Below are 284,665 nucleotides of genomic sequence, written 5' to 3'. Positions count from 1 at the left end.
GCTGTGCCAAACAGTAGGCTGCCTGCAAGAAACCAAGATTCACGATTCGAGATTCTTTATTTGTTACATGTGGTGCACCCACAGTGAAATGTATCGCATACAAGCAACCCTAATTTCAGCTTCCCTGATGACACACCCATCACGAATCAATTGCGCGACATTTCCATGGAGAGTCTAAAGCATCGTCGTGGGCCCTGCTTTAGACTATATATGACCATGGACATTTGTGTCATCTGAAAGAGCTAGTTCGATCTAAAGAATCATCTGTGATTTAAAAATTTCCCTCAACTTTATTTCAGTGGCTTTTGGGTGCCTGTTGTGATTTTGAGCTGGCTGATTCAGTCTTGGCGCTCTCATGGAGGTGGAAAAATACACTGTGGCGCATGCGTTCAGCAACAAACTGGAGAAAATGAGCAACCAGCTGCTGAACACAGCGCAGCATTTAGCAGCTGGAGAATCGCCTTCTTGGCCCTGAGCTGGCCAATTTGTTGCCTCTGCTGATGTTCCACTTGGCTGTAAGCCATTCACAACACAGCTCCTCCTCCTTCCCTTCCCCCCAGTTTCTTTGCTATACACAACCATATGTCTCCATGACAACCTGTGGAGAATGGGAAAAAGAATCAATGTGGGGGTGGTGATGGGGGGGATGGCAGTATAGTGGTGGTGATGGTGGGTGGCTGAATCATAATGAGGGGAAAATTGTGACTGTGCTTCCCTCTGCTTATTGGTTAGCTGCTTTTTTAATCATACTTAATTAATTCAAATTAAAGTTACGCTTGAAAGTGTACCACAAGCGCCCTTTGCTGCTCAGTGTGATCAGGCCGGATTTTATGTCTTAGCATCCAGAAGGACGAAGACAACTGGCTGAGGAGAAAAATCGCATAATGTAATGGAATTTAGTGATAAGCAGCCAGGGCTGCTTAAATCTTTGATTAAAATCCTGCAACCAAAGTTCTTTTCTTCTGTGAGAGACACTCGCCATTTCATCCAGAGCCAAATACAGAGACTTATCTGATGTGTGTAGGTTGTTGAAGTGAAGCAATTCTCACTTTATTGTCCAAGGTGTCAAAGTACTTCAGAGGTTAAGTTGGTCCTCAGCCTTCAGATCCAAAATTTCACTCTGTGGCTGAGTCCCAGTTCAGGGGCTGCATACTTCATTAGACAAAGTCTGTGAAGGTGTAGCTGTGAAACAGTGTAGGCCAAACTGAAATGAGAGCGATTTTAGCTTGTGTTTTACTGTTACATTGTAAAATGTGGTACTTATTGCTTAGCGACCTTAACAACTTGTAACTCTGAACTCTGAAAAATGATAACTGGACAATAGTTTGTGTCATTGTATTGTCCACATTGACATGAATCTTGAAAGCAGAATTAACTGACAAGCAAACAAGCAGTTTAGTCGTCTATTCACCAATCTGAGACTCTGATTGAACTGTAGCTGTTCTGAAGCAGCACTGAAACTGTTGTTTATATCCTTCACAGATCTTATTTTAGATCCTTAGATTTTATAAACAGAAAGTCTGGAACACATGGACATTGAATGAAAATCAACCTTTTCAGGGTTTTCTTAGGTATTCAAAGTGGGGGCTGAGTGTCTTATCAGTGCTCCAACTATGGTTTAATAGGTTACTTTGGAAAGTGCAGGGCTGGCCCCCATCACAACACACCATTTACAAATTAGTTTTGATGCCACTGGACCCATTAAGGCAAAAATCTCAAATCTGGTGCAGGCAAGTGTTTCACAGGGGACATTAAAATGATTAAAAGATTTCTGACTAGATTCTAAACAAGAAGTAAAGGGGAAATGTACTAATACATTTATTTTAACACATGTATTATTATAATGTACCATAATACAGGTATTCTATCACATTTGTGCAAATACATTCCAGCTTAGTCCACCACTTTTCTGTCCTCCCCGGCAACACTTCCATTGTAATGACAACCTGATGAAGATGTTTTATGGATTAGTTTGTGTTGAGTTCTCTGGGCTGCCATAGAGGATATCTTCCTGCACTTCAACCACCTCAGGTTTACAATTAGCTCAGCATCAGTTTTTAGGTCACAGTGGAAATGAGGACTTCATCTGTCGCTGTCACTTCTTCCTGACATGTTATTCAGTGCCATCCTCTGAGTCTGCTCTGGGATCAGTGTTCCTCCGGGACAATAGGCTGTCATAGATTTGCCACACGTAGCAGCGTGCACTACAGAAAGATCCTTGAATGAGCGAGTGAGTGGGAGATCCAGCCAACATCCATCATCGCGGATATGTCGCCCCTCCTCCAGCTCACTCACAGGAAACATCACATTAGCCTCCACGAAGAAGCACAAGATTAAATTAATTGACTCTCGTTTGAATTCAAAGAAAGAAAGAAAATGATGAAAAATTTAAGCTGCTTTTTCATTTACGTAAAGACAAGGTCAACTGCTTTTGTGTGCGTGTGTGCGCAAGTGTGCAAGTTGGAAGGGGCAGAGAATTACTATTCCAGCTAACTCTGCTTTAATAATACACCTGCTCTCCATCATCCTCTCTCACTCTCTCTCCCTCTCTCCCTTCTTTCCTTTCCTCCTGAATATCTTCTTCAGGAATCAGAACAGGATTATATAATGCTGCTCAGTTTCCCTTGAGGTGTGTGTGTGTGTGTGTGTGTGTGTGTGTGCGTGCGTGCATGCATGCGCATGTACACACTGACATTTGTGTGGAAAATGGACCTGGCTATTTTTACCCTGGTGATTCTCACATGAGACCGTTACTGTAAAGTGTGCAACTGACTGTAAGCAGCATCATGACAACAGGCCGTGATCTGGGTCACTGAAGGCATCATCATCTCTTTGGCCAGTTCAGGAGGAAACATCTTTGCTGCCCCCCAGTGGATGTTCTCAGGACACACTACTCCACACTACTGCAGGGGCCACTAAGTGACCATGAGTTCATTGAATAGCCCCCCAAAAAATCCCAGCAGAACAAAAGAGTGTGCTTTTTAAAATGTAGACATTTTAGGACTGAGTCTTCATTGGATAGCCTAGATGGTTTTACTACAATTTTCTGTCAATGTTATGCAATATTAGAATAAAGAGCACTGTGTTGTAATGTAGCAGATGTGACAAACTGTTGATTATAATGTATTATGCAACCTTTCACTGGTAAATTCTGCTGCAGTAGATTTCAACCTATTTGGCTTGTCAATGGTTTTCTCCTCCAATTTAGTTGTTTTAAAGAAAAACTTCAAATTTCATACATCACCTCTCAGACAACAGAATGTGCTATACACATGCATGGCAATACATTAAAAATAGAAAATATATGACAATAGCATTAAAAGGTCTATGGACTGCTGCGTTTATTCCCAGATTATAGATTAAGTATTGCCAAATTATAGGTAATAAAAGCAATAGTTCTGAATCAGTATAATTTTCAGGACAAGTAAAGGTGTCCACTGTTAGACAGACAAAGAAGGAAAATCAATCAGCAATTTTATTCATGAATTTTACAGCTCCGTTGCATCTCCCAGTATATCCGGTTCTCTCTCGCTCTCTCACTCTCCCTCTCTTGCTCTTGCTCACACATTCGCTCTCTCTCTCTCACTCTGAAAACTTAAAAGCCTCTTCAGCTCTCTCCTTCACGAAACATGTGACTCTACACGTGCACAACATCGTGTCATATGTGAATGAATCATGAGTTTGTATGTGTGTGTGTGCAGATTACCAGATTCCTAGCTACAGATGATTAAAAGCATGGAGATTGGAAGGAATCAGTGAATCAGCACAAACTATGAAAAAAAAGACAGATTTTTTTTCATGCGGAGAGTTTTGTATTTGTAGTGGGACAGTTTACAAAGAGCATTTTCTTTTGTACTCTTTAAAGATGATAGAGTAACTTTTTTTTTTTTTTTTACTTTCTTTGATTCTGTTTCTTCCTCCTCTCTGTCTTCAGGTTGCTATCATTGCTGGGAACTTTGAGCTTGCTGAACTCATCAAGAACCACAAAGAGACAGATATAGGTGAGTGGCAAAGCCAAAGAGTCTCCTTTCTTCCCATCCATGCATCCATCCCTCGCCTATTCTTCCCCAGAGTATTCCTGAATCTCCCCTCAGGATACATTTCAAATCCCCCCCACGGCTTGATCCTCTTAAATGACCTGCTGGTATAATCTCCTCTGTGGGATTAGGAGCGCGTTGCTGAAAGGATAAAAGTTCATGTTTACAGCGGGACAATTCCAGGACCAATAAGGCCGGGAGAAATGATCAATGCCTCAGCCTGTCGGAGCTTTCATGGAAGGCAAAGCGATTGGTGGCTTTCCAGAGGTATCAGCTGATCTGTGCTGTTGGGGTTGGAAGGATTTCATGAAGTAGGTCGATGGATTCGCCATTCGTTGACTGATTGTGATGTTATTTTTTACCTCACAATGCTCAGTTTGGTGCATGTTATGGAGGCATTAGTTAAAACAGATGAAGCTTTTCTAATGTCTTTATGGGTGTGTTAGGATCTCATCAGTAGATGTATATGCTGTTGCCATTAGCAGATATTTCTGCATATGAGATCAAAACACATAGAAATTAAAATGGCAGAATTTGAATGACCCAGGTCTCATAAAAGTAGAATTTCCAAAAACAGGATTATTTTAAAACATTAAATCAGGTTGTAAGGTCACATGTTAATCAGATCCATACAAACAAAACAACCACAAGAACTCGATACTCCTTTATCCCAAGTGTTGATATCCATAAGAAGATATGTAGGTGGTTCTGCCTGATCAGGAGAGAGGACGTAGTGTTTCATCTTCTCTCTGGAACTCTAGTAAAAACAGGTCAGTCAGCCAATCAAAAGAGAGTACCTGACCCTCTACTCTGATTGGTTCAATAATAAATCAATCATTTTTCAGGTGACGACCCCACAGAACGACAAATCCTGCAAGGTTGAATTGGTGGGTGCGGGTTGGACCAGACTTGGGAGTGTTGCTGAGAGCAACAGTTTGTTGTGGCATCACAAAATCCCTAAAGTCAGCTGATTTTGAGCATCAGCTTCTGAATATGTGGACCGTTGATGTCTGCCTTCAGACTGTAGGAACCTTTAAAGTGGTTTACACTGTGTACGACTAAAGCAGGCGCAATTCTTTGCACAGTAATAATCCCTCTTTGGTGTTTGACTGCTGGTTAAAGGTTCATTTTTACATTAAAATCAAACATGGAGCCTCTATATATGAACTGTATGAGTTATTTCACCTTGCATCTGTGAGAGTGAGGGAAGAAGGAGGTGAGAAGATGAGAGCGATTTCTCACCAATATTCAAAAATGAAAACCAAAAAAAAAAATAAAATAAAATACATTTTTTGGAACAGATTCCCTGTTTTGTTTTGTTTAGTTTTTTTCCGGTTTGTTTCTTTGGTTGTTTAGTTGCCACTTACTCAGCTAATAAGTTGTTTCGGCTAGTAATGGCAACAGGCTCATCTCTGATTAAACACCTGATCCAGTCACATTGTCAGTTCTCAAAGCCACGTAAATGGATTCAAACTGAATTTAAATGTGATACTTCTCTGTGCTGCTTCCAGCTGTTGTATCCATGTAGTGTCAATAGTTTATGGTGCCTGAGAGTGAAATGTCTCTGGCTTGATGAAATGAACACATGGGATAGTAGTTTGTGTGGCGCAGAGACAGCTCAGGGATTACTGAGAAAATGAGAAAAGATGAACAAGCAAATAAATAAATATATAAAGGAGGACAGAGAAAGATGAGGTTGACAGTGAGATGAATGAAGAGAGAGAGAATTCTAATCTAATCTGAAAATGTAATCCTGCGATTGCTGCCCTCTCTCATGAACGCCACCCACCAGCAGGCAGCCTCATACGGCAGCAACCTGGTGAAGAAGAGCTAAATGGGACGTCACGACAGTGCAGGATTACCCCCCCCCCCAAAAAAAAACAAAAAAACACCCTTTGTCACTGTTAACATCTGCTGTGCCCCCAACACCGCCACCACCTCCTCCCTCCATTCACACCGATTCAATCCCAACTGTGTGAGCTCGGCTGTAGTCATGAGTGTGGGCCAGGATTAGCCAAAGGCGCCAAGGTATCAGCTCTGCAATCGTTTCAGACTGTTCTGACTTCTGTGGGATTGTGGGATGGGACATTTTTACCTTTGGATTCTCAGTTGGCCACCATGGGTTCAGCCTGCTGCAAAGGTTGGTGCCCCACCTCCCTCCACTCTCCACCCCCTGCCCCATCACCCCTCCGCCTAAATAGCTTCACACCACCACTGCAGCCCAGCCTACCTGCTCTCAGAGACAGCTTGTGTCGTGTTGAATCTCTTGCTAGCGTTTGGAGCTTCAGAGCTTTTGAACGTTGATTCTGTGCGTGTGTGTATGAGAGAGAGAGAGAGGAGCCCTGTGGCTTTCACACTTTCGCTGTCCAGATGATGTAACAGTTCAGCCTCACAGATCTGCCATTTTATTACATCATTGTTTCTATATTTCAACACATTTACAGAACTGGAAACCAACTGGGCAAAATGGAGCTGGCCAGCAGGGGCCTCAGACCCCCCAGGGGCCCTTAAATGACAGGATTCACCCAGTTTCAGATGGTTTCATTTGATTAATTCTGATTTCCTTTAGTAATATTAAGTGTATGCAAAGAGGTAACTCCAGACCACAAGTTGTTTCTTTATTTCTGTCATCTGCACTCTTCAGACCTGATCTGTGCTGCCTCAGGCGGCATCATCGGCAGCTGTATGTCCCAGCCAGTGCCAAATGCACGTCACCAACTTTCACTACTGAGGAAGTCCAGAGGCAGGACACTGAAAATGCAAAATATAGTGAAATTTTGGTCATCAGCCCCCTTTTAACCAGAAATTCAGACCAGGTTAAATACTGAGAATGGTGAACTTTGAAATAATTTCTTTAGAGCAGCACAGAGAATGTTCAGAGATGAGACTAAATGCTTATATAATCTGAAAAATTGAGCTGCTTTTACATCTAATGAGGTAACATATTTGACTGACAGGCATCTTCTGGTTTTGTGTAGCGTGGAGGCTCTGAGACAGACTGTCGTTACAGGCTGCTGTGAGTTCCTCTCTGTGCTAACTGCTAATGTTAGCTCTTCCAACGGCTGAAGAAGAAAAGTCACACTGAAGGTTAAATTAGCTTCATGAGATCTGAACCAGATACTGTATATTTGCTCGTGTCCTTGCTGCCTGGGTCATAGAGGTTTTGGGTCCTTGATCAACTCCCCAGTTGTCCAACTGGTTAATCTGGCCTTCAACTAACACCAGAATCCAACCGCACAGAGCTCAGTAATTCGACTGAAGGATGTATTTTGGTTGAAACCTAAACACCAATATGCTTGAACAGAAGATGTTGGATCACAGCTGCAGATGTTTGCTGTTGTGACATTCAGAAATGTGTTTTCTGAATTTGGACACATACCCACCATGGTGAGTGTGTGTGTGTGTGTGTGTGTGTGTGTGTGTGTGTGTGTGTGTCACATCACCTCAGCCCACAAAGAGAATTGTTGACATTTTGCTTCCAGTCAGCAGAAGGTGTGACAACTGATCTGTCTGTCATCAGTCTGCTGGGACAACCATTGTTGGTGCTGAAAGCAGGGTAAATCTTGTCATCCACCTGCTCACCCTGAGATTGGTCTCGGTTATCACAGGTGAAGAATGCAGTGAATTATTACATCAGCGTTGGCTTCGCGGGCAGTAGGACTGTACAGAGACAGTGTGTATGTGTGTGTGTCAGGGGTGGGGGGGGGGGGTTGAAGTAGGACACAGTGTGGCTGGTGAAGGAGAAAGGAAGGCTCCTCAAAGGGCAGTTAGAGCTATTGGTGTGTAGCCTGATGTTCTTTATATAGCACCCACTGTGTGTGTGTGTGTGTATGTATGTGTGAGACTTATAGACTGTATCTGGATATATCAGTACATCAAGGGATGCACATGGAAATATGTAGCTTGTCAAGAATAGTTAACAATACTGGAAATTCTTCGACTGCCCTCCTGCCCCAGTGTAACCACTATGATCATGTAACCCCGCCCACATTAAAGCTTAGCTTAGTAGTAGAAGTAGTTTTGTTTTTGTTGTTGGTGTTATTATGATCCCAGCTGCAAAGCTGCCTTAAAACTATTATTACTATTTGTCTTATTATTTTCCTCCAATAATGGCAGATGCTTCATGTGTGCAAAACATTTCTGCTTTCATTTTGTCAGCCATCTTAACAGATCGATCGGCAGTATGGCTGCATATTGGTTAGCACTGTTGCCCCACAATAAGAAGGCTGCATGCTCAGTTCCCCGGCCTGGGGCCTTTCTGCGTGGAGTTTGGATGTTCTCTGCCTGCGTGGGCTTCCTCCCAACGTCCAAAGACATCATGTTTAGGTTAACTGGCGACTTTTTGTCTGTAGGTCTGAGTGTGAGTGGTTGTTGGTCTCTGTCTGTCTCTGTGTGTTGGCCCTGTGATGGACTGGTGACCTGTCCAGGGTGACCCCGCCCTCACCCAGTGTGAGCTGGGATTGGCAACCCGGAAATAATTAAGCAGGAGAAGATGAATGAATCAATGAATGTTAACAAATTAGAGCACACACACTGTCCGGATCTATGATCTGTGGCACTCAAATAACCGAAATAAAATCCAATGAGTCTGTTCACATTGTTAGTGAACTCTGCTGACCTTTCACCCCGAGAGCCTGATCTTCCTCATCTCTTCAAACTGCCAAAGCCCACCGCAGACAAACACACTCACACTCAAAGTCACAGTGTGTCTGACTGACTTCCATGTTTTCTTTCCATTAATTCATGTTTCCATTCATTCAGCAGCAGAAATGAAGACAATGCTACACGAACGTGAGCCTGAGTCAGAACAATGGAAACAAAACAACTAATGCAGCAGTGTGTTCATGCCAAAATGTGATCCTAAAAAAGGTTATTTAATGAAACAAAAACAGGACACACACATTTTGTAAGCTGAGGGTAATGAGTGTATAGAGTGAGCGTGTCAGAGGGAGATATCAGTTCTATTTCACCCTCCATACGGCAGAAAGCCTGTGCAAGGGTGATTGACACATGAGCGTATTAGACCACCCGCTGCCTGGTTGTGATAATCCAGCAAGGAGCACACATTGACCAAACACACAAAAACACAAAGTCAAAGTAGTTGACTGTATATTAATTACACTGCTTGTCTATCTAATTCCACATCGCTATAATCATGCCATTTATGTGTGTAGAGACCTAATCAGCATTCAGTATATTAATAAATCATTATATAATAATCAAACTCACCAGGATGCTGGTTTAAGGACAAAGTATTTTTAATTCAGGAGTGGACTGGATTGACTGTTTCCTGCGCGTGAATCCTAAACTTTCGCTCCCATTCTCTGGCTTTCTCCACTGACCTTATCAAAAACAAATGAAAAAAACTGGATCACAGCATTTTTGATTCACTAACCAAAATCCAGAGAGTCAAATGACAATGGGATCTTTTTTTTGGCATCTTAATATTGGTAAAATATAAAGTTGTCATAAATTATCTTGAAATTGTATTAAAATTCATATAATTTATATAATTTTGCATAAGAAATAATAATGCCTGTCGTGTCAACACCTGGGTTAAGCTAAATTACAAAGCATATTTGTTTTCATTTGAGGGCGGGGCCATAGCACAGGAATAATTTTGATGCCTCGCAAAACTAAAAAGGAAATTAATGTGAAAATGTAGACCTTTACCTTCATCCCCGCCAACCTCCTCCTTATGTCAGCTTTGGTCATTTATAAACAATGTTGCTGCAGTTTTTCATTTGCTCCTGCCATCACTATGACCATTTCATGTTGTCTAGCAATAAAACGTAACGATGAGGTCACAGTAACCAGCTGACAGGCGACCTGTCATGTTTCCCAGTCTGTTTGTGGCTCTGCTTGTCTGACCTGTTGGTAGGAGAGCTCCAGAAAGAAGCCTGAGAAAGCAGATGGAAAACTATACTGAGATGTTCTTCGGCTCTTAAAACCACAAATATATCTTATCATGGATATCACTAATTTAGGTTTAATACTGGAGAACTTAGACTAGTGGCTTTGTATATGGACCTTTAATTTAAAGCATGCACCGTTTTTGTTTTTTTGTTTTTTTACTTTTGTTTGGAAAAAACAACAACTTTGATGACCTCATGTTGAACTTTTGGGAAACTGTGAGACTGACAAATCAAGAAAATGTGATTTATTTAAATTTATGGCCTTAAAGATTTATATTTATGAGAGTCGCTGCTCTTCCACAAACACAAAGTGGTTTTATATGTATTTATAGATGAATAAATGAAGACAACATGTTAATTTATTTATCAGTGTGAAATGTTCCTCGTTGTTAAACAGGCATGTTGTCATTGGTGGTTTGTGTTTCACACACATGCTCTCTCAAATCCACGCTATATTTGGCTGATACTTCCAGCAGTGTGTCCGGGAAGGAGGGTAAAATTGATGCACACAATTTCAACATCCTGTCAGAAAGGGATGAAAGCTTCATTGACACTATCAGCTGATTTATTTATTTTTGCCTCCACATGACACCATGTCTGTATTTTTCACTTCAAAAGCTGCTCCAACAAGACAGTTTGATGGTTTGTTCTCATGTAAATCATCAGGCGGAAGTACCGTACAGGACCAAGGGCAGTATTATTTCAATGGGAAACAAGCTTATTGTTTATGTGTGTGATGTGTTACTGATTATCTTAGTTCATTGTCATCAGTGTTTGTGTGTGTGTGTACATGTGGTGCATTCCTTCACATGGCTATATGTATAATAACTGCAGCATTTTACATATTGTTCAGCTGGTCTGCTTTTCTTAGTGATATTTGTGGCTGCAGTCAGTTTGTGCTTTTGTCTGTTTTAATGTGAAACCAAACACAAACTCAACCTTAACCTGGAAGACCAAGAACCCCCGATGTAAGTGAGGGGGACCTAAATAAGTGTTGGACTTCACTGCTAAGCTTCCGTTGCAACGGTGCACTCCGTTTTCAGTGGAGCCTGAAAAACCATTTTGAAATCGGATTTTTTTATTATTATTGCTATGATCATAAATATTAGTACTAGTAGTTGTAATAATAATCCTCTTTCCCTTTTTTGTCACCGCCCTTCTAATTCAGTCATTAGCTGACTGGTAGGTGAGCCCATTGGATCAGGATTTTAGGATTTCAGAATCAAAATAATTGTATGAAACTAATGTAAACAGTTTGGATGAAGCGACAGTTCGCAGTAGAAAAATACAAATGAAGGAGTCTGTTGGATTATTGCATAGTTTATGAAGCATATGCTTTGCATGTGGCCATCTGGTATGTGGCTCTTCAGTTGGGTCACTTAATGTGTGGTGTGTATCACCCCCTCGCTGTGAAGTGACAGAGGGAAGAAACTGAAAGATCGGAGATGTGGAAACCTTCTTGAAGCAAAGTAGGAGCCCATACGCTGTGGTAGGGTCATCTGAATATATATTACATCAAAAAACAGGAAGGTGTGAGCTTTAATGATGTAAGGAGGCACCGCCCCCACCCCCATTCCCCGTTGAGTTGCCTAGCAACACAGAGGATTTGTTTCCTCAGGAAGCTTGTTGGCTCCAAATTGAATTCCATGAAGCGCACTGACAGTTAAGAGAACTAAACATTCATCATCATCATCATCATCATCATCATCGTCCACATTCTCATTGTTTTACTCCTTGCTATCTAATATGAACCACATTTTGAGCCAATGAAGTTTGACAAGGGAATCAGTCTTCACAGTGAACGTTTGTTTAGTTTACGCTCCAATATGACTATCAACATTTATTAAACTTTCATTGTAATATGTATGATCTCATTGTAAAGGAGACGTTTGTGGTTTCCATTAAAGCCTTGTTGTGAGTTTGCCTGACAAAGAGCAGCTGGATTCAACTCCTCTAATTCTCATGCATCCTCATTAGATGCACAAATCAAAATACAGTAAACCCATAAGATAAATGGTAAAGCTGGTGTTGGAACGGGAAAGTAGCAGATAGAAGATGGATGGCAGTGATGACAGATTTAAACTGAAATAAACAGGTTTTTCTGACAAATCTGACTCCACCTACTCTGCTGTTATGAGTAATCCATAAGTTTTTGGTCTTTGTGTGCGTGTAACAGATGGATATGAAATCTATTTAGGTAAATATGGGGATCTTACATATATTAATATGATCCCTGTCATGGTCAAGTTTCCAGGAAATGTGCTGTTTCTAAAGAATCCAAATGCTGTCCAGATATTTCCAACATGAAAGTTTTAAAAGTTTATCTTTTTTTATCTCACTGCAGCTGTCTGCTCCTCCTCACTCCTGCTGTTTCTGTTCTTGCTTTAATGGGGATGATGTTTGCGCGACATGATTTTCATTTTGTTTTCAAAGAGATGGGGGTTTTAGTGTGTGCGTTTGTGTGTGAGTTTGTGCATGTCTTGAAGTTATCAATTCAAATAGTCAGCTGTTGTTTTCTCTGTTCTGTTTATGTTTTATGAATCTTACATGAGGCGACTGGAAACACCTGAGGCGGTTTAAGGATGGAAGGAAAACACAGTTCTTTTCTGTTACTAGACGATTTGTCTCCACATTAAACATTGTTTAATTTCACTTCATGTACTTTAGTTCCTCAGGTTCTGCCTCAGAGGCAGCATTGAAATCACTACCAAAACTCTCCCCTGAAGCCAGACTAATTTAAATGTGAGTATTTAAATAAATGTTTGGAGAAATTTTGATTAAACATATACAAAACAGAATGCGCAAAGTAAAATATAGCAGCATGCAGGTTTTCCAAAGTGTTAAGAGGGAACCTTCAGTATACTTGAAGTGAACAGAACTAATGACCAACATCTGATATTTAAAGGTCCATACGTCAAAGCTCCATATAGTCTAAAAGTTTGATCTTGATTAAATTAAGATATTTTTATTTATTTATTTGTTTGCTTGTTGGTCTCTCCTTTGTCCATCTTACCTGATTCTTTTCTCTCATTTAGTCAGAGAAACCAAATAGCTACATTCTCCACTTCGCCTGCTGGGTTAGTGTTAAAGGGGGATGAAGTTATTCAGGTCAAGTTATCACTCTGTTGATGCCCACATCTCAAAATTTTGGTTGATTTAGCAAGAAAGCAGATCATATTTGATTTGGTTTCCCTGGTTTCTAAGTGATCCCATGAAAATAATTCAGTAGGTCCAAATTTATCATCAATTTGCAGAGACACTCAGATCGTCTCTTGTAATTGTCTGACTGACTGGTTGTTGCTGGAGCGTCAGAGAGAAGCCCGAATGAAGACATGCAAAACTATATTGAGATGGCTTTTGGTTCTTAAAACCACAATTCTTATTTTTTTCATGGATATTAAAACTCAAGATAAACACTTGAGAAGTTCACATATGAACTTTATTATGAAAAGCAATAGCAGCTATAGAGACATATAGCTGCTATATGTCTTTACAGCTGAATGGATTATAACTTATTCTGAAGCCACAAGCTACCTGTACAAATGTTTAATTCGTTGAAATAATGGTCAAAAGTATGTGGACGGATGCAGGCTGTGTTGTGTGGATCTGTGCTGTAACGCTGTCACATTTCATCAAGTAATTATCACACGAAACCGGCATGATGTGAGACGCACTTGTCACCTACTGTATTATTATTAGAGACTCACTGGGATTTTGACAGAAATATCTTTCCGCTGTTCGTGCCACAGTGTGTTTGCAGATTTGCATGAAGAAACAGCAATGAATAAATGTCATGGAGGTCCTCCCATCTTCTCCGTGTGTCTCCTCTGTGGCTGCCCTCTTACTTTTATTTTCGCTCCACGGGGAGGATGTGCAGCGCAGTCTGCGCCCCTCGGGAACGAAGGGAGGTGTGTAAGGGGCGGGGTAGTAGGAAGTGTGTGTGTGTGTGTGTGTGTGTGTGTGTGTGTGTGTCGGTGGAGGGGGTCGCACGGCGGCAGAAGGTGTGAGCGGGATCATGTGCGCAGCGCGCGGCAGCTCCTCTCCGCGGAGTCGCTGTCCGTGGTGCTGAAAGGGAAAGTCAGGCTGTGATATGCTCCAACTTGAAGCCGAGCAGGAGTAGCAAAGGAGCGAAAATGAAGTCCATCATCAATGCCTTAAAAAAGGAAGGTAAGAAACTAGAGCCGTCTTCAGCTACTTTTCTCATCCAGCTCGGGTCTCGAACGTTTCGGAGTTGGCGCTGCAGCGTCAGACTCAACTTATTGGGAATGTAGACGGTTTTTCAGCCGCCTCAGGGACAAAAGTAAGAAAGTGTTCAGCTTCAATCAAGAGTGATATGTAGGTAGGTCGGAGCCTATTTAGGTTACAAGAATAACTTTTATTTTTTGTGTGTGCGGAGGGGAAAGAAAAGGAGGCAGCGCGGCTCCGGAACACTTTTTGGGTCACGCGATGGAAAATGGCAATCCAATGTAGAGAATACACTCACAGACATGACCATACCATCCCTCACTCACCCGAATAAAACCAGACCAGCCCGGCCATCTGCCCGTGTGTGAAACCATGTTGGTGGCGTTGTAGCTTCGGTACATCCTCTGCTATTTTCTCAATGAAGACGGCGCTGTGGAGTCTATAGGCGGGGAAGGGCGCCAAAAATCCGAATTTTTCTGTAGGATGTTTCTACAACTGACAGCTTTTTTATATTCACTTTAAATCCTCCATTGCAATGAAGTGTGTAAACCTTTTAAGACGTCCCCATTGCTGATGACGATGATGCAATTGAAACCTCAAGCACTAGAATCTGACCAGTGAATCTAATTTTAGTAGGATAAAAGTACAATAAAAATCATCAATACCCTGCAGCCACCAGTAATTTCAGGTTTTGGAAACTTATAAATCAGCATAATTTCTGCATCACTGGTGACAGTGTTGTGTCACATAATGGTAATATACATATTTGCCATCTCCAAATATAGAGTTATTTAATATCATAGTCAAAGAAATCAATGAGGTACAAAGACTCAAATAGAACAGGAAGAATTGAATTTATCGTAGCTTTAACTCAAAGACTAATTAAGTGGACATAGAGCCTACAAATAGAGCGAGGGCGGGTGAGAGCTGGATTTGACCTTCCCTGTACTCTATCCTGATTGTCTAGGACAGTCTGTCAATCACATGGTAACCGTGCCCCCAATGCATATTCTACATTGAGGAATTTTTGAGGAATACAAACATTTTATGCCAGTTTACAGAGAATGTGAACTTAAGTGTTTTGAGGTGTGGCGGAAGAGGAATGTTTCAGTGATTGGCGATGGTGCTAAGATTGGCAAAGTGATGCAGCTTTAGTTGGATGGTCAGCTGCATGTACATTTGTGTCGGAATTGTTTGTTAGAGGGTTTTTTTGTTTGTTTGTTTTGTTCTTTTTTTTTTTTTTAAGAAATTTTTTTGGGGCTTGTAGCAGAATGTGACAGGGCATCTCGTCATTAAATGGCTTGCTATAATGGCTACTATATGTCTACTTTGAGATCATGCGCTTACTGAGCCCTTTTGTTTGTTTGTGCCCAAAACAGTTGGCTAGCAGGTCGCCCCAGGATCTCCTGATTGTCTCCCCAACCTACAAAGCTCCAGCAACTAGAGATTCAAATGTACAGACTTAAGCTTTGGTTATGCTTCATGACAGCACATGTTACACTGGGACAGACTGGAGTGTATTAGCATCATGGCTGAGTGCTTCCAGAGTCTCTGACCTCTGACACGCCTTCTGTGTTTCGAGACTATTTCACTACATAGATCCCACTGATTGCTTTTCCAACTCTTACATAAGATGTGTGAAATGTTTTGACTCCACGCCCCCATTGTGCTTGATATTTAATTTGTGTCAGAAATTGTGTGCAAGAGCTTCTAAGAAAGAGCAAGTGAATCAATACATTTGTGTGTGTCTTCGCTGAGCTTAAAACAAATTCCAACAGCTTGGAGCCCATTCACACACCTCAGTGATGAAGATAGCCTACTAGCTCCTAAATGTGCTAGCTCATTAGATGTTAGCACCTTCTCTGCTCATCAACACGTCTGCTGTAGAGAGAGAGAGAGATTTGTCAGGGAAAGCAATAATGACTCAGTGGAGCCTTCAGATGTTCAGGCTGCCAGAAAGTGAAGGACGAGGAAACTGTAGTGCAGCTAACAGGCAACTGGCACTGGAATGGCTGCAAGCCTTCTTCTGCCTCTGCTCTCCCTACTCTGTCATAATTGCAAGAAGAGATGGGGATGTTGTCGTCTCGCACTCTAATGGAGAATTATATCCATGGGGAAATCAAGGCCAACCTCTATTACTGGTTCAGTTTGACAGTACAGATCAGCCAGTGGGGGCCCGAGGAACCCAGCTCTGCACAAGTAATCCTGATAGCCATGCTAATGATGGCTAGAGAAGGGAGAGCAGCGGGGAGTGAAGAGCACTGGGCAATCACCAATCTCAGTTCAATATTTTGTGTGTGTCTGTGTGTATGGGGAAGGCATTTATATGCAATATTGGCTTTGTCTGCCTGGTATTGGAGAACAGATCGAAGAAAAAGAAAGATTAGATTTTGATGGATTGATCCAGAAAAAGATGACAAGACATGTACAGTGACAAAGGCTCGAAGTGGGTCAGTGGATACATGGATATAGATGGATGGACAGGCATGCATGTGTTTACATAGTTGCCAAGCAGTTGTGACATCACTGAGAGGAAATAGCATATCACAGCAGAAGTTATTATGAAAGATATTCATCTTCTACACCTTCTTTTCCTTATATTTTGTGCATTTATAAACCACTTTTATGCAGTATTGTTTCTATTATTAGGAGATACTGTTCTCAAAGGACTATTTCAATTACTTGAGGGTGTTTTATATATATAACTATGTGATTATGTGTTCAGTGTTGTGCCTTATGTCTGTGCTCCCTTGAGTTTAGCACTCAATTTGTAGCGCTTTGCAACACATTGACAATATAGTTAATTCAATTCATTTCAGTTCAATTTTCTGTGGTGCACAAATGCTGTTGCATTGATCCAGGCTTGATGTGAGCAGTATCTTAAAAACCTTAAAAACCCTGCCTAATCCTCGGGGGATAAGCAGGTATGTAGGTAGGTTGGTTGAATTTGATAGAGAGATAGACAGATGGACAGCAGGACTTAGGAACGTGAATGGACAGACAGACATGGATGGACTGATGGAGGTCTCTTGGAGCTGGGTTGTATCAACTCCTTCCAGGCTGACAATGTAAAGCTGTTTCCTTCAATGAAGCATCTGCGCAGTCAATAACACTATTTTAAGTGTGACCAAATGCTCCCAAAAATAAAAAGCAACCATGGCAAGAGGCATAGTGATGCCTTTTTCTTATTCTAATGGCAGAGGACTTGTTAGGATCAGGGAGGATCAGAATGGCAGCAATCTCATTAACTCTCACTATTGAATCTACATTTTCACAGATATGCTCTAGAACAATTGATTCCCAACCTCTGGGCTGTGAAAATATTTCAAGTTGGCTGCCAAATCATTTCCAAAAAAGTATGATTTTCGTGGAGGATCGAGAAGCGTGTGATTTTTAATTAAAAAAAAAAAAAAAGTTAAATAAAATTGTGAGTTGTGTCTGAATTGTGTCTTGAGAGAGTCATAAAGAAATCAGTGTTTGGGAATGGTGATTGAGACAGGTATGGTCCAAAGTTTAAAACAATCTTTAACTTAGGTCTCTGGGATTCACAAAGCTGGGAACGGGAATGTGAATTGTCAGTTTCAGCAAGTTCCAGCACAGCTTGAACAAAGGCCTGTCTAATGTGACGTCAGGAAGGGAAAGGGTTTCCCAAGTTTACCGACCCTTCATACAAGCATTTCTGTAGAAAGCTGCTGGTTCTCTGAATCCCCAAAATACTATCACAGCAAAAACAGGTGGAGCCCCCTGTGTAGCATTAACACTGACTTTAAATGATGGGGAGCATTGAAGGACCTTCCAACCGAGTCTGGAGTCTGTGGCTGTATCATGAATGGCAATAAATATCCCACAAATCCTGGACAGTGTTGTGTTCTTGATGGTGTTCACCCTAATCACTGTCAGCCTGCAGGACAATAGCTTCTTGTTTTTAGGACATAATGATGGAGTGTCTAATTGACACTGACTGGCATCAGAAAAATCGCAGTTCGCAGCTACCACAAAAGCCAACATGAGGCCAAGTCAACAAATCATCCAGCATGAAGCACTAAAACCTTCCAATAGGCCCCAAACAGGCATCTCCTGGAACAGCGCTCCAAGGGCTGCAGGTCTTATTTGTCCATTGTGACAGTAATAACAGACTTTGCCAACCCGCTTCCTAAAAGGGAACATTTCTTGATAAGGTTAACATAAACACAGACGATCACAATCACAGACAATCATAGACAATCGCTGTTCTTGTGGTAACAAATACAATGATGAACAGATAACTGAGCAACATAAACTTCCACTTTTACAGGGGAATCGAACATTGTTCTCTTTTTCACATTCCTGTGTGGGGTTTTTTGTCTGTTTGTTTGTCATCATTACTGAGATCACTATGTCACCTCGCAACAAAACCTAAACATGAGGTCATAAAAACCAGCTGACAGACGACCTGCGGACTTGTGTCTTCAGGTTTGGTGTGACACTGGATATAGAAAACTGTCATTTAAGCTAAACTAACCGATTTTTCAAATTACAGTTGGAATTCTACAGGGCTCATTTTAAACTCGTCTTACAGTGAAAGTGCTCATCCATGAAGTGAGCTGAGCTTTAGAAACAGAATCCTAGAAAGTACTCTGATGAACAGATTTGTAAACAGATGCTGTGTACGTGTGTATGGGTGTAAATGGTGTGTTTGATCAGCGCACACATGCTGCTGCAGATGTTGTGCTGTGGTCCTGCCCATGAGGAGCTGGTGCAGATGATAGAGGAACATGTTGCAGTGCTATGAAAGACTTTTAGAATTGGCCTGTTTATGGTTGAACCGTGTACCCTGTTGTCGAGCAGCGGCGCGCTAACAGAAAGTACCAATCCCACTCTAGAACAGGACCGATGCTGGAATGATCAGAATGACTGGTGTTGAATGTTGTGACTGGACTACACCGAGTCCAAATGGTGCAGATGTTAGAGTGAATATAGAGAAAATACAAACAGAGACTGTAAATAAAAAAGAACAATAATAGAAAAGTAGGTCCATAAAATGCAGCCACTGCTGAGTGAAGTATCTTAAGAAGAGAAGGTGGCGCTAAGGCAGAGTGAGGACTGGATCTTTCCTGCTCTTTATCTTCATTGTTCGCTACAGTCTGTCAGTCACGCTGTGGCCACACCCCCTGATGCATTCCCTGCTTTATGGTTATTTTCCTTTGAATGCGACCATCATTTAAAAAGTGAATGGAGACCTGAAAATAGAGGCTGAGACCATTAACTTATTAAGAAAACATTGGCTGAGCTAATAAATAAAGTGAGAAGTAGGAACATCTTCCCATAGAAATACCATCTGACTTCTTTTAACAACCATTGGAGTCGCACCCTGATGGTCATTAGAAGGATCGATGTTCCTCATTCAAGCTTGATTTATTTCATCAGCAGACCCTTTAGTGCTTCAGCCACTCGGGGGTTCCCGTACAGACTGCTGCTGTGGAGATTCATGCTGCTGCCTTGGTTGGTGCAGAGGAAGCGATATTTAGGCACTGATAATGTCCTCCAGTGTCCTCTCATCTGGATTGAACTGTTGTTTTGTTTAAAGCACAGCTGATGTGAACTGTGATTTTTATTAGATTTTGCCTGTAAACTGCAGGTGCATAGGATCCTCTGTTTGAATTGTTTTTGTGTTTCGGGCCTTTATTTGTTGAAGTGCAAATTGTTTGTTGGAATGATTCTGTTTTCAGCAAGTGAGACTATTTATATAGCACTTTTTGACACATTTCACAAAGTGCTAAATCAATAAAATTAAATGAAAAAAAAAAAGATACAAGTGGAGTAAAAGCACTGCATTATTAAAGTAATAAAAATCTGATCAAGGTGAATATCTGAAACTTTATTTAAATATCAGTTAAAAGTCAGCTGGTTCTCCAACTCATTCCTTTGATTTTGATCGAGGTGATTGAGTTTAAACTTTAAACACCCTCTTCACTGTTGATGTCACATGATTCAGAATGACACCGATAATATAAATTCAATTCATTCATTCATCTTGTACCGCTTATCCGTTTCCGGGGGCTGCTGGAGCCAATCCCAGTACACCATGGACAGGTCACCAGTCCATCACAGGGTCAACACACAGAGACAGACAGAGACCAACAACCAATCACGCTCACACCTACAGATAATTTAGAGTCAAAAGTTAACCCAAACATGGTGTTTTTGGATGGTGGGAGGAAACCGGAGTACCTGGAGGAAACCCAGGCAGGCACAGGGAGAACATGCACACCCCACCCCAGTCCAGGACTAACCACTATGCTGCCGTGGTGGGACAAATCCTTAGCGAATCCAGGTGATGGTTGAAACTCAGTCATCAGTACTCTGACGTGGTCCAGTGAACAGACTATCTTGGAAGTCAGATATGAGCACAGTGTTCCAGTAAGAGCGATGTAAATGAACAAATATGAGTGCAGATAAGACCTCAGAGACAGAGGACTATCCGACCTTTTTACACTGGATGAGTTTTAAGTAATGAACCAGAGAGCAGATTGGTCGACAGCGACCAGAGTTTTTAGAGATTCAGCCAAAACATGAATATAAAGATTAAGATAAATTAAATTTTTTGCCTTCTTCCTTTGTTCCCCTGCAGTGCCTTTCCGCGAGACTCCAGCCTACACCAAGCGCCGTCGGGGTCCATCATCTGGCAACAGTGGTGGAAACGGCCAGTCTCCCACCTCACTGTCAGCGCCACGGGTCCTCCTGCGCTCTAACAGTGACAACAACCTAACAGTCAGTCAGTACCAGCAGCAGCAACACGGTTCTCCCAGCAGTTGGGCCCCCCACCTGCAGCAGCACCAACACGCCCAGCCAAACCCGCACCGGGCCCCCCAGCAGGGTCACTCGCAGCCTGGCTCCTCAGCATTGCATCGCAGCCTGTCACCCCAGCTGCTCCAGCAGATGCCCAGCAGCAGTCCCAATGGCACTGTGGTGGTCCGGACCATGGGGAGGGGGTCAAGGAGCAGGTCGCCCTCCCTCAGCCGGCTGGGGGAGGAGGCCCGGCGCCCCCTGCCCTCACAGCGTCAGCCCAGGTGAGCAGCTACAGTCACTCTCCTTGTTTTCTCCTCTCACTAGATGCAAGCTGAGAAACCCGGAGTTCAGCAAATGACTTGTGTATTTCAGTTCCTGCAGAGCTGCTTGATGAAGGAAGCAGCTGTTCACTCAGTCATCTCATCGTAGCACCTTACCTATGGGTCATAACAACCTGCTGATCAGACGACCGAGCAACTCTTTATTTTTATGAATGATGGGCTCAAAACACAGCCATTTTCTTCTCAATTGTAACTGTTCATAGTTGTGCTTTTGATCAGGTCAGAATCATTATTTTTCAGAAATTCCTGGAAAAAGTGTTATGTTTACTGCTAATTAGCAAATAAAATTGGTGATGATGCTAACAGTCAGCATGCTACAAAGGTGAACTGCCTGTGTTTTGGCATGCTGACGTTTATTAGAGACCAGTGACAGCACAATCTGAAATTACTTCCAGTGGCTGCCTGGTGGAATATCAGGTCTCAGGACCGTCTGGGCATACTCCAGTTTGGTCTTAGAAAATAATATGAAAACAAAATATCAAACCTGTAACTCTCCACGTAGCCAGAGTGAAGCGGGGCATGCAGTATTTCGTGTTCAGAGTGAACGATCTTGGGGCGTGGTATTTCCGGGAGTTGGTGGGTTGAGAGCTCCCAGTTTCCTCACTCACTGTACATACAGTATGCACGCTATCCCACAATTCCCCATGTGGGATGATACATGAAAGCTTTTTCTTGGAAATGTGCCATCAAAAGCTTCCTGGATTTTCTATAGCAACCATTGCTATGGTTGCTTGCACAGAGTTTCTGTGTGTGCAGTACAGTATGTGCACGTCATATACCTACTTTGAAACTGCTCATCTGAACTTCAAGTGCATGTGTGTATGTATGTGTCTCCTTTGCCTGTGGCGTGTGGATGCCCATGTGATTGGTGAAAGATTAAAATGCGATGGGTGTTTATCTCGGAGCGATGTAAACTGTCAATCCTGATTAACGCACATGCTCTCTGGCCTCTTCCTCTGCCTCCTCCTCCTCCTCATCCTCCTCCTCCACCCCATCTTCCTTGGCAGATGGACACATTTGGAAGCGCTCTGCTGCAACAACACTGCCCACACTGTAGCTCTCCTCTCCTCTGTCCAATGTCAAGGAAAGGGGAGGGCAGGAGAGGAGTAGGGGAGGAGATGAGAGGAGAAGAGAAGGAAAGGATCTGAGGGTAGAGGAGAGAGGACAAGGAAATGAGGAGGGAAGATTAGGGAAGAGGAGGGGAGAGGAGAGGAAAATGAGAGGACCGAGCAGTGGTAGAAAGACAGGATAAAGAACAAGAGAGGAGGAGGAGGGATCTGAATAAGAGAGAATAAAGGCGCAGAATTAGGGGTTAAGAGCAAGAGTGGAGGGGGCGAAGTCAGGGGAAGACAAGTGACAGAGGCAAAGAAAGACAGGGGAGAGAGCTGGAGGAGGACAGTTCAGCAGCATGAATGTCATCGTCTTGTCTTTTGACACTTGGTCCAGAAACCTTGGATGCTTGTGGAGGGAATGCTCCCATAGCAGAGCTGACTTCGTGGACCAACACAGGTTTAGGGTCTCTATGTCTCTGGTGGATTCAGATGCTCCTGTTTACATTTTCTCTGTGTTCAGCTCTGCTTTGCTGCCATTTGACGGGTTAAAAATCACATCAGTTTGGCAACATAAGGGCTCCAGTTCATCACAGATCATTCTGGGCTCTGGTGGTCTATCAGTTCAAGTCAGTCTGCGATGTCAACATCAACTGAGCCAAAGAAAATCAATGAATGTTTTCATTCAGAGAACAAATGTTCTGGTTTCAGCTTGCGAGTGCCTTTCTATGCCTCGCAGGACTAAATGGTGAACTGACTAAATCAGAGGTCAAAGGTCAGTGGTGAAGGTCAATGTGGCCTTGCAAAGGGCAATGCGAAAAGTGCTATTTTTACCTTGTGGATGGGACATCTCAAGAGCCCTTAAAGCAGCTCCTGCGGTGACCTCACAAAAGGTAATTCTGACTTTGTAGATGACATGCCTCAAGAGATCCTCAAGGGAATCTCTTTAAACTTGGCACAAATTTCACAGTTTGATTGTGAGTGTTTCATACAGTACAGGCCAAAAGTTTGGACACACCTTCTCATTCAAATGAATAGGAACGTGTGTCCAAACATTTGGCCTGTCCTGTATAAATACTTGATCGTTAGATTCCACTCCAGATCTAACCACTATGCAACCATGCTGCCCATCAAATGCAAGTGTCATTTAAGAATTTTAAATATTGTTCTTATTAAATAAATGTAGGTCATGGGGAGACTTCAGTGGAGATGACTTTGCTTGGCGTTGATAATGTTGTTGTGTGTCCCGTGTGGTAAGCTTTAGCTTGCTTCACTTTAAAACCAAACATTCTGGCACGTTTTCTCTTTGCTTGTGCTGTCGTTTGCTCTTCTTTGTTTCTCTCCGACCTATAATCCCACTGCAACCCCCACCATTCAACCTCCGCCCACACATGGCACATTTCCATGGCATCTTCCCCTCCTTGCTCCCTCTTGACATATTATTTGTTAAATAGTAACACACACACACACACACATACACACAGTTAAAGACTCATACAGTGACAGCTGTCAGTCAGCCTCCAGGGCGTCATGGCAACAACTTTCGAGCTCAGTGTGGTGCGAGATGAGATGTGCCCAGAGTTAGACCAGATCTGTTCTGCCTCAGCAGCCTGGTCACAAGATACTGACACACCAGAAACACTCAGTACGTTTTCAACCATGTTTTTAGCCAACCTACTATCTTTGGTTTGGTTTTCTGACAAAGCAGACCCCACTGCCTCCAAACAAACAGGCCAAAGGCTGCATCCACTGTAGTTTCAATTTGATATTAAGAAAGTATCCATGTGTTTCTCTGTTCATCGCCTGGATCAGATCCAGTCCAGATGTAAGCCAGAACATCCCCCAGATCTGGTCTGGACTCTGCTTAGTGTGCACTTTGCACGTAGACCTTTACTGACACATGACCCAGGTGATATTGCCAGGTATCTGTGGTCACAGACCATAATGTGTCTGACTGTAGTGTTGGTGACCCCCCACCTCCACCTCAGTGTCCCCCTCTCCCTCCCTCCCCGTCTCAGGTGATCATCCAATAATAGCACAAATTATGCACAGCTGGTATTAATCAACACTGCCTAATTAGCACCTCAAAGCCACCTGGGTAATTGCCCCAAAAACAAAAAAAGCATGAGGGGAAACATGGCTGCCGGTTTCAGTGGGTACCTGCTCATAGATGTGTCAAACTTCATCTGAATCTGAGATGATTTAACGTGGGCAACAAGGTTTTTAAAGGTGACCAACGTTGCAGAGCTGTTCCTTTGAAGCAGGCCACAAGCCAAATTATACATGAAAAGTAAGGACAGTGCTTTGACTTTTTTGGTGTTGTATAATTATTGTGTTATTTCTTTTTTAAGTCCTTGAACTGTATTGATGTGAAAAACTAAACTACGTTTCATCTTCCGGTGCTGAGGTTTCTCTAATGAGTTTGTTCCAGTCATTGAGTGACTAATTAATTTATTTGTGGCTACAAAGCAGTATAGGGTTACATCAGCATTAAAATAGATCTGGTTTATTTCATTTTCAGGTTCTATTTTAGGTCTTTTGTAGAGCTAAAGCTGAGGGAGAAAGTTGCCTTAGTCCACCACAAAATTCACTGCTGCGGTAATGAAGATGTCATTCCCGCATCACAAAGTGTCAGCCCACCATTATTTCTCCCACTTGTTTTATGTGCTGTAATTTTTAAAGCCGCAAGTTTGTAAATCGTTAGTCTGACTTTTTCTTTTTTCCCCTTCAACCTGCAGAAAATGTTTTTGGAGGATTGAAAAATGTTATAATGTTTTTATTCAGAGTGTAGTGTGTAAATTATTGGTAATTGATGGCGATATCAGTAACAGCATCTTTCTGTGGACAAAAATCTGAGTCAAACTTCAAACACAACATATAATATAAATAGATATATTTAAACTATGGGAACATTTTCCAATCATTCTATTCTAGTCCATTTTTGTCAAATATAATGTCCAGTAACAAAGCAGTGAGAAAAACATGTCTCTAATCTTTGGCTTCAAAGACACAGTTTCAGATATGCTCCTTCTCAGCCACTGTGTTCCTTTGTGAATGTGGTCTATGATCACCATCTCTGCAAACAAGACAATTTTAGTCCAGACCTTTCTGGTCTGTGTTTTCCTAGAGGTGGAAGCTGCTCCTGAAGTCTCTCACATCAAGATACCTCTGTCCTCAAGAAGCTCTCTGCATCTCTTCAGAGAGAGCCTCCTCTCATTAAACCCTAACAGGTCGACATTTTGACCATGTGTCATTTCCATGAAGGGCTTGACTTGGTCTGAACAATGTTGAGGTCAGTGCTGCGTGTCAGTTTAACATCTACGTGGATGACAAGACCCAAAGTTTCCTAGCAGAACATTGTCCAAACAGAAAACTATCTCCTCCAGCTTTCCTTCATCACATAGTCCATTCTGGTGCCACTTCTTCTGTTGGATCAGACCTTTTGGACGATTTGGTTCACTCATGGCGACCATCAACGAGCCTTCACCTCGTCTATGATTTAGTGTTTTTTTTGCTTGGACCAGTTCTGGTCGGTCCTGTCCACTGCAAACCAGGAACATAGCTTTGTTGGAGATGCTCTGACTCAGACTAAATGTTCACCCGCCGTCTCATATATCCGTCTTACTGACAGCTGCCATGGTAACCAGATCATCCATGTTATTTACTTAATCTATTAGCGATCATAATTTTATGGCTGATCTCTATATGATTTCTAATTTAACAGCTGTTGTGTTTAATACTTTATATACACCAGACCCTTTGACTGCACCTCATCTAAAAGTCTCTTTAGGTAAAACAACTGACTACTGATGAAAAACTCCGCTAATCATGATATTGGATGTTATCAGATATATTTAGACCGTGTAATTAGACATTCAGACCTCCAGTTATGTGCGGTTTTTGTTCCTACCTTGTAGTTGGTGAAGGTGAGTGTCTTTCTGGCCTCTAGAGGCATTATATAACCACTGTAAACAGAGGCCCTAGTCATCATTTCAACCTCTTCAACATCTGCATTTTCTAAAGAGTAAAGGAGACTTTGCTAAAATGTGTAGATAATAAATACACAGGTAGCCACCTGGATACAGCAGCCATGGCTCTTGTGGTACAGGATGCTGCTGCTCATCGTGCACTCTTAAGTTGCGTCTGTCACTTTCTCTTGGAAAATGTGCGAGCAGCCTCACTCGGTGCTGAATGGGGTTAGCTCTCCAAAGGCCTGTGAAGGTTGGAGGAGGAGTGCAGTCAACAGGACAAGGTGACCCACTTACTTGAAAAAAACCAATTCCTTCCTCTCCCTCTTTCTCTCTCTTAATTCCTTGCTTCTCATTTCCTTCTTTCTCATTTATCTCCTTGTTTTTTCCTGAGCCGTGGTCTTTATTTCCACTCTTCGGGTTCCTGTCCATGATCAAGAAGCCAAAAAGGAGTACATGATTAAAAACCTAGCAGGTGAAGGAGCGTTTTCTTACCTAATCTCAAACACTGCCATTGTTGCTCGAACTCATATAAATAGAAATGTTTTTGTTACTTTTCTGCAGTCATAAATAAATCAGATACATTTTTATTTGTACATTACAAACAGTTTTTAATCAGGTTTTTTTAGTAAACTAAGCTAACTTATTTTACGAGCCATCAAAAGAAAACCTGCACATTTTAGGTTTGTTTTCCTCGATCCATCAGTTCTGCTGTGGTAGTTGTGGTGGAGGAAGTTGACCACTAAGAGGTGCTACAGCATCACACCAGATGCATCAGCTGGCTCCAGCGTTGTCCTGCTGTGTGTTCACATCACAGCTCTTTATAACCATTTTCCATGATCATTAAGGTTTACAACCAATGCAGAGTCTATGCAGAAGCTGAGGGTTTATGTACTTAACACAGATTGTTATTTTTCATATTTTATATATATATATTTTTATTATTCATTTTTTATTCAGTCCAAGTTGTGAGTTTCTCCCTGTGTGGTCTGTAATGTGTCCTGCCTCCTACCCAGAAGTCTTTTTGCTGTAGTCAGAGCCAGCCCATGTTCTGGCCCAGTTACTACAGCGAGACACGTGCCTGCTAGCCACTGAGTATCTGCTCTGCATAATGGGTTTGCGTATGTGTGCACGTGCGTGTGTGTAAGTGTATCCATATGTATGAGTTCTGCATGTGTTTGTGTGTGATTTTTTTTTTTTTTTTTTTTTTTGCAGGTTCCAGCCTAGATAGGTCCCCGGTCTACCAAAGGGGCTGACATAGAGACAGTCAGAGACAAACAACCATTAATACTCATTCTTAGACTTATTGTTCTTGCCTTTTGATAGCTGGAGGAAGCTGGAGAAACTGGAGGGAACCCACAGAGTCACAGCGAGAACAAAACCAGGTCCAGGGTTGAAACCCAGAACCTTCTTGCTGTGTGGAAACACTGTACCACCGTGCTGCCTTGTTTGCCAGGAAACTGTGAATTCATGAGTTCAGTCAACTTCTAAACTTTGTTTTCTCTCTCTCAGTCCCAGCAGTCATGGTGAAGCAGTAGGCACCAGGAGGAAGCTGTACAGCGCTGTTCCTGGGAGACAGTTTGTTGTGGTTCGTCTGTACACAGCTCAGGCCGAGGGAGAGATCAACCTCTACAAGGGCGACAGGGTCAAAGGTCGGGCTAATTACTTGCTTTTCAAGTATTAATACATCAGGAATGCACAGTCACACCAAGACACTTAATTGGAGACCCTGCAAACCCAACCTGATCCTTACTGAAGTTAAAATCTCAATATTCCAGGAAACAAAATACTGATGTACGGTCGCAATTTTAATTTAAAAAATATAGACTTAAAGTAGGCTTAGTTACATTAAACAAATACATTCCTTCAGCAGATTGCACAAATTCACAATAATATTTAATTTTCAAGGAGTCCATCACTTTATTGTTGCAGCTGGTAAAGATGGGACTAATTTGAGCCTCAGGCAAATGGGTAAAATAGTACGCCATTATTTATTTCTGTATTTGTATTAATGATCTGAATCAGTCAATCAAATTACAGCAGCAGGTAAAGCTGTGAGCCCACTGACCCTGATTGAGAGAGAAACAAGAAAACAGAAATCAAAATCTGAACAAAAAGTACTGATGCATTGCTGCCTCATGATTGTGACTAAAAACGAGACAAGTGGAAATCAAACACCAAATTACCATGTCTGATGAAAATGACTCCCCAGGCTCCGGGGGATCTGAATCCAGATCATCCTCATCTGCAGATACCACAGGTCTGCAGCTCCGATGGATCAACACACTTTCCACACATATTTACTGAGGGGCTCATGTTACATATCAGGACCAGAACCAAAGACATTACCAGATATTTTAATGTTAATATGTATATATTGATTATTGATCCAGCTTTTATACAGGCCGTATTTGGTCCAGCTCGTGTGCAGTTTAACACTGAGCTTTTTCTTTTCTTTTCTTTTCTTTTCTTTTTTCAAAAGAATATACAGTGTGAGAGTGACTTGTTTGTACAGGAGTGAAAATCAGAATGAAACGAACTGAGACTGTCCAAAATTCCTGACTCATGCCTTCAGGGGTACAACCACCACAGAGTGTGTGCTGACATGTTTCTTTATTCTCTGGTTTTAGAGGAAGATGTAAACAGAATCAACAAAAAGGTGTTGTTCAGATGTAAAAACACCATCATCATTCTTGATTGTTAAGTGTTTTTCCTGGTCAAGAAGACTGTTGGACCGGTTCATTCTCCTCATTTATCTTGGACTTGATTTTACAGTGCAGCGTTTGTTTTAAGGAAAAAGGCATATTGCAGGTTAAAGACCACTTTGGAGCAATATTTAGAAAAATAATATATGACTGTTATAGAACTGTTTTATATATATTGGTAAATACATTAATTAGGCTTCTAGAGTCGTTTTTGTGGGAAAATTTTACTTCCGCATCCGAAAAAGCTCAATCGGCAGTGACGTAGGCAGAGGGAGAGCAATGGATCCCAACCTCAATTCGAAGACAGAAGAAACATTAAATGTGTACCCTTACACGTATGACATATGACCCAGAGAGCAGGGGGAGAGTAAATGGTCAGGAGAGAGATAGTGCTGTCAGCTAAGGATATGTAATATTGTGTTCACGTCATAATATTGCACAGATTAACATCATATGTCAGGCAACAGTAATTTAGAGAAACACAAGAAACTGCGACAAAAAATGGACCGGTAATAATGGACATTTATTACAGTCAGGGGTGTTGATACTTACAAATAATCAAAATTAATGATCTTGATTAAGTGTCTCATACTCGTGATATCCGTCAACACTACGAGGTGTAGCTGTACTGCTGCTGCCGAGATCCACGTTTTGTTTGACGGGTGCTTGTGTGGGAAATGCGAGGCCATGACCACAGCCAAGGAGAGCATGTGCTGCAGGGCAAATTATAAAATAATTATAAATTATAAAATAAAATAATAAAATACATCATAATGCTGAACGTTCAGCAGATTTGTAAAGCTCTAAATTTCTCCGGCACAACCGGAGCCTGCTTCGGACAGCTGAGCTGAAGAGGCTTTGTGCACCGAAGGGACCGGCCCCGGTTGTCTAAAAGGTCATTAGTTGTAGCTGATGCAGCCGTGAAGTCTCTTCAGCTGCACAAAACGCACCCAGGCATGATAATGATAAATGAATGCAATAAAACACTGACTCTGTAAAACACAGCTGCTCTGACTCCCACTGAGTGATGGCAGAGCCGAGCATATAGCTCCCTCTGCCTACGTCATACGGCGAGATGTTGAGAAAAAAAAAAAAGATCGTTTTTACTTTTTCGACAAAATTTGCACTCTTATGTCTTGAAAAAAAATTTAAATCTCCAATATCTTTGAGGGTATTTATTTTAGACAAGATTATATATAAAAAAATTTACCTGCATTATGCCCTTTATGGTGTTTTGTGGAACTGGTCTTTATCTAAAATTTCCTGATGCCCTGATGAAGTATAATGGTCTAAACTATTCCACATTTTTTGGGACCTTCAAGCTTGTCATCATTTCCCAGCAACATATGAGGCCTCCTACGTTTTGTCACAGCCTCAAACAAATTTGCGAGTCAGATTTTTGGTAATTTTGCGTATTTATCAGCTGGGTCACATTGTTGTGCTGCAGTATCTTAAGCACTTAGCAGCCAGTCAGGTTTCTAACACTATTCCTGCTGTCAGCCTGTTATGGGAGACCAGACACCTTCGCCTTAATGTTTTGTACTTGCTATTCAAAAACAGACCATGTTCTGAATATACTGTTCTGTCTTTTTTACAGACACATTGACTACATGTTTTTCTCCTGTTTTTCTGGGCAAACAAACAAAAAAAAAAAAAACCCTACAAGCTTTAATGAAGAGCTGTTAATGATGTCTAGGGACACTTAGTCCTGTTCCTTCGTTTGTTTCCATGAAACCAATGTCATTTTTTACCCCAGCACAAATATCACCACACACACATACAACCACACCACCACCACCACTACCACGCCTCTCTTTTTTCTCTCTTGGTCCAGTTCTGAGCATCGGAGAGGGGGGTTTCTGGGAGGGCAGCGCCCGTGGCCAGGTGGGCTGGTTTCCAGCAGACTGTGTGGAAGAGATCCCGGCCAAAGCCACTGAGGAGAGGAGCTGTAAGTGTATGTGTAGATTGGAGGTGGGATGTTGACTTATATAAGACACGCACTGTTTGCCATCACCCCAGTTTTGAAGAGAGAGAGAAAAGAGGGGCGTACAAAGAACGGAGGCTAAATGCTGCAGGTTCCTGAGGCACTGTGGTGGCACATGGCTTCTCTCTCTTCAGCTCATGAGCTGCATGTGTCTCTATCCCAGTCCCTTTCTCTCTCCCCAGGCTGTGGTGCAGAAAGCGAAACACTACATTGCCCTGCTAACTCAGCTGTGCGCTGATGTCCTCTGGGTGCACGCTAATGAACATATCACGGCACGCTTCATTCCACACAAACAGTACAGTTTTCCCTGCCCCTGCCTTCTCACTCACTGCCACCGCCAAGCTCCCTTTGAGCCACGTCAGAGTTTTAGGTTTTAGCTGAGCCTGCCTTCCTTCTGTCTGTCTTACTATCCTCTTTACTACACAATTTTTTTTAATCCTCTGGCATTCTCTTCCCTGACTCTGTTTAATTATTGACATATTCGCAAAGTACCGTGTTGCTGGAGTCAACTCCCACACCCAGTGCTCTCCTAGTCTTCTCTTTGGTGTATGTCAGCAGTGACCGAGGCAGATGGGGAGCAACTTTTTTCTCCCTCTCTTTGGCTGTTTGCCCTGTTCTTGGTGGCATATTTTAAAGCCTAACCTAGGGCCATTGGCACAGGGAGCTACTCTCACACTGTGTCATGTCGAAAATGCCCCCAGGTCTGCCTGTAAAAAAAAAAAAAAAAAAAAAAAAAAAGCCTGTCAGAGAATGGGAGCACAGTATGGTGGCCTGCATAGATCTCTTCAAAGGCAAGCCAGGCCAGCGGCCCCATATTCATGTTGCCATTAGATGAGTAGAGAACAACCTGCAAAGTGTGTTTTTTGATTTATCACAGGAGAGGTAGCTCATTAACATATTCTGTTAAGATTTGGATCAGTCTGACCGTTTGACTGGAGCATCGCAGCCTTACTTTTGCATGGTTATCTATTGATTATCATTCTCCATCTTTGAGTGACGTCTGGAGTCACGTCTCTGCATCTGAACACTCCTATTTGCTCCAACAGGTGATGTCACAGCCAATCAGGCTTTGTATCCAGATACTTTTATTGGCCAAAAAATGGGATCAATCCTGTATTTTTTCTGATCCCAGTGAGGAGAAATTGGTGTGAGTTTATTGTAGTGACAGAACAACGACAGAGAGACATTGAAAATATGATATTTAAAGCATTAAAGCGTTGGAATTGATTTTTTGCCTGTTGTTATGGTCCTCTTGGGGGTGCTATAATATTAACCTGTGCTTTTCCAGCACACACCTCATTAAGTAAACAAGAAGTCCTGTGGTTCGGGCTCTGCTTGCTCTCCTCACAGGCCCCCCAGGTTCTCCAGTCCTTGCTTTGGCTACTGGTTGAGTAGTTGAGTTTGGAACTGGTTGAAAAAAGTATTGGTGTGTAACTTCATACGGGGTGTGTTCCCCTTCTTTGTGCTCATCCAAACACTCTGCTTGCCTGTGCAGGTGTGTGTGATCATCTCACACTGTTTAGGTGAATTGGTCCAGCTGCATTTGTCTTGGGTTCTGCTCTGGTGTACCGCTGCTTTGTAGGGAATGCACCATGTGTTTTGCTGCAGTGTTTGCGATCCAGTGCTTGCGTTCTGTGTGGCACACAAAAGGTAAGAGTTGCGCTTTTTGATATGCACAACAGATTTCTCTGTTAGGCTGTAGGACACATCCTCTTGAGGTTGTGTTGGTTTGTTTTTTTTTTTTAAGTAGTGTTGTGGGGAGCAGTTAGTGTTAGCTGCCTTCAGTCAGCTATCTCGGGGGCATATCTGCGGGTGCGAGTGGCCTGCATGAGGGTTTCTCTGCGCTCCCACTGGTTTCATTGCTTAATACACCCGCTGCAGGACCGCATGAAGTCTAAGAGTGGGTATTTAATCAGGTTTGGTTAGGCAGTGAGGGGGAAATTCACTGGGGGGTTATTGTTTACCCTATTTACTTATCTGGCAGCAAACACTTTTTGTGTGGCTAGTTTTTAAATATGGGTTCTTTGGCAGGGTTTAGCGATGCACCTTTGGCGTTAATAAAGAACTGTAAAAAACATTAGTTACTTTTTATTGCAGAACATTTTGCCATAACTGCAGCAGAGAAGCTGTGAACATGAGATTCGAAATGTGGTGTTATCATCTTTGTTTGATCAAGGGGCATTACTGGGAAGTGAGAAAGAGGTCAGTGAGGACCAGCTGGGGTTTGTCAAGGTTCTTTGAAAGCAGCTCCACACGCAGCGTGGGTAACATTTGAGCAGCAGAAGAAATGGTTAATCCTACAGTTTGAGCAGGAAAAATTACAGCAGAACAAGACACTTGAATTATAAAAACTTTGGCAGCGTATGGAAAGAAATAAACTGCAACTGGAGCAGTTTGGGTTACAGTTAATTCATGAAGGTAGGCTTTCTTCAGATGTGTTCTGCACCTGATGCGGTGTCAGGGGGACTGACATTGCTGCTGGTTTATGTTTAGTGCCCAAATTCAATGTGCAGGATCCAGACATGTTTTTATACTCTGAACGGATTGCTGAGGGTAGACAGTGGCCAGATGCAGACCATGTTCTTTTACTTCTATACATTCTCATTGGGAGTGCAGGAGGCTTTTTCTGCCATGTGTGCTCAGGAGAATTTGATGTGTAATGGTGAAATCGGCTGTTCTGAAGGCAGACGAGCTGGTCCCTGATGCATATCAGCAGAGGTTTAGGTACTGGGTAAAGACAGAGAAACAAACATTTTCTCCTTTTCTTTTTTAGAATTTGACCTGACTTTGAGCCTTTTTTTTGCTTTAGATCTTGTCATCATGTCACTGGTTAGTAGCGATTTTTTTTTTTTTTTTTTACTTTATAGTTTTTTCAATTTAAATTACATATAAAACACACATACTGTAGTGAACAAAACAAAAGAAACTGCCAGCACATAAAAAAAATTTATACAGAAATACAAATGTGCATGTCAAGTCCACGCACTGATTCCAGAGTCCAGAAGTGGATCCTGTAGTCTGAGACAGAGTCCACAAAGCCAAGACCAAGAGAAGACAAGGAGAGTAGAAGTTAGATTGTTCAAAGCAATGTGTATTCAATACAGTTCAAAGTGATACAGGTCAGTATAATTAGTTCTGAAGAGGTTGCCTATTCCTTTGAATATAATCAATCAAAACATCGAGGAACTTGTCGTGAGTGTCTAAAGTATATCAAATTTCTTCCAGATATATACAAGAAGCCACGTCATTTAACCATTTTTGTAACATGGAACATGGAAGGGAAGCTGATTTCCACTCTCAAAATACGTCTCAAAAACATACCAAACATTAGTTGGTATTGATTTAAAAAGGTCCAAAATTACCTTTTGCAAGACACTGCTGCTAAACACATTTACTGTAGAGTCTGTGCGGCCTTTATCACTTGAGACAGGAATGGGGGATTTTCTTGTCATGCGGGCCTCAGAATTTGGCCTTGTGACTGTACTTTGCCAATACACCAAACTTGACGGAGTTGGTGCAGGGTGTTGTTCTTTGAGGAGTCCGCCCCACGTTGCCACTGGTTGGCATAGTAATGATCTGGCAGGTAGTGCGATGTGGGCCGATGGTCCTCCGTCACCTGTGGATGATGACTGTGGACATTTGGGGGTACAAAAGAGCTACAACAGAGTACTGCGTTATTATTTTGGCCCAGCTAAATATGTGAATTCATGCCATACATGTCAACTTACTGGCAAGCCAAGTCAGGTGATTAAACCTGCACTTCTCTGTCCCATCCCTGCCATAAGTCAACCTTTCCGACATTTAATTACAGATTGTTTGTTGTGTTTTAAGGAAACCTTGACTCAGACTTTAATGAAAGTCTTAATTTAAGGTGATTTGTGGAACCCTTTTTTTTGTTTTTAATCTAAAATGCCCTGACAGACTGATGCTGATTTCCACTTTTTTTGGGGCCTTAGAGCTTGTCATCATTTCCCAGCAACATATGAGCCCTCCTACGTTTTGTCACAGCCTCAAACAAATTTGCGAATCTTTTTTATTTTTTTTTATTTTGCGTATTTATCAGCTGGGTCACATTGTTCGTGCTGCAATATTTTAAGCACTTAGCAGCCAGTCAGGTTTCTGACACTATTCCTGCTGTCAGCCTGTTATGGGAGACCAGACACCTTTGCCTTAATGTTTTATATTTACTATTCAAAAACAGACTGAATATGCTGTTCTGTCTTTTTCACAGACACGTTGACTACATGTTTTTCTGCTGTTTTTCTGGGCAAAAGGAAAAAAGAAAAAAACAAAACCTAGAAGCTTGACCCCATTATTTTTCCTTTAAGTCCATTGGTTGATCATCCTTATCTTCCATCATCCACATGACAACTGTGGTCAGAGTTAGGAGGGGGAGAGAGAAAGAAATGTTCCTGCAAAGATGACAAGATCTAAGCCGGATCAGAGGCGATGGAGTTTCTGTGAAAGTGTGACAGCTGGTGTGAGATAGCATGTGAAGGATGGACAGAGAGGGAGGGGCGAGAGAGAAGGGCACAATATATGACACATGCTAAGACTGGGGAAATTAACACTTTTTTTAAATGAAAACAGGTGACCATGGCAGCTGTCAGTAGGTGGGACATGTGAGGCAGCAGGTAAACATTTAGTCCTATAGTTGAAATGTCGAAGCAGGAAAAATGGTGCGTGAATGTGACTGACTTTGACCAGGACCAAATAATGTGTAGATGACTGAGTCAGGTCATCTCCAGCAGTTCTGTAGGATGTTCCTGGTCTGCAGAGGTCAGGACCTACCAGAACTGGTCCAAGGAAGTAAAACCACTGAACAGACAGTGTTATGGGCAGTCGAGGCTCATTGATGGCTGTGGGGAGCAAAGGCTGAATTGCTTGACTTGCACTAAAATATAACTCTCTGCTGCGCACCTTTTGTCTTCAGAGAAACCAAACATTAGCTGGAGATTATCAGAGATCAATGTCTTAGAACTTACTATTTTACAAGAAATAAACCCGCTGATACAGAATACAACAAAAAGACTTTGAGCCTAATGATGTAACTATTACTGTTTTTTTGTTTTTTTTAAGTACCTAGAATCTACCTAGAAATAATTATGTTGCAGTTACCACAACATGACAAACCAGATCAGGCCAATATGATGATATCTAGTTGAGTTTGGGTTAGGGTTAGGGTTAGTTTTCTGGTTTCCACTTTTTCCAGTTCAGGTCCTTTAGAAATTATTTCCAGGGATCTCAAATTGTTTTATTCTTCCAACTTTCAACAAACTTTGTAAAGCAAATGCTGACTAACAATATTCTATAAGGACACATATCCAACTTCTGCTCATGAACATACCTGATATGAGCTTTTCTCAGTCGGCTTTTGCTGGTTGGGGTTAAGAATGGGTGGTGAACGGTGATCTGATGTGATCTCATGTTATTTGTCAGATTCCCGGGCAGACCGAGCCGACAGACGGAAGCTCTTCAGACACTACACCGTGGGCTCTTATGACAGCTTCGATGCCTCCAGGTGAGACCTTACACACACATCTTCATATCAGCACTAATACATATGAATGGTACCAACATATGAAGATTTCTCTGTAGTCAGTCTGTGTATTTGTAGTCAAATCTACATCACTAATCTGACTTCTTTTTACATGAAGATTTTTACATTAAAATTTGAGGTTCAACCCTTCAGCTCAGGGAAAAGTACGGTCTAATGCTGCTTGACGTTGAATCCCTAGATCTCTGTCGTCTCCTGTTTTCAAGTTATTGTGCTCCACCCATCCCCTCTATTGTCACATGCAGGCTCTATAGCAAACAAAAGTGTGTGTGTGTGCATGCGTGCGTGCGCAAAATCCAGTTTAGCAAAGTCAGTCATGCAGATCAGTTGAATATTATTGAAGATGTATGAATGAGCTCTGGGTTGTGTTTGCTTGCACCAGGTCACCCGTCCAACATTGTCAGGAATGCACCGGGTCTTTTTCCTAGATGTGCAGCGATCTGCAGACTGTTGACATGACAAGAACACCAGTCATGTTCCTTCACTGGTTAAAAAAACAAAAACAAAAAAACAACACATCATGATTAGAACTCATTTACATATAAATTTAGAGCTGTTTATGAAAAAAATGGGTTAAATTGAAGAATTCTCTTTATTGATTAATCTGCCCCAAACTCAAGCTGTATTTGTGCATATATACATATATACATATATATATATATATATATATATATATATATATATATATATATAGAAAGAGAGAGAGAGAAAATTTTAACTTTTTTTTGGTCTTTGGCGTCCTCAGTTTGACAGCACAGGATGTGCCAACTTTTTGATGCACTTCTAGTCTTGCAGCTAAATATTTTATTTCAGTGTGTGTGCATGTGAGACCATCAACAGCTCTCCTTGGAAGCTGCTGTGTTGATCTTTATTGACTGAAATGACCTTTTGCGAGGGAGGGAGGTGAATACAATGGGGAATAAAGGACAGAGAAGGTCTCAAGGCGCTGTGGTCTGGGGATCCACCGTAGTGATCCCAGATGTGGAAGGTGAGTTTAAAAACACTGTCATAAACAGGAGTTACCACCTCATCAGAGAGAGTAATATTATCATGCAGGGAAGGTACATGTATATGCAGAGATGGCATAAGGTAGCAGACAAGGTCAAGATGCAGATTGAGGTTTAGGGAGTTGCTGAATGCAGCCTTATTAATATTATTATTATTATTATTATTTATTTTTATTTCTGGGGGGGATAAAGAAAGTCAATAGGTTTTTTTGAGTGGCAGATATTATGTCTAATGATATTTATTCTGCATGAGTTTTTCCAGTTAACTAGGAATGTTTTCTTGGCGATGGCTAAAGCTTAAAGAACAGATTGGGATAAATGGTTGGGTAAACTGGTTGTTAGGTCACCGATAAGACAAAAGTTAGGGGTTAGTGGGATTCTGCGGTCCAAAATGTAGGAGAGTTTCTGCGTTACCGGTGTTCTGAGTGCATTTGCGTGCATACATCGGAATGAGAGAAGCCCATTCTATGCATTTCGTATTTTCCTGTGCGATCTGTGAGGTACTTTGAAGTTAATCAGCTGTAAATTTGAGTTTTTTTTGTCATTTTAAATGTATTTTGGCAGATCTGGGTACAGAAGTTGAAGGTAGCACACAGGGAAAGATCCACATCCTATTTCAATATTGATAGATGCATAGAATGGGCACTTGAAAGTAACATATTTTAGCGAGGTTTTTCTTTTTTGGGGAGGGCTTTGTGATGTTAATGACAAATTCTGGAAGCTGTATGGTATCCTGGAGCTTTTGGAGTTTTCTTCTTACTTGTCTTGATCACTTGTAGGTACTGGAGAAAGTTTCCATTTCTTATTCTTAAAGTCATGGTAATTAAGAGGAGGTCAGAGAATGTGATGTTGTGACAGTCAAGTTCAAATGTTATCTGCATTTGGATCTATCCATTTAGTAATATATTGCAGTTGATTCCTCCTTTTGGTTTATCTTTTTGAAGGGCAGCTAGGCAAACTTTTGTCTTTTTGTCCTATTGAGTAGAATTTGGATAATAACAGAATCAAAATTTTGTAATCACATTGCTGTGGGTTTGAATGGGATGATGGAGAGTAAAGTAGTTGATTTGTGTAATATTTTGTAGCTATAAGCCCCATTAGAGAGCTGGAAAGCTCAGTGCCCCAGGTCATCACAGATTTTCTCCAGGAGTGGTTCAAAATTCAGGTGTACTAGCTCTGGTAATTTAGGTGATATATTTATACCCAAGTATTTAATGATGCCTGTGGAGCAGGAAATTTGGAGATTTTGGTCTGCAGTATCCCAAGCATTCTCCATGATTGGTAATATTGTTGATTAGGACCAGTTAAATTAGTAGTCAGAGAGGGCTGAGAAATTTGAGATACACTTATATGCTTCCTGTAATGATCTTTGAGGTTGTTGCAAGTAGAGCAATACATCATCAGCATATAAATTGATTTTATGTTTGGAAACAGTCAAGTGGATACCTTTTGATATTGGTGTTCTGACATAATGCTGACGCCAGTGCATGGAAAATGAATAATGATGTATTGGCCTTCTGGGTCAGTTACCATGCTGTTTAAAGTAAATAGAAATCTCATATGGAACAAAGCGGAGACGCCTTTGTCTACTATTGTAACAGGAGGAAAAGATTTGGTTTAAAATTTGGATCTATAAAAGATTTTTCTTCTGAATCTTCTTCGTGGTTTCTTGAATGAGGAAAATATCTGCTTTTGAATTTGTGAGATAGTCCATGTTTTATTTTAATTATTTTTGGTCCACGAGCAAACGCCATGCACATTACAGGATACTATCATAAAGTAAGACATGGAGAGATCTTTTTTTTTTTTTGGACGCATGAAAAATTTTGTTCAGAAACATTAAACCCAATCCAGTTCAATATCCTTCAAGAGGAAAATTTTTACTGTACTTTTCAAAATATGCACACTTGCAATGATGGATTAAGACTTTGCAATGAGCCGGTTGGATATTTTAATAATTAAGTAAAATTTATGAAGCAGAAACTTTGACATGACATTGCTACATTGCTATGTAGGCCGTACTACTTTCATTCAGCTGAATTATCTGACTGTCCCTTGAACTCAGACTTTTTGACCCTCCTTTTTTTCATTCCAAAGAGCCACTTGAAGGTATTTGACTGTGTCATCATCAGTCCTGTTTATGATTCTAACCTCTTATGTTCTTGGACTCTCATCAGCTAATGGAAGTCTCTGACAGACTTCCACAAGTCTCAATGTGTCTGAAGTCTAACCAACTCTGGAAGAAGATAGTGATTAGACTGAAGGGCGATATTTTGGCCAGTGCTGTAAAAGATTAAAAATGGTGAACAAGCTCAGATCAGATTATAGGGAAAATGATCAATAACCAAACAAATCTGACAACATAGCAGGTCACTGTAATAATACATCACCTGTGGAAATGTGTATGATAACAAGGCTGTAAAAGACAGTGTGACATTTCCCCCATTACTCTCCTCTATGTCCTTTGCAGACACAGTGAAGGTTTTATTATTATTATTTATTTTTATTTGTATTTTTTTTAAGGAAAGGTCCAATATGGGTCAAGGGGAACAAATTCCTACCCATCGCAGTGACAGGGACTGGCTGGCCAAAACGTAAACTGTAGCAAAGACCCAGGTGACATTAGAGGGGAAATCTCAGCCGGAAATGGAACTTTATCCTGGACGTAGACCGAACTGTGGCAACTTCAGTTCTCTTCTCCCTATAGGATCAAACGGCATGTCATCTTTCTCTTCCTCAATGTTGGATGGCTTTTTTTTTTTTTTTTTTTTAAATAAGTGTAATTTTTCACAAAACGTCTTTCCTTTGCTCTTTAAAAATTCATAATTGGTTTTTAACTGGTAGCGGCTGTTAAATTTTGCATGAGTCTGGAACTTTCTAGGTCTGTGTGTTTATGGGCAGGTAGAAGGTGCCAAAGTGCAGTTTGATCTCCCCTCACAAATTAAAGGGAGAGATAGATAAATAATAATAAACTGAGTTGGAGACACCAAAGCATCACAAACTGCCAATGAGAGAGGATAAGAGAAATATTTTCACCCAGAGCCAACTGCTTGAACAGTTGTCTGAAAATCAACCTAGGTACATACAAAGCATGTGCTGATGAATGGCTAGGAGTAAAATCTTTGACTTTACAGGTTAATAGTGTGCAGGAGCACTCACATTTTCCGTCACAGACACACAATCCTCCCCTACATGATGCATCAGCCGTCTTAAGATAAACTGCTGATGATGCTGGTGCCTGAGGAGTCATTGCAGAGCCACGTGGCACAAATGAATGCATGCAGAGGAGCGAGCTGGTGACTGAGAGTACGTTGCTGTCTCCAACACCCACACCTGACAGCAAAGACGTTCATATACTCAGTGACGAATATCTCCAGCATCGGTTTCTCCTCCAGCTACCACTTACACAGTGTGAGATATTGATGGAGCCGCTAACAACAATGGCCTTGAGCCAGCCCTCCAAACGCCCTTAAACAGTTACACATGGGCAGCATGAGACGATTGTCTGCCAAACAAACCCATTGCTTTGCATGCAAAGGCTGTGAATGCATAACAGACTTCTAGGGCTGGAGCCCGTGACGGAGGCGGCTTACTCCCATTGGAAAAGTTTTCACCGAATCCCAGCACCATCCTGAATGCTCTGGCTCAGTGTGTTGTCCCCCTGCTCACCACTTGTTGAACAATATGACACTTTGATAAAGTGTCAGGCCCCGCTCTGCACTGCTAGTGCTGCGCTGACCTGTGGAAGTTGCCACCATGTCAGATTTGGACGATGGAGGTGTGATTATCATTGACTGCCCACTGTGAACCAAAGGGGGGTGTGTGTGTGTGTGTGTGTGTGTGTGTGTGTGTGTGTGTGTGTGTGTGTGTGTGTGTGTGTGTGTGTGTGTGTGTGTGTGTGTGTGTGTAAGGGAATGCTGGGAGATAACCTTCAGTGTATCAGCAGTGTAGGCCTCCTTACTCTCTAGACAGATTGTGTTGCTAAGGGAACTGTTGCTAGGATGGCAGTTGCACCTCTCTCTCCTTCTTTATCCTCCCCTCTGTCTTTTTCTCTCTCTCATCCCACGTGTCTATTCAGTGTAATCCAAGCACCTAATATAATCTGAACGATGCAAACCCCCTCAGGCCTGATGAGCAAACATGGCCTTTAAGATGCACCTCACTTCCAACTGCTTTCATGGCCGGCTCTGCTCCAGACGGCACCACACCAGGCCTGGCCACAATCACTGCAGGAAGGAAGAGATGGAATGTACCATTTCATGCTCAGATATTCCAGGGGACGAAGACAGCGTTTTGGAGGGGGGTGGCGCCAGTTTAAGACTCAAAACCTTTCTAGGAGGAGTTTTGGTTAATTGGTGACTCTAAATTAGAGTGAATGATTTCCTTTTCTTGGAAGGCCTGGTGGCCTGCCCATGGTGTACCCCACCTGACTAATGCCCCCCCAATTATCACTGGAAATTTCGTCTTAAAATGGATGAAGTTTAAGCAAATATTTGAGTTGATTGATATACAACTGCCCCAGATTCAAAAGATCAGCCACAAACACTAAGCATTTGCCCCAGGGCACAACTGGGGCTACTCCTTTAGGCAGCATGTGCTTATGATTTACTTCCAACAGCCATCTGCTTTTCAAACACATTGTATTGTAACAACCCTTCATTCCTCCTCAGAGCTTTCAGTGTGAAGTCGTTTTTGTGTGGATACAGGCGGCAGTTCAGACATTTCAATTAACTTTTTTTTTTTTTTTTTTTTACACAAAAGAATTTGGATTGATTTTAAATGCAGTCAAAATTAAAAGAGCAGATTTAGATTGACTGGGAGACCGTGAGGACAAGAGAAACGTGAGTGCCTTCAGTTGAGGGATGTCAGCAGGATTATCAATAATCAATCAGCCACTGATGAGACCCAGCTCTGAGGCTGACCCACACACCCACCCACACACACACACACACACACACACACACACACACACACACACACACCCTCCTTGTAGCAGTGATTGCACATTGCGGAGCGCAGCACACCTTAGACATCCATCCACAGCGAGCCTCTGCTGCCTCCCTCCCTCCCTCTCGCTCTCTTTCCCTCCACCCTCCACCCCCAACCCGGCGGGCTTCAGCCGATCTCCCCGCCTCACCATGAGCCATTAGCCGCTACGACCACCAGCCCGATGTCGCTTCTCCCCGACTTCGCAGCGCTCCCACCCCGCCGGCCGGAGCCTCCGCAGCAGCGGCGGGGGTAACCGCGCTGCCGACCCCGCGTCTCTGCAAGGGAGTAACAAGGAGGGGGGACGGGGGCGCGTCTCTATCGTGGTAGTCTCCGTTATATCCCCCCCCCCCCCCCTTTTTTTTTTTTTTTTTTTGTCGTCGTCTCTTTTCTGGAGATGCCGGGCTGCCGGGGCCGCTGTCATACCGTTTGATAGAGACACAGGCGGCGGCGGCGGCGGCGGCGGTGGGGGGGTCGGGGTTGCCCTGGCCTGCCCTGGCCGGACTAGCTCTCCTCCGGCAGCATGAACCTCCACTCGGGCAGGGCGTCCGTGACCATGCTGCGGATGATGGGCTGTGCTAACGGGCGCTCTGCTCGGCATCTCCTCCACAGTGACTGCGTGGTGGACGAGAAGACGGTGGTGCTCCAGAAGAAGGAGAATGAGGGGTTTGGCTTCGTCCTGCGAGGGGCCAAAGGTAGGAGCCATCAGACACTTCTGTGCAAATGTGTGCCGACTGACGTGTTGCATGGACCTTTTGTGCAAAATGCAGCCAAACTTTGTGCAGTCTGTCTCTTGTTCCTGTGAAAATGTGTAAAATGGTAACTTCACTGCACCCTCCCTGGAAGCCCCATGCACATCAGGCAACAAACACAGCAGGCTGTCCAGATAAGTTGTGATGACTTGTTGTTGTGAAACCTTCCAAACTTGTCCCCACCTCTGTATAGTGGTGTGTCATGTGTTTTCCCACCCTTAATTGTAAAGACTTTTAACATGACATCACTAGTCCAAAGGGTAAAGAGAGGAAAAAGAAGTGCTTTTATTTTGGGAAAAGAAATCTGCACAGCCCCTTCTATGACATGCTGCACCTGCAGCACCCGCCGTCATCCTCCTTCCCACCACATCATGAGTTGTAGTGATACCAGTGGCCTATCCAGGCAGTTTGAAATTTCACCAAGCCACGAGATTGGGTCTAAAAATAGCCAGTTTGAGCTGCTGCATCAGTTTCTATGGCGATTCTTGCCATATCATAATCCACGTTGCATTCCACAACTGTGCAGTGCAGCTCAATTGGTCTACGCCATGGTTGCTGTCGAGAGGTAAATTTAGTATATTCACCCACCCCCCTATAAGACACATACAGAAAGATGGAGCGGTTTGGAAAAACAAGAGGAATGTTCTAGTCATTCTGACACACACTGCCATCACCCCGGGGAAACTGACCCAGCCGGGCTTATCCTGCACTGCACACACATGCACTGATGCTTGAGCTGTCACATAAGCTCACATCCTCTTTTGCTCTCTGCGTTTCTGCCTGTTGGCCTGTTTGAGGTTGTTTTAGGGTTTTTTTTATTTTTTCTTTACTCTCCCTATCCCCCCCCCCCCCCCCCCCCCTCTCTCTCACACACACACACACACACACACGGCCGACACCTAAAGAAACAGTCATCACAGTCATGTTAATACCCACATGAAACCCTTATCCATGCTCCTGGACTGTGTTTTCCAGTAGCAGGGTGAGTTATAGGAAGTGTCACTTGTCACTTCTGGTTTCCAGCAGCTGCAATGGTTTGTAACCTCCCCAAGAGCAAGGGAGGGAGGTTGGGCTGTGGCTGTGTTTGTTTGGAAGAGGGGTGGTAGTACGGTACAGACTAATGCTGAAAAGTTAAAATATTAGGGGGAATCATTGCATTTGCATCATGTTTTGTTTTTTTTATGCATAATGTTTTGAACTTTTTCATTCTGCACCATATTTATCTTTGACACATTCATCAACCTCATTTCAACTAATAAGGCCAGGAAGGAGCACATTCCAGAGAAGTCAGTATCAAACTTTGAGTCAAATTCCCTCCTTCGACAAGAAACTTCCTCTGAAACGAATCTTCTCTGGATGGTGTGCAGCTGCTATGTGTTCAGACAAAATGAAATACAAAGAAAGAGTTAAGACACATAGTCCCTAAAATAATGATTTCAAAAAGCAAGGTATCAGATCATTTTACAGAATACCCAGATCCACTTTAATGTACTGCATTTCATTTTGTTTGCAATATGTATAGGTGCACATACACCAAACGTCATGATATTAAGACCTTATTAACATGGTAGCTGTCAGTATGTGGGCGATATTAGGCAGCAGGTGAACATTTAATCCTAAAGTTGATGTGTTGAAAATGGTGACGTGTGAGGATATGAGCAACTTTGACAAGGACCAAATGATTTGTAGACCGCTAAATCAGAGCATCTCCAACATGGCAGCTCTGTGGGATGTCCCTGGTCTGCAGAGGTCTGGACTTACCAGAAGTGATCCAAGGAAGGAAAACCACTAAAGCACAGGCCGTGGCGGCCACGGCTTTTTGATGGTCGTGGGAACAAAGTCTGCGCCATGTTGTCTGGCCATCACACTGCTGAGGAGGTTTATGCTGGTTCTGATAGAAAGGTGAAGACGATCATATTTTGTGTATGGGGCTGTGCAGCTGCAGACCAGGGTCAGGGTGCTGACCCTTTTCCATCATCAAAAGCATTGGATCTGCACCACAGAACAGAAGAAGATGGTCTGGTCTGATGGATGAAGTGTTTTTTTAACTTCATATTGATGGAGTGAGAATATTCCTTACCTGGACAAGACATGGTGCCAGCATGGGCTTTTTTAAAAGAGCAGCTGGTTGAGACAGTGTGATGCTTCCGACAGTGTTCTGCTGGTATACTTTGCGTCACAAACCTAAATATTAATCAGACAAAGTCCAGCCCTTCATGGAAACAGTATTCCCTAAAGACAGCTGGATAACGCTCCTTGGCATACTGCCACAAAATAATTCAGGAAACATTTTAGGAAGGACTTCATTTAATTTGATTTCAGTTCAGTTCATCCTCTGTGAGGTCTGATCCATGTAGACTCCACTTCACAATTTCTAGATCCTAAAGGATCTACTGCTAACATCTTGTTCCAGATACCACAGCTCAGCTTCAGAGGTCTAGAGGAGTCCAGGCCTCAAAGGGTCAGAGCTGTTTTGTTGGCATAAGAGACCTACATAGTATTAGACAGGTGGTCATAATGTTATTGCTGATCAGTATGTACAGTAGGCTTTATTGTTTTCTCTCCAGTACTTAGCAGTTGATCATTATAATTAAAATGAAAACAACTCTTTAGCATTGTTTGGCCTCCCTGTTGCAGCAGGGTCAGTTGTGAGCTGCCAGTATCACTCTTAAAACTGCTGGGTTGTGCTGGTGACCCAGTCGTCAGTCAACAAGAGACTGCATTTAATTTGGCAAGGTTATTGCATAATTTGTTTTGTTTTCTACTCACTCTATTCATTATCATTTCATTATTTTTAATTCACAAAACATCTGTCAATTTTAAAATTAAATTCAAATAGATTAGGTTACATAAACTCCCAGCCATTCTTGTACATTAAATATCAAAGCAAAAATCAAATCAAATTTATTTATATAGTGCCAAATCAAAACAAACTCTTTACATGAATCAAACTCTGAGTTGTTAAAAATGTCAAATAATAACCAGATATCCCTCCAAGAGTAGGCACTTGGGCAGGAGAGAAGCAGAGTCAGTGAGACTCAGTGAGAGTAAGCTTGGAGGGGAGGAACAAGAAAAGGAGAAGCGAAGATGCCATGGAAAATACAGAACTCATACAGTGATTAATGCAACCTTCTACTTCTAAATGTGCATGAGGGAAGTCGATAGTGTGTAATCATGGTTAAGGTAGCTCTTGCAGCAGCAAGTACTGAGCAGAAACATGGAGCAGAAGTAATTCGGCACCTGTAGGACGGGGACAGGACGAAGGAAGACAGATGGGACAATCTACATGAGAGAGAGAGAGAGAGAGAGAGAGTCCGAGTCCAATCCAAGCATTCTAGGCCTATGGCAGCACAACTAAGAGAGATTTATTAACTCATTCATGTTTACCTGTAGGCTTCGTCATAAAGGAAGGTTTTAAGTCTGAACTTGGAAGCTGCCACAGCATCTGCCCCTCGCATCAATTCTGGGAGTTGGTTCCATAGAAGAGGAACCTGATAGATGAAAGATTTACTTCCAGATTTACTCTTGTAAACTCTATGAACAACAACTAAATCTACATCCAGAGAGCGAAGTGGCCTACTGGGACAGTAAGGAATTATGAGCTCTCTGAGATATGCCGGAGCTTGGTCATTAAGAGCTTGGTACGTTAGAAGGATTTTAAATTCTATTCTACATTTTACTGGGAGCCAATGAAGAGAAGCTAAAACAGGATAAATGTCATCTCTTTTTCGAATTGCTGTTAATATTCGTGCAGTGCATTGTGAATCAACTGAAGGCTTTTATGAAAGTTCTTGGGACATCCTGATAGTAATGAATTACAGAATTCTAGTCAAGAAGTAACAAATGAATGGACTAGTTTTTCTGCATCCTCTTTAGACAGGATGTTTCTGATCTTTGCAATATTGGTTAGGTGAAAGAAGAAGAAATATCAGTTAGCCATGTTTAACCTTATGCTTGAATAATAATAATTGAAATTTAATCTCTCATACCAATCTCCTTTTAATTCCTCAAAATGAATCACGTAACTTGAGCATCAAGTAGAAAATGAGATGGGCCTGATTTCTCTTCTGTGCTGTGTTAAATTCTAACCGTTTGCCCGAAACCTTAACTTCCACAGCCATGGTATATCCACATTTGTCTCCAGCAAGCTGGCCAGTCTCTGTCAGGGGTAATTTGTTCTGAGGAAAGTTGACACAATAATTATTACAAGATGGTTATCCCCTGTGCAAACCTTGTTCTCCCACCATGGATGTAATAAAAACAAATGGCACTACATTAATAAGCTTATCAGCTAATGTGTTTCATATTTGTGGAGTTCATTACGGTGGGAAGGTGAGTGACTACATTCTCTTCACATCTTCCATTTATGATTAGTTGGACTGAATGTGCGACTGTTAATGTTGGCATTCATTCAGATGATGCTTACGGCAGCAGCAGCAGCTTGGCAGCCGAGGAAGTGAACCTGGTGTTATTCATATCTCCTTGTGCTAAATATACAACATACATTTTTACACTTAACTTCAAATCTAACTCATCGCAAGTGTGTTTGATGTTAACATATTCTGCTTTAATTTTAATTTTGTCTTCTGTCCCTTCCTGTAGCGGATACACCCATCGAGGAGTTCACTCCTACACCGGCCTTTCCCGCCCTGCAGTACCTGGAGTCTGTGGATGAGGGCGGCGTGGCTTGGCAGGCGGGGCTCCGAACAGGGGACTTCCTCATCGAGGTAAGAGCTTTTTTTTTCCTCTGCAGAGGGAGGGCTGAGTGAGCTCCACTTTGAGCTGGTATTCCCACGTATTTTAATCCTGGTTGTTTGCATAGTTGGTCATGCAGATCCTATTTGTTGGTCCACTTTGAGGCTGTTGTCAGTGTCTGAATCCTGAATGTGCTTTGCATGTGGAATCAGGTAATCGTCTTGAAGCCTCTTAAGATTGTTGGAGACACTTGGCAGAATGAGATTTTGCCATAATACTCCAGTGCATTTGGACAACCACCTAACCCCCTTTGTTTGAAACAGGAGCACCTTTACTGTCAAATCATTAGTTTGTACGCAATTACAGCAACAGCTGACTCATGCCACCTTTGATATAGGTAGTGACCTGTGGATGGAAGAAAATATTTTTGAATTGTGTGTAGACCATGAGGTCTCCCTCCCCTGTTTAGTGCAGTCTGGACTGGGATCTTTTTTTCACATGCTATCCTCACTCAAGAAAGCAGCCTTATACATTACAACCTACATTAAGGCTTTTTTGTTTTCTTGTAGAATTAAAGTTTCCTCAAATGCTCCATATCAGAAACACCATAACCTTGGCGAATTATAAATGTCACACAATAGACAGTTGCTCATAAAATAACACAAAATAATTCACATCAAATATTTCCTTAATTTATCAAGAAAAGGACTATAAAGTATTGTAAGTTATTGAGTAATTCTTCCATTTCCCAATGTAAAATAATCACTCTTTAAATTGTCTGGCTTTTTGCAGTTAATGGTTACGTTCTGTCTGAATTGTCCCGGGTACCTACTTCCTCACTCTCTCACTGTACCAGGCAGGCTCAGAGCTGTCTTATGTAATTTCACCTGGCACACTTTGTACAACTGACCGTTTCTAAAACATATGTCCCCACATTGATTTCTGTCTCTTAGCAATTACTCTCCTGTTTAAGTTTTCATATGTATTTGCCATTTGTATTTCTTTTATACACAACGCTCAGTACAATAGGTTATGTTGATGCTATGAAAGTCACAATTTAGGAAGCCTGAACTGGTCATTGCTTCAGAAATGAGCTTAAATCTATTTTTGGGGAGGACGGCTAATGAATGCTGCTGTTTCAGCTGGAGTTGTACTTTATACAAGGATGACATTCACCATGCAGTCTGAAGGTAGATGTTACAGGTCTTCACAGTCTAAAGGTAGAAGTGGACCTCCATTTGGTCTTTGATTACAAAACCAATCTAGGTTCTGTATTAACACTGTGAAAGTATCAAAGTCCCCAGTCTGCAGAGAAATGCTCTGTCTGTATTCAGAAACTGAGCCTTAAAACTAGCTGTCAGGACTTCTGTGACTTTATGATGTTACAACAAAGCAGTCACCACCCTCAGCCATGCCTCCAGGCCCAGTCCACTGGGACCCACAATCACCCTTGCAGAATTTGGATTCTCTGAGTAGCTTCCTAAAACCTGCTCCATTCTTATAGAAATCCCAATGAAACTCAGTAAAGGTCAGATCAGTTCCTCTGATTGGCTGGCTGACCTGTTGTCCGTAGAGGTCCAGAGAGAAACCTGAGAGAGGAGAAATGGTTTTTGGTTCTTAAAAACACAAATTTATCCTGTTATGGATGTCAACACTTCACATAAAACACTGGAAAATATTTTAATAATTTCTTAAACAAAGCTTGAACATTTTTCCTTATGGAAATCAACAACTCAAATTACACAAAGTGGAAGCGTGAAATATGGGTTTTTATGGTAGGGACTGGACAATTATAAGTAAATGGGCAAACTCACAGATTTTTATTACAGCTCTTTTGAGTTTTGGTTTCAAATTATTTTTATTTTCTCTGATTTATTTATTTTTTTCCCAGATGCGCAAGATTACAGTATTTTATTTCTCAGTATTTGTCACAGTAACTTGAGATAATCCTGACTGCTACTCTGTGCTTTGCTAACATGACTCTGGTCTCTCAGTGAGATGGTTCACAATAAAAAGGTTTTGCTCAAGTGTTGGAGGAAACATCTTTTGCTAAATACTGTTGTAGGAATTTCAGTCACTGATGTAGCCACGCTCATTACAAATCATCACAGCTGCTTAGAGGAAAAGCACATTGTCTATTTTGAGCTTGCCCTTTTTTCCCCTCTGTTCTTATGTGACTCCATAACGACTGTGTCTGTAAGCAGCATTGCACTGGGGATTGGTTTATTTTGTTTTTCTGCTAAATGGAGCATCAGATGAGGAGAGCGGACTGTATCCATGTCTGATTCTCTTCCTCCTGCTCCCCTTTTTGTTCTTTAACCCTCATTTGTTTTATCACAAATTCTTGTTGACCCCTTTAAATCAGCCTAGTCTGTCTTCTGTTGAAATGCTGATGCATCTGATGCAGTAGGAACGTGTTTGGAAAATGTATCAAAGGGTTTGAGAGAGTTTGACACGTTCGCAGCTGTGCAGCCTCTAGCTAGTTAGCCATGCATAGCTCATATTCTTTAATGAGCCTGAGCAGAATATCACCCACTGAGTCCAATTGCTCCTGCTTTTATTTTGACCTTTTCCTGTTCCAGTTTCAGGCAGAACATTTTTTAGAACGTCATTTGGTAAGAACAATCCCACGTTACACTTCTTATCACAGGTATCAAATGTAAAGCGGCACTTAATGCACAATGGCCCCTTTCAAAGTCTTGTATATTTGTCAAAAAATTAAAGGTCCATATTTGTATTTTTCCACGTTTTATCTGAAGTCTTGATGTTCATAAGATTTTTAAAAACCAAAAACCATTTATGTGAAGCATGAGTTCCAGATCAAAGGTGAACTACTCTAATGGGCAATGGGTCAGGATGGATGGAAGGGAAATATCATGAAACCATGATGCTCTGACAAGTGGGCAAGTGTCCCCCTTAAAATTAACTGCTTAATTGATTAATTCGCTCATGGGCTGCTAAATCAGGAATGAAACTAGAATTTGAAAGTAAAAATTAAACTAAGGCAATCTAAGTAGTTCCCCTTCATTAGATTAAGAAATACAAATAAAACCTATCAGACTTGTATGGATACAATATAAATCTAAAGAGTACGTCAACTTTGTAAAGGTGAATGAGAAAGAATGGACAGTGAACTCAGTCAGTTAAATGCAGAATGTTAATCATGAAACTGAGAGCCAATCATTTATGAAAGGAAAAGCATTGAAGTAGGTGAAGGAAGGAAGTTCACTGCGTTAGTAGTTTTCCATCTTCTTTCTCAGATTTCTCTCTGGAGGTCCAGTGAACCAATAAGAACAGAGGACCTCATCCCCTTTTTCCCAGAAAGACATTTCTAAATGAAATCGACAGGATAACAAAATGAATATAGGTCATAAATGAAGTCAGTATTTGATTAGTGTGGTAGAAGAAGGGGACAGTTGAGATGGCAGAAAAGCTAAAAATGTGGTGGTCTGTGTTACAGATGCCGATTTGGCCCTGGAGTTGCCATAACAAAGTGCTGATTCTGTTACCATGGCAGCCTGGTGTTTCTCGTATATGATCCCTTTACAGATGACCTGCAGTATTCATCTGCTGAGCTGCTTCCCAGTGAAGAGATTCCAGATTTTGCTGACATCTCCTTCATCTCCTTATGTCTGTCACCTGTGAAGGAGGAGGTGTTATACCTGTGAATGGCTTAATTATTTCCGGATACATGTACATTGCTCATGCGTAGCCCCACACTGAAGCCTCCTCTGTCTTCTGCTTGAAAACACAAGGATGATAGATACTGGCTGATTATCAGATCATGGGTTGAGCAACAAATCAAAAACTCAGCCTTTATGAGACTTCAGTGATGAGAAATTGTGTATTAGCATTTCAGGCTGATCTATTTTTTAGAATTCTTTATATATGCGTGTGTGTATGTGCACACACACGTAAGCCCTGTTTCCGTTCTACTGTACATTAGCAGAGCATATCCATTTGCATGCATGATTTAGGGCTTGGCTAAGCATCAATCTTTTATTGCTTCTTACATCTTGGCATGAGGATGCACGCATGCATTTAGTACACATACACAGTCACTCAGATCATTTCTCTAAATGTGTTTAAGTGGGTGCTTGTCGCAGTCTCCATCAGTAACTGCTGTGCCTCAGCAGTCAGCGCTTTATAATGACGAAGCTTGTTGATGTTGGGTGAGCTGCTACGTTTGTCACAGGAAGAGACAAGTTTGTTATTGATAATGTAGACAAAGAAAGGCCATGACTCTTGTGATATAGACTAATTTCTCTCCTCTCAGATAAAGTACAACTGTTTTGTGTCCTTTTTGGGCACTGTCACTGTCACAGTGGTTGGTCAGTCGTCATACCGGTGTTTTAACCTTTGGGGTGTCTCTTCTGTTTTTTTTTTTTTTTTGTTTGTTTGCTTTTTTTTTCATCCCTTTGCATTTTTTCTTGTAAGACTGTCATTTTTAATAACATCAGCTAATCTCCACATATTCCAAATCAGCACAATCTCAGCTATTTGTCCATCATTCAATAAAGACTGTTCACTGATATAGAAGCTGATGAAACAAGGAAAAAGAAATCAGGTCATTATTTCATCGATTAAAAACCCTGTAAACCATATTAACCAAAGCAATCTTCAACACAGAAAGCTTCACACATATTTGTGTTGCGCTGGGGCTAGTTTGCAGTTTCTATCATTACCTGATCAAGAGTTCTGCTCATTCTCTTTAGTAGTAATTGTGAAAAATCAGATACAGATGTTTGAATTTTGAATGACAGTAATAGCTGTCAGATACAGTGTGAACTGTTGGCTGCAGTCTTGAATGTAATCTGTATGCAAAAAGGTTTCCTGTTTTCAAAAGTTTTGAAGCCAAACCCAAAAGGTTTTATACCTCTGTCAATATAATCTTAGCCCAGGAGTGAGAATGGAGGTGTAGACTCGCAGAAGAAGAAGACCTTCCCAGTTGCTCAGTGTGGCTACTGATGGTCTTTGTGTGTAATTTAGAAATACTGTCCTGGGCCTTATTCTTGTAATCTGTCTTTAACCACCAATGATACCACCAAAAATGTGCATAAATGCAATTTTTTTTAATGTTTAAATTCTATGTCTTAAGCTGTCCAATGTTTTATCTGAAGTGCTGAAATCCATAAGATACAGTAGTGTTTTCAAGAATCAAAACCATATGAGTAGTCTTTCCTCTGATTCTTCTGATTGTGTGTGTGTGAGTGTGAGTGTGTGTGTGTGTGAGTGTGAGTGTGTGTGTGTGTGTGTGTGTGTGTGAGAGATGGGGTAGATGGAGTAAAGCACTTACTCTCTTATATAACATACAACCTTAGCCAAGAGAGGGATATGTGACCAGTGTAACATACAAATCCATCTGCCTCCCTGTGCATTCAGGTGTGTGTGTGTGGGGGGGGCATGTGTGTCTGCGCTTGCCCTTCTGTCAGATCTCTGCCTCTCTGCATCTCTCTGAGGACAACAACACAGCACACAACTGTCAGTTGTGCAGTGAACTAGCACAAGCGGTCTTCACAATTTCTTTCTCCAAAAGCTCTTAAAGAGGAAGGAGGGGTGGGCCTCTCATCGCCATGCAGCAGGCAGCTCACCTTACTGACTCTACCTCTAAAAACAAACAAAAAAAAAAAAAGCTCATATCCCAGCAACTGTGCGCAAGCTTTGAGTTCTGAGGTAAAATAAAAGGCATCTGTGTTTATGTTGATATCCAGTGCTAAAAATAAATAACATCAATACCAAAAAGCAAAATACAGTTTTCAATATTTCTACAGGAAGTATTCATCTTCAGGTGCATCTTGTCCTCATTTAACATTTCTCCTGCTTTAAATTTTAAAATGGATTTGAATTTAAATATATTTTCAATCTGCAGAAATTGGAGCTTCAAATTTTGGTCTGTGTTTAGAATTGAAAAAAGGGCCTCTGCTCTATTTCCCTGGCAGAATCTTTCCAAAAATACACAAGACATTTATCTTTTTGGATTTCAACTTGTCTGGGTCCACTTGCAGTCTGCCATTCCTTAAGGCAGATAACCTTAGCAAGATGTGAAATATAGCAGAGAAAAGCTGCTGTTTGGTGACAGAGACAAGTGTCTGTGCTCTTTACAGGAAGAGAGGAATATTGCCCTTGACCCATTTAAGCTCCACTGGGTGGCCAGTCTGGCGGGTGGCAGCGTGGGTGACTGGAGGGTTAGAGGGCCAAACATGACAGGTTGTTGGCTTATTAAAAAATGCTCTGTGTTTCAGAAAACTGCACTTATTGGTTTGTGGGTTTAAAGGATGTCGTTTGCTTAATTTCTTTGTTTGCTTCATTAAGAGGAACATGGACTTTGTGGGTTATTTGACCCTGCTGTTAAATACTCACTGTAAATACTCACTGGAGTACCACATGAGTGTTCATCCACAGGTGAAAATACTCCCAAACCAATGTGCTGTTTGCTCCTGTTTGAGTTAGGTTTTCCTAAATTAGAAAACCATATACCTGGCTGATTGAGGAAATCATTTATCCTCAGGAATCAATTTCCAAGGTTTTGGAAGGTGTTTTTTTTTTTTTTTTTTTGATCTTGATACTTGATCTTGCCCTCTTGAATGTAATCTGTATGCAAAAAGGTTTCCTGTTTTCAAAAGTTTTGAAGCCAAACCCAAAAGGTTTTATACCTCTGTCAATATAATCTTAGCCCAGGAGTGAGAATGGAGGTGTAGACTCGCAGAAGAAGAAGACCTTCCCAGTTGCTCAGTGTGGCTACTGATGGTCTTTGTGTGTAATTTAGAAATACTGTCCTGGGCCTTATTCTTGTAATCTGTCTTTAACCACCAATGATACCACCAAAAATGTGCATAAATGCAATTTTTTTAATGTTTAAATTCTATGTCTTAAGCTGTCCAATGTTTTATCTGAAGTGCTGAAATCCATAAGATACAGTAGTGTTTTCAAGAATCAAAACCATATGAGTAGTCTTTCCTCTGATTCTTCTGAGTGTGTGTGTGTGTGTGTGTGTGTGTGTGTGTGTGTGTGTGTGTGTGTGTGTGTGTGTGTGTGTGTGTGTGTGTGTCAGGTAAACAACAACAAAAACGACAGCAAACAAATCCAGCAATATTTTAACAGTGGGGGGTGCCAGTGGATGTTGCTATGACATTACAGAGCCACAGAAGTCACCTCTACCTTCAGACTGCATGGATGTTTGGTGAATGTCATCCTTGTGCAAAGTGCAACTCCAGCTGAAATAACAGCATTCATTAGCCATCCTCCCCAAAAATAGATTTAAGCTCATTTGTGAAGTAATGACCAGTTCAGACTTCCTAAATTGACCTTCATAGGATCAACATAACCTACTGTACTACTATTGTACTGTTGTGTATAAAAGAAATACAGATGACACTTGCATATGAAAACTTAGAGTCTCTTAGAGTAGTTACTAAGAGACAGAAATCAATGTGGGGACATAATGAAAGCAGAAATAACTGTTAGATGTTTTAAAAGTGGTCAGTTGTACAAAGTATTAATGTAGAGCCTTGACCTAATCACATGGAAGTCAACCTTAAGACTATATGGTCCTTTAAGGCAAATAGATGGACTATATTGTCATTGTATGTAAACAATAAAAAAAATCTGTGCTGGGTAATATGAAAGACCAATGACAGGCATAAAAACATTTACACATTAAATCCGATGAAAAAAGTCATCCCATCAGCTGTATTAACGTCTACCTTTAGACTGCCCCACTCAATACACATTTACATCAACAATGGATGAAATGACATTGTGAAATTTGTAAGTGATCATTATGATGGCCAGCAACCTTCCGTCAGTCAGCTCTGAATCCACTGTCCGCGGCCTGCCTGGCATCAAACATCAGACAGATAAGGTAGCACCAAACTGGTGAACACATGAGCCTTTAGCAGCTGAAGAGCAGCACGATAATCTCAGGCATTGGTGGAGACAAGCAGAGCTGGACGTACGAGAATGAGAGAGGAAGAGTGAATATTACTGGACTTAATTCACAAGTAAATACTAATGGTGCTCTAAATTCAACTTTATGTGGTGATACCATTTCCATATACAGGCAGACAAAATCTGACTAAAATATGCCAACAAAATGAAATAACGTGAATTTATCAGAGGACATGAAAAGACTTCAATTTCTTGATTTCTTCTCACATCCAACAGCATCTGCAGCTTGATTGAGTCCCATAGTTCATGTTCCACCTCAGATCGACTTTTGTCTGACATGACAAGGCAAGTGACATGTTTGCACCTCTTCAAGGTGATGTTGGTATTATACTAGGCATTGATTTGTTTGTTGTGGGCACCCCTGAAAAGCAGTGGGAGGGTTTAACAAATATAGAAAGATGGAAAACACTCCAACCCCACTCATACTGTTAGCAGCTCCCCTCTGCCATTCAATCACTACACGTGGCCACAAATCAATACCCTTTAGTGAAAATTAGGAATGTCTCAAACATGATACAGCTGGAACAAATCGATGTACATGCCAATGGATAACACACTTGGGTCACATGGCATTTGTCTTAAAATAACAGTGGAGTGAAAGCTTAGTTTCCTATAAATAATTCATTTATAGATAGACCACACAAACAGCAGCATGCCCACAGTGCTCAGGGAGCTACTTTTATTTTAAAACAAGCACAACAAGGCCTCCTGTCAAAATTATAGTATGAAACTTTTCGGATGAGCACACAAAAAAATGAGAGAAAACTGATTTGAAATGTGCCAAAGTTCCCCATTGACAAAAATGCTCAGTGTCAAATTAAGTCCCCATTTAATGATGAATGGTACAGTCCACAGCCAGCCTCCCCCTCCTCTCCCAGCACTGATGACATTCTCAGCACCACTCCCACCTCCAGTGGTATCATGCAGCAACTGTCGCTTAGCAACCGCGAACATGTTGTGCCTTACTGTGTACACAGTGATAATGCAGCTTTTAAGAGCAAAGCTTAGCAGAGACTCAGGAGACAGAGCCTATGAAGTGCAGTTTTCTGGAGAGGGGAGGACGTCAGGTAATGGGGAAGGGACGAGGCCTTCAGGGGAAGGGGCTGACAGTCAGACCACAGAGCCACGACAAACAAGGCAGTCTGAGCCTGGAGTCTTAAGTCTTAAGTTTAATCACCCTCCACTTTTGAGGCTGTGAGGCAGCTCGACCCTCAAGTTTCTCTCAAGGTGGAGCTTGATGACCATGTTCACCATGAGCCAAATTTTGGGAGGGGACATATTTGCTTTGCCTAATCAATCCTCTCATCCATTGAGTCCATTATTATATAAAGGATTTGCAATAGCCTGTGCTGCTTCTCTCTGTCTTTATGGGAACTTTACTGTCTCCATGTTTTTTCCTCTGGCACACAAAGCTGGCTTCACTAGTCATCATCCCACCAACACATGTCCAGTTTGTCAGTGAGCAGCAAAAACCAAAATTATTTGAACTTCTAAAGTGGTTTGAAGCAGATTACAGCTATACCTGTATTTGAAAGTTTTTTTTTTTTTTTTCCCCCTGATTTCTTCCAAACTTTAGAGATCTGGCAGGTTAACTACATTTGAATGGGAAATGAAGAAGGCCTGTAGATGCTGTAGGAGGGTTTTACCTCAGGAGCTACAACAGATGGGTTCCATGTGACACATAAATGAGAATTTATTTGTATCATTTGGTAATAAGACGAGTCAGGAGCAATAAAAGTATTGGGCCAATATAAGTGATGATTATTAGTATTATTGATAGAATTGGGGAAATCTGTTGATCCTCCAGAGACGGATATCTTCACAGCAGGAAAAAATATCTCCATGATTAGATGCTATGTCTTCTTTGTGTGTCCCTGTGAGAACTGACTATTTAACTTTTAACTTTGAGCACAAAGAAAATCAAGTACAAAAATCCAGAAGACCAAACTGAGTGTGTCAGGGCGAGTGGGCGTGAGCTCTGGGTGCGATTCAGACGTAGGTTTTGTGGCTGTCGCTGCTTCGTCAGCAGTCTGGATCTGTGCCATTAGGGCAGAGTGGTAGTTAATACCATGAACCATCCATTAGTGTCCTCCTCTGTGCAGCATCAGAAGCTTATCTATTTCTGGTTGGCCATTGGCTGACAGTGGCTCAGTCTTGTGACTTCTCTTTGAGTGACCTGAACTGCTGCTGTGAGATTCATCTGTCAGTCAGTGGCGTCTGCAGCATCACTGAACAGGATGAGTGAAGCTGACCGTGTGTGTGTGTGTGTGTGTGTGTGTGTGTGTGTGTGTGTGTGTCCATTCTGAGTCATCAGAATAAAAATCATGCATTGATGTATTCCAACTTCCTACAAGGGGGAAACACACACACGCTTAGTTTCCCTATCACCCAGCCCCCAGTTTTAGATGCAGATCAGCTCAATGTTTCAAGTACTGCCTGCTTCTTTTTATGTGTGGGTAAAAGTATGCAGGCATGCGCAGGTGTGTGCGCATGTGCAGACCAGGTCTTCCTAAGGATGAAGGCCCTGAATTGAGACACAGCTGCTACTCTAAATCCATAAGTTGCATAATGCAGCCACCGCCAGCTACTATTTTAGAGCAGAGCAGAAGTGATCTCTAAGAGCGTAACATTAGCCATTAGCAAAATGGCAATAAATCCTTACTATGCAAAGGGTGATATGTATAGTACAGTGCGTACAGGCTTTAGCTTTGAGGATGCAGGGTATGCATTAGCATGTAATTGACAGACTGTACTACCCAATCAGGATAGGTATCAGAGCAGGTTAGATTCATCCTCACTCCTCCTCAGCTCCACCTTCTCCTCCAAATATGGTTCCTTCATGTTTGAAAAAAACCAAGATGGTAACAATCAAATTAGAAACAAGAGGCTTCAAACACTAGCTCCCAAACCAATGGTAGACATGATGATGATGATGATTATCAGAGAGGTGATTTCATTTAGGGTATTTTTTCCATTTACTGCATATTTGATCAGTTAAATACTTTAAAGAAATAATTATCATATTTGTCCAGTCAGGAAGCAGCAAGAGAAACACGAACCACAGAAACGGAGGCAGAACAGAACAGTTTTCAGAGAAATTTGCTCAGAAGGGCTCAAGTGGGTCGTCCTGCAGGACTCACTGTTTTACTGTTAGAGTTGGTCTCATTGTGGAATGAGAGCAAATGGGAGTGGAGCTGTCTGCTGAAGTTTTCCATCCATATAGTACACATAGTAGGCAGCCTGTGATAAAGGTTCGAGGGGGTGGGGGGGTCATGTTGCTGTTACGGTCCTAGTTCACTGTCTCCCCACACATCCATGAAAGTTTCAGTGTCTCTTTCAGTACTTCAGAGTTTTTCATCGTTGCTCACACTTTTTGATTCAGTCTTATAATGAAGCCCCATGAAAACCTTCTATCCTATCCCATCCTGCTGATGGATGGATGCTGGCTTTCTTTCTTTTCTTACCAACAAACACATTTCAATAATCAAGATTTTTTTCATTTTTTTTTTTTATTGAAGTTAAATTAACAGGCATTAATGATGAGAAGGGAACAGACTTCTTCCTCTTGAGATCTTTCTCTCAGAATGATAAAGAAAGCTGGTGTTTAGTGGCCCAATGTAACAGTGTGGGATCATGAGAGTTGTTGCCATCTGCTTTTCCTGGTTTGATGCCTTTCGAACATTTTCTCAGCTATTTTCTCTGAGAACTGAAGATCCAAACATCCAGAGAATGATTTTCTGAATTAATTCACATTTGTTGTTAATTCAGAATTGTAGTTGAGAATAATTTGTTTTAATGACAATCTGCTATCTCTTCTTCTTCTGACACTTACTAGCCAGTCAGTAAATCAATGAGAGTGCTGTCTCAATTGCAATTTGTGATAAAATATGAAAGAATAACTTTTGATACTTTGGCTCTTTAAACCTGAAGGGAAATTTTGTTAAAATTGTGCAAGAAAAAGCAACATAAAATGAAAGAAAACCTTTCTTTGAATAAATTATTACATTAAGAAGGAGTGGCTGATCATAAGTCAAGTTTGGTGTGAAACAATTTTGAGAGCCATGTCTTCAAACATCACTCTATTTGCTTCAGATGTTGTACTGAAAACGAAGTTGCATGTCCGTAAGGCAAATGCAACATGACACATGTGCAGAGAGGGTAGATGTCAATAACAGGCATCCAATAAGACAGAGGGTTACCGTGATAAAATTCACAGGCTGATTTAAGTACACAGCGCACCAAGTTTGCACTGCTGTACTTAGAGTCCAGTCTCCTCAGGTCTGGAAGCAAAGGTTGCACTTAAACACATCTCTACCTGACTGTGCTGTGACAGAAATAATAGAATCTTTACAAACTGACCAAAAAAACATGCCATTTGAATTAAATACATACATTTTATACATACCACAGGGCCTCAGTTTAGTTTCATTTATACATGTCCACTTTTATTGGACTGCGGTGGTGTATTTGTACATCAAAAGCACTGCTATTTTTTTTACTTTGACCATTCATATTTAACAACAGCAACAAATGTTAAGACCAAAGTTCAACCTCTAGAGTGAGATTTTATCAGATGATATCATACTGTACAGGGATGACAGTGAATAACTAACTGGCTGCAGTAATAACACATTTCTACTTTGACAACGACTCTCACATGACCTCAGGAGCTGCACTGATCAGTGATCAGCTTTCATATTAATATAACAGCCCAGCAGGGGGGGGCTTTCACCTTCAACATAAGCCACAATCGAAATGGTGAGTGTCTCCATCAGAGAACATCAATAGTTAACGAAATGATTTAATAACAGTCCTTGTGTGAAAACTGTTCATTTGCTTTGAGTCTGTATCCTTGGGGAAAGTGGCAGAGGAAACTACTGGATATTTGATCTGTAGTTGGGTATTTGTAGGCTTGGACAAGTGCGGAGAAGAAAAATGTGTGAACACAACTGAACGATGCATACAGATTCTGGTTGTTACGGTTGTATCAAAATTTTAATGATCTGAAAACTTCTGTAAATGAACATACACACAAAGTTGTTGATAAAGTAGTTTGAGCTTTTGACCACATCATGCCTGACCTGGATTTTCATCTGAAGAAGACCATGTAAACAGCAAATGAAGCTCTATCACGTTATGTCTCAGGACTTGTGCTTGCGCTTCACATCATGGAGGACAGATCAGCTGATCTCAAGATCAACCCTTTCCCACACTGACTGACTGGATCAAGAGCGTGTAGTTACAGCACTCGTCCTCAAGGTGTAGATTATAACTAATCAGATTTTTGGGGGTTAAATCGGAAGAGATTCGGATTGAGAGAGCAGCTGAATTTGGAGGTGCTGGTGTTCAGATAAATAGGTGGCATGATGTCTGATGTGGAATTATTGTAGTGGTTATGATGATAGTATGATGGTGATGGCTTTTGAATGGGCCCTTCTGCTAAGTGTGACAGAAGGCCTTTCACATACACACTGTATTGAGAGGTAGTTTATTTTCCTCCTGACGTGTGTGTGTGTGTCATGTGTTATTGATTAAACTGTTAATGTTCAGCCGTAAAGCTGGTGGTTCAGTGATGATTTTCTTTCTTCACGTTGTTGGTCCGCAGTTGTGTTGACATTTTATTGCCTCTGGGCTCCATTGCTCTTTTTCCACCTTTTTGGAGACAAACGGTTCATCAGTCACTCATTCAAGCAACCAAACAAACACACATTTGTGCGTCAGTGTTCGACATCACACTAGAGGCATTGATTGTGGAGACAAATCAATGTCACTAATCGTCTGCATGTAACTGATAGCAGAGGCATTGATTTGCCACTCAATGTTCTCATCTGACTAGTTGCTTACACAGAAGGAGCTCCATCATGGAGAATTATTCATCTTAAAATGGATGAACACATAGAACACTGGAGTGAAGAAGTTAATGTCTTTCTTTTTTATTTTTTATTTTTATTTTGATGCACTTTTTGCATTTTGGAAAAAGGTCTTGTTACTGAAGAGATTATCGCTGATTATGAGTACTTAGATGCTGTAATTGAAATTTTACACTTTCTGGATGTTTGCAGCTCAGGGTTAGAGTTGGGGCCTCTAAACTCTGTGGTGAACATTTCTTCACATAAATGAATTAGTATAGCTTTACATCTCTGCAGAATATAGAACCTAGAGATTGTTGATACAATCAAAGATCAAAAGCAGGTCTACCTACAAGCAGTATGGACCTTTAAATATTTGTGTTGACAAGTAGTGTCGTGAAGCACAACTTTTTAAATGTTGAATGTCATTTTCATTAATTTCGTCTGAAAATGAAATGATTACTAAATATAAAAGACTGGCCAAAAAACACACTCCTGGTTTTTGGTAATCATGGTCTGATGTTTTCCCTTTTCCTTGTTAGACTTCTCCAAAATGATTCCTACAACAAATCCAAACAACCAGACTCTCAAGATTGTGTGCATGTTCATGTGTTTGTGTGTGAGTATCCATCCTACTAGCATAGTTACATAAGAGAATGCAAAGACAAAGCAGATTACATAAGGCATCCCCCTATACAAGAACCAGCATACAAGTGTGTATGTGCACTGAACTGTATCATTGGACTTCAGTGTGCGTGAACACTGAGGCAACACAAGGTCACAGTGAAAACAGCTGTAGGAGCATTTCTCTCTAATTACCAAAATGTCTGCCTGAGCAGCATGTGTTAGATTAAAGCCCAGAGAGCAAAAACCAACTCTCCTCTTCTGTGCGTGTGTGTCTTCATCTTCGTGCCTTCCTCACCTTGCCCTACTGCCGTTGCTATGACCTTTCTTTATATTTCCCCTCATCTACCACTTTTGCTTTTCTTTCACCTTCTTCCCATCCATCATCCCTCTCTGTCGCTCCAGGCCATCCGCTCTCATCCCTTCATCTGGCCCCTCCTTCACTGTTTGTCCGAGAGAGAGAGAGAGAGAGAGAGAGAGACACACACACACACACACAGAGGAGATCAGGAGCGGGCCAGCAGGGTCCATATTAAATTAGACCAGCAGTAATGAGATTAAAAACCGTCCATGTGGACCCACGTGTGTGTGTGTGTGTGTGTGGGTGTGTGCGTGCGTGCGTTATGAGCGTGTAGTATGCAGTGTTACACTTGGTGCTGTTCAGATGTTCATACACAGACGCACACACTTGGGTCACCTTTAATTAAAACTGGATTGTCATTGAAATTTCAGCTGCACAGTTTGCACAGAAAAATGGAAGTACAAACTTTTCCTTTATTTTCTTATCCTCTCCTTCTCAATGTGGGCTTGAAATATAAATTTAAAGGGCCATGTTTTATGTTAAATATCATATTTCAACCTCCTCCATATTTTACTTTGAAGTGTTTATATCTGTAAGAAGATATCCATAGTTTAAAGAACCAGTGTAGTTTTACATCTGAAACAATAGTAACGTATAAGTGTCTCTGTGACGTCTCCTTTCACCTTTTATCTGACTCAGTAGAATTCCTCCATAACAGCAGCCTTTAGTTCGTGGTCCACTGGCCGTCTTGGTTTGTTGAAACCAGAAGAAACAATATTTACTGGAGATGGGGGAGCTGGGGAAAAGTGAGGGCTGGTTTTGACCTGCTCTGTACGCTATCCTGATTGTGTGGTACAGTTTGTCAATCACAGCTACAACATACGACATAGCCTGCTTTATGGTCTACAGTATTTTCCTTTAAATCAGACCATCATTTATTTACTGAGCTAATAAATCAAGTGATAAGTAGGGACATTTTTTTCTTTTCCACAAGTCTACATCCACTTCCTTTAAAACAAATTTTGCCTCTGCAACTATTTAAAAAAATTCAAAAGTGAAGAGGAGTCATCCACCACTTTGTTATAGTCCATTATATTGGCAGTTTGCAATTTCATAGTGCTCTCCAAATGTGTAACGAGTCATGATACCCTATATAATGGACTCATAATATCCCAAAATACATATTGAAAGCTAGTGTACTGATGGTCACTAGCAGAGCGATTTGAGACACAGACATCGGCTCACAGTGTGCTCAGTTCTGACACTGTGTAAAGTTCATTTGGAGCAAATGGTTGGTCCCTCGCTCTGACCTCAGATTGGTCAACTCCCTACTGCTTCATCTGTCCATCAGTTTGGCGAGCTGCCATAGCATCAGTCCCAGCACAAAGCCAGTAAACTACAACAGCCTTGAAGTGACAGCTGCTGCTACAGATCGTATATGATTCTTTTTTTGGCTGCTTTGGATTGTTGTTGTTTTTTTGATGCTGTAAAAGTGAAGGATTATGACTTTGAAAACACTGTCTTGCCTCAACATTTCGGACCCACTCAAAAAGTAAAGCAGGTCACCTGCTTAATCAGAATGTCTGGTTTGACTGTGTCTCCTCCACCGTGCTTGCTGATGTTTCCTTTTGAAACATACAGTACTGGACCTTAGATTGCCCCTGATGTTTCATCAATGTGTGTGATAGAAAAGTGGATGTGGATGTGGTGGTGTGAATGGGTGAATGAGTTGTTGCGTGAAGCAAGTGTGAAGTATTTGACAGTCCTTTCACTGTCAGCTTTCCTTTCAACACAACAAACTCAGCCTCAAACACAAACTCTCTGACAATGACACCGCCTTTTTAGTGTCCTGATTTGTCACATGAATGGAGAAGGTAGTTCTCCCCTTCTCGTTCTACTTTCTGGGTCTGGAGTATAAAATCATGGTTGAACAATCAGCATAGAAAACAATTATAGCTCCTGCATTTATTACCAAAGTTTTGTTACATAGCTTTTCAGTGAATCTGAAATACAAAACCTGTAAATCCAATTGAAATCATAATGTTTTTTGCGATATTTGCAAATCATACAGCCTAATATTGGTGGATCAAGTTTCAATGTTCTCGAAGTTATTCTGTAAAAATACATTCCATGTCAGAAGTCACATGTTTTCTCAAACACACAAACTTACCCACACAATTGGACACTTTTTCAACACCCTGTAATTCTAAATATTAGAATGAACCAGAGGCTGAGGAAATGTTCAGGCCTCATGAATGTGCCGCTGTGTGTTTGTGACAGGTGAACCAGGAGAATGTGGTGAAGGTGGGTCACAGACAGGTGGTCAACATGATACGCCAGGGAGGAAACCGTCTCCTTATCAAAGTTGTAACCGTGAGTCGGAATCTGGACCCTGAGGACACGGCACGCAAAAAAGGTAGATGATGTTTTCCACAGTGGTACAGTACAGACATCCGTGAGCATAAATGGAGACTTGTCCTGTCTGGATCAGGGCTGTGTGTGTCGTGAAGTGGTGTGAAAACACTTCTGCTGTCTGGATCGGCTCCTAGTTGTTCCTCCTGTGTTAAAGCACCAAAGAGTGAAGTAGCTTGCAGACTGATGATCTGTTATGTAACAATATTCCTCAGAGGCAGGAAGAAGGCCAAATGATAAAAAAAGATGACACTACTCAAGTTAATGTATTTCCTGTCAGTAACGACTGTTGGAGCAACAAGAGTGAATGTACAGGAACTACTCACCTCCTCCCCTTTCCAGTCTTAGACTGTTTCACATTTCACCTGTGTACAGCATGCAAACTAAACCTGTGTTGCACTAGTACTTCTTCAGTTGTGAATCCCTGTGAAAAATAAAATGGCATGTATGCATTTAGAGGCTTCTCTCTGACTCTGTGCCTCAGCTCCTCCACCACCAAAGAGAGCCCCCACCACGGCCCTGTCCATGCGCTCCAAGTCGATGACCTCTGAACTGGAAGAACTTGGTGAGAGCATCGTGGTTGCACCGTTGTTCTCCTGTCAGCCTCAGGGATCAGAGTCTAATGGCCTGTCTGTTTCTTTCTCTTCTTCTTCCCGATTCTTATTATATGGTATAATCTCTCAACAGTGGACAAAGGTAAGCAGTCGGTGCTGCAGAAACTTCCACCATCCATTTCCTGCCAAGCTGCTGAATGATGCTTTTGTTGGGGCTGATGCAGTTTAAGTTTCCATCATTTGATCATTTTTGCTTGTAAAAGAAAGAAGCTGCTTCAGTTCTGGTTGATTTGGTAACAGTCACTGTTGCCATGGCAACAGCAAGTGCCCTTTAATAGTAAGACTAATTCTCCTTAAGCAACAGAGTAACTGGTGTATCCACTTTTTAAGAGTGTAGCTCAACAAGCCACGCATCAAGAACAAGCAGTGAGGTTAGTTCACCTCACGGGTCCTGAAATTACAGTGAAATTCACATCCCTTCACAATAAAAGCTCACGTTTTAAGCAAAAATGTTTAGCTTTTACAGAAACTTGACTCTACCACAGTGTAAACACAGTGAGGTGGAGCATCCTCCACCATAAACAAATACTTCTGAAACAAAATCACTTGACGAAATGCACTCATTCGTTTACGATACCAGTCAGGGTCACGAGGAATGCTGGAGGCAATTCCAGCTGATGTTCCAAGCGAGAACAGGGGGTCACTCAGGTCACCAGTCCATCACAGGGCCAACACATAGAGACATACAGAGACAAACAACCATTCACACTCACATTCATGCCTACAGGCAATTTAGAGTCACCAATTAACCTAAACCTGCCTGTCTTTGAACTATGGGAAGGAGGAGGGAGCAACCATCATGCCACCGTGGCTCTGATGTATTGATAAACATAAACATCGTGGCAATATGACTTATGGATTGAACACTGAATTGATTTATTAAGTAGAAATTCACCAGTTTCAGGCTCCAGAAGATGTGAGGGTTTGCAGCACGTGTTTGTAATGTTTGCATATGTTCAGGGGAAATGTATTCTTCTGTCTTTTTGTCTTTTTATTGCTTATAAGTACAAAAGCTCATAAACCAGCTAAGGTGTGGACTGTTTTGTGCATTGATTGTACACTATATAATACTCCACTGCCTGCTTAAAAAAAAAGCTTGGTGATGGTTACAGGAGGCTTCAAAACAGTAGCACACAAACCATTGTTTGACTTAATGGTGGCTTGCTACTGAGTCAGATGAAAAGCGAATGAATGAATGACAGGGGAGGGAGTCTACTTGTGCTGCAGAAAACTGCTGATCGAAAAATAACTGCTGAGCAGGGGTTTTTCCCCTTTGTTTTTGAGCTGCATATTTGAGCCTTTACACATTTGGTAGGAGCAGTATTACTAACATGCTCTGATATATTGATGATGAGATAAACAGGTCTGCTGCAAGAGAACACATTTAAATAGATGAAAAATACATTGTATTGAGCATTAACATTTTTGCTCAAAATGAGTCTGTGTTTTATGCTCTAAAGACTCAAATCTTTTTCTGTTGCCCCTTTAAGCCACTCTAAGGAAAAAGAAAGGTGGTAAGTTACTGTAGGCATGTTTTAAGTTTGATCCAGTATATTTCCAATGACTGATTCACGTCACCCCCTTCCTCCCTTCCCCTCCTCCAACTCACTGTAATTAGCTAATATTTTAAACTTTGATTTGTATGACTTTCAGTCAGACCAAATGATGTCTCAATTTTTACCTGCATGATTTACAATCTGTTTTTGATTGCAGCTGTTTCTTTAACTTCAGTGACCTAAATGTTGTTGATGCATGGTTTAATGTTGACGTCGTATCAAACGGAGGTCTTAAAGCTCATCTGTCCCTTGTTCGCAACCACAGATTGTTGTTTCTTCTTCCTGTTCCACCTCTTCCTTGTTTCCTGCTTCTATTCTTGTTTGGATGCTGAGTCCTGTCACCCAATGTCGATTAAAGGAGCAGTTCACCTCCTAAACCTTTCACACAGAACCAGAGTCTTAATTTGTACCAGTAACCACAGCAGAGTGTACACAGTTTCAGGCTAAGAAACTGAAATGAAATGTCCCTGCAGCAGATTGCAGGGAGATAAAATTAACTTCTGGGGGAAATGCATCTTTTTTCTGTCTTGTTTGTTTGTGTGAGTGTATATGTGTGTTTTAGCTCTAATCATAGCAAAGGTCATTGATGCTTCTTTCCTCCCCTGTCCTCCTCTTCCCACCTCTCCCCCCTCTCCACTCCTCTCCTCTGTGTGTAGATGCGCAGAAGAAGAGGATTGTTTTCCAAGTTACTCTAAGTAATCACTGCCCTAATGCATGGAAACTTTCTCCATCCTAGATAGAGCTAGCCAGGGAGGTGATACAGGAAGAGGCTAGACCAGGGCTAGCATGTAGCTTCTCTGAGCAAAACCCTGTAGGTGGACTCTATCTGATGGCATCATCACAGACCAGAGGGAAGTTCAGTTCCGCCAAATTTGCCATTGATTCCTTTCTCAAGCTTAAAGTAAATAAGACAGTGAAAGAAAATGGCAAACTTGACCGACTTCACCTTCATTACTCATTTTACATCAAATGATGAAACAACCCTCAGAGTTGGATGATGCTGCTGAGTCGGCTGTTTGAAACGAACTTGCACGGCTTCCGAGGCTGGACACGCCCAAACGCATCCATAGTCACAGACCTCCCGCCCATCCCTGAAATACGTTTCAATGGTCCTTGTTTCAGTTTCATTGCAATTCAACGTGGAGACATGGGGAAGGGTCTTACTGAATGATTAGCTTGTGTTTGGCCCATCAGAAACTTTACTAAGGCTTTGCAAGGCAACCCCCCACTCCCTTAACCCCTCTTCTATCACTTCTGTTGCTCATGGATTATGGATCCCTTTGTGTTGCAGACAAAGTTGAAGAGATGACACACGCCCAGACGGCCTCTCCTGTTGATACGAAGATCGCCACAATCAAACCACGCCCATCCAGTCGCTGCTTGGTGACACCCACTGATATGAATGTAAGTCATGTGAAAGGTGGTTGTAACTGCTGTACACCAATTTGTATTTCATCATATTTATTCATATGAACTGAATGCAAAGGCTCTCAATGCAAAGTGTGCATATCTAGGTATTTCACTGACAACTCTGGTTTGCAGTCCATGTATCACGACCGTCAGGGAGTAGCAGTGGTGCCGCCCACTGTGCCAGGGGCCTTCCTTGGGATACCAGAGAAGGGCACCATGAAAAAGCAAAAGTCCATAGGTATGATGTACATATAGTCATTGTATGTGTGTCGGTGTGTCCAATTATGGAGCTGCGACCTTAAAAGGACTAGGTCAGCAAGAGTGTAGTTTGTTGTAGACTGGGGCCAGCTTTAAATTAGATGGTCTGGTATCTAGAGGATTTTTGCTTCACATCATCAGCTGCTCCTGTACTTAGTGTTGCATCACAAAGTGCCTGCTGCCGAGCAGTTTGAGCTTTTGGGGTCCTTGGTTTTAACAGTTGTACTGTTAGCAAATCCCAACACTCATATTGGAAAGTATTATCCACAATGACTTTCTGTTGGTGTTTTTATTGCATTATTATTTTCATTACTGGCCCATAATGGATCTTGGGCCAACTTATCCATAATGGATAAGTTGGGCTCTGAAGGATCCACTCATTGGAGCCTTTGTTAACCAAGAAAAGGAGGACACACTTGTCTGCCCCATATGAAGGAGCCTTCAAAATGGGACAGTCTAGTTGTGCTGACAGCCTTCAAAGAATGCGGCCCCTGAATTGGGACAGAGCTGATGTGTATAAGCTCAGGTTCTTAGTCCAGTACTTTGTGCTTTTAGCTTGTAGTAATATTCTACAATGCTCAGAGGACTTGCTCCAGCATTATTGAAGATAATTACAGATAAATTGATCCAGTCAGCAAAGTATGCTTTCAGGCGATAATATTGGAGGTCATTAAACATATGCTGAGACCTCATTCTCTGTGCTAAGGGACGTCAAGCAAGTGAACATTACTTAGAGCTCCTTTGATGTGCTCTGCTGCCATTATTGTAATAAAAAAAAAAAAAGAAAGCCTTTTTTTCCACAGTAAGTGCAATGATGGCATATTCAATATATTCTTGTTGGATGACCACCTGAAAAACACAGAGACACAGGGCACACAGGAAACAGTCCCTCCGTTGTGTGGATAGTGTCTCATTGACTAGGTGCCCAAACCAAGACATGAAAGTCCCCAGCTTTTATCAATGAAATGTTTAAAGACTGCAGATGACAATGACAATGACAAAATGAACCATTCCCATTTTTTCTTGTAGTTGGCATCTTTTCCAATCCATCCAGCCTCTCACAAATTTCATGAATTCAATGTTGGTATAATTAAGGTTAAGAAAAGAGCTCACTTAAATGATAAATGATTGCTTTCTTGTAGAAAAGAAAGGCCTTGCTTTATATGAAAATGGTCCTCCCAGATCCTCACATTTTGTTCTTTTTTTCTCCATTTCTCCAAGGAACATCGGAGGATGAGAAGCAGGGATTCCTCATACCTCCCCTTCTCAAGTTCTCCCGCAGCCTCTCTATGCCTGACACCTCAGAAGACATCCCTCCTCCCCCAGCCATTTCACCCCCTTCCCCGCCTGCCTACAACTCAGCTGCTGGCCCTACACCGAAAAGCTATGGCACCACGCGACCAAGCTTCACCCAGAACTCATCCAATGCAGTGACAACCATTAGCCGAACCACTGACGTTGGTACGCTGAGGCGTGGCTATTTCCGCCAGAGCTCAGAACAGTTTGAGAGCACACGCACTAGAGGGCGCACTCCAGTGCCTGAAAATCCTTACTCTGAGGTGGGCAATAAGACGCTGTATGTGCCAGCGAAACCAGCACGAAGGAAGGGCATGTTAGTAAAACAGTCCAATGTTGAGGACAGTCCTGAGAAAACGTGTCACATGCCAGCAAGCCCCTCGGGCCCAGTTTCCATGCCTACTACGCCTGTAGAAAGAACGTGCTCTTCCATCCCCATTCCCACAATCATTGTCAAGGAGCCCTCCACCAGCAGCAGTGGTAAGAGCAGCCAGGGTAGCAGTATGGAGATCGAGCCCACAACCCCTGAACACCCACCTCTCACACCTACTGCTGGTGGAGGTCTGCGTCCTGAAGACCCGCTTTCTCTAAACAACCCTTTCGCAGCAGCTATTGCCGGGGCAGTAAGAGACCGGGAGAAGAGACTAGAAGCAAAAAAGAACTCCATTGCCTTCCAATCAATAGACATTGGGGATGAGGACTTGAGTGGTCCCACACCAACCCCTCGCCTTCGGCAGTCAAAGTCCATCGACGACGGTATGTTCAGTAGCGATGAACGTCTTCGAAGGATATTGGCTCCTCCTCCTGCCACACAACTCGGGCCCCCTGTTGGGGGAGGCAGTGGAAACATGACAGATTTTAACACTCCTGAGCCAACAGTGGTGCGGGAACCTCTGAACACCAGAACAGGCCAGTGTCCTAACTTGGACAGTCCTGTTAGTCTCCCATCCAGTCCTCCTAATAGCCACTACAAGGCCAATGGGACCTACCTCCATCCTGTCACTGGCAAGCCCCTGGATCCTAATTCTCCACTGGCTCTGGCCCTGGCAGCTCGGGACCGGGCCATGAAAGAGCAACAAAACCACCCTCAGAATCAACCACCAAATCCTCCTCAGGTTCAGCAAATCCCCAAGCATGAAGCCCAGTCCCTTCCAATTCAGCCAAGCCACAAACCAGACCTCAACCAACCTCTGTTTATTGACACCAAACTACGCTCTGGGATTGAGACCAGTTTTGCTGCAATCTCCACGGCAACCATGGGACGGCCTGGGCGAGGTGGTCTGCGGAGGCAGGTGACAGAGCAGAAGTATGAGTCTGATGGTGCACGGGAAGAGAGGCAGCATCAGGCAGTTGAAGAAAGGAAAAGTGCGCCAGCAGATGTGGCTGACACATCACAGCCCAAGTCAGCTGGGCTCCTGATGGTGCACACAAGCACAGATGCAAACAAAATGAACAACCAAGATTTAGAAGGGCAGGACAGCAACAGGCCATCTGAGCTGAAGGACCCCAACCAACCCGAACCACTCAATACTACTACTCTGGCCCCGAATCCCCAGCCAGCCTCGTTACGGAGGAGGAGCATTCCCTTAGGTGAATCCTTGGATGAACCAGTAAAGCTGCCCTTCCGTATCCCCCCTCCACCTCTGGCATCAGTTGACATTGATGAAGACTTTGACTTTTCAGAGCCCCTTCCACCACCGCTAGAGTTTGCCAATAGTATTGACATTCCGGATGACCAGGCAAGTGCCATTGCAGAGATGCTTCACCAACAGAGACGAAATGGGGGACCTCCTCTGCCACCGTACCATGCTCACGCCCCTCCACCTGTCTCTGATCAACATAAACGGGTGGCAAACAGCATGACCCCCTCATACCCTCCTCCTCCACCTGACCCAGAGTCAGGGGTGGGTGACTCAGGCATTGAAGAGGTAGACAGCCGCAGTAGCGGGGATCCTCAGCACATGGAGACCACCAGCACCGTTTCCAGCATCTCCACCCTGTCGTCAGAGGGAGGCTTCTGCGACAGTGCTCTGGAGAGCCTCTATGCCACCGCAGATGGACATGCCTTCCTCGTGGATCGGCCCCCTGTCCCACCCAAACCTAAGGCCAAGTCTGTCATCAACAGAACCTCACTTTATCACGACGCTCTTATTGAAGAGCCTCCAGAGTCCTTTGGGTCACCTCCTCAGGCCCCTCCCCCTCCCCCATCTGAACCTCCTCGGACTCCCACTCAAAGGACATCCAAGCTTTGGGGCGATCAGCCCCCTGAGCTGTGCAGTCCCCCATCCACACCAAACGCCAAGAACACAGTAATCACCGAGCTGAGCTCCATTCTGCAGCAAATGAATCGAGACAGGCCACCCAAGCCAGGAGAAATCCTTGACTCCCCCACTGGAACCAGGGGGGCCTTTGGAACAAGGTATGTGATAAGTCTTCACTTACTGTATTCAATGAGGGTTTTTTTATTTGATTACATTTACCATGACCTTCATATATTGTAATTTATTTTAAACATCTCTGAATGGACGGGTTAATTAAACTGATAATGTTTCAAGGTAGTAATGTTAATTTTGATGCAGCCAGTTCCATGTATCATTGGCTGTGTCATAGCCTGTGTACATCGATGGTACAGAGCAGAACTTGTTTAGTTATTGATACTATATTTTTAATTATGCTAACAATTATATCACAGTGGGCCTGTTTTTAATAATTGTGTTGAGTTATGAGTTTTTATATATGTATTTCAAAAGACAGGGATTATATAAGTGAACCTTGATGAGCTGGTCCTCAACTTCTCTCATTATTGATTATAGGTTTTATGAAGAAGGATTTTCCTCCCTGGTGATCAGTCTTGTTGAATATAACAACGATTAGTGAGCGATGACCCTTGAGGTGTGCTGTTTGTCGGACAAGTTAGAGGTTTACAGTGACAGTGAACCTGATACTCTTCATGTCGTTGTGGCTCACACTCCTTATAGCATGTATTTGTACATTCTACATATATCACAAATTTGGCACAATATTTGGTAGAGCAGAAGGAGAAAAGGGTGTTGAATCCAGGTCTTGGGTCAGTGTAGCAGCAGTCTCAGTTTGTGAGCTCTGTGTTCTGTTGTATTGAATTTGAATTAGGGTTACCCTGATGAGTTTAGTCTTGTGTAAGCGTCCGTCATTAATCTCATTCGCTCACTTTTTATTGGGGTTAGTGTTAAATCTGAGAGTGTATCCTATTTGCTTTCTGATAAGCTGGATATAAGAATTGGTCGTGTGGTACAGTCGTGTCTCAGGTCTTTGGGGACATGCTGGAGTCACATTTGGAGTAAGTGGGACAACATTTTTATGTACCCTGTACCTGAACCAGCTCAGCTCATGGTTTTTTAAACTTACACCCTCTCTGTATGAGAAGGAAATAAAAAGCACAATAAATAATTCACTGCTCACATGCATTTTGTATGAGTAGGCCCATCGTTCATCAGAGGTGTAGAGAGCAGAGGGAAACAGCCTATTCCTCTGGACGCCCATGCCTTCTGATCAAATGTGAAATCTTAAATCAATAAAGTGGTAATTGCAGTGAGATGCCTGACAGTGACTCAGGTCCAGGCCTTGTATGCCAACTTGTGTCCCCTCCCTTCTCCATGCTTCATGCCACATGCTATCATATCATCCTTATTTTCATCCTCTGCAGATCAAAGTCATGCCTGTTGACCTTGTACTCATCTTATCTTCAACTCACACCTGTTTTATGTCTTCATCTTCATTCTTTCCAGTCTCCTGTTGTCCCCTCACCTCCTCTTCCTTCATGCTCCTCTGTGTCTCCCAGCTTCACAGGTAGGTTCCATGAGCTGCTGTCATGTCCTTGCTAAGCCCCCCCCCCCCCCTCCTCTAGCTTTTCTGTACTTTGGTGTATTACTGTCCTGTTAGAGCATTAGGCTGCTGTCTGGTCAGAAGTTGGACAGTTTTGGTTTTGGCCCAGGTCTTTCTGTATGGAGTGTGCATGTTCTCACCGTGCTTGTGTGGGTTTCCTCCAGGTGCTCCGATTTCCTCCCACCATCCAAAGACATCATGTTTGGGTTAACTGGTGACTCTAAATGGTCCGTAGGTCTGAGTGTGAGTGGTTGTTGGTCTCTGTCTGTCTGTGTGCGTTGGCCCTGTGATGGACTGGTGACCACCCTCACCCAGTGTGAGCTGGGATTGACTCCTGTGACCTGGAAACAGATAAGCGGTAGAGCAGTGATTCCCAACCGCTGTGTCGTAGCACGTAAGTGCACTGTGGAAGACCTACCATCCCTCGCACGACAGGCACTCCAAGGCTTCGAGTACCAATCAGGTGAAACTGGACAATCCTCCACAGAACATCTGACAACCTCCCACAGCACACCCACACGTCACGGCACAGCGGTGGGGAATCACTGCTGTAGAGGATGAGTGAATGAATGAATGAATAAACAACTCTGAACCAGGACAGTTCCTGAGGTGTTCCAAGGTTTAAAACTTTTTGTGTATTTCATGTCATAAGTAAAAATTTTCTTTTAATTACATTTAATTTAATCTTTCTTTTTATGGCTTTATTTGTTAGTTTTAGTTGTAGAGAGTCAGGAAATGTGCAATAAAGCATCACCAGTGAGGATTTGAACCTGCGGCAGCCACATACCAAATTCACTCTAACTGGGCTAAGGCATGTGACTCATCACTTTGTAGTCAATGCTGAATGTAATTTTGAAAACAGCAAGCGCATACTCGCTAGTTTTTGTTATGATAGAACTGTTGCAGATGATGCAGAATGAGACACAACAAAATTAAAATAATCAACTCAGTTAATGGCCTTCATTACCACAATGATTTTTGTGTACAGTACAGCATCTTAAAGCGATAGTGCAGGTTATCTGACATGAGTTTATGTGAGGCCCTTCTCTAAAGTCAATGAGTTAACTGTCCTGATAATCATAACAAACTTTACTCCATTGCTCTAATTGCTCTACAATTTCTTATTCAAGGGAATAGAGCTCAAAGTGCATTACATTAGAAAATGATACAAGGACGATTAAGCTAGATGCATGATGATGAAATATGTAAATGTACATATAAATAGACACGAGCATGAATAGTGGTATACAAAATAATTAATGCAAAAGGCAATTTAGATTTAAAAAAAAAAAAAAAAAAAAAAGAGTTTTCTGGCTTCAGTGCAGCTTGTGTGAAACATACTCTCCCCCACCTGTCACTGACGAGGCCCGCAACTCTTCATAACATTGAACCATACCAAAATGTAACAGGTGAGTTTTTGTCCTGAAGAATGAAATAAGGACTGAGCCCAACACTGTCTTTGTAACTGGGCATTACAGAGTACAGCTCTGCTGGAAACATTTTAACATGAAAGTCTATGCCAGCCCAATACGACCTGATGTGATCACCCTTTCAAACTGGAGGCTTCAGAACAGCGAATCACAAACCAAAGTTATCCTTTGCCATCTTAGCTTCTTATGAAACCGGAAGAAATCATATTTAGGGGAGAAAGGGGAGAAGAACCCCGCTCCTCCACACACACACACATCTGACAAACAATTGGGGAGAAAAAACTTATTAGAAGCGACTGGCTGGTTCTAGCAGGATGATCAGTGTGTGCTGTTGTCACATCAGCGCCGGACAACATCTGCTTGTTTGAGCCAAAAGAGACGGAAGAACTGAACTGGATCACATCAGTCACACTACAAACTGCATATTAAAAGCAGTGTTGTTTGTGTGTGTGTGTGTGTGTGCGCGTCTAATGTGAGATGAAGTTTAAACCCCGCTCTCTCTCGTGTTACTGGGGTCTCAGATTATCTCTGCCAGACGGTGCAGCAGCGGATCAGGTTGTAGCCAGTGAGCAGACTGAGAGCAGCTCACTGTGTGAGGAAGCCTGAGGAGGGTGAAGGTGGTCCTGCCTCTGTCACCGTCAAACACATGGCAACAGACACGCAGGAAATGGCCTCCATTCAAACATGCTCTGTCTTCCTCTCGCCTTCTCCAGCCTTTGCTCTCTTGTTCTCTTGCTCTTCTGCACATCCTTCCCTCCTCTCTCTCTTCTGGATGTTAGAGAATCAGCCTCAGCACCGGTGGTAACAGATAAAATCAGATTTTCTCTTTAGGACGTTTGTGATGTTTTTTTTTTTTTTTTTTTTTTTTTTTTCATCCTCGTCTCTTAGCCTCCCAGATTAAATGTGCGTTGGTTGTGACTGTGGACGAAAGGGTTGCCTAGCAACCTATGATGAGAGCAGCCTTGAGGCCTGCAGTGATGTCAGTCTGAGTCAGGGGAGGGGCGTGTGTATTTCTGTGTGTGTGTGTGTGTGTGTGTGTGTGTGTGAGAGAGAGATTGATGGAAGATGGCAGGCCGAACCCTCAACAGAGTTCAACATCATCTCACGCAGGTCACGTGCAGCGCTGCTTTAGTAGGCCAGCATTATGTAACCCTGCACAGCCAAGTCAGTCCATGTGTTTGTGCGTGTGTGTGTGTGTGTATGCGCATGCGTGCTTCTGAGCGTCTATAAATAAGAGCAGTGTGTGACTGTGACCTGGTGTGTGTGTGCAGGGAGTCATGCGATGTGTGGGTGTGGCAAACGCGAGGTCTCCCGACACAGATATCAATAGAATTGCAACACTTTCCTCTCAACGCACTCAGCTGATAAAGGGGCAGCATCATCCCTTTGCTGAACTAAAGGCCTTCAAGTGTGTCTGTGTATTTGTGTAAATGCACCTAAACCAGGGGTGGGCAAACGTTTTGGCTGATCGGCCACAGTGACTTTTAAAATGTGACAGATGGGCCCGGTTGGGTTAGGGTTAATGATTAATACGTATCAATCATAAACAGAAAGGCATTACAGTGTCAATATTTACATTCACGTTTTAGTGGGAACAGTGTTGTTGATCACCCATTTTTGCGAGTGCATCAAAGTCTGGTTTTAGTTTTGTTGTGGCAATTCTCATTACAGATCTGAGGTGGTCATCACTCGGCTGGGATCTGTGGGGTGCTTTGTTGGTGTTCATCACACTAAAAGTCTGTTCACAAACACACACACATGTAGAGCCAAACGACACCAGCATCTTCTGGATGTTTGGAAATTTGGCTGCACTTGACGAGGCATAAAACTTATCCAGTTTAAGAGAGCTGAACTTATCTTTTAAGACGTCACACTGGAGATCAATCAGTTCCAACTGTAAGTTCTGTGGCACCGTTTCAGCTCTAGTGTGAAGGGACATGACACCAGCTGAAGTGACGTCAATTTTTTCAAAATCGGAGAACAGACGGCAGAGTTCTTCATGCAGGTCGTCCAGTGATTTCCTGTATCTTTTCACATGTTGAGGGGCTTCTTTCAATGTAGCCAGTGTGGGGAAATGAGCGAATGACTTGTTTGACATTTGCTTTGAGAATAAAGCTAGCTTGGTTTTGAAGGCTCTGACGTTTGTGTACATTTCATGCACAAACTGGTCTTTCCCTTGTAGCTTCACGTTCAGCTCATTCATGTGTGTCAGTATGTCCACAGCAAAAGCTAAATCACAAAGCCAGTCCGTGTCGCTCCGCTCAAGCAAATCTTCAGCTTTCTCAAGTAGCTTCAAAAATGAGATGATCTCCTGTTTGAGCTCCCACACTCGCTGACATACCAAACTTAACCAGTTTGGATTAGAGTGGTAAAGCAAGTCCTGGCGATCAGCATCTGTTTCTTCAGGAAACGTAATAAACTGACGATGGTGAAGTCCCCTCGCTTGAATAAAGTTATTGAGTTTTCCAACTGGCTTCGCTACGTGGTCAAGCTGCAACGCGGATTTACACAGTGCTTCCTGGTGGATTATGGGGTGAAGGAAAATAACAACCTGCTCAGGGTTGTCCTCCACTCTCATGGATTCTTTTGAGCAGCCCAACATTTTTTCCAGTCGTATTTGGCGATCCATCTGTGGTAACGTTGGCGAGCGTACTCCAGGGTAGCTTGTTCCTCTTAATGACCCCCGACACACTGTCATACAAGTCCTCTCTCCACGTGTTCCCCTTTAGCGATTCCATGGCCAAAAACTCCTCCATTATCTCAAAATCATCATTGATCCCTCATGTAATTAAAAGCTGAGCGGTGTCCTTTATGTCCAGTCTTTGTCAATAAGCTCAACATGGCAAATCACTGTCCTGCGTGATAAGCTACTCACTCACTGTTTCTGCTGCTGGAGCCAATCCCAGCTCACATCAGGCCAACACACAAAGACAAACAGAGACCACTCATCACCACCACTCACCTACAGTCAATTTAGAATCACCGGTTAACCTAGACGTCTTTGGATGGTGGGAGGAAACCTGGGAACCGAACCCTGGATCTTCTTCATGTGGGGCAACAGCACTAACCACTACACCACTGTGCTGCCCCCGACAACCATCTTGCGTGCATGCATGCGCTGAAGGTAAAAATCTGTGGCCGTCCGACCGCCTTCCTCCTCCGGAGGCGAGGCGTGTGATAAGCTATTTTTTTCAACATTTTTCTTGCTCTCAGGAAACAAGATACCTGCTGTGTCTACCATGCACTCTTTGAGAAACTCCCCTTCGGAGAAAGGCTTGCTGGTCTTTGCTAATTTGAATGCCAGCAAATAACTTGCCTTTGTGCTTGATTCTTGGATGGCAGCCAACCTCTGAGCGGTAGCTGTCCATTCTTGAGTTGACTGGTTGTTAGCGTAGTTAGCATGCTTGGTGGAAAAGTGACGGTTGATTTTGTATTCCTTTGAAACCGCAACAGTTTCTTGGCAAATACAGCCTTTGACCAGACTTCAGTGAAGAAGTATTTAGCTGTCCATTCCTTCTTAAACACTCGGCACTCACTGTCGACTTTTCTTCTCTTTAGCCCACTCATTGTTGCAGATGCTTTCAGAGCAATAGCAGAGTTATAAAAGAGAGTATAATCAAGTATCACTGCACCCAATGCGCCACCTGTGGAACACCAGACATTACAGGACAAGATCAAATGATTCATTATGATAGGATTCTGTGGCCCGCGGGCCGTAGTTTGCCCACCCCTGATAAACTGTTGGTTTGGGGCTGCATATTATGATCTGTTTTTTGTTTTTTTTTACTTTTGATTTTCTTTCCTGATTCTTCAAGTGAAGGTTTAACAACATAAATTAAATCAACTGAAGCAGTAACAAATGATTATGTTCTGGTTTTTATTGATTAGAGGTTTGTTTTACTCATACTGGGATTCACACACTGTCACTGAACCAAGATAAGAGTACAGAGGAGGTCAGATCCAGCCATCACTCCTCCTCCTCAGCTCCAACTTCTCCAGACATGGTTTCTGCTGGTTTAAAAAAAACAAGATGGCTGACAGAATGGCAATTAGCAGGCGAATGGATGACAGCAAGGTGACTCCCATTGTAGAAATACACCTATTTACCAATAGGTGAGCCAGAAATGAGGTCTCCCTTTAGATTTCCTCTGAACATGATGATGCTCTTTAAGTTTGACTGTGCATAAATTCAGGTTCTTCAGAGACGGTCAGAGACATGGCTTGTCCTCTTTTGGTATGTATGGCTCTTGGTAGTTGCAGGAAATGGTAATAAGGTCAGAGAAGCTAAACGGGGCGCTGTGCTAATTAGTCTAATAGGCAATTACATACTTTTCATATCCGTTTAAGTCAGAACAGAAGGTGTTGAATAAATGGAAGCAGAGAGGGACACCGAGACATTTTGAGGTAATTTATAAGTCAGTGTTTTCATGAAAATGCGTAATATAAAAAATGTGGCTGCACAGTTATGTTTCACCATCCCTGTCTTTTCATTAATATCATGTATGTGTTGTATTTTTTTTGCATGTTATCCTTCACACATCTAACCTTGTCCTCTGTTTCTGTCTCATCTCGTCCGTCCATCCATCCATCCATCCATCCACCACGACCTCCTGTGGAAAAGCCGGTGCTGAAAAAGTGAGAGCTGTAAGTTTTTCCACCAAGTGCCCGGGCCGGGTGGAGGCAGCCCCCTTTAACAATGGCCCAGTTCCATTTTGGCAGCACGGCTCCCCTTTAGTCCCCTTCGCTTTCCCTCGGGCTCTTCCATATGTTACAGCTAGGGAAGGGCGATATCTAGGCTACACTGTACAGTTGGTGGGAAAGTGGACATGAGAGTAAAGAGGTCAGGTCCAGCCTGGTTTCTGCACCGGGCTCACTTCTTTCCTCACCATTCTGCATGGGTTTGTTTTGTGTTGCCATGTTGTTGTGGAGGGTGTCCTTGTGTGTCCCTGTTCCAAATATCTGCACATCAATCACATTTTCCAAAGCGGGGCATGGTGTTTTCTCTCTCTTACTTGTTTTCACTCGTTGTGGTTGGACCTGCACACTCATGTTTAGTATCATGCTCCCCCCTCCTGCTGAAGTAAAGATACTGTCAGTCTGCGTTTATAATGTCACTGGTCTCTTCCATCCTCTCACCTATAGGCACATTGGCTTCACTTGAAAATGGAAATTATTTTACCAAAGACTCAATTATTAACTGCTCAGTGTAGGTTATAATAGAATTTATTAAAAAAAAAAAAAAAAAAAAAAAAAAGGGTCAGGCTGTAACTTTTCTTCAGTACAACATGATTTTTAAACGATGGTCCCATTTAGAGGAAACTAGAATATAAAGCAAGGTACCCAATGCTTACAGAACAGGTCCAATCTAGCCATGATGTTATTTTCATAATTAGGAAAATTTGCCTTGATTTAGTAAAATAGCTCCAAAACAAACAGAAATGGCTTTACCATACAAATTGGTAAATAAAGATCTGATGTATAAATAAATACTACAGTAAATAGCTACAGTGCAAACCAGGCTCAATTTCACATTTACAGGAATTATTAAGGCCTAACTGTCTTTAGAGTCGTCATGGGGAGTCTTAATGTTGATTCCAGTGAAGGAAATGTAACACCAATTTATTTTGAGGGTTTTCTTTTTTTTTTTCTTTTTTTTTTTTATGGGATGTATGATAAAATTGCACATTGTCCCATTCCTATAGATTATCACCTGTTTATGTGAATTCCTCTGGGGGCATACAATTGAGTCCGCTCTGATTCTGCTGCCCGTTGGACTGTAAATTTGCAGAGAGGTTAGAGAGCCAGTTGTCCGTTATGAGCCGCTCAGTGGGGTGAGTCCTGCAGGTTTCCCTCCGGCTGCAGCTCAGGCTCTGTTTAACAGCAGCTCATATATTGTGGCTGAAAAAAATTGGTATACAACAGGTATAAAACAGGACCTGATATAACAGGTCAAGATAACACATATTACAGATGATGATGGAACCAGCGTGACAGTGGTGACTGGACTGACAGTAGTGGAGGATATCTCAGATACGCAGCAATCATTTTAATCATGCTCATCAGCTGCTGCCAGCTTCTGTTCATTTAGCAGCATTACATGATTTTAATCTTCAACAGTGAAATTCTAAACATATGTAGCTTCACAGATGTTTAATGACCCAAATACTTTCCATACAAGAGGCATCCATTATCACTCCAGATGACTTCCTCTGTCACATCACTGTCTCTTGATTTGCCTCCTTAATGAACGAGATCAACTGCCGTTCCTGTCTGGATAACCCACCTTTATTTATTTATTTTTTTTTTATTTATGGGGTCACTGCTCTTGAGGGTTTTCAGGTCTCACTGTGTGAAAGCTTTCTAAGTCTTGTTCACTGATTGTTTTTTTTTTTTTTATTAACGAAAACAAATGAACTACAAATCTAAAATCTTCCACCATCTTCATCCTCACTGTTTATCTCGGCCCAGTTAGTGACAGACCTTAAACAAATGTCAGTTGGACCAACTGTAACATGAAATACGTGAGCAGACAACTTTTAGGACCCAAACAAAGTGTAATTAAATAAGTAAAGTCAGGAAACAGTGCATGAAAGTAAAAGCAATAAGAAAAAGGGACATCTCACAGTTTTTACTCTTTTGATTTGATTTAATCTATTCAGCCTTGAGGGCGAGCTCCACAGTCTGACAAAATAACCTAGATAACGAAGTAACCAGTGTCACTTCAAAATCAGCCCCAGTTACAGTACAGGAAATGAAGGCTTGACCCAAACTAAGCCAAAATTCAGGACATACATTTTTTCTGATTTCCCAACTTTGCTGACTCACTGTGGGTTTTAGGAACATGGAACAATCTTTTCCTGTCTAATATTTCGAAAGGATGCAGCAGTATTAATGTATCATGGCCTCAGTGTGACAGTGACTAACCTGTTGTGTCTTCCCCTCAGGGTACCCCCCGAAGACTCAGGAATGCGTAACAATGCTGCTGCTGCTGCCCTCACCTCCACGCCACCCAGCAGCCTCCCATCCCAGCCGCACCCCTGCAGCCCGCCAGACTGCACCTCCTCCCTCACCCCCTGTTCCTCACTGCCACCTTCCGTGTCGCCCACCCTAACCGATGTTTTCGGCCTGCCCACCCCGCCCATGGGCAGCGGCGGTGGCTACAGCCTGAGTTCCTCATGCGGTGGCAGCGGGAGCTCACGATCCCCTTCGCCGCTCACACTGATGCAGGCAGTGGCGGCCTCAGGCAAGCCTTTCGTGTCCAAACCCATGGAGCTGTGGAGTAAGCACGATGTGGCGGATTGGCTTGAAAGCCTCAACCTGGGGGAACACAGGGACGCTTTCTTAGACAATGAGATTGAGGGCGCCCATCTGCCCTCCCTGCAAAAAGAGGACCTGATAGACCTGGGAGTGACCAGGGTGGGCCACCGAATGAACATCGAGAGGGCCCTCAAGCTGCTGCAGGACAGATAAGCCCCAAGGAAACGGGTTGACAACATGTGGAGCCAGGGCCAGGAGAGCAAGGTGTCCCCGATCACTTTTACCAATCTCTTCATCAGACTCATCTCAAGTCATGGAACTGGGTAGACGTTTTGTCCAAACTGATGCTGCCTCTTTGCTGTTTTTGTCCTGTCATCCTCCGTTGTCGCCCTCATTTCAGTGCTCCAGTCGTGTCCACCCTCTTTTTCCTTCCCAGTATTCTGAGCGGGATCATGGGATGTCTGAAGGAACTGCAGGTGCAGACAGAAGGGAATAGCTGCTATGTCACATCATGGAGAGAAAGTGAGGAGGTGAGGGACAAGGACTGCCCAGAAGACAAAAGCTTCTGCAATAGTTTGTCATCAAACGCTGGAAAATTATACGACTGGAAAATCGTTTCACGTTAAGACTCACCCAACAGCTTTGGAATACTACAGACCTTTTCCATACACCCCAGTGTGGGTGCATGAAAAACCAGCTGAGCTGGTCGTTGCTCCTTTTCTATCTTTGCTAGAGTTTGTTCAGAGAATATTTCTTCACTAGAATCCTACCGGAGTTATATTTCTGGTTGCATCTAAAGTTGTAGAGAAAAAAATGACATAGGGTTAGGGTTGGGTTCCATTTTTTGCTTTTCACCTGTTTGTGTCAAAATAGGAACATTAGCTGACATGTTTAATTGAAAACGAAACCATCTCTCATGTCCATGCACACCCCCACACACACACATATACACTTTATGCACAGTGCCACACACTAAAACAAACAAGAATATACACTGTCTTCACAGAGGTGCACACTCTGAGCATGTATGCACACTGTTGCGACAGTGGCCTTCTCCTGAGAGTGTGGAGAGAGCTGGTCACCTGAGGAGGAGCTCTGCTGCAGCAGGGGCCCATGGGCCCTTCATCAGTCTGCCCCCACTCACGTCACATCAACTTTCAAGGAAATCTGAGGTGAGGACACAAAGTAGAAAATGGACAGACAAGCATTGGACCAGAAATATTCTCCTTAAAATGGTTGCACCAACTTGACTGGCTGTAAAGGGTGTCCTTGTCCTCTTGTGGCTTTTCTTTCTTTTGTGTGTGCGCGTGTGAGTGTGCGTGCGTGTGTGCGTGTGTGTGCGTCCGCGCATGCATGTTTCAAGGCCAGTTTTGCTATTTCCATGGATTCACTATATAGGCCACAGTTTAGGGAAACTAGAGCTCTTCTTTTGTTCTTCATTCTGTCAGATGTTCTTCCTCCTCACCGATAGCAGGTCAGGACGAGGTGAACGTGGCCCCGCAGTAATGTGTGCACGTGGTAGAAGATGACGTGTTGTAGAGATATCTTGTATGGAATAATTTAAGATATTGGGGAATGCATGTTTGACAAGAGGATCAATACCAGCCTCATCCCTGTTTTTAAACACACAGGAAACGTGAAGGAGCAGAAACGCCTTCACAGAAACCATTTTTACATTCAGGTGTAAATATCTCAAGCAACAATCATGTGACGTAAAAATCTAAAATCACCAGATGAGTGTAGAGCAGTTGGAAGATGGTGACCTTCTTCACATTAACATATGAAATGGAAGTGTAAGACAAAGCATGTTGAAAATCATTTTTGTTATTTTGAGGTTTTATTTTGACAACCTTTTCTCAATGTGGCCTCTTCTTCTTCTGGTCTGATTGGACAGCACCAAACTGCTGACAAATTCACCTCAGGCCCCACTTCCTGATATTTGCATGGCAGCAGAGAATTCATTTGCATATCTCATACATTTTTTGAATTGCAGTTCAAACTAGAGCCGCATAAGGTGGAAAACTCACTACTGACATTTTTAATAATACAAAATGCTAGTTCATCCCCAGAAAATAATTACTGTTTATAATTATCCGGTTTGGTTCATTTCTATTTGTGTTGATAAGGATGGTAATTTAAAACTATGAATATTGTTGATTATTCTTCTTTAATAAACTCTTTAAGCTGGGGGGTCAGTCAGCTATGTGTAGCTAATGGCCTCCTGGTTCTGGCTTCATATTTAACCCAGAAAAAAGCGAGGTATTGATCTTCTCGTCTGTTTGAAGTCTCCACAGTGAAATTAATAATCACATTTCCCAAAATGCCCAACTCTTTAACACTCAATAACTTAATGTTTAAAGAGCTCAAAGTTTTAACAGAAATGGCATATTTTCTGTTTCGATAAAGGCCTTCCTGAACACTTTGTACATTGTTCTTTGCTAATGAAAAGCACTTGTTAGCATCAAGCTAATTTGTGTTCCAATCCTGTCAGATCCAAAACAAACCAAACAGCATTGCAGCTGCTTCTAGGAACAATCTGGGATTTAAAAAAAAAATGTGCAAAGTAGAGTTTCAGACTGATTCAGCTTTCAGCAGTGAAGTTGTTCCCACAGTGAAGGCCAGAGGCCTGACGCTGCAGCAGGCAGACACAAATCATCTGTCTTTTCAAGATGAACTTCACTTCAAAGTGTGTCTTAGCAGGTTGGAGCCGCTCGTGGCTTCGGCACAGAACTGAATCAGGCTAAGCTATCTGACTTGAAAGTAGATGGAGAATCCATGGTTTCATGTTGAATAAGCTCACATCAGTCAACAAACATGCCTTCTCATGTACTCTTTCCTACCGGGTAAGAAACAGCCTGACAGCTGTTCATCAGTGGCCCATCAGCGACAGAAACCCTTCTGATCTGCTGCCGATCAGTCCCATATTCTCATCCAGTCTCATCACAGCTCCTGTGATAAGATTATGTTTTTTTTTTGTTGTTTTTTTTACGATTTCAGTTGAAAACCAATTCAGCATTTTGAAATCTGGACATGTATGTGTTTGCGAGCAGCAATTACAGGCTGGTCAGAAGTAGAAGTGCAGTGTGTGATGAAATGTGTATATAAGAGTGTTTAACAGGATATAAATGTCTATTTGACTATATGTATAGATCTATTAAAAGGCTTAGAGTTTAAAAAAGGAAGAAAGTCTATGAAGGTTCATTTATAGCTGCCACAGCTGATGTGATGACCAAAGCAGTGGGCTCATTCCCCCCATCATCCTGCAGAGGATGCCTTAAAAAGCTCACTGTTCCCTTTCTCACGACCTGCACCTCCGTTGGATGGAGAGCACGCCTCATGTGTTCAATATAGGAAACCCCACACCTGGAGATTTTATATATATATATATATATATATTATTTATTTATATATATATATATATAAGTTTGCCTGTATCTGTTCATATCGCATTCCACAGCTTCATGTAGGTGCAGCTTTTTTTCCAAGGAGACAAATGCAACATACACAACGCTCTGTGTTCTGTGAACATTAGCCGTATGGAGGCTGGCATGGGACAATGCTGCTATAATCCTGTTCCTGTTTGAACATGTAACTTATTTTAAAACACAGCAACGTGTCGGAGGGGGTAGAAAAGCACAGTATTTTTAAAGATTTGTATAGAGTTCTATGAAATTTTATAGAGGTTATCTGAACAAAAACTGTTCAACACTGACGTGTGGATTGCCAAAAACAGACTTACCATATAGTAAAACGTGGATATTATTAGAGTTATGGGTTATATAAGAAGCAATATTTATTCTGAACCAATCTCCTTCGATGTGTTTTATTTTCCCATTTTAAAGTTACATATCATGATGCAATCACTTGTCAGTGTTTTAATGAAGTGTTGCCTAAAGTAGATACACACTCTACCACAGTAGGACGATATTTTGGCCAATCAAATCACAAAATGCAGGTATCTTCTGAAGACCACCCGCCCCCCCATCTGCCCAGATAGACTTCATGTTCTGAAACCCCTAAGTCTTAAGTGTGTGTATGAAAAGATTTTTTTTTTTTTAATCTGTAAATTAAAAAAAAAAAAAAGTATTTGCAGGCCATCTTGGTAGGAAACTATGAAACATATATATATGTATACAAACATAAATCCACCAAAAAGAGTATTAGTGGTGGCCACAGTGGGTGGTCACCGTCAGTTTTCTCTGTGGATATGTAGAGCTGAGTAGATGTAGTAGGAATCTTTAAAGAGCATCACCGTGGCGTGGCGCTTTCACTGGCCCACTAACCTTCCCCTTAAAAACACTGCTCCCACCTTAACCATCGTCCAACATTTGGGTAACCATTTTTCTTTTTTTCTTAATTTATATATTTTTTTCATTAATAGACTTTATTCTTTGATTAAGTCTTCATAGAGACTAAGATTTTTTTTTTTGGTAATTTGTGCTGAGACTTGTGTTCATGTTTTCTATGTTGCTGTAATTTTGTGCTACGAAATCATCATAGTCAACTAATTACTGAAATGAAAAGAGAGAATTTTCCTGTAACTACACTCTTCCTTTCCCCTGCCCCCTCAAATCCTCGAGAATTCTTGTATGGCAACCAAAATTCACTGTAAGAAATAAATATAATATTGCACTAGTGTTGTATCCCTGTGTTTGTGTGGGTCAGTGTTTGCAGTGGGCAAGCAACGTCATCGCTACAAAACAACTCGACGACAAATGATGCATCAGATGACGTTGATCTTATTATTAAATCTAATTCTATAAACTAACTGAGTCAAAGCCAGTGAAGGAGGAGATTCTACTGACATCACTCTGTCTTGATGTAAAATATTTGACAGCTTTTTATCTTTTTTTTTTTTTTTTTTTTTTAAATCACAACTTCGTAGATGCTCGCCATATCATTCAAAAAGTCCTGTACAGGGAATCATTTATCACGTTTACCTTTCTTGTTTATTTGTCCTAACAGCCAACATCATGTATCACTGCTTAAGTGTTATATTAGTAAATCATAATTTTAAGGTACTCTGGCATGTAATAACACACGTTCTTATCTTTTGCCTCCCAGATCCCCAATTCCTCTCACCATCTTCCTTTTCTCCCAGTGTATGGGAGTACTTGTTGATGAATATCAATTTGGGGGGGGGGGTCATGTTTTTCAGAAATTGGGGAGGACATGTCCCCCCTGGGATCTGCACCCATGTCAGAAATGAAGACAGGCAGGACATGGTGTCACCAGGACCAGAGAGAGGAGCAGTCACTTCTGTCAGGAAATGTCAGTTCTCCAAAATGTAGCCACAGGACACACAGAGAATGGAAATTGTGTTTCTTCCAGACCAAAACGGCTCAAGAAGGCACAAGAGCAGCAACACATCCAAAGTCCAGGCATCTGGATAGAGTAGGAAGGGCTCCGTGCTGCTGCCGACCCCCAGGCCTACCGCTGGTGGTGTCAGCGAGGTGCTCGGACCAAGTAGCCAACGCTGAGCTGAAGTTAAAGAACAGCATTCATTCAGCAGTTTCCTCAGTCCAGAGGTGTGGAGGCCAAGGAGGGGGCCAAGGAAAGCACATGACGACGGGGGTGAGTGCATGACACCGGAAAAAAACAAATTATTGCTTTAGTCTGACCAAAGCTGGACTTTTAAAGTACATGTAAACATGTTAGCTCGACTGAAACCGAGTTTATAATTGTTGGACTAGCACACCCAGATAATGCGAATTAAAGCATGTATGCCAGAGGAGTCCAGCTCCAGTCCTGAGGGTGTATTATGAACCGAGGTTAGTGCCTTAGTGAGCTCTGTTGAGCCTAAAGTCAGGCTTTCCTGTGTCACAAACGGCTCTCTCTTAATCTGACTATATCACCATGGTAACTTATGCTGCGAACATAACCTGGTCTGGACCAGCTTTTGTTCCGACTTTCAGCTTAAAGTTGGCTATAAAAAGCGCCAGCCCTTCACTGATCATCCTCCCTGAACATTGTATCCCCGTTTGTAGAAGATCCGGTGGATTTAGGTGGATTTAGGTGCACAACCTATTACAGGTGCTCTTCAGAGGGAGAGAGTTTTTCCAGACCGGAGTGATCTGTTGGCATTTTCTGACGATATTCTCTATGAGCGATACAGATTCTCATCTCAGGGAATAAGTTGTGTACAGCTGTGCTTCTCAATAATTCTGTTACGCCCCCCATAGGAAGAGGATAGGAAAATATTTTGCCCCCCCAATGACTATAGTGTATTTGTCTATAAAATTGTTATAAGTACACCTCTGCATAAGTCTTTTTTTTTCATTAAAGAAAACTAAAAAAATAAAAAGAAAGAAATATAGATCACACTTTATTCTAGTATGGCAAAAAAAAAAAAGTATGTTCTGCAGGGTCACACATGACCCCCCTGACTTACAGTAACGCAGCCAAAAAAAACACCCCCAAAAAAAACACCAATCACAGGATGTGTTTCATTATTTAAGTTCTGGAAAAGGAAAAGTCATCAGTATAAAATGTCAATCATGCTTAACAAAACATTTTTAAGTACCATTTACTGCAGTGCCTTTTTCTCATACACCAGTTGCTCAATCTCAAGTTTTAGTTTCCTCATTTCCTGCTCTTTTTTCTGATTATCCAGCTCTAGATTTCATTTATAAAGGGCCCTCACATTGTCTGCTCCAAAATGTATTAATAGGACATTGAGGTGTTCATGCAGGACAGTGGTCCTCCAGGACCGGAGCTGGAGACCTCTGGTGTCTACGGACAGTCGGATGGAGCTGATCTGCTCGTGTGCTTAAGTTTCGCCCCAAACTATGACCCGGAAGTCGAACGGCATTTAAAACTTAAACGTAGACGGTCGGACAAAAGAAGCCAGCTGACTGCTAACGCGTCTAACATGACAAAGTCTGCAGCAAAAAGCTCATTTTTGGACGGATACAGAGGCTAACTTGCTAGCTCATCGGCCTTTTTATCCCCATCTCTGTTGTGGCCTGTGACGTCATAGGTCAATCAGCAGTGGCCCATTACCTACAAACCGAAAGCGCATTTCGCCACCTATCGGAGCGGAGGCGACAAGATTTCAACAAATAAATCGACTACACTCCCGTGCATGTATGCTGGGACAAGGACAGAAGTCCGATGAGACAGCCAGACTTAACTGCGTGTAACCGTGCAGGAGGGCGACGACGCCTCCGGGACAGGGATGATGGTGGCGGCTTTGGGGCACGTGGGGACGAGAAGGAAGTTCAGCACGAGGCCAGGTATGTTGTGTGGACCGGAAGCTTTACGGCCGTTGGTCCTGATCGTTGAATAGACGTGCACACAGTCTGGATTAGTCAGATTCAGAGGGATCACATCTGATGTTAAATGTCAACGAGTTCCTCTCACTTTCAGACATGATTGTTGGGGGATGGCCTCCTGTCCAGGCTGTATCCGCCATCGTCTGCACCCCCAGTGACCCGGAAACAGATAACAGCAGAAAATGAGGAGGAGAGGGGTCAGGTGGGGTCAGGACTGATGCACTCATCAGTCTACAGCTCCGTGGCTGCTTTCTGGACCAACTATGAGCAAGACAGGCACGAATAAATACAGACCATAATAAGCACAGCGTGATCGTGTTTGAATTGAATGTCTGTAAAGTAGAGAGACTCTGTAGCTGTGAGGTGTGAAAAGCACTAAAACGAGTCTGGAAAACTATATGATGTGCTGCTTTAAAGGTAATGTATGACACTGTGGTTGTTCAGTCAGGTAATGTAAGCTATGAGGGTGGTCAACATGTATGACTGGCTCACTTTAATCTAAAGATGAATGTAAGATTAATTCCACAAAGTCCCAGGTTCACCAAGAGCTAAAATACAAATCTGATAATCTGAGGTATTTCAGGTTTAAGGAACAAGCTGCAACAAATCAAGTGACTCAATCCATAATATGGCTTATCGGGCCCCTCCTTCCTGTTTAAACTTTTTTTTTTTTTTTTTTTAAGTTTCTGAAGTAGAAAGTTGAATCAAATTATAAATTACAATCCAAATAAGATCATCATTCATTGTTTATTTATTGAAACTAAAAAAAAAGAACAAGCAGGTAATGATGCAACTCAAGCAAACAGAGATACAGATAAAAATAATGCATTTGAAAAGGTCACTTTTTATTATAAAACCCCAAAGATGAATTCAATGAAAGCCCCCAGTCACACAAAGAACCACACACACGCATGACAACACAAAAAACCTGTCAGCAACACACAAATACACAATTCTCATCCATAGCCACAGAAAAACAGTGAGAGGACACACATTTTCAAATCTATCATTTCTCAAAGCCTCATAACTTTTCATCTCTGTACATGATTCTAAGCACAAGTCTGTGTAATATCTGAAGATGATTAAAATAATACTATGAATATTGTTTTTGTTGTTTAGTTTGTACCTTGACATCAGCCCTGTGATTCTGTGATTGGCTTAAGTGTCAGTAAAGGTGGAATCCCTGTTACAGATCATACATAATCAACACTTTGATACCTGTTTTCACACGAAGGGAGATGTGTTAGTAAAACAGCAAAGTGGGGGTTAAACTGCTGTGCGAAACAGTGAACTCGACACACACAACCCAAGAAGCAAAAAACTGGTTAAATCAGCTTTTTTGTCCATAGCTGATTTGCTGGACAGTATATAGCTATCAATATACAGAATAATTCAAAGTGGAGTGAGTTGGTTCTTTCTAACTGCTCCTGCTACTGAACAGTGAGCACCCTGAGTCCTGTGCACAAGACCCATCTGAGAGGTTTGTGGAGACTCTGGTCTTTGGTGAGACTCAAGCTCTTCTTTAAACACTGAAGACTCAAAACCTTGTGAGGATGAACTGTAATGCTTTATCTGAGGAAAATAAATGCTTTCAAAGCTACAGAATGCGACATATGGCTGTGAGGCAGCAGGTAAAACAGTTTGTAAATTCATGTCAGCTGGTGAAGCTAACAGTTAATAGCCTGAGTCGCATCCTGAAGCTTTAACCATCCCAAAGCAGAGTGGAGCAAAGCTTTGAGCCCAGGTAATAAGTTTTAAAGTCGTCCCCTGAGTACGGAGTCATTGTAAAATAACTCCTCCTCAATGTCCACTGCTGCACAGAGAGAAGACAATGATGTAAAGTGAATAGATAGGAAAGAGGGGGGGGGGGGGGGGGTTAAAAAAAAAAAAAAAAAAAAAAAAAAAAGCCATATAGGAGACTTGAGGATGTCTCACACAGTGTCAAAGCATGAATATGAGATGAGGAGGAAAAAAAATGTGAAAAGGAAATCATCTCATTCCTCTTTTTTTTTTTTGCAGGACAGGGAGACAGGTCATCCCAGCAGGGGTGGGGTCATCATTGACGGACCTCCACGTAGTTGGCTGGGAAAAGGCCGTAGGCGCCTCTACACACGCCTCGCCACCAACCCTCATCAATCATCTCAATGTTGGTGATGATGTCATCGGGGTCAAAGGAGATCTCGTCATCACCAGCTGAAAATTGGAAAAGAAAGGTTGGTGGCAAGTGCAGCTGTAGAAACTGAACAGAAATGACCAATCTTACACAACCAACAGGAAGTTACGCCAAGTTTGAAGATCCATTATCATCTAAAGTTTTGGAATCTCAACTATAGAATATTTTCTAAGAATGAAAATTCATTTTTATATGTTTGATATCTGACTACAGGAAAAGAAAATCTGTATGTTCCCAATCACTTATCTGAGTGCATTTGTCTGGATGCATCACAGGCAGACTTTGTTTTGAGACACTGACCGAAATCCCGCAGAGTTAAAAATTCTGGTGGGAGTCCCACTTCTGCTCTCAGCTTTCAGTCTCACCTGCTTGGTAGTCGTACAGGGCCACTGCAGTCACCCCAAGGTCCTCACCATACTCATACTGCTGCCCATCTGTGAGGCGACAGGAGGCTGTTAGACTCAGTAAAAAGACTGTAGACTCTGGAGCTTCTACAGGACACCTCTGGATATAAAGAATCCTCCGCCATAAGACGCTGAACCTTAATCTTTGTTATACACAGGTTGTTTTGTATTTTATTTCTTGGGGTATATATGGAGGCTTCACCTTCTGCGGCTGTCTCCTGGGGGGCCTGGTACAGATCATCCTGCTGTGGGGGCTGGTTCTGTGGCTCTAACTTATGCAGCTGCTCTCCGTTCTCCTCAACAGCATCATAGGACACTTCCTCTGTGTTCTGAAAGGACAAATGTGTCAGGCATCAAGCTGGAGAGGTGTAAATATCTGACAGCAGGTTAGGTGGAACCAAGTGAAGGGATCTGTTTCAGCCTGTAAATCACTTTGCTTTTCATGTCAGTTCAAAGCCTCAGATTCTAATGCAGTCAATAACTATTAATACACAAGATCTGTAAGACATTGAACCTTAACATATAAACTCACCCCACCCAAGACTGACATGCTATACTGTCTCCACATTTACATAATGAAGCGCATGTGGCATGTGTGACATGTTCCTCTTTGTAATGAACTGTACACAGTACTGGGACTCACCTGGTACTCTAGTTCTGCAACAGGCTGAATTGGTGTGGTTGGGCTGGGACTTGCAGCAGGGACTGGAGATGGGGTTCTGGGTGTTGCTTCGATCTTGTGACGCGCCTCCTCCTGCTCCTGCTTCTCCCTGGCCTGTCGGCGTGCTCGTTCCTCCTCAGCCCTCTTCCTGTCCTCCTCCTCCTTCTGCTTGGCGATGTTCTCGAAACGGGCCTTGATGCTTCCTGTGCTGCTGCCAGCTGTTCAGTGAAGAAATGACATCATGGTAAGTTAGTTTGTTGCCAGCTGTTCTGGCTCTAAACACAGCTGATGTAGAGGAATGCTCACCAGCCTCCACAGGTTTGGTTTTCTGGTAAGATGATGATGGCTTTTCCACTTCATCAAACGTCCCTGCACTCTGTCCATCACAGGGAGAAAGACATAAGACATATGATAGAGCCCTTTACTCACAACTGCACACGACCTTTACCTTATCCATCCGGTCATTCTGGACCCCAAATTTTCCTCCAAAGCCTTTAGAATAATCTGGTAGCAAAGAGAAGATAAGTAAAGGTTATTTCCTGTTTCAGTGTGCCAATTTAACCACAGTCAGCAGCATCAGAGCCAGTTTTCCAGAGCAGAGGTTATGGATTCACATCAAACCCTCTCTGGTCTGCACAAGCTCAGTGGAAACCAACAGTAGTGGGTTCTACAGGAAAACCGACAGGCAGATGAGCTCATGCAAACCTGTGGAGAGGAGGAACATAAAAAGAAAGTGAAAGCAGGAATGGGATGGTCGTAGCAAGCAGCTCAACCTCTTCGCTGAAGATCGGCCATGTCTTTGTCGGGGCACAGCAAGAGGTGTCCATAAAATGCACCAAGGCCAAATGATATCATGCACATAAAGGATGTGTGACAAAAACAGCAGCATTATAAACAGGAGAGGAAAATGGGGGTGGGAGGGGGGGCTCAGCCCACATTGGCACTTAGAGCAGAGCACACCTGAGCAGCACAGACCTTTAACATGATCTTACAAATATTCAACTGACACCAACTAGACCTGATTTCTTTCAGATAATATTGGAGTGGTAAATTGGAGCTTTCATTGAGGATCTAAAGCAGATTTGTTCCAATCTATCTGTCAACACATGACCAACATATCCCCATGTTGGGATGTCACTAGAGGCAAACAAATAGTTGGAAACTTAGGGAACTAAAGATATGAATGGTAATATTCTCTAGTTTTGTGAATAAGCAAAAATCCTTGGAACAACCCAAACAACAAAAGCAGGAAAGTACTGACAAATAAATCAACGTGCCCCAGATACTCAGAGCATCAAATGTGGATTCTTCCACAGCTGACAATAGTCCCTATGAAGGGCATCATTTCCTCCAGTATAAAAATAATTTTAAAAAATCTTTATATTCAAATTTGAAATGTATGCAAAAAAAATGTTTACATTTCCAACGCAACCAGTGCTTTTGGGCCCGAGCGTAAGACAGAAGTTTTTGTTTATTCCTTGGATATGTTGGCAATAAGAGAACTGGTAATCCACCAACCTTCACGTTATCTGCATTCAGTTCATGTTAATCAGTTGGTGCTGCAGAGATGGGAAGGTGTGTGACAGTGCAGGGTGTGGGGTGAGGGGCTGTGGGTAGTTGGAGTTATCTATCACTTGAGAGTAAACAGCCATACTGAGGAAGGAAGGAGGATTAAGCTAAGAGGGATGGTTTTATATTCTGGGAAAGGGTGGATGAGGTGGGGTTGAGTGTTGGGTATTTTAGGGGGAGTTTCTGTGCCTCTCTGGGACTCGTGCTTGGCCAGTCTCTCCTTGTGCTCAAAGCCCAGGGCACACTGGTCCTGCCTCTCCACCTCTACCCCATACCGCCCTCCAAACCCACGCTTATAGTCTGCAACACACATATGGACAGACAGAAAGACAGACAGACAGACAGCAGCACCTATTACAAACACCCTTATATTACACACTGATTCACACGTGGCCAGTGACACAAAGGAGATATATTATGATCTTAAAGTGGAAATGCAAAGGAAGACCAGGCCCTCCCGATGAAGCTAAACAGTTACAGCTCCTCTTCTTCAGCTCAATGTGGAATATCTATCTAGATCTGTTCTTTGCTCGACCCCTCTGAGCCAAGAAGAATCACTATGACATTTACAGACCTGGCCCTACGTGGTAAGTGTAGTGCGATGCTGTATATACATAAACACATTAATACACAGACTGGACTGTGAACAGATAATTATTCACTTTGTGAAAAACAGAATCTAAACTTGGCTTGTACTTTGCAATTTGAAAGTAAACTGAACTTTGTGCCTTTTCTTTTATATATATATCTATATATAGATATATATATATATTTATTTATTTATTTACACATACATACATCTTTTCATTGCAGCACCAAATCAACGTGTAATTGCACACCCACTACAGTTGGTGGCAGTGGTGCTTTCATGTGGAGTGCCATTAAATGGTGGGAGATGAAGAAAGACCGGTGTGTGTATTGTGTCTAAAAACTCTGGCAGCAGATAGCATATAGCCAAATAAATTAAGACATGTAATGACTTACAGACATTACATGCCAAACACACCGATAGGCCGCTTGAGTTATGCTATTAATCCTGTGAAAGACTTCAGTTTGAGTTAAAAAAAAATAATAAAGACCAATTCCTTTTATTTATTTTCTTGTGTGTTTTATTTGAATCTGGCATAAAACCTGCAGCCAAATCAGTCATGCAAGTCACAGAGCTTACTTGCTGTGACTACCCTAAACAGGCAAAAGAGCTGAAAGGGGAAAGAAATAAATGAAAGAAAAAGTTTTGTGTTTTATTTATTCTGCTCCTGAGGTAATGATGCCGATAAATTGTATTTATTCATTTTATTTAGGTCTATTTTGCAGTAACAAATAGCTCAACAGTTGTTGAACGTTTGTGTTTTAACTTATTTCCTGGAGATTGATTCAGCAGTTGACTGAAAAGTGTTTAAGGTTTTGAGGATTTAACTTAATGAAAATTGATGCACTCTTGACGCACTCGGACTGAAAAACAGTCATCTAACCCGAACCCTTCATCTTTTTGTATGTGGATCTTTAATTATTCTTCTTTTTTTTTTAAATAAGCATACAATGTTATGCAGATGTGTACTTGTAACATTTTATAGACAAACAATACTTTAGTATTACTAGTCTAGTAATACTAGACTACAATACGGATGTTTTACTGCTTCGTAGAGGGGTGTAACAGAAAACTACAACCCCTGATATAATGCCATGTACACCTGAAACATAATTCGATATTGGGCTGCTTTTCAGGCTGTAACTCTACATTTGTGGATGCAGCTGGTGATTGTGGTACTTCTCCTGCTCAGCTGAAGAACTGGTCTGTGTAGTTCTACAAGAAAATCATAGAAGCTGCAGAGCAGAACAAGGACTTCAATCACCTGCAGCAGCTAGCAGGCTAGCTATTACACAGTTTGCAAGATCACACTCACTGTTTAATTTAGGTACACTGTCGTTACCAAAAAGCAATGATACATTAATATGTAAATAAGCCACAGGAAAAAAAAATATTGGCACTTGTTGGAATTTTGTTTCATGTGGGATGGAGCTCTTATCTGACCTGACCAACATTCAAATTCTCAACTTCATTTCCTGTATGAAAAGAATTGCAGATTAACACACATCTTTGTTTTATTCTCTTAAAAGGTTCATTTAAAAGGAGAATTTAAAAGCTTTTCATTTTATAACCAAGTTTTTATGCTCATCAGCTCTATGTGGGAGCATCAGATAGATGTTAGAGATGTAAACATAAATTTGAGCTCTGGTTTCACTTCCTCTTTCTGAGCCTTTTCTCACCACAGACTCAGGAAGTTGTCGGGCTCTGAAAGACCGCAACCAAACCCACAAACCAGCCACATCAGAGCTGAATTGAGGGCCTGAGAAGGAAGACAAGTTTTTACAATGAATTCATACACTGTGCTGAACTGAAAGCAGACTGAGATACTGCCTCTTCAAAAGGCCTGACAGTCCCAGTCAGCCTTTGATGTTGAATAAAAGAAATATCTGGCTGTTGCTCTTTTCCTATGTAGAAAATGTGCATTTCAAATACAGAGGTATATTTTGTTTTAGTTTTTTTTTTTTTTTTAACCTCTGACCATTTTTTGATTCTGCTGTTTTCTCAATTAATTATTTCTTTGGTGGAGGGGGGATCAGCGTTTGGCAGGTGGTGCTGATTGCGGTCCTGGCTGTGAACACAAACACCCCAAAGCATGGGCTCATAGCTAACCTTCCATGTGTGTTGGATTTTAGTTTATTCACCCTAAAACATTTAAAATATCAACATCACTCGTTTTGTGAGCTGCTATTTTGAACTTGTATAACTTTAAGCAGGCAGGGAGGTGTTTTCATATTGCAGTAATTAGATTTGCCTGTGACTTCACTGCAGCATATGTACAGTTCTGCTTAGTATTCAAGTTAAGATGAATTGTCGCATCATAAAACTACTGATATATAATCAGTATAGTCTTACAACCTGGTACACGTGTCCTACAACCCATAGAATCCATATCTGATCCAGTACCTTTTTGAGACTCGTGGAGCTGTAGTTTTTCTTGGTGGTCCCATCCCAGTGCGGATTTATCCTGCCTGTCCGTTTGGACGCCAAACTTACCCCCAAAGCCCTTCACATAGTCTGTAGAGACATGATACACATTGACAATCAATGTGATGTGATGATGGTGATAATAATTTTTTATACATCACTCTCTTAACAAAGTTGATAAGTCTTACCAAAAAAAAAAAAAAGAACTTGAGCAGGATGCAAGAGTCAAGATTATATTAAAACAGTGTAATGTGTCATTATACAAGAAGATCTGATAGTAAATAAGAGGCAACAATTACAATTGTAAAACAATTATTAGGAGTAAAACTATTATAAATAAAATATGTATAAAGGCATTACCGAACGATAATAAAAAAAATGTGGTTGAAGAAGGAATTTAAAGATTAATAAGACGAGCAGCAGACAGAGGATGATACCCGATTAAAGAGCATTACAACAATCAGGTAGAAGAAAAAAATACATCTGTAACTTCCTGTTAGTCAGTAAATGATAGTAGCAATCTGTTTTATGTCGTAAACAAAAACTCTGACCACAGACAAACTAATTTATCTCTATTACAAATCAGGATGTCACTGATTTGCCTGCAATGAAGACTGAGCAGGCATCCGTGGTTAATGCATTTCAATCCATCTCTTCACTCCACCATTGAAAGCAAATAAATAGAGCTGGAACGAGCCAGACACAATAATTGTTTAAATAAATAGAAATGATGTTTATATGCTGGTGGTTCTATAGTTAGGTTTTAAGGGCTGCCTTTAAAAACCTTTTGGGGGCATTTATACACCTTTCTTTGACAGTGTAGTAGAGAGGAAACAGAATGAAACGAGGAAGCCATCTCAGGATTTCCAATAAAATTAGATTTTAGTTGGTTTGCATTTGGCTGAAAGTTGGAAGATTCTCTCTGAGTTTAAATGGTTAAAACCAGTGAATTGTAACAAGGAGGTATTATTTTTTGCTGGTATTGTTAAAAGTTTCTTTAATAATTTTTCAACAGAAAAATGTTTTTAGGCATAACCACCCCAGCCACTAATTGTGTTAAGTTGCTATGTGTGTGCCAATTTGAAACAAGCTATCTTATCTCAGTAACAAACTTCCGCTTTACGTTTTCCAACTGCTTTATTACAATAGAGGTCACACCCCATCACCAAACCATATGACCCCTGTTGTCACAGCTCACGCCTCAATTCTTTAGGTGACCTTGCCTAAATCAACAGCGTGTATCAAGAGTCTGCTCTTGACCAAAAAGAGAGTAAAGTCAATTCCAGGTCAGTGCACATCAGACAAGAAGCTACAGGTAGAGCTGGAAACTCCAGACAAGGCAGGGCAGACTCAGGGGAGGCAGTGATTATGTGCTAAACACATAATAATAAAATGTAAAAAACTCTTAAAGAATTTTGATAATGTTATGGATAATGAGGATTTGGTACAATTAAAAACATATTTACATCAGCAAAAAAATTTAAATCAAGCAAATTAACATGAAAGTTGTGCTATGTCCTGACACTGAACATTACAGTCTTTCTTTGGCCAAAATCAAATCAAATGTATCAGATTAAGCACCAAATCATAAATTACATCAAATGCCTTGATGTAACTTTCTTATATGATAGCCCACTCACAGAGCAGGTCTAGACTCTTTAAGGAGTTGTTCAATGTCAGCCATCTTTTTTTTTTTTAGAAACTAAACTGGAGGAGATGGGTTAGGGTTAGCTGAAGAAGCATGAGGGCAGGATCTGCATACTCTACTTTATGGTCTTTTGTTCCGCTAAATGGGACCATAATTTAAAAAAATAGCATCATGCTGTATTAAAGAAGACTTTAAAAAGAAAGACTGAGACCACAAACTCATTAGGAAAATGCTTACCCAGCAAACAAGTCAAATGAGAAGTAGGGACATTTTTGCATTGACTTGAAGACAAAATGACTCTTTTTTGCAACCAGTGGAGTTGCCCCTGACTGCCTTTGAAGGTTGAAGGTTGAATGAAGGTTTACGGCTCTTTAGCATTGGCTTAATTTTTCACAAGCAAAATGTATGTTCACTTGTATAGACAGTCTATGGTTCAAACTAAGAAAATATTGCTTCCTTTACAGAATAAACTTGATGATGCACACAGTAACTGTCCACACTTGAGCATCAAAATATTTAAAGGCGGAACACAAACATAAATATCATTAATAAAACATATGGTAGATGAGCTCAGCGACACCAGCTAAACCTTTAAAAAAGGCTAAATAAAATCATTGATGTATTTTGTCCAGTTTCACCAAATTCTAGAGGCAGAGCTTAATCTGACCTTAGAGCTGATTAATTATCAAACTGTAATTATGGAGAATGATTCACAGAAACTCTGAAATTTTTCTTCATTACATCACCAGTATGTCACCTGTAATAAATGGGACTGTGTGTTTGCGTAATTGTACCGACCTTTCTGTGACTCGTGCCTCTCTGTTTTGCCCTGGTACTCAAAGCCCACAGCACTTTTGTCCACCTTGTCCGTCTCAACACCGAACTTGCCACCAAAGCCCTTGGTGTAATCTGCCAATGGGCAGAGGAATAGGAGGAAAATCAAAGTTAGATAGGAGGAAGTGGAGCAGGCACACAAGTCATTCATCAGTTCATTGTAAGTTTTATAGCAACGTTTATTCTCATTAATCATCTTACTAAAGTTTACATATAAACTGAGCCCCATGCTAATAGAAAGGGGATAAAAAATGAGCTGTAATTAAACTGATCCCTTCACAACAAATGGCCTGTTAGAAATAAGAAAAATGTATGTAAAAATGCAAAATGTATTAATATATTGCATCATCATCGTGTTTCATATTTTACAGGATTGTGTCATTTTAGACTGAGGAGAACAAACATCACATCACACAAGCAACTGAGGGCCAATATAAAGAAGAAGCCATTTTTGTGAGCTTTTAAAAAGCAGAAAAAAGCTGAGCAAAGAAGAGGACAAAAAGCAAAATAAGAGAAATTTTTCAGGACATGTGCGAAGCTGCGCTCAGTGACTCAGGCCAAGTCATTTGTGTGTGTGTGTGTGTGTGTGTGTGTGTGTGTCAGTGACCATCCGTTTTCCAGATGTCTCCAGCTTAAACCAGACAAACCTTTCTGGGACTCGTGTTTCTCGGTTTTGCCCTGGTAATCGAAGCCAACCGCGCTCTGGTCAACACGATCTGCCTGCACTCCGTATCGCCCCCCAAACCCAGAGGCGTAGTCTACACAGCAAAGCAGGGGAGGAGGGGGTGGGGTAAGGTTCAAAGGTCAGGGTGAAGCAGCAGGGCAGCAGTGGTCATGGAGCAGCCCAATTCCAAATACCCAAAAAATACTGACTGATACAAACCAGAAATCAGACTTATTCATCATCACTTGTTTTTAAATCAATTCCTTTAAAGAAATGTACTCAAGCCATGTCCCAGATCAAGATCTACATCCTTCAGAGGCTCCATTGCAAGTTAAGTGCATCATCAACCCTCTAACTAGACTGCCCCATTCAACAGGTGGATCCTTCCCCGTGCAACCTATCCCAAGATTCAATTTTTCGATTTTTTTTTTTTTAACAGTTAGACCATTTCAAGGGAAGCGATGTTCACACACACATTCATAAAGTGCTTTCTGTTACTCTACTCACAAAGCTCTAAAGTTCAGTATATTGCCCAAGTAACACGTTGATATGTAGAGTGGAGGAGCCAGGGATTGAACCACGACATTATAATCAGTCAGCCACTCTATACACACACTACGCACAGTCGGCTTAAAACATCAGAGTTTTGTTAAAAAGAATAAAGTTGCGTGTCGTCAAGATCTGTGAAAGACCAGACCTTTGTACACCAGATCCTTGAAAGGATGCACCTTCTGATTCGGGACAAAGCTGGTGTCTATGTTTTGTTCTGCACTGTTTCTAAATAGAGGCAACGCTGAGGAACTATTGGAATTGGGCAAATGTTCTGCACTGTATGCAAAGTACAAAAGATGATTCAAACTAAAAGGTGGAGACAGTATGGAATCATGGGAATGCAGCCTGAAAACACTAAAAGCTAAGAAGCTGGCATGGATGCCCAAATCACTGGAGTTACTTTTCATCACCTGAGTTTTTGGGTCTGATGTTGACACTCAGATTTCTGATTTCATCTGAGGATTTTTGTTTTTATAAGCTTGGACCCAAAACCTGAGACAAACTGAGCTGTGGGTTATAACGTGTCAGACAATAAAAGGAAAAATTGTTTAATTGGCTGACAAGTGGCGTGTCGATAGAGGAGGATCAGGCACTGACAGGTGCTCTAAATCTGAGAAATGCAGCCTGACAGGCCGTCCCAAGAACTATACGTATTTGACAAATTGACTTGTCTGTGCTGCGCTCTTGTAAGAGAAATCCGCCTCTGCACATGATGTGGGACAGTCAGAAGACAACCAGCTGTGACGTCACCTTTCTGCGAAGCATGTTTCTCTGTCTTCCCGGCATACTCAAAGCCAACAGCAGACTGCAACGACAAAAGAGGCAGTGACAGTTATTTAGCTAACTCTGCCCTGAGCATGCACATTCACCTCTATCAGTCACAACGAACCACAAAAACATAACCAAAAAAAACAAAACAAAACAAAAACCTATTAACTATACAATTAATATGTTTCTGGTTCATATCACGTGTGGACAGGAAGTACCTGGTCAACGCGGTCAGCCTGGACTCCAAACTTGCCTCCAAAGCCCTTGGATGTGTCAGTCTGAGAGCAATGTTTGGACAACTTGCTCTGGTAGTCGTGACCCACAGCAGACTGCAAGCAAAGAACAAGAAAAGGACATGAGAGAAAATCTGAGGGTGAAAAGAGCAGCTCAGCTGGAAACAGAGCAAGTGGTCCAAAATGTTGACATCTGACTAGTCACCCTGTAGTGACATCACACTGTAGTGTCAACAGAGCTTGAGCGTCACATTCATGCAGCAGTGAGCCCAGTGTCCAGAGAGGTGTGGATGGATGGAACCACTCACTGGAAAAAGATCACCAACACATGGAGCTGAGGTCCTTTGATCTTAGCTATGATTCTCAGATTCTCAAGTAAATCAGTTGGATGTGCCACCTCTTGTTCCTCTGATCCTGCTACACACGATACAGTGCGCTAAAAATTGGTGTTATAGGTCGATCTGTGGTTTGTGTTGGTGGCTCTGACTCATCCTTGCTCATTGAGGAAGATTCAGTCAACAACAAAGCTTCAGCCCAGTGTCACTGAAACCAGATTATTAAACTGAACTGAACTGATGATTGTAATAATGTGACAGATAAAGTACCAATAAATCGAGCACATGTTGGAGAGAACTGATCAGTTGTCAGCAGGGCTTAAAGTAAGAAAAATCCTGAGCCTGATTTTTTTTTCTGAGGGGGGTGGGGTTATCTAGAAATTAAAGATGATAATGTTAAATGTGAAATTTTATTCTGATTCCACATACAAAATAGGAAATAAATAACCAAAAGGCTTGTCGTCTCTGCCCCTCTCTTCTTCCACGTCTTCTAAGTCCTTTGTCTGTTGTTCGGACGGTTTCCCCTGGCTTCACAAACTTAACTCTCCATCTCCAACAGTGCCTTCAATGAAAACCATGCCCACTTGGATGCTGCGTTAACAAAAACCCTGAACCAAGACTTCTATGTCACAACTCGAAAATCTCCCACTTTCCGATATCATAGCGCTCTCGCTGCAGGTTAACTTGGGGGAGAATAAATAAGTTTGCCATATTTTCACTGTTTTCTGAACGCTAAAATATGTGCAGCAGCCATCTATATTTATGTTGGAAGCAGTAGTTTACGAGTTTGACAACTCCGCTCATTTTTCCCCAAGTTGTTTAGAATCCAGTGGCACCGAGACCGAGACCGACACCCGCCCTACCTCTGATTGGCCAGTGTTACTCATTGGTAGGCAAACTCAATTGGCTGCTCAAACCTGACAATATCCCAGATCAACATGTTGCTTTTTATTTATTTATTTTTAAATCACAGTCCAACGGCACTCGCTGGAGATCTGGCACGGTGCCGGAATACTTTAAGTCCTGTGTCAGTCACCAAAACCACCTGATAAGTTTCGAGGTCTTGGCATTCAGAATCTGATCCCTACAGATCTAGAAGAGGAAGGGACTGAATTTGTAGGTCAAACGAACCCTAGATGCTCTAGCTCAGTCTAACACCTGATTAGTGTCCCACCTTGTCCATGCGGTCCTGCTGCACTCCAAACTTCCCCCCATATCCGTGCGAGGCCTTGGGCATGGTTTCCAGTTCTTTTTGCTTCAGGCTAGTGTGCTCCGTCGACACCGTCTCACGCAACCGGTGGATGCTATACATGGGTAATGGAGTAAAGAAATGCAGTTATGTCATTTGCAGGCAATGCATTTATTAGTATCACCAAAAAATGATGTGCTCACTCACTCAATGTGCTCCTGGTGTCCTGAACCAACCACCGTCTTGGCCCCCCAACGCTGCTCCTTCTCTGACACATCATTCTGGAAAATGAGGGCAGGAAGTGGTAATGAAGAGAAGTTTATCTGTGAAGTGAGAAAGGAAGGAGGACGGAGGCATAGGTACCTCAAAGTCAGGGTCGGTCTCCCAGTCATCACCTCCGTCATCCACAGCTACCTTAACGGACTGTCCTGCCGCTGCTCTCCACATCGTCACTGTGCCTCTGCCACACGTTCTGAAACACAAGGAAAATAATGTCACATGGTCAAATGTTTTTGTTTTGTCTTTAAAGGGGGCATTTTTAATTCCACATAGACTTCAACACAATCTGACTTCTTTTTCAACCAATGGAGTCACCCTCTGATTGCCATTAGATAGAATGAAGGTTTAGGAGTGTCGAGTGTTGGCTTCACTTTACAGACTCTTTTTAGCACCAAAACACTTGGTGCCCTATAATTACAACAATCTTGATATCTTGTATACATGTATACATGTACAATGTATACATTTTGATTACTTGTGCAGCTCAAATAGTTATTAACAATCAGAAATGTTCATAATCCTCTAGCTTTATGTTATCTAGTTTTTGGTGTTTCATTTGTTTTCCACAGTTTTCTAACTTGTTACAGACTCAAGAAATAACCAATAAAATAACCATATTAATAAACCTAGATTAGGGCTGGGAGGTTATATCAGTTTATCAAATAAAATTAATACAAATTTTTAGAAAAACAACAAATCCGTTGTTTTTGGGGTTGAGATTGGGGTTATTTCAACCACCAGAATAATGCTAAAAAAAATGCATTCTTTAATATCATTAGTCATCCGATTTATACACCAATATATGCAAATATGTCTATCCTTATATAAAACATCTGGAAAATTATGTCTATTATTGGTTTAAAATTGTTGTGTAATGAAATATAATCGTATTAATAAATAGCTATTAAATTGCAATTGTGGATTGTTTTTCAGAAAAGAAAGTGTCCTCTCCACGATTAAGGGAAATAATTTCACTTTATTTCACATTTTTAGAGTTTAAGGCACACTTTCATGGTTATCACAATATCGCAAATCTCCACTGTTTTGTTTAAGTGAAGCAAAATTTTCGTTTTGTCCAATACCAAATAATGACAAACTTATATGCCATACAACTCTGAAAGAGTTATCATTCACTGCAATTAACTGTCGTGTCCACGCTATCCATGAACACATGCCATTATAGAAAACTCAAGAAACAAAAACAAAAATCAAGCTCAGACAACTAAAGCTTCACTCAACTTTGTGCTGAATATTAGAGAAATTGTTAGCAAAAGTAGCAGCATTTCATTTAAATCCCAAAATAATATATTTTCCTGTCAAACATGGCCACAGTCTCACTTCAGGTCACGTGTTTGTTGAAACTCAAAACCTAAATACATGCTGTTTATAGTTACTTAGCACAAAAAGAGTAATTGCTTGCATTTATCTGAACCACTTAAACACTAAATCAATGACTATTTTAGCAGAATGAGATTGGAAATATCAGCTCCTGTTGGTTAGGAACCATCTTTGGTGCTGAGTCACACTGACCTAAACTGAGAGAGAGATGTTGAGGAGCTAAAAGGCAGTGAGTGTGTGACTGTGGATGATCTCCAGTGATCTGACACGTAACACAAAAGGCCTCTGTGCTAATCCTAATTCCTGACATGGCAGAAATGTAAAGTGAGAGGCCTCAGACAGAAGTGGCTCCACTCTGCTCACCTCAGCAGCAGGAGGAGGCGGAAACGTCTTCAGAGCAGGAAGCAACAGCGTGTCCCAACTTTCATGTTAGTTACACGATATTTGGGGGGTGGGGGTGCTTCCACAACACAACCACACCCATCTGAGGGTCACAAGCAAACCCTGATACAACACATCTGTGTAGCAGGGCCTACGGAGGAGAGGTGGCCGGGCAGCAAGGAGCAGCTGGCTGGACTCACTAATCCACATCTATACACCTTCTGTCCGTGTGGGACTCCAGCTGGATGGCTAAGTTACCGTCGGCGTGTTGTGTTTTATCACAACCACGACAGGCCCCATGTGAACGTGTTAATATGACCAACACATGAAAACACAGTTAATGTGACAGCGCTGCGGAAACCGCTGTCTGGGAGCCGTGATGGAGGGACAGGGACGGACTCACACTATTTGGCCAGCAACCTGATAAAATGTGCTTCAATCAGCCTTAAACCGGGCGCAGCGGTTCGCTTTGGTATTTCCTGTTCCAGTTTTCCAGCGAGCTAGCTGGCTAAAGCTAACGTGCCTCCTGGAAGAACGGACCGACGTGCTCCCCCCTCTCCGCCGCTCAGGTGTCTACTCACCGTGAACCCCAAAAGAAGCGCCGGCCAGGCCTGAACTGGATCTCTGAGTCCCCCCGCTGGATGCAGTCCGCTCCCGGTTTGGGCTTTGATGGCCAACCTGGGACGGTGCTGGGATCTGCTGGGATCTGCTGCCTCTTTCTCTCTCTTCCGGCTCTCCCAGTGTCCCGTCTTCAGCCAGCACTGACGTCAGGGAGGGGCGGGGCGGCCACCATTTTTATACCGCTCAGAAAATGTTGAAGTTTGAAGGGAGACGCCTCGTTGATCAGATTAACTGCTTCTTCTTCTTCTTCTTTTTTTTTTATATCAATTTAAACATGTAGTCTGTAGCTGTGCAGGTGATTGAATGATTACATAAAAATCTGAACAAAAATGGCAGTTTTCACTCAATCAATTTATAGACCATACCATTTGGGGGAGGGGGAGCTTGTTGTGACATCACGAAGTTTCAGTAGTTCTGACAGCTCGTTTTAAGGGTCAGTTCCTGAACCCTTTCTCTGTGGACTGAGACCTTTGACACTCAGTTTTAATATAGAACCGGTACCTGATTTGTGGTTCAAGCCTCCAAACCTTTGAGAACTAACAACAAAAATGATTTATAAATAACTAAATTCTTAATTGGACTTGTCTGACAATAGTTTAGTTCATTTTATTTTCGCTTGCAAACCTTTTTTATTCAATGTAAAAAAATGTAAATATATATATATATATATATATATACACAATTTGAGTCACTGAAAATTACCATTTAGAAGAGATTGTCAGTAAAATGGTTACATTTGTGGGTTTTCTATTGCTTAGTTGCTTTTGAGCGTTTTCTTTTTTTGTATGCTTACCTGTTAATGTTTGACCCACACCAAGTCAAAAACACAAGCAATTAACAGGATACAATTTATCGAAGGCTACAGGCAGCACAACCGGTGAGCCCTTTAATTGACATTTTTCTTTACTGGAAACTTCTGGAGGATTACAGCAGCATGAAACAATACCTGACCTTTTATACCACTGCAGTCTGAGGCAGGTGATGTGCGCCCATTCCAGACATGTTAGGATTTTGGTCATCTGGTACTCAACAAGAAAAATTTTCCTAGTCTGAGGCAGCTAAAAAACACAGAGGGGAATCTTTCAGAAAAGCATCAGTCTTTTCTTCTGCAGTGGAAAATGAGTTTCAGTATTTTATTGAAAGTAAGCAATAAATAATACTGTGATAAAAATTGTTTATAAGTACTCAGACTGTACATCATTGTTACACGATCAAGAAAAATCCAACAAGACGAACAATGGAAATAAAACAGCAACATGATTTGCATTGTGCCTACAAGACTACATCAAAAACAGAAAAAAAAAAAAAAGTGTTTCTACTTGAAGCTTTAACTGAATGTAGTGTGGGGGGGGGGGGGGGGGGCAAAAGGATAACTCTTCGGTTCCTTCTCATTTGCAGTGAAAACTAAATGGGGGGGAACCTGTGTTGAGAGATGGGAATAAACTGCACACACAAGCGCTGCCACATCAGAGGAACAAACTTGGGTATAAAGTCTGAAGGTATAAACTGACCAAAGACAACATGGATGAGTAATAAATAGGAGCAGATGACAGAGGAGTTAAAAAAATAATAAGGCTTGATATGAAATCTTCGTATAAAGTGTTTCTTTTATAAAAAGGTTGTTGGGGTGGATCATGCTGCTTTCAGGGGTCATCTTGTCTCAGCAGGGATCGGCTGAGGCCTCAATGAAATTGGTCCATTAAAGGAACGTCCACACTCTTTACTCATCTGTAGGTTTGTAAACCTCCTGTATGAGTGAGTCTGTCTGTGTGTGTCTCCAGAGGTAAGGGAGGCTTCTTTTTGTTAAAGGGATAAACAGGGTGTGGGTCAGGTGGAGATATGTGCAGTTTCTGCATGCAAGGTCAACATGAGAACCTGAACCTGTTTTCACTTGCATCCAAACGTAGCCCTGTTTTCTTCCCTTAGTTTTTTTTTCTTTCTTTCTTTCTTTCTTTCTTTCTTTCTTTCTTTTTGCTATAGTTATATGGCTTTAATTCTTAAAATTCAAGAGTTTCATTTTGGTATCGTAGGTCTGGAAGAAAAAAAGAAGGGAAAGGAAATCAAACCGTGTTTCACACAATGTTTGTCGTCATCATCACCTGGCTTCGCCTGCAGGTGGTTTTCAAGGTGACAGACATCTCACAGTGTCGAAAAGTCTGTGACACAGTCTAACAACTCCAGCAATTTGTCTGATATTCACACATCCATTGACCTAAGAGCTGCATTTGCACACACACACACACACACACAAAAATCACATGTAATAGGCTACAAAAATTACAACAGTTAAAAAGGGCAAAAGATATGAATTAAGTTATATCACATATCAAAGTCACTTAAGCATAAATTCAATGATTAGAATTCAAATCAAAGGGAAGAAAAAAAAAAACATACATGTGGTCAATGGAATCAGGATTATAAAAAAGATTAGATAAAATGTCTGTTGGTAGAAATATACAAACTCCAGGTGCTTCAAACATTCTGTAACATACATCTGAGAGCTGAGCTTAACACAGTGGAGAAATGTCTATTCTTTTATAAAGTGGGTTGATTAAGGGAATAGGGGCAAAAAGAGGATTACATAGTAATTCTAAAATCAATTAAAAGTCCCATTGGTACATAAATATAACAAATAATAAATCTAGAACATTTCCTCTGGGGATACTGAAGTCCCAGAGTAAGGTCTTAACAGAACAAACATCTTTCTAGTGTCCTTGAAGCAATATCAGTTCATCATCCGGGTCTTGAATGCAGGGAACTCCCCTTCATCCTCGGACCAGCGGTTACCTATAGAAATAATGAGGATAAACTGAGACGGGGGGAAGAGAGGTGAGCGGACACAAGAAGGGGAAGCAGGGCAGAAGCCGAGGAGGAAGGGAGGGAGGAACAAAGGGGAGGAGAGGAGAGGCGTGACACGTGCGTTACTAGAGCAGAGGACCCCTTTGGAAGAAAGCTGCTGTCTAGTGAAGAGAAGCTCAGCTCTGTAGAGGAAACAAAAAAGTACGGGTGCATCTCAAAAAGAGAAGAAAAGAAAAAAAAAAAAAGTACATTTTTTTTCCCCCAATCATAAAGGTGACTTTCATATATTCTAGATTGATTAAATCAACATTAAAATTGTTTAACATTTTGGGTTTTTTTTTTCCCCAAAAGCCAACCATCTGTGTTAGGAAACAAGTCTTGAGGTGATTAGAAACACAGGAATTATTGCTGAAGGTAAACTGTTTAGGTTTTTTCCCCCCTGATAATACAAACAAAATCATAACGATACTCACTCTGAGATCAGAGTGAGAATTGATCCCAATGGCTCTGGCTTTTTCACTAGCAAAGATGGAGGATGAGACGTTGGGGTTTATTACAAAGGTCTAATTCTAACTTTAGGGAGGGAAAAAAAAACTAAACTATCACAAAGCAATTCAGAGTAAATACAAAAAACTACAACTACAAATATACATGGTCTTCTGGGGTTAACACAGGAAAAAGGCTTGGAATATGTAATTGTAGTTGTAATGAATCTAGAATATACGAAATTCCCACTTTTTTAATTAAATTTAAAATGAAGAAATGAAAACTAAACTTTTCCAAAACATACATTTTTTTGAGATGCATCTGTACGCAAGCTTCTCTTATGTAATCATTGATGATGTGTGTGAGCTTACCGTTGTGTTAACAAGAGTAGGTCCTGACTGTGGCAGTGTCCAACCTCTGTATAGACTGACTTCCTGTGTTTCCATGGCAGCAGAAATCACATGCAAAGACGTGCCGTTAGTCACAGCATCATAAACACACAGCAGAGCAGCAACGAAGAGAAGAACTCAGAGTTCATGAAAAGCGACTGTCAGACAAGGTGTTTTTGAGGAGGAAGCAGCCATGATAGAGCACGTCTTACACAAACACATGCACGCACTCTTTCCTCTGCTTACCGTCCATTGGGCTCCTCTTTGGCTGAGTGGAGGGAGATGCTGCGCTGTTGCTGCTGCTGGTCACTCTGAAGTTGGCAGGGAGTGTGTCTGATGCACCCAGGGACGCCCCTCTCATGTCTTTGGGCCTGAATTTTTTCCTCCACGACGGAGCTCGGCGGAAGTTCTTGTCATCATCCTTGGAAAAAGACAGTGAAGGAAGAGGGAGGTAGAGAGGTTGGGGCAGGAGAGAAGTGTGGGGATGAATAGAATTTATTTTCACACATAATTTGTCACCCACATGTGTTGATGCGTCGGGCTGCGTGTGGTGTGTGTTTGTCACCTCTTCCATTCTCCTGTCTGTGCCAATGGCAAGCAGACTGTTGTATTCACGCTCAAGAGTTGCTCTGGCCTAGAACAGAGAGCAACAAGAGCAGAAAAGACAAAGGCTGATGTTGAATTCAAAAGAGCCATTATACTTCTTTTTAAAAGTACTATAGCCTTTACAAGGTGATTACAAGGCAAGCGAACAAAAGTGTATCTGTAGCAAAATGTAAAAGGTAAACAGGTAAGAGAGGAGAAAGAAAGAAAGAAAGAAAAAAAGAGTGTAGGAGGTGAACTCAGGGTTCCCAGAATCAGCCTGTAGTCCTTTACTTTAGTGTGGGTCATTTTTGATTTTAGGTTGGAGATCTCTAGTAATCTAGTTCAGTCAGAGTTTGTGTGTGTGTACCTGTGTATTCTGCGTAGGGATCTGCAGCAGCAGGGCCAGGGTGTTGTGATCAAAGGTTTCGTCCAGGGCCAGCAGGGCTCCATGGACCCCACTCTCATAAAGGTTTCCACTGTACTCCTTCAGTCCAATGGCCTGAACCCAACTTACCACACGCTCGTTGCTCCACACCAGCACATCTGGAACACGATCAGAGCCAGAAATCCAGCTTAAACGCTGAACTCACATAAGAGGTATCATAGCGCTGCGTGATAGTGAGGAAGGGATTTGCCACCTTTAAGCTCCAGCTGAGTGTCTTCTCTTCTCCTCTCCAGCTCCTTCCTGTCATAGTTGAGCCTCCTCAAACACATCACTCCACACTGAAAGCTGTTCCTGTTGCAGACACACACACACAGACAAACAATTCTTTCTTTCTTGTCTTTTTGCACATTTTTCAGTTTGCGGTGACAGTGTAGAAAAAGAAGCATCAACGCATAGTCATTTATTAACAACAATTAAAACCTAAATATGGGTTTTACCTGTGGAAGCTGTCAACCATTTTAAGCTGTCCTCTAAGGTCCTTCTTGGTAAGGTGGTCAAGCATGCGGGCGTCCACCAGGGACTCCATAAAGTATGAACGGTACTGTGGAAGACCCAGACTTGGCAGCCACTCGTTACCAATCCACTCATGGTTCATGTCTCCATACGCAAGTGTCTGCAGGCAGAAAAGAGATACCTTAACAACAGCTTCTGAGATCATGCTGAAAAGAGGGAAAAGTGTCAATAAATGCAAGAAAAATTTTTTTGCTCCAGATTACTGAAAAAGATACTTTCTCATTTATTTCTGCAGGGGCCTTTGATGTGAAACCGTTGATTTGTGGCTTCATGATTGATGATTGATAAAGGTTACAATTGCAAATACTAACCTTCTGGATCTTAATGGGACTGTTTTATAGTGGCTTCTTTAAAAGGTAAACAAACTAGAGATTAGGTTTTAAAAGCCTTTATAGAGGCACTTCCAATTTAGTCAGTAAAAACATTTATAGATGGTTTGAACAGAGCGCAGATTGTCAGTTCTTCAAGGCTTCAGTGGTGCATTTACTGAATCGGAGGGAGGTCACAACTCATGCCAAAAATGTGACAGTTCTTGTTTTTCTGCAGTGCCGTGGGTGCAGATGTACTGCAGATGATGTAATAAAAATGCTATAACAACCCTGAAGAAAAGAAGGCAGGCAGTAACAACACATGGAGTGAGTGCAGCAACAGATAAGCTGCAACTCTTTTGTAGCAATGTTGACACACATAATGTTCACAAAGGCAAACGCTGTTTAGGGAAACGTAGCAAAAGCCGAGTGTTAACAACATTCACAGCTACAGTCAGGGCATTGTTTAGGGCATTAAATGATTACTTTTTAAATAATGTTTGAACTGCTCCAGCAAAGGGAGTGTCTACTTTCATGTGTTATCAGTATGTGTGGACTAACCTGTTTTCTGCCATTTACTCTGGTATTGGGAATTGACATTCCAGCTGTAGTTTGTATTTAATCAGAATTAATTGGAATCGGAATTGCCAAATAAACCAGAATCAAACCAATTTAGCAAATTTCATCAAACAACCAATGTGATAATTGTGAGAGAAACTTCAGTGAAGAGTGGAAATACAAGCAGAGAGAAAAATTGGATAGCTTGTTTTAGATGGAATAAACTGATGTTAAGAGCAGCAGAATAAGATGAGCATAAGTGGGGTTTTTGGGGAACGTGTGCAAACCTGGGCCCAGCTACCCTCGTCATCCTCCTGGTGTTAGCATAGTTAGAGTGAACATGGTGAAGAGAAGACAGACGGTGAGTTAGTGATGCAGCAGTGCCTGGGTTAGAGTAGCTTCATGTGCAAAATATCATTCACAGTAACAGAACAACACATTACTGGTGAAGAAGCACATTAGCAAAAAGGGAAAAACTGTGTCAGAGGAGTGGACAATATGACTATTTCATAATGGTTTTAGATCTCTGTAAAAAATTATACAGAAACCTTGTTGATGTCAGTTTACTGAAAAAATAAAGCACATCTGCACATTATCATAATAGGGTATTAATCAAGATAATCCATCTAGGTATAAAATCTCAGTGACAAATTCGTACTGTTTAGTAGTTAATATCACCATACTGTCCAAACCCAGTATGTCACACTGTTCTAGATAACTCATATTAAAGAAAGTCTTTCATGCGTTGTATCTGTTATTCATAACAGGGTCCTTACTTATGATTTGGTCTGTTATCAGCAAATGCAAACTAAAGAAACTAAAGAAACTACATCAACTATAAACCATAAACACACAGAGACACACCACAATAGCTACTGTAAACAGTCACATACATTACAGAAGTTCTAGAGGAAGAGACCAGAAACCTGCTAATACCAACTAGGAAAAACTGCATAACAGCAGAAAGAAAGAAGCTTTTTCCAAGTTGCCCTGAGCCAGAAAACGATTCAATACTTTAGATAATGGAGTGATGAGGTCAAAGGTTAACTAGCTGTCCTGAGGGCAATTTGGAATGAGCCTCTGCAGACACTCGTGTCAAGCCAGTCGGGACAGACTAACCGTTGGAGGAGTGGCAGCCAAACTCTCCATTTCTTCATGTGTGACCCAAACATTTCCTGTGGTCTGATCATGTGACATACACCCCCAATCAGAAGTGAGAAGCGTGCACAAGAGGGAGAGGCAATAATAGATGGAGGAGATGGAGAGAAAAAGAATTTTTCATTTATTGTTAGCAAAAGATTGAAGCAGAATTCTGAAGTAGTTTGACCCTTTCATTAGTGCATGTTATGTACTGAAGTAGTTAAAATGTTAATGCAATGAAAGTAATGCTCAGACAGTTGAGTAGAATGTGAAATAAGGCATCATCAAGACCTGTATTAAAGAGAAAAACAGCTCTCTCTGAGTGTCTCCTGTGTGTGTGTGTTTGTCCATCTACATATTAACCCAACAGATAAATACCGTTCTTGATGTAGGCGGGGCAGAGGGGCTGGTTAGAGACATTATTTCCTGGATGGCCAGGCGGAGCTTCAAACGGTGTAACGGGTTACTGATTCCAATCTCCCTTTGAATCTCTGTGTCCGAAAGTGCTGACATGATGGCTCCACTCTTCACGTTGGCGCGGCATGCAGCCACATACCAGGCTGGCATGCCCACCCACAGCTGTTTAGAGTACAGATTGTACAGTAAGTCAAACCTTGATAAATGGAATTTCATTAATATGAGCAGTCTTCACATCAGCTGTGTCTGTGTCATACCTCCAACCAAACCACAACAGTTGGTCCGTCCCACTGAGCGAAGGGCAGGCCCTGTCTGCGGGCCTCCTCCAGTAACTCATGCCTGAGACAAAATATATATACATGTAACAGTTCACATCCCCAAAAACCCAAACAGAAACCACACACCAAAATCCTCAGAAGCAGCCATAAACTCCCAAATATGCACTTGATCAAATTCACAAACTGTAAGACGTTGACTGACATGCACACTCAAGACCGAGAGCAGGAGTTTGAGAGAAAACAGAGATGAAACCCAGGAAGACTCAGAGACTAACTCATCTGGAAAAACCCTTAAGAGAATGTATCAAGCAAACTCCAGCCAATGAAGACCATAAGTGTTGTGAAAAGCTCCTTTGACTTTTTCAAGTCTGAACTCCCCAGGCTCAACCAGATGGGTGTTTTGTTAAACCTCTGGGAGGTGAGTTTGAGTTCACAGCCAGGGCTTCAGGGCTGAGGGACTTTGGTCAGTTAAGTTTTCTCCCAGAACCAGTGCTTTGAGAGTACACTTACAGTCCACTTAGTATGGATGCATTCCTCTACAACTGCAGGCGCTAGAACATGCACAGAGGGGAGGACGGAGAGACTCTTGCAGTAGCTCTCTAAATTTTGCTTGTTCATTTCATGCACATTCATTGGGTGGAGGCAGCTCCTGATTCAGGTTCTTCTAAAGCTCCCTCAAGTTAACTTAAATGGACACAAATCTCAACCAATGTTGAAAATACACCACTAGATGGGGCTGTGTGACATGGCACATATAAACCCATCTCTCTTTGTCAGATGTGCCTTACAAAAAGACTACCAGATGTTTAAACGCAAGTTCTTGTTATTACTTCTAATTGTACTATGTCAACAACAACAAATTTGTGATTCTGCTGAACAGTACAGTCTGAGTTTTTCAAGCTCAAGTCAACTATTCTGCTGAATTCTTCCATTAACAATCCGTCCAGTAGTTGTAAGTGCACGACTTCATGCTCCAGTAGGAAAAACTGCAAGAGGAAAATTTGTCACTCACTAAAAATCTGCACACACACATTCCTGTTAGTTAAGCTCCTCTGTGGAAAGCAGGGTAAAGAGCAGTGTGGAAAAGCCATCAGAAAGTCAGAGGGGCATTTGTTTGGGGTCCTTGGTTATTGATGAGGTCAACATGAAGCTGAGTGACGGAAGAAGATAAAGGCAAAGCAAAAACAACATGAACCAACTTACCCTGTCTTTGGGCTACACGTAGAATGAGAGGGGGATGATAAAAAAAAAAACAAGGATGGCAAAATATAAAAAGAAAGAATGAATTGATGCCAATTTTTAAAGCTCTAACAACATTTTTGGTTTGATATGTTTTACAAAATTAAGAATGATGGAAAAAACATAAAATCCCTGTGGGAGAGGAGGGAAATGGAAATTACTGAGTTTGGAACAAAGGGAGGATGAGCTGAGAGGCGTGAGCGTGAGCCAGGTGATAGCAAGGGAGCATGTGAGGGGCTGAACCACAGCAGCAGCAATATCATCAACACTGAACTGTACTGATTCTATAGGCATCCTGAATAGTAGGTTGTCACCTCGTCATGTTTAAATATGACTTGACATCCACATTCATAGTAAAAACACAGTTGAGGAGCTGTGAAAGGACACATACTTCTTTTGCAGCTTCCGGTTCTTGTCTGCAGGGCCCCCCAGGGTGCTCATTCCCAAGCTATCCTTAGGCGAGCTCTCTGCCTCAGGAGTCCCAGCTAGGAACAGAAACAAACACCTTGTCTAGTTCTGATATGACCTGATACAGCCATACTGCACATATGACATTTGCATAAATGGGCTGTAGATGAACCACATGCTCGGCCCAGTGTACCGACCTTGGCTGGGGGAGTCCTTGCCAGGAAGGCTTGTTCTTCCCTTCTCCTTCTTTCCAAAGAGACGCCCAATGGATGACTTGATACTCTTCTTCTTGGCTGCTTTGTTGAGGGAGTCTTGGCTGCTGTTGCTGCTGCTGGGGTTACTTCCCTGGCCATCCTGCAGACCAGCTAGACTGTGGGGCCAATGGGTGAGTGATTAGATGGAGAGAGAAGAATTAAATGACGGACACAAGACAAAGTAAAAGCACATTTCACTCTGCTATTCATCACACTGGCTACACATGTTTGACAGGTTTAAGTCTGTAATTAGAGACTTCTGAGCCTGCACCATCTACTTGAACTCAATCATTCATTCTATTCTGCTTCTCAGTCACTATGTTTCTCCATGAATATGTTGTATCATCACCATCCCTGTAAACAAAAAGCTCCTGAAATCTAAAAGAGCAGGGCCATCCCTCTGTCTTTTGACCTTAATCTCTTCAAAGAGAACCTCCTCTCATTAAACCCTTACCCTGTAACACCTTAACACTAAAAGAAACACTATGCACTCTCTTACATTGTTACATGACTTCTTGCACTATAGATGTAGGAGTTAACACCTAACCAAGGGCCTTCTACTGCAATGTAACAGGTGCGGGTCTTACCCTCGAATGTCTCTTATGTCTTCGTGGCTGGCGGCATGTCCTGCATCTCTGTTTAGACGCATGGAGCGTGGAGTGGTGGGGGGTGAAGTCTCACATCGGATGGTGGCCTTGTCATCCTGTGCAGACTGCAAAACAGTGGGAGAGACAAGTCAGTGATGTGTTTCTTCTTTTTCAGTCCAGAAAAGAAAAAGAAACTGAGAACAAACACCACCAGCTGTGAAATAAACACTATATATTTTTATGCTACAAGCAGCTACACAAATGGCATCTGACCAGTCCATACATATTATATATTACATTTTATATCAAAATTATCGCTCATGTATATAGCAGGAGTTAAAAGAGCAGTTTTCAGAGACAAATCAGATTCAGACACCAGTTTTTTATGTCAGCAGGCAGTGCTATTTAGGTGGTTCATTTCTGACCCATGACCCACAGCCTCTCTAAACTTTTAAGGACAGTATAATTTAAACTGAGAAACTTAAGATGATCCTATGCTTTGGGAATAACTGTATGTGGCACTCATACCATTCATTCCAAGACATACATATCTACAGGATCCACATTAAAAAACAATTTAGTTTGGTCATATTACAAATACATTTCATGGCTAATAACCTGCACCTGGAGATGATATTTCTGAATGGATAAAGTATAATTTTCCCAATTCATGAAGACGAAGCAGATTTATGTCTGCCAAACTCTTACTTGATATGATGAAAAAAAGGATCCAATGGAAAACACCTCAATTAACAGTGTGAATCAAGTCAATAAATTCCAGTTACTTTAAAATTTACTTTAAAGCTCATGACCTGCTCGTAACAATGTGTCATTTCTGTGATGAGCATTGAGATTTATCTGTGGTAACTCTTCCAAACATTGTCCTCCCCCCCCAAAAAAAAAAAATTAATTGGACTACAGATATGAACAGCATATTGTAGATGACACTCAGGCTTGGGAATGAAAGGAGCGTCAGTAATGCACAAGTAGCCCCAAACTGTAGTACTCTAAGTTTACCTTCCTGCGGTGCTTGCGCAGGTCACTAGGCTGAAGCGTGGCAAAAAAGGAGAGAGGAGAGAGGCAGTTAGTGAGATGCATAATAGAATAGCAGTGAAACCAAGCCATGCACAGACACACACAGCAGGAAAATAACAACAAGATATATATACAGTCCTGTAAGTTTAATGGTATAACGAAGACATGCAAATGATGGGAAAATAAAGTCAGAAGGAGCACCACCCGATCCAAGCAGGAGACACTGCAAAACAACTGCACTGGAGTTTGGGTCAAGGCCAAGACGAATGGGTACAGCCCAGTTAAAGAAAACTCAGGAAATCAGATATCCTGACTTTTCTAGTAGCATTACTCTTTCAGTTGAGATAAATAATCTACCAAAGAACAGATTGACACTACACTGTTCTTATCTTGAGCTGTGTGAAACCCGACATCATAAAGCAGAACTGCTATTGTCACTTTTTCCACTGTGTACCTTATAACTTGGAGGATTTTTCCCCCATGCGGCATTCCTCACAGGCCTGACATTAGCAGAGCAAATAAACCATTGCTGTGCCACATTTCTATTGGAGTTTATTCTGCCCCCCCACTTTCCCAGGGGGGAAAAATACCAAATCACTCATTTCCTTTCCTCAACTGATACAGTGAAGCAATGAAAAAAAAAGAGAGAGAGAGAGTGAGCTATAAAAGGGAAACAGGAAGAGGAAATTGAGTGGGCGATAAATTAATGTAATAGTCAAAAATGTCCTTCTCTTTCTTCATATTTTGGAACGAAATCATCTAACTAATTTTGCTGATGCTTAAAGGCCGGAATTATGATGAAGCTGACTTAGAGGAAAGTTGTTTGTCAGGTATTTGCACTCCTTTCATAGCTGTAGTATTCTTCTCTTTAAAGGACAGAACAAATCTGGTTACTGCTTAAAATCCTACAAAAGAAAGTTAACAATTCCTTAAAGGACTGACTGATGACTAGTAATGCCAGCTACAGTGTTAACAGGAAAACCAGTGGCCCAGAGAATCAAAATTTCCACCCAAGGCCATTGTTATTTATTTATTTATTTTAACACTGTTGTGTTTTTCTGGTGTTAGTTTTAGAAATAAAAGGGAAGAGTGGACCTTTCAACACATTGAGGATCAGGCTTTCCTGACCTCACCTATCTTTTTTTTTTTTGAGTATTTCTCAACTCCATACCAAGTATAAATGACGTCATGCTTAAATGTCTTAGGCTCATCTTTCTACCCTTACAACTGACAAGGGGACAATAAAGTCTAGTCCAGAACACCGTACCGCACATTTAAAAACACCCTCTGACCAAATTTAATGTGTGCCTCAAAAATGGTTTTGAAAAAACAAAGCATCAGCTCTAGCCAGACCATTGTGGAGAAATAACACCATACACAGAGGGGAAAAGAGGATAATTAATTTGATTAAATTATATATTATGAAGAATATTGCATTTTGTTATTAGTTTCATACTTAAGGTTGCCTATATGGATATGTCTTTACCATTATTGTCAGGGAAAATATTTTTATTTTAAAATGACAAAAGAAATGGAACAAAGAGGAACAGGCAGACCGTACCCACACAAGGAGGGAAGGAAGGTGTGGGCAGACAGGTACCTGGAAGTAGGGTGCATAGCTAAAGGCTTGGGGAGGGGCACTGAAGCCAGATGCACCATAGGGTAGGTAAGTTAGGGTCTGCTGGGAGAGGGAGCTCTGGATGATGTAGGGATCATAGCAATACTGCTACAGGCAGGGGGGCAGTTATATATACACATGGTTACATAATGCTGGACATACAAAGAAAATAATAGTACATGTATCACAATGATGGTATCTTATCTGATGGCATTAAAAAATATCCAAATAGGTAAACAAATCAAAACACCACAATGATAATAATTTTAACTATAATTCTTGTGTGACTAGGGGAATGACTAAGGGATGTTAAGGTTAACGTGCTTCAATCAGTTGCATTATTCTGGCTGGGAAATAATAAAAGGATGTGTTACCAAGGTCATAACACCCATGCGGTCCAGCTCTCTGTTGGGACTGCGAGGAATGCGTCTGGGGGTGGAGTGACCAGAGCCCGGGGGAGAACCGCCCTGTGAGGAGCCTGCACATAACGATGGAGGGATGGAGCTCATTGAGCGGAAACGTCCACCCAAGCTGTCGCCGCTGCCCACCCGGCACTCAATCTCCTCTGCCCGGATAGCTGTGCTCTCCTTCTCTTCTTGGATCATTCTACAGGGAAAAATCATTAATGCAACAAAAGTATACGTGTTTAAATAAAGCAGTGAAACTGCTGCTGGGCTTGGTCTGATAGCTGTGTGGGCACTAGTACCGAATTTCATTGTTGATAGCATCCAGCTGTTCCTGAAGCATCAAGGCAAGGGTCTGTGCATCTGCCTGGCCACCAGGGGACAGCAAGTCCACTGAGCTGAAAATTGTCTCTCGATCCTCCTCCAGGTCTGAGGCATCCATGTCACTCTCAAAGGCCTGAGCCACATTGGCTATCACATTAGCTTGCTGCATACGCTCCCACTCCTGCTCATTTAAAGTCTGCACCTAATTAACACAACAACGGGGAATGGACAGATGATGAAGGGAGATAGTGGTACCCAGAAAAAGAAGGTAATGGAGGTGAGAGGAAGATAAACGGTTAGTTGGATACTTAATGCACTGCACAGACCCCCCCCCCCCCCCCCCCCCCAAAAAAAAAAGGTCACTGCTCTCTCCACCGTACTGACTTACATGTCGCTGATGTCCAGAAAGGAGGCAAAGATAAATGGAGAAGAGAATGATCAGAAAGAAGTCAGACATTAGATGGAAATGAAACAGGGAAACAGGAAGAATGAAGGAGAACAGCATCCAGCAAAAAAAAAAAAATAAATAATGAAAAAATAAGATAAATAAATAAAAAAGAACTCTCAGTTAAATAAGATAAATATTACCTTCATGTCCTCAAAGTGAGAACTTAAAGGTCTAAAGTTCTAATTTGGTTAGATTATGCCAGTTATTGATCAAGCGCGCTCATAAATCACAAGAGGGTGTTGTACATCTTAAATACACGGTTTGGACCTCACCTTGGATGGCTCATCCCGGAGTGCTGCCATTCGTCCCTTCTGAGGTCGCCTTAACACAAGAGCACTGCCGTAATGGTCTGAGTTACTGTCTATCATTGACGAGGCCGACACTGGATATCTGAAATCAGGAGTGCTGCCCAGCTGAGAGCGCCTTTGAAGACATACAAAGTGATGTACAGAGTGAAGCAATCAGAAAGGTTCTGAGAAGTTAGAGGGTTAAAGTGTGAGCTCTACCAGTTAAAACATCTTACCCATGCAGTAAGGAGTTGCTCCTGCTCCGACCCTGTTCATTCTCAGCCCTCATTGTCTCAATCTGGATCAGGAGTTGCTCCTATAGATGAGGACATTAAGATACCTTAGTCATTTAATACAAAAACAATAACTGTGCCCAAATTCAGAGTCTCATCCTTTGGATGCTACAGTTTTTTGGACACAACTAATGTGTGTGCTATAGTAATGTCCAGAAGGAAAGAGAAACAATGCAAGTATTTAAATTAATAATAATAATGAGAAAAGTTATATTAATGCTATTAATACTAGTATTACTACAACTAACAATAATATTAACAGTAAAATAATAATGGAAACCTAAATAAAGACAAAACAGACGTAAAAACTGAATCACCTTTTCGTGGTGAGACTCCTCGATCAACTTCTTTGTGTGGTCCAGTTCTCTTATCAGGGCATTCTGAACACAAACACACAGAAGCTGACATGCTGTAAACACAGAACTAACCATGCCCCATGACGTATGATGCCATGGGATACACATACTGTAGGAACAATAAAGACAGTGTCCTCAAGGTTGTTTCCCTCCTTGCTTCCTAAAATCCTCTTTGCATGGTTCTCTGTGAATCACCTTATCCTCCAGTGCAGACATCCTCTCTTTGAGGTGCAGTTGGAGTCTCTCATTGGACTCTGACAAGAGTTTGTCCACTGTCTCAGACAGGCGCTTGTTGTGCTCTTCATTCATCTTCTCCCGCTGCCGTGCCTATACAAAAAGAGCACCAGCATTATAAAAAACAAGCACCTGTCTCTACAGCAATAAAATTGAGAGCAGCCAGCCCATTGTGACTAGCTGATTTCCACTCTTTCCCTTTTTCTCACCCTGAGCAGTTCCTGATTTTTCTCCTCCAGCTGTGTTTGCAGCTGCCTCAGTCTCTCCTCCACATTGCCATGCCGTTCTTCTGCCTGAAGATAAGGTAACAATGACATAAAAGTCTTTATCTTAAATGTACTAAGGTAGCCAGAATCTCAGTATATTCTCTCCTCCTCAAGCTAATGAGCCCGAATCTAAAGCTGGACTTTGATCTCCCTGTAACAGTGTTTGGTCATCCATCCTTGAGGTGGACCTTGCTCAGAAAAGACCTCGGCAAGCCAGATTTTGCTAAAGACCCTCAAACATATATGTAAATACATATGATATCTATATAATTTTATTATGGAACTGTGCACAAGCTACAGGAAAGGAGAGCAAAACCATCAAAGGGACCAAGGTAACAACAGCAGCCAATATTTCACAGAAAACAAGGAAACTCCTAGAGAGAGACAACAGTCAGATTTGTGGAGAAATATAGTCAGTGTATGCAACAGATACCACCAGTCTATTCGCTGGTCTTTATGCAAAAACTGATGGAGTGGTAAACGTGTCTCTGCCACACATCCTGGTCCAATTTTCTCGTAGCCCTAGTGGGCAGGGTCTCCTTAAGCCAGATGGAACTTCCTGTTTGTGTTAGACACCAAACATTTAGGGTTTTCTGTGTTTGAAAAAAGGGAGTGGTGCAGGTGTGAAGTACCGATTAACATAGCTCAACAGTGTACGAAGCACAACTATAAGCAGACTAAGAAGGCTGGCCACCTGGTCATGCTTCATCATAAACTACAACATTTTGACATGTCGAGAATCACTGCACTTAACCAGGCACTTTTTATCTTTTCACTGAGCTTAAGTTTTGATGAAATTAACTCTTAGTTTGGCAAAGCAATTTCTTTCTTATTTCAAGTGATTTAGGCGATGTAAGGATAAAAGTCAGATACAAATGAGGATGTTTCTGTTTCGATTGCTCTGGTTAAGTTCAGAAACAGAGCTTGAACCAAGCTTAGAGTTTTCCAGCATCTAAACAGCCTGGTCTAGCTCTGTGAATAAAGCTGTTCTACCTTCTTCTGAGTCTTAGAGCCTTTAGAGCCACACAGAACACACTACGGGTTTGACAAGGAGATGATAGGGGGTGGCATGAAGACCACACACAGACAGACAGACAAAGAGACAGAGGAGAAAATAGAATATTGGTTTAATGCAATGGCTAAATGGAGAAAATAAGACACACATTCAGAAAGATAACATGGCCTTAATAACTTTAAAAGACTATGACAAGAGCAGAAAAGCAAACAGACAACACACTGTGTTAGAGCAGGAATAACACAGACTGGGTGACTATCAATAACTGTTCCAGAGGCCATAAAGTATAAAATGGTGGGATGTTGATGCCTTTGATGCATGGAGGTTATATTAAACATACCAAAACGTCTCTTTCCATTTCCTAGCATGTTGTTCTTTCCATCATGTTCTATATTGCAACTGTGCGGTTTAAGCTTTGACCAAAGAGGAAGAGTCCTGACCATAAAAAAAGTTGGATGGAAAGGCTTTAACGATAGATGAGAGTAAACAAATGGGGACAGAAAGACATTGTTTAAAATGTTATCATTCCTGAAACAAATATAGATGTTACATAGATGTTACATGTGGCTTACTGATTGTGTGGATGTAAAATAAATAAAATAAGCATGCCACAAGTTAAAATGATTTAATTTCTGCTGTATTGAGAGCTATTAACAGAGCTCTACATTAAAGTTTGGCCAGCACAAATACACTTTCTGTAGGGAAAGTGGGAGAACTATGCCCATTGGACAGGGTAAGTTTTGTTTTTGTTATTTCAAGAAAAAAGAAAGAAATACAATTTCTTCATAGTATGTGTGACTCATTCATGGTTGTGTATTTCTGAAACCCTGCTTTCAGCTATTTAGTGAAACAAATAGATTTTTATTACTGTTATTTTTATCTGGCCAGGACAAAGTTAAATTTACTTGTCAAAACGATGACTTCAAAAATGAGTGTAGAGCCTTGCTAATACTTTGCCAAATTCAGCAGCTATGTGTATTGTCCAAGACAAAGCTTCCAACTATAAATGGATAAAAACATGGGCCATATTTCTAAAAATAGGTCCCTGTGGATATTTGGAGTGACATAAACAATGGCCTCCTCAGCAGCTTCCTCTATGAGCTCCTGGCTGTTGCACTGTAAAGAAACTAACCTAATATCCCTGATTGTACGAGTGCGGGAACATGCAGTTAAAAATATTACGGATTTTCGAAGGGCCAAACTCTTTTTAAGAGGTCAACTTTTCATGTAGGCCATGAATTCCAATGCGCTAAACGGTGTGTGGAATGGTTGAATGCTAAAAGTGCCAGTGCAGGTGACGATACCTTTGTGAGGGCAGCCACTCTCTGAGCAAGTTCAGCTTCCACTTCCGGCAAAGTCTCTGCCTTGCGGATGGTCTGCTGCAGCTTCTGCTCAGCCAGCTCCAGCTTTTCCTGGAGCTGCCTGTTTCTGTCCTCAGTCTGCAACAAACAAACCAAAAGCAAAATGTCATTGGTAAAGACTCATCTGTGCTTCATCCTGGTGTTGGAGTTAGCTTTTACTCCCACAAGGTGGAGAAAGTGGCAAGAGAGAAAGAGGGAGACAAAGCGAGACAGGCAGTGGGGATGAGTAAGGGTGGGGAGGGAAGGAAGTGAGGAAGAGAGCATTCATAAAGACACAAAGACAGGCAAAACCCAGAATAAAAGAGATGAGAGACATCTCCATCTCAGCGAGTACATGTAAAGAGACCAGCCAGTGTTGTAGAGGCTTCCCATTCAGAGCCTGCTGTGCTGGTCAGCATGTGAATATAGAAGGAATTCATTAGCAGGAGTCTGAAAACTGCCAAAAGGAACTGAAGGCAATTCCTGCTGGCAGAAAACTTGGAGACTGAAACACCATTCCCTCTAAGTGATTTTTTAGACATTTTAAGTCAAAGAGTGTGGAGCCTACTTGTCTGTAGAGGGATTCCTTGTTGGCCACTTCGTTCTCCAGCTTGTCATTAAGGTCATGGACGGAGGTAGCCTCCCGCTGAGCTGCCAGGTAGCGCTTTTCCAGGGTGGTGATCCTCTCCTCCATATCTTCTTTTTGAGCCACTGACTATAACCACACACAAATTGACCAACTTTTAAATTAGTGTGTTGTCTCTGTATAGTCTCGACTCTAAAGAGCTAGTGAGCCTGTACTTCATAATGCCTTTGGGTTATCAACAGTTCCACGCTACCTCTCTGAGATCTCTCTGCAGCCGCGTGTTCATGTCTTCAGACTTGATGAGGTCCTTTCGAGCTGTATCAAGGTCCTCCTCAAGCTCATTGATGCGTGACGCCATCGCAGCCATGCGCTCCTTCATTTGGCCTAGATCAGCCATTTGACGGTCCACCACTTCCTGGAGCTCACCCACCTTCCCAAACTCAGGTCCCGCATCCTCCTCCTGACTCAATGAGCCATCTGATGACCGCTGCAGGTGATACTAACCATTTTAGCAGCATTTTACAGGATATTAAAGACAAATCGCCATTTGAAAACAATCATGGCCCAGTCCAATGAGTTATAGCATTTAAGGCAGACATAGTGCAGAACAAGCTAGTTCAGTAACCTGGACTGTTTCCAACCAGCCCACATCTTCCATTATTTCCATCTTGTCTGTGCATGTATATTGATGGAATAGTGCAGTTTGTCATTGTATGGTGAGTGAGAAATGTAATCTGATACATTCATTACTAACCACAGCAGTGGACGGTTAATCCATCTGACAATGGAAAGATATATTACTTCCCACTACCATCAGCCTTTACGCCTCCTAAACTATTAGCCGATAAGCTACCAGAGTTTCCCACTGGGGAGTAATAAAGTATTTCTGATTAACACTCTTAAGCCAATAGCAGAAATAAAGGTGGTTCAATAAAATACTAGGATATGTCTGATCCTTTGACTGGTTCTTATCCACCATCTTTGCGAGTCATGTATAAAGTCACTTCTCTACATTGAGTCCTAGACCTAGTTTTTCTTATCACTTTTTGGCTTACAAAAATATCCAATATATCCCACTCCAGCACATTAAGGCTGTTCATATTAATATCATTATTTCATTATTTATTGAAAAAAAATTGTGTAATTAATGTATAATTTAATCAACTTAACAGATGGTGGACACTTGTGACACTCCCACATGGCTCCCATATCTAAATCATTTGCCACATGCTGCCAAGTAGCCTTACCTTGCCATTGGTGTTTGGCATAATTTCAGAGTTGTGGTTGACCTCGCTAGTTCCATCTGCCAGCCCTCTTTTCAGGCTGCTCTGCTCCCTGAGGTAGGCCAGCTAGAGAAAACAGCAGCTTGTTAACACCCTGTTAAGTCACTCATCTGCTGCTGGCAATACACATCAAAACAATTTTGGTTAACCACTAAACTGGTTTGATGCAGCTTTGTAATTATTTGTCAAGCACACTGTGTGTGTCTGAGTGTTCATGTCTGTGGAAGTTGTTCCTAAAGCTGCATTCAAACCACAGGATTCCTGAATACACTACATAGATCAACACAATGTCTCTGTGCCAAATGGCAAAACCATGGGAAAACAAAACAGCAAAAAGTTGCCTTGCCAAAGGGCGTAAAGTTGTTGATAATAGCAGAGCAGCAATTGGTTGATTTTTGTGTTTATGCTAGTGTGCATGTATGCATGTGTGCATGTGTGGTCCCAGGCTAATACCCAAGAACAAAAGATGACTATAGCATGAAGCAGAGAGGAAATCTAGGACACTTCCACGGGATCCTCTGGGCCTTTTGTCAATCTTAATCCCATTCAATGCACAGTGGACTAAAGAATCTTCCTCCCGTTGCATGCATGTGCATGCTTGAGAGCAATGGATCTCTTCATCAGATTGAGTATTAATATCCAAGAATTTAGCACATAAATGGCTTAGCAGAACAAATGCACATGACTACAATTATCTCTAAATAAATAAAATTCATTGCAATCAATTTTCTCCAAGTCTGTTTTCAAAGGAAATTAATTTATGGGTTAGAAACTAATAGGATATCTAGTAAAACATAGGAAGCTGATCAATAGCATTTACACTTCGAGCTACACAAATGTATACTTTTATTATTCGACATATTCCTCCTTTTCTGGACTGAAGAGGACAATTTTTAAGAACAAATGCTCCAAAACCTAGCTGTGCGTGAGTTGATTAAGATCAGAAAGTGAGTTCACATTACACCAATAAGATCCTTTATTTTATGATCCTATAACTAACTGACAAAGCTCTTCAGGGTTTTAGGCCTACCTATTTAATCGGATCTGCTTCGAAGCTATGAAGCTACAAAGACTTTTTATTGTTTTAGTCCATTTCTGTGGAACTGCCTCACTGAAAACCTGAGGAATGCAGGAAGTGTTGATATTTTTAAAACAAACTGAAGCCCTACTCTTTCAGACTGGCTTTCAATTTTATCATTAATTTAATAATTTAATTTAATCTATTTATGTATTCTATGGCTTTCTTTATTTTTTCATTTCATCCATAACACAATTTTATCTTTGCTTTCTAGGCTTTGTTGTTTTATTAGTGCAGATTCAAATTCATGAGATTCACAATTGTGTTTCTTTAGTTCCAGTTATTGATTTGTTGTTATTACTTTGTTATTCTGTGAAAATTGGGGTCTATCCGTGTTTCTGTATTTGCATGCGTGTGTGTGTGTGTGTGTGTGTGTGTTTTACTTTGTAAACCACTTTTTGCTACACAGTTGCATTGAAAATACTACACAAATTAAGACTGTCTAAGAGCTGTCAACCCAATACCACCAATTCATGTATCATGTGACCAGTTTAAATTTCACTAAATAACAAATTCATTTACATCCTTTGTTGATTCCTATTTTGCCCAATCGGAATTTTGGTTATCAATTTAAGTTATGCTTGCTTACTTCTTTGTGTGAGATGGTGAGCTGTTCCTCCAATGCGCTGCATCTTTCCAAGGCAACACGGAGTCTTTCTCTGACCTACATAGTATGTGACACAAATATAAAAAAAAAAACATCACAGCTAAACAAACTGTTTGAACTTCACTATGCAATATATTCTTTAATTTATTTGATTAAGTATATTATATCAGGAAATATACAAAATAAAAATAAAAAAAAGTCAAATCAAAGTTAGAATAGAAATTTCTTGGTTCTTATGACTGACTTTTAATTATATTATATATAATATATTGTAGAAGCAACAAATGCATAATGTACATTGTAACTGCAGTGTTGCTATTGCAAATCACTAGATTAACAATACTTCTCTTTCATTCTCCCATAAATTACCTATTTGTGGATAAATGGGGAAAGACTTAAAACTGAACAAAAATTTAATTTGCATGCTATTAGAACAGAGACAATTATTTCCTTAATTGGATCCCTGATCTGTATTATTTTAAAACTGACAAAATTATATCAAAGCAAAAACTGATTTACTCTGTTTTTCAAAATTTAATTAGGAACTCTTTAAAACACACAAATTAAAACTTTAGGAATGCTTCACTGGGGATGTTTGTGATTAAAAAAAAACAAACAAACACATCTTATCCAAATCTAACTTTTTTGCTAACTTATTGCTTTATTGCTATTAGTAATAAATTGATATGTAATGCCAAAATACCCCCTAAAGTAAACACTATATATGTGAATCAGAAAAAGGCTTTCCATATGCTTGATCCACTGAAAATTTCTTTTTACACATGGACCTGTAGTGAGGGGGTGACTGACATGTAATATAATCAGAGAGAGTCTTTGTAGTAAACCAGAGCATCAGCCACTATTGGTCTGTTTTTGTTTCATAATTCAAAATCAGTCACAACCATACCTTCTCATCGAGGGCTTTGTGGTGTTCGAAAAGAGACTTAAGGGCTTTGAGAACCTCAACTTCACTCGATACACCTGCTGGAGACTGAGCTTGCCTCTTCACCACTGTCATTCTAAGGCTGCGCTCATGGCGGGATACTAAGCACTCCAAGTGCTCCAACAGGAGCTGCACACACAACAAAAGACAGTGTTACTGATGTTAACAGGTCAGAAACACATCAGCTTGTTTGAAGTTGCACTTCGCCCAAATTGCCCCAAGCACACAACAAATGCAATAAATAAACTGACATCATACAGGTTATAATACATCAGAGCAATGCTTGTACTTCTTCAACCTCCTCCTCCTCTCAGATGAGCAAAGCAACAGGTTTTTCCTATATGACCGCATGTATGAGTAAAGAGTAACACTTGAGACTATAGACCACACTTACAAATTATGACAGCGATTTGGTTTTAGAGGATTGAAAGTGGCTTGTCAGCCTGTGTTATGACAACTACCTAGACAAAACACAGAAACATCTAGGAATTCAACAAGGATTTCTAGAGGAGGCAGTGGGATTATAGCGGTTTTAATGTATAATGTTAGAACATTGTAAGATACAGTTGAATAAGGAATGAATCTGTGTGTTTATGTGAAGGATATTAGTGTGTCCAACGAACCCGTGTATTGTTTCTTTCAGCCTTTAGCTCTGCTATCTCCTCCTCCTTCTCCAGAAGCTGCTCCCGGCACACGTTAACCTCCTTTGTTAGTGCAGCAAACTCCTAGAATAAAAAAGGACAAATACACAAACATGTAATGATTATTTAACCATGCACACTCAATTCTAAAGAAAAACAAAATAAAACAGTTAGCAACGTGGAAGCCTGGAGCTTGTATATCTCTAATTTTAAACTACCTGTCTCTTGTATAACAAACCCAGCGATAAAGTTACTGGCAGCTGTTTGTGGTGTATAAATTCAGACAAACATTTCCTCAAATTGAGTTTAGAAACATACAGGACTGAGCCTATTTACTTTGGGTGTACAAGCAGCTGACAGCTCAGCCTATGATTTAAACACTGATAGGCTATGACATCACCAATGGGAGCCAACAGGTATAACCGACGTACAGCACAAGACTACACATCACAAATAAGGATAAAAAGTGATGGATAAACACACAGAAGTAAACCAGCAATGTTCCAGTCAGAGGGTCAGACCAATCCATATCTGAACTAACTTCATGAGTTTGTCAATGGAAGTGTCACATGACAAATGACAAATCAACCTTGTTAGAAAGAGCTGATTCTTTGGTTTAAAACGAAAAACGTCTGGATTTAATAGAGCTATCAAAGTAATATAATTAAGACTTTTTATTCATCCAGGTTGAAACATTAATAGATCGTCAAAGACTTTATTTTCTTGTAGAAGTGACAATGCAAGTCTACACACCCGCAATGTACTACAACGCTAAAGTTGTGTTTAGAGCTGAAACAATGGCGATGTACGTCCTGTCTGCAAGTTTCTATAACTCGCTTTTCTATCAGCTGTAATATTCAATTAAAAATGGCCTTTCTCTTAAGGAGTTTATCACATACAGCAGACTGTACTGGCCTGACCAGGAAGACAAAAAACAGAGGTTAAAAAAAATCAAAGAAGTTGAAAGAAAGATGTTGACACACCCACTTTCATGTAGAGAATATACTGCTACTTGTTCTAATAAACCACACATTACTCTCACGTCTTGTTCTAGTTCTCTTCAAACAACTGCAATTGTGCGCGTGTGTGTACAACTGCATTTGCTTGACACACACACGATCCACAGTGCCCTTTAGAATTATATGCATGGTTAGACCTAAAGAATGTGCCATCCTGATTTTTTGCTTTGTAGCACAAGCACTGAGTGCTGAAGCCTTATTGCTACATTTCAGAGGGTGGGAGGTGTGTGTGGGTGTGTGTGTGTGTTGTAACTGGGGTGGGGGTGGGAGTGAGCTCTGGAACTGATCGTCCTTTTAGTCACTACCGCAACTATTCTCCCTTCCCTTTGCTCCAGCCTCTGAGCTTTTCCAGTGACTGGCACAGAGTCTGCTCTGCTAGTCTGCTATTGGCTAAGAATAAGGCCTCCATCCTCTGGCAGCCAATTGCCGACAGTAAGGGGAGGAACCAGGGGGGTAATTACAGAGTGGCTTACTTCCTACATTCCAGAGCAGATGCTGAGGTTGACTTGCACAGCAACCTTAAGATCTCTCTAAGGATCTCTCCACCATATATGAAACCTTTTCTCAAATTCTTATGTTCCTCAAGTCATGATTCATTCACAAAATGGGAGCAATTGGTTATTAGTTGTAAATTTATATAACGGAAGTTAAGTAATTTCAGTCTAGGAAAGTCTAACAAGCACAGGGCTCAATGGTTATCATTGTCATTAATGCCAATAAAAAAGTTACAAACTTATCGCGGTTATCTGTGCTGCAGACCTTTATTAAATGTTTCAAATCATTTACCAGTGAAAATTCTATAAATTTATAACATCACACTTGAAGCGGGAAATCAGAAACCTGGTTTAATAATCAAGTCTGCAAAGCATTTACCTACCAAAAACATTTTTTTTTTTTTATAAACAACTAAAACAATTCTAATCAATCCAAATTTATATGTAATGCCTGTCAATCATCTAATCAATCAATTGAATCCCCAAACATATTTATACAATATGACACCTGATTAAAGCTTTTGTAAATGTGAGTTCAGCCGTTGGCATTAAAGCCTGATCCCATTTTTCCCCTGCAGCAGGGTAGCGGGTCTCTGGCTCAGTAGATGAGTGACATGCTGGTTAGACGTAGACTGAGCTGCTCTATAAACCTTAGAACAGGGGAGGGGATTAGACGAGGGTACATGAAAATGTGTGCCAACACATTAAAGGAACAGTGTACCAAAACACAAAATGCAGAAGCTTTTCAGGGAAAACTGTAATTGTGGTTGAGTTGTCATTTAAGGATGGAGCTTCAGATTAATGGAGGCATTAATTTATAATACTTTGAAAAAATGCACTGTTTGGGAGGGGGTAGGCAAAATTATGAACATGGTAACATTTCTCTGTAAAGATTATATTTAATGTCTTTAAAATTTAGCTTTCCTATGTCCAACATACAAATTATAAAAGCATCTATTCTCATAATATCATATCATAATATAATTTACCCTGGTCCGTTCTTACTTAATATTGTTATTTTGTTTAAAAAAATGTTTCAACTGCAGATAAATCTGTGGAAAATACAGTGATGAGATCATGCTAAAATTTAAGGATATTAGTACAATGTTTCTGTCATAATACACTAGATTCACAAACTTGATAAACTAGGGCATTATACACTAAAAGGGCTTAAGTGTGTTGTACTAGCAACACTGAATTTGAGAAACTGTAAATTATTGAGAAAAAAAAATACACACTGTATGATGATGATGATGGTGTTTTGTGGGCAGTCTAAATTAAAGCAACGGCACACAACGTGAGCTCCTGGTAACCTGCAGATGTGTTTTAACTACACAGTCTGCTCCATTTTTCCAACTTTAATTTACACATGGCGTTTAACACCTGCCTCCATTAAAGGTAGCAATAGCTTTTAAAGATGTTAAAATATGGGAAAATATTACGCCGCAGATGAATAAGCCTGACAATAGCCCCTTCTTCTGTCCAACTCCATGCCATCATTAGACTGTGCTGTATTTGGAAGTGAGATTGGAACCAATAGGCCTCCCTACTGTATAATGACTTTAGCCGTTCTTAAAAGCTTATAGCATGTGCTGAAATCTGACACTGTGCAGAGGGCATCTGTTCTCCTAGAGGAGGACTCACTGTCAAAAACTAATTAGGCACAACAATGGTTTCTATTCAGAGCTGCTTAGCTTGCTGCCCCTTGTGCACACTGGCAGGGAGAAAAGTCAATCTCGGGAAAGTGAAAGACGGCTGGTGTGTACTGCCATTTTTTCCTCCACTAACTTTCATCAAAACACTACATCATCATTTGGCTTGAGGAGATACAGCACATGTTGCCCTGTGTACATCACCGTACTGTTAATTCATGCTGAGTTCTCCCCACCTTCAGATGCCTCAATAATTGCAGAGGATCCCAGTTCTCTGTGCTTTGAGACAACTACTTCAGTGTTTTCTATTCAGTGTAACAAAAGAACAGCATCACAATCTGCCCAATCTCTTCCACAACTGCAGGAGATAAGAGACATGATGACAGGACATAGCAATCATACAGATACAGATGTGTATCTGTATCAGTTCTGCTTCTAAGTATAGTCCATAAACAAGAAAACGTAATTTATTTGTAATAAATTCCATAATAGTTAATGTGATTACTGAGCTTGTTTTCTGTTTTCACCAAAAACTGAACTAGTCAATCCTGTCTTCATAAAGCTATGTCTAAATAAAGCAGATAGGGGTGCTCTTTCAAAAATCCTCCTCATGTTTGAGATGTGCTGCAACCTCTTCAAGTGTTAACCCTAACCCCATTATTCAGTAATGTCATTTGATAGGGTAATAACCTGGAGCCACATCCGGGGAAATACAACAAACCTCTCACAGCATTTGAAAAAGCACAAAATTCAGCCCCTGATTCACTTAAAAACAGTCACTGCAGAGATGTGGGATGCTCAATAAAGGTGGCAGGAAGTTCACAGCAGAGAGCATTTGGCTTTTGGGCCAAACTAAACAGAGGAAGGCCTTCAGTCCAGTCCTGTATCTGTTTCCTCTTATGTTACTAAGTTAGTCCACATTTAGCAAGGCCACACTTGCACTTTGTCACTTTCACGTCACTATGAGCAACAAGTCAGGCTTTGTCTCTTTCTTGCCACTGTGCACTCTCCTTTCATGCCACTGTACCAAAGTCTGGAATATCAAATTAGGTCAGTGAGGTCAGTTGGCCCCTTGAAAATACAGAGCAGTACAAATAAAATAATATAAAACAGAATATAAAAAAGAGATTTAAAAAAGTATAGAAGACAGAGTGTCAACGAGGAAAGGAGAATAAGTCGACAGGTAATGGAGGAAGGGAGGAAACCAGACCAAGGGAAAGGGTTAGGGTTAGGGTCACATTTTGTGACCCAACTCCAGCTGCATTCAGTTGTACAAGGATTATTTCTGGGGTAGTGCTGTTAATAATGAATTACAGTAATCTATCAGCATACATGAGAGTTTGTGCATTACTGAATAAAATAAAGAATTTAATCTGTTATCATAATCTTGGATTTCTGGGATGGTGAGAAATTTATGGGACAGAAAGAACAGTTTTATCTTCATTTAACATTAAGTTTTTCATAAACCAGGATCTTGTCTGGGTGAATGGATCTTAGTTTTGTAAAGTTTGATGGACTAGTGGATAGCAGAGAGGCTGAATGCATGTCAGAACGAACAATAAAAAGAAATCTTAATTGTGTCCCAGGACAGAGTCTCCTCTTTACAAGACTGCAATTTATCACAGTCAGTCTGACTACACTGTCCTTTTTGAATGTTCTTCTTTTGAATCTTCACAACCAAAATAATTTAAAAATGGGTTTCAGGTTTTGGTAGAATGCTAAATTTGTGGGATAAAAAGGTAAACAGTGGCAGGTTAGCTAGACAAAATGTTCAACTTTTTACAATGTTACAGTATGGATAGGAACAACTGATGATGCAATTTGAAATCCTCTCATTTTGGCTATGCTATCGCTGTCAACAATGGCCATATAAAGCCACAGGTATGGATAAGTTCAACCAGTTGAGCATGTAGATACATCTTTCATGAACACTGCAGGTCATTATGATGGGACATAACCAACGAATAAGGAACAGGTTCTGTCACTCAGGTAAAACTTATGCCAGTCTAAAGCAGTTGTACTCAAGACCACCAATTGTTTCTTTAACATGCTATGATCAACTCAATATCAATATCCTATCTAGCACAAAAGTTGCAGTTACACATACAACTACATACAAATAAATCAACTACATAAAATATAGACCAAGCTTCTTACACGTAAAACTTTCTAGATAGTGAAAATGGGAAAAAAAAAAAAGAAGAAGGAGGAGAAAAAATTGGGGGGGGTTCAGCGATTCAAGACTGAGCTCATTAAGACAATGTAAGGTCGATGGCTCATGGACTAAGATACCATAATGTGCAGTGTTTATATCCAAAAAAGATACAACACACATAACGCCCTGAGAATAAGAGGCAGATATCCAGCATTAGTGAACCTGCTTAAAGAAATAAGTTCCATCAGGGATCAGAGAGGGATGGAAGAGGGGGAACATGGGTTGTTGTTACTATATTTCAGTAATCATTTGTTCAGTTGCATTCAACGTTTAGAATTAAGTCATAGTCCTTTCATTTTTAATTAACTTGAAAAGCCCTTTCTGGTGGGGTTGTGTAACTGAAATCTGAAATAGCATCACACTATTTCCTCTAGGATTTTTTTCAGCAGCAGGGGGAGGCTCTCCGGAGGCCATCGTAGCGTAAACAAATGGCGCTTGACTGCAGATAACTTTTACAACCTATTTATTGGCTGGCCAGTTGAAAATGGCTTTTTCTCTTACAACCGCTACAACCTATACATCTCAGCCATATACAATGTCAGATTAAGGCTAATAATAATAATATATTTTATTTATAAGTGCACTTTACATTGGGTGAACAATATCAAAGTGCTACAGGATAAAAAAAAAAAAGAATACATCTTGGCTGAATGTAATAAATAAATAAAACAATAAAATCAAGTCAGTAAAAGGCCAATGATATCTGACTAGCGCCTTTCTCTTCTTAGAGAAATATCTGAACAAGCTCATCTGAAAATGCAGTCCGCAGTTAATACATCATGGCGTGTAGATATTAGCTGACCATTAATACTTGGCCACCAGGGTCACCATCACCAGGGTGGACTGTGAAGGTGGAGAAATGCGGCAGTAACCCTAATAATTATAATTGGGGTTTGTGTTATATTTCTACACGCTGTTCATGAAGTTTTATGAAGCAATAACATGGTTTGTTTATTTTATTTTAAATATTGTTTTTACTTTTCCAAGTGGATTTGATGTCTCTGAATGAACCTCTGGCAAGAAGACTACACTATTACAATCCTTAGCTCCACTGATGTTTCCTGCCTCATGAAGCCATTAAAATTGGACAACCTTGCTGATGTCAATGACCTATTGATTGATGGAAAGGTGAACTGAACTGGCCTGACCATAGGATATATTGACCAAAAATAAAGACAAATAAGCAACATCCAAACAGGGCAAGTCTGGAGATTGAAAAAGCCATTGACGTGTGAGCAAGCTGCCCTGGAATGTTTGTGCATTCCAGTCAAAGGGTACTCTCACCAGGAGGGAGGGAACAAGAGAGAAGATTTCACCTCCCCTTCACCTACCTTCTGCAGACTCTCAAACACTAACAAACTGCCATATCATTTCAGATAAGAGACATGGACAACTGCCTACCTGATGAATGCATTCATTATCCTGTCCTCCATACTAGATAAAAACAAGAGATTAAAGGTGGCACCTGAGCTCAATGTGTTGGGAGTAAATAAAGCAGGCTATTTAAGCAATAGGAAAACCAAAATATGCAACACAGGACATTTTTCAGGAGTGACAGCTTCAAATGAACTAACTAATACAAACAATAAGTCTGCAAGATGCAATATAAGGAAATGAGGAAGAATATGAACACACACCCAAACAGCGTATTCATTTACTTAGATACAAGCTAGTGTATACAGCTAAAAGTATAACAGTGTGAGAGATAGACTGCAAGACAGAGACAAAGCAAGAGGGGAGAGGACGCAGAATTACTCTGGTTACATTCAGACAGAAGAGCCTTATGAAACATCTGCTTTTGTTCATGGGATCCTGAATTTAAAATAAACCCATCTCTGTAGGTATCAATCTTGATGAATTGATGCAAGTTTTGTAGTGTTTTAATACAAATTACAGTCTTCACCTAGACTGTGTCTAATAGTCCCTTACCTAGGAAATTTCTCTGCCTATACATACATGTACACAAACAGCAGATGACCAGTAATGCAAGATAAATATATTTTCTGAATTAATCTACAGGAGACACACTGGCTGCAGAATGATTTCTTTTTCTATTTTATCGTCCATGTTTACAAATAAATCCTGCCTTTGGAAGACAGGCTTCTTTTGTATCATATGATTACTGAGAGATTCCATATCTTGCACCCCCTCACCCCACCACTTTATTGCTTTTTTAAACAAGACATCCATATCTTGAAGAAAACTACATAGAAGAAAGCAGCTCACAAGTCATTGTAACATCATACCAGCAATATTACACAAAACTGTGTCAACACCATGTTTTCACTGTGTCTGTGGTATGTCTACTGGCAAACTCGATATAAACCTTGCAACAGTCAAAAGACCATCCATTTTTTCATAACAAATTAATAGCAACGTGAATGCCATACATCCAGTGGGTCTCCAGCATTAAACAGCAGCTATTTTAATGCACATATTTGTGCATCATATGGTTTTTAAAATGTATTTTTTGTTTGACAAATTTCATTAGAAAAAAAAGTTAGACAAAAAAAAAACAAAAGAACAATTATCTTTAAAATGTTCAGTTGGTTGTTTTTGAGTTTTGGTTGGTAGATTTACACGCAGATGGTGAAAACAAAAGAATTCTACATAATGTATTAACACCAGATTACACCTTTTAAAGTGCTTGTACTTTTTCAACAGCTGGATTTTCTTGCCTTCCAAACACAAGCCCAGGAGGCTTGGCAGAGAGCCAGAGGATCAGCTGACAACACGGAAAGCAGCTGTGTGCACATGCATAGAGATGCATGTATAAAGAAAGTTAAATAATTAGTCGTTGATGACCTCCTTTAACAAATACTTTTTCATATTATTACATATTATATATTACATATTATTAACAATAACAGGTCACATTATGAATCTATTCTGGTGGTCCATTACTGTCAACCTTACCATGAATAATTAATTAATGGTAAGGTTGCCTTGCTGTTTATGTTTAAAATAATTGATCATTAATTCATTATAATGCCAGTTTTACTGTGCTATGTATACAAAGTTTGGTGGCTCCTACTTTACACAGGATGTAAACATGGTGCAAGTAAGTTAATCTTCATCGTCACCATCAATTCACCATCCAGGAAAGTTAGGGTATTGTGAGCCAGTACCCTATAATCTGTTTTGCTACCTATAGACCACACACAGGCCTCTGCTATCTGTCATATTCTAAGCTCTGATCACTCACAGTCTGCATTCCTCTCAGTCATCCCCCAATGTTTCATAAAATGTGAAACAAATAGTGCAAGCAAACGCTGCATTTACGTCATAAACTGAACATATCTTCATACCAACCTACCACAATGCTTAATTGATTACTGGCCTCTGATGCATCATTAGAAGCAGGAAACTTGATCCCGTTGTTTTAAATATAAGACCACAGAGGGTAGAAACATGAGTCAATAATACAATAGAGGCCTGCCAAGCAGATGGACAACACTGGGATCAAGATTCCCTCCACATTATGCAAATAGCAGGAACAGAGGCTATTGCTTTTTAGTTATATTGCAGTCTACTGCTTACATTTTCACGTTACAGAGTATACAGGACATCTTACTCATTTGACATTGGATACAAAACTCAAGAAAATGCAAATAATCTCAGACAATGCTTGTGATCACATTCCTTATCAATACTATATGTATGCTACCAGAAATTTTGACTCCTAGCAGTCAACATCTGTAAGAGCTGTTATCCAAAAGGGAAACTGCCACTTAAGCTGAAAGTGAAGCAGGGGATCGAGGTGACTTTGGTGCTTCCCTTGACGACGGTGTTTCTCTACTTTACTGATACCCCCATTTGGGTTGACAGAGTAATGTGAGTGAAAGTCATGTTGATAGGTTGTCCCTTCACTTACCTGTGGAAGAGCAGTGTTAAGTTGTCTCTGCAGCGAGTCCCTTTCGTGGCTCACTTCGTGCAGTTTACCCTGAGTCAAGCCCAGGTTCTCCTGAGTCTCTCTCAAAGTCTCAAGAAGACGATCCCGTTCCTCCAGCATGGACACCATCAGTGACTCAAAGTGACCTTCTGAGTCTGACTGAAGTGGAGAGCCAGAGCCTCGCCGACCACTGCCACCTCCCCCACCAGGCCCTTCAGCCTCACTGATGGTGGGCATCACCTCGCACATCATCTGCACATGACAGGAGGAACAAGGGAAATGGCAGGAGGATAAACAAATTGGAGGTTAAGGCAAAATGAGCTATGGCATCTATCTAGATTGAGATTTATTTTCTGGAAAGACACTTTACCATTCAATTTTTTTGTTGAGAACAACATACACAATTCAATTCAAACCACCTTGAGAGGGGTCTAACAGATATCCGTTAATTACATCATATGCAATTTTAAACCTGTTCAAAAACAGCTGTGTTCGTATTGGAAACCTCACTGTCTACTACATACAGAATATGGATCACCTTAACAACCATTGTGCAAGATAGAGAAACAATTTTGAATGTACCACCACCTAATTTTGTTGGGAAAAAATAATATTGATAACCCATGCCTGAAACCAATCTGAAAATTGAAATATATAGCTTAATATTATTTCATGTTCTAAAGCAGGACTGTGACAGTGCTGAGATAAAATAGACAGCCTGCAAAATAAAAAGTACACTTCCCAGGTGATTAAATCAAAATACTTTGCAGATATGACAACAGTATGTTGACTAGTCGAAGGATAAAAAGAACCTGATTACTGATTAGTTGCTATTGGCCAACTGCTACGAGAATACACTTGCCCAGCGTAAACATTCAGTGCTACTGTTCAGTAATATCACAGCATTGAGTCTCTTAAAGCAATCACAGGCAACTAAAGGAACTTGTTGTCTGCGATTGTTGAGTAATGCTAGATCTACCAGCAGCTGGGCAGGAAGGTCTGAGCAATTACAACCACTCTCCACACCAAGGGGCTTAGGTCCTGTAGACAGACTGCTAGACAAACAGCCAGGAATCATGTGAGCTGGATTTAACATACCTACAAGGACCAACAATTTAAAAATTAGAACAAGTGGAAGTAACCAGCAGTCAGAGCTGCCCCTTCATTTTATTCTTTGCATCACCAGATATGCCAAGATCTGTTTGCTTTCAGAAGCCACTCTGCTCAGTACAGTCTGTTCCACTACACTGTTCAACCATTACATTCAAATTAACCAACCAAAAGTCACACTTTCATCTTCACTTGACTACAAATATATTTGATATCTTAAGTGGTTTCTGTTGGAAGGAGTCAAACTTTATCCAATATATCAAGTGAAAAATATAATCCCCACGCTCCACATTGAGGTCATGCTACTCAGACTCAACAATGTTTATGAGGGGGAGGGTCACTCAGCATCCACAAGAGGGAGTGACAGATGGTGGGTCCAGTTTAACTCTGAGTGTACACAGGATATGTCAAAAGGTAAAGATGACAGACCAAGATCAGGAAGCAGGACAGTTAAGTAGACTTAAAGACTTTAAAGACTCAAGACTGAGGGCACCACAGCTTGTGAGTCCTTTAAATTTCAGACAAAGTTCTTACACTTAGAATTGCAAGTGTACATCTAATAAATATAACCTTTGGTCTTGAATTTTTCTGTATTCAGCATTTCGCTTTCCTGCAAAGGAAAAGTCCATCCACACTGTGAAATCGTTGTTGTCCACTATGATTCAGTCACACACAACAAAGCCAAAAATACAAATGGTCGATTTGACATAACTCCAACATGTACCTGAAGCTTGAGCGTTTTCACACATCCATAGCTCACCTTTGACGAATACTGTTACTCCAAACGCCTTTGTAATCCACGTTACTGTATGGTGCCAAGTAAATGTCAACAACTCCCAGGTACTCCAACTGAGCCTCACAACCTCATCGAGCTTCACAAATATCCACAGTTATTCAGGAGATGTTAATTCCATTCAGAGGATGGGACAAAATTAAGGCTGGAAAAATATATCCTCGGAAGAAAAGCGGGATAATTTCCTAAAGGCCTCAAAGCAGACCCCACATAAAGTGAGCAGGGGGCACTATTCCAAGTTTGGCCGGCGAACTAAACGTTAGCAAGCTAGCAAGAAGTAAGCCGGTGATTCGATGATTGCATATCTCAGTTTGGAAGTAAAGTGTATATCTTTGCTATTCGAAACATACACACATTCCCAATAATAAACTTCAACTTGAGGAAAATAACATTACACAACAGGTAGACAGATGACGTTATAGTTAGGTGACGTGGAAACAGCTGTAGCCTTGCTAGCGTTAGCTAATTTGAAGCAGAGTTCTTTGGCTTGAAGTCAGTTTAAACGTTAGCTACTAGCCAGCTAGGTGGCTAACGCTTGCTAGTTCCATATACTAAGTTAGCTTGGATAACGTCAGGTTATCGGAGGATAATCTCTATTATGTATAAAAGTTGACGAAGCGATAGAACATCTCATAGTTGTTTATTTTACATGATCGAAAACAACTAAAAGGGGGTCAAAAAATTCTGAAATATGACTCCGAAGCTCAGCCGAAGTGATTAATCTTTCCAGTAACGTTAGCGCTTCGGCTACGTTAGCAGTAACATTAGCTTCCCGTCGGTTCGGTGGAGTCGCGTCACCACATCTCGGTCAGAAAACTTCAAGCCGACCCTGAGCCTTAGCGAGGTTTCGGTCCGTTTGACGAAAACCCAAGCCGCAAATAAAAAATTATAATTCCATTCGTGTCCGCCTGATGCCGCGGTGTTTCTCTCGGTATTTCCACCCGAAAAGGTCCGTCGGTCCGGTCCTTCCCTGTCACCACTGCCTGCCAGCCTCGGCAGTCGGGACAGCCAATGGTGGGCTCCGCGTCGCCTGCGCCGCTCATCTGCCTGCTGTTCCGAGGGAAGGCAGCGCGTCCCGGACGGCAGCAGGAGGAAACGGGAAAAACAGGAGCTGCCTCACTTCCTCCCTCCGGCGAGAGGTTCAAAGACGAAGCATTGACTTTTTATTACAGTACAGAAGACTTTTTTTTTTATTCGTCACAAATTACTGTCTTCAATCAAACGAGCTGTTTCACCTGTTTCATCACAATAATTTATTAATCGAAGCATAAATTCACACATACCTTCTCGTAACATGAATTAAACATATTTTAGATTCCCACGACATGTTTTATATTTATGCCACCCCAATGCCAATGGACTATTGGTTCACCCAAACAGAAGAACATGGGGTATTGTGGATTGATGAGTCAAACGTCTTTATCACAAAATTTATGTTGGATCGGATGAAATTACTGCTGAAACAATACGTTGTAATGTAGGACTCATGCATTAGGATGGATTAGTATACATAGGATGGTGCTAATGCACCATCTCGTGGTGCATTAGCACAACAAAACATGTATTTCTAATGAAAGTTTGACAGTGGCGGGTTGTTTTGCCGGGGAAATAATGATGTGCAGTAACTGCTGATGGGTTGTTTTCACATAGTCTTCAGAGACCATACAGTTGAACTCAAGATACAAAAAAAAAAAAAAAAAACATAAAGGAAGGATTCAGTGTGTATATATCAATGTTTATCTTGGTAATGTTGCATGAGGCGATATTCAACCTGCAAATAGAATTTTATTTCCCGCTGTATCTTGTAATGTAATTATTACATAATTTTTCGCCTTGATCTCAAGTCTGACCTTTACTTTACTGGACAACCCCATTGGAAAAAACTACCTCTCTGACCCAGTGGAGGTGGTGGACGGGAGGAGGATGATGCTTCAGCTGTCATCCGTAATGAAAATCGATTTTCACCCTCGCCTGACTCAATCACTGCCCTGCAGAGCTTTCAGCGGAAAGCTGTGTCGCTAACACTAACCAAGGTGTGTGAAAGACTTTTACAACAGCTCACTCGTCTCCAGTAGACCACAACCACGCACACACACAACTATAATTAGTCCACATACAGCTGTAAAGACCCCTAATTTCCCCTAACTTCATACTTATTTATTGCCATTGTAGGCAGAACAAAAAAATTAATTGGAAGGTGCAACTTAAGATGGTTTATTAAGGAAATGAGTCTTAAAAGGTGCATAACATACAAATAAGGACAAATTAGCAATAAATGAATGTGCCAGTAAGATAAATATATGGCTCCATATACATTTATATACAGACAAGCATGCACACACCTCATATGAGCATCAAAAAATCTGATGCATTTAAAGAGCTCCCCCTAGTGGCCATTGGATGGAATGCAAGTTTAAAGTTCTTGAGAACTGGCTTCACGTTTCAGGTCCAGACTATAAGTTTGTTTGTTTTGTTTATACAAGGTGGTAAAAATATTTCTTTCTTCCTGTGGACTGACGATGTTGGAGCCGGACTCCAACGGTAGAGGGACTGCGCTTGTTGACGTCACATCTAAGTGTCACGACTGAACAATGGACCTGAACCCAAATGCACGTCTCGAGACACAAAGTTCCAAACAAAACTATTGATTATTAAAAAGGCAACGTGAAATCTAAATCACTCAAAGTGAGGAAAAACTATGGCTACAAAATAACCATCTGAAAATCACTCTGTGAAAAACCGATACTATGAACCAGAAACAAAAATGGAACTCAATGAACTACAAATCTGGTTCTCTCACCCACACCCAAACCCAGCCGATAAATGCACCAGGTCATGGGGAGCAGGCCGGAAAACACAGGTTGCCTGGATCGAGAGGAGAGTTTGATCTCAGAATAAAACAGGAAGTCACAGGACAAAAAATTATTAAATTCACTTAACACATTTTTCTGGGCATAACACTAAGTTGCGGAATAGTACCAGAACTGCAGATTTTCTTTTTTCTTTTTAATCAACTTATTAACAGTATAAAAATACATAATTCCATCAACAATTCACATCTTGTACTAATGTCTTCTTCACATTCAAAGCAGAGCTTCATGCAGTAGCTACATAGAATATATATTAATCATCTTTAAGATGGATCTAAACAAAGAAGTTCTCTCTTGAACACGTTTTCTCTCGATGGAGGATGCCAAAAATAATATAATCTTGTGAACAAAAGAGACAGCAGGAACCAAGGGATTCCCGGTGATACAATGCTTTAAAACAATAGGAAAACAAAACTGGTTTTAACATAACACCTCAACTTAATTGTTTCAAGCACATCGCATACCTCAATAATGAAGCCAGATTTGAATGTACTATTAAAGCTAATTAACAGCTGGCAGCACAGAGTGAGTTTTCAGCCCAACAGTACTAAACTAAATATTTGATATAAACTCGCATGGTTGCATTGAGAGATATGTAAATAAAAGTTTCTGTAAACGTTTATTTATTTATTTATTTATTTATTTATTTATTTATTTATTTATTTATTTATTTATAAATGTTTATCTGGTTATAGCAAGAAAATGGTTCATTTATAACCTGAAATCAACTCAATTCTCATACAACAGCCAAAGACAAAAAAAAAGAAGAGTGGAGATAAAAGGGAGAAGCAGAAACCTTGTGGTTTCCAAAAGTGGACAGTGAGAAGGGGCTACAGGTCAACTATACATGTGTTCGATTGTCAAGGGAAAGCAGCAGTTAATGGTGTTCCTGTTATTTGTGAATTGAATATTTTCATCATTTTAACTATGACAACAGAGATCCTCTAATGTTTGGAAAGATGTAAGTATGGATAACAGGCTCCCTGCTGATTATTGCTTCCTGACCCACCTCCAATGGTGCCAGCTAGGAGCCACTATTCATCAATACTAGAACACCACTACAAATACACAACAGAGCTGTTAAAGTGCAACACATGGTACCACAGAAGCAGAATTTTCATCACGTTCATCAATCTTCAAATGATTTGTGAGCCCGGTTAGTTCAGCAGGATGTTTCCCTGTACCTGAAGTTCATTGCTAATCATTTCCTGGTCCTTTCTCTCCACTCTGGACTGACAGATTATTGTCACGCAGATATGCGGTTGACCAATACTCTTATCAGCTGCTGTGGTGTTGATGGATGGTGTTTAGTCGCCACCAGCCTACATGCCTCAAGGACTTCAGCTAGTTTCAGAATGTGCTGGGGTCTTGGGTTTGTGGCAATTCAGACCTGGGAGTTTTTGTTGGGGCAATACCACTGACACAGGTTGGTGGGCTTAGGGAGTATCATAGGGGACTTAATGAGGAAGGTTAGCCTGGCTTGAGGCTTTGGCCAGATGTCCCCCCAGCACTGAGTTTAACTCCAAGCAGCATATTCCTCGTTGTGTTGACTAACGTTCCATCGTTATATTGTTAGGAATTTGTTTTTTTACGAGGGGTGTGTTTTTTCAGTAAAATGTTATTTCTTGCCAAAATCAAATTTATATACTGTTTTTATAATTATATCCAAATTGTTTTTGTTATTTGCTCAATATTGGGACTTATTTGTAGATATCTTGAGAAATTCTGATGGTTAAAGCTATTTTGGTTCTGGACTTTTTTGTAAACTTGTAACTATTTGCGACTAGGTTGAAGTTCCACAGTATAGCTTAGCTTTCATCTTCTCGATCACATTGAGCAAATGTGTTTTAACGTGATGTGTTCACATAACTGTTTAATTAGATATAATCACCTTTGTCTTTAAGAATGACAACATTTGAGGAAATAAATTTAAATGTTGTACATTTTTTCTCAGCCATTGATGCTCAAACATGAAGTGTTGCCAAGTCCAATGAGAGTGCTAATTATTTTCTCTGTTCAGTTTCTTCTTCCTTTCTTGTTTTGTGGCATACTTGCCTCTTGTCTCGATACAGGTGCTGTCATGTTACTTGCTGCTGTGTCGTGAAAGGCCCCGCCCCAATGTGACTCACTGGTGTTCCACTGTATCTCTTCCCTGTTGTGTATTTAGCGTGTGCTGCCGCTGATTGACTTCGTCCTGTTTGTAAATTGCTCCTGCATTCTTTCTTTGTATACTTTTTCAGGGGGCTACATGTGACAATAAGAGAGCTTTCCAGTTTGAAATGAGGTTGAAATGAGGTTAGCAAATTTAAGGTGAGTTTGGATGGACTTTGGGGAAAAAGGTAACACAGCTGCAGTGAGAGAGAAAGTCCATACTTTGACTGGCTGACTTATTTAACGTAAATTAAACACAGTGGGAAATTGCAACCTTTTCCTCTACAGGATCCCTTACTAAAGGACATTCAATGATCAGAAAAAAAGAACCATTTGCATTATATACATCTCTCTAGAATATTTCTATAGGCAGCTGTCTCTGGCTCTGTAAGGACGAGGAGTCAGGAGAAAATCCAGGTTTCTTGAAGAAACCCAGGTTAGGTTCCCAGCCAGTTACCATAGTAACCGAGTCAACTGGAAAACAGAAATCAAAATTTCCCCAGTCCAGGATTAAAAAACTTAGGTCCCTAAACCTGTTTTCAGAAATCTTTCTATGTTGTCACAAACACATTGAAAGTTACAATTTCATGGTGATGTTTTTCTTTGGCGTTTGGTGTTTTTCCCTCTTTTGTCTCTGCCTGTCAGTGTGCGTTTGTAGCTGGTTGGTCTCTGCAACGATACATCACCCGGTACTCATCTACTAAGCACTCCTGCCGTAAAATCCTGGTCAGTGTCTTTTGCTCTACATGTTGCCATGTTTTTTGTGGACTTATCTGCATCTCGCCCTGTGTGTCTCCTCAGCCTCTGGATCTCCAGGTCAGTTTGCCTCCTCCATCTGCAATTCCAGTCAGTCTCCTGCTGCCACCACCACTTGCCTTTTTCACTAAGTCCTGCTTTTGGTAATAAATACAATAAAACTGCTCTTGCCTTTGTCTGTGCATGTCAAGCTCAAAATCCCTAAAGGATAAAATGGTTTATCAGAAGCAGTGTACCATCTTGTGGGTAATGTGTGACGTGGTCAGCACGTAGCCATGTTGTGTTGTGTGCACGCTTGCAGAGAAGCGTGTTTCTGCCTCTCTCCGGTGAATGGTGTGATAAGTAACACATAGTCAGTGTGATGAAACTCCTAAAAGTACTGTGTTGTGATGTTGAAGGAAGAAAAGAGCTGAATAAAGCCGGTCCATGTGTTCAACTCCTCCGCCTCTCCTCTCCTGTGTGAGAAATTAGAGGTCTCCATATCTGGTCCTGGATGTTTCCTGATTCAAATGAGTGACTCCTGATCAGACTTCAGCAGAGCTCAATGATGAGCTGATCCTTTGAATCAGGTGTGTTGGAGCCAGAAACATCTAAAACCTGCAGGACAGTGGCCCTCCAGGACCGGAGATGGAGACCTCTGGACTGGACCGGATCCCTCCAGAGACTAGAGACTGGATCGGTTCTTTAGGGCCTCTTTAACTGAAGGTATGTTTGATAAACATGTCTGTAGCAGAATCACATCAGTGTATTGTATCATGACAATTAAGCTACTTTCCTTTCCTGTATTTTTTTTTTATACTTTTACTTGAGTAATTTCTTGAAGCAAATAATTTTGTACTTTTACTTTAGTAATATTTTGACGAAGCTACTTTTACTTGTATTGGAGTAATATTTGACAGGAAGTATCTGTACTTTTACTGAAGTTGTGTACTCTGTCCACCTCTGGACACCACGGTCAATGAAATAAAACCATTCAAATGACTTTGGATGAACTTGAAGGAAGCCTCCTGATGCCCATTCTAAAGAGACTTGAGGAGCTTGACATCCCCTTTGAAAACTCTTAAAGGCAGTCTTATGATAATGCTGTAAATATAAAATGGAGGAAGAAGGGAGTCCAAACCAGACTTCAGGAAATTATTCAAAGAGCTTTATTTTGTCATGCAGAGCCCACGCAGTGAATCTGGCAGTTTGCTGGCTGCTGAGTAGTTCTTTACATTTGCCTACATCTGACAGACAAACAGTTACTCTGAAAAGCACTGAGGTTCACTAATACATTATTAGAAATGGGACAAATACCTGCATTTCTTTGTGTTAGACGATCATTAGCAAAAAATATTTTTCATCCATTCTGCGTCCATTTTTATTGTTTCATGAAGCAAGAATATTATATTTAAGTTAAGTCTTCTGCTGCATACAAGTAAAAGCAATAATGAAGCTAATGAGAATCCCACACTGAACAATCATCAAGAAGCTGCACTACTAGTTGATTATATTATTTCATGAATAAACAGGATGTCAATATTAGTTAAATTAAATATACATGAGAAAGGACAAATGGAAAAAGAATCACAATAAGGATTTCTACTCTCAGCCTATGACTTGGGACCTAGCAATCGCTGAAAAGTGCAAATGCTGCTCAACCTTTAACTTTCAATGAGAGTTTGATATTTGGACTTCAGCATTTTAGATTTGTACAGCACCACTCCGCAGATCATTCCAACAGCTGCAAGAAGACATCCAGCGATGAATACCATGTTCAGGTTCAGGTTCAGGTTGGTCACTGGAGAAAACAGAAACAATTTCATTCAGTTTTGTTTAAAGTCTAATTGGTATTCAAGCAAAGTAGGTGTGCTGCTAAGAAAACTCTTCCTGTTCTCATACCCCTGGCCCCAAGCTCCTCTGCTGATCTTCTTAGGCGCAGGGGCCCCTGGGAAATGTAGTGGTTTCCACTCTGGATGACAGCCTCTCTCTTTCTGTGGTGGTGGTGGACGTAGTGAACGCTTGTGGAGTTGATGCATCCCTGTGCGGCCCGGGTGTGGGGGTTCTTTGCCTCACACATCATGACTGAACAGGTGATGAAAACCTAAACAAAGAAAGACATGCTGTCACTATAACAGCAGACATACTGTTGTGGAATAGTTCCACCTTTTCTTGCAAAATGCTTTTATTCTCTTTGACACAAATACCTCAACTCTCGTGTCTTTTATAATGTTTTCATTTCAGCTGTCCATCTTATCTTGGCTGATTTACAATTCAAAGCTAATTCCATGATCCAGCATTCCACGCTCACCTGATCGTGCTGTCCGATGAACTTGAAGGCCTCCATGCTGAACCTGAACTGTTTGTTGTGTTGGGGGTGGTAGATTTCGACAGTTGGGTCCACTGTACACCTAGTCAGAGCAGGAAGAGAAAGGATCATTAACCCTGAACTCTAAGGATATTTTTTGTCCAGCTGCATATCACTGAAATGCTTTTCCAGCTCTCTTTCCAAATATTGATTTGCTTTGTTGCCACTAGAGGAAGTTTTCATACCCATTTTCAATGATGGGGTAGGTTGATTGGTAGTTGGCGTTATCATATGGTGAAGCTCTGCAGGAGTCGATAAACAGCTCAGTGTTGTTGAGTGAAGAGGTGGCCTCAATCTGCATGTAGATCCTGCTCTTCAAGTAGAACTCCAGAGGGTATGCACTGGGATCTATCCTTTTTTGGTACTGGTTGTCAGGGTAGAACTCAAACTCGTAGGTGAATGTGCCATAACCTTTCTCCAACACCGTGACGTTCTTCCTGTGTGCCGTGAATCCCAGTGTCACATTTCCACGTTTTGGGTACTGGCAGCAGAACTGGATCTCTAGCTGGTGCTTCCTGGTGATCAGGTCTGTGCTTTTGTCCACCAGGGACAACTCATTTCTGAACAAGAGGTTGTCACCATCTTCCTGCAAAGTATTAAAGTTACGTAGTAAGTCTTCATGCAGCGAATAAAAACAAACAGTAACACCGAAAACACGACAAAACCGTCCTGGTTACCTCAATCTGTGTGCCACAAGCATTGAGGGGAATAACAGCAGTGATGTGGGAACTGTTGGAGTGCGTCTGCAGGCTGCAGGCGGTGTTGGAGGGATCATTGAGCCGCAGATGATCCTCAGTGATGCCATGCAATGATGCTCTATCAACATGTACTGTCATTGAAGTCTCATTGCAGATCACATCCAAATTCACTGGAATGAAAAGCAAAAGACATAGTTGTTCGGATATATTTATCAGTATTTTTACAAATCTGAACTTAGCATTATTAATTGTATGTATTCCATTTTATGGGTACATGTAAATGTTGCTATTTATCTTTTTTTTTTAGAGTCGTGGTTAGATAACCAACTGTTGACACCGATGTATTCCTAAGACTCACCATCCTTTGACTTGACATTCACCAGAACACACCTCATCTTTGACTGATAGATGTCAGCCCTGAAGAGCATTGGTGAGCACAGAGAGTTAAGGTGTTAATTGAAAATCCAGATGACTGAAGCCTTTCAATCCATTTTTTAAGAAAATAAACAGACCAATGTTACTCACTGTGGAGGAGGAGTTGTAGGGGAGTAGTAGTAGTGGTGATATGTGTAAACCCTACGAATAAGTCAAAATGTTAAATCGTGGCTTCTGACACACATTTTCACTGATTTGTCAAAGAAAATATGAACCCAGACTCACTGTGATTCTACAGCAAAGCAGATTGGGTGATAATCTCCCAGGTCATCTGGTTGAGGCGTCCACCTAATGACAAATTCGTCATTTGTGTTCCTGTGTGTGCTGGTATTCAGCGGTCCACTGATCATGATGTCACGCAATCTGTATGACAGAGAAAGAAACCAGATTCGTCTTTGTTCTGACTGTTGTTATCAAACTGGCTGATATGATGACAACATTTTGTTAATACAGACGCCACAGATCAGGTTGAGTCTCACTTACCTTCCGTAACGAACCTTCGCTTTGACTTTGATCTCCAGCTCTTTGTTGATCTCTGCGTACATGCGTTCTCCATTCAGAGGTGTGGGGCTGATGAACTTTGGCAGGTAGAGCCCCTCCTCACAAGAGGGAGCAGGAGGGTCCACTGGAGTTAAAAAGTTAGTGTGCAATACATAATCAATAGCTGTGAGTACACTGCATTGAAAAAGCCTCCCTACATCATAACCATAAATAATCCTTTTCAGATCTGTTAAAGACAAAATAACGTATGTTCTCTAAAGTGAAAATTCATGATGGAGAAGCAAATGAGGTTTTTGATCTAACTTTTGTATGGATTTGGGTTCTGGATCGGAATATTTTTAAAGGGATGGCTACAGCTAATGCAACATCACGTCAAGACGGTCCAACATGAACAAAAGATTTATTTTCGTAAACAATAACATGTAACAGATTGACTCTTCGAAAAATATTGTCGGACCTGTATGAGGGCAAATAAAATCTGACTTACCAAGGAAAGCAAACTGCATTGGCAGTTGGCTGAGAGGACCAGTGGGGGTATATGTTGTAGTTGGTGCAGTGGATGTTGTTGTAGTTAGTGTGGTTGTAGTTGGTGTGGTTGTTGTTGGTGTGGTTGTCGTTGGTGTGGTGGTTGTAGTTGTTGGTGTGGTTGTCGTTGGTGTGGTTGTAGTTGGTGTGGTTGTCGTTGGTGTGGTTGTCGTTGGTGTGGTTGTAGTTGGTGTGGTTGTCGTTGGTGTGGTTGTAGTTGGTGTGGTTGTCGTTGGTGTGGTTGTAGTTGGTGTGGTGGTTGTAGTTTGTGCGGTGGTTGTAGTTTGTGCGGTGGTTGTTGTTTGTGCGGTGGTTGTAGTTGGCTGTGGTGGTCCGTGGTATCTTAGCGCTGTGTTGCTGGCCTGTCTCTTACTTCTCCACTTAGGCAGTGGAGACTTGTAGGATACGGTCCCGTCTGAGTAGGTCAGAGTGATGTGCCTTTGTGGGAAATCCTCCACCACCAACTCAAATCCAAAGATTCTGGGGTCAGCACTGGCGTTGAGGTAGTGCAATTTGCAGGAGTCCTAAAAATGCAAAGATTTAGTTGTTCAGAGAGGCAAACATTCATCCATTAACATGTAAAGTCGTGGAAATTCATCCTGCAACTAACCTGATCCAAGTGGAAGCCTGAAGGCTGGTTGCATGAGCCGCACTCTGAAACTTTGCGTTTTCCATATCGGCATCGAACTTGGTCATCGTCGAGATCAGAAGACATCAGGTGGTACGTTCGTGGGCAGTTCTGAGGAACTCTACATTAGACACATGAATGAATGATGATCAATGATGTTCTCAAATGCCAGTTTCTGGTTTGCTTTGCTGAGGTTAGTACTTTCGTGGCAACTACAGGAGACGTACCGCAGGAGACGTAGAACTGAAATTTCTGGGGATTTGTTCGGCTTTCCGGTGTCAGATCTCGTTCCCAGATCCACTGAAGTCATTAGCTTCCAGCGGTTGTTATCCCCGTGGCGCGTCTTTTCCCAACAACAGCTATCTGCCCTGATATGTGTGGAAAGAACACCTTTAAAATACTGCAGGTATAGTTGTGTGAAATTCAACAAACTGAACAAAGACCCACCTCTCTTGAAAGGGCAAGTTGCTCCAGAGTTTTTTCGTCACAACTCTTTCATTCTGACACAATCCATCGTCGCTGGTGTCAACGGAACCATTCCTAATTTTGACGTCCACACCACAGTTCCTGCTTACACACTGATAATTGTGGAAGCTATTGCACCCATCAAAGTGGCCTTGATTGCGAATGACCACCTGTGGATGAAGATCAATACAGCAGTTGTGCGGTTAGAGATATTTCACTGCCCTGACTGTGTAATGCTTTCCAATTTAATTGCAAAATAGCTCATCTTTTCCAAGATAAGATTAGACGTAATATTAAAAGTAATTCTAGCAACAGCCGTACATCACTTGTGATTTGGAGGAAAAATCACGAAGAGCTCAATCTGAACTGAAGCATAAAAATAGAAGAAAAAAATAAACATTTAACCTTATTCTAGATTTCTTCTCAAAGCAAAGCATCAATACATTTGCATGTATTTGCATTCTTACTTCCATTTGTCCCCCAAGTGAACTCAAAAACATACCATTGATTATTTATTAGATTCTTGAGGATTTGCCTTGATAATCTCTTACAAAGTCAAAGTAATGACAATAATTCATTCAGATACATTCAGCGTAGGCTTTTTAGTTTACTCAAAGATGAGTGGAAAGATAAATAGACAACGAATATAAAAGTGTTTGGACTTAATAAGGATAATCAGGATAATACAAATCAGAAACAACAGCAATGAAGGTTATAGGTGATGAGATTGTGTATGATGACTCACCTTATGTGATCCATCAGGGTGTCTTCCTTTGTAGGCAAAAGTCACAGTTCCCCCATAGTGGTGAGATGCAGACACCAGTGGGACAAGCAGTGGGATCAGGAGCACCAGTGTGGATGCCATGATGCCTTCAAGTGAACTCTGTTTCCAGGTGTTCTGCCTCTCACATTCATCACCTATGTCTATATATACACCCCAGAGAAGCACTTAAGAAGCTACTCAGATTCCTGCCAAGCTTGATGATATGCACACTATGCTTTAAAACAATAGGCAAACTCCAAAAACGGGTTTGTAGCAAACAATAACATTTTGTACTGACAACGCCTCCACTCAATTGTTTTAACCACAGCTCAATAATGATAATAATGAACCCAGGTTTGTTTGGACTATTAAAGCTAATTAACAGCTGGCAGCACAGAGTGTGTTTTCATATGAAACTATTTGATATAAACCGGCATGGTTGCATTGAGACGTAGATAAATATAAGTTTCTGTAAATGTTTACATTTTTACTTTTTTAAGGAATAGATGTTTATCTGGATATAGGAGGAAAATGGTTCACTTAGCCTGAAAATCAGACGCATTCAAATCATCCAACAGCTGAAGATCAAGAAAGAAGAGGGGATATAAAAGGGAGAAGCAGAAAGCTTTTTTCTTTCTAAGTGGTAAATGACAGGTGGCTACAGGCTCACCTGTCAGCAGTTTATTATGACCTCACAGTTTGGTCGCAGTAATGATGACAGTAGTTCACGTGTCAAAACCCACATCAGGATGAAGGGCTCAAGGATGGTTTTCACTTCTGTCTCATCAAAGATGCTGTCTGGTTACTCTGAACCTCAACAAATCTGAATGTAAACTCTTAATCTACACATTGGCTGGGATTCAGAGCAGCTTTCATCCTCATCACATCATCCTTTTTACCTTTACCATGGAATTGAGTTCATGAAGTGAAAGTGATTATTTTCAGGTTGATACGTGGAGTTTTCGTTGCAGCAGATATCATCACCATGACTCAAAGGTTAAAAAAAAACTCAGTGAAGAACATTTTAATAGAGTCGATTAATAGAGCCATTAGGGATCAATCTTCTCTTCTATAATTGGATCTTTTCCTCATGGTGTCACACCCACAAAGACTTTAGAGGGAAATTTCAATTGAAAGCTGTTTATGGGCTTAAAGGCAGTAACCATGGCACTCCTGTCCTCCCAGTCTACTGAGCAGAAGCAGCTTCCACTTTCATCATTATAAGTCAGCAATATATGCTTCACGTTCTTTTTATTAAAATTAAAATATCTGGTCTGACTTACAAACAGGGGAAGACATGGAACAGAGATCCTCTAATGTTTGGAAAGATGTAAGTATGGATAACAGGCTCCCTGCTGAGTATTGCTTCCTGACCCACCTCCAATGGTGCCAGCTAGGAGCCACTATTCATCAATACTAGAACACCACTACAAATACACAACAGAGCTGTTAAAGTGCAACACATGGTACCACAGAAGCAGAATTTTCATCACGTTCATCAATCTTCAAATGATTTGTGAGCCCGGTTAGTTCAGCGGGATGTTTCCCTGTACCTGAAGTTCATTGCTAATCATTTCCTGGTCCTTTCTCTCCACTCTGGACTGACAGATTATTGTCACGCAGATATGCGGTTGACCAATACTCTTATCAGCTGCTGTGGTGTTGATGGATGGTGTTTAGTCGCCACCAGCCTACATGCCTCAAGGACTTCAGCTAGTTTCAGAATGTGCTGGGGTCTTGGGTTTGTGGCAATTCAGACCTGGGAGTTGTTGTTGGGGCAATACCACTGACACAGGTTGGTGGGCTTAGGGAGTATCATAGGGGACTTAATGAGGAAGGTTAGCCTGGCTTGAGGCTTTGGCCAGATGTCCCCCCAGCACTGAGTTTAACTCCAAGCAGCATATTCCTCGTTGTGTTGACTAACGTTCCATCGTTACATTGTTAGGAATTAGTTTTTTTACGAGGGGTGTGTTTTTTCATCAGAGTAAAATGTTATTTCTTGCCAAAATCAAATTTATATACTTTAAGAAACTGTTTCTATAATTATATCCAAATTGTTTTTGTTATTTGCTCAATATTGGGAAGTATTTGTAGATATCTTGAGAAATTCTGATGGTTAAAGCTATTTTGGTTCTGGACTTTTTTGTAAACTTGTAACTATTTGCGACTAGGTTGAAGTTCCACAGTATAGCTTAGCTTTCATCTTCTCGATCACATTGAGCAAATGTGTTTTAACGTGATGTGTTCACATAACTGTTTAATTAGATATAATCACCTTTGTCTTTAAGAATTACAACATTTGAGGAAATAAATTTAAATGTTGTACATTTTTTCTCAGCCATTGATGCTCAAACATGAAGTGTTGCCAAGTCCAATGAGAGTGCTAATTATTTTCTCTGTTCAGTTTCTTCTTCCTTTCTTGTTTTGTGGCATACTTGCCTCTTGTCTCGATACAGGTGCTGTCATGTTACTTGCTGCTGTGTCGTGAAAGGCCCCGCCCCAATGTGACTCACTGGTGTTCCACTGTATCTCTTCCCTGTTGTGTATTTTTTCAGGGGGCTACATGTGACAATAAGAGAGCTTTCCAGTTTGAAATGAGGTTGAAATGAGGTTAGCAAATTTAAGGTGAGGACAGGATCCCTAACTAAAGAACATTCAATGATGAGAAAAAAAGAACCATTTGCATTATATACATCTCTCTAGAATATTTCTATAGGCAGCTGTCTCTGGCTCTGTAAGGACGAGGAGTCAGGAGAAAATCCAGGTTTCTTGAAGAAACCCAGGTTAGGTTCCCAGCCAGTTACCATAGTAACCGAGTCAACTGGAAAACAGAAATCAAAATTTCCCCAGTCCAGGATTAAAAAACTTAGGTCCCTAAACCTGTTTTCAGAAATCTTTCTATGTTGTCACAAACACATTGAAAGTTACAATTTCATGGTGATGTTTTTCTTTGGCGTTTGGTGTTTTTCCCTCTTTTGTCTCTGCCTGTCAGTGTGCGTTTGTAGCTGGTTGGTCTCTGCAACGATACATCACCCGGTACTCATCTACTAAGCACTCCTGCCGTAAAATCCTGGTCAGTGTCTTTTGCTCTACATGTTGCCATGTTTTTTGTGGACTTATCTGCATCTCGCCCTGTGTGTCTCCTCAGCCTCTGGATCTCCAGGTCAGTTTGCCTCCTCCATCTGCAATTCCAGTCAGTCTCCTGCTGCCACCACCACTTGCCTTTTTCACTAAGTCCTGCTTTTGGTAATAAATACAATAAAACTGCTCTTGCCTTTGTCTGTGCATGTCAAGCTCAAAATCCCTAAAGGATAAAATGGTTTATCAGAAGCAGTGTACCATCTTGTGGGTAATGTGTGACGTGGTCAGCACGTAGCCATGTTGTGTTGTGTGCACGCTTGCAGAGAAGCGTGTTTCTGCCTCTCTCCGGTGAATGGTGTGATAAGTAACACATAGTCAGTGTGATGAAACTCCTAAAAGTACTGTGTTGTGATGTTGAAGGAAGAAAAGAGCTGAATAAAGCCGGTCCATGTGTTCAACTCCTCCGCCTCTCCTCTCCTGTGTGCGAAATTAGAGGTCTCCATATCTGGTCCTGGATGTTTCCTGATTCAAATGAGTGACTCCTGATCAGACTTCAGCAGAGCTCAATGATGAGCTGATCCTTTGAATCAGGTGTGTTGGAGCCAGAAACATCTAAAACCTGCAGGACAGTGGCCCTCCAGGACCGGAGCTGGAGACCTCTGGACTGGACCGGATCCCTCCAGAGACTAGATCGGTTCTTTAGGGCCTCTTTAACTGAAGGTATGTTTGATAAACATGTCTGTAGCAGAATCACATCAGTGTATTGTATCATGACAATTAAGCTACTTTCTGTCAGGACTGGGGGGGCAGAACGCAGTGAGCGTGTTGCGGGTAGAACCCAGATGCAGGAGCCGGAAACCAGGTAGGTGGAAAAAAGGACTTTACTGAAGGAGCAAAAAAAATCTACAGGGCATGGGCAAGACAACTAGGCAGGGCATGGACAAGGCCACAACACGGAGACAGCGACAATGGCAATGACAGCGACAATGATCCAACAAGGACAAGACTGAAAACAGGACTTAAATACACAGTGGTAAACAAGACACAGGTGATCCACATCAGGGGAGGGAAGACAATCAACATGGGACACAACCAGGAAGTAACATAACCGGGAACACGAAGGGACCAGGACTACAAAATAAAACAGAAAGTGACATGGACAGAACACCAACCCCAGCTTTAACCCAAAACCTGACACTTTCCTTTCCTGTATTTTTTTTTTATACTTTTACTTGAGTAATTTCTTGAAGCAAATAATTTTGTACTTTTACTTTAGTAATATTTTGACGAAGCTGCTTTTACTTGTATTGGAGTAATATTTGACAGGAAGTATCTGTACTTTTACTGAAGTTGTGTACTCTGTCCACCTCTGGACACCACGGTCAATGAAATAAAACCATTCAAATGACTTTGGATGAACTTGAAGGAAGCCTCCTGACGCCCATTCTAAAGAGACTTGAGGAGCTTGACATCCCCTTTGAAAACTCTTAAAGGCAGTCTTATGATAATGCTGTAAATATGAAATGGAGGAAGAAGTTAGTCCAAGCCAGACTTCAGGAAATTATTCAAAGAGCTTTATTTTGTCATGCAGAGCCCACACAGTGAATCTGGCAGTTTGCTGGCTGCTGAGTAGTTCTTTACATTTGCCTACATCTGACAGACAAACAGTTACTCTGAAAAGCACTGAGGTTCACTAATACATTATTAGAAATGGGACAAATACCTGCATTTCTTTGTGTTAGACGATCATTAGCAAAAATTATTTTTCATCCATTCTGCGTCCATTTTTATTGTTTCATGAAGCAAGAATATTATATTTAAGTTAAGTCTTCTGCTGCATACAAGTAAAAGCAATAATGAAGCTAATGAGAATCCCACACTGAACAATCATCAAGAAGCTGCACTACTAGTTGATTATATTATTTCATGAATAAACAGGATGTCAATATTAGTTAAATTAAATATACATGAGAAAGGACAAATGGAAAAAGAATCACAATAAGGATTTCTACTCTCAGCCTATGACTTGGGACCTAGCAATCGCTGAAAAGTGCAAATGCTGCTCAACCTTTAACTTTCAATGAGAGTTTGATATTTGGACTTCAGCATTTTAGATTTGTACAGCACCACTCCGCAGATCATTCCAACAGCTGCAAGAAGACATCCAGCGATGAATACCATGTTCAGGTTCAGGTTCAGGTTGGTCACTGGAGAAAACAGAAACAATTTCATTCAGTTTTGTTTAAAGTCTAATTGGGATTCAAGCAAAGTAGGTGTGCTGCTAAGAAAACTCTTCCTGTTGTCATACCCCTGGCCCCAAGCTCCTCTGCTGATCTTCTTAGGCGCAGGGGCCCCTGGGAAATGTAGTGGTTTCCACTCTGGATGACAGCCTCTCTCTTTCTGTGGTGGTGGTGGACGTAGTGAACGCTTGTGGAGTTGATGCATCCCTGTGCGGCCCGGGTGTGGGGGTTCTTTGCCTCACACATCATGACTGAACAGGTGATGAAAACCTAAACAAAGAAAGACATGCTGTCACTATAACAGCAGACATACTGTTGTGGAATAGTTCCACCTTTTCTGGCAAAATGCTTTTATTCTCTTTGACACAAATACCTCAACTCTCGTGTCTTTTATAATGTTTTCATTTCAGCTGTCCATCTTATCTTGGCTGATTTACAATTCAAAGCTAATTCCATGATCCAGCATTCCACGCTCACCTGATCGTGCTGTCCGATGAACTTGAAGGCCTCCATGCTGAACCTGAACTGTTTGTTGTGTTGGGGGTGGTAGATTTCGACAGTTGGGTCCACTGTACACCTAGTCAGAGCAGGAAGAGAAAGGATCATTAACCCTGAACTCTAAGGATATTTTTTTGTCCAGCTGCATATCACTGAAATGCTTTTCCAGCTCTCTTTCCAAATATTGATTTGCTTTGTTGCCACTAGAGGAAGTTTTCATACCCATTTTCAATGATGGGGTAGGTTGATTGGTAGTTGGCGTTATCATATGGTGAAGCTCTGCAGGAGTCGATAAACAGCTCAGTGTTGTTGAGTGAAGAGGTGGCCTCAATCTGCATGTAGATCCTGCTCTTCAAGTAGAACTCCAGAGGGTATGAACTGGGATCTATCCTTTTTTGGTACTGGTTGTCAGGGTAGAACTCAAACTCGTAGGTGAATGTGCCATAACCTTTCTCCAACACCGTGACGTTCTTCCTGTGTGCCGTGAATCCCAGTGTCACATTTCCACGTTTTGGGTACTGGCAGCAGAACTGGACCTCTAGCTGGTGCTTCCTGGTGATCAGGTCTGTGCTTTTGTCCACCAGGGACAACTCATTTCTGAACAAGAGGTTGTCACCATCTTCCTGCAAAGTATAAAAGTTACGTAGTAAGTCTTCATGCAGCGAATAAAAACAAACAGTAACGCCAAAAACACGACAAAACCGTCCTGGTTACCTCAATCTGTGTGCCACAAGCATTGAGGGGAATAACAGCAGTGATGTGGGAACTGTTGGAGTGCGTCTGCAGGCTGCAGGCGGTGTTGGAGGGATCATTGAGCCGCAGATGATCCTCAGTGATGCCATGCAATGATGCTCTATCAACATGTACTGTCATTGAAGTCTCATTGCAGATCACATCCAAATTCACTGGAATGAAAAGCAAAAGACATAGTTGTTCGGATATATTTATCAGTATTTTTACAAATCTGAACTTAGCATTATTAATTGTATGTATTCCATTTTATGGGTACATGTAAATGTTGCTATTTATCTTTTTTTTTAGAGTCGTGGTTAGATAACCAACTGTTGACACCGATGTATTCCTAAGACTCACCATCCTTTGACTTGACATTCACCAGAACACACCTCATCTTTGACTGATAGATGTCAGCCCTGAAGAGCATTGGTGAGCACAGAGAGTTAAGGTGTTAACTGAAAATCCAGATGACTGAAGCCTTTCAATCCATTTTTTAAGAAAATAAACAGACCAATGTTACTCACTGTGGAGGAGGAGTTGTAGGGGAGTAGTAGTAGTGGTGATATGTGTAAACCCTACGAATAAGTCAAAATGTTAAATCGTGGCTTCTGACACACATTTTCACTGATTTGTCAAAGAAAATATGAACCCAGACTCACTGTGATTCTACAGCAAAGCAGATTGGGTGATAATCTCCCAGGTCATCTGGTTGAGGCGTCCACCTAATGACAAATTCGTCATTTGTGTTCCTGTGTGTGCTGGTATTCAGCGGTCCACTGATCATGATGTCACGCAATCTGTATGACGGAGAAAGAAACCAGATACGTCTTTGTTCTGACTGTTGTTATCAAACTGGATGATATGATGACAACATTTTGTTAATACAGACGCCACAGATCAGGTTGAGTCTCACTTACCTTCCGTAACGAACCTTCGCTTTGACTTTGATCTCCAGCTCTTTGTTGATCTCTGCGTACATGCGTTCTCCATTCAGAGGTGTGGGGCTGATGAACTTTGGCAGGTAGAGCCCCTCCTCACAAGAGGGAGCAGGAGGGTCCACTGGAGTTAAAAAGTTAGTGTGCAATACATAATCAATAGCTGTGAGTACACTGCATTGAAAAAGCCTCCCTACATCATAACCCTAAATAATCCTTTTCAGATCTGTTAAAGACAAAATAACGTATGTTCTCTAAAGTGAAAATTCATGATGGAGAAGCAAATGAGGTTTTTGATCTAACTTTTGTATGGATTTGGGTTCTGGATCGGAATATTTTTAAAGGGATGGCTACAGCTAATGCAACATCACGTCAAGACGGTCCAACATGAGCAAAAGATTTATTTTCGTAAACAATAACATGTAACTGATTGACTCTTCGAAAAATATTGTTGGACCTGTATGAGGGCAAATAAAATCTGACTTACCAAGGAAAGCAAACTGCATTGGCAGTTGGCTGAGAGGACCAGTGGGGGTATATGTTGTAGTTGGTGCGGTGGATGTTTTTGTAGTTGGTGCGGTGGATGTTGTTGTAGTTGGTGTGGTTGTCGTTGGTGTGGTGGTTGTAGTTGTTGGTGTGGTTGTCGTTGGTGTGGTGGTTGTCGTTGGTGTGGTTGTCGTTAGTGTGGTTGTAGTTGGTGTGGTGGTTGTAGTTTGTGCGGTGGTTGTAGTTGGTGTGGTGGTTGTAGTTTGTGCGGTGGTTGTAGTTGGCTGTGGTGGTCCGTGGTATCTTAGCGCTGTGTTGCTGGCCTGTCTCTTTCTTCTCCACTTAGGCAGTGGAGACTTGTAGGATACGGTCCCGTCTGAGTAGGTCAGAGTGATGTGCCTTTGTGGGAAATCCTCCACCACCAACTCAAATCCAAAGATTCTGGGGTCAGCACTGGCGTTGAGGTAGTGCAATTTGCAGGAGTCCTAAAAATGCAAAGATTTAGTTGTTCAGAGAGGCAAACATTCATCCATTAACATGTAAAGTCGTGGAAATTCATCCTGCAACTAACCTGATCCAAGTGGAAGCCTGAAGGCTGGTTGCATGAGCCGCACTCTGAAACTTTGGGTTTTCCATATCGGCATCGAACTTGGTCATCGTCGAGATCAGAAGACATCAGGTGGTACGTTCGTGGGCAGTTCTGAGGAACTCTACATTAGACACATGAATGAATGATGATCAATGATGTTCTCAAATGCCAGTTTCTGGTTTGCTTTGCTGAGGTTAGTACTTTCGTGGCAACTACAGGAGACGTACCGCAGGAGACGTAGAACTGAAATTTCTGGGGATTTGTTCGGCTTTCCGGTGTCAGATCTCGTTCCCAGATCCACTGAAGTCATTAGCTTCCAGCGGTTGTTATCGCCGTGGCGCGTCTTTTCCCAACAACAGCTATCTGCCCTGATATGTGTGGAAAGAACACCTTTAAAATACTGCAGGTATAGTTGTGTGAAATTCAACAAACTGAACAAAGACCCACCTCTCTTGAAAGGGCAAGTTGCTCCGGAGTTTTTTCGTCACAACTCTTTCATTCTGACACAATCCATCGTCGCTGGTGTCAACGGAACCATTCCTAATTTTGACGTCCACACCACAGTTCCTGCTTACACACTGATAATTGTGGAAGCTATTGCACCCATCAAAGTGGCCTTGATTGCGAATGACCACCTGTGGATGAAGATCAATACAGCAGTTGTGCGGTTAGAGATATTTCACTGCCCTGACTGTGTAATGCTTTCCAATTTAATTGCAAAATAGCTCATCTTTTCCAAGATAAGATTAGACGTAATATTAAAAGTAATTCTAGCAACAGCCGTACATCACTTGTGATTTGGAGGAAAAATCACGAAGAGCTCAATCTGAACTGAAGCATAAAAATAGAAGAAAAAAATAAACATTTAACCTTATTCTAGATTTCTTCTCAAAGCAAAGCATCAATACATTTGCATGTATTTGCATTCTTACTTCCATTTGTCCCCCAAGTGAACTCAAAAACATACCATTGATTATTTATTAGATTCTTGAGGATTTGCCTTGATAATCTCTTACAAAGTCAAAGTAATGACAATAATTCATTCAGATACATTCAGCGTAAGCTTTTCAGTTTAGTCAAAGATGAGTGGAAAGATAAATAGACAACGAATATAAAAGTGTTTGGACTTAATAAGGATAATCAGGATAATACAAATCAGAAACAACAGCAATGAAGGTTATAGGTGATGAGATTGTGTATGATGACTCACCTTATGTGATCCATCAGGGTGTCTTCCTTTGTAGGCAAAAGTCACAGTTCCCCCATAGTGGTGAGATGCAGACACCAGTGGGACAAGCAGTGGGATCAGGAGCACCAGTGTGGATGCCATGATGCCTTCAAGTGAACTCTGTTTCCAGGTGTTCTGCCTCTCACATTCATCACTTACGTCTATATATACACCCCAGAGAAGCACTTAAGAAGCTACTCAGATTCCTGCCAAGCTTGATGATATGCACACTATGCTTTAAAACAATAGGCAAACTCCAAAAACGGGTTTGTAGCAAACAATAACATTTTGTACTGACAACGCCTCCACTCAATTGTTTTAACCACAGCTCAATAATGATAATAATGAACCCAGGTTTGTTTGGACTATTAAAGCTAATTAACAGCTGGCAGCACAGAGTGTGTTTTCATATGAAACTATTTGATATAAACCGGCATGGTTGCATTGAGACGTAGATAAATATAAGTTTCTGTAAATGTTTACATTTTTACTTTTTTTAAGGAATAGATGTTTATCTGGATATAGGAGGAAAATGGTTCACTTAGGCTGAAAATCAGACGCATTCAAATCATCCAACAGCTGAAGATCAAGAAAGAAGAGGGGATATAAAAGGGAGAAGCAGAAAGCTTTTTTCTTTCTAAGTGGTAAATGACAGGCAGCTACAGGCTCACCTGTCAGCAGTTTATTATGACCTCACAGTTTGGTCGCAGTAATGATGACAGTAGTTCACGTGTCAAAACCCACATCAGGATGAAGGGCTCAAGGATGGTTTTCACTTCTGTCTCATCAAAGATGCTGTCTGGTTACTCTGAACCTCAACAAATCTGAATGTAAACTCTTAATCTACACATTGGCTGGGATTCAGAGCAGCTTTCATCCTCATCACATCATCCTTTTTACCTTTACCATGGAATTGAGTTCATGAAGTGAAAGTGATTATTTTCAGGTTGATACGTGGAGTTTTCGTTGCAGCAGATATCATCACCATGACTCAAAGGTTAAAAAAAAACTCAGTGAAGAACATTTTAATAGAGTCGATTAATAAAGCCATTAGGTATCAATCTTCTCTTCTATAATTGGATCTTTTCCTCATGGTGTCACAGGGTTAGGGTTTCAAATTTCAATTGAAAGCTGTTTATGGGCTTAAAGGCAGTAACCATGGCACTCCTGTCCTCCCAGTCTACTGAGCAGAAGCAGCTTCCACTTTCATCATTATAAGTCAGCAATATATGCTTCACGTTCTTATGAAATTAAAATATCTGGTCTGACTTACAAACAGGGGAAGACATGGAACAGAGATCCTCTAATGTTTGGAAAGATGTAAGTATGGATAACAGGCTCCCTGCTGAGTATTGCTTCCTGACCCACCTCCAATGGTGCCAGCTAGGAGCCACTATTCATCAATACTAGAACACCACTACAAATACACAACAGAGCTGTTAAAGTGCAACACATGGTACCACAGAAGCAGAATTTTCATCACGTTCATCAATCTTCAAATGATTTGTGAGCCCGGTTAGTTCAGCGGGATGTTTCCCTGTACCTGAAGTTCATTGCTAATCATTTCCTGGTCCTTTCTCTCCACTCTGGACTGACAGATTATTGTCACGCAGATATGCGGTTGACCAATACTCTTATCAGCTGCTGTGGTGTTGATGGATGGTGTTTAGTCGCCACCAGCCTACATGCCTCAAGGACTTCAGCTAGTTTCAGAATGTGCTGGGGTCTTGGGTTTGTGGCAATTCAGACCTGGGAGTTTTTGTTGGGGCAATACCACTGACACAGGTTGGTGGGCTTAGGGAGTATCATAGGGGACTTAATGAGGAAGGTTAGCCTGGCTTGAGGCTTTGGCCAGATGTCCCCCCAGCACTGAGTTTAACTCCAAGCAGCATATTCCTCGTTGTGTTGACTAACGTTCCATCGTTACATTGTTAGGAATTTGTTTTTTTACGAGGGGTGTGTTTTTTCATCAGAGTAAAATGTTATTTCTTGCCAAAATCAAATTTATATACTTTAAGAAACTGTTTTTATAATTATATCCAAATTGTTTTTGTTATTTGCTCAATATTGGGACTTATTTGTAGATATCTTGAGAAATTCTGACGGTTAAAGCTATTTTGGTTCTGGACTTTTTTGTAAACTTGTAACTATTTGCGACTAGGTTGAAGTTCCACAGTATAGCTTAGCTTTCATCTTCTCGATCACATTGAGCAAATGTGTTTTAACGTGATGTGTTCACATAACTGTTTAATTAGATATAATCACCTTTGTCTTTAAGAATTACAACATTTGAGGAAATAAATTTAAATGTTGTACATTTTTTCTCAGCCATTGATGCTCAAACATGAAGTGTTGCCAAGTCCAATGAGAGTGCGAATTATTTTCTCTGTTCAGTTTCTTCTTCCTTTCTTGTTTTGTGGCATACTTGCCTCTTGTCTCGATACAGGTGCTGTCATGTTACTTGCTGCTGTGTCGTGAAAGGCCCCGCCCCAATGTGACTCACTGGTGTTCCACTGTATCTCTTCCCTGTTGTGTATTTTTTCAGGGGGCTACATGTGACAATAAGAGAGCTTTCCAGTTTGAAATGAGGTTGAAATGAGGTTAGCAAATTTAAGGTGAGGACAGGATCCCTAACTAAAGGACATTCAATGATGAGAAAAAAAGAACCATTTGCATTATATACATCTCTCTAGAATATTTCTATAGGCAGCTGTCTCTGGCTCTGTAAGGACGAGGAGTCAGGAGAAAATCCAGGTTTCTTGAAGAAACCCAGGTTAGGTTCCCAGCCAGTTACCATAGTAACTGAGTCAACTGGAAAACAGAAATCAAAATTTCCCCAGTCCAGGATTAAAAAACTTAGGTCCCTAAACCTGTTTTCAGAAATCTTTCTATGTTGTCACAAACACATTGAAAGTTACAATTTCATGGTGATGTTTTTCTTTGGCGTTTGGTGTTTTTCCCTCTTTTGTCTCTGCCTGTCAGTGTGCGTTTGTAGCTGGTTGGTCTCTGCAACGATACATCACCCGGTACTCATCTACTAAGCACTCCTGCCGTAAAATCCTGGTCAGTGTCTTTTGCTCTACATGTTGCCATGTTTTTTGTGGACTTATCTGCATCTCGCCCTGTGTGTCTCCTCAGCCTCTGGATCTCCAGGTCAGTTTGCCTCCTCCATCTGCAATTCCAGTCAGTCTCCTGCTGCCACCACCACTTGCCTTTTTCACTAAGTCCTGCTTTTGGTAATAAATACAATAAAACTGCTCTTGCCTTTGTCTCTGCATGTCAAGCTCAAAATCCCTAAAGGATAAAATGGTTTATCAGAAGCAGTGTACCATCCTGTGGGTAATGTGTGACGTGGTCAGCACGTAGCCATGTTGTGTTGTGTGCACACTTGCAGAGAAGCGTGTTTCTGCCTCTCTCCGGTGAATGGTGTGATAAGTAACACATAGTCAGTGTGATGAAACTCCTAAAAGTACTGTGTTGTGATGTTGAAGGAAGAAAAGAGCTGAATAAAGCCGGTCCATGTGTTAAACTCCTCCGCCTCTCCTCTCCTGTGTGCCAAATTAGAGGTCTCCATATCTGGTCCTGGATGTTTCCTGATTCAAATGAGTGACTCCTGATCAGACTTCAGCAGAGCTCAATGATGAGCTGATCCTTTGAATCAGGTGTGTTGGAGCCAGAAACATCTAAAACCTGCAGGACAGTGGCCCTCCAGGACCGGAGCTGGAGACCTCTGGACTGGACCGGATCCCTCCAGAGACTAGAGACTGGATCGGTTCTTTAGGGCCTCTTTAACTGAAGGTATGTTTGATAAACATGTCTGTAGCAGAATCACATCAGTGTATTGTATCATGACAATTAAGCTACTTTCCTTTCCTGTATTTTTTTTTTATACTTTTACTTGAGTAATTTCTTGAAGCAAATAATTTTGTACTTTTACTTTAGTAATATTTTGACGAAGCTGCTTTTACTTGTATTGGAGTAATATTTGACAGGAAGTATCTGTACTTTTACTGAAGTTGTGTACTCTGTCCACCTCTGGACACCACGGTCAATGAAATAAAACCATTCAAATGACTTTGGATGAACTTGAAGGAAGCCTCCTGACGCCCATTCTAAAGAGACTTGAGGAGCTTGACATCCCCTTTGAAAACTCTTAAAGGCAGTCTTATGATAATGCTGTAAATATGAAATGGAGGAAGAAGTTAGTCCAAGCCAGACTTCAGGAAATTATTCAAAGAGCTTTATTTTGTCATGCAGAGCCCACACAGTGAATCTGGCAGTTTGCTGGCTGCTGAGTAGTTCTTTACATTTGCCTACATCTGACAGACAAACAGTTACTCTGAAAAGCACTGAGGTTCACTAATACATTATTAGAAATGGCACAAATACCTGCATTTCTTTGTGTTAGACGATCAAAAATTATTTTTCATCCATTCTGCGTCCATTTTTATTGTTTCATGAAGCAAGAATATTATATTTAAGTTAAGTCTTCTGCTGCATACAAGTAAAAGCAATAATGAAGCTAATGAGAATCCCACACTGAACAATCATCAAGAAGCTGCACTACTAGTTGATTATATTATTTCATGAATAAACAGGATGTCAATATTAGTTAAATTAAATATACATGAGAAAGGACAAATGGAAAAAGAATCACAATAAGGATTTCTACTCTCAGCCTATAACTTGGGACCTAGCAATCGCTGAAAAGTGCAAATGCTGCTCAACCTTTAACTTTCAATGAGAGTTTGATATTTGGACTTCAGCATTTTAGATTTGTACAGCACCACTCCGCAGATCATTCCAACAGCTGCAAGAAGACATCCAGCGATGAATACCATGTTCAGGTTCAGGTTCAGGTTGGTCACTGGAGAACACATAAACAATTTCATTCAGTTTTGTTTAAAGTGTAATTGGGATTCAAGCAAAGTAGGTGTGCTGCTAAGAAAACTCTTCCTGTTCTCATACCCCTGGCCCCAAGCTCCTCTGCTGATCTTCTTAGGCGCAGGGGCCCCTGGGAAATGTAGTGGTTTCCACTCTGGATGACAGCCTCTCTCTTTCTGTGGTGGTGGTGGACGTAGTGAACGCTTGTGGAGTTGATGCATCCCTGTGCGGCCCGGGTGTGGGGGTTCTTTGCCTCACACATCATGACTGAACAGGTGATGAAAACCTAAACAAAGAAAGACATGCTGTCACTATAACAGCAGACATACTGTTGTGGAATAGTTCCACCTTTTCTGGCAAAATGCTTTTATTCTCTTTGACACAAATACCTCAACTCTCGTGTCTTTTATAATGTTTTCATTTCAGCTGTCCATCTTATCTTGGCTGATTTACAATTCAAAGCTAATTCCATGATCCAGCATTCCACGCTCACCTGATCGTGCTGTCCGATGAACTTGAAGGCCTCCATGCTGAACCTGAACTGTTTGTTGTGTTGGGGGTGGTAGATTTCGACAGTTGGGTCCACTGTACACCTAGTCAGAGCAGGAAGAGAAAGGATCATTAACCTTGAACTCTAAGGATATTTTTTTGTCCAGCTGCATATCACTGAAATGCTTTTCCAGCTCTCTTTCCAAATATTGATTTGCTTTGTTGCCACTAGAGGAAGTTTTCATACCCATTTTCAATGATGGGGTAGGTTGATTGGTAGTTGGCGTTATCATATGGTGAAGCTCTGCAGGAGTCGATAAACAGCTCAGTGTTGTTGAGTGTAGAGGTGGCCTCAATCTGCATGTAGATCCTGCTCTTCAAGTAGAACTCCAGAGGGTATGCACTGGGATCTATCCTTTTTTGGTACTGGTTGTCAGGGTAGAACTCAAACTCGTAGGTGAATGTGCCATAACCTTTCTCCAACACCGTGACGTTCTTCCTGTGTGCCGTGAATCCCAGTGTCACATTTCCACGTTTTGGGTACTGGCAGCAGAACTGGATCTCTAGCTGGTGCTTCCTGGTGATCAGGTCTGTGCTTTTGTCCACCAGGGACAACTCATTTCTGAACAAGAGGTTGTCACCATCTTCCTGCAAAGTATAAAAGTTACGCAGTAAGTCTTCATGCAGCGAATAAAAACAAACAGTAACGCCAAAAACACGACAAAACCGTCCTGGTTACCTCAATCTGTGTGCCACAAGCATTGAGGGGAATAACAGCAGTGATGTGGGAACTGTTGGAGTGCGTCTGCAGGCTGCAGGCTGTGTTGGAGGGATCATTGAGCCGCAGATGATCCTCAGTGATGCCATGCAATGATGCTCTATCAACATGTACTGTCATTGAAGTCTCATTGCAGATCACATCCAAATTCACTGGAATGAAAAGCAAAAGACATAGTTGTTTGGATATATTTATCAGTATTTTTACAAATCTGAACTTAGCATTATTAATTGTATGTATTCCATTTTATGGGTACATGTAAATGTTGCTATTTATCTTTTTTTTTTAGAGTCGTGGTTAGATAACCAACTGTTGACACCGATGTATTCCTAAGACTCACCATCCTTTGACTTGACATTCACCAGAACACACCTCATCTTTGACTGATAGATGTCAGCCCTGAAGAGCATTGGTGAGCACAGAGAGTTAAGGTGTTAACTGAAAATCCAGATGACTGAAGCCTTTCAATCCATTTTTTAAGAAAATAAACAGACCAATGTTACTCACTGTGGAGGAGGAGTTGTAGGGGAGTAGTAGTTGTGGTGATATGTGTAAACCCTACGAATAAGTCAAAATGTTAAATCGTGGCTTCTGACACACACTCACTGATTTGTCATAGAAAATATGAACCCAGACTCACTGTGATTCTACAGCAAAGCAGATTGGGTGATAATCTCCCAGGTCATCTGGTTGAGGCGTCCACCTAATGACAAATTCGTCATTTGTGTTCCTGTGTGTGCTGGTATTCAGCGGTCCACTGATCATGATGTCACGCAATCTGTATGACAGAGAAAGAAACCAGATACGTCTTTGTTCTGACTGTTGTTATCAAACTGGCTGATATGATGACATTTTGTTAATACAGACGCCACAGATCAGGTTGAGTCTCACTTACCTTCCGTAACGAACCTTCGCTTTGACTTTGATCTCCAGCTCTTTGTTGATCTCTGCGTACATGCGTTCTCCATTCAGAGGTGTGGGGCTGATGAACTTTGGCAGGTAGAGCCCCTCCTCACAAGAGGGAGCAGGAGGGTCCACTGGAGTTAAAAAGTTAGTGTGCAATACATAATCAATAGCTGTGAGTACACTGCATTGAAAAAGCCTCCCTACATCATAACCCTAAATAATCCTTTTCAGATCTGTTAAAGACAAAATAACGTATGTTCTCTAAAGTGAAAATTCATGATGGAGAAGCAAATGAGGTTTTTGATCTAACTTTTGTATGGATTTGGGTTCTGGATCGGAATATTTTTAAAGGGATGGCTACAGCTAATGCAACATCACGTCAAGACGGTCCAACATGAACAAAAGATTTATTTTCGTAAACAATAACATGTAACTGATTGATTCTTCGAAAAATATTGTCGGACCTGTATGAGGGCAAATAAAATCTGACTTACCAAGGAAAGCAAACTGCATTGGCAGTTGGCTGAGAGGACCAGTGGGGGTATATGTTGTAGTTGGTGCAGTGGATGTTGTTGTAGTTAGTGTGGTTGTAGTTGGTGTGGTTGTCGTTGGTGTGGTTGTCGTTGGTGTGGTGGTTGTAGTTGTTGGTGTGGTTGTCGTTGGTGTGGTTGTCGTTGGTGTGGTTGTAGTTGGTGTGGTTGTCGTTGGTGTGGTTGTCGTTGGTGTGGTGGTTGTAGTTTGTGCGGTGGTTGTAGTTGGCTGTGGTGGTTTGTACTTTTTTGGCCCTGTGTTGCTGGCCTGTCTCTTACTTCTCCACTTAGGCAGTGGAGACTTGTAGGATACGGTCCCGTCTGAGTAGGTCAGAGTGATGTGCCTTTGTGGGAAATCCTCCACCACCAACTCAAATCCAAAGATTCTGGGGTCAGCACTGGCGTTGAGGTAGTGCAATTTGCAGGAGTCCTAAAAATGCAAAGATTTAGTTGTTCAGAGAGGCAAACATTCATCCATTAACATGTAAAGTCGTGGAAATTCATCCTGCAACTAACCTGATCCAAGTGGAAGCCTGAAGGCTGGTTGCATGAGCCGCACTCTGAAACTTTGCGTTTTCCATATCGGCATCGAACTTGGTCATCGTCGAGATCAGAAGACATCAGGTGGTACGTTCGTGGGCAGTTCTGAGGAACTCTACATTAGACACATGAATGAATGATGATCAATGATGTTCTCAAATGCCAGTTTCTGGTTTGCTTTGCTGAGGTTAGTACTTTCGTGGCAACTACAGGAGACGTACCGCAGGAGACGTAGAACTGAAATTTCTGGGGATTTGTTCGGCTTTCCGGTGTCAGATCTCGTTCCCAGATCCACTGAAGTCATTAGCTTCCAGCGGTTGTTATCCCCGTGGCGCGTCTTTTCCCAACAACAGCTATCTGCCCTGATATGTGTGGAAAGAACACCTTTAAAATACTGCAGGTATAGTTGTGTGAAATTCAACAAACTGAGCAAAGACCCACCTCTCTTGAAAGGGCAAGTTGCTCCAGAGTTTTTTCGTCACAACTCTTTCATTCTGACACAATCCATCGTCGCTGGTGTCAACGGAACCATTCCTAATTTTGACGTCCACACCACAGTTCCTGCTTACACACTGATAATTGTGGAAGCTATTGCACCCATCAAAGTGGCCTTGATTGCGAATGACCACCTGTGGATGAAGATCAATACAGCAGTTGTGCGGTTAGAGATATTTCACTGCCCTGACTGTGTAATGCTTTCCAATTTAATTGCAAAAATCATCTTTTCTAAGATAAGATTAGACGTAATATTAAAAGTAATTCTAGCAACAGCCGTACATCACTTGTGATTTGGAGGAAAAATCACGAAGAGCTCAATCTGAACTGAAGCATAAAAATAGAAGAAAAAAATAAACATTTAACCTTATTCTAGATTTCTTCTCAAAGCAAAGCATCAATACATTTGCATGTATTTGCATTCTTACTTCCATTTGTCCCCCAAGTGAACTCAAAAACATACCATTGATTATTTCTTAGATTCTTGAGGATTTGCCTTGATAATCTCTTACAAAGCCAAAGTAATGACAATAATTCATTCAGATACATTCAGCGTAGGCTTTTCAGTTTACTCAAAGATGAGTGGAAAGATAAAAAGAGAACGAATATAAAAAGTGTTTGGACTTAATAAGGATAATCAGGATAATACAAATCAGAAACAACAGCAATGAAGGTTATAGGTGATGAGATTGTGTATGATGACTCACCTTATGTGATCCATCAGGGTGTCTTCCTTTGTAGGCAAAAGTCACAGTTCCCCCATAGTGGTGAGATGCAGACACCAGTGGGACAAGCAGTGGGATCAGGAGCACCAGTGTGGATGCCATGATGCCTTCAAGTGAACTCTGTTTCCAGGTGTTCTGCCTCTCACATTCATCACTTACGTCTATATATACACCCCAGAGAAGCACTTAAGAAGCTACTCAGATTCCTGCCCAGCTTGATGATATGCACACTATGCTTTAAAACAATAGGCAAACTCCAAAAACGGGTTTGTAGCAAACAATAACATTTTGTACTGACAACGCCTCCACTCAATTGTTTTAACCACAGCTCAATAATGATAATAATGAACCCAGGTTTGTTTGGACTATTAAAGCTAATTAACAGCTGGCAGCACAGAGTGTGTTTTCATATGAAACTATTTGATATAAACCGGCATGGTTGCATTGAGACGTAGATAAATATAAGTTTCTGTAAATGTTTACACTTTGACTTTTTTAAGGAATAGATGTTTATCTGGATATAGGAGGAAAATGGTTCACTTAGCCTGAAAATCAGATGCATTCAAATCATCCAACAGCTGAAGATCAAGAAAGAAGAGGGGATATAAAAGGGAGAAGCAGAAAGCTTTTTCTTTCTAAGTGGTAAATGACAGGCGGCTACAGGCTCACCTGTCAGCAGTTTATTATGACCTCACAGTTTGGTCGCAGTAATGATGACAGATAAAGTCTAATTACGTAGTTCACGTGTCAAAACCCACATCAGGATGAAGGGCTCAAGGATGGTTCTAATAAGAAATTGTAAACAATTGTCAACAATATCAAAAAGCAGGTTGAAGTTACTACCTCATAAAAAAGAAGACAGATTTATTAATGTGTGGGAAAATGGTCTTAATTGTCACACACACTTGTATGGTATTTCTGCAGCTATTAAAGGGTCAAGTCTCTGGCTCTTTCTTGTGCACGGGATCTATTTTTTTTTGTCCAGTTTTGCTAACTTTCCACGTGGATACATCCCCCTCTGTTTCCGTTTCACAAAGCAGGTTCAGTCTAACCCTGTACTGTGAGTTGATCTATTCTGAGTTAGTTTGATCAACTCAGAGTAGTTTCACCCGGAGTTTAGCGCATGCCCCTCAACTCTAAAAAGACAGCATCAATGGAGCCCCGATTGGATGAGTCACCATGGCAACGGCGAAGAGGAGGGCTGCGTTTTTAAACCACTATAGAACTGGACATCTTAATGTGTTCATAGGCAAGTTTGAACATGTTTTTAGAAAGAAGTGTAAAAGAGAGGAGACGGTGTGGGAGGATGCTGATACATAAGTTTAAATGTAGTCCTTTTCAATCACAACAATATTAAAGGGGAGAACTGTCTGAACAGTAGCCTATTCATTTATTTCTCTTAGGTGGAGTCCTGCGGGGGAGAGACGCACTAGGCAGCAGCTTAAGATGAAATATAAAAACATTGTTCAAACAGGTAAGACCTCGGCATGATCTCATGGAGTACCTCATTTTGATTATGTTTTACACCGTAAAGTAATAATTAAGTGGCTGTTTGAAGATGCTGTTGTTTTATCCCCAACATGCTGTTTTCACACACATAAATGTTTTCTCATCTATATCATCTTCTGTTAAATAATTAAACCTGTTTAGCCTAACAGACTTCTACTCAGCCAACAGAAAGAAGGCAGATGGTGACCCAGCACCACCACCACTAACGGAGGCAGAATTTAGGAAGGCCAGTGTGTGAACCCACCCCCCAAAACACAAGTGCCTTTATAACATGTAATATGCCTAGGCCTAGAAATCTTTTTTCTTTGGTCCCAACAGATTCTACGGAGCCCTTAAAGTCCCAAAAGGTTGTATTTTTTTTCTGGTGTGCAAAAGTTAATATTTTGTTCCCTCAAGATAATAACAAGATAAAAAAAACAAACAAACAAACAAACAAAAAAAAAACTGCTTTTGGGACTTTTTTTCAACCATTTCACCCACCAAAAAAAACGGACTATTCAAACAAAGCAATGAACACCACCATGTTTCAAACATACCTGAGAAATCAACTAACTATTAAAAGCTATAAACACAACTTATCCCCGTGGTCTTCAAAGCACAGGCCTATCACGCTTTTGGCCTACTGTTAACCTGTTCTCAAAAGATAAGTAACCTGTTCCTACAAGATAAGTAACTTGTGCCCACAACATAAAAAAACACCTTTTTGGACTTTAGAGGCTCTGTCGGATTCTGATGGTGCTATCTGCCTGGTGGAGCCCCCTCATGCCACAGCAGACCGTGTAACTGTAAGTAGTATACTGAAACTTATCACTCATCTAGGATGAAGAGCTTGAAGGAAACTGTGTCTGCTGCCTTTACAGAGGGGATCCAGAAAGGCCTATAGAGGTAACATCTGTATGTGTTACTGATAATTCTCTCCCCATTCACATTTCAGCATTGTGTGACATTTGGCCTACACTGAAGAATTAACACTTTCTCATCCTTTTTAACAGGGCACGGCTGGGCAGCAGCAGGAAGGTCCCTCAACTTCCACTGCACAGACTGACACAGTGAGACGGATGTTCAGAAAACACCAGAGGGTCAGTCTGTGGATTTCATGTCCTTCTTATGTATTCCCAACTATCAGTAAAAGAATTTTATAAAATTCACCTGTTAAAAATAAATAAATAAATAAATGCAATACTTGGACCACCAGATTAGGAGGGCAGATCTAGAAATTGAAATACTCAACACGTTCTCAGTCCCAATGCGTCCCTTAGTAATCCGACTGACTGACATAAAACCTCCACAACGTCGGAAACTGACTCCAGGGGAAACATTTGGAGGCGTCCCTTAACTCTTTGTTGTCATGGTAACGTGACGTTTTCTGTCGTGTAAAACGTCATTAATGCTGTCATTTGGCTGTTTTATATGGTTATATTTAAATTCTAGGTTTTAGAAATTCAATATAGAATTCAATTATTTTATTGAAAACTATAACCCATCATAAATAACGTTTTTTTTTATATTTCTATTTATTCTATTTTTTTTATTCATTTACTTTTTTCTTTATTTAGGCTATGGAGAACGACTGGATTGGAAAGACGGCTAAGCGGTTGCTTCTTAATCAAAACGTTTGACCTTGATACTTTGATACTCGGCTGAAAACACTTATGAGTCAATATCTCGATGAATGAACAACCTCAATTGTCCCCAGAAACACCTGTGAAGAGAATACAACAAAAAACTGAACTGAGTAACTTATTCTCTTTGTCATTCACACCAAGTTCACATTTTTCTATCCCCTGGATCACAGTGTCAAACCAAAGTGTCTGGGTTTACTATCCCAGCTGTAGAGCTCTTTGTAGCAGTGGTGTTAAGATATTGTGCTATTATGGACTTTTTTTTTGGGGGGGGGGGGGGGTATTTTTTACTCTTCAGTCTACCTTTATTTTGAAGAACACCGCAAGTAGGAAGCGTTTTGTTCTGTTTTTATTTTTAACAAGTTGTATCTTTCTGGCGGACTTTTGCCACCATAAGAATATAATGCCGTACAGATAATGGCCGGCCAGCTGCTCGGTGCTGAGGAACTGGAGTTTACCGGGCTCCTCATAGAGAGTGAGGACAACACACTTAAAACTTGAGACTGTAAAAGTGACCCACAATCACAGGTGAAATGTCGACACATTGAATGGACCTTTCCCGGTGTGGGGTGCATGAATTCAGCCCGTGTGCTCTGGTGGCACTTTGCAGGCTGAATCGGGTTTTCAAGATCGATTGAATGAAATAAAGTCTGTTCCTCAAGTAATCCTCACGCATGCGCAACGTGGACGGAGTCAAACGTTGATCTGCCTTATTAGTTAATCTAAAGCACCACCTGCTGACACCGCATTAATGTTTTATTTCAGAAGTGCAAAAATAACATGAGCTGGATTTTCGTTGTTAAGGTTTCAGTCTCTTGTTCTTTTTTGAGTGGGATGTCTTAAAATAGTACGTATAAACCGTATTTTAGGGAAAAAAATTTACTTTTGACATTTTCTATAGAACTTTCAGAGAGTTTAAATCAGTGTCAAATTAATGGTGCATAATTGCAATACTGAGAAGAATAGTATCACCAGCTGGGGATGTACTGACAATGAGAATGACAAGGAAAAGTAGGTGAAGGCCTCATGGTACATTTTCCCAATGAACGGAAATGTAACTTCATTTGTTTAATATAATTACTGTTTTGACATTTCTGTGTTTTGAGGTGACTTTCTGTATTCTTTGCTTCTAGTGCATTAAAGGTGGGGGAGGTGATGCTGGAGAGAAATTGTAGTTATCTCAGCAAAACAAAGAGGATAGAACAAGACTTGACTTTACAGAGTCAGTTCATGAGTTTCTTTCAATTGCGAGATTGTGAACTTGAAAAATTGATGAAAAATTGAGCCTTTAAATGTCACAAAATATGTAATAGAAGGATAGCTTTACTTTATCCAATCTGGGGAATCAAACCTGGAAATTCCAAATTGACTCTGAAGTAAAGCCAACGCTGAAGAAGCCTGAGATGTCCATTCAAGCTAATGACCATAAGGGGGCGACTGCACTATTAGCTTTAAAAACGGCTGGATGAATGAATAACAGAATAACAATAACAAATTACAAACTCCAGACTGGTAGACATGGCCACAGCAAGGCTGTGAACAGATCAGGAGTAAGATAGACAGTGCAGGTTATTAATTAATGAGAAGTGACCTGTTGGAGGACATTCTTCTTGGACATCTCCACCATACTGTAAGTCTGTCCAACGCTTAAAATCTGTCATAGAAGAGAGACTGACACAACAAAACAGATTTACTATAAAATGAACATCAGCTCTCAATACAAATGAAGTATTCTGCCTCATAAACCCATTGTCCCTCCTGTGTAAAGGTTTCGGGAAGGTGCCGCCCCACCTTCTTTTCATTTCAGTCCATTCATAAAATTCCTGTCTGCCTCACTCCCTCTGATCTACTGGACTTGCCCCTACTCTTACAAAATTTTTATTCTCATCCTTTTGTCCTTCTGCTGCCATGCATACCAAACCCTTCATACAACAATTTCTGAGATTAATTACTTTGCTGAGTTTTATCCTAGTTTATATCATCTTAGACTGGGCCATTCCATTTCAGTCCAGTCCAAGCTCATACATGGTCTGCAAATGCAAAGGAGAATAAATTGGTTTTTCCAAATAAGATTAAAACACTGGTAACGTGGGGGCAAGTCTAATCTGGAGGGGCAAGGGATTCTATAGCTTGGGCGCCACCGCGGTAAATGTTCTGTCTTCCTGATGTTTTAACCTCAATTTGGGGGCAACAAAGATAACTTTGTGGCCTGACTCCATTAATTGTGAAGGTGTATATGTTCGGAGAAGTTCTGTGAGCTAAGGTGGAACCAGACCATTAATTGTTTTAGATTTACACAAATTTATTTTAAAGTGGTTACCCATTCTAAATGGGATCCACTGAGGCGATGGAAAATCTGGTGTTATGAGCTCGTGCTTGCAAGTTCCTGTCAAAAGTTGTTGCTATAACAAGACACTGTCTGGGTTGGGAACATACTGGGTCAACAGTTCTTAGGCCACATTAAAGGCAGAGCCATTTAAAAGCTTCAACATGTTTTTTTTTTTTTTGATAATACAAGTCAAGTTTCTTCTGGTAAAACAACTTTTTGAACAAAGTAACAACTTATCCAAAAACAGTTTTGTTTCAGAACATGATGAATGAAGCCAGTAAACCCCTGAGATCCAAAGTGGATGGTGCAGAGACAGAGCAGTACACAAACTAGGTGAATGGAGGGGCAAATAAATGGTCCTGTGCAGTACAAAGATGATACTGAAGGAAGCCATGCCCATGCCCATAGAGGGCAAACTGGAGACAAGGCCAAATCCAAACAAAAATAAGAGCTTTTCATTTTCATCTCCCTCTTTTGTTGGAACTATCAGTAAATTGATGAAGTATTGAAAACACACATATTAAGTTTCACTTTATACGTGAGAAGCTGGACAGTGGGCTGGCCTCACCCTTCTAATACCTAGATAATCACATGTTCAGGTTTTTCTTTTGCTTTCATTTCAAGTGAAAAGACAATATAAACCCAGATGATCACAGATAAGCCCATAACTTCCTTGCAGGTGTACCTTGACTGAGATTGATGGGATGTGTACGTGTTGAGCAGCACTGAAATGGAATGAACCCATTCAAAACAATAAAAACACAATGGTGGAAGTCAATCAAACACCAAATACCAGTCCAGGTACATACCAGCCTTCATTGTTTCTACTCAGGCTGACTAATCCAATCTACCACAAACACCCAAACTGCAACACTGCACTAAAACTTGTACATAGTCCAAGTAGTCCCTTCTCTGCCTTGATTGGTAGTGTGTGATACAATAACCAAGAGTGTGCACTTTTCAATGTGTCAGTCTAAAAACCAAAATGATAGCAGTTGTTAAATATACAAAAGAAGACACTCAACGCATAAAGAAAGCTCTTTACAGGGTTTGAGCCCCTGAGCAACTGCCCCACTGCCCCTGATAGTCAATCCAGTTTTGCCTGAGCTAAAAACACAAATGATGGGTCTTCTCTTTGTCCCTAGGTATCAATTCTCTTTGTGATTTTGAGAAACAGGATCTCAGGGAGCAGCCAGGAAGAGTGGGACCAATTTGGTTGCTTGAAAATTCTCCATCTGTTCAGTATTAGTCTGTGAATGTCAGCACACACAGACGCCGTTTGCTGTCATGTGGAGCCGAAAGCTACTTTTTTTTTTTTTTTTTTTTTTAAACCTAGGTTAAAGAGTTAAAGTCCCTTGTAGTCTTATTCATGACTAAGGTTAGGATGAGGCGGGCAATACTTTTATTTGATCGTCAGCTGCAAAGCAGGTGTTGGACCACACCAAGTGGTGAAGAACTGAACCAGAAGTGAAAGCAGTCAGCATGAGGAGATCTTGAGGGACTTTGAAATGGAGTCACTGTTTGCTCATATCTAAGAGTCAGAGTTTGCCTCTGGTAAGGAAGTTTCCCATGCATGGATACAGAGTAGATCAGCAACAAGCTGGAGGGAGTATGCATCTTATCGGACCTGGAAACATGGATGAAGAAGTGGAAACTCCAAATATCAGTGGACTCACAGGAAGACTCAGGCGTAAACACAGGACACGGTTAAAGGGTTTGTTTCTACAGTGGAGCAGCGAGATGAGCGGGGGTCCAGGGCTGAGCAGAGCAGGTAGGAAGGGCTGGGGGCTCCGAGCAGGTTGAGCAGAATCCAGAGCAGAAGGGTAGCGGGAGACAGGGACTGCAGGCAGAGGATGAAAATGGCAATCAAATCTAGGCCCAAAAAAAAACAAAAAAAAAAAAAACACACACACAATCTGGTAGTGACAGAGCTGGCTACATGGAAGTGGCAGCACTGGCCTTTTGTAGTGGTGATGATGATTTGGCATGAGTTGCAGCTGGTGATGGCTCTGCTCTGCTCCTGTGCACAAGTCTGCACTCAGGCAATCAGTCCTGAGAGTGTATTACGAACCGAGGTTAGTGCCTTAGTGAGCTCTGTTGAGCCTAAAGTCAGGCTTTCCTGTGTCACAAACGGCTCTCTTAATCTGACTAAATCACCATGGTAACTTATGCTGCGAACATAACCTGGTCTGGACCAGCTTTTGTTCCGACTTTAAGCTTAAAGTTGGCTATAAAAAGCGCCAGCCCTTCACTGATCATCCTCCCTGAACATTGTATCCCCGTTTGTAGAAGATCCGGTGGATTTAGGTGGATTTAGGTGCACAACCTATTACAGGTGCTCTTCAGAGGGAGAGAGTTTTTCCAGACCGGAGTGATCTGTTGGCATTTTCTGACGATATTCTCTATGAGCGATACAGATTCTCATTTCAGGGAATAAGTTGTGTACAGCTGTGCTTCTCAATAATTCTGTTATGCCCCCCATAGGAAGAAGAAAATATTTTGTCCCCCAATGACTATAGTGTATTTGTCTATAAAATTGTTATAAGTACACCTCTGCATAAGTCTTTTTTTTTCATTAAAGAAAACTAAAAAAAAAGAAAAGAAAGAAATATAGATCACACTTTATTCTAGTATGGCAAAAAAAAAAAAAAAAAAAAAAAAAAAAAAAAAGTATGTTCTGCTGGGTCACACATGACCCCCCCGACTTACAGTAACGCAGCCATCAGCAGCAAATTTTTCAAGTTTCATTTCCTGCTCTTTTTTCTGATCATCCAGCTCTAGATTTCATTTATAAAGGGCCCTCACATTGTCTGTCAGATACCACATCACCTTCCACTGGATGTGGAATGAGCTAACTGAGCACAATGAGCTACACTGAGAATGCCAAATCCATATTTCCAGTTATTTTTGGTGAGTAACTTAATGTAATGCCTTACAGTTCAAACACAGTGATATTATAATGTAATTAATTACTTTGAAGTGACAGTAACAAGTAATAAATAATGCATTACAGTTTTGAAGTAACTTGCCCAACACTGAGAATAAGGAGGGTGTATTTGACTGATATAGTCTTAACAATTCCAATAAACATTTAAATAAATTGTTCACAGTTTCATCTACTGATTAGAGATGAAGACTGCACATTAAAATTTGAATTTAAATGAAACAATTTGAGTGGGAATTGTGTGTGAATTTACAATCAAGTAATTGCAAATATTATTATAGTTTCCCAACATTCACAATGAGAGCACAGACGGTTCCATAGCAACAACACAAGTGAGCTGTAAGTAAATCATGAACAAAGAGCACTTGACAAAGCTGACAAGACTATTTGTAGTTTCAATTTTATTTTGACAGTATTCAACCCAGGCTTTATCATAAAATGTTTTGTTGACTCTAATCCTGTTGGAGGTGAGGTATTGTTCTCGATCATACTGCACATACCAGTGAGACAGGCTTCTCCAGTGTATATATAAGGATGCTGGCGCAGGTGGATGCGAGCAGCAGAGCACCTTCGGACAGAGTGACTTCTGGACATCATGGCTTCCAAACTGGGGCTCTTGGTTCAGCTGCTGCTGGTCTCACTGGTGTCTGCATCGCATTACTTTGGGGGAACAACGACCTTCACCTACAAAGAAACTTACCCTGATGGATCACATAGGGTGAGAAATATTATATATTATTTATTCAACATCAACAGAGAACATGTAATTTTTTTTTATTGAGGGAATATTCTATCATAATGATTTATTATTATGCTTATCTTTCTTGTTGAATTTATGCTGATATGCCATCTGGTAGAAGTGGGAAGTAACATAAAATGCAACTGCAACATACAAGTGTCTCATAATTGTGCTAAATGTGGAGTACTTCCATAACTGCTTGTATGATGTCTGATGGTAAAAAGAAGTATCCTTTTCATTACATTATTTATCTAAAGATTAAATAAGTAACTTGACACAATGCTATTATTAAAAAATTACTGTGATTGCAAAAATCTTTATTTTACTTTATTACCATCTTTTACTCCTGTTCTTGTGGTTTATGAAACCAAAACGTTATCATAGTGGTGCAGATAAGACAAAGCACATACACGTTATAATGGACGACATTAACGAGCGATTTTACTGCTAAAAAGGGAGAAAATGTAAAACAAATACAAGCAACCATCTCTAACCCCACAACTTCCTGATTTGATCTTTTTCCACAGGTGGACATTCGCAGAAGAAACACTTTCGATGGATGTCAGTACTCGCTTTGGTGGTCCTGTTTCAACGGCAACTGTGGCAGTAACACGAGAAGTCAGAGGGGTGTGCTTGACCAGAGCACCAATGCACCAATATCTAACCGGAGGTGGTGTGAAACTGAAACTGTTGTTTCAAAAAGAGTCTACAATGACAAACCGTTTGAAGAGAGGTGAGTATCTTATTAATCATATTGATTAAATGTTGTTGCTGCTATTAAAACGTCTATGTTTTCTATTACATCCATGTATCTGTTTTGGTGCTGCTTATCATAAACACAGAGTTTGTTGGTGCAATATGTGAACAGTATTGTTCCCACACAGGGCAGCCAGCTGTTGCTGGATTTGGGCACGTAATGGAGTCGGAAATTGGAGGCTACGCACTCATATGGACCTGGGAACAAGATCTGACACCAGAAAACCAAACAGATCACCAGACATTGCTATTCTACCTTTCCTCCGGTAAGTGTCCTGCTGTTTCTACTGAACATAAACATCAGAATTTAAGCCTATCCTACTACTACCGAGACCTGCATGACTTTATGTATCAATTCCAGAGTTCCTCAGAACTGTCCACGGACATACAACCTGATGTCCTTTGACCCTGACAATGACCAAGTTCGATGCCGATATGGAACTGCCTTTAACACAGAATGCAGCCGATGCGACCAGCCTTCAGGCTTCCACTTGGATCAGGTTAGTTGCAGGATGAATTTCCACGACCTTACATGTTAATGGATGAATGTTTGCCTCTCTGAACAACTAAATCTTCAAACTGTTAGGACTCTTGCACATTACACTACTACAACGCCAGTGCTGACCCCAGAATCTTTGGATTTGAGTTGGTGGTGGAGGATTTCCCACAAAACCACATCACTCTGGCCTACTCAGACGGAACCAGATCTTCCAGGGCTCCACTGGCTTTGAGGCGGGGGAAGAGACAGGCGTTCTACACCACCCCCTACCCAACTACAGCCTGGTGGTGGTGGAGAACCGCAACAACACCATCCACATCCACAAGATCAGCTCCATGGTGGTGGAGAACCACAACAACAACACCATCCACATCCACAAGATCAGCTCCATGGTGGTGGTGGAGAACCACAACAACAACACCATCCACATCCACAAGATCAACTCCATGGTGGTGGAGCAGAACCACAACATCACCTCCATGGTGGCGGAGAACAACCACAACAACAACAACACCATCCACATCCACAAGCTCAACTCCATGGTGGTGGAGAGGAACCACAACATCACCTCCATGGTGGCGGAGAACAACCACAACATCACCTCCATGGTGGCGGAGAACAACCACAACATCACCTCCATGGTGGCGGAGAACAACCACAACATCACCTCCATGGTGGTGGAGAACAACCACAACAAGAACACCATCCACCCCCACACACTCCAGCACCACTGCTCCTCTCAGTAAACTACCACTGCAGTTCTCCTTACTTGGTAAGTTTGATTTAACTTGTCCTCACACGTCTGACCATAATGTTAATGAGCTGATCCATTAAATAATAGTTTCCAATAACACCATGGCTGCACTTCACTCAATGTGTTAACACTTGGAAAAGCTTGAAATGTGGTAATGCACATACCTGTAGTCATTGATTAAGTTGGACTAAGACATGTGAAATTGTTTTCAACATATGAAGGAAGCTTTTGTTGATTTTCACTTTTGACATGCTTACTGAGCTCATGGGATGTGGCCAGAGGTGAAAGTGGCACAGCAGCAGTTTTCTCACAGCTCTTGAATATTTGTAGCACTTTGTAATTTAGACTGATCTCTTTGCAAACTCCAGTGGACCCGCCTGCTCCCTCGTGTCAGGAAGGGCTCTACTTGCCAAAGTTTGTCCATCCAACCCCTGAAAATGGAGCAATAATCCTGGCAGAGACCAACAAAGAGGTCGAGATCCGAGTCAAAGCGCATGCTCATTATGCAACGTAAGTGAGATTCAACCTGATCTGTGTGGTCTGCATCAGTGTAACCGATTACAGCAGTGATAACAAAGACTATCTGCCTTCTTTTGCTGTCACACAGACTACATGACATCATCATCAGTGGGCCGCTGAATGTCACCAAGCACAGGAACACACGTGACGACTTTGTCATCAGGTGGACGCCTCTCTCTGACGACCTGGGAGATTTTTTCCCCATCTGCTTTGCTGTAGAAGCAGTGACAGCGTGAGTCTGATGTTCATTTCTTCTATGACAAATAAGTGCATGTGTGTGTCAGAAAGTGTAACATTATTTATTTTACATATTTTCTAGGTCTGCTACATCCACTGGTCACACCACACCAAACCATCATCATTTCCACCCCACTCCATCTGCACAGTAAGCGACGCTTGTCCAGGTTTTGTGATATTAACATCTGAGCATACGGCTAGTTGCTAGTTGCTGCTCAAAGGTGCAGCTCATGGACTGTTTATAAAAGTGGACCTAGGCTCTGGGTCTAAGTAAAGTGATGCCAGTGTCAAAGAGTCATGAACTTTCATTCTCATTACCACCATGGCGCCACATTACTGATTGTAAACCAAGGTCAGATCAGATTGAAGTCTATGTGAAAATGGTACAATTTAGAGGCCAGTGGACCATAAAGGAGGCCAAGAATTAGGCTGTGGCTGCAGATAGACTGACAGACTGTACCACTCAATCAGGAAATGACAGATCAGCTCATGTCCTTCCCCCATCTCCTTCGCGCCACCTTTTCTTCCAAATATAGTTTCGTCTAGTAAAAAAACAAAACAAAACAAAATGGCAGCTCATAAGATGCCACGGTGGATTGACATCTGAGCTAAGATTGAAGGAAGCATTGAAAAAAATCTGTTGGAATGTGGAGCTACCAAATTTAAAAATATCTCTCATCAATACTTTTCAGGTCTGGCATATATCAGTCAGAGATGAGGTGTGTCCTGGTGAATGTCAGAAGAAAGCAGGGTGAGTCATTGGCCTACTTCATTATCAACTCGTGTAGCTGAAAAGGTGTAAACATCACTTGCTGAATGCTATACAGCTATGTGGTGTATTTTGAAGAATAATGAAATTATAGAGCTGTAAGACATGTTCTTTTAGGGTGATGTGTGTTGTTTACTGTACTACTGTAGAAATTTTGCTGAATGTCTTTTATTTTTTTAGTTAATGCCCATGTGGTCTGCACTGAGTCAACAATGACAGTACACGTTGACAAATCGTCACTCAGGGGACTTCATGAGGATCATCTGAGGCTCAGTGACCCCCTCAACACTGCCTGCAGCCTCGAGACACACTCCAACAGCACCCACATCATAGCTGTCATTCCCCTCAATGCCTGTGGCACACAGATTGAGGTAACCAGGATAGTTTTGTTAAGCTATTTGTGGTGCTTTTCATTTTCATCCGTTGGTGTAAAGACTGCCGACATAACTTTATTTTCTTTGCAGGAAGATGATGATTATCTCCGATTCAAGAACGAAATCACCACAGTCGACAATAGTGCAGACCTGATCACCAGGAAGCACCAGCTAGAGGTCCAGTTCTACTGCCAGTACCCAAAACGTGGAAATGTGACACTGGGATTCACGGCACACAGGAATAATGTCACAGTGTCAGAGAAAGGTTATGGCACATTCACCTACGAGTTTGAGTTCTACCCTGACAACCAGTACAGAAGCAGGATAGATCCCAGTGCATACCCTCTGGAGTATGACGTCGGGAGCAGGATCTACATGCAGATTGAGGCCACCTCTTCACTCAACAACACTGAGCTGTTTATCGACTCCTGCAGGGCTTCACCATATGACAACACCAACTACCAACCAACCTACCCCATCATTGAAAATGGGTATGAAAACTTCCTCTAGTGGCAACAAAGCAAATCAATATTTGGAAAGAGAGCTGGAAAAGCATTTCAGTGATATGCAGCTGGACAAAAAATATGCTTAGAGTTCAGGGTTAATGATCCTTTCTCTTCCTGCTCTGACTAGGTGTACAGTGGACCCAACTGTCGAAATCTACCACCCCCAACACAACAAACAGTTCAGGTTCAGCATGGAGGCCTTCAAGTTCATCGGACTGCATGATCAGGTGAGCGTGGAATGCTGGATCATGGAATTAGCGTTAAATTTGTATTTTTTCTAAATGCTCAGATATGTTTATTGAGTAGCTTATTGAGTTAGAAGAGATGAGCAATATTACTTTTTTTGTGTATTTTCCTGTCAGCATAACATCACATAAAGATCAGTAATGGCTGAAAAAGTAGTCTTGCAAGTTACAAAACACCCCAAACAACACTAAGATGGATTTTTAATGTTTTGTGTGTGTATTAAGTAAGTGAGTTATAATCTACTGCTTAGTGAGCTTTCTACATGATATGTGTCTGATATGACATATGTTGTATTTAGGTTTACATCACCTGCTCAGTCCTGATGTGTGAAGCAGGATACCCTAGCTCCAGGTGTTCACAGGGGTGCATCAACTCAACATGGCCAAGTGGTCACCACCATCACCACCGCAGAAAGAGAGAGGCTGTCATCCAGAGTGGAAACCATTTCATCTCCCAGGGGCCCCTGCGCCTAAGGAGATCAGCAGAGGGTTTTCAAGGTATGACAACAGCAAGTGTTTTAACTACAGCACATTTACTTTGAATCCTAATTAGAGTTTTCACAGAACTGAATTTAATTGTGTTTCTGATTACTCCAGTGACCAACCTGAACCTGAACCTGAACATGGTATTCATCGCTGGATGTCTTCTTGCAGCTGTTGGAATGATCTGCGGAGTGGTGCTGTACAAATCTAAAATGTCTCAGCCCAAGTACCAACCTCTGCCTACACTTGAAAGCTAAGACAGCAGCGTTAACAAAAGTACATCTGAATACAAAAACTCTTATTTTCATGATTTTTTTCTTGAATGTTTATGCACCTCTTCATATGCACAGTTAAACTCGAGGCATACACAAGAAATGTGTGTGTGCAACTTGAAATCTGGAGAAAATCTTTTATATTAAAACATGGTGGTGGATGGACAGACTAATGTTGCAGCTTATGGGTGATTGGTCAAATACTTTGATTATTCTGTGTAATCCAGTCATGAGCAGTATATGTGAAAGTTTGGAGGAGAAGAAATAAAAAATGTATGAATTCTTACATATATTTTGGAATGTGTCTTTTTTTTTCCCTTGATGGATATTTTGCAGCCTGTTTTGCAATTTTACAAAAGATTAATGCTCCTCGAGGAGGAAGAAAATTTCCATAATTACCTTTGACTACAGGATCCAGCAAATGATCACTGAATAGTCAGCCAAATGAAATCTGTTAGCTGGGTGACATTAACTGTCAGCTACTGTCACTTAGTAATCTGGCAATGCAATGGTTTTTAACCTAATATACTCAATGAACTCTTTAAAACTGGCACTGAAAGATTGAAGGTTCGGATTAAACCCTGTTTGAAACGGGATAGCCTGGCTGTGCCAGAGTCTCTGGATCTTAAATGGACCGACATGATTGAGCAGATTTGTTTATCAGATTTAATACAGTATCTTATAATATTGAGAATACCGATTGTGTGGGAACTGCTTGCAGAAGATAAGGACTTATCTAGTGAATCAAAGTTATATGCATACAACAGTCAAAGACTAAAGATAGACAGAAAATTATCTGTTTTGGAGATAGAAGATAAAACTACAGCTGATGGGTTCATGTCACAAAGCAGGTTCAACAAACTGAGTCTAATCCTGAACTGTGAGCTGATCTACTCTGAGTTTTCTGTTCCAGAAAACCTGATCTGAGTTAGTTTGATCAACTCAGAGTAGTTTCACCCGGAGTTTAGCGCGTGCACCACAACTCTAAAAAGACAGCATCAATGGAGCCCCGATTGGATGAGTCACCATGGCAACGGCGAAGAGGAGGGCTGCGTTTTTAAACCACAATAGAACTGGACATCTTAATGTGTTCATAGGCAAGTTTGAACATGTTTTTAGAAAGAAGTGTAAAAGAGAGGAGACGGTGTGGGAGGATGCTGATACATAAGTTTAAATGTAGTCCTTTTCAATCACAACAATATTAAAGGGGAGAACTGTCTGAACAGTAGCCTATTCATTTATTTCTCTTAGGTGGAGTCCTGCGGGGGAGAGACGCACTAGGGTTAGGGTTAGGGTGAAATATAAAAACATTGTTCAAACAGGTAAGACCTCGGCATGATCTCATGGAGTACCTCATTTTGATTTTGTTTTACACCGTAAAGTAATAATTAAGTGGCTGTTTGAAGATGCTGTTGTTTTATCCCCAACATGCTGTTTTCACACACATAAATGTTTTCTCATCTATATCATCTTCTGTTAAATAATTAAACCTGTTTAGCCTAACAGACTTCTACTCAGCCAACAGAAAGAAGGCAGATGGTGACCCAGCACCACCACCACTAACGGAGGCAGAATTTAGGAAGGCCAGTGTGTGAACCCACCCCCCAAAACACAAGTGCCTTTATAACATGTAATATGCCTAGGCCTAGAAATCTTTTTTCTTTGGTCCCAACAGATTCTACGGAGCCCTTAAAGTCCCAAAAGGTTGTATGTTAAAGGTTGTTAAAGGTTGTAAGTTAATTTTTTGTTCCCTCAAGATAATAACTTGTGCGCACAAGATAAAAAAAAACAAAAACAAAACAACTGCTTTTAACTATTAAAAGCTATAAACACAACTTACCCCCGTGGTCTTCAAAGCACAGGCCTATCACGCTTTTGGCCTACTGTTAACCTGTTCTCAAAAGATAAGTAATCTGTTCCTACAAGATAAGTAACTTGTGCCCACAACATAAAAAAACACCTTTTTGGACTTTAGAGGCTCTGTCAGATTCTGATGGTGCTATCTGCCTGGTGGAGCCCCCTCATGCCACAGCAGACCGTGTAACTGTAAGTAGTATACTGAAACTTATCACTCATCTAGGATGAAGAGCTTGAAGGAAACTGTGTCTGCTGCCTTTACAGAGGGGATCCAGAAAGGCCTATAGAGGTAACATCTGTATGTGTTACTGATAATTCTCTCCCCATTCACATTTCAGCATTGTGTGACATTTGGCCTACACTGAAGAATTAACACTTTCTCATCCTTTTTAACAGGGCACGGCTGGGCAGCAGCAGGAAGGTCCCTCAACTTCCACTGCACAGACTGACACAGTGAGACGGATGTTCAGAAAACACCAGAGGGTCAGTCTGTGGATGTCATGTCCTTCTTATGTATTCCCAACTATCAGTAAAAGAATTTTATAAAATTCACCTGTTAAAATAAATAAATAAATAAAGGCAATACTTGGACCACCAGATTAGGAGGGCAGATCTAGAAATTGAAATACTGGAGTCCAGGTGGGTGCAGTTCACAGGTGAACTTTGTTAATTATGTTAACTATTGGAACATTAACTAAACTAGCTCCCGTATTTGTAGGAAATAAAGAAGACCAAATGAAATGTGTATTATGTCTTTATTTGACTGCTGTGGTGGTGATGATGGTGAGTTCATCTCTGAAGTGATTATGGCATACAGTTGCTTTACTCAGGGGCTCTGCATCTCCAATGTACAAAAAAACTCCCATTTGCATAGAGACACACAATTTCTGCTGGACTGTGAGAGCATGACTACGGTTGGTAATGTTGCAAATGTAAGGATGGATTAGGTTGTGTATGTAGATGATGGACTGTGCCACTCAAGAAGATAACTGTCTGGAAATGCTAGAACATCTATGCAGTCTGATAACTATCTCCCGACGAATATTTCATTGTCTGCGCAGTAATGCTGCACCTTCATCCACGGGATCGTTATCAAATGGACATGCCATGTTAGTGAAAACAGTTGGACTACTGACCGATTTTTGTTCTACAGACGTCCAAACTACTCTACGCCAAAACTCGCCTGCTGAATGAATGAATGAGGAAATCAAAAACTGTGTGTGGCTGAAAGAGGGCTGAGTCAGAGACAATCTCAAGGTTAATTGAAAAAACAAAAAAGCTGGCCCTGACCAGGTTAGGTTCATAGAGTGTGTTCCTACGGTAACTGGCAGAGAGCTTAAGTTACCTTCCTTTGTGAAATGGAAAACTCAGTTTCCCTAATTTCAGGGTGAACATACTCAAGAATTTCCACTAAACCTGTTTGGTGAAACAGGCTCGATATGTCTCATGGCTCAAAAAAAAACGGACTCCAATGCCTAGACAGATTAGGCAAACCAAAGTCTTTTTAACAGTCAAACTACAAAAAAAGTAGTCCGTGTAGATAAGGGTGCCAAAATGCAAAGTACAACGTAAAGAGGGAACAGAGCTTGATGTTCTAATAAAACGCACAAAGTACAACGAAAAGAGGGAACAGATCTTGATGTTCTAATAAAACGCACAAAGTACAACTGAAAAAGGATATCAAAAAAGTGAGGCTGCACAGACAAGCCTGAATCAAAACCACACAAAGAACCAAGGGCAAGACAGAGGTGAGGCACACCACATAACCTGGAGAAAAGAACAAAACACAATCACAAAACATGAAAAAACGAGGTCACAAGGTAACTGGGAAATAGCTGGAATAATACACAAGAGATCACCGAACACACTTGATGCTCTGGCACTGAAGAGAAGTCCAAAGAGGGTCTTTTTAGTGGGTGGATTGTTGGTAATGCCAGGCAGGTGTCCCTCGTCAGCCACTGGACAAAGAGACCAGAATGCCCAATGGGAAAAACACAGGGAGGAGAGGCAGGGGGAGCAGGAGCACCAGGAGCACAGAGAACAGCAGGATAGGCAAAAAAAAAAAAAAAAAAAAAAAAAAAGCAGCAAGCATAAACATAAATCATGACAGATATGATCGCCAAGCCAGACAGGAATCGTTTCGGTGACCTATTTCAATACAGACAGGTGGAACCATGTTGAATGGGCATCAAAGTCTTCCATGTTGACTTTCAGGAAGCTTCATAATAGAAAGAATTTAAGAATTGCTGCTGTTCTTCTGATAATGATGCTCTTCAATGGGCAACAACCGCAAACATACCCTTTGAGGCTTTGGACTCAACCTCCACCAGAACTCTGAAGATGACCTGTGGACATGAGCAGGACATCCCTGAAGTCCTGAGGAGGGCCTCTGTGGATCAGACTTGCTTCATCATCTGTGATGGCTGAGTGATGTGTTTACATATATGTCTCTATATATAAGTGTAAAAAGGTATGTTTATAAGTATATAAATGTGAAGAGGAGGCTGATATACGGTGTGTCCACAGGCCAGGCAGCTAGCGGTGATTTAACGACATGAGAACTATTTCAGGGGCCCAATCTCCCATCATCAGCAATCCATTCATCTCATACCTACCACTTATCTACAGACAGATTGTGTAAGGTTGTCTGGTAACTTCTACTTCAGTCATGCATTTATTTCCACGACTGATCAGGTTCATTTGATAGATATAAACTTGAGAAGCACAAATGTCACAGAGGTGCCAGATAACGAACTGATTTCTGTCTGTGGATAATCTGAGGATGGCTTATCAGCACCTTGACAGAAAAAAACTATTCAGTCTCAGTGCCAGACAAACAATAAATAAAAGACTGGATTTATTGTCCTGGAGCCTGTTTACAATATTTTAGCAGAATGAAGAATTGAAGATTAATGAACTGTGGCCATAAAAAGATGAACATGGTCAAAAACTTCAGCGATCAAGCCATCATTGACTGGTGTTAGGGGACACAAGGTGTGTATTACACCTCTACTATTTGCAGCCAGTAGAAATCGGCCATATCTGATCTATCAATACAAAAGGATTCTTTCTGGCACTGCTGGATCTCATTTTCTTTAAACATTCACTGAAGACTCTTCTCGAAACCTCTGAACCTGAAACCAGTCTTCTACATTATCTTTGTTTGACAATGTTACTGAAAATATTCCTGATACTGAAAACAAAGCTGACCTACCCTTTGGAAGCTGCAGGTGCCAGGAATACTTTCATAACATGATTATGTTTAACAGAAATGCACCTCTGAGGGAGTTGGCCTGGGAATTTCTCCTTTGCATGAACATTCATACTTAACATTCCAGACTGGTGAAAACAACAAATTTACATCCATCAATCCATCCATCTTCTACTGCTTTTTCCATTTCCGAGTCACAGGGGTGCTGGAGAAAGTGGGGGCTAGACCTCACCTGCTCTGTACTCTACCTGATTGTGTAGTAGTCCATATAAAGACCATATCAAGTTAGAAGTAGGGGCATTTTCACATAGAATTCAATACAACCTGACTTGTTTTTAAACACAGGTTAAAGGCTCTTCAGCAATTGTCTCACCTTTCACATTTGGAAATTATGTCCATAATGGTCAACATCCCTTAAACTTTCATTTCTAAAGATAAATATGACATTTTCAAAATAAAGTTTAACTTCTGTCACATACTGAGTCCAGACTGACTCCGTAATTTGTGTCAGTATCAGAAACTTTTACTGTCTCTCCTCCAGAGTTATAATAGTTTGGGATTTTTCATTTTAGTTTAATTTCATTTTGTTTTGACTTTTTCCCCTCCCATTAAGTTAGGTTTAATTAGTTTTCAGTGTGGGTTTGCTAATTTTTATATTTTAAAAAAATGCTAAGTTTGAGTTTTTTCATTCTTTGGGTTGTTGAGTGAGTATTGTATAATAAAATTCAACAAAGGATACAAGTAAAAAAAAATGAGGCTGAATTAATAGTGACTGCCTTTTTATTTTTGGCTGAACTACTCCCTCAATAAAAACATAAAGTGCATGACAGATGGACATTGTGTGTGTGTGTGTGTGTGTCACTGTGAGACGCATCTTGCAAACACACAAACAAACCAAACATTCATAAATAACCAACGAAGATGTTCACTCTGAAAGGCCAAATAAAGTGTGAACAAAGTGAAGTAAAAGCATGCTGACACACCTATGAAAGATGCTGCCAATCCTCTCTGAGCTTCCTCGGGTCTTTTCCGTCAGCTCCAGTGAGGTTACTCACTCTTGCAGAATCGGGGGTTTGAATTAAAGTGCACAGTCCTGTGAAGACAATGGAGTCCCAGTCTCAACAAACGTGTTAAGCAATGCTTCTTCTACCAGCAGCTACTCGGTGGTCGGTGAGAGCAGCCCGTGATGGGCTCCTTCTCCGCGCTACCTGGCCGGGATGTCGCTTCTCTCCCGGGGGGCGGTGGCGGGCTAATGGCGGAGGCTAGCTTGTTTAGGTACTCGGCATTAGCCGCCTTGTGTGAGCTTAAATGGACTTTGAGAGGCAAGCCGCATATTTTTTCTGTTTCCACTACGAGACACTTGCTTTTATCTTTCTCGTCGCCATATTAAAAAAGCCCCATGTAGGGCTTTGTCGCTTTCTCCCACCTTTTGCTACAGCCATGAGTTGTTTTTTTAAACCATGATGGAAAAAAAGACGAAGTGACGTCAGATACGATGCTTCTTTATACTGTGTCGTGTTCATGTTTTTTTTTTTTTTAAGTCTGGAAGCTTTGAATAAGTGATTAACTGTAATTAATGCTGTTATTAAACTATTTATGGATACAGTTCTTTACAGTACTATTTTCAATACGTTTTTTGATTAATAAAATAAAACTTAATTAAATTCGGAACATACACATTTATTTCTTTCATAAAACTTTATTTTTGACATTTTAACTAAAGTTGAAATAGAATAATCAGTTAAAGAGAATGAAACAGCAGTGTTTTTTGTTTTTAACATTCATTACTGTTGTTGCCCTGACTCTCTCACACACACACACACACACACAGCTGTAACCATAAAATTCAAAACACCATATTAGACATCTTTTACAGATGTTCTACCTGGAGGTGCTGTGGCTACACACCCACAGTGACCCGTTATTACCGGACTGAACGAGAGATTAATGACGTCACCTTCAATCATCATTATAAATGAGGGTGCTTAATGTTTATATCCGACATGTAACTGTTTACTAAATCTGACTGTGTTTAATGTTTATATCTGAAATGTAACTGTTCACTAAATCTGACTCTGTGTTTAATGTTTATATCTGAAATGTAACTGTTCACTAAATCTGACTCTGTGTTTAATGTTTATATCCGACATGTAACTGTTTACTAAATCTGACTGTGTTTAATGTTTATATCCGACATGTAACTGTTCACTAAATCTGACTCTGTGTTTAATGTTTATATCTGAAATGTAAATGTTCACTAAATCTGACTCTGTGTTTAATGTTTATATCTGAAATGTAAATGTTCACTAAATCTGACTCTGTGTTGGCCCCCATGTTCACCCTCTGCTGTAACCATGGTGACAAAGTCGTAGCGAATCTTGCTAACTGGCTGGCTAGCATTACAGCTAAGACAGCAAAGCAGAAAGTGGGACCAACTTTGGTTCAGCTGGCTGATTATTTGACTCCTGAGTGGTAACAGCATACCTCCTGTCAGGGGTGGATGCTCTGGCACTGAAGAGAAGGTTTGCATGTTGTCCCCCTGTCTGTGTGGGTTCCACTGGGTACTCCGGTTTCCTCCCACCATCCAAAGACATCATGTTTTGGCTAAATGGTGACTCTAAATTGTCCGTAGGTCTGAGTGTGAGTGTGAGTGGTTGTTGGTTTCTGTCTGTCTCTGTGTGTTGGCCCTGTGATGGACTGGTGACCTGTCCAGGTTGACCCTGCCCTCACCCAGTGTGAGCTGGGATTGACTCCAGCATCAACCCAGAAATGGAAAAGTGGTCGAAGGTGAGTGAGTGAGTGTAGGTTATGTCTGCTATTTAATATGTATTTGACAACATTTATTTGCATAGCTATGTAAGACAAAAAAGCAAGCCAGATAGATGGTCAGATAAAGAGAGATTTCAATAGATAGAGCAACATAATGTGAGTCTGTATTCTTTATATCAAATCATGACTGGAGGGGAAATACATATTACTGATTCCTTTCAAACCCAAACACAAACACCAAAATCAAACTGTCTAATTTGTTTTGCAAACAGTTGACATAAGAATTGAAACCAAATTATAGTTTTTTTATGTATGGTATAACGCACAAATGGTGTACTTCATTTTAAGGTTGATCTTACAGGTATTTTTATAGCTTGGGTATTAAACTGTAGACAGTGTAGAGACATAGACAGTGATAATACATTGTACATTGACTCTAAAGAGAGAATTGCTTTAAGATTTACATTGTTAATGTGAACAATGGAACTAGTTCATCTGGCTATTTGTGGTTTGTTTATAGGCCGCTTCCTTCTGTGGACTTTATTTAGGCTTTAGTGGTAGTTTGTTAGGAAAGATGAGCCTGCTGAACTAAACCTAAATCATCTTCAGAACCTGGTCTTTATTTCCTCGAATTATCAAAAGATAATGTAGAAATCTTATTGACTGTGGAGGGAACTAGGACACCCCTAACACCTGGGTTGCCTTACATTAGTGTGTCATCTAAGCTTGGATACCTGGCATGTTGGGAAGGGACGATAGAATGGCAGCTACAAATGGAGAAGTAGAGAAGGAGGGAAGAGCGAGGGAACCAGCCCTTTAATAGTAATAATTATTCTACTGCTCCCAGCCTGAATGTATCAGAGCATTGCGGTCCTCTTCTTTTCTCTTCTTGCTGAAATAAAATACAATCAGACCCATGAACACCACAGACCCTACGAAGATGCAAGCAAACACCACGGTGCTGATGTTAGTGTTCAGGATCTGCTTGGTATTCCAATGTTCCTCACTTTTGGACTCGGTGTCTCTGGAAACTGGTGGAGGACTCACTGAAAGACAGGAGAGCTGTTAGATTGACTGATAAGATAAGATACAATAAGACAATATAATAGATCATATATTAACCTGGGCCCTTGTCAGTCTTTTCCATCACAGAATCATCCTTATTGGCATCATTGGGAACCGCAGACCTGACAAACTGCAGAGGACCCTGGGTAATGTAATGGTCAACAGTCTCCATGCCCAGCCCTCGCCTTCGTCTGCGTGATGGATTTTCCAGACAGCCTTGGGCACATCTGGAAAAGGGATTGTCAGGCTCGCACAGGATGACAGAGCAGGTGATGTATACCTGCATGACAGGAAAGTGAAAGAGTTTAGTCCAGAGGTTTTTAGTTAAACTGCCTACCATCTTGTTTCTTAAAAAGCAGCAGAAATTATATTTAGAGGAGAAAGTGGAGCTAAAGAGGAATTGGGGCTGGATCTGATCTGGTCTGTGCTCTATCAGGATTATGTGGTACAGTCTATCAATCACACTGGTCTATTTTTATGGTCTCTGTGGTCCATTCAAGTCAATATTTTATTGCCTTTTCTATAAAATGTTGGCTTAGAATTTTTTGCTAGGCACAAACAACTTTTTTAACTGAGAGAAAGATGGTGCTTTTGGTTGAATAGGTTGTGTCTGAAGACCATGTGAGCCTTTTCTGTATTCAACAAGACGACAAGCTTTCTATAACCTCATCCAAGACCTGTGAGAGTTTGACCAAAACCATGAAAACAGTTGACTGACTGTCTGGCTGCAATATCAGATAATTGAGGGGAAAGTACACACATGCCTGTGAACATTTTACTGATTTGTTCAATATCAACACATTTGCAACTAGTTAATCTGTAAATTAACAACATATGATAAAGAGAAAATGTAATCAGGTTGCAGTTTGCTGGATTATAACCACACATTTTAAGAGCTGGGGCAGGGAATCGTTCTGTATTCTTGGCTCTGGTTAAACTGAGGTTAAAGAAAGCAACTATCAGGAGTGCATAACGATTGTTGAACTAGTGCTATTTGTGTGTTAGTGCTATGTGCATTGCAATAATCAGACAAACAAAAAATATCCATTAATTGAGAGCTCTGCAATTTTTCAAACACAAATTTCATGTACAGAATAAAGATAAGAAAAAAGGGATATAGAGCGGACTAGAATATGACATTATTATAGCCCAATAGTTCCCAAAGTGAGGGGGGGGCTGCATGGGTTAGGGCGACACACTGTGACGTGCTGGCTGTTGAGACGCCATGAGGCACTGGCGTCTCAACAGCTGAGTCCTGAGTTGAATGATGTAATGATCAACGTCATTGCCACAGTCAGCTACAAGTGTAACTATAACAAGTTCCTCATGAAGCTCGCATACTTCAGCGATCTATTTCTGAAACTCAATGAAGTGAGTTTGCAGATGCATGGAAAAAAAAACAACACAGCAATACTGTTACATAGTAACAGCGTTACTCTGAAAATAATTACACTGTTAAGGTGATTTGTTTATTTTTGATTCCAAGAGCGTTTGTAGTTTATTGTAACCTGTAATTTATTGCAGATTACATTTATTTGTTTAAAAAAGTTGCAGTTTGTATTAATTTCAATGTGTAAAATAAAGTGCAATAGATTTTGAAAACAAAACATTTGTCTGTGGGGTGCGAAAGTTTTCTCAACAACCAAAGGGGGACCCAGCAGAAAAAGCTTGGGAACCACTGCTATAACCTAACGTGGAAATGTTAAGGAATAAAATCTTTTGTGTTCTTTTCAAACCTGATATGCTCTTACAAAGTTGAATAAGCAAGCCAAAAAGGAAGTTTTAACCAAATATCGAATGGTTGGACTTGAATGCAGATCTTTACATAGAAGAAAATCACTTTCTTTGTTTGACTAACAAATGTCACCTTTATAGAACTAACCTTAGCATTTTCAGTCTGGAAAACCAGACTCTGGATTTATTATTTGATACGGGCAGTATAAGGCTAGCTATGTGAATATCATAATGTCATAAGACTACGTTTGGATTGATTTAATACTCTGCTTCATCCAAATTTACCTGGTTCAATAGTGGTCCTGTAAATTTGAAGGCCTGAATCTCAAAGTTGAAGGAATTTTGACCAGACGGGTGGACTTTAACTGTTTCATCTTTTAGACACCTGGAAGACATGACATGTTAATGAGACTATGGTTTTACATTATATGAACTCAAACTCAAAGCGCAGCTTCAGGAACAGGATGACACCTTAACCATTCCTATGTCTAACGATCTGTGAATAAAAACCTGACCCTCTTCCCTCTTTTGCTGTCATATTCTCCCCCTACTCTATTTTCCTGTTTTCCTTTGGTCCTCTTCTTCCCCATCTCAGGAGGGGAAGAAGAGGAGAGGAAAACATGGACTTTTAAACATTTTCTAAATAAATAAATAAATAAATAAAATAATTCTTTTGGAACAGGAGATTTTTCACGGCACCAGCACTCACCCATTCTTGATGAGGTCATAGGAGAGGCTGTTTTCAGGGTTGTCGTCAGGCGTGGCTTTGCATGATTCAACATACAGTTTCACATTAGGTAGTTCTGACTTAGCTTCGATGCCCATGAAGACCTTCTGCAACAGTTGGACTTCCACTGGATAGGCACGGGCATCTACCTTGTTTGTAAAGTTGCCATCATGGAAAATCTCAAATGTATAGCCAAATGTGCCAAAGCTGGACTCAGTGAAAATGTAGTCAGACTTGTGGAGACTGTAGTAACTGGAGACTGTAATGGCCTTGGGAAACTGACAAGAAAACTCAATCTGGACTTCCCTCCTCCTGGTAATGACCTCACTGGGCAACTCAAAGGAGTTGATCTTGTTCTTGAAAATGATGAAGTCGCCTTTATCCTTTAAAAAACAGAAGTGGAGGTGAAGCCATGACTAGCGGAGATGGAAACTTTCATTGTGACATTTGATCTCCAGCAACAGCTACAGACAGCTATTTTGGATTTTTGTATAAAAATAGAAATGTTTTTCCAGACCTCAACTTTTGTGCCACACGTGCTGAAGGACATGCTGCCCATGATGTGGGTGTTATTGGAGGTGAGAGAGCAGGACGGGTCGATCAACTTCAGGAAGTTCTCATTGAGGCCCGGCATGGAGGCTTTGTCAAGGGCCACTTTCATCATATTAGGCGAACATTCAACAGTGGCCTTTCCTTTAAGTGAGGATGGTATATAGTTTCATGTTGATTGACATCAATGTAAACAAACTATTTGACAAGATTGATTTAAGCTTCTTACTATAAAGTTGAAAATAGCTTTGAATAAAAGTATAATGTCTTGATTCTGTGAATCTGTAATTTTATATCACAAATGATAAAAAGACCTTGAATAATAGATGCTTGGGTGACCATGACAACAATGCATCTCATCTCTGATTGGCTGAAAAACAAAAGTAAGACAAGATCCAGTGCAAATATTCAATGAACAACAATCAGAAAAAAAAATATGTTTTTAACTCCATAAAGAGTTTAGTCTAGATCTGCTCTATGTGTAAAGTGCCTTGATGTAACTTTTTTATGATTTGGCGTTATATAAATAAATTTAATTTGACTTGCTTTGATCTGAATGCAAACATTGTGTGAATAATTTAATGCTTTATTAAACATGTACTTGACAGAGGAGGTTTTCGTTGAAGCAGATTTGAATAAAATCTGGGTTTAGTGAATTTTTTGTTTTGTTGTTTGTTGTTGTTTTGTTTATTGGCTTGGTGTTGCTTCATGATCAAATTTCCTTAACCTATGATCTTGTAGGAAACAAAGAAATTTCAATAAGCAGGTTATTTATATGTGTGTATTTCCATTAGATTTTGATTAAGTACTCACGTTTTATTTGTCTCTGCAGTGAAACAGACTGGGATAAATCTGTACAGATCACTCTGCTGTGGTGTCCAACTCACAGTGACTTCAGCTTTTCCTGATTCACCTTCTTTAAACAGTTTGCTCATGTTCTGCGGACCGTTGATCTGGAAGTCGTTTATCCTTCGGGGAAATGGAGGCAGGGGGGAGGAAATGCAAAGTCATATTATCTTCTTTACGTGTTTACCCATTAACAGAGAACATGGGTTTTCAGAAGTAAATACCTGGCGTGTTGAGCCTGTGCTTGAGCATAAAATTGGAACGTCTGGCCCACGGTGGCATGAAGAACGTCACCATGTGAGGGAGTCTTCGACAGGAATATGGGCTGCATGCCACCAACTTCACAGCTCAGGATTGGAGGAAGGACTGAAACAAGAAACGAGAGCTTATCAATACCAGTGCCACATTATCACACCTCTGTTCCTGTGAACACCAAAATTCAAATGCCCCATTATAACTTTAATCATTTCTAGAGCAACCACAGGACATCCAGAAATTTGACTTTTTGTTTTGATTTGTTCTGTTTGATTTTTGTCATTTTTTAAAGCCAAATAACCAGTCTATTTGTGTAGTTATGACTTTTATGGCCTGTTGTGGTCACTTACTCTCCACTGAGAACTGGACCTTGACTTTACAGAGAGAAGGTAAGTTTGGGTCGGACACCTCCCGTGATGCTGACGTTCCATCTGCATACGTTAAAGTAATGTTTGTGATGGGGAAGTCCTCCAAGATCACCTCAAATATCTGTGTGCCGATATCCACTTGACCTGTGCTTGTCAGCATGCACAAAGTCTGGAAATACACAAAGACGATTAAAGCACCTAAAATTAATCTTTGAAGTGACCAGAAAGAATTGTTCCATAACGTCAGTAGTATTGATATGAATGTGAAAAAAAAAAAAATCGAGTGTGGATGCAGAAGGATGTGTAAGAAATTGCAATCCATGACAAGATATTTTGTGCATTTTAAAAACTAATAAAGAGAAGAGTTCATTTGCAAACCACATATTACTAAAGGTCCATATATGAGCTAGTGTGAACACATGACATTTTTACCTCGTTCAGAGTGAAGTTTGAGGGAACTGAAGCATCTGAACTGAAGCGGCATCTCACGTTATCCCCATCTGGATCATGGGTGAGAAGAGAAATCCTTTTGAAACAGTTCTGAGGCACTCTATGAGAAAAAATGCCAGGGGATTAATAATTTGATAAAATATGAATTCAACACAATAATAAAAAAAGAATATTGTTTGTGTATTAGGTGTCTTTTTATTTTTCGTATGTTTGTTTAAAAGGCAACACAATTTTTTAAACTAAACTGTTTTTTAATTTCTTTATTTGGGCTTGTTTATTTGTTTTCTTGTAGTAAAAAAAGAAGAATGACATACAGACAGACAATCTGAACTGTTAAATCAAAGAGGAAAGAAAGACAAAAATCAAACAAAAAAATGGAAAAGTGCTAACACCGTTCTGAATGGCTATAATTTTTTTGCATTATCGTTCTGTAATATCCATCTTAACATTACCCACTGGTTCGTGAGCTGTTGTTTGAAGCCTTCTCTTTATCTGTCAGCTGGCTTGTTTTATGTTTTCTTAAGTGTCTGTAGTCAGTAATCTATCCTGGTTGGGTGGTACAGTCTGTCAATCACACAATAGCCATGCCCCAATATTTAATCTTCTTAATTAAGTGCCATAATTGCACTTAACATAAAAAATTGAACACACAATTTAAAATGGGAATTGTGCAATAACCGCAGAATGTGAATGTGACGTGGTATGTTTTCTTATGTTGGTTTTATTGATGAAGAGATTATTTTGTTGTTTTTTAAATTTGTATGCTCATGCACCTTAAGGAATGCACTTTCAATTTCGTACTTGTACAATGACAATAAAGTAATTCTAATTCTGATTAAAGGTCTATTTTTCTCTAAATGGATTGTTTAAAAAATTACCACCATGTTGTATTGAAGAAGACTTGACAACAGAGACTGAATGAGATAATGAATCAGGAGAGTTGGACCATTTTCACAGAGACTTTTTTACAGAGTGGAGTGTAGGTCCACTTATACAGACAGTTTATGGTTTCAACCTGCATTGATAAAGTCTTGTACCTCAAATATGACACTGTTGTCGTCACTGGACAGCTGTTGAGGGTGTGTGAGTCAGAACGAGTTCCTAGGTCCAACACTGCGTGCGTTGTCCAGTTTCTTTTCCCGTTGATGTTCGACACCCAGCAGCAGCCGGAGCCCCTGAACAGGAGATGAAGGGTTGAGTTAGACATAAATAAATTCATGGTCTCATGTCCAGTTCCACCTCCCACGTTGTAGCTGCCTTATCACTCTTCATCAAGTCTTCATCACTTAACATCTACCTATACACAGGAAGTGACAAATTCTCTCAATATTTTTATGTCTTTATGACAGGGAGGGCTGGAATAGTGTTTTGTATTAGCAACAAGGTATTTATAGGTTTTGAAATAGACCTGGGCCTACCTCAGAGAAAAGGAGGTTTTATTTTTGGAAATGATCGCTGTGGCGTATCCTTCAGACTGACACCACTGGCCTTGGCCTGTGTTGTCCTGATCTCCATGTTGGATGCTTGAGCTATTGAAGCTGTTGCAGACCCCACTGTCGCACGTAAAGGATGACTGGGTTTGACAGCTTCCCCTGCTGTTCTGTCTGTGGTAGAAGGTCACCTGTGAGGTACGGCAGAGGATAGCATTGATAGCGTGTAGAAAGAACAACCTTTTGCAAAATATGCAAATCCTATTCCAATCGTGCGGGGTGGTAGAGACTCAGGTCTTTGAAGTGCAGGGGCCTTCTGAAGACCTTTTTTGACACTGTGGTGGCATCATTCATTTTCTTGGCATGGTCTGCTGGGGAAGCAGCATATCAGCAGCAGACAGGAAAAAACTGGACTAACCTGTCAAGACAATCAGCTCTGTGTTGGAATGCTAGTTGGAGCCAATGGAGGTGGTGGCTGGCAGGAGGATGATGCTAAACTAAGCCTTCATCCATGATTGACACCCTGTAGCACTGCTCCCAGTGGAGGGTTATGATTTTCTTTAGTTCATAAATCATTTAAAACAAGAAGGTGCTTCCAATTTCTCAGAGAACAGGCCAAAAAGAGTCTCTTCTGAAAACCACCAATATACCATCTCATGGATATAAGCACACAAAATCTAATAAACTGTTTGTTTATCAAATTCGGCAATCCCAATTATAAAAAAATAAATCAAAATAATGGAAAGATTGTAGATGACAGTTATGCAAGTAGCTCAACATTTGCTACCTGGCGATTTAATCAATAATCTTGTACTGCTTGTTATGACAGTTTTACGTATTATCATCTTAAAAGAATAAGTTGTTGATTATATAAGAATCTTAAAAATTGCTGTACCTGGAATGTCCCATCACTCTTCTTCTGCAGAGGCATGAAACTAATGCTATCTCCATAGAAGCTAAGAGCTGCCGCAGTCCCCAACAAAGCTGACAGCAACAGAAGTAGACCTGCCTCCATGATGCCTCACTGCATCTGTTCCTGCAGAAGGCTGCCCCAGCTCTTTCAACATATCAAAGGGGAGAGGCACTTTACTAAACAGGACTAACCAGATCTGGATTGAACCTTGTTTTATTTTTGTATCCTTGAGCTTTTGAGATAGTTCAGTTTGGAAATTAAGTGTGAAAGGACATACAGGGATTTATGAATTTTTTTTTTTTTTTTTTTTTTTAAACTCAGTCCTGTTTCAGTCACATCTTTCAGATCATGACTCATTTGGAAGAAAGCACACTGTATTATTGAAACCTTTCTTTATGTATGGACAGTGTGAAGTGATGGAGGTAAGCACTCAGTAAGGATGAGTTAAAGAGTCAGTCAAAGTCAGTTCATGGTCACACATGGTCTCTCTTGTGTGTTTTAATGTCTTATCACCACCAAGAAAAGTATCAAGGGGCAGAAATAGTAGAGGGAAATCATCAGAATATGTGTGGTTAAATATGTACCCAGGCCAAAAAAATTCAGTAACAGGAAACTGAGGATGGGATGAATCATAATCATCAGGCATGAAAAAACAAAATCAATCTTGGCTCATCGCTTCTTTCTGACAACAAAACAAAAACAAAATACCTGGCTTACTTACTGATGAAAATGAAACTGTGTCAGTGGAATAAATACCAAGAAAAACCAGCAGCAAAACAAAGCTAGAGAAAGGAATGCATGAACAATAGGTAGCAGGACATTAAAAAATGCTCCTTCAAAATTTTAATGCAGGTGGAATATTATTCCTTTTTAACAAACCATAAGTGAAGCTTACAGATACTTCCCCGTGTCTTTATTGAAATCCATCCACCCATCTTCTACCGCTTTTCCGTTTCTGGGTTGCGGGGGCTTGCTGGAGCCCTTCATTGAAATAAACTTAAAAATTATCTGTGATATAAAGAATAAATGTAAGAATATGTTTAGCGTGTTAGGCTATGAGGAAAACATTTCACATAATTATATATTGCAAGTTCATGGAAACACTTTGGTGCTCCACGTTTTGTTTGATGGGTGCTTGTGTGGGAAATGTGAGGCCATAACCACAGCCGAGGAGAGCATGTGCTGCTGGGAGGTAGATGCCTCCTGGGCCTCAGTGGAGAAAGTCACCCCCAGGTTCCAAGTGCAGGGCTTCACACAGCACCAGGGATTTGCTGCTTCAGATTGCCTGGACCTCTCCAGGCCAACAGACAGGAGTACGTTATGCAGGGCTTAAAGTACTCCGGCACCGTGCCGGATCTATAATGAATGTCGTTGGACTGTGATTAAAAAAGATCAACATTAAAAAACAAACCTGTTGATGTGTGATATTGTCCTATTCAAGCAGTCAGTGGTAGACAGTAAGTAAGTAAATTTACTTGAGTACTGTGCTAAAGTACAGTTTTTGAGTATCTGTACTTTACTAGAGTATTACTTTTGGGGGATACTTTCACTTTAACTTCACTACATTTGAAGGACAAATATACTTTTTACTTCACTACATTTATATGAATGCTCTGGTTACTCGCTACTTTTGCGCTAATCTAATGTTACTCGTCCATTGTTTTGTTTTTTTTTTACACACACTCCTCTGTGTGTGTTCCAGGTACGAATATGGCCATAATGTATAATATTCATCCGACCTGGATTATTTCTCCATAACATCGGCTCATTCTTCATTATATATTGTGGCCGTATTATTACGTGGGACACATTAACTTGTTCTTCCTGCACACACACACAAAGCATTAACAACGAGTAATGTCCCGGTCCTTGTGTGTGTTGTTGTGTCTGAAGCGGTGGAGTACTTCTTCTACATTTGCGGCCAATATCTTTGTCGAAAGTGCGAAACCAACACCTTAAATAAATCCCCCCAGGACCCTCCCTGTCTCTTTCTCTGTTACCTGACAGCAGCTGGAGCCCTCTCCTCTCCGTCTCTTCCTTTCTGATGGAGCTACCAAACTCAGCTGTTTCTGTCAAAGGTAACATTTTGTGTCGGGCTTGAATATAAGCTAGGCTAATGGACGTTAGCATTAGAGCTGGCCTGTTAGCTTACTTTACAAGCTAAATGCGATGTTTCTTACCTTGCTCTACGTTTCTCGTTGCAGCTTTTATTTAAATATTTATTTAGAACATTTCTTAACTCTTTATTTTATTGTGCTCTTTTCTTTTCCTTTCTGATCACCGGACTGATGCTGACTGGACATTTTCCGACTGAACTTCCGACAACAGAAAACAGCCTGTAGTAGCAACAGTAACTAAGAGGGGCGGGGCTTAGCGAAGGCTCGGTGGCCAAACCATTTGTTGGGGGAGTCAAACTTTGATGGGCGAGTTTGACAAATAAAATAAATACATTCATGAAGCACTGCAACAGGGAATAAGTAATTAAATATTAAATTAATTATATATTGTACATTTATTGTCCATTTACTGGAGGGGTAACCGCTATGCCTCCATCTGTATTATTCCTTTACATCCCAAACTGGGAAACAGAAATATTATTTTTATTTTGTTATTATATGATATATATGATAGATATCTACATCATTTATCCTGAAGGCAATTCACTTACATACATCATTCATATTTTCTATATATGAATTAGGATAATAAAGTACATAATAATGCTGAATGTTCAGCAGATTTGTAAGGCTCTAAATTCCCTGCTTCGGACAGCTGAGCTGAGGAGGCTGTGTGAACTCCATCCTCTTGGTTGATAATCATCCGATCTGAAGGGTCGTTAGTGGTAGCTGATGCAGCCTGAAGTCTCTTCAACTGCAAAAAACGCACAGTGATTTACCATGATAAAAATAAATGAATGCAATACAACACTACTGAAAACACACTGAGCGTCCATAACACAGCCGCTCTGATTCCCACTGAGTGATGGCAGAGCCGAGCATATAGCGTCCTCTGCCTACGTCATATGACGCGGTGTTGAAAAAAAGTAGGTTAAACTTGCAGACTTATGTCTTGAAAAAAAATTAAAAACTCCATAACCTTTCAAATTGTATTTTTAGACGAGATTGTATATACATCTAAAAATGCAACCTGCATTAAGCCCTTTAAAGTCGGTTAGCGTGCTCATACTGTTCATTACCGTCATTGACGGACTTCGCTTTCCTCACATTTTTTGGGCTAGTGAGGACCCTTAGTGACGTAATCCTATAGTGTCTGAGTGACAAGATGGCTACGGAACCAAATAAGACCGAGATCCTCACCATTTTCAAAAGACTAAGATCTATTCCCACTAACAAGGTAACCGACCGCTGCCTATCTGTCTGTCCGTTGTCCTCTGACTGTGTTCAGCCTGGAGAGGCTCGATGTTTCCGGTTAGAAGCCGTTAGCTGCTCGGCTAGCCGCAGGCCCGCATCGACTAACTGCAGCTAACAGCGGCTAGCCTGCCAGTAAAGCAGTCAAACATAAAGGCCACGTATACGATCTGCGTCCGTGGTGGCTAACAGGCTGGCTCAGCGTCGCCTGGCTTCACAGATATCAGATTTTCTTAAACATAAGTTACAAATACATATTAGATACGTCTGGACCGGGGTCACCGTTAACCTTATTGGTCACACTTGTCGTTTTTTAGCATTTATCGTCGATGTGAGCTGATGGTATCTGACAGGCTGTTTGTTGCCAGCACTTCAGGTCATAACCTTATGTTGTAAAATGCCTTAAATGAAACATTGTGATGAACGTCTGTTCCTGCGCTGTAGCACCACACCAGGCTCTTTGGTCTGGAAGTATGTTCGTTACACTGACACTATGTTTTCACCATTTTTTTTTTCATCTGAGAAAACATTTAATGGTTGGTTGGGCGACTATATATTTCCGCTCCACCGAAACATAAATATCTGGGCAGACTTTAACGTCCAGTATTGCTTACCTCACTTTTATTCTCTTGATTGTGATTGGGTACAAGGAAATAATCAGTGTATATTTATAAAGCAGCTCTTAGAGGCGCTGTGTTGTTTTAATCTGTATTAACTATAACCTTGTTACGGTGTTCCACTGTTCTACTGTACATTGTTTTTTTTTTATAACAGGAAGTTATTTTAGTAATATTCAGACAGAGCCAGTGCTCCGATTGTTTGTCAAACCATGGAGTGGTGTCCCCCCTCAGTTGATCAGTGTTGACGTTTCTCTCTCAAGTTACTTCTTATCTAAATAGAGGGGACATGGTGATGTGTGGTGTTCTGATTGTAAAGGTTATATTGATTTATGACTGAAAGTTGCTTTTATTTTTCGATTATTTTCTTAAACAAGAAGCATGACAAAGGTTGTGCCATAGCTGAGATATGTCACAATTGCTCCTGGATAGAATGAACTGGGGAGTTTGTGCTTGGATGTGTGCCTCCTAAACACCGTGGTTCTCTTTGTTATAGATTGTGTTGTCAGTTGTCCCAGCCACGTTCAGTCCTTGTATTCACACCAATCCCAGGTGATCCAATCACCAAAGAAATGCTGCAAGTACAGGTGTGATTTCTCCCAAGGCACATTGGAGATCTGAATACTCCATACACATTTGAAAAAAGGGACAGTTTGAACGCAAATTTGGAAAGGAGAGATTGCATATGAGTCAGGGAAGAACCTGGTAAATGAGATCAAAAAACAGATTATCAATTACATTTTTTTTTTTTTCATGTCTGCTGTACAGCTGTCTGGTGGAGGTCTGTGTTCTGTACAGTGCCGTTTTAGTTCTTCTTCAATGTTTTGTCTTTTTTTACAGGTATGTTTTGACTGTGCGGCGAAAAACCCCAGCTGGGCAAGTATTCCCTATGGTGTTTTCTTGTGCATCGACTGCTCTGGCATCCACCGCTCTCTGGGAGTGCATCTCAGCTTCATCAGGTAGGCTCTGTACTGACTGGGGATCAATGGTCTTAAACTCTGTCTGGAGGGTCAAATAGCTTTGGGAATTGCCCTCCCCCACATTTAAACACATTTTCCAGCATCAGATTGGGAAGCTCTTTCTGTAAATGCATGCAATGATCTAACATTGACACACTTTCTAGAGTGACTGAGTAATTGGCTAGCTTTGTGGAGGCGAGAGAAGTAGGAACTTCTGTTTTTTTTTTTTTTTTTTAAATCTTATATTATTCAACTATTTGTGCCATTCATCTTTCAGCACAGACAAAATATCATGTATTTATTCACTTTACTTTCAGCTGAGCTGAAACACAGAGGTGGCAAAAGTACTCATATTCTGTACTTAAGTAGAAATACAGAAACATGTATAAAAAATACTCTGGCAAAAGTAGAAGTACTGATTCAACTCCTTTACTCAAAAGCAAGAAAGTACAGGCTCTGAAATGCACTTTCAAACTAAAAGTAAAAAGTAAAAATTAATTTTTCCTGTTAATGAAACACAATACATCTTTTGATAATTTCTGCTACAGTACAAAGTACCTGAAAAGTCTACTTAAGTACATTAACTAAGTATTTGTACTTCATTACTTGTCACCTCTGCTAAAACATGACTGTGCCCTGACTTCAAGTTTAGCCAAACAGTTCCTAACTGACTGTAGGAGTCACGATCATGTGTATTTGTCATATTTGAGTGTTGAATTTCCATGTTTTTCCTTTCTTACCCAAGATCCACTGAGTTAGATTCAAACTGGAACTGGTTTCAGCTCAGATGTATGCAGGTTGGAGGCAATACCAATGCGGTAAGTTAGAGCAATCGCACCAAAATTTGACCCAAATTCAAATTAACATAAAGCAAGATTTCACATGAATTGATGATCCATGTGCCAAAGAGTGTGAATAAAAAAATAAATAAAACACTTTTCTCATCCTGTGTGAAGACGGCATTCTTCCGCCAACATGGCTGCTCGACCAACGACACCAACGCCAAGTATAATAGTCGTGCAGCTCAGATGTATAGGGAGAAGATTCGACAGCAAGCAAATGTTGCATTGTCCAAATATGGTACAGATGTGAGTATAAATGAAAAGGAAGCCATTTTCAGGATGAACCATAACCTGTTTCCTAAATAATGACAGATTATAAATTCCTTATGAACCTTTTAGGTCTTTGTTGGTCAAGCTACAGTGTTTGTTTCTGACTTCACCATCAAGGCAATAATATCATACAGAGTAAAATTTGGATTGCACAGTATCAAAATAGAACATTTTGGATGTATTTCAGTTTCTGTGCTATATTTTCTTAATATTTATCAGAAAATTCTGTCTCCAGCTTTAATTCAGATAGTCTGGTTTTAAAAAAAAAAAAAAAAAAAAAAAAAAAAATTCACACTTAGTTATTTTTTTGCCATGTCATGCTTTTATTGTTTGGATGTGACAGAGCAGAGGAAATAGGGCCCATAGAGGGGGGAAAGACGTGGAGGGAAATATGTCTGTCTGGAAAATTAAACTTCCAACAAACTATGGGTGTCTGTATGCTATATATACATAAACATACACGTCCTAGTGCCTTAAATAAAACACAAAGGGCCAAAACAATTGTGATTTCAGACACATGAATATATGAAAATATAAATATTGAAATATTAACATCCATCAATTTGTAAGATTCATCTGAGCGCTGGTCCAACCTCTGATGTCTGTTGCTGATGGCTACATATTGTGCGGTTAAGTGGTTGTGTCATTTCTTTTTGATGATTCAACTCACAACTACAACACTCACTCAGTGGTAGTAGCTGAAATTGCCCTTTGGATCGCTGACATTACATCATAGTGATTATGAGTGTGTGGGCCACATTAGCTGATCCTGTGCAGAGTCCACAGGGAGTATACTGCTGACAGTTTATGATGATTTCAAAACCCGCAATATTCCAGAATAGCAAAAATTTTAATTGTAAACCTCCAATATGAACACAAGTCACTGGGACCCTGATTGAAACAACCTCTTCTTCTCCACAGCTTTGGATTGACTCGTCTGGAGGAAGCGCTCCCACAGCTCCAGAGAAGAAAGAGACAGACTTTTTTGCTGAACATACACAAGTTTGTTTGTTTTCTTTTTTTCCCCTTTTCTTTTTTCAATAAATAATAAGTAAATATATTTGTGAACCACATGTCAGGGAAAATCTATTATTCAGTACAGTAATATTTTTCAAACAAATATTTCAAAGGGGAGTCATTGTTTAGTAGATTTTTTTTTCAGGCTTTATAGATATTTGAATTAGAAAAAAAATTCAGCAGCAATATATTTATTAATTTAATAAAAACAAAACTTTTGAGGACATGATTATTATATTAAAGATCTATGGACAAGAAATGATTAAGCCATACATTTAACTGAAATGACATGATTGAAAAATATGACAAATTTGAAGCATCACTTAGATTTGAATTAGTAATAACAGCTAATCAGCAGCAAAGTATATTTAATATGAATCAATGTATAGAAATTTTGAAAAACCCATACTATTTATCAATGACATGGCATGACCCATCTAGCTGATATAGTTGATTTATGTTACCAGCTGGTTAATGACTGGAGCATGGCACCAGCTTCTGAGCCAGAGCAGAATGGAGCCGCTGTCACCCCACAGCTGATGGACACGACACCCAAAAGCCAGGATGACGACCGTGAGTAAAAATAACTCATCTGTAATGGAATGAGTTTCTGTTTATTCTCAACAGGTCACACCACAGTTACTACCCAGCCAGTGAAATCAACTGTATAATGGCATCTGTGTCTCAAAGAAATCTCCCACAGTATAAAAAAATGTCCTTATGTCATAGTGATGTCATAAGGGCTTTGTCCTTGGCTGTAGGTGAAAAGCGGCTGTTGGATTATTATTATATATTTTCTTTAATGTTTTTTAAATGGGTCTTGCGTTTTCACACATACAGATGCAAAGTAGATACCAATACCTAGCACATGAATCTGTAGGTCTGGGTGAGCGCTGTGATGTGTATGTGATTAACGTATTCTATTAACATTTATTAACATATTAACATTTTATATTTATATTTTATATTTTGCCGTGATTGGACAGTTTTCAGATTAAGTGTCAGACACACAGTGTTGTTCTTTCCACACATCTTCCTCTTTGTTTTTCACGTCCTGGTGAGATGTTGAAAACAAGGACAGGGTTGAGAAACTCTTCTTTGGTTTTTGTGTATATCCTTTTGTGTTGTAGTGCAGTAAAGTGTTCCTAACGTTCCCTTGTAGTGCAGCTAGATTTCTTTGACTCTGTTCAGTTTGGTTGTAAAATGTGTGATCATTGTTGTGTATTGTTAATCAGGCTGCACACAAAAAATCTTGTTGAAATGTGACTTTTGCATAGTTTTCACAGAAAAATTCAAAATGATGGGCTTTACCAAGCAAGCATGTTCCTTTACATCTGGAAAATATAATTTATATTTAAAATGTCAGATTCTCTGATTTGGACATTGGACATGATCATATTATTATAAAAAATCATGTCTTTGTCAGTGACAATGAAATCACAATATAGACGCAAGAAATAAACCACATAGTTGACTCAAACTGGAAACTGGAGTGATTCCAAATTTCTGTGAATTGAATTGGTTCTCATCCTCCAAAACTGTGACTGTTTGGTGTTTTCGTTCAAATGTTTTATGTCTAATGTTTTTTTCTTTGTTTCTAGAGCATGAGGAGGGACCTAGCATTGATGGTCTGACCACTTCACCAAAAGCCTCTATTGGTGAGTGCTGACTGTGATCAATGTCCTGCTCTCAGCACTTTTATCTGAAATTCTCTCGTCAGACACTTGTTTTCATTCAGGGACGCAGACGTTTCTCGCTCTCTCTCTGAAGCTTCATCGCTTGCTCTGGCTCTTTCACTCTGTTTCTTGTTTCTTGTTTTTTGCTGTTGTTGTTTTTACTTGCAAGGTGATTGTATGAGAACATTTTGTCGTCCACAATCTAGATCCTGTTTCAAGTCATATTTTACTGTGGAAGAACTGAGCAGAAGTTGTGATTTTTTCTCTTTTCCTTACTTTGATGCTTTATTTGGGTTTTTGTCTGCTCTCTGTTGGCCTTCACCCACAATCATTTGTTCACCAACTGTGCCATGACCAAACACAGTTTCTTTAGTTCATGTGGAGTTTTAATTTAGTTAATGTAAATCAGGAAGTTCCGCCGCTGTCATCACTTTCTGCTTCTCTCTGCCTGCAGTCAGTTCCTTGTTCCCACAGGGGGACTGTGACTGTGTTTCAGGTTTTGCTCCATTGGAAAACCAGTCCATAAGCCACTATGACAAACTCTCTGAGGCTGCAGAGCAGAAGGACTGCTGTGATCAGCTGCAGTTAGCAGACTAGCTGTCTATTAGTTAACAGTGGGCCAGTTAGTGGTGATTCAACTTAGGACATTAAATATCTCAACATGGATCATAGTAATCATTTGGCCTGAAGGATTTACAATATGAAAGCTTCTTCTTCCGTGGTTTGGATTTTGGTTGTGGTAACCTGTTTGTCTCATCCTGTAGAAAAGAACATGCGTTTGTCATCGCAGGAAGCATGGACACCCAAAGGTGATTGGTGTGGCCTTAGCTGCTGCTGTGTACGCTGGCTTGGTTTATGCCTCAGATGCATGTTTATTTCACTTGACTGACCCCTGACCTTTTGCGCCTCACTTAGCTGGGCTTGTGAGATTCATGTGGGGTTTTCTTGCTTTTGAATAAATTTCTCTGCAAAGACGTCAAAACAGTCTGGATGTTTTGCCCGCATTGTGCAGCCATTGTCACTCTGTCTGACATACCTGCTACCTAATCAGTGTGGATGGGCATATTGCTGCAAGCGCTTCAAATGAAAAACTATAGCCAACACTAAAATGTCTGTAATTTTAGTGTCAACTGATGAAAGTGAAAATGTTTTCATCTTGCTGTCATATTGAAGTGGTAAAGTCATTGATGATTTTAGGAAATGAAGGTCAAAGGATCTATTTGAAATGTGTCTGTGCACTGGCTTCCTTAACAAATTGGCACGCTGTGTGCTTTTGTAATTGCAGTTTAGGAATTAAAGTGAACCCAGACTCTGAACTGTACTGAAAACCAGCCTCTTTTGATGAGCTGATCTGGTGCTCTTCCTTTTATTTCAGGTCAGAAAAAGATTGAAAAATAAAAATATCTTATCACTTGCATTACAGATGTGAAGCCCTCTATTATTGGGAAGAAGAAGCCCATGGCTGCCAAAAAAGGGGTGAGTGTGGTTATATTTTCAAGTTGTGTTTTGATAGTAACTTGGTTCAAATGAGAGAAAACATTAAGTTGTTGGAGGTGGAGACCTGAAGAAAAATGGCACACAGAAATGTTACGAGTTCCGCATCAAAGGAAACGGCTACAAACTGCATTCAGACCCAGGTCACATGACTGTGCAGGAAACGCACTAATATTCTTCTCTTCTCCTGCTCTTACGTCTCAGAGAACAGTAATAACAAACTGATCGGAGCGGTTACACCAGAACCACGCTATGACCTCACTCAAGGATTAATAAGGGAAATAAACATTCAGTATGTGGCTCTGGTTCTGACCTAGAACTGATCTGTGCAAAATTTCTCCTCTTGATACAGCTGGGGGCAAAGAAAGGCCTCGGTGCTCAGAAGGTGAGCAGCAAGAGTTTCTCAGAGGTCGAGAAACAGGCGCAGGTGGCTGAGAAGCTCAGAGAAGAGCAGGTTGCTGAGGCCAAGAAGCAAGCCGAGGAATCCATGTGAGGATTGTTTTCTGTCTTGATGGAATACATGGAAGCCCTTTGATTCTAAAGTCTTTTAAGTCTTTGTGTACAAGAAAAAGTTTCATAGCGCTTCCTCACTGGCATTTGCAGTGTGGCCTCGATGCGTTTGGCGTACAAAGAACTGGAGATCGACAGAAAGATGGAGGAAAAGAAGTTTCAGACCCTGGAGGGCAAGAAGAGAGAGCAGGCTGAGAGGCTGGGCATGGGCTTCGGGAACAGGAGGTAACGCTGCACAAACGTGGGCTCATAATCATCATAGGCGTGTGTGTGTGTAAAGCTTTTTTGTATACTAAGAACAGACAGTTTTTTTCATATCTCTAAATGTGTTTGTGTTTCCTGTTTCAGTGCAGTGTCTCACTCTGTGATGTCAGAGATGCAGGTCATCGAACAGGAAACTCCGGTGGGAGCAAAGACCTCCTCTCGCTCCAAGCTGGACATGTTTGATGAGCCAGGGTTCACCTCAGGACCCCCAAAGTACAGACGACTTCAGAAAAACACCCAGTCATTTATCTGCTGTTGGTTTAAATACTCAAGACTAAATCCATTGTGGTTGATGCTTCAGGTACAAAGACAACCCATTCACAGTGGGAGATAGTTTTGGATCCCGGTGGGACACCGAGGGAGGAAGTTCCTCCTTCACAACCTCCTGGGTTCTGGAGAAAGAGGACCCCAAAGAGGAGGTCACCATCTCCAGCATCCGACCGATCGGAGAGAGGTATCTGCAGACATTTGCACCAGCTATTGTCACGATGTCCTCTGTGTGCTCCTCACTGCTGCACTGATGTCTGGTCTTGTCTTTAATCCAGACTCCCCAGAGGAAGAAAAGCTGAGGTGTCAGCTCCAGTGTCAGAGTCCAGTGAGGCTAGGCAGAAGTTTGCAAATGCAAAGGCCATCTCCTCTGACATGTTCTTTGGTCGGGAGAGCAGCGCTGAAGTGAGACACCATGCCGAGCTCATATTCAGTCTTATGTATTTTGGAAGCCAGATATCTTGGAAAGGTTTTATTCATTCAACTTCTGTTACTTCTTTTGTCAGTATGACGCCAAGACACGACTGGAAAGCATGTCCGGGAGCACTTCCATCAGCTCAGCTGACCTTTTCGGGGAAGGCAGTGACCACAAGGGTGAGACGTAGTTATCAGTGGAGGATTAAGAAGTGAAAGGAAAACTCTGCCAGGATAAAAAGTAGAAAGCATTTGATTTTCTGTAGTATACATGAATATATGTGAATGGTTTTTGTACCTATCCCTGTCAGGGAGGACGTCAGGCTTTGACAGCATGCTCCCCTCTGGCCCTGACATCGCACAGTTCAAACAGGGAGTAAAGACTGTAGCTGGCAAGATGGCTGTCCTCGCCAATGGTGTCATGAACCAGATCCAGGTAAAACATCAGCCAACGTGGTATATTTTCTCTTTGTCTCGTGGTTCTTTTACTTTTCTAGTTTTAAACTAGACTTGATTTTAAACCCGTCTTCCTCAAGATTTTAGTTTCAAACTAATTTTCTATGCTTTTTGAGTCTGTTCCTAGACTATGAGACATGCTGTTGGACATTTTATTTTGAAAACCCCAGGGTAGTGTTTTAGTCCAGACAGAAAGTGAAACCTTTGTATGTGATGATGGTTGCCCCCTGATTGAGTCTTGTGGGAGACAACATGGAGGAGGAATTTATGTGTGACTGATCTTGTCATCTATGCAGCAGCTCTCGTTCACTCACATTTTAGATTTAATACTGCAATTCTAGATGCGACAATATACAACTCTATTGCGGTCAAAAAGCACTCCACATAAGTTGAATATTTTGAACTTCCATTCTCAGGATAATTGTGGCCTTAGTATTTTTTTATTGGAATAGCAATGATTGCATGGCGTTTACTATTCTGATCCCTCTTCCTTCTACGTCCTGTTTACACGGGCTCCCACATGCTCTGTGAACATGAATGGCTAGATGTGTGTTTTCTTTTCAGTAGTGTGTACATAGCCCACCTCCGGTAACAAAATCAGACCTGATCAGTGTCCAGGTTACAGGTTAGGGAATGTGAGGAGGCATAATCAGCTAAATGGAAAATGCCCAATGGCATCTATTCACTGGACAAACTTTTGCTCATTCCTTTGTTTTTCTCTGTACTTCTGATGCTTTCTCAGGACCGTTACGGCTCCTACTGATGACCGACCAGCAACAAGCAAGAGAACATACTAACTAATGTCTGCATAGAGCCAACCAGCCTCCAGACTGACACGTGCATTTGGGTGGAAGAGATGGGACGAGAGTGAGAGAGAAAGAAAGAGGGATTGCATGGGGAAAAGAACTTGTCCTTCTCACCCCTCCCTCTTTTAGAGACAATTTAATCAAAGTGAGACAGTATTTTCTTCTCTCATTCTCATTAGCAGACTCTTGAGTTTTATTTTCATAAAGGAAACCATTGAACGGTGTCATCTTTTCTAAAGCAAGTTACGTTGTAATTTACTGTCTTAGATTTTCCAAGATGATGTCAGTTAATTCAACTGTATTTTATTCCTCCTGCATAAATCAAAATGTTTTTTTATTCATATCTGAATATTCTTCTTTGTTTTATTGTGATATAAAAAAAAAACGGTCCAGTATATATTTTCAATTTGAACAAGAAGACACATTGTTTGATTCACTGCTGCTCACTCAAAAGTAGTCTGTCCACCAGTTTTATCTACACGAAGCATAGACACCCAGCTTTTTTGACAATTTGTGAGCTTGGATTTATGCACTTCTGTCTACATTTACACACTGAAACACTGGAACATCAGATATTTGATGTCCTAGCTGCTGTGTTTATTTATTGTGTGTCTAGTGGGAGTCAGGCTGTGCACAGGAATTTGAGATTTCATATGAATTAGGGGGTATTGAAATTCAAACTAGGTTACAGGATTAAGTTAAAGACATCAGATAGAACGCGTCAAGTCCCAGCTCATGAAAGAGTGGCGCTGTTTTGACTATGCATCTCCATTTTCTGCCATGTGAATCTAAAGTCTGCTACAACCCGCCCCGCCCCCAACCCAACCCACCAATCAGTCAAAGCCGTTGGAAGGCTGATCTCTTCAGTTTACGTTTATCTTTTCAGACATTTTGGCCAATGGAAAAAATATTCAGGGTGCAGAACACCATAAGGGTCTTGCCTCTGACTCATGATGATCTTCAGACAAAAACAAATCTTTCAGTGTTTTACCAAGACCTACCTGTTAAAATCAGACCAGCTCATCGGTTCCCTGTTTGTCATGCAGATCTGTACCTTCACTTTACATTCTCCGCCGCCTCGACATTCAACATGTTGCTGAAAGTTTTATCCGAACAGATGACGTATGAATTATTGGTGTTTAAATTTCTTTGAAAGATCAGAGTATCATAGTTTTCCTATTATGGCCATGCCTGCGTTTGTCCCACCTGTGATTAACTCCCCAAAAAGTAACAACCATGTGGACTGAAAGGATGAAACATTTGATTATTTATTTGTAGGCTACAAAAAGAAAACTTATTCAGTATGTTAATAAAGATTGAAAACCAGACTCTGGCTCTGTCTTCTGTTGACTTTACTGCTGACACTGGTTTCTGATGCCTGCTGGTGAAAGAGAGGGGTTTTAATGTGCTTCTCCCTTGTTGCTGTTAAGCCCTAAGTCCTCTCTGGATAATTCTCCCCATGCAGATATCTGCTGACAACAAAACAAGTTAACAGACAAGGCTGGATGCTCAGAGCAGGGGCTTCTGGCAGGAAAACAGAAACAATTAAATAAGAGATTCTGCCTGATGACACGAATCATAAAGTTCTTAAGGCAAATATTTTCTTGATCATCAGCCAAACGAGTCCTTTAGTGTCAGAACAATGACCACCTACAGGCCGAAATGATCTGAGTGATTAAGGTTAAGTCAGGATTATCACATTGATTTCATCTCAGGAACTCCCTTCATGTTTTATCTTATAATTGGTGGGGCTCATGTTGGATGTCTCTGTGGCCTTGACCTGCAATATCAGTTCATTTTTTCCCCCCTCGACTTGCAAAGAATCAAAGATCCGGACAAATCCAGCAGTTTACTATCCCCAGTTGTAGAAGTAGATCTTCTGCCAGGTGGGAAGGTAATCCATCAGAGGGCCTAGACAGACAGAGGTCACAGGTTCAATCCCTGCACCGGCACATTCTGGACAGATAGGATAAAAGACGGAACTATTCTGTGGACTTAAACATATTAAAGGTCCGTTATTTTACACCTTCTAAAAATCATCTCCGTAGAGTTTCACATCACTGATGTGGAGTACATATAAGAAAAATACAAAAAAAATAATTACATAATGTTATTTCTGGAAATGTCCAAGGGAACTATTAATTGTAATTAAATTAACATAAAAGTGTAAGTAAACACTGTTGTTGCCTCACTGTAAAATTAAACGGTTTATGAAGGGAAAAGGAATCAACAACCTGATCGACAAACAGTCTCCCTAATTTAAGTCAATTAGTAACATTTTGCTGATGTAAATAGGGAGGGGCTAAGCTGTTATTGGGCGACATCACACACCATTTCACATCCTGAAAACCAAACCACAGATATTTTATTGTTTCTTTTGTGACAAATCTGATCAGTCCAGTCCTGTTAAAGTAGTTGTACTCAATAAGGAACACCTCACAAATTATTATGTATTATTTTTTTTAGTTATTTGTTGGGGGATTTTATACCTTTTTTTGATGGGATAATGTTGTGAGACAAGAAACACAGCGACCAAGAGATGGGAAATGGCGCTGCTCAGAGAATTAGCCCAAACTACTCAGCTAGCTTTTTAGTACTTTCCTTGGGTCATGAATATTAGAAGAAAATGCTTTGTTCGGCTTTGAAAGGCTCACACATGGAGTACTTACGTGCGATGAGTCCTATCCCTGGAACATGATCTGCCAGGAGTCGGAGCAGAAAGAGAATTTTCTCCCTGCAGCCAAAGAAATGGCAACAACATTTAAAACGCAATTCAGGAGCAAACCAAAAAAAACAAAAAACTAACTGTCCTTTTTCAGCCATTTAAAATAATACTCAAAGTTGCATATAGACAAAAAGAAAAAACTGAGCTGCGTTCCCCCAAAATTTTCATCATTCCTAATCAACATTATTAAAGAAAAACTTTACAAATGTGAAGAATTGCTGTTTTTCTCTCTTTTATATCACAAATGTAAGAGTTTGGGATTTTGGACAGTCGACTTGACAAAACACAAATAGAACCTTCACAGAAGAGGAAGATATTTTCATAGAAAATGGAGTGGAGTGTGAGTGAATAATTGATGTCTGGTTTTCAGACAACATGTTGTGTATGCAAAGACTCACTCAGAGTATTTGTCATAGAATGGTGAGCGCAGGAGGTAGTAGAGCAGAAGGAAAGTCCTCCTCCTCATCTCCGCTTTCTCCCACCCGTTCTGAAACCTGGTCTCATTGAGCACAGTGAAGCTGGAGGCAGGAAGGTTTTCATAACTACGCATTAATACACTAACATGATGACTTTGTATATTAGTATTAATAATATCAATTGTGAAACCCAAAATATTTAGCATAAAGTCAAAGCCAGGTAGCTTTATGTGTAAAGTACATTTCCCTAGGGTGATTCAAACTGCTGTACAGAGGAAAAAATTCCTTTATAACAAAGAAGCAGAGAGAAGGAGAAAGATGCAAAATGAATCTAATTACTAAATGATTTACAACTAAAAATGTTCCATTAAAAACACCAAAATTGCACAGATGAAGAACAAATATTACATGAATGTTAAAACAGGTCCGAAAATAAGATAGTAGGCATTACAGGTGAAGGTAATCACTTATGAGGAGTAGAATTCTTATAAAAAAGATATTATCAATCAGAAAATTTTACAAAATAAAAAAACAACAACAAAAAAAAAAAAAACAGCAACTAACACTTGTTGATTTATTTTACAGAAAAAAATGCATCCTTCACACTTTCCTTTGTCTAGAGAGTGCAGACGTAGTGATTCACATGTACCCGAGGACATAATGCCGTAAAGGAGGAGTTTCCTTACCTGGAAAGTTCAAGGACTCCAGAGACAAGCCAAGGTTTCCAGGAATGTTTCCCACAGACAGTGAGACAGATCACTACAGTAAGTTTCAGGAAAACTGTCTCTGCTTCAAGCGTCGCCTCGGTCAATCCATCAATCCATCAATCAATTGGTGCATCGGCTACAGAGCTCTCGTCTCTACTACAACTCTGCATAAATATCCAACGAAGAAAAACAGACACTAACACCTGTCATTTTTCTTCACAGAAAAATTTTAACACTTCAGCCCTTCTGTGAGTTATTTGCTTTTTGGATTTGAAGTGTCTCTATTAAATCTGAATTCCACAGCAGATTTCTCCTGCATTAAACAGCTGTTTGTCTAGAAGAGGTGATTTGTTTCTTCATTTAACTGAGTGTTTCAGGTGTCTTTACGACTGCCAAATGATGTTTGGCAGTCTCCATTCTAGTTTGCCATCTAGAGTTCAGCGATATTAATGCAAGACTAGGTCACAGTGCTCTGTCAGTGCAATGTAACTATAATGTTTTTTCTCCACAGGTCTTTATCCAGAGCAGTGGTTCCCAACCTTAAAATTAAAAAAATCATCATGGCCCTCCTCCGACCCCATAAATTACTGAATTAATTTAATCAAATTTAATAAATTAATAAATCCTTTTAAGTGTAACTGAGTTTTAACATTTAAAACATTATTCTGTATATTTTTATTTGATTATTAAAAAATAAATAAATAAATAAATAAAAAAATCACACAGTTCTTGATCCCACACAAAAATCATACTTTTTTGGACATGATTTGGTGGCGCACTTGCAATACCGTCACAGTCCACCAGGCGACCGCAGCCCACAGGTTGGGAATCACTGATCTCAAGGTTACAGATATTCAGCAGATGGTAGATGTTCAAATCAGGCAAATTATGAGTCAGCTGACTTTTTTTTTTTTTTTTAACTAAGCAAACATTTTCTTTTTGCTCATCGCTGGATTCAAGGTTGTTAAAATACTGAGATTTTTCAAACTGGGGAACAGGTTTTTGGGAGACTGGAATGGATTGTGGGAGATTGAAGGATACAGTGTATGAGAGGCCGAGTGATGTACACGGACTCAGCGATGGTCTCCTGTAGTCCTAGCTGCGTTGGTTTGCTGTGGAGTTTCTCCCTCAAGCTGCTCCTCCTCATCTTCTGACTTGGCGTTCCCCACAGCCGGGCCTGCAGGGACGGACCTGCCACACAGAGACGGGGCGGATATTTTATTTCTGGCTTCATTGTGGAGTGCCCTATAGTGTGTCTTATTTGTCTTTGAATGTGACATATTTGAAAAGATCTATTTGGCTCCTGTACTGATGGAGAATAGAGATCTAACTTATGTTTCTATAATTGCCGATATCACTGTTTCATTTTTTTCAGCTTCACGTTTGGAGTCTTAAACCTAATCATTATCATTACCGTTTTGAATTGATGAGAAGTTTTTTATGTATGTGGATTTGTTTATCTCTACCTAAAAGGACCTGAAAGAATTGTCCTCGTTTTTATGATTAAGTTTTAACTTTCATAAGATTAAATTGTCTTCAACTTTGTCACTTTTTCTTATTTATTTAAAGAGTATTAGTACATATTCTTGATTAGGACATTGGACTTGGCGCTACATGAAAAAGATGCCGGCAATCAAAATGTTTTCAATTCCTTTTTACTATTACAGAGCAGACAATTATTTCAACAGGTCGAACCACTTCTCTCTTCTCTGCCTTATGTTTATCTGAATATAGAAAAGTTGATGAGGTTAAGAAAGCACCGACAACAGAGGCATCAACGCTGACTTGTAAACTAGTGAGCAGTAAACATTACATATGAGATGAGCGCTTCCTGTTTTAAATACGGTCACATTTTTACTGTCACAACATTCCTCTCAACGTTCTTTATAAAAGGTCTTTGGTTTCAGTTCACACTGTTGTTAAATGTTCTCTAAAAATTGTTTACTTGCACACATGCAGCCAGGCTTTTAATCACTGCTGCTGTAATCACTGATGATAATAAGATATGTCTTCAAATCTCACCACTGCCCAGAGGCCTGATGACTCGTCCTGACCTCTGACCCACAAAGCACCTTTCATCATGCTGTTCACCATTTCCATCCTCTGTGAAGACAAGGAGGAAACACTTTATACTCCTTACACACGTGCCCTCCCGTGCGTGCACGCACGTACACACACACACACACACACACACACACACACAAAGAAGAAAGACTTTTTGAAGTAAGTCTAGTGTGCTTTCCACAGTTTAAAGCTGTCACAATCAACATTTCAATCAACAAATTTTGGCCAGGATGCAAATCAAAGGGAGAAATGCTTCATGATGGTAGAGCAAGAACAACTGGTGATACAAAGAAAAAATTCTCCGCAAGCTGAACCATCTAATTCGGCCTCCACCTCTCTGGTCTACAAACAAACCTGTGTCTTTATGTCTTTATGTATCATTAATAACACATTATTATTATTATTTGCTTTTTTGAACGAATTAGTTGTTAGCTGAGGTTAATGTGTAACTTTCACACGCTTTCACATTTAGTTTTAGTTTGAATGTGAAATGATTCTTCAACCTTCAGCCATACTAATGACTCAGTGAGGGTGGGAACAAGCTACAAGCTAAATGTTAAAGTCAGCAGAAAAACATGCTCCAGGTGACTGAATTCAGTCACAGTCCTGATGCAACTTCCCCGACTTTCTCCCTCTTAGGTAAAAAAAACAAAAACAAAAAAAACAAAACTACTTTAAACCTCAATGACACAGCTAGTCATGCAGGAGGGATAACTGACCTTCAACACCAAGTTCTGCACCTCTGTCCAGAGGGATTATGGGAGGAGAAGTCTGGATACCAGATTTATACCACAGAAGGAGCACGATACGAAAAATAGTCCTGTGGATGATGGACATGGGAACAAAACAAGACCAGAGGAAAGTCCAGAAAGTCACAGCAATGCATATTTTTTTTAGCTGATCATACAACCCAAAGAATCCTCAGCACTGGCTTGACTTTTTAGATCTGGAGTTCACAGCTACTTTAATAACTGTTTGCTTCATCTGTTTTAGACACAGACACATCTGGAAGTCAAACAAATCACCAATACATGCATAATAATGAAAACAGTGTGGTATCTGCCTTTTTTTTACAACTTCAGCCAAAGTTCTTATCTGAATCTTAAAATTCTCATTTTTATACTCAGGTGAATGGAGTAGTCAAATATACAGTACAGATTTTTTTTTTCCAGGTCACAAGAGTTTTAACCCGTACTTAAAAATCTGGATGAGTCCGATCACCAGCCAACGGCCAACTTCTCCCCACAGTTTGCAGGCTCCGATCTCCAGGAAAACCTCCACATACTCCAGCACAGACAGCCAGGTCAGGAGCCTCTGCTGAGAGAGAGACTGAACACCACACACACACACACACACACACACACACACACACACACACACACACACACACACACACCCACACACACAGTCAAACTGAAATTGAAACTAAACTGCCAACCCAGTCTATTGCATCAGATTCCTGTAAAGACTGAGGAAGAAATGTGCACATCTTTCACCCTCATCCTTCCTTTTTTTTTTTTTTTTTTTTTTTTTTTTACTTTTAATCAAATTATATTAATTATATCTTCATTTTAATCAATGTTTTTTAGAATGTGAAGTGCTTTGTTTCATTTTTTGTTTGGAGGTGCTGTATAAACAAAGTTTGATTGATTAATTGATGTGAGAATTGGGTTTCAGCTAATTGTACTCGTGTTAAAACCAAGGGCTTGCTTTGCAATGCAGCGGCAATAGCAGGGACAGCTTGTGGTCATCTGTAAACTAGACAGAGTCATTTCATTTTAGCCTTTGTCAATTTTTAAATAAAAGAAATAAGCCAAATATGTGAAATATGATTTGTGTGACAGCAAAAAGCACAGATGACAACAGTCCTGATGCACTCTAATCCAGGACAGTCTCAGTTCACTGCTCTGTATGAACCCTTCATAGAGTGCTCACCACAGGGAGGGAACATCTCAGCCCTTTGCGCAGAATGCTGTCATTGAACAGCACTAGGAGGTTGGAAGCAGAGTAAACTGAAAAAGGCAGAGTGAAGAGGAAGTTTAGACTAGCTACTGCAAAGAAAAAATGGACAAACAATCTGCTGCTTCTGTAGAAAAAACTAATTCAACTCTGAATTACTTACTAATTTACTTCTTTAGCCACTTTCACGGGGAAGGGAACTATTAAGTTTGGGAGATTCTGTATCAGCAATAAGGGCATAAAATGTCCCAACAGATTGTGATTGAACCTTCACGATGTTCCAGGGTCAGATGTAGGTCTGCGATTTTGGAACAGGTTGGGTACTACTGGCTTGCCCACGTTGATGTTGATGCATTCATCTGTATATATAAGCACTATGCCTTTTTGACCTAGGTTGAACATTCACATTCACTTACCTAGTTCAGATATTTCATGGGAATCTGCAAATCGCCCTGCAAAATAAAAGTCATCACGTTGTCATTTATCATGTGTTGAACCATCAAACACGTTTCATGCAGTGTAAACACTGTAAGAAGTGCCATATTACAGTTGTATGCAAAATGTTCATCAAGGCATGTTACATACTTTTAATTTTGTATACAACAAACAAAAATGTTAATGCTCTGTAACGAGTTTCACAGTTTAATGCTCAAGGCCAGTTTCTGATTGAAAGTGTCTGGTATCTCATTAAGAGAAAGCAGCTAAAGGGGGTGTGTGAAAGACAAGACAACATCAGGGAGGTAAAGAAAAATGCAGCTCTTCCTTCCAACACTGTGAGCCGCTTTGACCCACATTAAAAGAAATTGAAGCTCTTGTGAATTATAAATTGCACTTGGGTATGCATATTTTGATTCCAATTATTTTTGGATTAAGCCCTAATATTAAACCTGTGTGAGAGGGAGGGCCTGAAATAAGACTAGTAGTGAATCGATGATCTGACTCAGGAGGATGCTCAGACTCGATGAGCATGAACTTGAAGCAACAGTGAAATGATTACTTGTTTGTGAAAAGCCAGTTTTAATGTCTGTTTGCAGGAGACACATCATTTGGCAAACTTTTGTTTCCAGGTGTTACACGCAGCTGATCTCTGGTCTGGATCACAGACAGGTGGAGCCGAGGCTGTCTCCCTGCCATCGGTGAGGGAGCTGCTGTGTCTCACCTGCGATCAGGTAGGACAGCGTCCGCACGGTGCTCTCCAGCTGCGCGGTGGCCGCCGGGTTCCTCCTCACGTACTCGGTGTAGCGCTCATACAGCCGGCTCAGTTTGTCGATGTGCTCCTTAAAGTGAGACATGTTAGCGCGATTAATGGACACTTCATTTAGCTGCTGTGTTCACACATAGTTAATTTCTTTTTCTCCAAACTGAAGAAACTTCCGGAAGGAAGAGCCGTCGGTCATCTGTGTCCCCGCTCCCTGCGCTCTACGCGCAAAGGTTCCGGGTCCTACTGTTAGCATTTATACACGAGCTTTTTCCCGGACACGTTATTGTTGCATCAGCACTCAACCATCCAACACTGTGGCCATGTCGTCCTCAGGAGAGCCAGGTACAGTAAATTAGCTTTGCTTTTTTTCTGCCTTTTATTTCTCTTAACTTGACAACCAATGAATAAGCCCTGACAGCGCAATATAATGCGTTTTCACAAACTGTCAGAGCCGGGAGCTAACGTTAGCCTCGTTAGCCCCACCAGGCTCGGATAAAGGTAAAGCTAAAGGTCCTGTGAGTCTCTGACAGCTCATCTGTGCAGCATCTTCCCCGGACACAGAGGAAGCACAGTCGAGTCCGGATCACTTATTTCATATCAAAGGATTTTGTGAACAAATCCTTCACATCAGATGTTGTTTCTGCATTTTTTTGTGGAGTTTGGTTGTCCATGCTTTTAAAAGAAAATGCTTGACAATCTGTCAAGCTGCTTTGAAAAAACAAAACGCACACACACACACACACACACACAAAAACCCAAAACCAACGATGAAATGAAGTTGTAACGATTTGATAGTGTTGTGCTTTTTTTGAAGTATCTCGAGAATATTTTATTTTTGTTTGATTTTAATTTGCACCATTGTACAATAGGGAAAAAAAAAGAAAACCAGACATTGGCCATCATAAAATGTATATAGAGGTGCTGGGTTGAGATAAGAGACCAAAATGGGCTTATGTAATGTGTAATAAATACTCCAGACTAATATAAAGCATAATATAACAAATGTATTTCCTTTCTGTTAATCCATCACCATCAGTCTGTGTAGATTGTTACATTTCTCCTCACATCTAAATATCATCTTTAAATTGTTTATTTCATGCAAATATTTCTATAGGAAAAATTTCACATTTTTTTATGTAGGCTTTGATTTATTTGTTAAATGTTGTTGCATTTGTTACATTTCAATTATTCAATTTAAACTAGATACTAGACTTCCAGTTTTGAGCTGTTGCATCATCCAGTAAGCTGCATAAACTATCACTTTGTTTAAGGTGCCTATAGGGTTGGTGGTCACACACCAAAGCAACCTTCTTTAAAAACATATTATTATTATTATTATTATTATTGTTATTGTTGTTGTTGTTGTTGTTGTTATTGTTATCATCATCTTTATTATTATAAATGGACCCCAGTTTAACATTTTCTGTGCTCACCATACTATTCCAATCAAATCTTTGTTTGGTTTCCTTTTTCTTTCACTTTCATTTTTAGAGTTTGATTACTCCTGCATGGACAAATAAGGTCATCATTCTATTTGACCCAGTGGGTTTCACTCTTAGTCTGTGTGGTGGGAAAATTCAGGAAGCCATTTTTGGATGAGCTGAACTGATTTACATGGATAAGAATTTTGTACCTTTTTGTTTATCGCTTTATGAATTCTTGGAGTTTTGTTTTTTCTTGTTTGGAGTCATTTTCCCCTGAAGTGACCATGTCCACTGTATCTGTTGGCAATAATTTTTATTTCCAGTTTTGAGCTTTTGCATCATCCAGTAAGCTGCATAAACTTTCACTTTGTTTAAGGTGCCTATAGGGTTAGTGGCCACACACCAAAGCAACCTTCTTTAAAAACATATTATTATTATTATTATTATTATTATTATTATTGTTGTTGTTGTTGTTATTGTTATCATCATCTTTATTATTATAAATTGACCCCAGTTTAACATTTTCTGTGCTCACCATACTATGCCAATCAAATCTTTAATATTCACTAATGAAGGTTTTATTTATTAAGTCATAACACTTTAGGAGTTAGAGTCCACATCTCTGCATTTCATGTTGCTCACACGTGCTTTTAAAGCTGCATATGTGCATGTATCCTTATGATCCACACTCACTTCTGTGTTACGTTGAAGCATTTGTAATGTTTATGACATCGTTACAGTAAAACTGTAGCACTAAGGCCCCAACGCCCTCCTCCTCATCAGAATCACTTCATGGATTGACACCCAGAGCATTGTGTTTGGTTTCCTTTTTCTTTCACTTTCATTTTTAGAGTTTGATTACTCCTGCATGGACAAATAAGGTCATGATTCTATTTGACTTGGTGGGTTTCACTCTTAGTCTGTGTGGTGGGAAAATTCAGGAAGCCATTTTTGGATGAGCTGAACTGATTTACATGGATAAGAATTTTGTACCTTTTTGTTTATCGCTTTATGTATTCTTGGAGTTTTGTTTTTTCTTGTTTGGAGTCATTTTCCCCTGAAGTGACATGCCCACTGTATCTCTGGATCCAGCCTAAGGCCAGAGGCCTTGTGAGCTCTGTGTCGGGTGGCAAGCCCTTTACAATGGGATGAATGCTCTTCTGTTGCAGCATCCAACATCTGTACTGTCTTCAGAAAATAGTGAAAAATAACTGTAGTTGTCCTTACTCAGTCCTCAGTCCTGCAGTATTACATCAGCCCAGGAATATTCATCATCATTTGTACATTCACTATCAGCAGACGCTAAATATGGTCGTTGTCTGTTTGGTACTTTTCAGGAGTTTTCAGTTTTCACAATTTTAGGGTCATTTCGAGCCTGATCCTGTGGCTTTTGGTTATCCCACTTGTGGTGCTGTTGTCAGTTTACTTTGGTTGTTGCAGCTTAGACGGTAATTGTTTTCGAACATTTGCCCTCTTGTTTCTGCAGCCTTTGAGTTTGGCTTCTTGCTGCAGATAAATGAGGAGGCTGCGCTGGCTGTGGCCCTGAATGACTACCTAACCTCACGCAGCTACCTGGCTGGTTTCAGCCCCTCCCAGGCCGACCAGAAAGCCTTTAAGCTCCTCCACAGGCCCCCAGATCCCCATCATGTGCACGCTCTGCGCTGGTACAGACACATAGCAGCCCTGCAGCAGGACCTCAACTCTGAGAGCAGCAGTGAGTAGACAGTTGAAGGCATGAACAGGCTGAACATGGCCATCGTCCCATACCCCGTATTAGCCTGGAGGTCGAGACTATCTGTGGTACCTAAGACAGGAACAAGTCTGGTTAATGCACCTGAAAGCCCCCCCACCACATATACTGACATGCACGAACCCAGAGCTCTTTGGCAGCTATTTGAATGAATCTAAGTCTTTCAGTCACAGCAGTGTATTGTCTTGTGGTGCCTGTAAGCTGAACATGTAGAACATTTCTTTATCGCTGTTTAAACAACAGCAGCTGTGACAAATTGCACTCCAGCCGTCGACCTGCTGTGTACACCATGTCGACATGGTTTTGCAGACACAGAGAAACGCACCGAAATGTGCCACGGGAAAGGGTTTGCACATCAGTTCTTGTTCGGTTATGTTGCATGAGTTCAAAATGTCTGAATACCATGTACTGTCCCTGTTTGTGTATGCAGTGTTTGCCTTTGACAGCTGGCTGCCTCCTGGCTCTAAAGTTTATATTTCTTAAATGAGCACACAGAGCTGCCTTCCTCTGGAAATCAGCTGATTGGAGGTTGCCTATTGCTCATTTCTTGCACTTGTAGCCAAATTGCATATCAGAAATTTTGCAAACTAAAAGTCGCGAATAAGCCTAAGGATAAAAATACTGTTTTAACAGTCCCACTTAAAATTTTAACTTTTGACTGATGTTAACTTAAAAAAAAAATAATAATTTGATGCAACTACAATTTGGACTTCAGGTATGGAAATAAAAAACAATTGTTTACCATAAATCAATTTTCTCTAAAGCTCAGATTGAAATAAATTTTTGGATTTATACTGCTTTATATTTGAATTTTGTCATTCCATTTTCAAAATGTTTTAATGCAAAATTATAATGTTTTTAATGTACTAGGTACTTAACGACTTAAAACAGACCCAGCCCAAAGCTTCTAATAAATCATGATCTTGCTTTTACAAAATTCTAACAATAATATACTTAAAAATTATTTACATACATTATTTAGTGTTGATACTTTTTACATTAATTGTATGTACTCATTATAATACAAATGATTAGTGTTTTTAACTGACAGTTGGACAGCAGCATTATATTGTACAACCCCCCCAAATAATTTATGATGAAAAATATCATTTGATCACATATTTTATAATATTTGATATTATTTAATAGCATCCCAACTCTTCATTATACAATCTGGCTTTGATTTAAATCAGATTTATTTTTTCAGGTTTGAGAAAAACTAATTACTTAATTCTCTTGTTTTCGTCTCATTGCACACAATTATTTTCCATTAGCATTTATCACGGTTTGTCATTGAGCAGTATAAAATACTTTGAAATTGTTCATTATGGTGGAGATGAAACAGGTAATTTATTCAAATTTTGTTAAATACAGCATTTTAATTTCAAAGTTTAAGACATTTTCAGTTTTCTTTTCATTGGTAATAAAATAAAGAATATCTGAGGTATTGCTAGGCAGACCAAAAAAGATTCTTTTATAATAAACAAGAAGATAGCTTGCCAAAGGAATTTGTTTAAACTGCATCCTGAGATATCTGTAATGCTGTGTTAGTGACGGTAGGGGACAGCAGCACACCCACATTCATCCTCTTCTCTGTGTTTGATGGCAACAGCTCTGTGCTCTTCCTATGCTGATGAAACAAAGGTATCTTCATGGATTGAATTTACAATATAAAATTATAAGTTAAAATGAACACATTATTGTGATGTCCTCGGTTTTGTTTCTAAAAAATGTGACTTTTCCTGTGCTTCTTTTGATACTAACATCAGGGAGTTTTTAAACCCCTCACATGGAGCTCTGTAAATTCTTCTTTGAAGACTGGGATGAAACATTTACACTTAAAGTAAAAATATGTCAAGTTTTTTTCCTTCTGTAAAGTTTGACTCTGTGTGTTTGTGTTGTTTTAATTCCAGTAAAGGGAAAGCGGGTGCAGCCTCCCTGGTCTCCACCAGCAAGAACAGATGTTCCCCAACTGCTTGTCTACAACAGTCTGACGAGATCTAAGGTGGGTCAGAGGCTTGTCCTTGTTGGTGCTTATGACACCTGTGAGTTATTATTTATCAATCATTGTGATTCACTCTGGAAAACACAGACTTTCTTCTATGTAAACTGGCCAGATGTCATCAAAGTACAAGTCTCCGTTTTGGTTACAATATTAGTAGTAAAAAAATATCTGCATGTTGGGCCATTTCTTTAAGTGAGCTTTAAGTGACCTGAACTTTAGCCCGGGTCCATGTTTTAGTTGTTGTTTGTCTAGGATCATTAACTGGCTGCTAACAAAGTAACACATTTAGCATGATCTTACTGCAGGGTAACTGTTTGCTAACTGTAATCTCCATTTGCTCTCTACTTTCACTCTGATAATTTCTAAATCATGACACATAGTTACAGACAGTCTATAAAAGCAGACAATGACTTACATCTAAAAACCATTGGCGGAGCGACTCCACTGGTTGTAAAAAGAAGTCAGACTGTACTGAATCCAAAGTGAAAATATCCTTACTTCTTAGATTCATTCATCTTCTATCACTTATCTTTGGGTGTGGGTGCTGGAACCAAGCCCAGATCACATTGGGTGAGGGCGGGGTACACTTGGGACAGGTCACCAGTCCATCACAGGGCCAACACACAGAGACAGACAGAGACCAACAACCACTCACACTCAGTACTACGGACAGTTAAGAGTCACCAATTAACCCAAACATGATGCCTTTGGATGGTGGGAGGAAACCGGAGTACCTGGAGGAAACCCAGGCAGACACATCAGGGAGAACATGCAAACTCACAGAACGGCCCCCGGCTGGGAACCGAACCCCAAACATTCTTGTTGTGAGACAACAGTGCTAACCACTACACTGCCTTGCTGCCCCCACTTGATTTATTAGCTCACTAAATGTTTTCCAAATGGTCTTTTGATCTCAGTCTGTAGTTTCAAGTCTTCTTCAATAAAATATGATGCTCATATTTTAATGACAGTTCCATTCAGGGGAAAACTGACCATAAAGCATCGGGTGGATTAGGGCCACAATCATGATGGAGTAACAGAGCAGGTCAGCTCCACCTGTGACTCCTCTTAAGCTTAACCTCCTTCTTCATATAAGGTTTCCTCTGGTTAAAAAAAACCTAGGTGGATGACATAGCCAACAGAAACCTCCAAAACAGCAGCTCACAAACCAGTGGGTGTTGTTATGGTGGGTTGACCCAAACTCTGTAAACTGCTGTAGCTTTGTGAGTCAAACAGCATCTAAGCTTCTGAGTACCAGGCTCTTAAATCAGCCACAGACAGTATAAGAAAAATGTAAAACTCTTTTTGAGAGGAAATATTCACAGATTATAACATTTAGTTTGTTTCCTTCTGATGTTGTTATGGATTTATGTACATTTGCTGTGATCCTTTCCTTTCATGTCTTTTTTTCTTCAGTCCTTTTGTGGTTTTGACTGAGGGACAAACTGAAGATCGTGAGAGTGTCCTGACCTCTGACCGCCTCCTCCGACATTAAAAGCTATCAAAACACAGCGATAAAACTTTTGTCAAATCCATTATCTTTATGTTTCAGGAGTTGTTTATTCCCCAGAAAGGGAACAAAGTGACCTGGTACTGCTGCGGACCCACAGTCTATGATGCCTCGCACATGGGACACGCCAGGTAATCAAAGTAAAGCAGCAAATGTGTCGAACGTTTATCCGTGTGTGAAGTTCTCCTGTAGCTCAGTACAATGAGATGTTCTTGTATAATAGGCTTAAATTTATCATCTTCCTCTTTCAGATCCTACATATCCTTTGATATCTTGCGACGGATACTGAAGGACTACTTCAAGTATGACATCTTCTATTGCATGAACATCACTGACATAGATGACAAGGTAAATGTGGTTTGATGTCATCATTTTTTTTTCTTTACTTTTCTCACTCACTTAACTTATTTTCACATGCCAAGAGCCGACTCGATATCATTGCTGCAACTGCTTCACACCTTAGCACATCCTTCTTTTTTGTTTGTTTTAAATTTGCGTTCATATTTACATATTTGGTGTCCTTTCCTTTCAGATCATTAAACGGGCCCGCCAGAACTATCTCCTAGACCAGTACAAGGCAAAACAGCCACAAGCTGCTCAAATACTGCAGGATGTCCTGAGCGCCAGAGGGGTGAGACAACCACTCAGTCAGCCTTTAACAGGCCTCTGTAGAGCCAATGAGTAGGACTGAATAAAGAGAAATCAAATCGGTGCGTTACATCAGGATTATTATTATCAGGAGACACTGTAGACATAAAGGCAATGTCCCATCTAGGGACCAAAACATGACATGAAGACCCTTCGAACTTCTCCATGTCCCAAGTAGTAAAATGAATAATTAGAATATTATTGCAACACATAAATAAACAGTCTATTTTGACAGAAAACAAACTTAATTGACCTGAAATAACAGAGTCCAAGTGTAAAACCTAAACTTCCTCCTCCAGAAGAAAGTGGTCTAAAGAAACTGACAGTCCCCTCACATAGGTCTTACTTTAGGTCATCGTGACTTTAACTGCCTGTTAGGCAGCATCCCCAATCTGAACTTCCAGTATTCAACTGTAAAATCGGAAAACATGGCCTACCTAGAAGATTTGTGTCTTTGCTCTTAATCAACAATTAGTGTGTTTGTGTGTATTTGTTTTCAGCCGTTCCAGGCACATTTGGCTACAACCACAGACCCAGACAAGAAGCAGATGCTCGAAAAGCTGGACGCTGCTGTCACTGCCGCTCTGCAGCCTCTGCAGGCAGCAATGGAGCGCAAAGATGAGGCGGTGCAGCCTCTGGCAGAGGTAAGTCCAACAACATGATGGGGCCTTTGATAAATTTTTTGAATCCTCATATTCAAATGAATAAAATTTTTTTGGAAAAGTGGAAAATACTTCATGTATTCTGATAAGGCATTAGCTCTGTCCCAGTTCAGGGTCCCATCCTTTGCCCTGTCCACGGTGTCCAGGGTACACCGTTGACGGGTCGCCAGTCCATCACAGGGCCAGCTTACAGAGACGACTCTTACAGGCAATTTAGAGTCACCAGTTTATCTCAGCATGCATGTCTTTGGACGGTGGGAGGAAACCCACACAGGCACGGGGAGAACATGCATCTCCACACAGAAAGGCACCAGGCCTGCGACCTTCTTGTTGTGAGGCAACAGCACGAACTGCTGTGCCGCTGTGCCACAGATTAGCTGATGATGCATAGCAAAAATCTTCTCCAGACCACACAGTCTTCTTTTTGCTCAACCTTTGTGGTCTACAATAGCCAAAGCCCGCTCATTCATAGACCACATATCCTGAAGGATTCAGACCCTGAACAGTCACATGCAGATTGAGTGGGGTATGGTTTAGTAGCTTTTCTGGATGTTGCACAAGACTAATTTACTTCTATATTAAAGCAATCTATTTCCATACAAAGTAAATAATTATATTTCAGGTTTTAAGGGAAATCTTATATCTAACTTAAAACCAGATAAAGGTACTTTAAGATGACCTTTTTTAATAATGTTTTGATCAGTGTAATAAAATATTAAAGGTTGTGTTGCGTAAAGTATTGAAAATATAAATGTTAGTGGTTTTAAGAATCAAAAGCTATCTCTTTAGTTTTACCTCTCCTCTCTCAGGCTTCACAATTTTACAGTATTAATAAGGAACCTACTGATTTATAACACAAGGAGGTCAATCTGCAGAATGTACAGACCTTTTTAAGTCAAGCAAAAAAAAATCTTTTGGTCTATCTTCCCAGGTGCTGTTGGAGAGCTCCAAAGACCTGCTGGCCGACTGGCTGGACAAACAGTTTGGAAGTGAAGTCACAGAGAACTCAATCTTCTCTATCCTCCCCAAGTATTGGGAAGGGGAGTACCACAAAGACATGGCAGCACTCAATGTAAGTAGGAAGACAAGGTGCTTCCTGACTTAAAAATAAACACATAAGTTAAAAATTATGTGACCTGACCTGATTAGAACTTTGAGACAACTGTTTTTCGAGCCATAAATCTCTTGACCAGAGCCATGAAATTCATTACAGATAGAACATACTTTAATTGACTTACATTCCACTGTTAGATACACATACAGTTGCAAGAAAAAGTGAACACTTTAGGATTAATTGGATTTCAGCATAAATTGGTCATAAAATGTGTGCTGATCTTTATCTAAGTCACAGCAATAGACAAACACAGTCTGCTCAAACTAATACTGTGCAAAAAATTATGTTTTCGTGTTTTTATTGAATACACCATGCCAACATTCACAGCGCAGGGTGGAAAATGTATGTGAACCTTTGGATTTAATAACTAGTTAATCCTCATTTGGCAGCAGTGACCTCAAACACACGTTTCCTGTAGTTGCAGATCAAACCTGCACAATGATCAGGAGGAATTTTGGACCATTCTTCTTTCCAAAACTTTCAGTGTAGCAATATTCTTGGGATGTCTGGTGTGAATCGCTCTCTTGAGAGCCAAAGGGTTCACATACTTTTTCTTGCAACTGTATCAAAGATTGCACAAACTACCTGTATGTCACATGTATAAGTTTTAGGAGATACAGTTTTGAGGCTGTCGTCATCTGTGTCTTCCAGGTTCTTCCCGCTGATGTCCTCACTCGAGTCAGTGAATATGTACCTGAAATCGTGGACTTTGTGAACAAGATTGTATCGAATGGTTACGGGTGCGTAGGAAACTGGGACTGTTAACAAATCACATCCAAACTAGACTGTCAGCTGCAGTTGTGTTTATGACCTGGCTTTGTAATGTTTTTAGGTATGAATCAAACGGCTCTGTGTACTTTGATACCTCAAAGTTTGATGCCAGTCCGCAGCACTCGTACGCCAAACTGGTTCCTGAGGCTGTTGGAGATCAGAAAGCTTTACAGGAAGGAGAAGGTAAAGCTCTGTTTCACTTAAAAGATTTATATGATGAATTACGGAAACTTTCAAAGTTTTTGTAGGTTTGATTAAAAAAAGATAAAAATAAGGAAAGCTGACCTGGTAAAAATATCAGAGTTCAGATCACGTAAGACTGAATGCTGAAAGTGGATGTCTCTCTCTCTCTCTCTCTCTCTGGTCATCTTATATTTTAAGGGTCAGTGGTATTGCTTGGATTGTTTTCAGCTCATCTTTACATTTTCTCACTGTGCAGGTGACCTGAGCATCTCAGCCGAAAGACTGAGTGAAAAAAAGTCCCAGAATGACTTTGCCTTGTGGAAAGCCTCTAAACCAGGAGAGCCTTCCTGGGACTCTCCATGGGGGAAGGTGAGAACTCACTCTTTTACTTCCTCTACTCTAAAATGAATGAGAATAAATGGTAATGAACTTTTAAAGACAAAAAACACAATAATAAAAGCCGACTTACCCATCTTCCATCTGCATTTCTGAGCTGATATTTAGTGCTACGGCCTTTTTGTGAGTCAATTTGATTAGTGATTGTGTGTTTCATGGCTGCAGCTCTTCTCTCAGTGTAGCTGCTGTGTTTCTGCTTTATCAGTATCTGGAGAGGTCATAGGTCAGTTTACAGTCTGAGCTCTGAGAGACATTACAGCAGGAATAGAGATTAATATTTGTGCATCATTTAGTTGGTTTTTTTTTTAATCAGTAAAAAGGGGGCTTTAATATCTGAATTTAATTATTTATTGTCTGAATTACAATAGGCAAATTCTAGAAAACACAAATGAAGGGAACACATTTAAATTCAGAACTAATTGAATGTGTCCATTTTAATTTTCTAACATATCCTTGTCCAACAAAACAATCAACCATTGTGAACTAAATAAAAGAATTCCTGAGAAATTTGTAATGTTTATTTTTATTTATAGCAGAAAGGTTACGTCTAGGTTCTACCTTCTACTGGAAATTCAAATTGTGAATTGAAAGAATTATGAATTGTTTTTGACAGGGAAGACCGGGCTGGCACATTGAATGTTCAGCCATGGCTGGCTCCATACTGGGAGAGTCCATGGACATCCATGGTGGCGGATTTGATCTGCGCTTCCCACATCATGATAACGAGCTGGCTCAATCTGAGGTGTGACAGCAAAGTGACTTGTGCATGCATGGGTGTGAAGCAGATCAAAAAACACACACACGCACAAACAACTCATGAGATGAGTAAATGGGATGTTTTTGAAACTGTTTCGCTTTACAGATGTTGAAAACTGCTGTTTATTTCCATCACAGGCTTTCTTTGAGAATGATTACTGGGTCCGCTACTTCCTTCACACTGGACACTTGACGATTGCAGGCTGCAAGATGTCCAAGTCTTTGAAGAATTTCATCACCATTAAAGAAGCCCTGGAAAAGAACACAGGTGGGGGGGGGCTGTTAACCAAGTGGTAAAGGTACAAACCAGGGGCAACAATGCTCTGACGAAACGAGTCCCTGGTCTGGCCCTGCTGCAGGTCCTGTTTGTATCTGCCACCTCCTTCTTTCTTTGTTGCTTTCTATATAAAGTTGGTGATGCTTTCACACTTAGCCAAAACACTGATAATTAATTTAAAAATGAATAGAGATAAATTGATTCTTCTTTCTTCCATCCTTCCTGCAGCTCGCCAGCTCCGTCTGGCCTTCCTCATGCATTCCTGGAAAGACACCCTGGACTACTCCTCCAACACAATGGAGTCAGCTGTCCAGTACGAGAAGTTCATGAATGTGAGACTCAGGGGTCATTTTAATTTATCTGTGGCTTCTCTTCTGTGATATGACTCGTTTGTATTGATCTGTTCCATGTCATTCTCCTTTAACAGGAGTTCTTCCTCAATGTGAAAGATATTCTGCGAGCTCCGACTGACATCACTGGTCAATTTGAGAAGTGGGAGACGGCAGAAATGGAGCTCAACAACAGGTAAGAGGGTGAAGATGGAGAGGGGCATGTTAGTTATTTACTAGGTAGCAGATAAAGTTCTTAACCTGCTGAAATCCCCAGAAGCAGAATCCCTTTATATCAAGTTATGGATGGTGGAGAATTTTGCTGCTCAATCAGTGTGAAACAGAAGCTTCAGAGAAACTCAATGTGAAGTTGCAGGTGTTTGCACTAAATCCAAGAAGACAAGTGAAAAACTTAAGTCATGTTTGAACCCCACATTAGAAACATCAATAAGCTCTCCATTTTATCATCTGAAGAACTTTGTAAGAGTGCAGCAACTGTAGAGATTCTCTGTGTTTTAAATGGGAATTTATGTGTGTGGCACTTTTTGTCACCCTGTGTATATGAAATTTGATATCCAAATAAAGTCTGATTGGTTGAACTGTTTTGGGTTTGTTTTTTTTTTTTTTTGACTGGAGCTCATCACTGGCTCAAGACTCACCTGCACACTCTTCATTTCAAGTGTTGCCTTTGTTGTCCAGTTACTATGACAGGAAGTCAGCCATCCATGCAGCTCTGTGCGACAACATCGACACTCGCACAGCCATGGAGGAGATGAGGGTGCTGGTCAACCAGAGCAACTGCTACATCGCCAGCAGGAAGAGCGCCAAGCAGACGCCCAATCGCCTGCTGATAGAGAGCATCGCTGTATATCTCACCAGCATGCTGAAGGTTGGAGTTGCTATGGTTATCCTTCAGACATAAGTTTGATCTGATACATGGACGAAATCAGTCTGAGCTTGTAATAAGTTCTGACTTCATCATGTTTGTTGTTCTGTTATTAAAGTTACTGAAGCTGATTCTGTTTCATGTAGATATTTGGAGCCATTGAGGGATCAGATCCTATTGGTTTCCCCATGGGAAGACAAAGTCAGAGTGTTGATGTAAGTACCAGCATATTTTACTATGTTCTTACTTTTATTTCTTTTCAGTGTTGATTCTACAAAATCTCCACAACCTAAACAGTTCTCACTCAAAATCTTGATTTTTTTTTATCTGCAGGTTCAGAAAATACTTAATATTTGAAGGTCTATATTTTAAATGAAAGGTCCATAGTTCAACGTTGTCTCTTTTATCTAAAGTGTTGATATATTTGTGGTTTTAATAAGCAAAAACCATCTGAGTGTAGTTTTACATGCACACACACAGAGAGACTTGTATCTGCTCAGTTTTACAAGATGTCAAGCCTCTGCTATTGAAGCGACACAGACAGATGGATTCTTGCTACTGTATTTCCCAGCTGGAGAGTACAGTGATGCCATATCTTGACGTACTGTCCGATTTCAGAGAGAGTGTCAGAAAAATTGCCCGTGAGAAGAAAGGTAAGAACCTGCTTCTAAAAACCAACAATAATTCTGGTCTACTTTGTTTTTCTGATTAAAATCACTTTTATCTAACAAATGAAATTTCATGGAGTAATTTGACACCTTTCGTTAGAACATCAACTTAAAACAGTTTTTCTTCCCCAGCTAATTAAGCCAGTTGAGTTAAGGAAGCCTACAGGAGTGTTTATATACCCAAATACCACTTTGAGTTCAGTGTCATCATTCAGCAATAGTTTGAAAACACCCCTACTAAGACAGCGATTGAATCTTTTTGCACACAGTGCCTCATTGCCTCATAAGAAAAACTGGTTTCCTCAGAGGGTTACATCAGTTTGTTTTGTTTGTTTGTTTGTTTTTTTTTTTTAATCTAACCCAGTGATGGAGCTGCTGCAGCTTTGTGACTCGGTCCGTGATGATACGTTACCGGAGCTGGGAGTCCGACTGGAGGATCATGAAGGTAACCCAGATTTTATACTCCAGTATTCTGCTCTCTAAGACTAAATTTATGAATGCGTAACATTCCCTTTGTGACCATTGTTAAAATGGTTAAATGACAACACTGACAGCAGCATTCAGTGTTTTTGTTTTGACCTGTAACAATTTGCTTGTTCCAGGTCTGCCTACAGTTGTGAAACTAGTGGACAAGGAGACATTACTGAAGGAGAGAGAGGAGAAGAAGGCGGTAAGACGAGTTTTGCTGTTGCTTGAATTATTCCCACAGAAATAATAACATTGGAGTTTTCCTCTTCTTCCACAACCAGGTCAAAGATAAACATAATAAATTAAGCACTACACTGGTGCTGATGATGCTCTGTTACTTTAAATTTTCTGAACTTTATTGATAATTTTTAATATAAAGATCATCTAAAAACTGGTTTTCTCTTTCACAGCTTGAGGAAGAGAAGAAGAAGAAGAAGGAGGAGGCAGCTAAGAAGAAACAAGAACAAGAGGTCAGTCAGAAGGATCCTCTCTTCTTCTGCTGTCTTAGGTTAAATGCCATTTACTGTAACATGTTAACTGCAGCGTAGGCATTCTACTTCCTGATATGTAAGCACCGTTGTGTGTGAATGCAAGGTCATGCGCACACAAGCTGTATCTGATGTAACACTTCTCAGGGCAGAGCCTGTTATCAGTTTTAATGAAACTGTACCTCACTTAGTTGTCAGTCTAAGAAAGAACATCATTTGTCTCTTCCTCCCTGCTTTCACCATTTCAGCTGGCAAAACTTGCCAAGATGAAGATCCCTCCATGTGAGATGTTTCGCTCTGAAACGGACAAATATTCCAAGTTTGATGAAGCGGTAAATCCCTTGACTACTCCTTTTTTTTTTTTTTTTTTTACATTATTACTCACTTAAGTTTACTGCAGTCACCTGTTAATGGCCTGTCACAACCTTCATTGTACTGTTCATAACCGATCCTCATACACATTATATTCATAGCATATTTCATATATTATGTTTCACTTATTTTGAGGTTTTTATTGGTGCTCTTGTTTTGTCACTGTACTTGGAACAACCTGGTGCAAGAATTTCCCTTAGCATTATTCATTAATTCATTCATCTTCTACCACTTATCTCTGGGTTGCTGGAGCTAATGCCAGCTCACATTGTGCAAGGGCGGGGGTACACCCTGGACAGGTCGCAAACGGGGAGAGATAATTGACGTCCAGGAAATACATGCCTTACACGTCACTCATCATTACAACTGATGAAGCGTCATCACATCAACACATGAAACAAACAGCTTGTTCCATTCTTTTGCTCTTCTGCTGCAGTTTAGTTGCAGCAAGTGGAGGATCAGCTCCATTCACCCTGTAGCATTCATCCTCATCTTCTTTTGAAAAGTGGTTCAGAATTTGCACATCACTGTCATGACAACTATGAAAATAAAAAGTTTTTTCCTGTTGTTTGAAGGGTTTCCCCACTCACGACGTTGAAGGGAAGGAGCTGAGCAAAGGACAAGCCAAGAAGCTGCGCAAGTTCTATGAGGCTCAGGAGAAACTGTACAACGAGTACCTGGGGATGAAAGAAAATGGAAACTGATTGTGTTGTCAGCATTTCCAAGCCATCTAAACTACAGAATAAATGTCCAGGCCACAGGTGTTGGGTCATCATTTGTCTCCTGCTTTTGGACCAGTAAACATGTTTAATAAATAAATAAATAAATAAAACATAGAAGCAGAATTTTTACAGAGAAGTGAAGGATTTAATAAACCAGAGCAGTGTTGGGTGCCACTCATTCAGTCATCGGAATGTGGTGGATGGAGAACCATTTCTAGATTAGTTATTTCATTCTTTGCTGTCCAAAATTCCCAGTGTGTCCTCTCAAGGCATCAACATTGGAGCTGCAGGAAGCAGTTTGTAATAACTAATCATCAAAATTTGGTAGTTATATTTTTTTTCTGATGCAGGTCCAGCAGAATTTTTAAGGACCAGTAATTTTTTTTTTCTTATCATTCATCAAGAAGGAGGCCAACTAACATTGACTGATATGGGTGACAAGGATCTCAAATAAAATTAAGAATTTGGTTTATTCTCTAAGCATAGATTGATCACCTAAATTTCAGACTAAATTTCAGAGGGTCCTTTTTCAAAACAAGAAAATGTGTGCCTGGTTGTAAATTAGCAACATGTCAGTGATGATTACTTCTTTTTATTATTTTTACTTTGGTCTGGTCACCCAATACAGAAGCTTTACTCACATTCTCCAGTTAGTATGACCACATGTATCTGTAAACTGGATAGTTTAGTTATTTTTTTCCATCTATTTCAATAAATCTTCTATGTATATTTTTTATTTTCATTTGGGGGGGCGGCTCATTCATTTTTTACAGCTTTGGTAACTTTACTGGATTTGTATACTCTTAACGAGTTGACCGGTTTTCTTGCGGCCTTAAAAACCCACAAAAACACTAAAACTGAAACTAACAATGTGAATCTTGAAAAAAAAAAACAAAACACTCAATTACACAGCTGGACATTGCTTTAGAAATTGTTGTGTTCTATTTTTATTGGCGAATTAATGCTCTATGGAGAATTTAACATTGGCACAAAAGGAAAGAATTTATAAAAGCTATCACTCGCTTAATTATTTGGTCTTTTGTGGCTTTTTTTTGTCAACAAGAAACATTTTGAATCACTGGATTGTGTCATCATAGTGCAAAAATATAACTTTGTTGTTGTGGCCCAAGTGAAAACTCATGAGGGGCAGCTTTTTATTATTCAGCCGTCCAGGAGGGGTGTGTATTTTTCTAATGTTGATGTATCACAGCAACATTCTCCGATCAGAGAGAATTCACATGAAAAAGTGTCTCTGGTTTCCTTTAAAGAAATAAAAGTATATCCCCTTCAGACTTCAGGAATGTTGTCTCTTATTGGCCCGATAATGTTCTTACTCCAGACAATGATTTTATATTTTTATTAACATTATTGTTACATGACAAACTCAAACTCAAAAGATGTAGATTTCTCCTGAGGCAGTGATAAAGGGACAGCGCTGTCCTAATTGAATTTTAGATGACATGCATGTGTTTAAATGGGAAAAAGGGTGTGCAGGTTTGATCTGTTAACCCGTGGCACAGAGCAGCTTTTGAATGTTGGCACCTAGAGCATTTCAACACTGTATAAAGCCATTTGAACCCATCAAGGAAACAGACTGAAACTGAGCAAGTGTCCTTGTTCCGACGATCTCCAGTATTTGGCAAAAAAAACTGAATAAAGATTGGAGAAAAGCCAATCCTGGCTTTTGGAGCGTCCAAATTCGGACCCTTTGGACCAACCAAAGTCAATTTAATAATGTAATCTATCATCGTTATGACTGCTTCTGTCTTAAAAAATGTATCCGATAAAACATGTACGTTTATTTCAAATGGATGGCATACAGCGTGAAACAAGGACGACAAAACTGAGCAAAGCCGAACAAACAGGCTAGATAATAAAATGTAATCATGTTTATCACATAAACTTCAGCTGGTAATGTGTCGATTATTTTTCTGATTATAAATGTAACTTATACCACCTGACATTCTCAGCCAATCAGGAGCGTCCCACCAAAGCTGTGCCCAATCAGAATCGAGGGAGCGCTATTTGAAAGCAGCTCGTTGGGTTGTTGTTTACCTGCTAGTGTCTGTAGTTTGTGGGACTGAATCCCGTCGGTAGTTTGTCGGACTGAATCCCGTCGGTAGTTTGTCGGACTGAATCCCGTCTGTAGTTTGTGGGACTGAATCCCGCCTGTAGTTTGTCGGACTAATTCCCGGTCGGTTCTCTGTGTTCCGGTTCAACATGTCGTCTGTTGAAGTCGGAGCTGCGGTGAGTGAGCTGAGTTTAGCGGCTAGTTGTTGGAGGTCTCTGCCGGTCACCGTCTACTTCCTGTCTGTTAAATGTCCTCCCGGTTTTATTTCCTCCTCCTGTAGCAGCGGACAGCCGCAGTGAACCCGGGGAAGATGGGGAGAGCAGCCGGTCAGAGGAGAGCGGCCCTCGGAGAGATCACCAACTGCCCCGGAGCGGTCAACACGAAGGTAACATGGCGGAGCCGAACTGTAGTGAAGGAAACTAATCCAACGTCCTCCACTCTCATCGTGACTGAGAGGCCGTTTCCCTCTCTGCTGCTCGCTTGTTTCCTCAGAGGAGGGGAGCAGCCAAAGCACCAACCAAAGCCAAACCCGCTCCGGTGGTTCCTCCGCTGATGCAGCTCCAGGCAGCTGCAGATCCCGTCCCTTCAGTTTCAGAGGAGCCAGCTGACGTCTCCATGAAGGAGGACCAGCTGTGCCAGGCGTTCTCTGACGTCCTGCTCAGCGTGCAGGACGTGGACGAGCAGGACTCGGACCAGCCACAGCTCTGCTCAGAATACGTCAAAGATATCTACAAGTACCTGCACATGCTGGAGGTGAGTGTGTTCCCCCCTCTGGAAAACCTGCTGCTCATCTCCCGCCTTGTTGGGTAACGCTGTTTGTCTCCACAGCTGCAGCAGTCGGTAAAAGCCAACTACATGAAAGGTTATGAAATCACGGAACGCATGCGAGCTCTCCTGGTCGACTGGCTGGTCCAGGTTCACTCCAGGTTCCAGCTGCTGCAGGAGACTCTGTTCCTCACAGTTGCCATCTTGGATCGTTTTCTGCAGGTCGGACTCGCAGTAGTTTCCTCATTGTACAAAAATATTTGCCAGTTTTCTTTCAAGACTTGTCTAATCGTTTGAATGTTGGATTAAACTCAGATTATAGTGGCTGCCACTCAGTGAGCTTGTTCAAATAAATGACCGAAAGGATTTCCTACAGTAATGGAAGTTAACTTCCTGCTAAACTCCAGAGATGGGTGTCACTGCCAACAATTGTCACAGGAAAAGACTTTACTATAACTGTTAACGTGGTCTGGACTGTAAAGTAACCTTTCCTGCATCCTCTCAGGTGCAGCCAGTGTCTCGTAGGAAGCTGCAGCTTGTTGGTGTGACCTCTATGCTGGTAGCCTGTAAATATGAGGAGATGTATGCTCCTGAGGTCGGGGACTTCGCCTACATCACTGACAACGCTTTTACAAAGTCTCAGATTCTGCAGATGGAGCAGATGGTCCTGGAGACGCTCAAGTTTCAGCTGGGACGTCCTCTCCCACTGCACTTCCTCAGACGGGCGTCAAAAGTGGCTAATGTGAGTTTAGCATGAATGGTGTCAACTAATGAAGTAAACCACCTAAAACTGTAGTTTTTTTTTTTTTTTTTTTTTTAATAAACACAGCAGGAGTTGGCCAAAGTGCAGAAAAGATACAGACTTAGAAATGAACAGCATTTAACAGAGCAGGCCTGCTCATACTAATCAGCATTGTTTTGCTGTTTGACTGTTAATGGAACCTGTGCTTATTGGTGTCCCAAAGTTCAGCACCAACATCAGGACTTCACCTGGTTGGGGTGTAAAGGCAGCAGAGTTCTCAGTGTGTTGTGGATGTTTTTCAGTCTGATGTAGAGAGACACACACTGGCCAAGTACTTGATGGAGCTGACCATCCTTGACTACGACATGGTGCACTATCGGCCCTCTGAGGTCGCTGCTGCCTCGCTGTGTCTTGCTCAGCTGCTGCTGGAGGGGCTGCCCTGGGTGAGTGTGAACTTTCAGAACCTGGTTCAGTCTTTAGACTTTATCTCTGCTGCTGTAACCAAGCTGTGGGCCTGTTGTGCTCCTCAGTCTCCGACACAGCAGCACTACTCTACCTACGACGAGGCTCACCTCAAGCCCATCATGCAGCACATTGCCAAAAACGTGGTGACCGTGACCGAAGGGAGAACAAAGTTCCAGGTGAGTGAAACAGCAGAGTGTCTGTCTGTATAAAGAATGACTAAAGTTAACAGCTGTGTTTCTCCACAGGCTGTCAAGAACAAGTACTCCAGCAGCAAACTGATGAAGATCAGCCTCATCCCTCAGCTGCAGTCTCCACTCATCAGGAACATGGCAGCTGCTCTGCTCAACAACTCCTGAGGCGAGCGTCTGTTTCATCAGTGGACTTTTCACTTGCACTTTATTTTTAGATTCGTCACCACTGAAGAATTTTCTCAACAGGGTTTTTAATTAAATGTTTTGGGATTTATTTTATATACTTTTTTTTTTTTTTTTTTACCCCCCCGCCACACACTGCACATTGATCTGCACTGAGACAATCAAACCTCTGCTGAGAAATTGATTTCTTATGGAGGCTGTTGGCAATCAGCTTCTGATTTATCAAATCTTGGCCTCTTGTAGATTTAGTTTACATTCCTGTTTATTTAGCATTACTTGTGTTTTTTTTTTTTTTTTTTTTTTTTTTTTTTTTTTTTTATATATCCCCTGAGGTATTTTAACAAATTACCCTCTGCTGCTGAACCTCAGTGATTGCTATATGTATTCCATATGGTAATGGAGCAAAATGCTTATTTTGGGGTTTTAATGTAAAATTAAAATGGAATATGTTGACTTGACAAGTGTTTGAACAGGTGTCAAATGTCTGGCTTATTTAACTTCAGCATCTTGATATATATTTGCTCAATTGGTCATTAAAAAAAACTCAATCTGATCCCAACAAGAGCTTCTCTGGTGCATTCCTAATTTGACCACCTCAATTCCCTCACTGACTCTGCTCACTTTTAGTGTGTGTGTGTCTCTCTCTCTCACTCAGTTTTTAAAACAATGTGACCAAGTGCTCCATGTATTTAGACTCGCCATATCTCCACTCATGTCACTTTAATATTCTGTTCAGTTTAATAGGGGATAGTAGCCAAATCCTTATCTGATCATGAGTGTTGCAGATTCCTTTTGCATGGCTATCATGACAAAACATCTCTTCTCTAAATATCATCTCTATGCCTCCAGAATATTAAACATCTCAGAGAAAAATGTAGTTTCATTTGGTAAAGTCACAAAACCAACACTATCTTTTCACAGTTTATTGCTAAAGAACAAGTTTTGCTTGGTTGCGTGACAGACGACAGTAAAGCATTGCACAGTTGTTGGTGGCTGTGATTTAGTTGAAGCGGACTCGGCGCATGGAGCCCACAGTGTTGTTCTGGCTGCCCCAGTCAGAGAAGTTGTTGTAGTCACGTTTCTCCAGGATGTAATGAGGCCCTCTGTAGTTTGGCTCCTGATAGACCACCCACCTGCATGCGCACACAATGAAATCTGACCTGCAGTTCACATGTTACATGGCCTGAATCACAGTGTCTAGTCAGACTGAAGTCGGTAGAAAGAGACTTGGAAATTTAAGATTACACTTTTGAGCGCTTTCACTATTCTTCCCATAGAATATTAAATTTGGAAAAAAAAAATTTCTACTGTTTACATGTGATATGTGCTTTTTGAAGTGTTTGATTTGAGAAGTTCTATTTAAAGATAGTCTACTGTAATAGCCACTGACCATGTAGACCCCGCTTAAATGGGACCATCATTATAAAAATGAACACTGTTGTATTGAAGAACTGAAACTACAGACTGCAACATACATGAAAATTACCCCACTTTTTAAATGAAAAGTGTGGGCAGTGTCAGTCATTTTCCTATAGACTTCAATACAATCTGACACCCCCCTGCCTTTTTTTTTTTTGTTTTTTTTGTGTGTACACCCAGTGGAGTTGCCCCCTGGTGGTCATTATATAAAATGAAGGTCAAAGGCTCTTCAGCATGAGTTTCACTTTTCAGAGCCAGATTCCTCAACTGATTACCTACACCCCAATGAGTAGTTTGGTAACTGCAGACGAAACTGAATGCAGTGGCTCATGTAACAACCACAGTATTGTTGTATTATGTTCAGATAAATGTTTGCACTCACGCTCCTCCCAGAACGCGGATGGAGGCGACTCTGTTGAGGCTGTAGCGGCTCATCAGGTTGGGGATGTCATCCTGGATCTCCATCTTCTTACCAGAGAACCCAGCTCGCTCAAACAGCTGAGCCCTGGCTGGGTTGTTGTCCTGAAAGAAACACAAATATACAGACAGCTGCCAGTTAGTGTGTGTTTGTGTGGACCAAAATTGTACTTTAAATGTCTACAATAACAATTCACTGCACTTTTGGTGACTGTGTGAATTTTGTTTGGTTTCTTTTGGGGCTTCGTGTTTCCACCTGTTTGACAGAGCGGACGGAGGAAACGTGGTCCACCTGGGCACACCACTTGTCATAGCAGTTGTACTCTCCCCTGTCGCACATGTCCCACAAGTACTGACGGCCTCGGAAGTTCTCGTGCTCATAGCCGACCCATCTGTTAGAACGCAGAGAAGCAGAGGAAGGTGAGTGTAGACACAAAGACAGACACACAACAGCATCAGGAGTACTGTCAAGGTCCAAACAAACAGGATAGATTTTCAAAGTCTCAGTCAGCAGATAAGAGCTTACAGTGAAGTAAAAAAACTGAGCCTTAAAACCAGCTTTCAAAACTTCTGGAACTTAATGATGTCATAAAGCAGCCAGTCTGAAGAGCGCTTCAAATCATCTCTTCTGATTAGCTTACTGCCTTGAAATCTGAGAGAAAACATGAAAAAAAAAACTGGAGTTTGGTTCCTAAAACCACAGATATATTTCCTTATAGATATGAAACTTACACTAAAACATCAAATGTGAACCTTTAATAGACATTTAAATCTATTTTCAGCTGAAATGAGGATTTCCAGTGAGATCTGTTTGGGCGTGTGTTGGTCTCATTCAGCATGAGCTGCTCTCTGTGCTGTTTCTCCTTTGGGCAGCAGTGTGTGTGTTGCAGTGGCCAGCCTCCTGCTTTAGGTGGTGGTGTAGACTTACGCTCCGCTCTCCACCTGCACAGAATTACATCTCTCTGGGAAATTTTTGTCACTGAGCCTGGCACAGTCAGAACTCAGGTCCAGCCGCCGGCCAGCAAAGTTCCTCTGCTCGAAAAGGGTCACCTGAGGAAAGGCGAGTGGAGAGGCTGCTGTGACTTTACTGCTGAGTCAGGTTGGCCTCAACAAAGTGCGAGAGCGTTTTCATAAAGGTTACAGTAATCCTCAGCATTTGTGTCAGGCTGACAATTTGGAAGAGTGTCCAGCTTTTCTGCCTCTTAGAGAGAAGCTGTGTCATAACGGCAGCAAAATTATGAACACGTTTCTTTAAATGTTGAAGTGCGGCAAAGTGTGGAATCGTTCCCTCCACGGTTTTTATGGCAGAAGGAGGAGAAATGCAGGTTTTATTCATTTTTTGCATTCATTGCATCATGACTTATTCAGATGAGTCATGGCGCACAACCGCCTCAGACGCATCATGTAGAACGATGGTTTTAAGTAGGACGTTTGAGGTGAGCTGATCTTGCAGTCAGTCAAAGGCAGCAGCGACCTTAAAGGTGTTACCAGGTGGACTGGAAAAGCCAGACGAGCCGTTTTTTTCTGCTAAACTAAACTAAAGACTTCACACGGTTAACAACAATATGAGCATCTGATTATCTGCTATGCTAGCTCTAAGACAAATGAGCCTTCAGAGTGAGCTGGGCAAGGTTTCCTCAAACTGCCAGATTAATGAAAGACATTTTAAAAACAGAATTAGTTTTTTTCAGCCCAGTTTTCGTCTGGAATAATAACAATAATTTACTGGAATGAATCACCAACAAAATGAGATTTCCAGGACATTGGTTCTGCTTTTAAATGTCACCATGAACCAAAGTTCACTTCCTTTGTGCTTGACTGGAGGCTCATAAGTCTCAAAATCAAAACAGCCTAGTTTCTCTGCTCCTCTCTCATGTAACGGTCTCCCTTCTCTTTAAGCCAGAGCTTCAAACTGCGGTAACTCATGCATTTTTTTATTTTTTTTAACAACCTCCTCCATCATTCACCATCTAATTTTAGTCTGTTTATTTAATATACATTTCTATGCTTCCTCCTGAACTGTTAATTATATTAAAAGCTTAGCAATTAGTGATTATTCTCACATTCAATCTTAATCAGTTAATCTGATTAATTGTCAAAAAAATCAGTTAATTTCTGGAATACTCCTTTATCCTCCAGTGTCCGTACTGGACAGTGGTTGTTGTGGCTTCATTAACAAATATGGAACCTGTACAAAGAGTGGGGTCATCATGGTTCCTGTATTTACATACATTTTCTATATGGTGTGGTTCGGAAAAATAATATCTTCCTCAGTACGGGAAAAACACCCGAAAACATATCTAATGATTTTAAATGAATTGATTTATCTATCAATCAACAACATAAGAGCTTGATAATTATTGGACTCACCCTCCCACTGGACCCGTAGAAGGCACGTTGGAGCACAGACCCCAGCTTGCTGTAGATGTAGAGGCATTTTTAATGAACAAGTAATTAGACACTTGAACAACCGCAAAGGTATCTCAGAAACAAACTGTTGATAAACAAAAGTTGTTCAAGTGAAACCGAAGACTGTGGCAGATGAGGATTTCATGACTTTTGATCTGTTCCAGATCAGGGTTGATACTGATTCAGTTGTGCTTCAGTCTTTAAAAATTCAGAAACCACCATCTTACATCTACATGTGCACATCTCCTAAAACCATTCTTCACTCTCCAGGGGATTTTGGGAGGCTGATGATAGAGTGCAGAGCATGAGATCCAGCAGGAGGTGGGATGAGCCCCACCCACCTCTGAGCGGAGCGGAGGGGTGGGGTAGGGGGGCTTTGAGCCTGTGAGCCCGGCTGATGTGTGGCTCTGTGAACGTACCTGGTTTGTTGGGCTAATCCTGGGACCTTAGTAAAGATGTTCATGTCAGCTCTGCGAGGCCACAAGAAAGCCCCTTAAATACGGCGAGTTGAGGTGAGCAGACAGGTACTAGAAAGCTCAGAGGGGTTCTGCACTGCTCCCCGGGGCCCTGGTCATTCATTGATATGCTAAACACACACGGCCACACTCATGTTGTCTCCTCTGTCCACAGCAGATACACATCAGCTGCTGCAAACACTGCAACTGCATGCAGAGCACAAACAAAACATGCAAACACACATACACAATCTCACACACACAAATACAGAGCAATTGAAATGTATGAATGCAAACAGGCAACAAATAGAGCTCAGTCTCTGTTTTCACACACACACACACTCAAACTGCACACTAACATGTAGCAGAGTGCAGTGCCAACAGTTTTGGCTTTGAACAATTCAGCATTTTTTGACAACAGTACTGTGTAAACAATGCACCTTATGCTAATGGTTGTATTCATGCAGCCATTGTGCAGATCCAGCTTCAGCACACAGTATTCACTGAAGAGGTCATGACCCTGAGGGGAGCTGTACTGTGGGGGGGGGGGTGTGAAGCTATGTCAACTCTATGATCCCAAACGTATAGATTCATCTGTGTTCTAGCACATCCACCACTGCAGGGCCTGCGAAAACCTGATGGTTCAAACTGATTCTGGTTTAGCCTCAAACATCAGGCCTCAGTTTGCAGAGTGAGTAACTGAACGGGAGGAAAATCCTCTTCCATGGGACACGGTTAAAAAACGATCTGCCTTCTATGTGATGACGTCTCTACTGGTCGTAAGAAATGAGTTTATGGCCTCAGTTTCTAGGTTCAGGTCTTCTTCAAGACAAGATGATGATATTTTTTAATGTTGGTCTTCTTTAGGGGAAAATAAGACCATAAAACAGCTTTGGCTAATGGCTATTATGGGAAGCGTAATAATTATCTGCATTTAAATAGAACTTCTCAAAATCAACATTACAAAGTGCATGAAGTGAAGTGAACTAAATATTGGACATTTAATTTTTATTTTGTACATTTCCTCTGAGGTTGGATCTGTAACAGTGCGTTGTGTTAGTATACCATGCTGACAATAATTATTTTAAAATAGAACATTTCCAAGATAAAACATTTTAATAATAATGTAATTAACCTGAATCATAAAACTATAAGATACTTACATTCATACACATACATTAAAGTTTTCATTTTATATATATATAATATATATAAAACCATAACCCCTACCCTATCCCAATACATACGTGATTTTTTTTTCCATTTTTAAATTGTATTATTATTATTATTATTATTATTCATTATAATTTTTATTGTTATAATATTAACTGGAATAAAATAGTTATAGTTATATGTAACTGTTATTTTATTCCAGTTAGTATTATAAGTGTAAAGAGTAATATCACATATATTGGGATATTATGATTATTATTCCTGATATTATATCATTACCACAGTCTGTTTCACAGTCATGAGGAGACTGAACGGTGACTGGATCAGGCTCGTTAACATTAACTCTGCTTACTCTGTAAAAATCCAGCATTTTTCCAAAAGATCTGTTTGCCACAGCAAAATCACACTCACACCTCATTGACTTCAAATGGAGTGGTATTCAGTGTGTGTGTGTGTCTGTGTGCGCGCAGGGCTGATGAATAGCAGAAAGTGTCCTGGATGCTTCACTCTGTTTTGTTTCTGTAACTTTGGCAGAGAACCAGTCGGGCACAGCGACGGGCATCAGCCACATCCAGAAGCTTGTAGACGTTTCTTGCACTTTGGAGCAGTTTCCAGCTGAGACAAATGCAGCAGGTCAGACATCTATATGTGGTTGTGAGCGAGGCTGCCGGGGCTGTCAGAGACACTGAGCAAAGAGACACAAGTAGGGAGGGACAGGAGGACGGACTTAGAGGCAACATTTACAATTTTTGTCCACCTTTATTTTTTTCTTTTTTAAATCTTGCTTATATTTCACAAAACACAAGATACCAAGCAACTTGAAATGTCTCTCATCCTGACCGTGCTGGATAAGCTGGCTTACTTTCTGTCTTTGGTAGCATTTTGTGTCAGTGTGTCTCACGGCTGGCTGAAATGAAACTAGGTTCTTCTTTTCACGCCACAAAGTCGGACAATGACCTGCTGCCTTTTAAGCTGATACTTAAAGACTGATCCCTGAGGGCTTGAGTTAGGATGCTTTTACTTAAAAACCTGCAGACACCTGACACCTGACCGTGAGTTCCTTGCTGTTTGTCTTCAGGATGGGCTGGCTCATGGAGGAGTTGTACTGATAACTGTGGGATTCCTGCCTTTTACAGCTATGATGTGAGCGCTCAAATCTGGTTGATCTGTTTCTCTGCAGGTGTAACAGAAGACAAAGACCCCCCCGCCCCCCAAAAGATTAAAATGCTGCAGCGGTGTATACTGCTTGCACTGGTGCTGTGTGTTTCAGCCAGTGCCGACTTTGACTGGACGAAGAATGAGAGATCATCCTTCTACTATGGGACCTTCCCCACTGGTAGGACACACTCATGTTCTCGGCCTCGGAAACTACGGACGATAGAATGAACCAACAGGAGAGGCTTAAGAAAGGACACTGAGTGATCTTATGATCATTGTCTGCTTGTCAAATATGTGTTACTCTGCAGGTTTCTCCTGGGGAGCCGGCACCTCAGCCTATCAGACTGAAGGGGCTTGGAACATAGACGGCAAAGGAATAAGCATCTGGGATGTATTTGCCCACAAGAAAGGGAAAATATTCTCAAATGATACCGGAGACTCCTCATGTGAGGGATACTACAAGTTCAAGGTGATGTGCAGAACAGACAGTAAACCTCCACTCATAGCAAATGTTACTGTGTCTGCTGGACGAGCTGCTAAATCTAAAGCCGTTCACACAGATTTTTTCCTCAGGATATCCTGTCCATTATTTTACGTACATCTCTCCATATGTTCTAGCTTTGTAAATATTGGTGCTGTTTTCCACTGGTAATTGGAAAATAAGCTTCCTTCCATTTGTGCTAGATATGTCTCAGTTCCTTCTCTCGGGGCGAGGTCTAACGGAGGTGTTGTCCTTCATGTCCATTGTGGACAGGCCAGGCAGAGGAGGTCACATTTTCAGGCCCCCCATGAAGGAGCCTGTGAAATAGGACAGTCTAGTTTCACTGGCGTGACGTAGTTCGACTTAAGATGCAGCCTCTGGCAAATAAATGTACAGAACTGTATCTCTGTTTCGTCCTGATGATGATCTGAAAACACTTCCCACTTCCTGTTTGTTTTGAAGGATGACATCACCTTGATGAAGGACATGAAGCTGAATCATTATCGTTTCTCCATCTCCTGGCCGAGGATTCTACCAAGTGGACTGAAAAGTGAGCAAATGCCTCATCTTTCTGTTTATTCTAATCAGTGAACAAACAGTTTGTCGACCCCTGAAGTAGTCCATCAATAACTATTTTAAACAAATCACTAAATCATTCTAGAAATTCCTAAAGTAAACATGCTGACATTTGCCTCCAGCTTTTTAAATGTCACATTATAAATTACATCTTGGATTCTGGGAACTGTGATCAGTGTTATTCTCATTTTCTTGACGACACCATGAAAACTGAAACAAATGAGCTTCTGTTAATCCAAAAGTAAGTCGATAGTTAAGTTTTATCTGATTAGATGGATATTGTCATTAATGCTCTTTCAGGTGAACACATCAATGAGAAGGGCATCAAATATTACGACGAGCTGATCAACATGCTGCTGGAGAATAAGATCACACCGGTTGTTACCCTGTACCACTGGGATTTACCTCAGGTTAGCACTGAATTTCATCAACCTTTTATCTGACTGGAAGCTCCAGTGTGGACGCTGACAGCGTGTTATTCTCCGTTCCCCCGACTGTTCAGGTGTTACAGGAGAAATATGGCGGCTGGCAGAACGTCAGCATGGTCAACTACTTCAACGACTTTGCCAACTTGTGCTTTGAAAGATTTGGGAACCGAGTGAAGTACTGGATCACGTTCAACAACCCCTGGGTGAGTGCGGCTGAAGAGGAAGGCTGCGTTCACAGCTCTGTGGCCTCTGCGCTTTTATCTCACCGAGTGTCGTCTTATGCTTTCAGTCCATCGCTGTGGAAGGATTCGAAACAGGGGAACACGCACCAGGGCTGAAGCTGAAGGGAACAGGAGCTTATAAAGCTGCTCACCACATCATCAAAGTAAGATGACAGAGAATCCTGTAAGTTTTAACAACTAACAGTCCAAAGTAATCAGTTTTACTGCTGCATGTGAGCCAGTGTCGGTGAAACAAATTAGTAATCAGTAAGTCACATTAGCACATAGTAGTTTTCAATATCTTTAAACATGTTGATACCTACAGTGTTATTTGGAAAATAAGCTTCCTTTTATTCAACATGGTTATGTCCCAGTTCCAATGAATACGTTAAACAGGCTGCCACCTCAGGCTCTGCTGTAGCTTATAGAGCAGGAGCTGGACAAAGTTACACCCAGTGGAGCGAAATGCGACCTTACATCTGACCTCCAATTCATGAATGTGATGGATTCTGTGTCTTAACTTCCCCTTTTTTGATTTACGAGTACTGGTATTGATTTGGTAATGTGATTCATCATTTACATACTTCATCAAGCAAAAATGCCAGCATTTGTTTTACATCGCTGTCAGAATATGACGTATTTTCATGTATCTTAACAAGTAATTTTATTCATATTTTTTTTAGCATTGATTAAATGGATCTTCCAACTGCAACTTTTTAAAGGAACATCATTGTGTCTTCTACAGTTTTTGAAACATTCATTAAATAAAATAAAATAACTGTCCAAACAACACAAAACAAGAAAAAGAAAGGGAGAGAAGCCTGATAAAACTAGGATGTGTCCTTGAATGAGCTTGTCACAAACACAAACAAACATCAACACAATATGTTTTATATTATTGCGGTTTGGGAAATTGGGAAAACAGCTACAACAAACTGACAGCAGAAGACAACTTTTGATGAAAATGTGAAAATTTCAAAAAGTACTTGTGGGACTCAGGAGGCCGATGCTGGTTTTACACTGTCAGCGTGCTGCAGTGCGTTGATACTCTGGATTCTGACCACCTTCACACAGCTCGAAAACAAAGCTGCACAGGTTAACAGGTTACACCTGGTCTGCTTTTGAATAGGTTATTATAATGTTATAAAATTAATGGGTTCGAATCTCCTGAACCGCTTTAAAGAGGCAGATATTTAACACTTCCTTTCTGTGATCATAACAGGCACATGCGAAGGTTTGGCACACCTATGACGTGCAGTGGAGAAGCAAACAAAAAGGTAGAAAGTGTCTTTTCTTTTTTTTTTTTTTTAAGTCAAACTTAAGCATCCACTTTGCTGGACAGTGACGTTGTTGTGTGTGTCCAGGCCTGGTCGGGATCTCACTAACAGCTGACTGGGGGGAGCCTGTGGACATCACCAACCAGAGGGACATTGAAGCAGCAGAGAGGTACATCCAGTTCTACCTGGGCTGGTTTGCTACGCCCATCTTCAACGGAGACTACCCCCAAGTCATGAAAGACTACATCGGTACGTCATGGTCACCTTCTGAGAGACAAAGGTTGGGGGTTGGCACAAGAACATCGAGGAGGCCAACATGGTCCGGAACAGGAAGTAGCTAGTTCAGCCCCCTTTGCTAGCCAAGTGTCTATGCTGATTGATTTAGACTATTACATCCTGGACGGTTCCCCAGTCCATCACAGGGACAACATAGAGAGATCAACCACCATTCGATTTAGAGTCCAGTAATCTAATTAACTGGATTAGGTTCATTTAAAACTAGAGGAGCGTGAGGATGCAGAGGGAGGACTAGCTGGTGGAATACCAGCAGTCACAGGGAGAACATGCAAACAGATTACAGACCTGTTTATAATATTCTTGCTATTAGAGTGCTAACTACTGTTCCATAACGCCATCCCTTACCTAAACCAGTGGACCAAAGAAAACACAAAAACATAAAGATAGACAGATCCACATCCGATAAAACATCTGCTTTTTGACTTCTGAAAGTTCGAGTTCACTTTGATTGGAAATATAGTCCAAATGAACTATTACCATCATTTTTATGTACACAGAAAGCCCCGCAAAGACTGTGAGGGTTTCCTGGATCTTACTTTGAGAACAATTCAGCCTACACCTGAAAACCTAAAAACAATCATGTTTTAGCTTCACCACAGAGTCTTTGAACTTCCCTCTGTAGGCAGGAAAAGTGGCCAGCAGGGCCTCGGAGCTTCACGGCTGCCCGTCTTCTCGTCTCAGGAGAAGAGCTACATCAAGGGAACCTGCGACTTCCTGGGCCTTGGCCACTTCACGACTCGCTACGTCACACAAAAGAATTACCCATCAGGCCTCGGAGACAGTTACTTCACAGATCGTGACCTTGCTGAGTTGGTGGACCCACAGTGGCCTGACCCCGGCTCTGAATGGCTCTATTCCGTTCCTTGGGGCTTCAGACGCTTGTTGAACTTTGTCAAGGTACAAAACTGTGGTTTACAACTGTGTAAGATTTACAAAAGATACGCAGAGAAGCCTGAGAGAGGAAATAAAAAACCAAACTGCGATGAATTTTGGTGCTTCAAGCCACAAATATACCTTCTTATGGACCATTAATGGACCATTAATTCAATTCTCTCACCACTCTCCAAGTAAAAGTTCAGACTTGGAGTGCATAAACAGAGTTATTGCAAACATGTCACATAAACATATTTGACACTTTATAAACAGGAAATAAAAGGCAATAACAGGAAATGTGTTGTAAATAACTTGAATGTACTGCGACATCTCTCCAATAGACTCAATACGGAAATCCCATGATCTACGTGACAGAGAATGGCGTGTCAGAGAAAATGCTCTGCACCGATCTCTGTGATAACTGGAGAATGCAGTACTTCAAAGACTACATCAATGAAATGCTCAAAGGTGAAATGCACAGAGAACACAAAAGAAAAATGTCGCTGTCTAAAAGTGAATTAAATGTGTCTTTTTTATGCTTTTGGTCCATTTTGCAGCGATTAAGGATGGGGTGAACGTGAAGGGCTACACGGCATGGTCTCTCCTTGACAACTTCGAGTGGGACGAAGGATTCTCTGAGAGGTTCGGCCTCTACTATGTGGACTTCAGGAACAAGAACAAACCCCGCTACCCCAAGGCCTCAGTCCAGTTCTATAAACGCATCATCAGCTCTAATGGCTTCCCCAACCAGAGAGAGGTAAACAGTACAACAAAACACCAGGTGTTAGAAATCCCCCTGCAGATGATATTTAACCGTGAGACTTTTTTTTTGCAGGTGGAGAGTTGGAAGAGGAAATCTGTGGAGACCTGTTCCTCCAGTAACCAGCTCCTGGCTGCAGGTCAGTAACATTAAGTGTAAGCTGTGAGAAGCTAGGCGGGGCCAAACAAAGGAAAATTCTGCCTAAGGCTTGTTATTCTGCTCTCTAACAGGGTTTTTCTTTGTTTTGCCCCTCCAGCTAGAAGAAAATCCCAGGGAAATCAGGAACATGCAGGAATGCAAAAGGCTTGGCCAGTGCATGATGAAGTTTAGGTATAAGGGTTGAATAGGCAGGGTGTCCACCTTCACTCAGCTACTGTACTATAAAAATAAGACAAAGTAAATATCCACTTTTTTTGCAGTCAACTTTGTTTATGAAAAGGCCAAATCAACAACGTGTGAGTCGGTCTATCAGTGCGTCCCACCAAAGTACCAACCCTCTTCAAATTCACTCCTCCTCAGGATAATGTTTCTTCTGTTTTCAAACAACCAAGATGGCCGACAGACAAGTTATAAGGTCAAGGCTTCAAAACAGCAGATTATAAACTAATCAGTGGTGTCACAGAAAAGCTGACACTTGGTGATAACCATAAGTTTTGTGCCGCAGCAGTAACATTTTTACTAAAATGTTAAGGAACATTTTGGTAAAAAGTGAAAATTAAATACAAAAATCATTCCACCTGAATTTGCAATATCTGTCAACATAAATACCAAACTCCACTATTTCCTTTTGAAGATGTGAATCATTAAAAAAAGTCTACTCACAAATATAACGTTTCTGTTTTGAAAATGTAATTAATTTTCTTAAACAGCTGCTGGAAAATGTTACTTATACAAGAAAAGCATTTATTAAAAACTATTGTCAGCAGTGGATTCATGGTTGACAGTTGCCCACTAAGCCCCGAGCTTTGATCCTGCCTCAGGTCCAGATGCTGAGCCCCGATGCTGTGAACTGAAACATTAACACACTTCTACTCACAGTGCAATTCATGTTCTAGATCCGCTGATCGGCCACATGGAGATGGTGACAGAGATTGTGGTTCCCACTGTTTGCACACTCTGCATCCTTCTCAGTGCCGTCTTCCTCATGTTCCTGCTGCGTGGACGACTCTGAGGAGCACACATAAACACACAAATACACTTGCAGACAGTGATATACAAAGTTTTTATTTATTTATTTATTTATTTATTTACTGTCAATGGCCTTGAAGCTGAAGAAATGAACCTGAGAGTGACTCCACTACTGTTAAACTTCATTCTGTTGGAGCTTTGTGTTGATTTAACTGTCCTGCTGTTCTGTTTGGAGTAAGCACTTTTTTTTCAGCTTGTTAACAAGTGTAAAACAGGCAGAACCTGCCATGACTCCGGAGGAATCATTTCAAGCTTGGTATATGATTATGATGATTATTTTATAAAAACCAAGTCTTGACTGGTTTTTGATGTGAATAATTTTTATAGGTTACTCAACCAATCTGCAGATAGGGGGAGGAAGAAGAATGATGGAAACAAAATGTTGTAACCTCTGTGGATCATTATGCTTCAATTAAATACATTTTTAAAAGAAAGATGTTGGGTCATCGCGAACATTTTTCCTTGTACATCTTCTGTCTGTTGAGCTGTCATTGGCAGGTTTATACAAAGCTATAAAAAGTCAGAAACCATTCACAGTAAGTGGATTTCCATACCCATTCAAATTTAAAGCGAGGGAAATGTGAGAAATTAATATGGGACAGCGAACACGCTGCCAGCCCTAATGTAATCATCATCATGATTAATATCCTTCGTTGAAGGATATTAATATGAGACTTGTTTTAAATGAAGAATTTCATATATTGTTATTTTCATTAATTTCTTCTCCAAATGTTACTACCTACAGAATGACTTGGTGGAGGATCAGAGTCCTCCCCTTATGTTTTTCTTGTGACCTATTTTGGATTTTAAACATAATATTATTTATCAATAAATAAACAAGGAGCCATAGTTCATCTGGATGACATTAGAGAAAGGCTAAACGCGTGTACTCAGGTGTTGTAAACTAGTTTCAGTATGTGCTTTTGATATATAAAAACCCGATTTAGATGTATTATTTATGTGTTTTCACACATCAGTCTCGCCACGTCGTTTGGGCCTTTATTTTGAAAGGCAGAGATAAGCCCGCCCTTTCCGGCTCCTTTTCCGGGTTGGCGGACTGTTGGCGGGCTGCAGCCACCTGGTATGGCTCCTCACTGCGTGTCTGTGGCTGTTTTCTGCTGTTATTAGTCTATTGATGTTTCTGTCAGCGGTCCGTCTGTCTTGGGTCCGGGACACTAACCGGTCTGTCTCTCTCTCTCTCTTTCTGTCGGTGGACCGGGACACTAACCGCTCTGTCTCTCTGGCTTTCTGTCTGTCTGTCTCTCTCTCTCTGTCTGTCTGTCTGTTGGTGGACCGGGACACTAACCGTTCTGTCTCTCTCTCTCTCTCTCTGTCTGTCTGTCTGTCTGTCTGTCTGTCGGTGGACCGGGACACTAACCGGTCTGTCTCTCTCTCTCTCTCTCTCTGTGTGTCTGTCTGTCTGTCTGTCGGTGGACCGGGACACTAACCGGTCTGTCTCTCTCTGTCGGTGGACCGGGACGCTAACTGGTCTGTCGGTGGACCGGGACACTAACCGGTCTGTCTCTCTCTGGCTGTCTGTCGGTGGACCGGGACACTAACCGGTCTGTCTCTCTCTGGCTGTCTGTCGGTGGACCGGGACGCTAACCGGTCTGTCTCTCTCTGGCTGTCTGTCGGTGGACCGGGACACTAACCGGTCTGTCTCTCTCTCTGTCGGTGGACCGGGACGCTAACCGGTCTGTCTCTCTCTGTCTGTCTGTCGGTGGACCGGGACACTAACCGGTCTGTCTCTCTCTCTGTCGGTGGACCGGGACACTAACCGGTCTGTCTCTCTCTCTGTCGGTGGACCGGGACACTAACCGGTCTGTCTCACAGTTTTTAAACTTTGCTTTGTGGCAGTCGGTTGAGTTTCCCGCCTTAATGGCCCATACAGCCGGGAGGAGCGATATTTACCTGGTCCGTATACATAAAACTGTTTATCTGGTTCATATGTGGGCTGGTAATCTGGAATTAAAACACTGAATTTGATTAACAGCCTCAACTGTGGTCAGGTTAGTTTTATACACAGTGTTATTGTGAGTTAGTTGTCGTCCCAGATAAAGAGCAATTATGTCCTTTAGAAAGTAAATGTTGATGGTTTTCACCATTCAGACAGGAATAGAAAAAAGTAAAGCATCTCTAAAGGTAGCTGCTGAAGAAACACTTTATCCTAATGTTCATAGACTCTGGCCCCCATTCGTTCAAAAGGTGATACCTACAGTCGTTCCCATCTTGATGTCTTTGGTTGCATTTCAACGTACTGCCAGATTTTATTTCAAATGGAACATACTAAAGCTCAACTTCTCACCAAAATTGCCTCTAATGCTGAATGTGATTGATCGAGTTTATATTTAATCTCGTGCAGTGACACATCATGCTGGACCCTGTGGAAAATGACCTGTCTGACTATGGTGGCATTGATGAGGACGAAACCTTCGCTCCCCTCCCGCCACCTCACTCCCCCGGCCAGGGAGGACAGGAAGATGGTTAGAAGAGGAATAAGTCAGAATACATTGGACATGTATTGTTCAGTTTGTGTAATGAGATATCGAAAAGATTTAAAGACAAATTGTTCTATTTGACCTCCTGTTCTATTGTCATGTGGTGTTGTTGATGCAGGCGAGGAAGATGTAGACGAGTCCAAGCTGGCTGAGGTCCCTGCTGCTAAAAGGAGAGGCGTGAAGAGGCCACAACCCAAGCTAGACTCTCAAAGGTGACTCAAACATTCACTCAAACAACAAAAAAACAAATAAAACAAAACCCAGTATTGTGTTTCAACATATGGAGATCCCACATAAAAATGGGCTGTAGCCTCTCAGTCTGAAAAGTTAAGCCATTGCTGAAGAGTCCCAAACTGCATACTATCTAATGACCAACAGGGGGCATTTGACTGGTTGCAAAAAGAAGTAATTTTATTGAAGTCTATATAATAATGGCCCTTCTTTTCATTTGATTTTTAGCTCAGTAAAAAGAAAAATGGACAATGGGGAAATTACAAACTTTGGGCCTCAAAATGGTATCTCACAGTGAACATGATTAAAACCTGTAGCTAACAGTTAGTATAGCAAAGTTAGCTATACAATAGTGCATTTAGCAACTGAAGACCTAGCTGGTTCTTTGAGGAGCTGGTGGAAACAAAAACAAAGCTAAATGAGAATAATGAGTATCAGGCAAACTGCTCTGAATAGATTTTAAAATGTTGTCTTAATTTGCAAAAGGGTACGTTTTAGCATGTCTCATCTTCACCATGACAACATAACATGCTATAATTTAATAAAGATGATATCACAGCTTTTCACAGCCTCAAAGTATTAGCATTGTAATTCATTGATAAACTTTTCATTTACTTTTTCATTCCTGCTCAGGCTAATCTCAGAAAGAGGACTTCCTGCTCTGAGGACCATGTTTGACAATGTCCATTTTAAAGGCAAAGGACACGAGGTGAGAGCTGGCAACACATCGGTGACAGCTGTGGAGTCGCCCATTGGGATCTGTCGTAACATGATGCATCTGTGTTTGTCCAATCAGGTGTCAGATCTGCGGCTGCTGATGCAGAAGATGGAGAACTGGGCCCATAGGTTGTACCCCAAGTTGCAGTTTGAAGACTTTATTGAAAAAGTGGAGAGACTTGGCAACAAGAAGGAAGTGCAGGTAGGATGAGAAGGCGGGTGGTAAATGTCAAGTGTGAAAGATTTCTATAGTGAGTTCATATTACTTGCGTTTATGTTTGTAGACTTGTCTCAAACGGATACGACTGGACATGCCATTGACAGATGAGGATTTCATTGGTAAGAACAACCCTCATATGAACATAAAGATGGTCTGTAGATTGCTCCATTGTAGTCTGAAAAGGAAACATTCTTCTTTTTCTTTCTGTTTAAAATTGAGAGTCACCATTTTGCAGCAAGCAGATTTTTCATTCACCTTTGCTGGTGACACATAGCATTGCAGCTCTATGGAGTAATCTTATAGGGGAATCAGTATTTTTGTTGCTAGAGTAAGGTATTGTTTTATTTGTTTGTTTTGTGGTGACAAATATTATACAGGTGCCATAATGAAAACTAATGTCTGCAGATGCCTTATGCACAGGGTTAGGGTTGCTGTGGATCTCCACAGAAGATACAGCTAAAAAACAATAGTTACCAGGAAACATTTCAGAAAGATCAGTGTGAACAAATAGGCCAGACATGTATGAACTTGTATAGATGGATAAGGCTTAATGTTACCTTCATGCTGTCCCATGTGGAGATGTATTATCCAGCCAGTGACACATCCACTAGATTTGTCGGACCTTGCTCAGGTGCGAGTTGTGATGCAACTTCAGGTGGAAGACCACAGAAAAAATAAAGAAGAATCCGATTCATCTATAAACTGTCCTGGTGCAGGTGGAGAAGAGGCAACGGCTGAACAGGAAGTATTTGGTGATCCGGATCCATTTAGTGAAGTGAACTTCCCTGATGACCGACAAGCTCCAATCCACTCCACCCCAGCCACCCCAGCCACCCCACCTGCTCCCTCCCTAACTGAGGAGCAGCGCAGACGCATGGAGCTGAACAGACAGCGAGCCCTGGAGAGGAGGCTCGCCCGCCAGCAGCAACAGCAAACAGGTAAGAGGCACCTTGGCCCACTTCAGTATAGCTGTGTTTGGGTGACAGCCAAGGCATTAATCATCAGTTAATGTCCTGGTTATTTTAACCACTGAGTCACAAACGTAGGCTTTAATACTGTCATACAAAACCAGAGTTATAAACTACTGGGTTGTCAATTTTAAAATGTGTTTTATGTCCCTCCTCTTCAGATCCATCAGACTCTCAGACCGTAGATGAGCCCACATCAATCTCCTCTGGAAACATCCTGGACCAATCTGATACTCAGGGTGAGGAGTTGGATTTAGACCCAAATCCAGTCCACAGCAGCACTCAACAACCAGGCCAACTTTCTAACAGAGACTCTGAACCTGCAGCTGAACCCAGTCAGCCTGTGAAAGAGGCAGAGACCAGCCTAGACTCAAACCAGCAACCCAGCAACAGTTGAGAGGACGGAGATTGATGTACACACACACACACACACACACACACACACACACACACACACACACACACACACACACACACACACACACACACACAGGGTCACCTGTATGACTGAAGCCTTGGCAGTGGCCTCTCTCTCTCTCTCTCTCTCTCTCTCTCTGTGTGTTTGTTTGGGCATTCTCTTCTGTTTGTAGCTGATGCTCAAATTTAGACTTCCTGTTTCCATGGCTCCTGGTTTGTGGTGAGGATCCACGTTGATCTTTTATGAAATGTATAATTAAACATTGAGTCCATATTTTCTGTTGTGGATTTTCACACATGTACATGAAGATAAGTTGAAGTGAGCATTGAATTGTGTTGAATTTTATCCTGATCAATGCCTAGGATTATTAATGTCACTGGATGATTTCCTGTTGACAAGCTAATGATCTAAAAAGTTAAGATTTCCTTTTATCCCTTGATTCATGTTGTCATTTCTGCCATAACAAGGTTAAACTACTAGCCAATGGCCAATAAACGTGATTAACAGTATGATCAGAAATAGTATTGATCAATGATAAAAACACCACAAAGGTAGCCAAGGTGCTACATCAGATACTATCTGAAGACATAAACACAAGGGGTAAGCAAACTCACAGCAAGTATGCTACATGGAAGCCAGGCAAAGTGGACAGTAAATTATAGTGAGTTAAAAGCCAAGGAGTACAAGTGTCTTTTTTTTTTTTTTTTTTTTTTAAAGAGATTTAAAGACAGGAAGCGAGGAGACCTGTTTTATGTGCAAAGGCAACTCGTTCCAGAGCATGGGAACAGCAGCAGCCAACACTTGATCCCCTTTGTGCTTCAGTTTTGTTTTGGAGACTGTTAGGGACATTTGGCTAATCCCCACATAAAGAGAATTGCAATGGTAGAGACAAGTTGTGATAAAAGCAAAGATACATTTCTCTAGTTCTGGTTTAGATAAAATTGGTTTTGCCATTTGTCCACAGCTGACCTGCTTGTCAAATTCAGAGTCAGATTCAAACCTTACCCCCAGATTATGGACAATCCTTGATACAGGGACAGAGAGCCAAGGTCAACTTTGGCAGGATAACAGCTTCCTCAGTCCAAACAGCATGACTTCTGCCTTGTTCTCATTGAGACTCAAAAAGTTTAATCAGAGCCAAGCTTTAGTGCCATTCAGACAGTTAGTGGTTGGACAGAGCAGGAGTCAATTTGGGCTAATGGAACATTACACAATCATCAGCATAAAAGTGGAATAAGATGCAATTTTTCCTAAAAATAGAACCAAGGGGGAGTAAATAAAGGATAAATAAAAGTGAGCCTGAGGACTGAGCTCTGAAGGACCCGTTAGGGGAGAGGAGTCGTTTAAGACACAAAGCTGCCAAATTTAACACAGAAACTTCTATTGGTAGAGTAGGAGCAAACCAGCCAAGGACCACACACTTACTGCCCACACAGTGTTCAAGGTGAGAAATCAAAATGCTGTGGTCAACAGTATCGAATGCAGCAGATAAATCTAAAAGCATCAGGGCAACAAACAGTTGAGGAAAAAAAAGTACCTTCTAAAGGGCTGATTCACTGCTAAGCAGAGCCTTGAAACCAGACTAGAGCACCTCAGTAATACCACTCTTTGCAAAGAATGGTATTAATTGGATATGAACAATTTTCTCCACGAGTTTGGAAATAAATGAAAGATTAGAGATAGGCCTTAAATTAGAGCAGAGGGAGGGATCAAGGCCTGTTTTGTAAGTAGGGGCTGCACTACTGCATGTTTAAAATCCCCAGGTACTGTATCAGAGGAACTACTGCTATTGAAAATCTCAAGGACACTTGGTCCAAGAGTGGTAAATACCTCTTTAAACATGCGAGGGGGGATGGCCTCTGCAGGGGAAGCAGAGGCCTTCATAGGACTAATTATGTTCTTTAAAAACGAGAGACACACCAGCTTGAACTGATCAAATGGAGATGTGCAGGGCAAAGAAATGGAAGGGTCATAAGAAGGCTGAGAAATACAAACTCTAGTTGACACAACTTTATCAATGAAAACACCAAGGAACCTTTGACAAATTCAGGCGGAGTCACCCAAACCGGTAGATTGGGGAAGGTTCAGGGCTGTGTTGATGGGACTAAACACAATTACAATTATAAGAAATTATATGTCATTAATATTTGTTCTTTTCTTTTACGATGTTCTGATAGCACAGCAAGGTATCTTAAAAAAAATACTGGGACACAGGGAGCCTGTCCTTCGTCTACCTGCACCCTATCCTGACAGCACAGTCACATCATTCAGCCGGAGCTGACGTGCAGGATCCTTGGGATTCAAACTCAGAGGGTGTCGGACTACCCCCGTAAAAACCCAATGAAGAGAGAAGAGAGCAGCTGGAGAGGAGGATGGCGTTATTTAACCTATTTAATAAAATAGGCGGGTGATCTGAGAACACGGTGTCACTAATGTCCATGTTAGAAACAGGCCAACCAAAATCAATGGTATGCCCGAAGGATGCCCGGGGTACAGTCCCCAGAGATCAGCAGATATGAATATTAAAATTCATATCATACTTAGGTATCATTCCAGCCCCTTAAAAAGTCCTGATTATGCTTGGTTGTCAACAGATGACAGCACGGTGGACCCAACTCAAATAAACACAGTCCAAAGCTTCTGAAGGAGGATTGCAGACAAATCCGCTGCTATTTAACAACCTCTATCCTCCTCCTTAAATAGCAGCAATCCGGTGGTAAGAGTTCAGTAACCAACACCTAGGCACGTTTCGGATACATAAAAACTCCAGTCCTCTGGACACAAGAAATCCAACCATAAAAGTTTTCATCGTCAGCGATCTTGCATTGACAAGCTCAAAGCTGGCAGGGACTGAGAGTCCGAGGGGCCAGCAGAGAGAACAGGTACCGGCCAGGTGTCGATAGGGTCCAGCAAGGATGGAGAACGAGTCTGAAGTACTGCTCCGTTTCCCCCCGGTAAGGAAAGCGGCTGACCGCTGTGCTGCCCCAGCAGCGGTGTTTAGGCCAGGGAAGTGGAGGTGAGGAGGAATCCCAGAGATGAAGTAGCTGAAAAGTTGTATGTCCATCGTGATCAGTCTTCGGCTGAGCGGCGAAGATCCAGCAGTGTTTGATGACCGTACACAAGCAGTGAGCTGACATTAGAGATACGACCCAAAGAGCACAAACATAAACAGCGTTGACAGTGGCAGACGGCAGGCCACACACACCAGCACCATCCTCCGCTGGGAATTGATGAAGCTCCACTCGTTAATAACCAGGTTTAATGGAGCTTGTTTGAACATTGAGGTCACTGTTGGGATCACTCCCAGTCAAGCTGCAAACTAATCAGAGGCTTCATTAAATTTCATATTTAACATTTTATGATTCTTATACAAGTGTCACCAGCTTTATTAAAACAGTGCTGCAAATCAGTTTCATTCACAGTCTCACCTTCTCCTAACTTGAATTATTCTGGAAGACCTTCTTTCAGCTGATTTACCATTGAGTAAATAAATAACTTCAAACCTGACAACGCATCAATGATGATTTGGATATGTCTGTGGAGGAGAAAGACCCTGTCTGCCCAGGGCTGATCTGTTGTCATTCACCCGTCTCCTTGATTCAAATCTACGCTGTTGTAGCACAGACCTGAGGAGCTGGCTCCAGGTCCCTCAGAGCCAGCTCTCTGACCTCTTCCAGCAGTGTGTACAGGTTTGGTGTTTTGGTCTGGCAGAACTCTCTCTCTTCTTTGCAGAATTTGGAGCGTCGGCGTGCCTCCTCCTGGGCCTGCTGGTACGCCTCCTCAGCCAGACGCACCACCTCCTGGACCAGCTGGACACGGCCCTGGGAGTGCTGCTCCTGTGGCTTGGTGCTGTGGCAGGGCATGTTGCTGATGAGCTCCAGGTTTAAACGGCTGGCGTGGCAGCGGAAGGACTGGACAGAGATACGGACCTGCAACGAGAAGACGATGTGAATGTCTTCAGCGCTCTACCCACGCGAAACATCTCTGCTACCACATAGGACTTGTGAGATCACGTGAAACCTCTGACTCACAGTGATGTGGTCAAACAGTCTGAAGGTGGATGTGCCGCAGCCTGAGGTGGTTGTTATGCGGTCAGCATATCGTCGCACTGAACCACTCTGCCACTCGCAGCTGCCGTCCTGTGCTGCAACAAGTACCTGGCCCTCCCGATTCTTAATGTACACTGGCGCCTTCACACCATACCTGAGGAGAACATGGGTGTCAAACCCATCAGGGTTTTCTATGCACTTGTACATCAAGTTTTGTGATTATTATTGTTGCCATAACTTAGCTGAAAATAGTCCCCAATAAATATTCTCTTTTTTCTTCTCAGAACTACAGTAAGTAGCTGTTGAATGAAACTGAAATGAAATTAAACTATATTTTTCGGTTTTTAAAGATTAACATCTTCAGTCGGGAGCAATGACCTCTGAGACAGATCAGAGAATCTGATGTACTTGGAGACACATTAGCTATCCAAACGAGAGAGCCTGTTTGTCAAGGTTGCTAGGCAATGGAAGCAATGCTTTGAAATGTGACATTAAGGAGGGTAATTGCTCGTGACAAAAATCCTCCATAGACCAGTCAGTGTCATTTCATTGTGTTGTTCCATTGTCAGTGGCTAAGAAGGACCAGACCTTCTAGACCACTTCTTCTAAAAGATGCAGCTCCTACATTGGGACACAGCTACTATTGGATGTTGTGACAAAGAAAATAGAAAATATTGTGCTTAGCTTTTTAGAAATCACAGAGTTACTCTGTGAGCTGGCAAAAGCTGACAAAAGCCAATTCCTTACTCTGGGACAAACGCCAACACACCATCGTCTCTGACAGTGTAGATGATGGCGTTAGCCACGCAGCACGGGTCCTTCTGAGCGTCTCGGTCCTTGAAGTAGAGACACTGAAACAGCTCTGTGGACAACTTCTGAGCTCGTTTTGCTGCCTGTGAGGGTGACAGAGGTCAACAAAAGACCAGGTTCATTTTCATCTGCCAAGACCTGGACCACAGTACAGCACTGACCCGGTTCCTGCTGTTAATGTGATGAGCTATTTCCTCCAGTTCCTTGTTACTGGCTGGTGCTTTACCAGCTCCTGCCCCTGTTTCTGTGGCGATGGCTGCAGTCAGAAGGCGGTGGACCACTATGTCAGCGTAGCGCCGAATGGGTGAGGTGAAGTGTGTGTATTTGTCCAGAGCCAGACCTAAAAAACAGAAACGAGAACCAGAACCTTGTTAAATATCGTTGATGATCCAGATCCGACCACTTTCCCTGTGCAATATTTTACCATAATGGTAGAACGGGTCCGGGGACTGGGCACCAGTGGAGAAGTATAGAGCCTGTGACATGGCCTGGGTGGTCATCATTCTCAGCAGCCTGTTCACCAGCGGGTCCTCTGGGTCCACAGCCCGGTCCAGAGAGTCAGCTAAAGCCTTGTTGGTCCTGGAGAAACACAACCAACTGTTGAACCAACTGACTCTTTGATATGAAAAGTTTTAATGAGGCTCTTAAAATCCTAAACCAGTTACTCAGTGTTGATGGTGAATCCCTTAGCCTGGGCAGTCTCCACTAGCTGGCTGAAGAACTCCTGCCGCGGTGGTGGGTGTCGCCTCAGCAGGGACTGATGAGGAAAGGTCTTTTGGATCTTGTGTGCCACCCAGTGGTTGGCGTAAATCATGCACTCGGCCACGGTCTCGTGGACCTCCAGGGGCTGACGGGGAACCAGGGCGGTGATGTTCCTCTCTTCATCCAGCTGGGCTCGCACCTGGCAACAGAGACCGAGTTATTCATGTGTAAAGGACTTGAAGATACAAGTTTAAGTTAACTCCACAACGTCACACAGGCCATTCAAGAAAAAAGCAGAATATATATATATCAGGTTTAATTCAAGAACAATTAAAAGAATAAATTAAGCTTTCCAGGAGCCTTTCTCTAGCAATTTGGAGTTTTACCAGTTTAATAGTAATGAAAACAGCTGTCACTGTAGCTATGTTTCATTATTATCGATCCTATATGGTTCATTGACTGATATGACAACATTGTGGATCAGCTGTGTAAATACTGGGGACACAAAACCTACTTTCACTATGAAAAGGAAAAATAGGCAGTACATATTCAAAACAACAACTGTAACTTGTGTAGCTGTAAATAATCTGAATCCTCTGTATCCACAGGCAGGGAAGCACCCTGGCCTGGGGTCCCGTCACACAGGAATAGCTGACAAAGCATGCAGAGAGAAAATAGGGCTGCGTTCACACTGAATCTTAATCCTCATGTGGAGCTGATAAACCTCGTGAGGTTGTTCCCTTATGTGATTGATACAGATACAGCCGTAAGACCTGGTATGAACACAGCCTACCCAGAAGAATAGAAGAAAAAGGAGAGTGAAAATACATTCTGATGAGGCACTGAAAATGGACAAAAGCACAGGATAACCAAGTATGCATTTTTCTTTGAGGGTAGAATCCTTCTATAATTATTGATTTATTGTTGGAGCTGGTAACGCCTGTTTGCCTGTCTGTTAGCATTTTGTGTCAAAGAAAGAAAGAAAGAAAGAAAAAAAAAAAAGTTTCACTACAGATGCTGCCAACAGCTGCCAGAAAAACTTGCAGGGCCCAGCTATAATTATAAATGAGAAGCATGATTCTAGAGCAGTGCAGTTCCTACCAAAAATCTATGGAATATCCTATGAGATGCTGGCTGATTCTGGAGCTACTGAATCAATGTTAAGATCAACAGCAGACACTTTCAAACTGTCTAAAAAATATATATACAGATGTGCCTTGGCCTTTTGGGAACTCTTATGAAGTGCAAAGAGACTGGACCACGTCCAGTTAAGTGTGATGACTTTGATTCATTCAGGATTGTCTCAGATTGCCGGGAAGCCTAGCTACTTGGAATTTTTTATGTGCTTTGGGGCTAACTATTGTTTGTAATGAGACTGACTTGGTCTTGAAAAAATTTGATCATTCAGACGATCTTTCCACAGAGAAGGCATGCCATTCCCCAACATTCTTCAGGCTTCTTTATTTTTGGGAACTTGTGCCCTCGAATATTTTATCTGATTTGTGTGAGTTTGTTGAAGCTACACATGTATGATTTGTGAGGCTCATGGCTGTATGGATGACTCCTTCGTGATAAAGAGTGGAAAAGCATAGTAGACCAACATGAGTTACAAGGTAGTGGAATAGTGGTTACAAAGGATTTTGTTGTTTTGCCTATTGAGTAAAATACGAAAGAAATTGTTCGGGAAACTTGGAATTCCACAGATTTCTACAGAGTTAACAGAATATTACACTGATTTACTGTTAAAGGAATTAAGTCTGACCAGTCCTGACACTGATGAGGAGATCACTTTATCCTTTCCACTGTGTTTTAAAGGTTTACAAAACAGTTCTACTGTCAGAGAAAAGTCCATCATTAATTATTCTGAATTTTATCCAATCCAAGAACAGTAGCACCTAATCCAGTCACAATTTTATCTTCTGTTACTGGCGATGCAAAATGATTCAGTGTAATAGATTTGGCTAATGCTTTTTTTGTTTCAGTTGATAAAGAAGACTGGTTCAAAAGCCCTGTATAGCTGTTGTTCAAACTCTGTGATTTTGAGACACTGCTTGTACATATCCCTTCCAAGTGGTCTTTGTGTTTTTATTAAATTGTGGTTCAGAGAATTCAGAGCCTTTGTTGTAGATTCTGGGTCTGTAAAGCAAAGCCAGTGCTGAAGAGCCTTAAACCTTCAATCTATCTAATGACATTCCAAACACTTAAGGAACCATAAATGTTGGGGCTTAAAAGATTAAATTGTTATATACAAGTTGCCAATTACTGTTTCAGCTCTACTTAAAGTGTTTTGAAAAAAGAAACTAGCGCACCTCCACGCCCTCCAGCTCCAGCGCTCCCCCTCTGTCTCTCTGAGCTCGCAGGTGTCTTGCGACACGTGTGAGCATCTCCAGTGCCTGGATGAGCTGAGCCAGTTTCACAGACCTCTCCTCAGAGCCCAGCTGGGCCAGCTCCGGGACCTCCGTCTGCTCTCCGTTTAGGAGCGCCTGGGCCAGCTCATATTGAAGCTGGAAGGAGGAGCGGATGACTGTGCGACCATACCACACCTTGTTGACAGCAAGTGTGTGCGTGTTGAGCTCCCACAGCACGCTCATTGCATACCTGTGTTTGACAGATGAGCTGTTTTAAAATGTTGACTACAAGCCTTGATGAAGAACAGAGACAAGTGGAGTCCACCGACCTGTCGACGCCCCCCAGCAGAGAGCAGAGGTCTGCACTGAGAACAGCAGGCAACATGTCGTATCTGCGGTCAGCCAGGTAGTAGGTTGTGGCCCTGAGGAAGGAACAAGAAGATAAATCTGTTTCATTTCCAAAAATATTCACTCTATCATTTTCATCACAGCCTTCATTCCTGATAACAAATCCAACTGATCAGTTTAATTACTAAGGATGCTGTTGAATAAGGAAAAACAGGATCATTTTCCACCACCTTTTTCAAGGTAGTTTTTTTAAAAAGGTCACCAAGTGTTCCACATTTTCAGAATCAGCTCAGATTCAGCTAATTATATCCGTCACTCAATACTCTGTTGTTCATTGTAACATGGGACAATAGGTCAGAAAACAAGAGAAACCATTTCCAGATAAATCTGGGAACCATGATAATCAAAGAGAATTTCAGCACAGTGATTCAAAATTAATCATCTGCTCATTCTTTTGAGCAGTAATGATGATCAGCTCCAATATCTTCTTTTCCATGTCCCTCTATCTTTAATCTGTGACTGAAATAAACTTCTCCGCGCTGAAATCAGAAAGATACAGAATTGATCACATTTACTTTGCGTAAACAAGCAGCTGACAGCTAGGCCTCTGAGACACTTTGATTGGCTGTGACATCACCCACTATAGCCAATAGGTATAGCTCCAAACAAAGGGTCAGACTGATCTTAAATAAGTTCATTCATGACCTTATAGCATATATTTGTCAGAAAGAGCTGATTCTCCAATTCAGGAGGAAACAAAACTTTGTGTCTCCGGCTCAACCCATTGCAAAGCAATAACGCTCTAACAACAATGTGAGTTTGCATCGAACATGATGTGGGCTTGATAAGGCTATTTGATGTAAAAGCCTTTGTAAATCAGCTTCCTCTTTTGAGAGGATGACGTGAAAATGATGCAACATTCAAGAACAAACTTTGTTTCTGCTGCGGAAAGTTGCTTTGATAACATCTTAAGGGTGGTGTAACCAAAGTGGTCTCTCACCTGGTGCGAGCCTCCAAGTCTGTGAGCGAGCCTTCTGTGACAAAGTGGGTAACATCAGCAATGTGGACACCAAGCTCAACCAGGTCCCCGCCAGCCAGACTGCGTACCGACAGCGTGTCGTCAACATCCTCACAGCCTTTTGGGTCAATGCTGAACACCAGGTGACTCTGTCTGAGGTCTCGCCGCTTAGTCACCTCGACGGGATCCACCTCCCATGGCTTCTCTGGGGAGATGACTGGCATCTCTCTCAGCTGAGGAGGGAGACACACAGTCAGATATAAAAATAAAAAAATAAATAAAAAAAACAACAACACAAGGTTAGTCATTCAAGATTGTACAAAGGCAGCTGTGCTTTACCTGAGCCAAACTGAAAGGACATCCATGAATAATTTATTTTGGCTCTGCTCTGTTCTGAAAAGAGACCGTTCCATCTAGGTCTAGGTCCCATGTCTTCCACTGGAGTTTTTTTTTTCTTTTAAGTTTGCAGGTTTGTTACAAAAATAAGGGACCTGAATTTGGGTAAAGACTGAAAATGAAATAAGACATACTGCTCTCACACATTACACACATGCAGAGATGCACTTCATGCTAAGTGTTTCCAGCTTCTTGCTCACACTGAACTATTGAGTTCTTGTCAGGTAAATGTCATTTGAAATGCCTGGCAGGGTCCAGTGCTGCATTCAGAGGACTCTTGGGGACAGCGTCCCCTCATGTTTTCCCCCAATGATGTTTCACTTCAAAAGGCACTCTACAAACAGGAGGTACACACCATCTTGTGTGTGAATCATACTCAGTTTGGCCTCTTATATTGAGGTGGTGCACAGCTAAATGGTCTGGGTTTGAGCTCCTGAGTCAGGGGCCTTTCTATTTGGTGTTGGCACCATCTCCCTGTGCCTGTGAGGTTCTCTCATAGCTCTCTGACTTCCTCCCACAGCCCAGGCTATGCAGATGAACTTAATTGGTTAATCCAAATTCAGGCCATTAGCCATGTGACTGCATGTATACCTTCCTCTGGACAGGTGGAACCAGGAGCCAAACCCAGCTGAGGAAAAGGCACTTAACCCCCACCTTCTGAAAACTTTCTGGTTTCCATTTTGATAAAATCCCAAAAAACTTTTCTTTCACTTTGCCAGCACCATGCAAAATTGGTTTGATATTTAAAAGAGTCACCACTGACTTTGATCTTTGACATCAGTCTGCCTTTGTTTTGTACCAAATATGAAAGAAATTTTTAATTACATTACTGAAAGACCATATCCACAAGGCCAAACCTGTGTCTTCTGTTTTATCACAATGACCTTGACCACCAAAATTTAATTGTTTCATCCTAAAGTCTGTGCGCATGTCTGTGCCAAATTTGAAGAAGGTGAACGAGCTTCACATTGTACATTAGTGTAACTTGCTTCTTGTCTCACCTGTGCATCAGAAAAGACAGGCACGTGGATGCAGTTCTCTATGAGGATGGTCTGGACCTCCGTCTCAAGCTCTCCAGCCCGACCTAGGACACGGACACTGTGTCCATTGGGATAGAGCGACGTGCTCTCCCACGAGTCAATTCGCACAACCACTCTGTGGTCCTGGGTGAAGAATACACCAAAAAATAGTCAATACTGTTCACAACAGTAACTCCACTGGCAATTCACATATTAAATATCAAATGTAAAGTTGTTCTATGAACAGTTGATCATTTAAAGATCTCACATTATTCAGATTAGCTCTTTCTTTAAGAAAGTAGAGGTTCTGGTCATCTAAGGAGAAGGAGGGTGAAACCACACCTGCAGAGTGTCGGCCTGCTGAGTACTGATACGGATCTTGGGGATGCGATGGTCCCAGGGCACAGCCAGGATGCGCTGGGAGTTCCTGCTCTGGGACTGAGTCCCATCTCTCAGGGGAAAAGTGACAACGTAGTCCCTCCAGTTCCTCTGCTGGATCCCCACAATACAGCCTGCAGGTTAAAATACAGAGATCAATACAGGCACATTTTCTACCAATGTGTCCAACGATACCTTTGGTACCACATCTGGACACTAAATATTCATCATTGATGACATTACAGACATCCACCCTCATCATCATCATCATCACTTCATTTCATTTAAGTTTCACTTTTAGTTTTGGAGCAGTGACCCTCAATCTTCAGCCCCACTGTCACTGACTATTGCTCTTTGTGGGAGTTGTTGTGTTCCTCTGTGATTCTATAACAATTACGGTCTACATTTGATCCTGTAAACAGCCTGGAGATCATTTATATACATCCCGAGAGGAGCTAACAGAGACATTTACTCTTACCTGTTGGCAGGAGTTTGTCCTCTCCACTCTTCACCTCTCCTTGACCCTCCATCAGCGCTGTGACCTTCCCTCGCCACTCACTCTTTGGCAACAACTCTGCCACAACCACATCACCATGCACAGCTCTGTTGCGATTCTTTTCGCCATGCACCAAAATGCTAGTCATATCTGAGGTGGACAGAGGAGAGGGGTGGATGGCAAAAAGATGTGAATAAATGTGGCTGACCATCTGAAATAAACACCTGAAGAAGAAGAAGATGGTGTTTCGATGGCTGCTGTAATTTTGCACCTGTGCTCTTGTTAGAAAAACTCTCCATCATAATATAAGCTTCGGTCTGTGCTCGGTGTTTGCTGACGTTCAGAGTACCCTGAGGGAGAGAGAAGAAAAGAAAACAACACTGAGTTAGATTCAAGTCTGCACCTTCTGGTACCTTACTGAGCATGCTCAGAACACTGTCCTCAATCAGCCCCCAGTGCTTTAAATTTGTTAATTAACTGGAAGCACATGGCATTTCTTCTGCCACCTCCTTTGTAAGTCTTATATTTTCCCCTTTTGTGCAGCTGCTGGCTGACAGAGCTGTACCTGTTTCAGTCTCTAGCTGGAGTATAAAGGTGGAGCAGGGAGGACAGAACAGCACTGCAATAGCTAATTTCACAGTTGAAGAGCTGTCTCTGTGTGGTCCCAGTGCTAGATGTGTCCATCCATCTTTGTCCTCTTATTCGGGGCTGTTTCTGGTGGCAGCAGGCTAAGCAGGAAATTTCAGACATCCCTCTCCCCACCAACACTTTACAGGTCCTCCTGTGGGACCCAGAGGCATTACCAGCCCAGATGGGAACTGTAGACCCTCCAGTGATTTATGGGTCTACTCCAAGATCTCTTCAAAGCTGGAAATGCCTGCAAAGCCTTCAGGAGACATCCTTATCAGATGGTGCTCTTGTTATTTCAGTCACAATTCAGAGCTGATGACCACAGCTGATGGTTGGAACAAAAATTGACCGATAAATTGAGAACTTGAAGTCCTTTTTGCAGTTAAAAGTTCCATATTGTTGTTGACACCACATGGATAAATCCGCCTGGCAGAGGCCTCCTGGTCCGCTGAAGTCATCATCATGTCCATCATGCCTGCCAGGTTGTTACAGTTACACATACACATACACACACAAACGCATACGCAAAGTCTCCTGTTGTTCACCCTCTACACAGAAGGACTAGTCTGTCTTTTAAGGCTGAGAACCACGGCCTCAGACTTGGCGGTGCTAACACATCCCATCCTCTTCTTACTCGTTTGAAAATTGCTAAATGAGCATGTAATGATGAATGAATCAGGAAAAAAAAAAAAAACATCATCCACAAAAGAAAAGTTGCTATGATATATGATTTAACTGAAATATTTAGACTTATATTGGTAAATATATAATACAAGACCTGTTTCTTTTGCTGAATTCACAGGGAGCCAATGAAACCAAGATAACACATAGGTGGTAACTGGTGGTTGTTTCTCAAATTCCTTATTGTTCCAGTGAGGCAGGTGGCATTATCTTGCTGAAGGAAGCCACAGTCATGAAGAGCTGGACTTGCTCTGAAGAATGTTTAAGTCGCTGTTGTAAAGCCCAAATGAATGACAGAGCCCAAAGTTTCCCAGCAGAACATTGTCTAAAACATCTCACTGACTTCCTTCTCAGGAAGTGCCGAACACACACTGCTATCAACATTACGCAAAAGAAAACACTCAAAAACAACCAAAAAGGACTGCAGTGTTGGATATGTTCTGACTCTGTGGTTTAGACATCACAGTTTGGTCCTGTCACTCACATCCTCACTGTTGACCATTTTTCCTGCTTTTACACATCACCTACATGATTAAATGTTCACTTAATGCTTAATATATCAGACCTGCTGACAGGTGCCAAGGAAACCAGATAATAAATTTATGTGTGTTCCATCGGTTGATTTTCATGACATTGCCTGCCTGTAACATAGAGCCGGGCACTAATCTTTAGCTCACCCAAAAACAGCTTAAGAGTGCTTCCTGTTAGTAAGTAAGTGACTCAGTATACACAAACAAGATAGGAGGATTTGTATTGTACCTGAAAGTAGCGTCCAGACTTGATTCCAGCCTCCAGGACTTCAGCCGGGAGGTGTTCACCATACTCTCTCTCTTTGCCCTCGCTCTCCTTCTCTTGCAGAGACTGAGAAATGGAGGTGTACAGCTCATGGGCAGCCTGCAGATCCGGCCAGAAGTTCTGAAAATAATCCTGACCGATAAAAGGAGACAGCAACAGATAAGATGGACAATGAGTTTCAAACAAGAATCTGTATCAACATGGAGACGATGCAAGACAGTAAGGACATACATAATCACTATCCATGATTTTCTGATGAGTTACTAAGTTAAAGATCCAAAGGATAAACATTTTAAGCCAAACTGTCTGCAGACAAACATTATATATTATTGATGTAAATGTTACACCTCAGTCTCTGCATGTTTAAATCTCACTCATTCACTGAGAGAAATCATACTGTTTCCGTAGTGTTTGATACAGTGTGGATTCCCCTCCAACCTCCAACCAATAACCTGCCTGCTTCTGCTTCTTCTGGGGTCCCAGAAGAATTATTGGTAGGGACACCAGAGGACTGTAGATGAGCTTTGAAGTAGGGAATGAAAGTAGCGACAGAAAGGTGGATAGGTGATTCATATACCTGGACGGAGATGACGTACACTCCAGAGTTGAGACTGCTGTACTGAGCCACGGCCTCCTGGTCCTCTGTTATCATCACGATGTCCATCATGCCTGCCAGGTGGTTATAGTACCACACTGCTGCATTATACACACACCTACACACACAAAAACCCAACTTCACTTTAAAAGGTAGAAGTAGACAGTTTGCACGTTAGTATAGAATACTGAGATACATAAGTCAAAGCAGTTTTTTTTTTTTTATGCAGTGAAAGACTTGAAACTAGAAACTGACACCAATCCAGGGGAAGAACTTTTTTCTTAATGCACAGCAACAGATCTTTTAGTGTTTTAGTGGTTTGAGTGAAACCTCTGATGACAGATGGTAACACCAGCTCCAAACAATGCTCTTTGCAACTGTAATATTTGCTGAGATAACTTACAGTGGATATAAAAAGTCTACACACCACTGTTCAAATGCCAGGTTTTTGTGATGTTAAAAAAAAAACAAAAAATGACCAAGATAAATAATTTCAAATCTTTTCACCTTTAATGTGATCTATAACCGGCACAATGCAATTGAAAAACAAACTGAAACTTTTAAAGGGGAAAAATAAAAACTTCAAATAATCTGGTTGCATAAATATGCACATCCTTAAACTAATACTTTGTTGCAGCACCACTGGCTTTTATTACAGCACTCAGTCTTTTTGGGTAGGAAACTATCAGCGTGGCACATCTTGATCTGGCAATATTAGTCCACTCTTCTTTGCAAAACCGCTCCAAATCTGACAGATTGCGAGGTTATCTCCTGTGTACAGCCCTCTTCAGATCACCCCACAGATGTTCGATCGGATTCAGGTCTGGACTCTGGCTGGGCCATTCCAAAAACTCAATCTTAATCTGGTGGAGCCATTCTTTGGTTGATTTGGATGTTTGCTTTGGGTCATTGTTGTGCTGAAAGATGAAGTTCCTCTTCATCTTCAGCTTTCTAACAAAAGCCCTAAGGTTTTGTGCCAACACTGACTGGTATTTGGAACTGTTCATAATTCCCTCCACCCTGACTAAGGCCCCGGTTGCAGCTGAAGAAAAACAGCCCCAAAGCATGATACTGCCACCACCATGCTTCACTGTAGGTATGGTGTTCTTTTGGTGATGAGCAGTGTTGTTTTTGCGCCAAATATACCTTTTGGAATTATGGCCAAAGAGTTCAACCTTGGTTTTATCGGACCATAACACATTTTCCCACATGCATTTGGGAGATGTCAAATGTCATTTTGCAAAATGAAGCCAGGCTTGGATGTTTTTCTTCGTAAGATAAGGCTGCCATCTTGCCACCCTACCCCATAGCCCATAAATATGAAGAAGATGGGAGATTGTTGTCACATGTACTACACAGCCGGTACTTGCAGAAATTCCTGCAGCTCCTTCAATGTTGCTGTTGGCCTCTTGGCAGCCTCCCTGATCAGTTTTCTTCTCATCTTATCAATTTTGGACGGATGTCCTGTTCTTGGTAATGCCACTGTTGTCCCATTACACTTGTGCAACCTCATTAGCTCAGTTGTTTAAATTGCTTCGCCTCCCCGAAAGAGTTCAGTTTGTTTTTCAATTGCGTTGTAAGGGTTATAGGTCGCATTAAAGGTGGACAAAGTTGTGAAATTATTTATCTTGGTGGCATTTTTTACATCACAAAAACCTGGCATTTGAACAGGGGTGTGTAGAACTTTTATATCCACTGTTGCTACACCTGGGTTGTTGGGGAGGGGGACGATATACCTGGTTGTTGATGAAAAAGTCGTGGTTGATGGTAGGGGTGCAACGATTATAGATTTTGATTTACGATTATACAAATAATCACAATTTCACTTTCATTATGCATTATTTCACAACACTACAAATGAACTAATACATAAAATCACATGAGCATTCTTAGAGAGATTTTAATCTATTTATTAAAATAACACATCGATAAAATAATACAGTGCCACTAACATAATTTAACTCAGTTATTACGTGTTACCTTAATTTTGGCATGTAAAGCTGGGTGGTGGTCCTGCAAATGCTGCATGAAGCTTGATGTGTTTAAACTTTTAGTTGCAACTTTTTTTCGGCAATTTTTCAGACAGGTCATCTTGAATGACTCCCTGGTCATTCTTGCTGTACCAGAAATACTCCCACACTGCCGACTTTACTTTTTTCTTTGGTGGAAACTAAGCCTCACTGCTTGGTCCTTCTGCCATTGTTTAACTAATGTAGCGTACCCTCCATGCCCCTTGATACGGACGGCTCTGTGAGCAGCTGCACCTCTGGTGTAACTTTGTTGTCGTTCCATGCAGGTTGCGCTGAAAATATTGTACCAGCATAGTGCCCGTTTTTTGGGAGAGAGAAAAAAAAAAAAAACTTGGTATAGCGGATCCTTTGGGGTTAAAATTAATTGTGACATTTAAAGCACGGTTAACAGTAAAATCGGTTAATCGCTGCATCCCTAGTTCAGGATCATTGCAACCTGTTGCGGCTCAGAAAGGGAGCTGATGAGACTGAGCAAATACAGAATGAAATAAAATCCATTAAGGTCTGAAACCAGATAGGAATGCTCTCTGGGACGCATCACCCTGTAATGTCGGATGATGTGAATAGATCTTGTTTGTCCTGTTAGAGTAAACATTGCATGCTTGTTTGATGGCCTGACCCATGAACTGTAATTGGGATATACCCATATTATTTCACCTCATCGTCGTGACCACATCTATAACCACAGCGTCTTTCAGCATTAGATGGCGTTTCACTCAGAGAAGGAGCCTGAAGCTGGAGGCTGGAGGCTGACACGATGTAAAATGCAGCAGATGCAGCAGTCATTTCTGTTCCGAATAGAGTGGAAATGACTTGCAATGATGATGATGATAATTTTGCAAAGAACTCAAATTTTTATTTGAACACCGTAACAGGTACTTGTCCAATATGATCCGGGTCAGTGCTCTGACTTTGTTCAGCTGAAAATCAACACAAATTCAGCAAAGCTTCAGATTTCAGGGTCATTTAATATAGTTTATATTCCGGGTTTGTTCTTTGGTTCAAAAAAATCTTTAAAGTTAACTAATACAATGAATGTGTTATTATAACTCCATAATGAAATTAGCCCTTCAGGGCGTGAGCACCTGCTACAGCTGCTGATAATCGACCAGCCTGTAGCACTAGAGTAAAGTTGTGAATCGTTCATTCTGTCATCTAAAATCTGCTGAAGGACCCAGCAGAGCAGAAACCTGCACGTTGTCCGTGATCCTGTGGTTCAACATTAAGCCGAAGATATTAGGCTGATTCCAGTGCCATTCACAATACCCTGAATCGATCAAGCCATCCAATCAGTCAGTTCAATTGTCTGCCAATTTGTCTCAGAGAACAAATGCTGTAAAATGCTCATCTAACCTGTTGCATCATAAAAAATATTTTAGTTTATTTTGGATTAAAAATTTTGCATTTTTAGATAAAACTCTCAGCAAATAAATAAATATTTGTGTATTTATCAAGTCATTTATGTATTTATACTTATATTTATGGCCTAATTTATTTGTATATTTATTTGTCCATGTACATATTCCCTAATGATTAAAATGGCAGTCCATACATGACAAATGCTAATTTTTGTATAAACCCAAAATAATCCTGGCAGTGTGTTTGACAGTGAAGATGTTCGTGACTCTGACCTTGTCTGCCACTTCTCCTGGCTCTCCCCCTTCTCTCTGGGACAGTAGGAGTACTCTTGAAATTCGTTAGCAAACAGCACGCAGTCATGTCGAGGGTCTTTCAGTAGGTTTCTCAGACGATTGTACTGCCTGTACAGAAACAATCGGAAAAGAAATCCGACTTCAGAAACTCCTAGGCTCCATATCACAGTGACAGAGTGACTTTCTCCTCGGTGTGAAACACAAATAGGTGCATCAATACCTGTCTTTAACAACTGAGAGGAGCAGAATGATGTTCCTTTTAAGATAAAGTACACTCGTGCACTCTTCTGCATCTTCCAATATATGATGAGGTTTAAAGATGAAATCAAGCATTTAACCCTGTTCATGTCTATATGACGTTTTATATAATATATACACAGTAAAGAAATATGTTTCCACTTTGAATTGCAATGCACCTGTGACAGATACACATAGTCAGGGATTCATACATAACAAACCCAATCCTGTTAATTTATGGGGAAGAGGAGCCAAGGCTAAAAAAAACCTGAAACCTTGTCAATACAGAGGGCCATACAGAGAGTCTGCATTAGAACTGACGCAATATGGCATCAGCACATGCTCTACCAACTTCGTCTACCTAATATTAGCAAAAGTGAAGCCTCATCACATGAATGATGCAACATTTTAAAAGGCAGTGTAAGCAGAAATCAAATGCAGAGGTCATATGGGACTCCTTACAGTGTTCATCAAGTTTGTCAAAAGCACTCCTGTGTGTTTGTGTGGGAGCTGTGTTTAAAGTCACCGGCTGGATCTCATTTAGTTTCGTCAGCAGAGCTTTGATATAATGAGGTTGACCCCCTACCCACTCTTTACACACTTGTGCAGGTAGGTCGTCATTAGAGACCTAATTCAAAATGTCTTGACCACAGGAGCTGTCATGGTGCCTTCAATATGCCTGAAGCTAAATATGAAAATTTATAACCAAAGACAGCATTAAAGAAGTCTCACACTTAAACAATCTGAGGATGACCAACATATCTGTGAATGTGAAGCCTGTTGGTGTGAGTGCACCTGCGTCCTTTGCTGTGCTGCACAGCCTGGCAGGCAGTCTGGGTGAAGACGATGCCCTGCAGCTCCCTGAACTCTAGGATCTCCAGATAGTCGACAACCACCCCTGCATCCGGCACCATGTAGTGGGTCAGATCTCCAGACAGCACCTTTCCATCTGGTATTTGAAGTAAATAAGAAAAGGTCATGAGACAGATATCAAGGGTCTGCATTCAACAAAAATGCCTTGAACTGGGATGCAAGAGCATATTTTATATTGCTCCTGCGTTGCGTTGAGCTGCAGGTAAATCTTTGAACTGAAAGACTTCACAGGGACAAAGACTCAACATAAGCAGTTTTTAGATAACAGGAAGACTGTGCATCTGGCTCACAGCTCAACTTGAAGTTTAATAATTATTTTGAGGAAGCATAAATTGAAGTGATTATGTCTAGTTCCTTCTTTACACGTGAACAAGCACTATAAACACATCATGAAAAAACTGTGCCATTCATTCTGTGTCGCATCATATATCTATATCTATATATCTATGCATGTGCTGTCAACTTCAGCACATGCACACGCAAGAGTGCACCTGGACAATGAACTCGACTGGTGCAGCCTTGCTGCCATCAGCCCAGTAACACCTCAGCCAATTTTAGTAATGGACTGATTTCATTAAAAAGTATTTATTAGCTATTATCGTCACCACTAGTTTGCGAGTGTAAACGTTTTAATGGCTGTTAAACACCGGATGACAACTAAATCTGATGTATTCAGGGACAATGGGGCAACAGCTGATGGGTACTTTCAGAAGTTTTGCTAAAAAAAAAAAAAAAAATACATTTACATGCTTTCACCTAAATATCTGCTGCGGGTAAAGAGGACACACAGGACTCGTGAACTCCAGATACACAAAGCCATGTAAGTCTAAGTGGACTGACCAATCAGCTGAAGAAACGAAGGCGCAACACTGACAACAGATATCTCCGGCCAGTCCACTGACACTGCTGCACATGGACGGAACTTACTGCATATGTTGTACTGTCTACCTCCAAAACAACGTTGTCACAACTGTGGAGCCAATAAATCCGTAATAAATAGCCCCTCCCCGTTGACCTGCACTGTACACAAGCACAAAAAACCCCAATAAAGCCGGTGTCAGCACGAACGAACGGAGCCAGCGATCCTTTGGCTGCATTGCGGCCTTTTGTCGGGCTCTTGGTTGTGTGATTGTCGTCGCCGTGTGTGGGTAAATGTTTGTTTCTGTTTTTGTGTGTGTGTGTGTGGAGCCCCATGTACCGTTCTCACAGTCCGCCTGGCAGACTCCGCTGTAGCAGGGGACCCGCTCCCTCAGGTAGTGTTCCCGGACCACACGGACCTTCCGGCCCCGGCTGCTCTTCAAATGCAGAATCCTCTCGGTCTTAATCATCTCCGGGACTCGGGCTCGAGACCCGTGAGCCAACCGTTTCTTCTCAATCGGTTATTTTGTCGCGACGCGGGAAAGCACGCTTGTCAACAATCACCACTAACTTAGGGGAAGTCCGAAGAGGCGAACGCGCTGACGTCATGACGCACGTGCTGTGTTCAGGTGCTGTCGGACGTAAATGACTCTATGTGGAGCGGCGAATGGATGAATGAAAATCGATTTCTGGGTAGAATACGATTTTTTAGCGCCGTAAACGGCGAAAATTTGGCCAAAAAACTCCATTCATTTCCTATGAGAGACGGCGAAAATCCTCAAAAATCTTAAGCTTATTCAAACCTCTGATACTTTGGCATACGTAGTCCATTTTACCTTCAAAACGGAGGAAAATTTGTTGTCTTTCAAGTGGTGTTTTCATCTTTCTGATCTCTTTTATACTTTTCGAACAACGATTGTTCAAGCGTGATGCTCGTCTCCCCTCATTTCTGTTTCCCATGTGTGTGTATTGCACGGAATGTTGGTGGCTTAGAGTGGAGGACACTTAAGTTAGAGTGCGTCAGTGAGCTGGAGATTCTCTAAAAATGTATTTTTAAATCGCCCTCACGGGCACATAGTTTAAGGTACGCGTCTCATTTTCTCAAAAGTAGTAGAGATTCTTGTCCTCTCTTGAAAAATGTCTTACTTTAACTGTCAGACAAACCAAATTTGAACTGTGCCCCTCTAAAGGACACGCTCACCCCTCCTCTCTCATATTACTCCCCATGTATTTTTCTCTGGCCGGAAGGAGAGGAGTACACATTTTCATGTGTTTTTAACTCGCTCCCCTGTCCACAGTTTACATCCTAGAAACACCAAAATACACACACAGCTTCAGACACTTGTTGTGGCTCCCAGCGTCTGCTCGGTTTTCTGATAGGAGTTACCGTTTTGTCACAAATTGCCTCAGAGTGAGAGGCTCGCCGAGAGAAATGAACCTGTTTTCTAACGGGTTTTCTGAGAAGGATGACGCAATCCAAGCTCAGACACACAGCTGCAGTCAGTGATGTCATCAGGCTGCTGATCAGCTGTTACTACTGACATTTGTGTTACACTGCAGGACACACAGACTGATATACAAACACACACAGAGACTAATATACAGACATACAAAGACACAGACTCACACAGACAAATATA

General features: G+C 41.2%; 16 protein-coding genes and 1 long non-coding RNA gene across 27 annotated transcripts in view; 7 read left to right on the top strand and 10 right to left on the bottom strand.

The window, feature by feature from the left end:
- The window catches only part of shank2b (SH3 and multiple ankyrin repeat domains 2b), a 150,565-nt gene extending 68,059 nt beyond the window's left edge, over window positions 1-82,506 (top strand). Inside the window, exons 10-24 of the mRNA XM_029497817.1 lie at window positions 3,935-4,001; window positions 20,748-21,186; window positions 27,776-27,915; window positions 30,803-30,916; window positions 36,392-36,473; window positions 43,115-43,197; window positions 47,857-47,981; window positions 64,951-65,086; window positions 65,567-65,647; window positions 67,187-67,210; window positions 68,544-68,656; window positions 68,795-68,900; window positions 70,142-72,635; window positions 80,129-80,151; window positions 82,452-82,506. Coding sequence (XP_029353677.1) covers window positions 3,935-4,001; window positions 20,748-21,186; window positions 27,776-27,915; window positions 30,803-30,916; window positions 36,392-36,473; window positions 43,115-43,197; window positions 47,857-47,981; window positions 64,951-65,086; window positions 65,567-65,647; window positions 67,187-67,210; window positions 68,544-68,656; window positions 68,795-68,900; window positions 70,142-72,635; window positions 80,129-80,138 — 4,014 coding nt within the window. The 3' untranslated portion in view covers window positions 80,139-80,151; window positions 82,452-82,506. The remainder of the gene's footprint in view (window positions 1-3,934; window positions 4,002-20,747; window positions 21,187-27,775; window positions 27,916-30,802; window positions 30,917-36,391; window positions 36,474-43,114; window positions 43,198-47,856; window positions 47,982-64,950; window positions 65,087-65,566; window positions 65,648-67,186; window positions 67,211-68,543; window positions 68,657-68,794; window positions 68,901-70,141; window positions 72,636-80,128; window positions 80,152-82,451) is intronic.
- A 9,535-nt stretch (window positions 82,507-92,041) lies between these two features.
- LOC115040786 (liprin-alpha-1-like) lies at window positions 92,042-142,100 on the bottom strand. The gene is made up of 45 exons (XM_029497816.1): window positions 141,007-142,100; window positions 139,119-139,388; window positions 129,847-129,948; window positions 129,188-129,352; window positions 128,263-128,337; window positions 126,560-126,661; window positions 125,566-125,811; window positions 125,295-125,441; window positions 124,691-124,825; window positions 122,315-122,398; window positions 122,067-122,198; window positions 121,833-121,895; window positions 121,459-121,538; window positions 121,208-121,358; window positions 120,466-120,689; window positions 120,134-120,365; window positions 118,124-118,153; window positions 117,107-117,231; window positions 116,463-116,635; window positions 116,249-116,342; window positions 115,822-115,833; window positions 114,598-114,679; window positions 114,302-114,502; window positions 113,903-113,965; window positions 113,071-113,097; window positions 111,842-112,038; window positions 111,598-111,695; window positions 111,327-111,502; window positions 110,940-111,008; window positions 110,675-110,795; window positions 104,445-104,515; window positions 104,289-104,362; window positions 104,067-104,196; window positions 102,543-102,653; window positions 102,307-102,361; window positions 100,988-101,098; window positions 100,305-100,415; window positions 97,838-97,948; window positions 95,035-95,145; window positions 93,725-93,780; window positions 93,583-93,652; window positions 93,259-93,494; window positions 92,818-92,944; window positions 92,577-92,645; window positions 92,042-92,231 (listed from the first exon to the last, which is right to left on the bottom strand). Exons 2-45 carry the CDS (start codon window positions 139,386-139,388, stop codon window positions 92,095-92,097), a joined length of 5,256 nt encoding a protein of 1,751 aa, XP_029353676.1. The 5' UTR covers window positions 141,007-142,100; the 3' UTR covers window positions 92,042-92,094.
- A 5,953-nt stretch (window positions 142,101-148,053) lies between these two features.
- LOC115041448 (ZP domain-containing protein-like) lies at window positions 148,054-151,378 on the bottom strand. Its single transcript, XM_029498890.1, has 9 exons — window positions 151,285-151,378; window positions 150,780-150,921; window positions 150,522-150,659; window positions 150,220-150,278; window positions 149,841-150,031; window positions 149,349-149,749; window positions 149,107-149,206; window positions 148,698-148,899; window positions 148,054-148,596 (listed from the first exon to the last, which is right to left on the bottom strand). The coding sequence occupies exons 1-9, from the start codon at window positions 151,301-151,303 to the stop codon at window positions 148,460-148,462; spliced, it is 1,389 nt and encodes a 462-aa protein (XP_029354750.1). The 5' UTR covers window positions 151,304-151,378; the 3' UTR covers window positions 148,054-148,459.
- Window positions 151,369-152,579, bottom strand: LOC115041207 (nuclear transcription factor Y subunit beta-like). The gene is made up of 5 exons (XM_029498536.1): window positions 152,398-152,579; window positions 152,178-152,318; window positions 151,933-152,071; window positions 151,704-151,846; window positions 151,369-151,645 (listed from the first exon to the last, which is right to left on the bottom strand). The coding sequence occupies exons 2-5, from the start codon at window positions 152,258-152,260 to the stop codon at window positions 151,369-151,371; spliced, it is 642 nt and encodes a 213-aa protein (XP_029354396.1). The 5' UTR covers window positions 152,261-152,318; window positions 152,398-152,579.
- A 5,287-nt stretch (window positions 152,580-157,866) lies between these two features.
- Window positions 157,867-161,214, bottom strand: LOC115041426 (ZP domain-containing protein-like). Its single transcript, XM_029498857.1, has 9 exons — window positions 161,155-161,214; window positions 160,650-160,791; window positions 160,392-160,529; window positions 160,090-160,148; window positions 159,712-159,902; window positions 159,220-159,620; window positions 158,977-159,076; window positions 158,568-158,769; window positions 157,867-158,466 (listed from the first exon to the last, which is right to left on the bottom strand). Exons 1-9 carry the CDS (start codon window positions 161,171-161,173, stop codon window positions 158,330-158,332), a joined length of 1,389 nt encoding a protein of 462 aa, XP_029354717.1. The 5' UTR covers window positions 161,174-161,214; the 3' UTR covers window positions 157,867-158,329.
- A 6,023-nt stretch (window positions 161,215-167,237) lies between these two features.
- On the bottom strand, window positions 167,238-170,644 carry LOC115041410 (oncoprotein-induced transcript 3 protein-like). The gene is made up of 9 exons (XM_029498830.1): window positions 170,522-170,644; window positions 170,017-170,158; window positions 169,762-169,899; window positions 169,462-169,520; window positions 169,083-169,273; window positions 168,591-168,991; window positions 168,348-168,447; window positions 167,939-168,140; window positions 167,238-167,837 (listed from the first exon to the last, which is right to left on the bottom strand). Exons 1-9 carry the CDS (start codon window positions 170,538-170,540, stop codon window positions 167,701-167,703), a joined length of 1,389 nt encoding a protein of 462 aa, XP_029354690.1. The 5' UTR covers window positions 170,541-170,644; the 3' UTR covers window positions 167,238-167,700.
- A 10,618-nt stretch (window positions 170,645-181,262) lies between these two features.
- Window positions 181,263-187,160, top strand: LOC115040881 (uncharacterized). 6 transcript variants are annotated; one of them, XM_029497995.1, is made up of 15 exons: window positions 181,263-181,439; window positions 181,988-182,193; window positions 182,345-182,482; window positions 182,578-182,716; window positions 182,803-183,185; window positions 183,312-183,487; window positions 183,838-183,979; window positions 184,077-184,220; window positions 184,308-184,373; window positions 184,918-184,976; window positions 185,175-185,365; window positions 185,459-185,859; window positions 186,002-186,101; window positions 186,419-186,617; window positions 186,717-187,160. In XM_029497995.1, the coding sequence occupies exons 1-15, from the start codon at window positions 181,317-181,319 to the stop codon at window positions 186,857-186,859; spliced, it is 2,610 nt and encodes an 869-aa protein (XP_029353855.1). In that variant the 5' UTR covers window positions 181,263-181,316; the 3' UTR covers window positions 186,860-187,160. The 6 variants fall into 6 exon arrangements, with proteins under 6 accessions (XP_029353855.1, XP_029353854.1, XP_029353852.1 ...); XM_029497994.1 differs by having other exon boundaries at window positions 183,279-183,487; XM_029497992.1 differs by having other exon boundaries at window positions 182,803-183,209; window positions 183,270-183,487.
- On the bottom strand, window positions 186,151-193,291 carry LOC115040882 (uncharacterized). Of its 2 annotated transcripts, XR_003840583.1 has the most exons (4): window positions 193,151-193,291; window positions 192,926-193,035; window positions 190,600-190,689; window positions 186,151-190,498 (listed from the first exon to the last, which is right to left on the bottom strand). It is a non-coding gene; the product is annotated as an uncharacterized LOC115040882 (long non-coding RNA). The 2 variants fall into 2 exon arrangements; XR_003840582.1 differs by having other exon boundaries at window positions 192,926-193,212.
- A 1,476-nt stretch (window positions 193,292-194,767) lies between these two features.
- Window positions 194,768-203,164, bottom strand: LOC115041120 (uncharacterized). The gene is made up of 13 exons (XM_029498428.1): window positions 203,031-203,164; window positions 202,124-202,326; window positions 201,743-201,880; window positions 200,688-200,805; window positions 200,238-200,424; window positions 199,857-199,998; window positions 199,600-199,755; window positions 199,101-199,156; window positions 198,755-198,930; window positions 198,220-198,620; window positions 197,796-197,895; window positions 195,834-196,056; window positions 194,768-195,757 (listed from the first exon to the last, which is right to left on the bottom strand). Exons 1-13 carry the CDS (start codon window positions 203,148-203,150, stop codon window positions 195,546-195,548), a joined length of 2,232 nt encoding a protein of 743 aa, XP_029354288.1. The 5' UTR covers window positions 203,151-203,164; the 3' UTR covers window positions 194,768-195,545.
- Window positions 203,165-206,285: 3,121 nt separating this feature from the next.
- On the top strand, window positions 206,286-217,336 carry arfgap2 (ADP-ribosylation factor GTPase activating protein 2). 2 transcript variants are annotated; one of them, XM_029498248.1, is made up of 17 exons: window positions 206,286-206,402; window positions 207,874-207,992; window positions 208,738-208,810; window positions 208,949-209,080; window positions 210,026-210,106; window positions 210,589-210,694; window positions 211,723-211,779; window positions 212,562-212,606; window positions 213,221-213,273; window positions 213,644-213,780; window positions 213,895-214,026; window positions 214,150-214,278; window positions 214,367-214,519; window positions 214,611-214,737; window positions 214,839-214,926; window positions 215,058-215,182; window positions 215,945-217,336. In XM_029498248.1, the coding sequence occupies exons 1-17, from the start codon at window positions 206,331-206,333 to the stop codon at window positions 215,963-215,965; spliced, it is 1,650 nt and encodes a 549-aa protein (XP_029354108.1). In that variant the 5' UTR covers window positions 206,286-206,330; the 3' UTR covers window positions 215,966-217,336. The 2 variants fall into 2 exon arrangements, with proteins under 2 accessions (XP_029354108.1, XP_029354109.1); XM_029498249.1 differs by lacking the exon at window positions 212,562-212,606.
- pex16 (peroxisomal biogenesis factor 16) lies at window positions 217,253-225,265 on the bottom strand. 2 transcript variants are annotated; one of them, XM_029498250.1, is made up of 11 exons: window positions 225,039-225,265; window positions 224,296-224,331; window positions 223,856-223,932; window positions 223,116-223,249; window positions 222,640-222,740; window positions 221,879-221,959; window positions 220,898-221,047; window positions 219,836-219,908; window positions 219,132-219,251; window positions 218,678-218,742; window positions 217,253-217,919 (listed from the first exon to the last, which is right to left on the bottom strand). In XM_029498250.1, the coding sequence occupies exons 1-11, from the start codon at window positions 225,169-225,171 to the stop codon at window positions 217,861-217,863; spliced, it is 1,029 nt and encodes a 342-aa protein (XP_029354110.1). In that variant the 5' UTR covers window positions 225,172-225,265; the 3' UTR covers window positions 217,253-217,860. The 2 variants fall into 2 exon arrangements, with proteins under 2 accessions (XP_029354110.1, XP_029354111.1); XM_029498251.1 differs by having other exon boundaries at window positions 222,649-222,740.
- Window positions 225,266-225,324: 59 nt separating this feature from the next.
- Window positions 225,325-241,397, top strand: cars1 (cysteinyl-tRNA synthetase 1). Of its 3 annotated transcripts, XM_029497985.1 has the most exons (23): window positions 225,365-225,422; window positions 227,991-228,218; window positions 230,168-230,259; window positions 231,812-231,900; window positions 232,021-232,117; window positions 232,302-232,400; window positions 232,918-233,061; window positions 234,011-234,151; window positions 234,845-234,933; window positions 235,026-235,147; window positions 235,404-235,516; window positions 236,157-236,285; window positions 236,438-236,567; window positions 236,805-236,908; window positions 237,004-237,101; window positions 237,605-237,794; window positions 237,938-238,006; window positions 238,363-238,444; window positions 238,824-238,904; window positions 239,062-239,129; window positions 239,338-239,397; window positions 239,664-239,747; window positions 240,363-241,397. In XM_029497985.1, the coding sequence occupies exons 1-23, from the start codon at window positions 225,401-225,403 to the stop codon at window positions 240,489-240,491; spliced, it is 2,460 nt and encodes an 819-aa protein (XP_029353845.1). In that variant the 5' UTR covers window positions 225,365-225,400; the 3' UTR covers window positions 240,492-241,397. The 3 variants fall into 3 exon arrangements, 2 of the variants coding, with proteins under 2 accessions (XP_029353846.1, XP_029353845.1); XM_029497986.1 differs by lacking the exon at window positions 227,991-228,218 and having other exon boundaries at window positions 225,325-225,422; XR_003840581.1 differs by lacking the exons at window positions 239,338-239,397; window positions 239,664-239,747; window positions 240,363-241,397 and having other exon boundaries at window positions 238,410-238,444; window positions 239,062-239,121.
- A 1,149-nt stretch (window positions 241,398-242,546) lies between these two features.
- LOC115040889 (G2/mitotic-specific cyclin-B2-like) lies at window positions 242,547-245,026 on the top strand. The gene is made up of 8 exons (XM_029498006.1): window positions 242,547-242,756; window positions 242,861-242,965; window positions 243,073-243,333; window positions 243,409-243,567; window positions 243,851-244,087; window positions 244,390-244,530; window positions 244,618-244,728; window positions 244,798-245,026. The coding sequence occupies exons 1-8, from the start codon at window positions 242,730-242,732 to the stop codon at window positions 244,906-244,908; spliced, it is 1,152 nt and encodes a 383-aa protein (XP_029353866.1). The 5' UTR covers window positions 242,547-242,729; the 3' UTR covers window positions 244,909-245,026.
- A 900-nt stretch (window positions 245,027-245,926) lies between these two features.
- crybgx (crystallin beta gamma X) lies at window positions 245,927-249,634 on the bottom strand. The gene is made up of 6 exons (XM_029498728.1): window positions 249,591-249,634; window positions 249,133-249,181; window positions 247,691-247,812; window positions 247,019-247,154; window positions 246,728-246,867; window positions 245,927-246,059 (listed from the first exon to the last, which is right to left on the bottom strand). The coding sequence occupies exons 1-6, from the start codon at window positions 249,632-249,634 to the stop codon at window positions 245,927-245,929; spliced, it is 624 nt and encodes a 207-aa protein (XP_029354588.1).
- A 2,389-nt stretch (window positions 249,635-252,023) lies between these two features.
- lctla (lactase-like a) lies at window positions 252,024-258,041 on the top strand. The gene is made up of 13 exons (XM_029498727.1): window positions 252,024-252,135; window positions 252,266-252,426; window positions 252,901-252,988; window positions 253,315-253,424; window positions 253,517-253,645; window positions 253,732-253,827; window positions 254,886-254,940; window positions 255,028-255,189; window positions 255,860-256,134; window positions 256,452-256,578; window positions 256,668-256,867; window positions 256,946-257,009; window positions 257,926-258,041. Exons 1-13 carry the CDS (start codon window positions 252,024-252,026, stop codon window positions 258,039-258,041), a joined length of 1,695 nt encoding a protein of 564 aa, XP_029354587.1.
- A 1,059-nt stretch (window positions 258,042-259,100) lies between these two features.
- Window positions 259,101-263,776, top strand: tipin (timeless interacting protein). The gene is made up of 8 exons (XM_029498377.1): window positions 259,101-259,139; window positions 260,421-260,541; window positions 260,675-260,768; window positions 261,421-261,496; window positions 261,584-261,706; window positions 261,789-261,843; window positions 262,441-262,662; window positions 262,854-263,776. The coding sequence occupies exons 2-8, from the start codon at window positions 260,430-260,432 to the stop codon at window positions 263,087-263,089; spliced, it is 918 nt and encodes a 305-aa protein (XP_029354237.1). The 5' UTR covers window positions 259,101-259,139; window positions 260,421-260,429; the 3' UTR covers window positions 263,090-263,776.
- Window positions 263,777-263,801: 25 nt separating this feature from the next.
- dis3l (DIS3 like exosome 3'-5' exoribonuclease) lies at window positions 263,802-283,495 on the bottom strand. The gene is made up of 18 exons (XM_029498376.1): window positions 283,366-283,495; window positions 282,090-282,243; window positions 281,037-281,165; window positions 277,358-277,493; window positions 276,745-276,912; window positions 274,946-275,024; window positions 274,657-274,824; window positions 274,143-274,312; window positions 273,783-273,944; window positions 272,368-272,618; window positions 271,349-271,441; window positions 270,981-271,269; window positions 268,635-268,870; window positions 268,394-268,548; window positions 268,131-268,309; window positions 267,907-268,052; window positions 267,142-267,313; window positions 263,802-267,039 (listed from the first exon to the last, which is right to left on the bottom strand). The coding sequence occupies exons 1-18, from the start codon at window positions 283,493-283,495 to the stop codon at window positions 266,716-266,718; spliced, it is 3,141 nt and encodes a 1,046-aa protein (XP_029354236.1). The 3' UTR covers window positions 263,802-266,715.
- Between the last annotated feature and the right edge of the window lie 1,170 nt (window positions 283,496-284,665).

The sequence above is a fragment of the Echeneis naucrates genome, chromosome 3 (assembly GCF_900963305.1).
Source record: "Echeneis naucrates chromosome 3, fEcheNa1.1, whole genome shotgun sequence".
In the NCBI taxonomy this organism is placed as follows: Eukaryota; Metazoa; Chordata; class Actinopteri; order Carangiformes; family Echeneidae; genus Echeneis; species Echeneis naucrates.
Note: the sequence above shows the minus strand (reverse complement) of the source record. Positions and strands in the feature narration are given on the sequence as shown.

Coding starts and splice junctions, on each gene's coding strand:
- LOC115040786 (XM_029497816.1), bottom strand. CDS start 139,388: ATGATGTGCGAGGTGATGCCCACCATCAGTGAGGCTGAAGGGCCTGGT. Junction 93,495..93,582: donor AACCAAACCTGTGGAGGCTG/GTGAGCATTCCT, acceptor TTCACTGAACAG/CTGGCAGCAGCACAGGAAGC. Junction 92,232..92,576: donor CCTGTACGACTACCAAGCAG/GTGAGACTGAAA, acceptor TCCAATTTTCAG/CTGGTGATGACGAGATCTCC.
- LOC115041448 (XM_029498890.1), bottom strand. Junction 150,032..150,219: donor GAATGTCAAGTCAAAGGATG/GTGAGTCTTAGG, acceptor TTTTCATTCCAG/TGAATTTGGATGTGATCTGC. Junction 149,750..149,840: donor CTTGTGGCACACAGATTGAG/GTAACCAGGACG, acceptor AATACTTTGCAG/GAAGATGGTGACAACCTCTT.
- LOC115041207 (XM_029498536.1), bottom strand. CDS start 152,260: ATGACTTCAGTGGATCTGGGAACGAGATCTGACACCGGAAAGCCGAAC. Junction 152,072..152,177: donor TCAGTTCTACGTCTCCTGCG/GTACGTCTCCTG, acceptor TGTCTAATGTAG/AGTTCCTCAGAACTGCCCAC. Junction 151,847..151,932: donor CAGGCTTCCACTTGGATCAG/GTTAGTTGCAGG, acceptor TTGCATTTTTAG/GACTCCTGCAAATTGCACTA.
- LOC115041426 (XM_029498857.1), bottom strand. Junction 160,149..160,391: donor TGCTTTGCTGTAGAATCACA/GTGAGTCTGGGT, acceptor AATGCTCTTCAG/GGCTGACATCTATCAGTCAA. Junction 158,770..158,976: donor TCATCGGACAGCACGATCAG/GTGAGCGTGGAA, acceptor TTCTTTGTTTAG/GTTTTCATCACCTGTTCAGT.
- LOC115041410 (XM_029498830.1), bottom strand. Junction 169,521..169,761: donor TGCTTTGCTGTAGAATCACA/GTGAGTCTGGGT, acceptor AATGCTCTTCAG/GGCTGACATCTATCAGTCAA. Junction 169,274..169,461: donor GAATGTCAAGTCAAAGGATG/GTGAGTCTTAGG, acceptor TTTTCATTCCAG/TGAATTTGGATGTGATCTGC.
- LOC115040881 (XM_029497990.1), top strand. CDS start 181,317: ATGGCTTCCAAACTGGGGCTCTTGGTTCAGCTGCTGCTGGTCTCACTG. Junction 183,488..183,837: donor ACTGCAGTTCTCCTTACTTG/GTAAGTTTGATT, acceptor TGCAAACTCCAG/TGGACCCGCCTGCTCCCTCG. Junction 185,860..186,001: donor TACCCCATCATTGAAAATGG/GTATGAAAACTT, acceptor TGCTCTGACTAG/GTGTACAGTGGACCCAACTG.
- LOC115041120 (XM_029498428.1), bottom strand. CDS start 203,150: ATGGAGGCAGGTCTACTTCTGTTGCTGTCAGCTTTGTTGGGGACTGCG. Junction 198,621..198,754: donor CGTGTGGCACAAAAGTTGAG/GTCTGGAAAAAC, acceptor TGTTTTTTAAAG/GATAAAGGCGACTTCATCAT. Junction 196,057..197,795: donor CAGGACCACTATTGAACCAG/GTAAATTTGGAT, acceptor CCTGTCATGCAG/GTATACATCACCTGCTCTGT.
- arfgap2 (XM_029498248.1), top strand. CDS start 206,331: ATGGCTACGGAACCAAATAAGACCGAGATCCTCACCATTTTCAAAAGA. Junction 208,811..208,948: donor TTGGAGGCAATACCAATGCG/GTAAGTTAGAGC, acceptor TCCTGTGTGAAG/ACGGCATTCTTCCGCCAACA. Junction 213,781..213,894: donor AAGCAAGCCGAGGAATCCAT/GTGAGGATTGTT, acceptor TGGCATTTGCAG/TGTGGCCTCGATGCGTTTGG.
- pex16 (XM_029498250.1), bottom strand. CDS start 225,171: ATGTCTCACTTTAAGGAGCACATCGACAAACTGAGCCGGCTGTATGAG. Junction 222,741..223,115: donor GGACTCATCCAGATTTTTAA/GTACGGGTTAAA, acceptor CATCATCCACAG/GACTATTTTTCGTATCGTGC. Junction 219,909..220,897: donor CACTCGGCCTCTCATACACT/GTATCCTTCAAT, acceptor AACTTACTGTAG/TGATCTGTCTCACTGTCTGT.
- cars1 (XM_029497985.1), top strand. CDS start 225,401: ATGTCGTCCTCAGGAGAGCCAG. Junction 225,423..227,990: donor GTCGTCCTCAGGAGAGCCAG/GTACAGTAAATT, acceptor TTGTTTCTGCAG/CCTTTGAGTTTGGCTTCTTG. Junction 236,286..236,437: donor ACGAGCTGGCTCAATCTGAG/GTGTGACAGCAA, acceptor TTTCCATCACAG/GCTTTCTTTGAGAATGATTA.
- LOC115040889 (XM_029498006.1), top strand. CDS start 242,730: ATGTCGTCTGTTGAAGTCGGAGCTGCG. Junction 243,568..243,850: donor TCTTGGATCGTTTTCTGCAG/GTCGGACTCGCA, acceptor GCATCCTCTCAG/GTGCAGCCAGTGTCTCGTAG. Junction 244,088..244,389: donor GGGCGTCAAAAGTGGCTAAT/GTGAGTTTAGCA, acceptor GATGTTTTTCAG/TCTGATGTAGAGAGACACAC.
- crybgx (XM_029498728.1), bottom strand. CDS start 249,634: ATGAACATCTTTACTAAGGTCCCAGGATTAGCCCAACAAACCAG. Junction 247,155..247,690: donor GTGCAGGTGGAGAGCGGAGC/GTAAGTCTACAC, acceptor GCGTTCTAACAG/ATGGGTCGGCTATGAGCACG. Junction 246,868..247,018: donor CCGTCCGCTCTGTCAAACAG/GTGGAAACACGA, acceptor TGTTTCTTTCAG/GACAACAACCCAGCCAGGGC.
- lctla (XM_029498727.1), top strand. CDS start 252,024: ATGCTGCAGCGGTGTATACTGCTTGCACTGGTGCTGTGTGTTTCAGCC. Junction 253,425..253,516: donor ACCACTGGGATTTACCTCAG/GTTAGCACTGAA, acceptor CCGACTGTTCAG/GTGTTACAGGAGAAATATGG. Junction 256,868..256,945: donor GCTTCCCCAACCAGAGAGAG/GTAAACAGTACA, acceptor TTTTTTTTGCAG/GTGGAGAGTTGGAAGAGGAA.
- tipin (XM_029498377.1), top strand. CDS start 260,430: ATGCTGGACCCTGTGGAAAATGACCTGTCTGACTATGGTGGCATTGAT. Junction 260,769..261,420: donor CCCAAGCTAGACTCTCAAAG/GTGACTCAAACA, acceptor ATTCCTGCTCAG/GCTAATCTCAGAAAGAGGAC. Junction 261,707..261,788: donor GCAACAAGAAGGAAGTGCAG/GTAGGATGAGAA, acceptor TTATGTTTGTAG/ACTTGTCTCAAACGGATACG.
- dis3l (XM_029498376.1), bottom strand. CDS start 283,495: ATGATTAAGACCGAGAGGATTCTGCATTTGAAGAGCAGCCGGGGCCGG. Junction 268,549..268,634: donor GGATTCACCATCAACACTGA/GTAACTGGTTTA, acceptor GTGTTTCTCCAG/GACCAACAAGGCTTTAGCTG. Junction 268,310..268,393: donor GGACCCGTTCTACCATTATG/GTAAAATATTGC, acceptor TCTGTTTTTTAG/GTCTGGCTCTGGACAAATAC.